At 39.4% G+C, this 288,358-nt stretch overlaps 10 protein-coding genes and 1 long non-coding RNA gene across 15 annotated transcripts; 6 read left to right on the forward strand and 5 right to left on the reverse strand.

The window, feature by feature from the left end:
* The first annotated feature begins 1,000 nt into the window (after positions 1-1,000).
* On the forward strand, positions 1,001-29,509 carry acsf3 (acyl-CoA synthetase family member 3). Of its 2 annotated transcripts, XR_010820002.1 has the most exons (11): positions 1,001-1,297; positions 2,405-3,181; positions 4,215-4,370; positions 8,911-9,065; positions 10,065-10,210; positions 13,131-13,228; positions 13,929-14,055; positions 26,241-26,375; positions 26,648-26,759; positions 28,177-28,378; positions 29,392-29,509. XR_010820002.1 is itself a non-coding variant. In XM_066713754.1 (10 exons), exons 2-10 carry the CDS (start codon positions 2,483-2,485, stop codon positions 28,292-28,294), a joined length of 1,746 nt encoding a protein of 581 aa, XP_066569851.1. In that variant the 5' UTR covers positions 1,001-1,297; positions 2,405-2,482; the 3' UTR covers positions 28,295-29,509. The 2 variants fall into 2 exon arrangements, 1 of the variants encoding a protein (XP_066569851.1); XM_066713754.1 differs by having other exon boundaries at positions 28,177-29,509.
* A 21,263-nt stretch (positions 29,510-50,772) lies between these two features.
* Positions 50,773-65,802, forward strand: cdh15 (cadherin 15, type 1, M-cadherin (myotubule)). The gene is made up of 14 exons (XM_066713744.1): positions 50,773-50,997; positions 58,488-58,655; positions 58,747-58,902; positions 59,095-59,239; positions 59,683-59,864; positions 60,141-60,269; positions 60,778-60,963; positions 61,432-61,676; positions 61,925-62,067; positions 62,267-62,500; positions 62,812-63,051; positions 63,439-63,575; positions 63,918-64,094; positions 64,528-65,802. The coding sequence occupies exons 1-14, from the start codon at positions 50,944-50,946 to the stop codon at positions 64,726-64,728; spliced, it is 2,397 nt and encodes a 798-aa protein (XP_066569841.1). The 5' UTR covers positions 50,773-50,943; the 3' UTR covers positions 64,729-65,802.
* A 2,446-nt stretch (positions 65,803-68,248) lies between these two features.
* slc22a31 (solute carrier family 22 member 31) lies at positions 68,249-78,864 on the reverse strand. Its single transcript, XM_066713753.1, has 9 exons — positions 78,379-78,864; positions 75,946-76,049; positions 75,420-75,574; positions 73,311-73,479; positions 72,659-72,804; positions 71,826-71,934; positions 70,536-70,750; positions 70,039-70,150; positions 68,249-69,941 (listed from the first exon to the last, which is right to left on the reverse strand). Exons 1-9 carry the CDS (start codon positions 78,838-78,840, stop codon positions 69,494-69,496), a joined length of 1,920 nt encoding a protein of 639 aa, XP_066569850.1. The 5' UTR covers positions 78,841-78,864; the 3' UTR covers positions 68,249-69,493.
* Positions 78,865-79,866: 1,002 nt separating this feature from the next.
* Positions 79,867-188,560, reverse strand: ankrd11 (ankyrin repeat domain 11). Of its 3 annotated transcripts, XM_066713767.1 has the most exons (15): positions 187,887-188,560; positions 167,270-167,343; positions 132,975-133,042; positions 114,438-114,582; positions 107,959-108,097; positions 106,217-106,297; positions 98,496-98,669; positions 96,131-96,331; positions 95,522-95,664; positions 95,240-95,387; positions 87,795-94,969; positions 87,464-87,562; positions 86,856-86,999; positions 86,450-86,542; positions 79,867-86,098 (listed from the first exon to the last, which is right to left on the reverse strand). In XM_066713767.1, exons 4-15 carry the CDS (start codon positions 114,522-114,524, stop codon positions 85,913-85,915), a joined length of 8,670 nt encoding a protein of 2,889 aa, XP_066569864.1. In that variant the 5' UTR covers positions 114,525-114,582; positions 132,975-133,042; positions 167,270-167,343; positions 187,887-188,560; the 3' UTR covers positions 79,867-85,912. The 3 variants fall into 3 exon arrangements, with proteins under 3 accessions (XP_066569864.1, XP_066569865.1, XP_066569866.1); XM_066713768.1 differs by lacking the exon at positions 132,975-133,042; XM_066713769.1 differs by lacking the exon at positions 106,217-106,297.
* A 1,653-nt stretch (positions 188,561-190,213) lies between these two features.
* spg7 (SPG7 matrix AAA peptidase subunit, paraplegin) lies at positions 190,214-197,657 on the forward strand. The gene is made up of 17 exons (XM_066713770.1): positions 190,214-190,589; positions 190,928-191,030; positions 191,224-191,313; positions 191,610-191,851; positions 192,334-192,473; positions 192,907-193,009; positions 193,171-193,296; positions 193,524-193,686; positions 193,823-193,996; positions 194,148-194,272; positions 194,429-194,531; positions 194,817-194,927; positions 195,408-195,523; positions 195,832-195,988; positions 196,134-196,297; positions 196,581-196,658; positions 196,745-197,657. The coding sequence occupies exons 1-17, from the start codon at positions 190,338-190,340 to the stop codon at positions 196,958-196,960; spliced, it is 2,463 nt and encodes an 820-aa protein (XP_066569867.1). The 5' UTR covers positions 190,214-190,337; the 3' UTR covers positions 196,961-197,657.
* A 680-nt stretch (positions 197,658-198,337) lies between these two features.
* ist1 (IST1 factor associated with ESCRT-III) lies at positions 198,338-205,767 on the forward strand. Of its 2 annotated transcripts, none has more exons than XM_066713772.1 (10): positions 198,338-198,436; positions 199,691-199,791; positions 200,109-200,289; positions 200,585-200,672; positions 201,042-201,125; positions 201,419-201,529; positions 201,874-202,056; positions 202,381-202,491; positions 203,273-203,318; positions 203,594-205,767. In XM_066713772.1, exons 2-10 carry the CDS (start codon positions 199,704-199,706, stop codon positions 203,752-203,754), a joined length of 1,053 nt encoding a protein of 350 aa, XP_066569869.1. In that variant the 5' UTR covers positions 198,338-198,436; positions 199,691-199,703; the 3' UTR covers positions 203,755-205,767. The 2 variants fall into 2 exon arrangements, with proteins under 2 accessions (XP_066569869.1, XP_066569868.1); XM_066713771.1 differs by having other exon boundaries at positions 198,354-198,436; positions 199,695-199,791.
* A 533-nt stretch (positions 205,768-206,300) lies between these two features.
* On the reverse strand, positions 206,301-221,984 carry pkd1l3 (polycystic kidney disease 1-like 3). Its single transcript, XM_066712484.1, is given in 28 exon segments — positions 206,301-206,534; positions 206,731-206,883; positions 207,116-207,217; positions 207,400-207,610; positions 207,727-207,887; positions 207,988-208,115; positions 208,402-208,535; positions 208,843-209,161; positions 209,510-209,695; positions 210,541-210,672; positions 210,945-211,038; positions 211,315-211,453; positions 211,675-211,873; positions 212,127-212,250; positions 212,496-212,779; positions 213,085-213,284; positions 213,613-213,756; positions 213,969-214,147; positions 215,140-215,241; positions 215,887-216,117; positions 216,275-216,468; positions 216,863-217,088; positions 217,761-217,889; positions 218,281-218,407; positions 218,818-218,942; positions 220,062-220,114; positions 221,077-221,238; positions 221,696-221,984. Coding segments are annotated over 28 exon segments (4,761 nt in total).
* A 2,783-nt stretch (positions 221,985-224,767) lies between these two features.
* LOC136758258 (uncharacterized) lies at positions 224,768-226,092 on the reverse strand. Its single transcript, XR_010819937.1, has 3 exons — positions 225,880-226,092; positions 225,552-225,636; positions 224,768-225,325 (listed from the first exon to the last, which is right to left on the reverse strand). It is a non-coding gene; the product is annotated as an uncharacterized LOC136758258 (long non-coding RNA).
* Positions 226,093-240,543: 14,451 nt separating this feature from the next.
* On the forward strand, positions 240,544-248,287 carry dhodh (dihydroorotate dehydrogenase). Its single transcript, XM_066713773.1, has 9 exons — positions 240,544-240,642; positions 242,468-242,680; positions 243,055-243,254; positions 244,320-244,402; positions 244,700-244,887; positions 245,611-245,724; positions 247,212-247,365; positions 247,671-247,830; positions 247,958-248,287. Exons 1-9 carry the CDS (start codon positions 240,622-240,624, stop codon positions 248,100-248,102), a joined length of 1,278 nt encoding a protein of 425 aa, XP_066569870.1. The 5' UTR covers positions 240,544-240,621; the 3' UTR covers positions 248,103-248,287.
* Positions 248,288-261,666: 13,379 nt separating this feature from the next.
* On the reverse strand, positions 261,667-265,569 carry LOC136758259 (trace amine-associated receptor 13c). The gene is made up of 2 exons (XM_066712515.1): positions 265,203-265,569; positions 261,667-263,415 (listed from the first exon to the last, which is right to left on the reverse strand). Exons 1-2 carry the CDS (start codon positions 265,498-265,500, stop codon positions 262,541-262,543), a joined length of 1,173 nt encoding a protein of 390 aa, XP_066568612.1. The 5' UTR covers positions 265,501-265,569; the 3' UTR covers positions 261,667-262,540.
* A 15,684-nt stretch (positions 265,570-281,253) lies between these two features.
* hp (haptoglobin) lies at positions 281,254-284,803 on the forward strand. Its single transcript, XM_066713774.1, has 4 exons — positions 281,254-281,377; positions 281,706-281,782; positions 282,425-282,684; positions 284,144-284,803. The coding sequence occupies exons 1-4, from the start codon at positions 281,373-281,375 to the stop codon at positions 284,666-284,668; spliced, it is 867 nt and encodes a 288-aa protein (XP_066569871.1). The 5' UTR covers positions 281,254-281,372; the 3' UTR covers positions 284,669-284,803.
* The last annotated feature ends 3,555 nt before the right edge of the window (positions 284,804-288,358 follow it).

A 288,358-nucleotide genomic window follows, 5' to 3' on the forward strand; every position in this document is an offset into this window, starting at 1 on the left:
GGCTGGCAGCCCAAGATCTGAACTCCATCCGTTCTCACACTGGGTCGCCCTCCATCCAACTGTGTATCACACTCCACTTCTCTACAGCAGCTCGGAATCTATTATTGAGGGGTGGAGGTTACAGATGAACTTCTGTCACGTCAGCTCAGTGCAAGAAGACAAATCTAACCTCTTTATCTCCTCATGATCTCTTTTCATTTTTCCTTTGGAGAAAAAAAACCTTTTATCAGAGGATTTATTTCTAGCACTTTCTTCAGATCATTGAAATAATTACCTCAGTGTGTGACAGATGCATAAAACATTCAATTCCACATTTAACTGACATCCTCATGGCATCACGATGAGCAGGATGGTATACGGTGCTGTTAATTAGTGTCAGGAAAATCCTTCAATAGTGAGGCTAAAATAGAGTGAGCGAAGGAGCCAGCTCTGGTAGCGTAGCCTCGCTCATGGAGTGATCATTCCTTGACGATACTACTCTGCTACTGGCAGGGATTCACTGAGGCTGAATACCTAGTTTGCAGGAACATGCCATCCTCATTCATAGCGTAGGGGTTTGGGGAAGTGAAAACTTTTTGAATGAGTGCCATGTCTGAACAATCCTTATCGGAGGCACGCGACTGCCAGCTGGTGGTTATGTGTGCCCGCTCTGTGTGGGGAAGCCAGAACTAGCTGGCAGACTCGAGCCCCAGCAACAAGACCAGGGCCTGACAAAATCCCCCCACTAGGACTGATTCTCCACAGTTTAGCGTCTGTGTTCCATGCCTGGTGCTCAGTGTCCCCACCTCAGATAAAGTATCTGAATGATTTAACTAAACCCGTTGTAAATGGTACATTTTTGTTGGTATTTTGGTGGTTGGTTGTTTAAAAATAAATAAACTGATTGGACTTTCAACATGAGAATTTGAATTATGGAGGTCTGGTTGTGTTCTCCACTTGTCCTGCCCCCTGCCCTGGGAACATGTGACATCACGATTGTTTTGCAGGAATTACACTCTTCAGACAGTGTTGCTGCAGTGTACATCACTGATGGTGTGCATGCAGCTTTACTATGGTACAAACTCTGTGATGCCTTGCTTGAAGATCTACCAAGCAATAGATGTTGACTTTTACTTTTTTGTATTATTATTATTAATATCATGATGCCGCTGATGATGTATCGCATTTTGTCTTTTAAAGAGCAATGTGTTTTAATCAGCCTCGCAAGCAGAACTTTATCCACGGCAGCAAAGTTTCCGCCCGGTTAGTGTTTATGGCGGACAGGAGGCTTGCGCTGTAGAAAGGACTTTTATTTTGGGTAAGGTGAAAAGCAATTTAAAACACAGAGGATTTTTTTATATGGACAATTGTTTATCGGTTTGTAAGCAGGGTATTTATTTTGTATGTTATTTTGGTTCTCGATTTCCAGATGGATGCATTCAACGAAATGCTAATTTTAAAACGTAACGTCTTCATTAATTCAATTCCGCACATTGGTTTTAAAGGAGCGTAATTCAGAATATGTTCAGCGGTGTATATTTATCAACACACACTTGATAAGGGTAACAGAAAAGTAAGTGCAAATTAGGATATGTACTCACCCAGGGTTTTTGTTATAAAATAATACAGTAGTGGAGAACATTTGGGGTGAAATAAAAAATATATAATAATAAAAGTAAAACAAAATATCTTAGTTTGCTTGTTTATTTATTTATTTTAAAATTCTACACATCCATTACTAAACAAACTCAACCCCAGAAACTGCAATATATGGAGAGATGGAAAGGAAAACGTGTCAGTAGGTACTGTGACCAGCATTGCCATACAAAACAATAGGGTTACAATCTAACAGACTTTAATTTCAGTTTTATATCAAAAAGAGGAACCATAAGTGCAGCGCACCTGTATCTTCACACCAAGGAGGTGTTTGCTATGGTTTTTGTGATTTTTTAGTTCTCTTGAACAGCAGTAAGCAAATACACCACTAGGACATTTGGATGAATATGACATCAGTTTAGTTTAAACTCTTATATCCCTTGCCAAACTAACTTTATAATCCCTAGCAGACTCATTTGCACACCTGGAAGTATTCTGCTGTGGGAGTATGAGGAGGTTTTAGCTAGATTTCCATGTGAACACAATGCTTTCCTCACACTTTTGTCTCTTCAGTCTGTTTTCAAGTACTGCAACAGATTTATCAATTGCGTTTCAAAGGTTCTGGAAAGCAGTTAAATTTTACAACACCAGATCCTGGTAAAGGATCTTGGCCTAAGTACATCTTGCATAAAACAACACTCAAGGTCAGGCTTTTGGGCCACTCAGATTAAAATTTTAAGATTCCTAATGTCACTCCAGTAAGGACATTTTTATTTTTATTTTTTTTATATAGGAAGAAACAACATTTTTATTTCTCCACTTTATTCAGGTTTGAAACTACAAATGGCTACCAAATCGGACACATGTGAATGAGGTCGCCAGAGAGATCACAGCAGTAGCACGTGCAATGTTTTTAGGGGCAGCTTTTCAAACTGTGCCCAGGACTTCCCTCAGACTGGCACTGGGACACAGTGACCAAGGGAAGATCTTCATGCGATTCCTGCTGGGCGATGGACTGAGGAGGTCACACCTGCACACAGTGAGGAAGGCATGGAGGAGCAAGGTGACACCTCTGTTCACTAGAGCCCTGGCTTTCAGGGAGAAGCTGGCAATCGTGGATGTGAACGGGACATACACCTACCAGGATCTGTACAGGAGCAGCTTGGGTCTGTCCAGGCAGATCGTAGAAGCACTGGAATGCAGCTCTGGGGACCTCCAGGGGAAACGCATCTCCTTCCTGTGCCCGAACGATGCCTCGTATGTGGTGGCGCAGTGGGCGTCCTGGATGTGTGGTGGCATTGCTGTGCCTCTCTATTGGAAGCACCCGACGTCCCAGCTGGAGTACATCATCACAGACTCACAGAGCTCCCTGCTGCTCGAAGCACAGCCCTACTCAGGGACATTGGGCCCCCTGGCAGAGAAACTGGGGCTCCCCTACCTGACACTCCCTGTCTCCTCCAGCCTTGGCTCTCTGCATTCTGCACAGGGCGAGCCCAGCCCGACCATCTCAGACTGGGCAGAGAGGCCGGCCTCGATTATCTACACCAGCGGTACCACTGGCCAGCCCAAAGGGGTTCTGAACACTCACCGCAACCTGCAGGCAATGGTAAGCTCATGGGGGGGTAAAGCTTTTGTTATTCACTGCTTAGAGGTTAATCAGTGTTTCAGGTTTTATATGCAAAAAAGAAAAGACAATCATATCCTTCATAGTATTAGAACTGTTTAGAGGTAATTTATATAATTATATAATAAGTGATTGATTATTATTTTGTATCTCATATTCACTACCTGCTTTGTTAAACCACTGCTGATTTGTTAACAAGACACACTCCTTATATCCAAAGACATTTAGCCTACCCCAGATGTCTTCCAGTTTTCTTTCAACCTGAGCTTTCAATAACTCCTTCTAAACGTTTGATTAAATGGACAGATATTAAGCATTCTGCTTCCAGGCCTCAAAAATACAGAGATTCTGTGCTTTGAATGAAATGTACAAACACGTGACAAATTAAAAGAAAAAATGAAAGTGTCTCAGTAAGGTGTTGGGCACCACGAGCCACCAGAACAGCTTCAATGCTCTCGGCACAGATTATATGAGTCTCTGGACTCTACTGGAGGGATGAACACCATTCTTCCAAAAGATATTCCCTCATTTGGTGTTTTGATAATGGTGGTGGGGAGCGCTGTCTAACACATCGGTCCAAAATCTCGAGAATATGGTGAAGGATCTGACCATATCACTTTTTTTTTCCACATCTCTGTAGACCAGTGCCTATGGTTTTTGCACCAATAAACGCTCCTCTTGCCATCTTGATCCAAAATCGATGTCAGCTGGGCCTGCTCAGCATTTTTATACATGCCACAGAGCATTATAGGATGTTAATTGCTTAATTGTAACATGCAGTACACCTATCTGCATTCGTTATGTTCCTCCACTTATTTTTTCAGGTTTTTCCTTTAATTTGTCAACATGGAAATTCTGAGTATTTCCAAATGGAGGAAACTGTCCTCATCAGGCATTGAGAGCCTAATTTACACCAGAAACCCTGAGAACCCTGTGGCCCTTGAGGTCTGGAGTCGAGCCCCTCTGGTCTCATTCCTCATGTCAGTGAAAGTGTGGTGCTGTCCCCCCCCTGCAGATGCAGTGCCTGGTGTCAGAGTGGGGGTGGGCGGCCGATGATGTCATCCTCCATACCTTGCCCTTGCACCATGTTCACGGCATCGTCAACAAACTGATGTGCCCGCTGTGGGTGGGCGCCACCTGCATCATGCTGCCTGAGTTCCAGCCACAGACGGTATCTCCATATTCATCTCTGGCTCTTTCCCAATTAACACCCAGCCCTTTTCCTCCCTATTGTAATACCCCTTCTCATGCAATAGTGGCGTGACAGGACTATTCAGTGTAGCGACATTCAGTAACAATATAAGATGGACAATAGAACTGGTTAGTTTCAGTGGCACAAGCTACATCACTGTAGATTCAAATGAAGCATTAAGCTTACATTTGCATAAAATAGTCAATCATTAGTCAAGTAATAGGTCATCTCAACTTCAAGTCCTTCTGTATGATTTTGAACCATATATGTTTTAGAACAACTATTCTGTCCCAACTATTAAGCAATTGCCATTCTCAGACTGAAAACTATGCCACAGACAGGGAAAACTCACTAAGGAGATAGGGAAAGTAGAAGAAAAGATTTTAAAGAAGTGAGCACAATTTTGACTAAGAATGTAAAATATAAAATGTGTAAATATTACATTTTCTTTTCTGTGCATGTGGTTTAAAACTCTATAAGTAAGGTTGTTTGTGGAGAAGGGAAGCCATTAGATTTCATAAGCTTGGCTCTCATGGCAGTGCCCTTCAGTTATCTCAATGGAACAGAGCATTGCTATGGATGGTCACTCATCCGCTATCCTATATTTAATGCACTCAGTGCGCCACAACAATTTTTTCTTTGCAACTCTTGTCAAAGCTTGCAATGGTTCTGGCAGCCAGTACTAACAGCTTCGGTGGGGGAATACTATAAAGACCTGAAACACTGAAGTTGTGTAGGGTGTTGATGTTCCACCTTATCAGTTGTCAGTCGTTTGCGCTAATTGTGGAAGTACGCCAGAAACGTGTACGTCAACCAAACTGACAGCTCGGCTCTTTCTGGAAAAACAAGACAGGCCTTATTCAGGTCAGGGACGAGACGCCAGCGCAGGTTAGATTGCTGAGACAGCCTGTGGAGTTTTCTTTCCCATTGTCACGCTAAGCGTTTGAGTCCCTTTGATGGATTGCCTTGTGTGACTCTGTATCTGACCACGCCAAGTTGCTGGAAGGGGTTTAGAATTGAATCAATCGATGGGCTGACATTGAGGAATGAGGGGGTAGGATTGGAGGGGGGGCCGGTGGGGAGTGTTGCCGAGGTCCGGGAGAATTTGCTAGTGGGGTGATTGACAGGTAAGGGCTTCGAAGGACATAAGACTGCAAAAGGGGCACTCTATAAGGAACACTTATGTTAGTCTAAGACATGTCATACGAGTAGAGACATTTGCAGTGTCTACTCTAGATGTGACTAAAAGTTTAAAGTACATGTACTAGATGTGACTGTGGATTGTGTCAAAACAATAGTAGAACACTAAAGCAAGTCTTTTTATATTTTTCTTTTTATATCTTCTTCCTTAGCAAATGTGTATGTTGCAAAGCAAAGGCCAAACTCAATGAATGGCTTGCCTAGAACTGAATATTAGTTGATTGATTGATTCAATTGAATAATGCCTTGTGATATACGTATGTGTGTGTGTGTGTGTATATATATATAACATAATCTATATATAATTGTATGAATATATACAATAATAATTTATGTGATCAGAATGCTTATGAATTTGCAGAATTTAATTTAATTGTGGATATGAATATGGAAATGCCACTGTTGCTGGTTGAAGGTTCCCTCTTGTGCATCTGAAACCCTCACACAGTGTTTCCTTGCAGAGTGAATGTATTAATGAATCTGTGCATTAGGAGGGATGAGACACTGCTGGGCTCTGTGCAGTGAAGGGAGTGCTTTTCCCGGGAGTGGAGGTGTGAGAGCTGAGCGAGTGAGTGCCGGGCTGGGGGCCGCGGGGCTGCTTGAGATTCTGGAGGCGGCGGCAGGTCTTGTTGCCGGGTCTCCCAGGTGAGACCAGCCCTTTGAAGGACGTAAATTGCCTTTTTTCCTCCCTCCTGAGTACCTCCTCTGGGAAGCGCTCGAGCGGTTTGATAGACATGGCCTAGAAAGCACTGAACACGGAGGGTAAATAACTCTCCTCTTTAAACTCCTGTATTTAATGGGGAGGGGGGTGGGGGGGGTCTGTTTCCTGTAGCAATCTTGGTCTGCAGTAACTCAGCTGTTTATAGTCTGATTTCAGAAACAAAGAAACACTGCGAACTCCATGCTGGGATATACTCAAGTGTGATAGTCATCTGGACTATAGCTACCATAAAGATATGTGTTTTTCCTCATCTACTTTGTAAATTAATATTTATTAATCCATCTTTTGTTACATGTTGCAGGCTTTATAAATGTATACCTTCATTCTTTAGTTTCCACACACACCTCTCTCAGTGGCATTAATCGATTACCAAAGAAATTCTCAATTTTGTATTTACTATGGTAGCGTGGGACTTTATAACCTCTAGTATTGTGTAGTGTATGACACAACCAGAACTAAAGAGATTAATGTGTAGGATAAAGCAAACACAGGGACTAAAATTCAGACCTGAAGGAAAGCAAATAGCAGGGCTGCGAAGAAAAATCATTCAAATGCATATATTTCTAACTCCCTCAGCATTCACATTTAACACCTCTGAATTCTGGAAGGTCATTGCACTTAAACGAGAAGTCTTGAAGACAAATTGGGGGAGCCTATTGAGATTGCATGTCTATATAATTTGCATATCACTTAGGAAATAAATATTTGGGATTTGGGCCAAAAACACAATTTTGAGCAAGGATACTGACACTGAAAATATGCCAGTAATTGTTTTTTTTAATCTAATGGTGGAGAAGTAGGCTTGGACCACCGGCATTTAGATGTGTGAAAACAAGAAATGTTTAAATATTGCCGTGCCTGTGATTTTCCTTGTAAAACCGAGAAGCTAATGGCAATCATTTATTTCACACTAAAGACTGGATAAAGAGCAACACAATAGGGAAGATAGGGCTGCAGCAAACAATGCATTAACTCTGCATGCAAGGCAGGCTTTGACTGTGACTTGAAAAATCACAATCTCTGTGGAATGTCGAGTACTGCTGAAGCGTACGGCATGCGGTGCTGCGAGTTACTCACTTTCATCTGTGCCATGTTTGCATGCTGAGCCGACTCACCCTGGGGTACGCTAAGAAGTTCTCTCCGGCGGTCCCCCAAAGAAATGAAACTTCCAGGGCATGTCTCTTTTTAGCTCATTAGAAATTGATGGCCCTGCTTGCAACTAATGTTACAATGGAATGTTTGGAAGTAGTGCTGTGGGATACACTGTCTTAAAAAATATGTATTTATGACAGAAGAAGGAACGGGGGATGAGCGAGTAAAGGAGGATGTTGGAGGGGCGGTGGGGGGGGGATCAAGAGAAAGGCACATAAAGAGCAGTGGAGAAAGAGAGGAGTCCAAAGGGAGGATGCTCATGAGAATCGGGTGCGCGATAGTGAGGTGTGGGGGGGGGGGGTTGGAGAGAGAGAGAGAGAGAGAGCAGGCTGATAAGGCAGCGAAGCAAGGAATAATGAAACAGAGAGAGAGAGAGAGAGAAAGAAAGAAGAGGGCCAAGGGAAATACGTGTCTCCCAGGGGGACAGAGAGAAGGAGAATCTGTCGTTCACCTTCAATTAATTCACGCTTTTCTCCCACCGAGCGCAGGCGGAGCACTGAGCCATGCAACGGGTGTGTGTGTGTGAGAGAGAGAGAGTGAGAGTGAATGTCTGTGTGTGTTGCAGGGGGAAGGGGGGCTGGATCCATCACAAACGCTTACAGAATACATTTGTCATGGAAAAAAAAAATGTTTTTAAAATCAGAGATATAGGGGTGGTGATGGTGGCACAGCTGACTATACTTTAGGGTCCTCTGTTTACTTGTATTTCCTCCTAAGATATTGTACTGAACAGATGTTAGAATGACCTTTACAGAACTCCATGAGTTGAGGAAAAAAATATATATTTAAACACCAAATCTATGCTAACGATGAACAATTCTAGCATTATTTGTATGCAGTTTGCCTCGTCTTTTCTGCTCTCAATATTAAAGATGTATTACAGTTGTTTTTTTTACAAATCTGTTCTCCTACTGGACTTTTCATTGCTTGTGATTAAACATTTAAAACAAACATACATGGAATGTAATTAAAAAAATAATTGAACTGAATTGAGGGAAATGCAGGGGCCAGTACTACTGAATTATTTGAACTACTGGACAAAATAATTGCTTTCCAATAGCAGAGCAAAAACGAAAAATATCTACTGTAAAGAGTAAAAATACAATAGGGAACTTAAAATCTGTTTAACATGTGCTCACACAACACAAAGCAATCTAGATTATTTCCCTAAATCCTCTTAATATGTGTGTTCAGGGAAATCTTAACACATATCGGACTAGATTTATGTTTTTTTTTTTTTATAAACCAAAAACGAATTATGTATTCGTTATTGTCAAGTAGGAAGCAACACGTGAAAGAATTTGCTTTGGACCCTATAATGAAACTACCCAGTTTGCTTTTTACAACCCCCAATTAATTTTTCCCTAAACTAGCACTTGGCAAAATGTTTTATGCAGCCAGCACTTAATTTCTGTACTTTCTGAACATCTCCCTGTCCTCTCCAAGGTGTGGGACTTCCTCTTGAGCTCCAAGGCTCCCCGTGTCAATGTGTTCATGGCTGTGCCCACCATCTACTCCAAGCTGATCGAGCACTACGACCGCCACTTCACCCAGTCCCACGTGCAGGATTTTGTGAGAGCGGTCTGTAAGGAGAGAATCAGGTACCGTTGCCAGAAGGGTTATTAGTTGTTGTCATCTCGTCTTAGCTGCAGGAAACCTATCAGTGCCATTGTGCATTCTCTGTGTTCATATCCACTATTAATGCTGAATGACAGCTTTCTGCTTCCATACCTCATTGAGTTCCAGTGCATGGCCATTTGCTTTGATTGTCTTGAGCAACCTGACTAGGACTCACACATTAAACACTCAGCCCACGTCACTGTGAGCTAAATAGGCTGTGCCCAGCCTAGCTCTTGTAACGTCATACTACTTAATTATTTTTTAATGAATATGCCTTATGGCTAGTAGAAATTAAGGTGACACTTTTCCTGCATGTATAACTGCTCTTGTTCCTGTAACCTCAGTGTAATTATATAAGAAATAAATTCAATACCCTGAATGAATAAACAGAAAGGATATGTTTATGACTAGTTACATTTTTGTCCATATTATTTCACATACGAATTAACCATGAACACCCACTTATGGGTATTTTAAACCTGAATTTACCTTTTTTTTCTCAAAAGGCTTTCTTGTAACAATAGACAACTGACATGTAGATAAACACTGAAAAAGTTGAGACTGACGTCCAATTGAAATGGCTAAATAGAAGTATTATAAAGGGGAAGTCATCTCAGGGCAAAATAGGTTGAATTCTAACATTTACTCAGGCAGCTCGTGTGTTAGCCTGCAATCCCCAACTGTGGTCCTCAGGGGCAACAGTCTAACAGGTTTTATAGGTCTCTTTAAATGATTACTTGCTGCAGTCCTGGGGAAAAGGTTAAATTGCTTCAGTTAAGGGAATAATTACAATAAAAGCAATGATTCATTTAGCAGACTCACTTACCCAAAGCGACTTACAAAGGCCAGGTGATCGGTGAACTCGGGATCACGGACTACTGCTGCAGTCGTCTGCTGCTTTACAACAGGGCCGGAGAGACCACCGTGGAGTGGGCGTCCAGTTGCCGCCCTCGGTGAATCCTCTGCCCTCTCTCTGGCAGGCTCATGGTGTCAGGGTCAGCAGCCCTGCCCCTGCCCACATTGCAGCGATGGGAGCAGATCACAGGGCACACTCTGCTGGAGAGGTACGGCATGACAGAGATTGGCATGGCGCTGTCCAACCCACTGAAGGGGCCTCGCATACCAGGTACAGTACCTGCCAAGTCAGTCTGTCTGCCAGTACCATGTATCGATTTGTATGCGCAGACCTGTTTTATTTACTTTTTCAGTGCTATGCTGCGTTTCATTGCCAGAAGCCATCGTGGGCTTGTTTGGGTGTGATATGAATGTGTTAATTGCCAACTGCACAATTTATTTCAGAGATCGACAGTAAATTGTTTCAAAGCAGTGATCTGACAGCGTTGTCTTCGAATACCTTCAAAAGAACAACTAATTGCTCTGTTGTTTTTACAGTGTGTTGGAAAAAAAAATAGACAGGGTGATTTTGAATCCTCAAAGGTGATTAGTAAAAAATAGCTCTGAGACCCTTGTATTGATGTTTCTGCTGTTGTCTGTGAACTGCCCATGGTACTGAAGGAGATACTCTGTCTTATTAAAGTAGGTTAAGCCAAATCAATATCACCACAGTGTTTTCAGAACAGAAAGAATAGTTACTGTACTATACCAAAATTCAACAAACCAAGCAGAAAACAAGACTTTTATAAGAGGACTGTTTTTTTTTGTGTGTGTGTGTGTGTGCGTGTCTGTGTGCGTGTCTGTGTATGGGGGGGTGGTATACATATTTTTTGTTCAGTCTTTTAATTAGTCATTTTGTTTTGAACACTACAAACAAAGATTCTTTTTCCAGTCCCATTCTTGCTTCCTGTTGTGTAAGACTGCCTAAACAAATCCCCTGTACACATAAAGCCTCAGTCACTATTTTGTAGCAAAGACTCCTGGTTATTTTTTTCCCGACAGTCTTAATAAACAGAAGTGGCTTTCGGTCTACACTTTTTCTTTTTTTTAGGGGGGCGTCGTGAAATGGTTTGAGGAGGGGTGGGTGCTTGTGTCCAGTGGTGTGTGTGGCCTCTGGCAGGACTCCAGGGGGTGAAGGCCACCCCTGGGCTGCTCTAGTCTGGGGTCTCGGCGGAGAGCGCGGTGTGAAGGGCCCTGAATTAATCATGAGCAGTGGGCACAGTGCTGCTACGCCTGGCTGGGCTCATTCAGAGGCAGTGCCATTGCTGCTGCTACCTTAATTGGAGGTTTAGATGGGCATGCTGATGAAGCCTTGTTAATGGTCGTCTGTGCAGTCAGGGGATTCATTGTGTCTTTGACAAGCCTGTCGCCACAGGCCCTGCTGCATTCCGCCACTCGCACAAACCCCTCCCCCAACGCCCCCCACCAGCCCTCACTCGCTCTCACTCGGGAGACCGTGCACAACCACAGGCCTGCTAACAGGAACACCACTGAAGTGTATTTATTTGCTGCAGTTATTTTCTTCCAAGTAGCATCTGAGTTTTTGGTGGAGTGTTTTTATTTCTTCAGAGGTTTGATGTTGACAGAGAATCATTTAATTTGTTATTTTGAAACTGTCACTCAATGCACAACACAGTAGCGTTTCTATCAAATGATTTAATTTCCCATATGGCTTGTGTTTTTTTTTTTTTTTTTTCCCCCCATTCTCTTCCATTAAGTTCAAGTAAGGAAGCCTATGTAGCAAAATTAATTTTACTTAAAGCAAGAATTCTGCCAAAGTCAATCACTCTGCTCTCAAGATTAAATAACGTGTGATTGCCCTGTTGCATTCTTTACATTCCCTCATCTTTATAGTTATGAGATTGTCATGAAATGGGTTTTCTCTGAAAAATGGTAATGATACTGAAACAGATTTTTTTTTTTGTCCTCACCTCTTGGAGAGTTAGAAAATCCTAGAACTAAGATGCACCTAAGAGCTTAAAAAATAAAGATAAGCCTGAATGCATCTTAGTAGTGTTTTCCACTGGCTCTTTCTGTAGATTTCAGGGATGTTTTCCTCAGAAAATTGACAGCATGTCCAGCTTTAATACAGCCCTGTCTTCTACCTCTCTGAGTGGGTTCTGGAGTCTCTTGCTGCACAGTGTTGGTTTCTCAGAAATAATTTAGCCTACAGATTGAATAATGCAGTGTGGCACTGCATGGGTTGGTGCAGATCAACATGACTAAGAAAGCTTCCCTAAAGCAGTGCACCTTCAGAGACCCATCAAAATGAAGTGTACTACAGATTTAAAAGTTCAGCTTCACAGCGTGGTATGCATGGAGGAAAGCAAGCAAAAGCATCTGCACTTGGCCTTTACAAAAGCTGTTGATAATACAGTTTTAAATTGTACAGTAGCCTGTAGCCTATAACTGAGAAGGCCAGCTATAGTGTCTTCTACTTTTTTGTTTTGTTAGTGTCATTAGAAAACAAATGGTCTCCATTTATCTCCAATTGTGATATTATGTGATTGATGAATTGGGGAAAACTTCTAAATCCTGCAGGATTGAGGCCCTCCAGGAGCAGGAGAGGTCATCATCATCACGATTGTCTTTCTTCACAATAATGTCTTTGAAACGGCGCTATTTAAGCTGTCAGGATTTGGGGGGAAAAACAACACAATTTCACCAGCTGTTTGAGAAGAAGGAAAGCACAGATTTATGTTGACTTGAATTGCTCGTTAACAACTCGGCATCTTTGACTGATAGTTGCTTTCACAGATCGCTAAATTATATTGTTCAGAAAAAATATATATGTATGTATGTATTTTTACTACAGGATTCACCCTCTTAGTTCTTTATTCTGTAGCCAATTGCCTGTGAACTATGTTTTGCTATATATACACAATGTATAGAAGCAGGTACTTCAAATGCTGCTTGGTCTTAGTTATTTGGTATTACTGCTTGAGAGCTGAGCTGGATAGATGTTGCCTATGTTAATATAAAAAGTGTTTAGTGTGCATGAAGTTTGGGTCAATGGATGGTGGCTTGACCTGTGTGTATTGGTCTGTGTGCGTGTGTGTGTGTGCACTCATGATTTAGGGCAGCAGGAGGGCTTTGCGTTATGATTAATACGTGATTTGACCTGTGCGCCTGTCTGTTTGTTAATCATTTAGGCTCTGTGGGTGTCCCTCTGCCTGGAGTTGAAGTCCGCATCATCATGGACAGCAAGTGTAATGCCACCATTGCAGAGGGCAACTGCAGGGAGACGCAGGTAATTACTGGTTCACTGGTTCACAACACAGTAGGGCGGCCCACAAAACTGACTCCCAGCCTGATAATTAATTACACACTGCTACTGATATGTGAGATGAGCTTGTTGTAGACTGTGTAGGAAGTGTCAAACTGGAATTCAGTGTACTGATACTGTACTTTTTTGAACAGGAAACTAGTTGTTGTGCTTTGTAATCGATGAGAGTCAGCAAATCACCCATAAAATGTAAATGTAGAAATTATGAATAGTGTACAAAAATGACTGTTTTAGAGAACAGGGCATTAAGCCACGAAACTCCAAACACTATAAGGAAAGGATACTGTTGGTTGAATGTTATTTTGTGATTTGGAAACATTGCACACTTTTCATAGGTCTCTCTAAATCATGAATCATTGAACAGGGTAATTCTTTACATTTTACACCCAATAATTTTGAACGATTTATATACACACAAGAGCAGAAGATGCCATGGATGTCCAGCACCTGAGATGGGCTAGTTTTGATGTAAGGTATTCAGTGAGTCTCACAAATAATATTAGTAATGATCAAAACATAAAATATATATGATTTATACAGTTAACCCAGGGTATCTTCTGTGTCACTAAATGAGACTGTGCTGAATGAGGCAGTGGCCAGTGTATTGGGAGCTGGCATTACCCAGCACAGAGACAGACTGGGTCATCTTGTTGTCTTGCTACAGGTGAAGCCCGGCCTGGAAGGGAAGGAGGGGGAGCTGGTGGTTCGGGGTCCTTCTGTCTTCAGGGAGTACTGGAACAGGCCAAAGGAAACCAATGAGTCCTTCACTGCTGATGGCTGGTTCAAAACAGGTACCCTTCAATCAGGCACCATACAAACTCCCCTGACCTCTGAGCAGACAAAGAACAACACACATTACCACATGCATCTAATTTATATATTGAAAGGCATTCACAAAATATATGGTTTTAGATCTTACAACAACAGAGACAAGCTGTGCAAATTCCCCAGAGTGCGTCCTTTAACCTCTCCTGAGATTTACTGTTTCCACGATTGTCAGAGAGGTGCTCGATTCATCTGCTGAACTCCTGGAGACATTCTCCAGTCCACATTCCCTCCTGTGCTTGTGTAAACAGATTCAGGATTAGCTGTGATATCTGATGAAGTGTCGTCTTTGGCAAGTCAATCAGGAGCTCTTTAAAGTGAGACCGCAGCTTGAGAACGCGCTCGTCTTCTTTCAGAGGTGCCATGGGGTGGGAGGGATGCACCTCGCTGTGTATCATAATGTACTAGGGTTTATGAGTCCTTAAAAAGCTAGTCTGAGTCGTGGTTTAGAACTGGTTAATGACATCTGGCTTGTGGGCGTAAAACAGAAGTTTATTTTGGGTTATAAGTTGTGCATCAAGAAGTGAGCATTTAACACTCTTAACCTCGTAGCCCACTGAAAACAAAACCCACTGCAGCTGGAAAAAAAAATTAAAGGGCTTGGCAGAGGACTTTTTTTTTTTTCCTCTTCTCTCCCCCGTTCTTCCTTCTTAAATTGTTTTCAGTCCACTCTCTCATCACTGAACTAAGCTGTCAGTAGTCTGAGGCATTTTAAGTGTTCCCAGCGAAAGTCCCCACGGAAGGCTGGTTCTGAAAGCGAGGTTTTGGGAGATATGCCGAGCAGTGGTGTGTCTGCAGCTTGACAGAGGAGAGAGGGAGGCTGGGAGAGCAGGGTGGTGAGGTTTTAATTGGCTTTAAGGGGTGGAAGGACAGTGTTCCAGCACACTGCATGCCGCTGTCACACTCCATTAACTGCACAGGCTGGATAATGAGAGAGCGCAATCAGCTCCCAGCAGACAAGTCCCGGAGCCACGGCCAGGCTGACACGGCCCTCCCCGGTCTCCCAGAACTACAGGCAGCTCGCTCTCACCTCCCTCCCCTCTCTCTCCTCCCTCTGCGCTTTTTTCATTTTCTACCCTTTTCCATCCTTCGGCAATTGCCTTCCATTACAACACGACATGCCACTTCCCGATTTGTAATTCACTTAAAGCGTGATGAAGATTTTAGATTACAGCTAAAAATCCCTTCGCCTTAACCTTTTTTTTTTTCGGTATAATAAATGCTAAATGTAGCTGCCCTTATCACTTACTCTGTGACTGAATAATTATGCTGTTGAAAATATTTTCCTGTCTGTATATACAATTATTGCGTATATGCAAGGGATGTTCCCATGTTGAAAGACTGAGGCATGTTTCACTTTTAGCATTCTGCTATTTCTGTAAGTTGTAACTTTATTCATATCTTTGAACCCCTGGTGGTAAAATGTGCAGTGTTACAATAATAAATCAAGAAGCACTATGGGATACCTTGTAGGCAGATTTCTTTACAAGAATAATATATTTTATTGCAAAGAAACTAGGTTTGCCAACACCCGCACATGTACTCTAGGTAATTGCAAACAGTAATAAAGCCTTTTCTTTATTTTGTCAATATTTGTCGAGAAAGTGATATTAAATGCTAAAGGCAGTGTGCGGACGGTGTAGTATGACTGACACGCAACCCAGGGACAGAATAAACAAGCCTCCCATGTCTCTGTCCCTGGGGGCTGGGCACTGGGGGAACGAGGAGAGTTTTGGCACTTGTCCGCAGATCAATATCGGCTTCATTTGCGATCGTCCGTGGTTTTAATTGCATAAGTGATGCTGCTTGGTGTCAGTGGCACTTCTATAGATAATCTGTCGCTGAACCTGCCTGTTCAGTCCTTGCATCTCCACACTCATTTGTTACCATTGATTTTCTTTTTTTTTTTCTTTCTCTTTTCTATTTGGCAATCCTGTTTCAGCTATCAGTGTCGTTAGATTGCCAAAGAAAGGACTTGCACTCAATCAGCACCCTGCAGTCCTGCTATGGAGCGATATACCTCTTTGAATGTCATTTGTTACTAAAAGTTAATTCATGCTAATTAAGATCCCCTAGGTTACTTGAGAACTGAGGCTGCAAAGGTCGTTTTCTTTCTTTGCAGAAAGTCTTTGATAAGATGACCTCTGGACTGGAGTGATTTCCAGTACGAATGCTTTTCCATGTGAATTTCCATAAGTAAACTGTCTTGGCACATTGCAGGAAGGGTGCCGTATTGTTTGACATTCCTTCGGTGCAATCTTCGGTGACACCCCACACATGAGCACTGTTAATGCACATGCTATTAGAAGGAAGCTAACAAACAGCGGTTACCCCACGGAGTTCATTATTTATTTAGGACAAGTATAAATGAATAATCATTTTGTAAAAGTGCATTTGGAGGATATTGTGTGTATTTCACATCAATTCTGCATGAATGTGTTATGAGATTTTAGATTGTTTAAAAAAAAAAGTATACATAAAAGTGGCGACTTAGTACTTCTCCACACTTAATTATATATATATACACACATAGATACATAGATAGATGTATAGACATGATATACACATAGATAATTACTTTTTCATAGGATGATAGACTACCTAAATCACATTTAATTTTTTTTTAAGTATCAAAAATAAATTAGCCTGTTGAGCACATATAATAATCATGATATCATGGCAAGCCTTATATGAAATATTTTCTCTAATATAATATATAATACCTATATTTTCCTAAAAGTATCTGCAGTTCATTTATAATCTATACAAAGACACATTTATAATCTGCCATTTTTGCTCTGAGACCTATATTGTACAAAATGCCTGGTAGTAAGTTCATTTGCATTGTATTGGTCCAGAAGGACACCACATTTGTTGCCGGCATTATGTATCTTAACATCAAACGGCAGGAAAGTGTTGGCAATTTTGTAAATGCTGCATGCACATACTTATAAATAATGGACATATGCTAAAAATAGCTAGTGTTCCAATAAGCTGTTTTGGGACTGAGCATTAGCCTTTCTTGCTCATAAATAATAGGAGTAGTGGATGCCATGGCTTGGTATGAGAGAGAGGGGAGTGTTAACTAGGTTAACGAAGCTGTGGCTGTAGCAGATCACACACTGGAGCCGTGGAGTCACAGCAAACGGCAGCTCTAACAGTGTATACTAATGAGCCCGCGTTACACCAGGGCGGGGATTAGACATTAGAGTGCAACTGCAACTGATCAGCATTTTACTCAGTGTGGGTCTGAATCGCAAGTGTTTTTTTTTTGTTTTGTTGTTTTTTTCTCCTACGCGTCCCCCCCCCCTCCCCTGAAATAAAACAGCAGTCTTCTGGGTATACCAGTTTGTTATGGCTCCCAGCGAAACTATCAAAACCTATTTAAGCACTATTTCAGCGCCTACAGCTGCACTCTCCTCTACTGCTGCCTGTTCCTCCAATGTCATATTTCACCTCAGGTAAAACAGTGCCAGCGCGAGACAAGGGCTCGGGAACAGAGGCTGCACACAAAAACAAACCCAGCAGGGCTCCGTGGCTCTGTGCACGACGAGGAGCGGCTGCTTCCCTCGGTGTTAACCTTGCAGAGAGAGCCCTTTCACTCCCTGGGATTCGTCCTTTTGCATGTTGGTAAATCCTGAGCGTACAGTTAGTTTTAGCTGGCTGTTTAGCACATAAGACCCTGAAAAATCTAGAATTAGATACAAATATGATGGTGTGGAGGAAAGGAGAGACAGTGGCAGCATAAAGCAATATAAACAGACATTGGCCTGGATTACAATCACTATTCTGGAAATAAATGTATCTTGTCTCTTTGGTGAAGTCCCCTGAAGTATGGGAAAGGTGTGCGGTAAACACATGGTCAATATAAAAAGTGAACTGAAAGCCAGAATAGAAACGCAATGTTGTATTTGCAGTTTCTTTTTCTTTTACTCCTCCGTGTGTTGTGCACCCATATGATTCCACCTCTCAGTCCCACGTTCGGTTTACCATGAAGGGGACGGCAGCCTGAGGGGTGGCCTGGGAATTAATTGTTAGCAAAACAGTGCATGGTTAGAGAGATGGAGAGTGAAGGGAAAACTCCAAGCCCTATTTGACTTTAATCCTTAAACCTGGCAGTTATTCAACAAGATTTTGTTTTTTATTGATTTGTTTTATACTGTTTTTTGTTTGTTTGGGGGGAAAAAACTAAAAATCAACTAACAGGTCAGATCAGTCGTATAAGTCTCCTTGATCTGCTCCGGTATCTTACTTTTAGTTTTTTCCTTATCGTAGCAAAAAAGACAAATGATGGTGTTTCAGATTACCCTGGCAGACAGATTCTTGGCGAAATAAAACACCCATAAGGATCTTGGTTCACTTTCTCCTCTTTGAAACTGACCTAGAGAAGACAGACCATGAGGAACATGGGTGCAGTTTGACTTTTCTGACGTTTCTGACTTTGAAGAAGTTTGGGGTTTGATGGAAGCCATCCTCAGTGTTTATTGATCACCGAGTCACAGCGCATCTTCCCAGTGTGGCAAAACGGAGAGATTAAAAACCCAAATGCAATGGCATGATGAATTAAATTAACATAAACTGCATTTTACCCTCTATAATTGCATTTATATTAGATGAATTAGATATTTCACCCAAGTGTGAAGTGCTTTTATGTGTAATATTAATTACAAGAAAGGAGGCATGACAAAAGTTAAGGATGATAAATATTATTAGAACTGCAATTTACTCAGGAAAGTTGGTTATTCATCCTCATTAGCTGTACCGTTTAACCGTCTCTATTTTTATGTGGGAAATTAATATACATGTATCTAAGTGTGTGTGTGTCTGTATTTTTATCATTTCAAAATACATTTAATTCTTACTAGACCTCATTAAGGAAAACCAAGAAACCAAGTAAAATTAAATCTAAAAGAAGGAGGGTTGGTTATTGTGTTCCATATTACCCACACAAAGGATTCCTCTGATTGATGTATTATGTGACCATTTTCATGTTTCTAACTTTTTAGGTTGAGAGAAGGACAGCTTCCCTAGATTCATTGTAGCTAATCAGAGATGAATGCTCATTATAACACAGGATTCAACTATGAGGCAAATGAAGGTGATTTGGTATAAGAGGAGCTGGGTCCCTAAAGCAGGTTCTGGTAGTGAGGGTAATACTGCAGCACAAACCTGACAGGCACACACACACACACACATGCACGCACGCACGCACGCACGCACGCAAACACGCACACACACTTGGAGACTTCTCTGGACAGTAGATGGGTGTACCAGGGTCCCACTGTTTTCTGCCAATTCTGAGCTGATGGCATTGCTGGACATCTTCTGATTGCAAAAGGAAGTAAGCATGATGTGTCTTTCATCTGCTGCAGTAAGTTTCCTTGGCCGACCACTGCGTCTACGGTCCTCAACGTTGCCCGTTTCTTTGTGCTTCTTCAAAAGAGCTTGGACAGCACATCTGGAAACACCTGTCTGCCTTGAAATGTCTGCCTGGGGGAGACCTTGCTGATGCAATATACCTTTCTGTTTCAGTTAATGATTGTGTTTCAACCTACATATTGAATTGATGATCATTAGCACCTGTTTGGTATAATTGTTTAATCATACACCTGACTATATGCCTACAAAATCCCTGACTTTGTGCAAGTGTACCTAGAAGAATTGATGCTGTTTTGAAGATTTTTCTTCTGTTCACTTACTTTGCATTTAGTTAATTGATAAATATAATCTCTTAACTTGTCTATTTTTGAAAGCATTCTTATTATACAGAATTTCACACCTGCCTAAAACATTTGCACAGTACTGTATGTACCAGCTTTATACACAGTGTTGTAGTGACTTTATCATTGGAGTGACCCATTCTTCTTGGCAGGTTTGCTCCAGGTTGTTCAGGTTGGTTAGACGATGCTTGTGGACCGAAATTTTCAAATAGAGCTTCAGATTTTCAATGGGATTGAGATCAGGATGTTGACTGGGCCACTGTAGGACATTCACCTTTTGTTCTTGAGCCTTGTTCTTGTCATTGTCCTGCTGAAAGGTGAATATCCTCCCAAGCTTCAGTTTTTTAGTGGACTAAAGAAGGTTCTCTTTCAGTATTTCCCTGTATATTGCTTCATCCATTCTTCCTTCAATTCGTACAAAATTCCCAGTCCCTGCTGATGAGAAGCATCCCCACAGTTTGATACTGCCACCACCATACTTCACTGTAGGGATGGTGTGTTTTGAGGCAAAGGCAGTGATAGGTTTATGCCACACATAGTGCTTTGAGTTTTGGACAACAAGCTCTATCTTTGTCTCATCTGACTATAAAACCTTTTCCCATGTCGCAGCTGGGTCACTCTCATGCTTTCTGGCAAACTCCAGATGTGCTTTCAGCTGGTACTTTTGAGTAACGGCTTCTTTCTTGCCTCCCTTCCTTACAGGCCAGTGTTATGCAGAGCTCTTGATATGGTTGACTGGTGCACCATTATTCCACTCCCAGCCACTGAACTCTGTAGCTCCTTCAATGTGCTTGTTGGCCTCTATAAGTCTTTTTCTTAATTGAGCTACAAGTTTTGAGGGATGGCCTTTTCTTGGCAGTGTCTAGTTGGTATGATGCAGTTTCTACTTCCTGATTATTGATCCAGCTGTGCTCAATGGGATATCCAAACACTTGGATATTATTTTGTACCCTTTTCCTAATCTATGTGTTTGCATTACTTTATCTTTAAGCATGCTGTAGAATGCTCTTTGGTCTTCATTTTCCTTAAGATTCACAGCCTGACCACTGATCCTTCAACAGTGAGGGTTTTATACAGAAAATGTCACAGCAACTTTGATGGTTCACAGGTGGAGGCCAATGATATGGTAACTGTGTCCTCGTTAGGGCAATTTCTATCTGTGTAAACTGGGAGCTTCCACAGCACAGGGGTTAAATACTTATGCAAGCAACATATTTCAGTTCATTATTTTTCTTACTAATATTTCCCAAAATAAAACCAATGTCATCATTGATTTGGAGTTTCAGTGTTTTAAAATAAAATGTCAAACATAATGAAATTTCAATGTACCTTTTGTAATTCATTAATATGAGAGAATTGGTCAGGGGTCTGAATACTTTTGCAAGGCACTGTATAAATAATACAAGTAATTGACTATATTTTAATTCTCAAACATCTTGGGCATATTCTACTTTAATCATGATTCAATATTTTCAACCAAAGTAACACCTTTGTCAAATTATATATTTACTTCCAAAAAAGTGTCACAAATATTCACACCTTTTTTCAATACTTTGTGCACCCTCCTCTCACAAGGACAACACTACTGAGCCGTCTTCGATAGTGCTTTATGGGATTGCTGAACATAGTGGGGGGGGGACTTTGACCATTCCTTCATACAGATTCTATCACGATCCTTGAGATACTTCGGACCCTCTTCAATTCACACGACACATTTTCGATTGGGTTCAAGTCTGGAGACTGAGATGGCTATTACAAAACTATTTTATAGTTAGTCAACCATTTCTTATTTGATTTTCAAGGTATGCTTTGGATCATTGTCTTGTTAAAAGATTGATACATTTACAGCTTCCTGGTAGAGGGAACCAGGTTTTTGTTCGACATGTCTATGTTCTTGCTGTAGGTCATGATTACATTGACCTTAATAAGAGCTCCAGGACCAGCAGATGCAAAACAACCTTATATTACCAAAGATCCACTACCACATTTCACCATGGGTATGATGTTCTTTTCAACATAAGCATCCTTCTTCTGATGCCAAATCCAGCACTGCTGTGTATGGCCAGAAAGCAAAATGTTGGTCTTATCTGACCATAGCACCCGGTTCCATTTTAAGTTCCAATGCATTTTTGTTGATGTTGATTGAGGCTTTTTCTCCTGGCAGCCCTTCCAAAAAGCCTGTTGGTGTGGAGGTGGCATCTAATGGTAGATGTGGGGACTTTGTGTCCTCAAGATGCAACCAAATTATGTAGATCTCCAATTGTGGTCCTTGGATTCTTCATCTTTCACAAACCATCTGCCTCACTGTGCTTGTGCTTTTTCCTCTATTTGTTTGTAACCACATCCTGACTTGTGAAGGTCAACAACCCTTTTGTCTCGTTTCTTCTGAGAGATCTTTGCCTTTCCCCATGGTGATGGATGACAAATGGATTTTACATGTTTGTTACCTCACACCGGTGAAACAGGAAACTATGGGAGGCCAAGGTTGAAATAAACTTTAATAAGTAGCATGTTAATGCAGATGTATTTTTGTTGGATTTTATTTAACAAAATTATTAGGTATGTGAATATTTATGACTCTTACTTTTTGAGGGAAATACATTTATAATTTGAGAGAGGTGTTATTTTGGTTGATTCCTTTGAATCATGATTAAAGTAGAATATATGCAACATGTTTGAGAATTAAAATATATCTCATTACATGTATTATTTATTTAATTGTTCATCTTTGTCAAGGGTGTGAATAATTTCAAAATGATGGGATGATGTTGACAATGAATAACTGAAATACGACTTCTCATTAATTATCAAAGTGTATGAAAACGTGTTGACCTTCTCTGAGTTTGCAGCTGCTCAAAGACAATAGTGTTGAATACATTTTCTGCTCAGAATCCTCACCACAGTTGAACAGAGCACCTCTGGCATGTTGATTTTTACATGTAGTATGTGTTATCTCAAAATGCAAATGCTACATTTTATATGAAAGTATCTTAATGTATATATAATGTTTTTCAAATTAATTATAGATACTAAGGTGAACAGTTTAAGAGTATTTTACATTGCTTCCAGTTGTGCCAGCTGCAAGGTCTAAATTATTTATTGCTACACTCATTTTAGTTGTATTCAGATTGTCATCAGTGATCGCTTATTTCTAGCTGAAAACAGATTTGAACTTGCAATTGTGAAAAAAGTCTACTTTGAGATTTAAATTGTTTGGAATCATCTAACTAAATAACAATATGCATTTCCTTCAGGTTGAAGAATTAAAATGTATTTTACCTCAACATTCTGAACTGTAGAAGTGATGAAAAATGTACCGTTTTCTGGACACTTTTTTAAATTTCTTTCAGTAATTCTTGGGTGCAGCCCAGTTATTTTGAAACACTTGCCTTTTTATTGAATTTGGTTATAATGTAAATCTAATACCTGCAACTTCCTGTCTATACTCCCAACCTTGCCCTAGAAGACCATTGAGAGCAGGAAGCTAGGATTATGTGTGTATAGCTTACTATTTTGTGACATCAGTGTCCCTCAGTTTGGACACAGGATTTTTAAATATCTGATAGCGCAGAGCTTTCTCATTGTCATGGATTCCACTATAGATGGAGACCATGTTTGATAAAAAAAAAAAAAATGAAAGTCTAGTGCATTTAGTCACATAATTTGATCTGTGCTTCAGGTTGTCTTCCAGCCTCGCTTATTCTGTCCTCCCACCGCTTCTACCTTTTAATTGCTTGTGAGCTTTCATTCCCTTTTTTCTCAAAAACATTGCACAATTAGGCTTCTTATCGTTTTAATTAAGAATCTCATTCATCCGTATCTTCTACCACTCCGACAATGAAATGGGTAGAATGCTAACATCATTCTGTCCTGCTATCAAATTTCTAAACATTCTGCAATTAAGGAGGGAATTGTTTTTTAGGGGGGTTTTGCAATGCAAAAGCGTTTTCTTCAAATATCTCGAAAGAACCTTAATTTCTTAAATGAAGGTAATACGGTTGTAAATTGAGATTAACAGATGAAAACATTTTGAGGATGTTAGATACGTGTATTGGCTCATCTTGTTTAATACTTTTTAAGTGACCGTCAAAGCACTTTATTCCTTTGTTAATACAACTATAAACTTGTAGTACTTTAATACTTTAATTCTATTATATATTATACATTTCTTATGAATGTAATATATAAAAAATCAAAAAATAAGGTTTTTAAGGTGTTTGAATACAAACACGAGATTTAAAAATTAAGAATCAAGGATGAAAAGAATATTAAAGAAAAACTCTCTTGTATTTGATATGCACTAAGCAATTCATGTTTATGGTTTAATATTTTATGTAATTTATATTAAAAAAATAAAATAAAAAGCTAAGTTTGTGCATAATTTGGAAGGAAGGCTTACTTTGCCTCGACTTTCTCCAAGCCCTCTCCATGGGTCTCGTACATTTGTATATATTATTAATAAACCTACAAAAGGTACCCTTATCTGGATTCATGTAAACCACAATTTTCAATTTCATTTTAATTTACATAAAAAGAGAGAAGAGATCCAAAGGTGCATTTCTGTGACTAAATTATTCTTTGGAGTAAAAACTGTAAATACACTATTACTGTTAACACCCGTCCACTTTCTCAGCACTCCCACCCCCCCCCACACACACACACCCCCCCACATTACCTCAGCCTATCAGCAGAAAGCAGTGGTCTGTGAAGAAATTCCCAATATCTAAATTTACACACTGTATCAATCTTGTTTAATAGACTGGAAAGCTTATTGCTCCGTTGCAGAGCTGTGAAAGAGGGCAGCGGTGATAAATTGCGCTATCCCTGCGACAGCCGCCCGTGATGTATAATGAAATATTTATGATTTATCCCGGCTAATAAACTGAAATGAAGTGCGTGATGTATGAGAGCAGATGGGCCCTCTATTGATGCTTTGCTCTTCACCAGTGCAACCAGAGAGAGAGAGAGAGAGAGAGGAGAGAGGAGAGAGAGAGAGAGAGAGAGAGAGAGAGAGGAACAGGACTATGTGTGGGGCTGTTTGTTTTTTTGTTTTTTTTTGTTTGCTCGTTTGTGTCTTCATTGGATTTTTTTTTTTTTTTTATCACATTATATTGTGCATCAAGATGTGAGGTAAATGATACATTTGACTTTCAATTTCTGCACAGCTGCCCCCCCCCCAACTTTTCATTGGTACACTGCCACCACCTCAGAGACTCGTTGTGCCGTGAAACAGGGGTTTTGACTTCTGAATGTTTTTATTGTCCTCCTTAGTGAAGTTTTTATCTCTTCCCAGCTTGCCTCTCAGTCTCCCATGTACGAGAGAAGCAGGAGCAGCAGTGCGACGGTGTAGGTCTGTGCCAGCTGTCTGGTGTCAGCCTCCACTCACATCAGTCACAATCTGCTGGGCATGGTCACAGCGCCAGCCTAACCCCGTTCACCTGGCACTCCTCTCCTCCTGCTGGCCCCACGAATCAAATAGTCATTGGCAGCGTCCAAAAGCCAAGGTGGCACAGCTCACTCCGTCACTGCATTTCTTATCCTTAAGGGGTTTGAGTTGTAACCCAGCTTGGATCACAGATTAAACATGTCTGCCCATGTCAGCTTATCCCCAAAGTAGATACCCCTCTCTCAATAGACCGGCTCATACTTCCTCCACACATCATGGGCAACTCATAATCGATACCGTCATAAACACGGAAGTACTTGACCCCACCATTGATGTATTTCAATAAAGCGACGCATGTGAATTGCTGGAGGAATTGAAGACGACGAGTTCTGTGAAGCGTTCCGGGTTCAGTGTGGCCGTAGTTGTCCCCGGTTCAGCCATAGTGGCGGGATCCCCGGCTCCAGCCCAGTGCACAGGCAGCTGAGAGAGAGTAGCACACACCTGAGCAGCACACTGCGAGGGGAAAGTAATTAAGGGAAACGCCAGCTGAGAAGCTCTGAGCAATTTGCCCAGGAGATACAGGCAGAGAAGGTTCAATAGAAGCTATTATTAGAAATGAGAGGAAAATGCATCACAATCTGGGTATTGGAGGTCTCTGTGTCAGCAGCAAACTGGATTCAGTTTTTCATTTTATTGGATGATAGATTGAGCACTTTTACTCTGATTAACTTGATTTTTTTTTTCTTCTGGCCCTCCATGAGAGCCCCAATGAATCTCTTGATTGTGTGGCAAAGTATCTAAGCAAATCGGTCACAACTGATGCAGAATGATTACGACCCACTTACTGTTTGCTAAGCACTTTTTTTGGGATGTCTCGGACAACCCTTTCAGACTTGTTACCAACGTTGGCTGTGTTTACTTAGGTGAAGATCATGTCTACGTCATATTTATTTTCTGCGAGAATGCAGAGAGCCTGTTAAGCTGTCTGCCCTTCAGTCCTTCATCTCATGCGTTACCTCTTGTGTCTTCCTCTGGCTTTTTCCAGGGGACACTGCCGTCTACAGGGAGGGTGTGTATTGGATAATGGGGCGCATGTCGGTGGACATCATCAAAAGTGGCGGCTATAAGATCAGTGCTCTTGAGGTGGAGCGACATCTACTGGCACATCCGGATATTGAAGGTAAACCGCTTGATATTTGCCAACGGTAAAATATGTGTTAAAATATGGCCTACAGCAAAACCCAGGGGACATAATCAGTTCATTTTTCTCCTCTTTGCAGCCTATCATAGGGTTGCATAGCACCACAGTGCCAAGTGATAGTATAATTAAACATGAATTTGTGACTTTCCATGGGGCCTCTAAGCCCCATTTCCACTGCATCATCCAAGATATACTTGAGCCGGCTCAGTTGTGCTCCTCATGTTAATATGTTGGCGCTGTTGTTCCCTCAGATGTGGCTGTGATTGGTGCACCTGATGCCACCTGGGGCCAGCGAGTAACAGCTGTGGTCCAGCTCCGAGAGGGGCGGAGTCTGAGCCTGCAGGAGCTGAAGATCTGGGGCAGGTAAGATCACTGTGTATAGCACGGTTACAATTAACTGCACATGTCCTGTTGGAAAATAAAATGACTAGAAGGGGATTTTGACCTAACATTGAGAAGTGCCCTGCCATTTCAACAGAATCAAGGAAATAGTAGTCTAAATATAATGCTGTAGCAGCTATATATACAGTATGTATATTTACATATGCACACACTCACACACATACACAAAAAGCCAATATACTAATATCAATTTTATTATGGCTACAGAGCTTTATGAGCATCACAGAGTTAGTGGAAAGGTAAAGCACCATTCCTCTGTAATCCACCAAGACTGATTTGCATTGTAGTTTATTAAAGAAATCCAAAACCAGATGCTTCAGACGGAATTAATATCACTGCCAGCAAAGTAATAATGCAGCAGATGGGAAGACGGTTAAGGTTTCTGTTTGTGTCTCCATCTAAATATGAAAAAAAAAAAAAACAGTATGGTGAAAAAAATAAACGTGAGGCACAGGTCTAGTTGGGTGAAGGCTGATAGAAGTGGAATATGGAGCAGTATTGCGCCTTGTTATCCCAGAGCCCGTTTCTGTCCTGTCTCGCAGGCATCTGTTTCCGCCTGCGCTGCTCTTGCTGCTGTTCTAAATGTCACTTGCGTTTGTTTTGCCCCCAACACAAGCACTGGCAGGAGACACATGTCCCCTTTCAGTGGGATGGCTGTGGGCTCTATCGCCTCTCCTCTCTGTCCTGGTTGACAGCAGGCAGCCTGCGTGCTGCCACTCCATATGGTGAGGTGGCGCAGGGCTGCGGACGGCGGCGCTGTGCCCGGCTGGTCTAGCATGGTGGATTAGCGTCCGTGCCAGCGACCTGCCTGTCACCGCCAGGCACAGCCCCAGGACGGGCAGAGCGCTGGAACAGGGGGACGAGAGAAAAGAGATGAGCAAGCTCATCGATGCTCACTCCTCAGTGCCTGTGCTGCTGCTGTCACTTTGAATCTCCGTCAGGCAGGGCTCTGCTCCCTCTCTCACTGTGTGGGGGGAGGAAAGGAAATAAAATCAAACAAACAGGGAACGCATAATATAAAATAGAGATGCATACAAGCTAAAGAGGGCCATGAACTTGGCCCTGTCTCTGCAGGACCACAGATATCATGACACGGTTTTACACCAAAGTGTGATTGTTACTTTTTTTTTAATGAAATAAGCAAAATATATCAAAACCATATTTCTTATAAATTGATTGATTGTTAGGTATTAAAACCATTAATTGAAATGTTATGCCAAGCAGTTGAGGAGTGTTGTTTTACAGTTGTTCAGTGCACTGTGCCTGGGACTGGGACTATACCCAACTTGACCCAGAACACCCCACTGTAGCAGCACTTTGCTATTAAACCTGGTATAAAATATCCTGGCAGCTTCAGCATGGTTGTCCTGTCTTTCAGAGAGCACATGGCCTCCTACATGCTCCCCACCGGGCTGATCCAGGTGGAGGAGATGCCCAGAAATCAGATGGGAAAAGTCAACAAGAAGGACCTGCTGAAACGCTTCTATCCCAGCTAAGAGCTTCCAGCAATGATCTCACTTCCTGTTACCATATCCTCACAGCATGGGGAGCAATCAGGAAACACCATCAGCAAGAAGCCAGTGAGATTGTGGGCAGGGGGTAGATTGCACTTACAATAAGGTGGCACAAAGATAATTACATTACAGGACCCATCTGTACTAAGAAGAAAATGTGTTGTAGAAAGAAGTGAAGCAGAAAGCTAGTGGAATCAAATCCCCATGAAATGTTAGAAATGTCCACTGGGTTTTTGATTTTGGTAGACCGTAAGACTGCTTCTATTGAGAGAGATGATGCAGAAGAGATTCCTCTAATGACTTTTTTCATATTTTTATTTTTAACCCAATAATGATGACATTGTGCCACCTTCATCTGAGGACTTTTTTTTTTTAATCCACTAAAGATTATGAAATTAACAAAGACGGTCGTTTGCTTGATGATAGTTTTTTTACTTCTGAAATCCCCCCCGGTTTCAGTTGATGTGTTTATTGAGAGAGTTTTGCTGTGTGTCAGAATGGGGATTGTGGGTTGAATGAGTGTCAGTGTCCAGGAGCATGCCTCACAGTGGAGACAGAGCATTTCAGGGGGGCAAAATTCATTATTAATTAGATCGTAAAGTATGCAACAGTACAGCCAGCAGTCTTTTGCTTGCCTAAATTATCTGCCTTTCACTTAACTCTGAAAAAGGCATTCTGCTGCCGTCTCCAGCTGCACAAACTCGGGCACAATTAAGCGCCGTAAGTGGGAAGAAACGTTTAAAACGAGGCCAAGTTGCGCAGATGGGTATTTTGCGTGTGTGGGGCTGGCTGTGCAGCTCCCATTTCAGCGTGGGGCTCTTATTAAGAGTTTAAAATGCTCTTTGCGGCTTGCTGGCATGTGCAGTAATGTGTCTGTCTGTCTAACCCTTGTTTGGTGAATTGTAATTAGGCTGCTGTTTAGGGACGACCTACTAGAGCACGAGGCTGGGTTTGAATATTAATGAGCTGGTAACGAGTGGTGGCACAGACCCTGGGCTGCTGGTCATGGGTGCAGGAAGTACTGTGTGTTGCAGTGTGGGGGCGAGGATCGCTAATGGAGCACTTCTATTCCTTTCCAGGGCATCTCGGCATTGACATGATGGTACAAACTAGCTTGGATGTGTGTGTGAGTCAAATATCAGTGTATCATTCTATACCCTTTATTTAAATTTTAAAAATAAATGATTCCAAACATGATATTTGCAATATTTTATGGTTTTCCTGTGTTCAGTTGGCTTGGTTACCCGAAAATGTAGCTTTTTTTGACAATCCTAAACCATTGGTTTTGTCTTTTTTGCTTAGAGATGTCTGATCATAGTCCCAGAACCATAATTTACAAATACTAAATCCTGCGGGCACAGAATTAAGCTCTGGATGCAATTCACAGAGAATCTGAGATTGATTTTAATTGTTTTGCACTCTTTAAAAGAGGTTGCTTTGGTAACAGAGAGAACTGCAATCGAATGAATTTGACAAAATAATATGAAATACAGTACGAGAAGAATGAGAAACCAGACATTAACATGAACACACTCAGCATTAATTTAAAATACAATTCATATACATGCACTTCACACCTTGCCTATAGGTCTGGCACCTGTCTCTCGGTTAAAACCAAAACAGACGCTAGTCTTTTGCATCTTGAGCGCCCTGTCTGGACTCTGTGAAGGTAAAATATCTGTGTCCAAACAGTTGGAAACTACATTGTATGTGAGAGTCTGGAAAAAGTACAAAATTACCTGAAACTAGTCCTGTCAACCCCTACACTGACTGCAATGACGAATAGCCTGTAGTGTAAACCTCAGCAGAGTTCCTGAGAAAAGCTTGGCTGTATAAAGGGCAACAATACCGAGTCTCTAAGAGGCTTCAACCTGCAGCCTTGGATTACCGGTGCTTGAGGAAGACCCTATAGGGAGGAAACAAGTAGAGCAGCCGACTGGGGACCCGGTGCAACCAGAGCCAGTGGACCTCAGCACAGGGCCTGGGGTAGCGCTCTGGTCAGTGGGGGCTGGAGGAGGAAGGCAGAGGTGCTAGATAGATCTCAAACCAGTTAAAACTGTACAAACAGCAGGATACTTGACATTCATAAGGTTTGCAACATTCACTATTGTCTTGTATTACAAAGGAATCACTCTACGTTTCTGTAGCCAACTGTGACTGACCGCCACAAAAATCAGCATAGCCAGTACTTTTTAACAGACCCAGATCACTAGTCTTGGTCTACCCAATGTTATTTTAGGTAGGGTAATTTAGGACTAGTACTAATCGCAGTCTATGAGACAAGCAGAAAGGAAAGTGGGGTGCTTTCAATTTAAATTCAGTGTTATTTAATATTGCATTCAACTACTGTAAACTGTAGTGTTTAAAGTTACAAGGGCTGTTCATCCATGGTGGCAGTCATTTAAGACCAATATTTTTTCTTGTGAACACACTGTAGCTGATTCTCATCATCGGTGTTCATCAGCCCTGCATAAGAGATTTACACCACCCTTGGTATAATTTGGCACTGAGAGGGTGAGGGCAGTATAGAGACGCTACAGAGGGGTGATGCCAGCAGATCAGACTGAGCTCTTTCGTTCTTTGTTTTGTTTCTGTGCTGCTTTTGATGGAGGCAGGCAAAGACTGAGGCTAAGGACATTGAAGGGCAAGACAGATGTTCAGACAGGGATTCTGGGGGTAAAATATATTTCCGTTCCAGGTTAAACTATAATAAACCCCCCTTTCCTCTGTTAACATTCTTCAGTTTAAACAATACCCGGTCATCGCATCCCCCCAGTGGTGGAAGCCCTTTGCGTTGGCTGCACAATCAGTATCAATGTGTTGCGTTCAATTTCCAGGGCACAACCAGGTGAACGCACATCACTCCATCACAGCGCGAGAGCAGACCGAAAGGGAAGCAACAAACAGTGTAAACAGGCGCAGCGGCGGCAGTGGAGGAACTGAGCAGGGGCACTTCCCTCCCGCTGCCTCCAGCCACCAGAGACCTGATTAAGAAACCAAGGCAATCGATCTTCAGGCTGGCAGAGGAGGATGGATGTGCTGGGAGAATTGCCGTGGCAGCAGTGGACAGGCGCAGTGTTCAAGCTGAGGCAGAGGGGGGTGGGAAGATCATCCCAGAGTCTCTCAGGATGATGGAGTGCATGCAGCCCCAGCCCCACACCTCTGGACACTGCCTCCCAGCCCTCATGGGCCCCTCGTCTGTGCCTGCCTGCCTGCCGGAGCGTGCTGCCGAATACTGCCTACAGAAGGCTGCTTATTGGACCTCTGGGGCCAGTCAGACAGCCGGCGGGGGGGCAGGAAAGGGTGGTGCATGTCCTCTCACCGCACATCCTCATGCAAGTCAAGGGCAGCGAGATGTCCCGAAAACACCGGCCAGCGCGCCACTCGCTGTCCAGTCACCAGTGCACAGCGCTGTGCTGGAACTGGGGCCCGAGTCCTATAACATCGCCCTGTCAATCCCGAGGAGCATCAGTCCATTTATCAAACCGAATAAGAGTAGTCTATGATCGGAAGTGGCCTAAGCATACATCATTTTTTTCAGTATTGATTAAAAATTACAGCAGGTCGAAGACAGGAGGAATGGGGGGGGAAGCATAGTCCTCCAAAGCCGACCAGGCATTCAATTCTAATTGATGAGCACTGGGGAACATACATGGCATCTAGCGCACAGCCACTACTTTGGTCTTCAACAAGATACCTCTGACAGAGGTTTATTATCCTTTACACTGGTATAATAATTTTCTCTTTACCAGGGCATTTAATACATGGATATTTATATATATAATTAATTCCCAGAGTCTGACTATATATGATATATATATAGCCCACCCAAGCCCTAGTCAGACTCTGGGAATTAATTATAGTTTTGTGTCTTTCTTTTCAAAAACATTTCAAATTTGTTAATTTATCAGTGAGGCAAGACACATGAGTTGCTGTATTCAATATAGGCTAATTTGTGTGAACTTGACATAGGAAAAGGCATTGCGTTTCTCCCTGGTTTGGTGAGGCAGCAGACTTAACCAGCATCATTAATCTTATACTGCCATAGGTGTGGGCCAACCACACACTAGTTACTGTGTTCGGATCTCAGCTCAGTGTTATTTCTAACCTGGATTCTTACCCCCTTAAAAGCGCAATTACTTTTCCAAGTTGAGTTTCACGGTGTCTGTTCCCTACCAAACTCTTTTTTGAGGGCTGGTGATTTCTTCACAACATTTGTCAGCTACATCTTGAACTGCAAAATAACCCTTAATTGAAAATGGACATTTAAAAATGTTTGTTTGGATACATTTCAATTTGAGTTTTAAGTAAAGGTGTACTAGAGAGTGGACTGTTTCTGTTATTTCACACGCTACATTTAAATGCTTAGAACACTAATTTAGGTCTGGTAGCAGTTTAATTGTGTGTGTATATTCTAAAATTACACCTTTTTATTTAATTAGAAGCAGCACTTTAAGAGCAGTAAAAAATCTTATGTGACATAAGTTCTGAATAATGGAATGCGATTCTTCTTTTTCAAGATATGACTACTGATTAATTACATATATATTTTCATGCTCATGACACCTTACTTAACATTCAACTTCTGACCTTTTAGGTCCATCTCAGATGGACCGTTTTGAAGAGTCAATTAGAGGAGTATGTTGTCTAACGGTTAAAATGTATTTTATTGATCCATTCCAAAAACATTGCAGATTTGTTACTTTTGTCCTTACATGTAGCCCAGAGATGTACACCCTTTGTAATGAACTAAGATTTTAAATTAAATAAGAGGACCTGGGGCTATTCCTCCCAAACACTGACTGGGGGAGCAGTATGCAATGACCTGCATTCCCCTAACCCCAATGCCTCATAATTTAATTGACAGTCTTAATTAATTAGAAATGGTGCAGAGATTTTTCAGTACCAACACAAGAGGTCACTGTTTCCCTCATGTGGACACTGCCTGAGGAAACAAACAATAAGCAGAAGCTGACCACCGGTTATGAAGATCCAGCTCAGGTACGGTGCAAGCAGAGGCATGAACCAATACAACTTCCTTGCTGGGGGGTTCTACACCAATGTAGTTGGAATAGAAAGAGAATAAGATAAATAGCACATAAGGTAATGAATGCACATGTTTTTAAAGCATTACTTGGTTAAGGTTACCTGACATTCTCCCAGAAGCAACCTATGTAAGTGATATTAGAAATAAGTTGCATTTTTAAGGTTACAAGTGGCAATCAGAAATATAAAACCATATAAACATTAAACAATTCCACATATTTGAGAAAAGCACTATTATATGTCATGCATTTAATTCTTCCAATGTACATTTTCAAAGCCCTGTCAACTTAATAATTAACTATTTGAAAAGATAAATAAACCATCAAAAACACCAGCTACTATGTGATTCTCAAGTACAAGAAGACTAGAATAGAAATTTGTGCTTGACATGCAGTGGACTTCCCGAGACAGTATTCAGTCTGGGTGAGAGTGCAACAAAAAAGTAAACTCGTCAGGCAGCATTACCTGACCATGACAAAGTAAATGCTACAACTGACCCATCTTTCACACAGACTGCTATTTCTCACTTTCCTTTCAGTGTAAGGGTGGAAAGGCAGATTGTGGGGTAGATCAGTGGTCTCTGACTATGGCCCTGGAGAGCCCCTCTATGAGATTTGTTTGTAAGTCAACCCAACAATCACCCATACCTTAGACTGGGAAAACAAGTTAATTAAAGATCAGTTGACTCCAGTCACTTGTCCAATTATGGTATCTCTCTACTTAAAGGTATTCCGGTGTCTGTTTTAAATTAACTCTAAATTACAAATATTTCACCAATCCAATAAGTGCTAGTTTGATCAAAATTAGTGGAGAGCCCCTAGGTAGATTCTATTTTCAGGGAACTGCTACATCGTGCCTGTAATTAACCTGTATCTACGAGGGATAAATGAATCAGACACCTTGTTACCTGTTGCGATTCCCAAGGGCTGGGATAACTGGCTGGGTGACACCTACAGCACCTATAGAACACAGCTGTCTGTGCCGAACCAGTAGCGTTCAATGACAGCCCTTGTGAAAGTGTTCTGCAGCTTGACACGGTGTCAAACAGTGCTTATAATGACGTCCACAGTGATCAATGTCCCCGTGTTTATCCGTTTTTCAGCCTGAGATTGTGCCGCTTCCTCTGGGACTGGCACTCCGAGTCCTGAGTGATGGGTATAAATTAGACAGACTTCATAGGTAAACTATCCCCACAGTCGAGTCACATTATTTAATTTTATGGAGGCTGGGCACATCATGTAAACACATCTCTCTCACACATGGAGTATCCCCAATTATCTGAGCACAGTGTACTGGGTGTTTGTCAATTATTCAGGCTGTGCTACATTTGTGTGTGTGTGTGGGGGGGGGGGTTATTGGGTTTGAAAGTTGCAAGTTCAGAGATAACTTTGTATTGAGTAGGTTTGATTTCAATGGAAAACACAAAAAGCTTTGTCCTTTTCAAACTTTTTTTTTCCCCAGAAAGCCTTTGAGTTACCATATGACCCTATTACTGTTGCTCATTGCATTCCAATACTTGAATTCTTACTAAAATTATGTATTTAATTTGTTATTGTTTATATATTTTCCATCACCCATACATTTCCTATTATTTTTTCTGTGGCACAAATTTTTACATCATCTGTGGGACAATTTAATAATCTAACATGAACACACTGCATGCATATACACTCACCTAAAGGATTATTAGGAACACCTGTTCAGTTTATCATTAATGCAATTATCTAACCAACCAATCACATGGCAGTTGCTTCAATGCATTTAGGGGTGTGGTCCTGGTCAAGACAATCTCCTGAACTCCAAACTGAATGTCTGAATGGGAAAGAAAGGTGATTTAAGCAATTTTGAGCGTGGCATGGTTGTTGGTGCCAGACGGGCCGGTCTGAGTATTTCACAATCTGCTCAGTTACTGGGATTTTCACGCACAACCATTTCTAGGGTTTACAAAGAATGGTGTGAAAAGGGAAAAACATCCAGTATGCGGCAGTCCTGTGGGCGAGAATGCCTTGTTGATGCTAGAGGTCAGAGGAGAATGGGCCGACTGATTCAAGCTGATAGAAGAGCAACTTTGACTGAAATAACCACTCGTTACAACCGAGGTATGCAGCAAAGCATTTGTGAAGCCACAACACGTACAACCTTGAGGCGGATGGGCTACAACAGCAGAAGACCCCACTGGGTACCACTCATCTCCACTACAAATAGGAAAAAGAGGCTACAATTTGCACAAGCTCACCAAAATTGGACAGTTGAAGACTGGAAAAATGTTGCCTGGTCTGATGAGTCTCGATTTCTGTTGAGACATTCAGATGGTAGAGTCAGAATTTGGCGTAAACAGAATGAGAACATGGATCCATCATGCCTTGTTACCACTGTGCAGGCTGGTGGTGGTGGTGTAATGGTGTGGGGGATGTTTTCTTGGCACACTTTAGGCCCCTTAGTGCCAATTGGGCATCGTTTAAATGCCACGGCCTACCTGAGCATTGTTTCTGACCATGTCCATCCCTTTATGACCACCATGTACCCATCCTCTGATGGCTACTTCCAGCAGGATAATGCACCATGTCACAAAGGTCAAATCATTTCAAATTGGTTTCTTGAACATGACAATGAGTTCACTGTACTAAACTGGCCCCCACAGTCACCAGATCTCAACCCAATAGAGCCTCTTTGGGATGTGGTGGAACGGGAGCTTCGTGCCCTGGATGTGCATCCCACAAATCTCCATCAACTGCAAGATGCTATCCTATCAATATGGGCCAACATTTCTAAAGAATGCTTTCAGCACCTTGTTGAATCAATGCCACGTAGAATTAAGGCAGTTCTGAAGGCGAAAGGGGGTCAAACACAGTATTAGTATGGTGTTCCTAATAATCCTTTAGGTGAGTGTATATATATATATATATATATATATATATATACACACACACACACACACGTTGAAGTATGTATTATAAATATTACAAATATAATATACATTGTAAATGTATGAGTCCAATGGGATTACTAGTTAGGAATCCTAAGTATATTCTACTGTATTCTATATTCTTTTCAAGCTCATGGTGCTCAAGCAACAGTATCATTTTAGCAAAGGTTTATCACTCAATTTACAGGATAATTTATTTCAATTTAGTGGCGAGCTTAAAAACTTGTCCTGTCTCAAGTGTCAAGGGGATTACGAGGCCAGATGGTAACTCGAGATGTGTTGCAATAATTGACCGTTTCAAATATTGTGCTGGAGCTGGTAGCAGAATACAACATTACAGTACTTTGTCAACTTGAACAGAAGCTCTCTGCTGAGAAAGGGGTTCCTTTAATGGGATTGTTATTCTTTTAACTTTCCGTGTGTTATTGATGTGCAGGGGATCAAGGTGTTTGTTTTGCTTGTTTGTTTGGGTCTTTAAAGAAGTCATCTTGTAACTCAAAGCATTCAGTAGACAATTCCGGTGTAGAGAGGAAAAGTTCAGTTTCAAGTGAAAAATTGGTAATTACATTAAAGTGTTCGGCAGCTCGGGCAGAAGGACAGACCGTAATCCTAGTTCTATTCTACCTGAGAAATGAGAGTGATATATATAGAAAGCGAGTGCAATTGAAGAAAGTGTCTCAGCGGAGGGCTTGACTGAATGTGTGTGAGAGTCTGGTGCATGGGGAGGGGGTGGTGGCGGCGGCAAAGGTGTGTGTGGTGGGGGGGTACTTTTTTTCTTTAATGGACTGAAGATCTGGTTTAAAACTTTTGAGAAACAGATCAATATTAAATTATCATGTCCCTGCACTCATAACTCTAAGCGCTCAACAATGGGGAGAGACAAGGTCATGGGAGAATAAATAGCAGGCAGACTGGCTAATGATCTATCATTTTCGACAAGCGCAGGCACCCCGGAGCTGTGGAGCTGACAAGATCATTAATAAAACGCGGTGGGAACGTGATCGATCCCTTTGATGGATGATTGGAGCTACAAATACTATAAAACACCTGGCTGTCAGACCTAAGCATGGAGAGCTGGGCAGGTTTTTGACTAAGAATAAATAAATAAATAAATAAATAAATAAATAAATGGTGAAAAAAATCTATAAAATATATGTGTACAACTTTTTCACTTCCTGGAATCTCACCATAGAGACAAGCTTGTGCTAAACTGACCCTCCTCCCTTATATCCTGTTCTAAGTTTTTTTGTTTGTTTCTGTATTGTTATAATTATCATAGCCTTTTTAGTAGTGAGGTTAGCTGACAAACCTCCAGTACATAATTGGTATTAAATCAAGAGCCAGCAGCTGTCCAACCACTGACTAAAACTGGAATGTGTTTGTGGACATCTGATTGTAAAAAGTCTCCTGTTAATATTCATCCTCCTGTGTCTGCTTACTCAGCAATTACAGTAACCTATTAATCTCCCGTATGGAAAAATAGAGGCTGGTTCTTTAGGCATCCCTCTGTGTATCTGTATCTATACATCGATCTCAACACGTTCCCATCCATCGTGATATTGATCTATTTCCCATTAACCTATTTTGTATAAGAAACTGTCAGGCACATCCACCTCACAACCCACATATCAGTCTGTAAAAACAAAACACTACAGGCCCAGTCCCAGACCTGCCATCCTCACATTTTACTATCATCAGAATGTAGAATTGATAATATAGCTGTAATATGTCATTGCATTGTAAAGCATTAATTTTAAGATGCATCAGATTCCCCCACCCTTCACGAGAGATGCACCAATGTCTTTAAACAATACAAACTGTATATAGGGTGTGATATGTGGATATGTGCTACTAAAGAATTACCAATACAAATTAATATAATTAAGCCTGTTATACATATGCCCCTTAGATACAAATGTTCTCTGTATATCACTCCCAAGGTAGCTGGACTTTGGGACTGGGATTTATATTTGTGATGCTGTTGTTTCTATATGAAACCTAAAATCAGATACAGCTGCTGGACCATTTTGTTGCACTATGAACAGCACTGTTCTGGTCTAAATCAGGGTTGCACAAATTGAAAGTAAATAGAAAAATACAGTTTTTACTACCTGAGAAGAAAAGGAGAGGAGTGGGAATAGTTGTGTATAGTGTTTAAAATTATAGGGAGCATAACTCGTTATAGAAACAACCCTCTGATTCTCCACACAAGTGTTAAAAACATTATTTTTGTTCACTTGAGACATGCCTTGAGCGGAATGAGAAATGAACTTTCGGGGGAGGCCTCCAGCATAATGCTTGCACTTTACACTCAAGGTAAGTGTTTGTAAGACACTGTCCTGTGTGGGTGGTAATAAATCAAGCTGCAATGCAAAGGAGCACTGCACTTATCCGGTATGCGTAATTACAAAGCTGACATTTAAACAAGACCATCCATATTTTGCACAACTACCAACATACGAAATGTGCTACAGAGTAAAAGTGAAGAATCAATGAGAGGTGAAACGCATTCTAATGCCTCGTTAATGGACTGAGGTATTAATTATTCACCACCGCCCATTTTATCTCCGCATTAAACTGGCAGCTGGGAGGAGAAATATGCAACCTTGTGCCGTGGCTATGATTCTGCTTTGAAGACCATCATTAGCGATCTTCTACACAAATTACACACACTCATCAGCACGCTTTTGCAGCTTGACATGTGTCAGTTAATGTCTCTCACATGGACTGATGTAACAAGCCTACTAACACCAATTAGTTTGGATGCCAATATACAGCCAGGATCAACCTTTCACAGAAAAGTAAGCGTCTTCATTCTGCTATGAGTAGAAATACTTAAACGTGCCTGGGATACTACTGGCTTACAGGGACATTTAATGGGTGCCAGGGTATTTTGTTAAGGAATTTTCAATCTCTCTAAATCCCAATCTTTTAATAATAATTGTGACGAATAAGACTAAATAACCATTTTGTAACCTTTGTGGATAGTATTACTTGCTTAGAGTTGAAAAATATATATTTTGTTGGGTTACTTTTACACAATTTACAGTCATCTATGTCTGAATGTCAACTGGAAGAAGTAGTGAAAGTCATTCCCTTTTATATTTGCACTGACAGTGAGGAATATATCGGAGTATGATGAATGTAAAAGTGAAAACCAAGAATGCACTTCCTGTTACTATCACCAAGATGCCCACATAACTCACTAAACAATAAAAGACCCAATACAGAGCCCAGAGGAACACCACATTGTACAGTATTTAATACAAAATTAAATGTACCTCATGCAATAGAGTGAAAGCGTTGAGGACCAACAGGAAGAGACAAGCAGTTTTGACAATATATATTGTTTTGAATGCTATATCTAGCAAAACAAGAATAAACAATGTGCCGGGGTTTGTTTAAAAATGAAGATCACTGCAGACTTGTAGCAAAGCAGTCTCAATACTGTGACCACAATGAAACCCAGACCGAATTTTCTCCAGAAAGTCTTTTTTTTTTTTTTCCCAATGATAGTCATAAAATTGGTCAGTGACAACTGTTTCAATTACTTCAGCGAGCAAGGGAAGATTGGAAGTAGGTCAATAATTTCCCAACACCACTGGAGAGAGATCGTGTTTCCTTAAGAGAGAAGACCCTTCAGCTATTTTATAAATTGAAGGGAATCACACCTGATATTAAAAATAAATTCCTGTATTGATCAAAATAAGCACTACCATATGCTCCATAAACCAGGTGGCCACGAGTCCAAGATATACAATGAACCATGCATAGATAATCTTTATGCCTGGCAGATATAGAAATAAGTTATATTAAACAGGCAGGAAAACAAAGCACTTGCGCTTGTACAATAATTACTGTAGTTACCCTGATTATAAATATAGTATCCTATACTTCCTTCTAAGGTGTCCAAATAGCCCTGTTTTTTGACAGTGTACGTATTTAATCAAGACAGCCAGGCAGACGACATACACCGATCAGCCATAACATTATGACCACTGACAGGTGAAGTGAATAACACTGATAATCTCGTTATCATGGCACCTGTCAGTGGGTGGGATATATTAGGCAGCAAGAAAACATTTTGTCCTCAAAGTTGATGTGTTAGAAGCAGGAAAAATGGGCAAGCGTAAGGATCTGAGTGACTTTGACAAGGGCCAAATTGTGATGGCTAGACGACTGGGTCAGAGCATCTCCAAAACTGCAGCTCTTGTGGGGTGTTCCCGGTCTGCAGTGGTCAGTACCTATCAAAAGTGATCCAAGGAAGGAAAAGCGGTGAACCAGCAACAGGGTCATGGGCGGCCAAGGCTCATTGATGCACGTGGGGAGCGAAGGCTGGCCCGTGTGGTCCGATCCAACAGACGAGCTACTGTAGCTCAAATTGCTGATAAAGTGAATGCTGGTTCTGATAGAAAGGTGTCAGAACACACAGTTAATCACAGTTTGTTGCATATGGGGCTGCGTAGCCGCAGACCAGTCAGGGTGCCCATGCTGACCCCTGTCCACTGCCGAAATGCCTACAATGGGCACGTGAGTCAGAACTGGACCACGGAGCAATGGAAGAAGGTGGCCTGGTCTGATGAATCATGAGTTCAAGGTGTTGACTTGGCCTCCAAATTCCCCAGATCTCCATCCAATCGAGCATCTGTGGGATGTGCTGGACAAACAAGTCCGATCCATGGAGGCCCCACCTCGCAACTTACAGGACTTAAAGGATCTGCTGCTAACGTCTTGGTGCCAGATACCACAGCACACCTTCAGAGGTCTAGTGGAGTCCATGCCTCGACGGGTCAGGGCTGCTTTGGCAGCAAAAAGGGGACCTACACAATATTAGGCAGGTGGTCATAATGTTATGGCTGATCGGTGTACATAAATGGACAGATTCTTATGGGTTTGTGCTCGGACCACTTTAGAATGCAGCTCGTGCAATGGAAATGGTTTGGTGTCTAATTAGAATGGTAGCAAATTGATTTCAGAGAGAAGGTTAGGCAAGGCTGGTCAAGGCTGTGTCTTTGAGCAACTCTCTCCTGGTCTCAGCCGGCTGAACCCCAGACGAGAGCTGCTTTTCATCCCGAGCAGGAGCAGATCAAAGTGGCTGTGTGCATTTAGAATCACACTGCTGTATTGTTCCCCCCCTGACTTATACATCTCTTATCCTTCTTTAACAGGCCAATCATACACAACAAGCACTCAATTACCCCCAGAATGGAAACAAGCTATTAAGCCATCCATGGCCTCTATTAGAGCTTGTCAGGCTTCTTTTTTTGAGTAAATGAAATGCAGTAATAAGATATACACTCTATGCACATATATATCTCAAGGAGAAGGGGACATTGTGTAGATAAAAACCTTTTAAAATATCACTTTAAAACCAATAGCCTATTTTGTATTCACTCTGGACCAGTGAATTATGTATAGGTTTAGAGGTCATAGAGAATTATTTACGGAGTTGTTTTGTTTTGGTTCTTGATTATGTTTTAGTTTTTTTTTATGAAACATTCAATCACTCAAAATGCATTAAAACATGTGTTTGTTTGTTCCTTCAATCTTCAACTGAATTTTAATAAATGTAATATCCTAACACATTAATAGATTGACTGGTTTCGTCGTTTTTTTTTTTTTTTTTTTAAGTCAATTAAAATTGAATTTTCCTTTAGCCTTCCATCCTAAATAACCAGTATGCATTTTAATGTAGAAACCTGACACAATTTGTAATGACTTTGCAATAGGTCTGGGAATACACTGATTTGACTTGATTTGTTTCTCTGTCTTTTACCAACCCCCCATTAAAAAAGAAGCTCATACACACACACACACACACACACACACACTTAAATCTCCTAGCTGCCACCATGCCACTGGCAGGGAACATCTGTCTCCCAGTTCCCCTGCCAGAGAGTGTTAGAGTCAGGGTCGGGCGCTCACTGGAGCAGGCTGTCTAGGAAAGGCCTCTGGGCAGGACAACCGCGCCTGTCTTGCTTTGGCAGGGCGTCCAAGCGGAAACCTGTCCCTCAGTCAATCTTCCATGGCAACACAGAATCCTCACTGTCACCAGGCTCAGAAAGGACGTCGGCTCATGGGGTACATGTGGGTAAAAGACATTCAAGGGCTCTCGGCCCTGGCTTGCTGATTAGACCTGGTGATTTTCTACTTAACCACTGCTTGACTAATTCAATCTTTCTGTATTTAGACTGTTTCAATTGTTTATTATCTAACCAAGGTGACATTCATTTAATCAATGCAGCCAGGCTCAAACAAGTCAAGTTACAGAGACATTAGTTGAGACAAAGCCGAGGCAAATGGCGAGTGTACTGGTTAAACTCTCAGTCAGAGTGAGACTTGTGAGTGACAGCTCTAGTTACTGGTCTGTTTTGAGATTTCTGTAGTCTCAGTTCCAGTGCCGCTTCCCATCGTGTCTTATTTGTTTTAAGCCATCAAGGGAACTTGAATTTTTAAAATATTTTTCTCATCTTTAGTCCTCAAACTTTCCAGCCACAGAACACTGTTCTACTGATAAATTGAACAGTCACTGATGTGCAGCCACCTCTAGGGTGGAATGAGACAGCTATTTAGCAGCTGAACAAGACACATCACTTTTCTTTTATTGTTTTCAAACCAAATAGAGAAAGATAAAGCCGAGTGGAAACCATCTGGAAAAAATATATATAATAATAAATATAATAGACAGGAGCTTTTTCCAGACCATGCAACAGTAAATGTCAGTACATCAGGGGCGAAGAAAAAACTGATAATATAGAATATTACCGTTTCTTATTGCTCTCTTAGTTTTTACTCTAATAGCAACATGCAATAAATACAATTTAAATTTATTGTTTCTTCTTGATCAATACCAGATCAAATGATCAAATCAAATCAGCAGGTTCAGGCTTACAACAGTTACACACGCACACACGCACAGGGGTCAGACAGAAGACATTAACTGATAACACTGGAAGGTGCCAGTCTTACCGTAGCTTAGCTGGTTGAAACCTTGATGGTCTTTGGACCCATCCAAACCCACTTCAGCTCTCCCAATTCTGCCCTAACCTTGGGGAGTCCCAGGCTCAACTGGCAAATGACATAAACCAGAGACAGGGCAACTGTGCCCACACTGTTCTCTGTAGCGCTCGAGCCACACCGGTCTTTGAGATGTTATTTTAACGAGCGGGAACATTAAATGTAGGGAGAGGTCATGCAGACAGGCTGTGTGTCCACGGCTGGAGTGCTGGGGAGAGATTGTCAGCAGTCCTGGTCTACTTGGGAAGAGCGGCAGTGTAAGCTGCTCAAGTGAGTGATTATGCATATCAATTATTTAAAAAGTCCAATAAAAGTAATTCCCACTGAGCACAGTTCCAACACTAATCTGTGTGATACTGCTGAGCTGTAAACATCTAGAAACACACTCCCTCCAGGCTGATGGGAGGCCATTAGCAGCGATGCAGTGTTGGTGGAGTGTGTGTTTATCAGAGTGTCAAGGTGATGTGTGTATGTCTGTGTACGTGTGTGTGCGCGCATGCTTTTGTGTGTTAGATCTGCAGACGTAAATGTCTTATGCTGCTGGTGTAAATAAATAAACAGACAAAATGAGACACTGGATAATTTCTATAATTGAAACCGCATCTGTAGGATCTTTATGAGGTCATATTTACAAAAAGTCTAACGTGGTTTCTTACAAACCAATGTATTGTTTGTTTTTTCTCTGTACCAAACAGAAATAAAAACAAATATTCAGGGAATTGACTGTTGAACTTCATTTTAGCAACAATCTCACAACGAATAGGATTTTTATTTTTATTTTCTTCTTTTCAAGAGTTAACGTTCTGGTTAGTGCATAATACTTCTAAAGCAGCAATGCATGAGATCTCAGAAGCACCTCAGCATACCCCCGCCGCCCCCCACCAACCCAGAAAGGGCGTCTACACCTTTCCTTGTCAGCCATACCCTTTAGGCAGGGGTGAACGACAGATTCGAGAGCCAGAGAAATGCAAATGGTGCTGTGATATGCGGCTGTGCACGGTGCTGTGATCCATGCACCAGAAATACAGAACAAGATAACAGCATGTACAGCAACATGCCAGCATGCACTTCTCTCGTGTGTGCAGATTTGATTACTCGCTCGGTATTCAAGGAGCATTGCAAAGTGCATACATCGCTTTGCATATCTGCACCGATTCAGGTTTAATGTGTGCGGCCGTGAGTCACGAGGACACGGCCCAGTGTGCTGAAGCTCCCCGAGGGGGAGATCTCTCCTCCACGAGCCACGACTGTGGGACAGCTGACGTGAAGTCATCCCCTTGATTGAAACGTTGAAGAAAGCGCTCCTAGTGCAGTGAGAGGTCTGACCCGGAGGGGCCTCAGTATATGTCACTGGCAACTGCTGTGCAATGGTAGATGAGACAGGATTTCCATCTATTTTTAGGAAAGGCCAACCCTTGCGTTCATTTTTTATATATATATATATATATATATATATATATATATATAATAAAAAAAATAAAAAAATCACTGCTAGACACATTCAAGTCTTTCCTCAGTCATTTTGGCAATGAAACTGCTACTACATTCTCACCAATGTCTCACCATCAATACTTCACAATTCCTCTTCATCCTCCCATTAAGAAAAATAGGAAACATGATTGGATACTAATTTTCCACAAATTAAGGGCTTGGGTATATCATAATTTTACCAATCACATTATAAACCCTGTCCTTGGTGACAATGGTTATCATTGGGTAGAAGGAAGAAGCCTCTGGCAACACCCCCCCCAAATTACATCAAGCAGTGGGTGTGTAATTTACAACTGGCAAGTGTTATTTTCATATCATAACTAAAATCTTTTTCTTTTTTTTGTATCCATTAAAATGAGATACAGGAACGATAACATGAACACACATTTCCATATCGGATATTTCATCAAGGTGAATAAGGCGAGGCTAGATTATAACCAAGAACCTGCAGAAATACTATCATGGTTCTAGTGAGGACTGCAGAAGGATTTCAAAATTCTGGTTGGAGGAGGCCTAACCATTGAGGACAGACTGGAACAAGCGACAGGAAAAAGACGGAAGCTGCCCAAGCCCCCAGATCTTCTTCAAAGCAGACAACCATATGTGGGCTGACAAGATGACATTGCCGGTGGAGTGAGCGAGCGAGCGCGCGGCGCTGCAGATGGGCTCTGACATCCCGCATTGTGACAGGTGATGGAAGAGATTAGACTCACTGCAGCGGGAACTGTCATCTTTAAATGCTACTCACTGCCTCTCTACCTGCCCCCAGCAAGAGGGCGGACACTCGGTGACCCCTGAGCTGCCGAGAGTCTCTCTCTCTCCGTTAACCCGGCTCCATGCCACAACAGACCAGGACTCTGGGATCATGGAAATATGGGGAAAGCCTTTTTTTTTAAACTAACATGCAGAGGAAATATGGTTACATTTCTTGTGAAGAAATATATATAAATCGGCATGTGTGTGTGTGTGTGTGTGTGTGTGTGTGCGTGTGTGGAAAGATATTTTTTGGCAAGCAGATGGTGACATTCATTGTGTAAAAAGCTAATTTGAATGGAAAGCGCAAAGAGCACCATATGACAGCACTGAACAGGATTTATTTATTTATTTTTGCTAAAAAAAAAAAATCAACAGGCATCAATGTTTATGGCAGGATAGGTAGCTCTGAGTCTGTAATATTTCTTCTGTTCTCCCCCCTACGCATTCTTCTCTCTATCTTGGTTGAAATAATGCAAAGCGAGTCTTTTTTTGCATTTAAATTTTCTTTCGAGGTAAAACCCTGCCAAACTGAACTTTGACCTCTGGCTAAATCCATTAATTTAAAACTTAAACCAACAAACAAGAAATCCTACAGATATCAAACAAGGAACATGTAGCTCCAATTAAAGACAAAACACATAGATGTTGTTTAAAAGTTTAATAAAAGCAATAATAAAACCAAAAAACTTATCTGTCTCTACAGGGTTATTTGTTTCACCGTTGTTTCAAACTAGAGAAATGCTTCCGAAGTTGTTCTATAAATTTGGTGAAGCATGCAATAATAGAATTAGGCAAGCTTTTGCTACTAACACTGCCGGAGACTACCTTGAAAAGCAGTAGGGTTGGCATATCCTCATCTGACAAGGCCTTGTGCTGGTTGCATCTCCATGAAAACTCCTTTGAAGATCTCTTTGTTTTTTGCACATTGATTCTGACGTAGTAGCCCCAAGATTTCAGTCAACAAATGACCTTCCCTGCAACTGCACTGCTTTGTTGCCTAACAGTGGGTCACTCTTAGTTCACCGGCCTCTCGCATAGTAAATTTGGGGCATCCTAAAACTCAACATCAGCCTGAAAGTGTCTCTGTGGGTTCTTTACAAATGCACCTGGGGTGCAACCACGATGCCTGGGGATAATCAAAACATCTTGACACAATATACAGGAGGGCTTGCACTTCAGTGGGATGCTTTCAACCTTAGAATACATTTTAAAAATTATAACCAACTGGGATATACTATGATGAGTTGTTGGATTAACTTTTTCCTCCTTTAAAAGTTTTCAGTATAGATTGCACACCACAAACAATCCTGTGTATTTAAGACATTTGAATGACAGTTGCAGTTTGAGAGAAGTTACCAAAAGTGATATGAACAAAAATGACATCATTATGCAAAAAAGTGAAAAAGAGTGTATGTGTGAATCAACATTTAAAGTGTGGCTACTAATACATAAAGCTTGGAAGCAAATGTTTTTATTTGTATGGGACTATAACCAAAAGACTGCTGTAAACTGCTAGCTTTACAGAATCACTGCTTTACATGAACAGTCCAGTGTACATCCATTCAGGAAATGTCAAACCCAGCCATGTCGATTTGTTGGAAAGGTGGTGGAAAAGCACTCTGAAAGCTAAAATGAATAAAATAATTGACAGAAAGCACCTATATGTGAGTGACCAGACAGTCATTTCCCCTGTACAGAGGAAAGCTGGAAGTCGGTCATTCTGAGCAGGTTTTAAACATTACGGCCTTGGCGTGATCGTATTGCCTGTCCTGCGCATCGTTACGACACACGCTATTGCATTATGTAATTAAGCAGAGAAATGTACTGGCTCTAACGGCCTTGCGCCTTCATACCTCACTGACTTTATGACTCTGGACGTCCCTGCAGGTCACACTTTGTGGAAAGGGCTCTTGAACTGCAGTGCTTAGTATGGCCTTTTTTGCATTTAATAGCTATTCATTCATAGCAGACTTACCACAGCCATAATGCAAAGGAGACTAGCAGTGATCTGCTCAATAATACAATACCAATTTAAAAAAGCAAACAGAAAATCAATACAAATGAAAGTATGGCAAAAATATATGCAGCTAATCGTGGTCTAATCTGGCCTTTGGCAATATGATACTATAAACTTCAACATCTCTGAGCATGCCTTCAATTGACTAGATCGAAGGATATAAACGTTCATGTGATAGAAGGGTAAATACTTACATAATTGTTTTTAAATCTATTAAATTATTTGTGGGTTTATTTAATTATTTTGGTATATTCCTTTTGGTCTATAGTTGGATTCTGAAACTATATATGTATATATATGTATATATATATATATATACAGCTCTGGAAAGAATTGAGACCACTCCAAGTTCAGAAATCAAAGTGGTCTCAATTTTTTTCAGAGCTGTATATCATTGTTTATTCAATACATATATACAAATATACTCACTAAAATGTCATATGCCTTTTTAAACGTAAAAAAAAAAAAAAAAAATCACTAGGGATTATTACCAAAATGGCATAAAATGAATTCCCAACAACAGCATCTATCATATTGTTTCAATTTAACATTACAATACCACTTACATGTTGCTATACTGCCCTCTGTTGTTCAATACACCCTTTACACACAGTGGAAATCAAATCAAGACTTCTCCAAAAATATTCAGAGAAATCTACATGGCTGAACTAATACAATTGGTTTGAAGTTGCACAAGATTAAAAACAATGGGAAAATGTAGTGTGTCGGAAATAATGCTCTCGTTCTCTTTGTATCTTGGTAATCCTTTTATCCAATAATATAAACAAAACAAAAATAAGACTGCAAAGGGTTCTCCTTGACTGGAGAGGCACAGATAGTGCTTTCATTAGGATCAGGAAAGTCACAGCCAGGGCGAGGCCCACAGGCCCATAGAGCAGGTTAAATAGATTGAATGAGCACTTGTCTATTTATCTGATTGAATGTCATTCTGTTCCATGAAAATATAAGATATTAATGAAGAGCAGCAATACATAGGATCATAATCTTCTCACCAGCAGACACAGCTTGCAAGCTTTTCAGATTTGAATAAACAAATGGATACACATTTTATTCACTTCCACTCGCAGCCATTGTCTGTGAGGTCAGGGTCACAATCTCCATTAATTAAATGGATTTGTATCTCTGCCTTTCAGCCCTCAGCTTTGCTAAGCAACGTATCGCACCAGCTGATCTCAACACTGCTCTCTCACCAAACCTGAAGCTGAAGAGACAATCTCCCTCCATAATGCCAGTCAGACTCCAGCCTGCTGACTCCACACCAGTGTACTGGGTACAACTCCCAGTTCACACAGTGGGCAATCCACTCAGCCCTGTCTATTGACAATTTCAGCAGGGCCAATATGCACTGGCTGCCTTGTACCCCTGTTGTTTTAATTATTAAATGAAGGCTTAGGTAATGAGAACCAGAGCAGAGACCTGCTGGTTTTCATATTGGCACGGCAGGAGGATATAACACATGCAGCAAGCAGTGCTGACAAGAGAAGCAACCACACAACCTGGCACACTGTTGCTGCTCTCCCAGTGTCACTCTTACCTGAGCCACCTAAAATATTATTTAGTATCATCATTATTTATTTTGTATAATTATTATTATTAGTGTTCTGAAGTCTCAATTGCATGTTGGCCCCTGAACCTTCAACACAAAGCCAGATGTAAGGGACCTGGTGTGCAAGTGACCCGTGACTTGAAATAGATGGCAGATGGCAGACAATTAAGCAAAACGTAAAATAAATCCTATTTTAAGAAATGCAGATGTGTGCGATTTCAAGTGAGACCTGTAGAAAGAGAATCACCAGCTGTATCTGTGACAATACCTTTATCCACGTTGTGAATGACTCTGGAGTAATCAGCATCCAGGAACAATGAAAAAGAACCTGCCAATGTACATCGTACAGGTAAACTTCACTAATAAGCACCATGTCTGGAACTCGAAAACATACAAAATAAAGAGGAAACAAAATTGATACACATAGCAGAAACTAAGTTACACAAAGAGCCCTTAAATCTAAAGTCAACCATAACCCTGAAAATAACCCAAATCACCCAGATAGGGATATGTAGTCCTGATTGTGACAATAGTTGGCAGTAGAGCACTGCTTTAGGGGAACATGCTGAAGGAGAGGCGACTCCTTCCCCGTTACCCCCAGCCTCCTATCCCCAACCCCCGCCCCCTTGAGCTCAGTGTCTGGGAAATGGGCAGTGTGGGTGGGTGGGGAGTCTGAAGGGCCCGGCCAGTTGCTGTCTCTGCGCAAATCAGCTCATCAGCAGGCCCGAAACAGGTGACAGCTATTCATTCCTCTGCCAAGGGAGAATTCACCCCCCCAAGCCCACCGCCCAGCACAAACTAAACTAAAATCAAACTTCTACCTAAGATTTACATTCTTTCACTGCACTGGGGAGTATTTTACATGTACCAGATGACATTAGTGTGATTTGCCAGTTTTAAGTTCTTTACATTACAGGGCACAAGTAGACAGTTGGCTCATATAACTCTCAGGTTCAGTTAACAGGCTTCATTAATATATTCAGTGTGTGTGCCTCATCCATAAGTGTGGACATTTAATCCATTAGCCATTCCAGTTAAACTTTGACCCAAGGAGACCCAAGAGAACACCTCTAGAAGCAGACGGAACAGGAGAAACCAAAGATTGATGAGCATGGATAACCAGTCACCTCTCACCTCATAAGTGGCTACTCTTTTCACACCATTTGACCAGCAAACTTAGAGAGCAGAAACATTGCGTTACAATTTCTTTTTTTAAACGGTAGAAGAAAAAAGTAAAAAAATAAATCGTGAGATGAGTTAGAGAGGAAGCAGAGTTGAATTCACACAAAAGAAAACTGGATTTACTTCCTCTGGGGTAAAAATAAATGTAAAAATGACACTTCATCATGCAGACCTCTGTCTAAAAAAGTGTGTCCATATTTATTGGTGTTGCGAGTGTGTTGCTCAGCACGGAAAGTGTTAAAAATCGCTAGTCCACTGTAGCCAAGTGGGCACTGCTGATATCTGACCTTCAGTGGGTTGGCTGGCTCTTTTTACTAGTACCAACTGCTCTGCCTCTCTCCCTCTCTCTCCTTCCAACAACATTAACCCCCCCCCACTCCCCTTTTCCCTACGAGTGTGTGTGTCAGGGGGCTAATATTTCAGTCCTCCCATGCATTCACTGCACATGTGCTGTCACTCAATCGGCACATTTCTTTTTTTTTTTAGGACCCAGCTAGGGAGTAAGATATGAGACATTTCATTCCATCCAGTGTTCCTCAGGAAGTCTGCGTGCCCCTTGGACAGTTCTGCTACCAAACTACTCTCTCTCTGGCTTGGAGCTGTCGGGCGGTTTAAGAAGTACACCGAAGATGTCTTTCAAGGTGTTGGCAAGACTGTGTATATTGGTGGCCGTTGTTTGGCAGGTAAGGATATTTGGGAGATTTTGTTTTTTGGTTCAGACAGGAGGGACAGACGCTGCAATGATTTTAGCAGTCGTCTACACACAAAGACATCTCGATATTGTGTTCTTCCGTTTTGTTCATACTTCAGGAAGGTAGGAGGGAAATCTTAAAAGTAGGTGACATGGAAATCACAGCTCCATGGTTTTATCAAAGTCACAATATGTTCTGACTGACAGGTTTCATTGAGCTTTTGGTCTTATTTCAGTCAGAAGAAGTCTACTGAAGGGAACGGAGTAACTAAAATCAACAAGAGTAAACAGACTCAGTAACCATTATAACAATGACGTTAGGCTTTAAAATATATAATCTAAAGGATCAGAACAATGTGTTTCAGATGGGTTTTTTTGCTTGCCGTTTTGCTGGAGTAATACTGTGGGAATACTAGTTTACAACCGTCATCACTTCCATTAAAGCACCCACATAAACTATAATGACCGAAATGGGAATATGACCTGTGTAAGAGCAGCTGTGATTAAAATTGCTTCCGTACTGGGGGCAATTCTAATTGTCCACAAACATGATGACCAGAGAAAGTTTGTGCCATTACATCCTCTAAACCTAGAATACTTTATCAAGGTGACAGCACTGCAAGAGTACACAGTGCCTTATAGCATTAGTGAGAGTTAATAAAAGCACTACATTATTTCCTCCTCATTAAATGTTTTTTTTGAGAGCACTCTTAGTTTTTTCATAATAAACAATGCAAATGTACATAACACACAGTCAATCAAAGCACCTGCAACTATTTTGGTGAGACTAGTTAATAAGTAAAGAGAGATTCTATAGAACAAGGGTAAGCACTCATTTCTTTGTCCTGCTAAATTGCATCCGTGTCACCCATTAGAAGTCTGTAGGTGTTGTGTGGTGTAAGGTCAGCGTGCAGGAACCGTACAGTTATTAAAGGTACTGACAGAATATGAAAAGACACTATTTCAAATGACTGCCACGCTGGGTAAGTGTGACTGCCAAGCAAAATATTATAAAATAATAATGTTCATGTGAAATAAATAGTTAAAAAAAAAAAAAAAAAAAAAAAAAAAAAAAAACCTAAAAGCGGCACATAGTACTAATCCCTACTGACAGAAGGGCATTTTCTCTCAGTGGGGTCAATAATGAACACACATATTGTCTGCAATGTTGAGTGAGAGTTTTCATCTCTCAGGAGGCTTTAACAGTAATGGCATCTGCTTAGAGTGCAGGGTGAGTCCTAAAGTGTGCTACATCATAGTTCCTCAAAGGTGGCGCACAGTAAGATTGGCATCATCAGTGCTGGGGGACAGTGGACAAATTGGACAGTGCTTTTTGGCTTGGTATTCAACAGTGACCCCTGTGGCATAAAGTGAATCTTCAGGGAGAGTCATCAGTGAGCTCTCTGCCACTGTGCTGTGGGGAAAGCAGTTCTTCCAGTGCCAGTATAGGCTAGGGTTTGTATTGGCAAACAGAGTTTATTTAAGCAATTCAATTAGAATTAGACTTTCATTACCATTAATTCTTTAAAATCTTCAAACCCACACAAAGGTTATATCAACCTAAAATAATAAAATACAATACAATATTTCAAACTTTAGATCCATTACTGCAGGGATCAGATTAATATTTCCACCTTCAGTCATCTGTTACCCAAATATTCAGCACATATTCTAATTATATAGAGAGGACAGGAATTGCTCTGTTTCTGTCAATATAGAAAAATATCAACAGATTCAACATCAACCACACTGCTATAAAAGTTCCAGTTTAGACATATTTAAGTTTTTTGGAAGGATGTTCAAAAAGTATGAGAAGGTGAGTGAAATCACATCAAATCCACATTTTACAAATATGAAACAAATGAGGGCTAAGCACCTCAGAAATCTTCAGGACAAATCCCCAAACAGCATGAAATGGGAATGTGTGCCCTCATTGACAGGGCCCTTTGAAAGAAGGCAGTGTGCTGCAGCAGCTGGGCCCAGATGATGTAAATGTATTTGGTGTTTGGTCGGCACATTAATCCCTCGTGGTGATTGAGTGCCGGGACACTCCCAAACTGTGAAATCAGAGTAAACCTATCTATAAAACACTTGACTGTTGCTCCTTGGAGAACAACTAAAACAAAAACACATTGCAGAGGCAGATCTTCTGTCTTGCGCTTCTTTTTTTTTTAAAGTTCTTCTCTCCAGGGTGTAATTGCTTGCATTGTTTTAATGCGTTTCATTTTATAAGGTTTTGCATTATACAGTGTATTCAATTCCCTGACATTCTCCAAACCTTGTGATAAGATTCAGAAAGGGTTCTATGCTATCTGTTTCTATGTTCAATTTCCAGCTTTACTCGCTCTGTATAATTTGTTGGTTGTTCATAACACTCATCCTTAATAGCCTGTAGCTCTTATAGGTCACATGTAATAGCCAACTGCTTTGGCTAAGAAAGAATAAGAAAATGAACAGATCAATTATGATGATAACAGCTCAGGTGGAATAAAAACCAGAAGAGCCAGCAGCCCTCTGGTTCAGGTACACCCTGGTGTAATGCCATGCTGTCTGTATAATTAGGGGTTATTTGTTCTCATTTCTGTTGAAGTTTCTTTTTGCTAGTTTAGTTAGTTGTCCTGGTAAAAAATAGCCTGAAAACACTTTTCAACAATGACTGTGAGGAAGCCTGTTGGGAAAGCAAAATAACATCCCAGTGGGAGAGAAATATCTTCCCTCTCCTTTGGTTTCAAGAAGCCTTTTCAAAAGTTACCACTAGCTAAAGTGGCATTTAAGAGCCCAGGCCACAACCACATTAGAGATTAACAAGCAAAGAATGAACCACACTGTACTTGATTTTTGTATTTCTGTCCCTAAGTTAGCTTAGGTCAAATGAACAGGTTTGTGGGCAGCCCCAAAGCCAAAAAACAAAACAAAAAATACAAATATCTCATAACTTCCTCACTCAAGAGGCATACTGGAAAAAATGTGACATTTTTCTCTAGAAGTACTGTAATAACTGACATTTGCAAAGTGCCAGACAAGCCACACAAACACAACCCCACACCAGCAGACCAAGTCACCACTGAAAATCCACTGATGATACACACCATGAGGAAGATCGTGGCATGTGCTCCCCTAGGCATTAAGGAAATTCTTCACTAGACAGGCTACAGCCATACGAGGGCAAACTCACATGTCCACAAGAAAAGTCATCTGTTGTCTTGATTGAAACTGCTTTAAATAGAAGCTCAGTCCCTTGCAAGTCAAGCACTGGGCAGACACCTCTTCCCAGTGAGGTGCACACTGGCCCTGAGGACACAAGCACAATAAGCAGGACACCTGTCCGATTCCCTCCTCAGCATATCTCTAATCTAAAGTGTTGTCCGGTGAGCTGACACAGCTATACTTGTATTTAAGTCACATCCACAGTAAAATATTGTTATTTCATCAGGTAATTCACTGTGTTTTCATCTAAATGGCACAAATAAAAAATACACAAATACACAAACATGCAATATGTGTAAAGTCTAAGTGTGTTTCATAGACTTATTTCTCACAGATTAAGCAGAAGCTCAATGTAAAAGGATTCTGTGAAATGCAGTTTCATTATGCCCTTGGTGTTACAATATTTTACATTAATCTTTCCATAACATCAATAACCATTTTAAAGAACTGAACTGAACTGATGTCACAGGAATAAGGACCTATGATAGAAGGAACAGAAAACCTGTAGATTGTAAACATAGTTCATGGCAGCAGGATTACTAAGACACTTCCATAATGTTATAGGACATAAGATGATGGGAAGTTAATGTATAAGTACAGAAAAAAAATATCTCCTGTAAAATTGATTTTGGTTTGAAAAGTGTCCTGCCAAACTGCTTTTACGGATATTTGAAAAAGGCTTTCACTTGATTATGACATTTACAAGTACTTTTGCTGGAAGTAAGAACATGCTTGAGCCTGTGTTACTAAAAGAAATCCATGGTCTTGTTAATTTGAGCATTAAGAAGTGATGTTTGACAGTCCTCAAGCATCCCCTCCCCTCGCTCGCTGCTCACCCACCTACGGCTCGACCCAACTGACCCAGCCATCTGCGCTGCTCAACTGGAATGTACTACCTTCTGAACGGGGGAGTGCACTGGCATGCGGTGGACTTTTGTGGAATGCCAATCTCCCCAACACTCCTTTCCGCCCACCCTGGGCCAGGAATTTTAAATGGCCATTAAGATTTAAATTATACCGTTTGCAGATCTCACAAAGCCATAATACGAGTTTATGAGTGGGTATGTGTGTGCGCCCATATGCGTGTACAGCATGTGTGAGTATACAAAGCTGCAGATCAGACTTGATTACATAGCAAGTTTTACAATAAGCTTAATTACCCACACCTGAGAACAATTATCTCTGTCCTTGAGGACACCTTCCTTACGAAGCTTGTGATTAAACCTTAAATAAACTGTTGAGTATTAGATATGTGGACCATTAATCTGGAATGCCTGTATGTCTGTTTGTGATGGTATGGCTAATTTCCTGGTACAGGGAGGGAGATTGTTCACAATTAATTAAATGTGTATACCTTTACAGTTTATTTTATTTAGGTGGGGTGTGGATGAGGAAGACTGGCATGCTGTGCTAAGTCCTAAGCACCACTTCTTCTGACAACCTTTTGTACTTGGGCACTTGGTTTTCCACTGAAATCAGTTACAGGGGTTTGAGAGAAGAGATTACATACAGCCATTTTATTAAGTCAAACGGGCTGCAGTAATGACAGGGAGACGCAGCTTGTGCACACAGCAGTAGCCCTGCGTTTGCTGGTCAGGAAGACTGCAGATCTCCGGCAGGCTGGCATCCTGAGTGACACAGGGCTCGCCCAGGAGCCTGGGATTCCCACCCTACCTCTCTCACAATGATGCTCCAGATTCGTTCATATTCTCACAGCAGCACCTCAGCTCAGATGTATTTTATGGAGAGCTTCAAATGATCTTCTCTAAATTTGAACATCTGGCCTACCCTCCCCAAAACAATGTGAGATCTTTTGTCCATGCCTGTAAATTCCTCAAACACAGTGCAATTAAAAATTAAATAAACAAAATGTATCCCTTTTCAACAATTAAAACCAACAGAGGATATATTAAACCTATACTATAATCAACAGTGGGTGACACACAGCGGATTGGGTTTGATTTAATGTCTCATTATTATTAACTATCTTTTGAATATCATTAACAATTCTTTCCAAATAGTAAAGAAACTGAAAGCTGAATGTATCACAAAGTGAAAGAAAATATGGGTACTAATAGTATGCAAGAAACTAACAGTGTAAGATTTTGTAGGTTTTGGTTTTTCTCACTTAACAAAATATTTGTAGAGAGCTTTTTAAAAACTATCGTGTTCATTGAATGAAATATTAAGCTACAAATTAAAATGGTTTACACAACAATAACTGAAATGTCTATTATAATAAATGTACATTATCTCACAACCTACAAACCAAGATACCTGCTTATTACCAAAACTAAACAACAACAAAAACAGTCAGCCATAAACAATGTAGAATTATTATGCTGCCTCGGTAGTTTGATAGACATTATCATTTACAGTTCAATACAGAATTTAAGACTGAGTTCAGGCCATGTGAAGAATAGCTCCTAATCACAGGATTTAATGCTCACCGCTGAAACAACAAGGCTCAGACAGCCTCCATGTGCTCTAGAGCAACTGTTCAAATACAGCATACACGCCTGAAGCAGGGGGGGAAGGGAGCAGGGGACACTTGTAAAACTATCTCAAAGTCACCAAAATCCATTAATTTCAGCAGCCAAAGAGACAGGTGTGTTGCTAATCACTCAGCTTGTTGAAGTGTGCCATTCCCATTTTAACTAATTGATAAAGGGAAACAAAGAGGTAGCAGATCTTGATCAGAGCTGTGTGGTCTGTTCCCTTGACTGTTGAAAACATCAGTGGCTCCATCTGGGAAGTCACCATGTGTCTTTTTTAGCTATTGTCAGATACAATTTCAATTGTATTGGCAATACTCATCTTCACCTCTCCACTCACCGGGACATTTTGCTGTAGAAGTCTCACACAACCTGGTAAAATCAGAAATCACAGACAGTGCCTCTCTGCTTTGGCACAGATAGCATTAAGAAACATCTGCACTTGTTAATATCCCTGAGTTACAGTATTTGTAATATTAGGACAGAAGAAGAGACAGTCCAGTCTTAAATGGAAGAATAAAAAGAAAATGAAAGTGTCAGTGATTTCCAACTTGGCTGTCGAAGAAGGGGGAACTGAGTGACCTAGAAAGAGTGTGTGTACAACTCTTTTGATTATTACAGGAAGCCAGTAACTGTGAGTGCCGTTCATACATTATGATGGTCTAAAATTAGGCATTTTCCTCAGTCTCTGCATGCCTGTGATAACTGCCATTCCTCACCAGGCGAACAGAGGAATGCCAGAGTGCAGTCAGTTATATGATCGCTCTGTGATTGAGAAGGACAGTGACTTTACTAGCTGCTCGACTTGATAATGTCCCTTCACTGAATCCCTTTTAACACAATTACCATTGCTATTGCTCACTGGGCTGTTCTGAAAAGTATTTTCTCCAGGTGCTTATTGTGCATTGCAGTAGTTTCTGAGCTTTTCCATTTGTGTTCAGCTTTCAGAATCCTAAAATGAGTGTCTGGGATTTTGCAATTCCAATGCTGGATTCCCATTTTGAGTTCTATTACTTACTTTCTGAAAATCGAACAGCCCAAAAATAAGATTTTCAAAATAGTTTTGCAGGAAACGGTGTTCAGTAGAAGGCGACAGGACGTTTTATCAGTCGGAGCTCGCTACCAATGCGAGCCAATAGCGTGCCCTTTGTCCTTTGAGTTTCAGACAGATTCCAATTAGAAGGCGAGACGCGGAGGTTCTGATATGTAGGGCAACACGAAAACAGTCCAGGGAGCGGCACCTCTGTGAACATGAATGGGAACACAGGGCACATGGATCATTTTGGTCATACATTCTTAAGCTAGCCATCATTTTCCGATCAGCTGCAAATTGGCAGATAAAAGGGTGTTTGTATGTGTATTTGTGTGTCTGAGTGGGAAGGCTTGCGTTGGTCTCCTGGTCTGACAGCTGCTCGGGGTAAATATGATCGAGTCAGAGTGTGAAACCCAACCCCGACAGCCCTCCTCTCCTCCCCTGCGCCCACGCCAAGCTGTGGCATTCCACATTAGGGACGGGGCCGGAGACTGCATTCCACTGGAGAGACACTGCCTTCTCTCTACCCAAGGGTCACTGACTTTTTTTGGGTCAATTTCTTTTGCTTCCCTAATTGCCGTTATTGACAATCGCTGAACTATAAGATTGAACTGGAAAATAGTAATTAGAAAGCATTATAAACAAACCCTAAGTGATTAGCCCCACTTGGTCCTCTTTTAATTTTCCATCTTTGTGCACACATCGTGGTTTGGCTGCTGTAATATCTGTCAACGTGCTTTGTGACAGGTCGGGAGTACACCTCCGACAGCGCAGGAAGAGCAGAGCGTGGTGGTCTTGTATCCATGGCGACAGACTGCGGGGTCTGAGGGCCTGAAGCGGGTGAAGAGAGCATGGGTGATCCCTCCAATCCACACTCCGGAGAACAACAAGCAAATCCCAAAGACACTGGTCCAGGTAGCTTATCTTTTTCACTTTCATTCTATCTGTAATGTACCCACAATGCTACCCAGAGCCCATTACCGGTCATCCTTTCTCTTACTTTCAGATTAAGTCTGACACACGGAAACCTGGGGAGGTCATATATAAGCTGGAGGGGCCAGGGGTTGACCAGGAGCCCAAAGGCTACTTTGAGATTGATGAGAAGACTGGATTTGTCACCTTGAAGACAATGCTTGACAGAGAAACACACAGCAAGTTCAAGGTAAAGTCTTATAGCAGTCAGATGCTTGTTTTTGTGCCCACACTGGTGCTACACTATGCTTGTTAATCTTGAGTGCATATTCTGGGAATGTACATATTTAACCTTGAATTATAAAATAATCACAAGTTTATCGTTGGATGAGTATTATTACAAGGCACTGTTTTGGTCTGAAGGTGTAACTTGTTTTCCCAGATTAAAGCGTATGCGCTGGGACTGAGCGGTGAGCTCGTGGAGAACGCCACGCTGCTGGACATCATCGTGGTGGACCAGAATGACAACAGGCCCGTCTTCACAGAGCCAGAATACCTGGGAAGTGTCCTAGAATTCTCTAGACCAGGTGAGCCACACAGCCAAGAAGAAAATGTTTAGCTATCGGGGAGAACTACCATACCTTCCTTTTTCAAGCCCGCTATTTTTTATGGTAATGATTTATCAAACCAGTTGCAGAGAAGTAAATTCTATCTATGCTATACATTTTCAAATTCTAACATTTCAAGATGAGTTTAGGTAAGTTTTCTCCACTTCACATTTCAACTCAATATATAAACACTTGAGTACATTTAGCTTGCAAATGTAAGCTTCACATATAACTTGTTTCCAACAACACAAAACAAGAGTGATACAAATAAAGCTCATTTATTCTGCTTAGAGCAGAAGTGCTATAGGCACCATCTTGACTACCATTTTTATCCAAGTGCTCTGCAGATAGAATCAACAAATAGAAGCGTGATAAACTGTAGTTAAATTTTAGTTTAGACACTGTTTTCATTGATTTTACAGGCACATCTGTGATGACTGTGTCAGCAATAGATGATGATGACCCAGAAACAGAAAACGCCATCCTGTCCTACTCTATCGTCCACCAGGAGAGCATCCCCCCCTATCGCATTAACAAGACCATGTTCGGGATCGACAATCAGACTGGTATCATCTTCACGCGGGAAGTAGGTCTGGATCGAGAGGTGAGCTGCCTTGATGCCTCAGGTTTGGCCACCCCCCCAAATGACGCACTCTGTCTACATGTCTCCGAGGTGCACGTATGTCCTACAAATAAGCTACACAGTACACAGATTGCACCTGCAGAAACAGCTGCTTCTCTTCCTTTCCCACAGTGCACTAAAAGAATGTAAAAATAACTTTTTTTTCCCCCATTACATTGCAAGCCTGTTTTGCAAAACAGCTGGTAAATAAGGATTTCAGAGTGCTAATGAGTCAGTGCTGTCTTCTCTGTTGTTCAGGAGGTGGAGGGCTTCAATCTGACACTGCAGGTGGCTGACATGTCTGGACTGGGACTGACTGGATACTCAATGGCAATCATATACATATCTGACATCAATGACAACTCTCCCAAATTCTACCCAGACTCTGTAAGTGCCCCCTCACTCTTACACCATCTTCCAGAATTCTGTGTGGCTGCCATCCAAGTAGGCACAAAACATCTCTCTCCATCTATAAGTATGTACACACACACGCGCATGGACGCACGCACGGACGCACGCACACACACACGTTTTAAACTAATTTCACTGGGGAGAAGCTATGATTTGGACTAGAATTATGTCACTTAACACACTCTAACAGCACAGCTTAGTTGTGATGATATATGATGATATCAGTACTGAGCAAAACAGTTTCTCACCCAAGGGCATTTTTAAAATAAAACATTATGGAAACTGTCAATTGTATATTGCTTCCTAGTTTGCATTAGAAAACAACAATTTCAGCAAAATTACAATGATCTGAACAGTCATTGTAGTAGAGAAAGGTTTTGGATGGCAGCTATAACACAAGAAAAAGATTTACATAGCTCAGACATCATGTAAGAGATTCTTCTTCTCTACCAGACTGGTTAATTCATATGAATACATTTTGCAGTACACATTTGAAGTGCCGGAGAACGTAGACAATATTGACATTGGAAGAATCAATGCAACCGACATGGACCAAGAGGGGACCCCAAACTGGATAATTAAGTACACTATCGTGGAAGGGGATCCAGACAGACATTTTGCCATCAGTACAGACGCTGACAGTAACGAGGGAATCGTGTCTGTTGTCAAGGTAAGCAATCTGCAAACCAGGGTATAGTTTATTTTAGAGAGCTGACATTATTAAACTGAAAACAAAACCATTCCAATATTGAATTTCCTTCTCACATTACATGTGACGTGTTAGGGGCTGCACATAGTTCAGCATGAATTGCAGACCCATAGGGAGGCTGGGCAGAGGCTCTTTGGTAGGTACAGCATACCTGCAGAATTAAGGCAATACTGCCCAGGTCAATCAGGGAGCTCTGGTGCCATCGTTTGGCAGGTTGCAGAGATGACGGCATGCTGACAGGGCCAATGTACCTCAAGATACCAAGTTATACTGCAAAGTATTCAATTTTTAAGAATGTGTTATGTGAAGTCTGAAGTGTCAAAGTGATATGAAACTGACCTGCATTCAACTGACATAATAAAAAGAAAATGCTTTCATAGAAGCCCCCAGGGCCCATGCTGTGACCACAAAGTCATTATTGTTCTGCAGGCCCTGGATTATGAGACGGTGGCACAGTACCAGCTGACAATAACAGCGGAGAACAACAGCCCCCTCAGCTCAAAGGCACCGAAGGACCTGCCGAGCAGTGCCACGGTTACTATCTGGGTAACCGACATGAATGAGACGCCAGGCTTCCGAGAGGATCCCATCAAACTAACGGTGCCAGAGGGCACTTCCAAGAACACGCTGCTGGCCAAAAACATCGCCTCTGACCCCGAGGGGCAAGAGCTCAGGTGAGGCAGGCACTCATGGACGTGTCCCACAGTCAGCACTACAATAATGGCAATAGTTCTAAACACAAAATAGTAAAGCCGTTCAGGCGCCACTGAATTCTAAAAGACACATGAACCCTGCAGAAGGGCTGATAGAGGACAGTATCTGGACACACAAGAGACAGCCATGCCAATACGCCAGTTGACTGACTCAAAGAAGTCAAGTTAGCTCTTATCCAAGTCAGTGAACGTGGATTCTTTCTGAACAGGTACTACATTGAACTGGACCCTGACAACTGGCTGTTCGTGAACAAAGAAAATGGAGAAATCAGGGCCAATAAGCAAATTAATAAGAATTCCCGCTTCTTGACAGACAACGTTTACAAAGCTGTAATCAGAGTGTCAGACACAGGTGAGAAGTACACTGCTTTCCCCGCCCTGCCCCACCCCCCCCCGCCCCAACCCCCGCCCCAACCCCCCCCCCACCCCAATTTGTTATAATGGTTGTCTTGGATGGTGAATTGTGTTACGAAGGAGAGAAGAGCTTTTTTTGGATGCTCCTCTTACAAACAAACAAAAACAACTCTTTCAATTCAACTTGTCTTTCCCAGGGATGGACAGGAGTACAGCCACAGCCACAGTGGAGATCACAGTGACCGAGGTCAATGATTACCCTCCGGAGCTCTTCCCTCTCAGTGGTGCGGTGTGCAGTGACCCAGAGAAGGGCACCGGCTTGCTTCTGGGTGCTTTGGATCAGGACCAGCCCCCTCACGGAGCTCCCTTCGACTTTGCTCTGCCCCTCAGCTCTGAGTTCCCAGCCAACTGGACCATAGTTTCCCTGAATGGTAAGAGTCTGGCAATGAAGAGAACTTAGTACACAGATGGAGTGGATGGGAGCTGATATGTGTGTTGGTTTCTGCTGTTGCTCTGCTAATGTGTAAGATGAGCTCATGAAGGAACATGTATTGCTCCCTTGTGGCACACTTGTGACATGTGAGCCCATGTCGGATGTACAGTGAGTTTCTCTCCTTCTTTACCATCTGCCACATAAATGCAAAAATCCTTCCCTGCATTTCTCCTCATATTTAGCCTCTCCCAACTTTGTATATGCAGGAACACAAGGTGATGCCATCTATTTTTTCTGCTCTTCCTTCAGATACACACATGGTGCTGCAGCTGGCCAGAGAGATGGAGGCGGGCCTGTATTCCGTCCCTATCATGGTGTCTGACTCAGGGCAGCCCCAACTCTTTCAGATGTACTGGGTCAATGTGTCAGTGTGCCACTGCAGCACTGCCGGGGAGTGCAAGCCTATGCTGGGTGCTCTCTTTGCAGGCAGGACAGGGCTGAGTCTGGCAGGCCTCCTCATCATCTTGGGCAGCATCTTCCTCCTGCTCCGTACGTCCATCCATCAGACCACAACATACACAGCGCAATAAGGGCACTAAACTTGGTCGAGCTGTTGGAACAGCCATTCACAAACCTGTATCACACTCCCCTTCTGCAGAGGCATCTCTCAGGCATTAGTATCTGTGTCTCTTCTCCATCATGTTTAAAAAGGTTGAAGTTGAAGTGAGATTAGATTATTTTAACCCTGAAAGTCTGAATCATCTCATTGATTAATTCAGTCTGCTTAACCACCACAACAGTTTGTTTTAACTCAACTTTGTGGCTTCTCACAGCCAACAGTGCCACAATAACAGGGTAAAAGAGACAATCGCACACTGCTGTAATGTGAGCTGTCAGACTGGCCAGGGAGCTGATATTCGTGCTCAATCTCCACAGTGCTCTTATTGCTAGTGGCCGCAGTGGGGAAGTGCCGCAGGGAGCCACTCAAGAAGGGGCTGCTGGGAGTGTCGGACGACGACATCAGAGACAACGTGCTGAACTATGATGAGCAGGGGGGTGGAGAAGAGGACGAGGTCAGTTCACACACAGTCAAGAGTGTCTCTTCACAGTAAAGGAACACTGACACACTAACCAAACAAGCAGAGTGGAATTACACCTGTGTTTTTCACATAAATATGTTGATAACTAAGAACCATCTGTAAGTGCCAATACATATATAAGTATATAAAAGTAAAGTAACAATTGAACTGAACTGGAAGGTTACAATGAGACCAGAAACGCTATATGCAGCACTAACACAGGTGACATTATATGGCATTTCCCCATTGACACTGGTAATCTCCTTGTTATACATTACTCCACCTCATTCAGAGGATTTTGTTCATAAACCTTAATGCATCCTTCTCTTTCCTCAGAATGCCTATAACATAGACCAGCTGAGGAACCCCAATGAGGTGGTCCCGCCGCCCGTCTCGGCTCTACCCCGAAGCAAGCAGCCACTCCGGAAAGACACTCCGTACAACTACCCCTCACCCTCGTATCCACGGAAACCACCAGCAGACCCCACTGACATTGAAGACTTCATCAATGATGTAAGAGCCAGAGATGAAGTCACTAAAGATTGATTTTTTCTTATCAAGAACTCAATAGAAGATAATTCTTTTGTTTGGCCAGAAAAGAGCCTTTTAGCCCTTAATTGAACTGACAAAAAAAAAAAAAAAGCTTTGTATTTGACTGATATAGATATCATTAAATTTTAGTACAAACGCTACTTGCCAAAATAAAATGTAAAGTCTTAATTTTAAAGAGTATTGGATTTAGACTGAGACAACAATACTTCGGGAAAGGTTTACATGAGTGGGCTTGTGTATGTTAAGAAAAACGTAAAAAACATTGAGGAATTTTGAGAATCGCTTAGCTTGGTCACAGGAGAATCACGTGTTGGGATTGCGTTTGAGAAATGTCCACACTGACCTCAAAGAATGGATATGGTTAACTGTGCTTCCTTGTGATTCACGTTTTCAGGGCCTGGATGCTGCCGACAACGACCCCAACGTGCCCCCATACGACACCGCGCTCATCTACGACTATGAGGGCGATGGCTCTCTGGCTGGCAGCTTGAGTTCCATCGCCTCGGGCAGCTCAGACGGGGACCAAGACTATGACTACCTCAACGACTGGGGGCCGCGCTTCAAGAAACTGGCCAACCTTTACGACCGGCACTAAGAGCGCCCCCACAGGCTTCACACTGCCATCTCTCAGGCACCCCCCCTCCACCCAAAAAGCTTCCCGCTGGGAAAGGACCTTTGTGTGCTGAAGAAGTTTGCTGGACTTTAGATCTTGTTGCCATAAAATACCGTACATGACTGGTGTAACACTGACTTCTGACTGAAATAATGATCTGTCTGTTTTTCTACCTGCAGCTTATTCAGTTCCTTTAACACACATAGAACATCATCTTTTTTTTATTCTAATATTGACAGTGATTATGATACTGGGCACAATGCAGATAACGCTCGGTATTTGAAAAAATAAAACAGAAACCCTAAGCACTAGAGTTCATTTTGTTTAAGAGACAAAACAGTGTCAAATGTATAAACCTACAAATGAACAACACAGTGACCGCTGACAGTAATGTACAGGTCTGCGGTGGCCCTGTTCTCTCTATCTGGGGAGAGCAGTGAGAGGGTGAAGTCCGTGGGATGACGGGCAGTTTACTGAGTGTTAGGACAAGATGGCTAGTAGATGTTTTGAGAAGAGAGTTTTGATGACTGGAAGATAAGTTAGATGAGCGCGAGTGTCAGCCACTAATGCTGTACACGACAGGATTACTACAGAGAGTGTGAGGAGCTAGTTTGGGTGGATTAATCTCTGTCATTTGAAATTAAATAACGTATTCAGTGACAGAGAATGTAATAGTTCATTTAAAAACCGGTTCTCACTGCTTAGTTTACAGATGTAACACAAATAGATGTTCAGGAGTTGGGTAAAGGGTAAAGGGTGTTTACTGGTGGGGCCCATTGCTAACACTAAAGATATCTTGAAGCAGTGAATGAGTATATTGCTCTGTTTAAAATGATTAGTAGAGAAATATGACTCACACTTCCTGGGAGTATTGTCCAAGAATGCAGCTGCAAGACTTCATAAACCTATAAAGGAGAGGAGGTGGAAAGGAAGGAGTGAGAGTACATTATTGCTTAATTTGTTATTTGCTTGAAAAATGAACAAGTGTATTGAGGGTGCTCGGAGAGAAAATAAATCCTAAACCCTGAGATAAAAATAAAATAAAAATAAAAACAATGTAAGGCTTTGATTTATATATACATATATTCTTTAAATGTTATGAAGTGTGAAGTTAAATTACAGAACATAATTTGTCTACAAAGTATTTTTTATATCTTACTGTACTTCACCTCTGTTCTCAGTGTTCATGTTCAGGATGTAAGCTTTACAGTACAGCTTAATATAATTTCTCTTGTCTGACTGAAATGTAATTTTCAAAAGACAGATGTAACCTATTATTTTTACCAGTTCAATATCCTGGTTTTGTTCTGACTGTCAGCCATACGTTTGCATTCAATTAGAACACCCGATATTGTAGAACACGCTTACACTTGTACTGAAAATGCTGGAAGGCTTCATTTCACATTAATTTATTTCTTATAATTACTTTTAAAGGATTCACTTAATTTTGCTGAAATGCTACTTTACCTGTAATGTTTAAACTCAGAACAAACCAAAAAATGATGGCTTCAATGGCAATTCATATGGTTTTGTTGTTCATGATGCATATATTTGTTTTGTGTGTCATGCATTGTGTGGAGAACAGATTTTGATTTCATCATATGGTGCATAACACTTATTAACACTGACAAATACATCCATCTTTTCAGGTTGTTGTAATATTTCTCTTGATGTATTTCTTTAATAATAATAATAATAATAATAATAATAAAAATATTTTTTTTGGAGTATGTGTGAGCTATGATTGTTAATATAATTAAAAACTAGTATTATCTGGACCATTTCTGAAAGAGATCATCAATTACTAGATCTATTTGTACTTTGTCTTTAAAAAGAGCTTTATTTTCAACTGGTCACTATGTTAAAAAGAAGCATACATTTCTTCACACTACTAACACAATTTTACACCTGTAAGTTACTTGCATGTCCATTCCATTAGCCAAAACATCAAACCCAACACCAAAATGTGAAGCTGTGCCTGATCTGTTTGTCAATATGTTTAGTCTAACTTCAATGGAAGTTCTAACTTTAACCCAAACCTAAGCAAACACTAACACTAAACTTTTCTCATTCAAAAATCTACCCCAATTAACAAACATTACTCTAAACAGCCCAAATGCAACCACAAGACGATTTCTAAATATAACACACCCCTATATTGAGCCCAGGCATAACTAGTCCAAATCTTGAACCTAAACCTAGCCCAGCCCTACACCTAGGTTAGAGGTTAGAGGTCACAGATAATGTTTAAGTTAGCAGTTAACATTCGTGTTATAACTATGAATACATTGAATTGCGTTTGAGTGGTTTCTGTGTACTTCAATAATAATAATAATAATAATAAATCTCCAACCAGTTATATTATTAAAGACCCCTCCCATAAACCTATTTAGCATATAAACAGCATCAGCTTTGTATTTCTATTAACAAATCATTAGAAATATTTACCTCTGTCCTATGCGTCCCACGGAAATGTGCAGTTGTACACGTTTTCAAATTAAAAGTCAGCGTTATAATGTATAGAAAGTGGTAGCAGTATTGATATTGCTTTATTTAAACTGGGTATAAGTGCTAAGAGAAGTACGCTGCCATTAAATTTACACACTGGGTACGTCCTATGTTAGTCGGGTTTTTATATATATATATACCAGTTAAACATACGTGTGCATTATAAGAACATTTTCTCTGATGGTATGTGGTCGGCTCCAGTGCCGCAGTCATGGCGCAGGTATATATACCTTGGCGTGGCTCGTTACACCAGAGGAGGTGCAGCCGGTTTGGTGAGGTTCATCCCTGCCAGCTGTATGGTAAAGACTTAATGTTATCTTGTTTAAATCTAAAGTCTTGATTAATTATAGATATGTTTCTAAATTAATCCCAAAGCCTAATTATTTTCATATTTTGTTTTTTGAAATGTTTATATATTTTTTTCTTTATTGTTCAAGAAAAGTGCACATATGTAGGCTATATGTAAAACTGAACGAAGGCCTCGCCTAACTCCCCTACTTCTGTGCTTTTCTCTCTGTCCTGGCCCTTCCTTTCCTCCCAGCGAGGCTCATGCATGGCTCAATTTGATTTGTGCTCATGAATGATATTAGGAGATGGTTCTGGAGTCAGTGTTTGAGGAGGATAACCATTAATGATGGGTCTGCCGTCAGAATAACAACTGAATCACTGCAGTTACATGTTTTTCTAGTTCAACCACGTTTATTTTATTTTTTTCCTAGAATGGTTTCTCACCATGTTCTTGCAGTGTAAAAGTTTAAATTACAGCTCACATCCAACTTAGTCCTCGAGTAGTGCAAGGCTATGGCTGAACTAGCTTTTTTGGTAGTTTTAATTGCAAAACAGAGGGGATAAAGGTGCAAGTTGATTGTTAGGATGTCTTGCCTATCTATTTGATTAGCTTTTATTTCTTATTCTATTTAAATATTCACAGCATCAAACTTCCTTAACAGTCAATTGACGAGAATAAAGAAAGCCTTTTAAAAATATATATATATATATTTAAAAAGGAATCCAACTGTAAAGCATTTAATGATTGAAAGTGGAGTGTATGCATATATAGATGGCTCAACAAAAGAAATCACATCACATTGGGTGACACCAGTGAGCAGCTGTCTCAGTGTCAGGCTTTGTGCGTTCGTCTTCACAGCCTGCTCTTATTTATGCTAAGTGGTGAACGTGGTGGCAGCATGGGGTCTAGGTAAGACAATATCACCACCTTGTGTGCAAATTAAAAACTCTCTCCACCCATGTGATATTCATAGTGTAGGAGCTGGAAATCTGTCACCTTTAGTATTCTGACAAAAACCTTTTCACCTTCCTTCCTCACAGAGGAGTTGTGTAGTTTTGTACATTTAAATCAGGAGATATCTTTTTCTGAATTTCCATTATTCAAACCAAAGACGTCTGCCACACCAATGCATTGTGAAAAGACAGAATTGCTTTGCATTTTCACTCATAACTGTTTTGCAAACATACACAATACGCTGGCCCACAGATCACCCTGTCAGATGTTGTTTCCATCTGGCGCAGCTTGAGGATGTTTAGCTTTGGAAAATGGTACCATTTTTAAAACAATACACAAACGATAGTAACAGAAGCACATTATGACACATGTAGAGTGAAATATGCGAGGTATTTAAAAATGGTAACATGTCCGATGCTTCATTTTATAGTCTTCGCTACAGTACAATGAGAAAAATCATACATTGTGCAAAAACATTTCAACAGTTGTGGAAAGAAGTGTGCAAGGAAATAATCTTCCACACCGATCACACCAGAGATCACAGCTTCTCCAGAACCCAAGCAGAACAACAGTGAAGAAAACACTTCTGGTACTCAGTAACATGAAACGTTCAAAAGCGGAAACTGAAGGCCAACACATAATAAAGGCACACAAATACATTTTCTCAGCTCCCTCCCAACTCCAGTAGAGCACAGGAGAGCTAACAGCCTGCGGGTGAAGAACTGAGGACGGCCTTTAAGTTTGTAGAGCCTGTGATACACTAAGTCTTTGGAACTATAGGAGCTCAAAGTACATTTACATGAAAACCCCATCAACATTGCTATTGTGGCGTCACAAGTTACAACCAATAGTCCCCAGTTGTTGTTTTTTTTCACTGCCGACCCCTCTTTCAAAGTTAGAAAAGGAGTGCTAGAGACTCAGTGGCTTGTATACGATTTGGCTGACTCTTAAATTGTACATGATCAAGCAGCAGAGAGAGAGAAGTTCACAACAGGCTTAGGAGTCCTCATGCAGAGCCTCATTGTCCACTCCACCTTCTGTGGCACCGTTGTGATTGAGCAGGGTAGCTTGGAGGGGGCGTGTCATTGTAAAGGGCAGGGTGTCACTGGAAAGCATCTTCTTAGTTGCGGTGACGAGGCGGGAGTAGCTGTCGGGGTTGTACTCCAGGGGCTTGGAGCGGCACTGCAGCAGGGGCAGGTTGTCATGCTCGGCCCGGGACAGGAAGAGCGGGGGTCGGCGCTGGTTTTCGCCGTCCTTCAGGGAGTCGGGCAGGGGCTTGCGCTTGGTCTCTGGCAGCAGCATGACACACAGCACGGAGAGGACGGCGAAGGAGGCGAACACCACGTGGTGCAGGAAGTAGCCGCCGTTGTTCTGCAGCTCCATCAGCCACGAGGCTGCCTTCCCAACACAGCCTGCAGCTAAGATCAGCCCCAGGGCCGCACCCCTGAAGAAGCAACACAAACACACTCATTCACTGAGATGCTGCACAGATCCATACACGCAAATACACTGCACACACACGCTCACACAGTGCTACATACCTGATCACAGTGGGAATGACTTCACTCGCGAAGAACACACTGAGCATGGCCACAGCCTGCGAAGACAGGAGCCCCACAATAGACAGGGCCAGGACCAAGCCATCCATCAGGTCTGAATAGAGAGAGAGAAAGAGAGAAAATACACTGAGAATGTGTTCACTTAAGGCATTGCTACACTACAGTACAGTACAAGGCTGTTACTAGAAATGTACACTACTAAAACACATCAGGAAAAAAAACAAAAAAAAAAACAATTACAACAACAAAAAAAGCCTGGATCTGCACAATGTCATTCTCAGTAAAGACCCATTGAGTAAGAAGGGCATCCCTTCCTCTTAATCTGCATCTCACTGTGTCCTGTTCCTGCCTATCACAGGGCAGAAAAACGGCAGAAACGCATCCACCCATTAATTCAAGACCGGCGCTCGGTGAGAACAGGATGGGAAATGTAGGATTCAAGGAGAGAAATGGAGAGTGGCTGAACGGGCCGCACTCACACTGGGTGAGCGCCAGCAGCAGCAGGGAGGCCATGCCGGTGACGATGGAGGACAGCAGCAGGACAGCGCGCCGCCCAAAATGGTTTGCCGTAACACATAGTAACACGCAGGCCAGCCCCCCGGACAGCACGCGCAGAAAGTAGCTGAAGTAAAAGTGTGGATGGTAACTCAGCAGGTTTCTCGTGAAACAGTATTGGATCCCTGTGCCGATGAACCTGGAAAGACAACAGAACAACAGTTATGGGCAGCTTGACAGTATAGACCCTGTCTGCCCGTCGTTAGGACTGCATCAGCTTTCAGCTTCTCATATCCCAGACTGTCTTGTCTTCCGTTGTCTTCCAAAAGACAGTAATAGGGAGATGGGGAATGTGGAAGCAGATATTAAACAATGAAAAACTTTATTTAAAGGGATGACACATAAATGGTGTTTTTGAGGCTAAAGAACTCAATCTTTTTCGGTCTCTTTTGCTTGAAATGCAGAATATTTAAAGTATTTTGCTGCCATTTGCATTTATAAATCTCATAATGCTTCCATTGTTTTAGTTTTATTTTACAATTTCTTGTTATAACAAGAAAATATTCTCAATTAACTTAACTGGTGGTGGATTGATCGGATGCTTTGGAGTCACTGAGAATGTTAATTCTGCTAAAAAGGGCAACATGTTGTTTCGCTCAATCTTTCACACCAATTTGAGTGACATTACTACTTAATTTTTCAAGTATTAATGAAAAATCATATAATTCTTAGTTCATTAGTTCTGTGATGGAAGGCCTTATTCAGATTAGAGTTAAAAAGCAGGGTTCCTCTGCTGTTAAATTAAGAGTTAAACACCAGAAAGGTGTTTGATAGGGGTAACATGTTCCAAGCTCCTTATACTGATACATCTTTAAAAATTGCCTCCAACTGGAGCTCAGGTCTGGCCAGTGTTTATTAATCTCTCTTTTACAGCAGAAGCCAAACATGACTCAAATTATTACTTAGATTTCTTTATTAGCATAATTAGCCAAGCATTAACGAGGAAATAGTTCTGACTGCCTAGATGGCAAATTGAGATGGGATGGGAATGACATCACCAAACAAGACAGAGTTTAGCCTCCAATGACACCGGCTGTGATTACATAAGGTAAAACATCGAGACGAAAGGAATTAATTGACGGTCTGGGATTTGTCTAAGGAAAGGGAGTATGTACATTCAATTGTCCAGCTTGTCTGTAAGACAGTGGCCAACAGTATGCAGGCAACATGGTCCTAAGGAACTTGCTCTCTCTGATGACTCTGTGGCTACTCACCCAGTAAAGCCCAGGATGAGGCAGTTTTTCCAGATGACTCGTGTTTTGACCAGTTCACACACGTTGTGGAAGCGAGGCTGAAAGTCTTCAGTGTACACCACGTCAATCTCTGCAGAAACAAAATACGGGACACTTTAATCTATTGACATTCTTGGGAAATTACAACTCTTCCAGACATAGCCCATCTTCTGACTTTCATGGGGACACATTCTAGAATCAGGCTTTTAAAGAATCATCTTTAAATGGTCTGTGCATACAGACCTGGAATAGATTCATTTGTAATTAGGAAAACAATTCCATCAAATAGTCATTCATACCTCCAGTGCAATGAAAACCAAAAGACACTATAGCTCAGACACCTTGTCTAGTGAGATACAAACTCAGACTCACACTGTACTTTTACGTGGGACATTAATGCCGAATATTCACATTTAGCTTGCTCCAGTTGGCTCTGTTTAGCTTACACTATACTCCTTAATGTAATTTTGTTAAATGCTCCATCAAGTTTTAATGGCATCAAAAAAACAGCCAACAAACTCCTGCTTATCAGAACAGCCAGAGAGCATTTGTCCATTTCATGTTCTCTTTGTTGGTTCATTAAGTGGCTGCTGGTGAAAAGCAGACCTGCACAGTCTCAGAAAGAAAGGGAAATGTGTGCCATTTAAGTAGCTGGGCTGCCGTCATTTACGAAACAAAAGGTTATTATTCACCCGTAGAAGACGAGTGCAGACACACAGTCAGGCCGCAGGGGAAAGCTGTCAGCCTGGCAGCAGGGAATGTAAGAGCTGCGCGCTGCAAACAGCTCAGAAGCGGATGAGCACAGGAGGGGGTACCTGAGAGAAGGTTCTCCGAGGGGTAGACCTCATCACTCAGGGACACGCCGTTGCGCGAGGAGAAGTCCTGTAGCGCTCTCTTGGCTTGGGGGATCTGCCGAGTGGCCAGAAGCCAGCGGATGGACTCTGGGAATACCGTGGCACACCTAAAGACACACAAACTGTCAGAGCCTGGCCACCACCCCCACACATAAAATCTTGTTGTTTACCTGTAGCTGCAGTAACTTTCAGTCCATCTGGAGTATACTTAACCACTGTCATAATACTCAAGCTGGGCTTCATTCCTCAATCATAATTTTGCTGGTACACCAGATGTTCCAAATTCCCAAAATAAAACCATTTTATCAGTGTTCATGCAGGAGACACTGAGCCAGCTAGTGTAAAAATAAAAGTTAAAAAAACTAAAACAAATCTTCAATTTCACAATGCTTTTGACCCCAAAGGACCAAACAATACTAATATTAATACCTGGCTGTTTCGACTAAACATCAGTTTTAACAAGCGGTGGAGTATTTCCTGGCATCTCAGAACACAAAGAGTGGGGTTATAAGCATCCTTTTTGCAGGGAAATTGTAATAAAAATAATTAATGAAAGATGCTCCAGCACCTTTGTGAAGTGACTGGCATTTGGAGACACCAGTCACCGACTCACCCCAAGTAAGAAAGCAGCAGCAGGAGAGGAATGGTGACCACGGCCTGCAAGACTGGCCAATCACGGCACAGCACCGCCAGCCCCGGCAACAGCAGCTCCCCACACACTCCGAAGAACCCACCAATCATAGTGATCATGAGGCGGCGGGGCGGGTCGCAAATCTCCAGTCCTGGAGTAGAGGACCAATAAAATGACATTGTGGGTACTTTTGGTTACTGTGTTATTCCACAGCATATCTGTAAGTGCAGAACAAATCTCAAAAGCAAACAGTATTAACTGAAGGTATTAAGGCATGCCAACAAATAAATAAAATAAAGAAAAAAAAAACTACCCTTAGCTGTACACCCAATTGTTAAGCTCTCTCCTTCAGCCTCCAATGAGCTCATTTCCTTTAGAGCACTGTGTACGGTTATGGTTTCCGCACCTTCAAAGTCCTAATATACGCAACATTCCCGAAGCCTGCCTCCTGTCTGGACTCAATTACCAGTGACATCAGAGGACGTGTACACGTCCCAGTCAGCAGGCCCGTCCTCTCACCGCTGTACCCAGCACCACCTGCTCACACTGTTTGCCACTGATAAAGCACCATGATGGGAGACGCTCACAGTCTTGTCATCCACACGGCTTAAGGTCTCCCTCCAGTGAACTATTTAAGCAGGCTAGGTTGTTTATGCCCTTAAGAAAAGCTTGGCTGTAAGAACTGCTGTGAAGGGCAAAGAACTCTTGAAAACTGATAAAATTCATCCTGTCAAATTCTGCAAATGCACTATGTTCTTCTCAGAGTTACCTAAATTCCTGTGAAAGGTGATTACACTCGCTCTGCATTGCGTCACCTTACCACTTCACCAGCACCCTCAAACTCTGTCCCTTGGTTGTTTTTAGTTGTGCCCATATCTGGCCCTGCACTGAACTCTTCACTAACTTATTCCAGTAGTTTTATGCTGAGCCTTTATTTGAGTTCCACATCTCTACTTATATTTTACTCTATAGCCATACTATTTACAGATGGCTGGAAACTGAAAATGATTCACAACATATAAAGAATGGTAACTTGGGTCAGCGTGGCTAAAGGTGTAAAGATGAATGAGTGAATACATAAACAACAATTTAAGTATTTAAAGGAGAGAGAACTCTTCCATCGATCACAAGTGACCTTTCTAATAGACCACAATGCTGTTTTGTAAGCTCTTTCAGCAGCTTGCAGATCTTCAGTGTCATTCTGAGAGGAAGCAGGACTAGGGAGTACAACTCAGCAGCACAAAGCAGTGCGATTTATCAGAGCAACACAGCACAGAGATATACGAGCTGGACCCTGAGGAGAGCCGAGCACAAACTCCACAGTAACAGACACTCTCACACACCCTCCTTCAAGTCCATCAGTGTTTACAGTAAAATACTGCCCCAAAACACACAAAGTGCCACTCAGGGGCTTTTACTAAATGGTCAACTAAATGTGACCAGGATTACGAAATAAAACAAAACACAGGCTATTTGCAGTAATTCCTGTAATTCTTTACAAAGAAACAGCAGTAGAGACTCTGTCATTGTACATCTCATAAACTCAGATCAAGTTAAATCATTCTAATGTTACTAACTGAGCTTTCCTTTTTCCCTTAAACTTATAATCAAACTATAATATCACCAAAGTAAATATAATTTAATGTTAAACAAATACAAACATCCCTTTCATATTTTAAAAAATATATAAACAAAGCATTTCAGTTGACTGAAATAATTTCAAGTTTTGTGAATTTTGCAGAGAGATTGGAAGTTATTATGTTACTGCTGGGGGTTTAGATCCTTGCCATTGTTTAAAATATAAGATGGGAGTGAAAATAAATAATAATGAATGAAACGAAAAATAAATAAAATAAATCCAATAAAGCCAAAAACAATCCAGTTTTCTATGCTGGCTATCTATATGATATTAGTAAATATAGTAAACTGGCGGTTATTTTTCTCAGTATCTATTCTGGATATTTGATAATGTATAATTTTGAATAATGTAAGTAAATGTACCCTCTATGGAAAATGCAGCTCTTAATCTGAGTAGGACTGGAGGTCAACACCTGCGCTTGTATGCCCATGCGGAGGGACAGTGCTACTCACTGGTTATGTACGATGACAGGAAGATCCCAGCCAGGCCGGCCCCCTGGGAGAGCCGCAGCAACAGGAACATGATGGGACTGATGGCCAGACACACCGACACCCCCATGAAGCCTGCGAGCGCCGTCGATAGCAGGAACGCTCGCCGCCGTCCCAGCCTGACAACACGCCACGGCACGGGGGCGATTAGTAACAGGTGCACCAAGTCAACACTGTTTGTGTACAGTATAAAAACTCACAACATTTCCATTAAACATGCAGATATTTAAATCCTGTTTACTGCTGGTTAATTGTTGCGACTGTGCCATTTGCTATATTTTCTTTGTGGTCTGCATGTTTGAAATGCTACGGCTGTACTGCCTTGTCTTCCAACTGTGCCTGTAGTGCTCTAGGTATGAGAAGAGAATGTTATAAATGAATTATTATTATTAATATACTTACATCAGTGCATCACTTCCGCTGCTAGACTAATTTCATCCCACATTATAACTACAAAAAGATGAAATCAAAATTAATTTATTTGACTTACCGGTCGCATACATAACCCAGAATGATATACCCTGAAATCCAGCCAATCGTGAAGCAGACGTGCTCCAGAGGGACCTTCCAGTAGCTCTCACAGACCACATCCCACTACAGACAAACAAAGACACAAGAAAGGGGTTCATAGCAACATATAATATGTAACAACCAGTTGTTTGAACATCATGTGGACATGATATCTAACATAACAGTCATATCTTCAAAAGGCTAGACACCAGACTCCAGTAACAGGAGTCCAGTAGGGATCAACTTTAATCTCACTGTCAAAGCTGGATACAGCTGGAATCACACAGAACAGCAGAGCTCTAGCTGTGACCTGAGCCCTGGGGCCCGGCCCAGCTGGGGGCCCGTGCGGTGTGAGACACACAAACAGTGCGGTGCTCTGGGCCTGCAATCTGCTCACAGCTTACTTTGCTGATGGCCACAGCATGGCTGCAGGTGACCTTATCACAGCGAGTGGGGATACATTATGCAAACATCCGTTTTTCGCTGTGCTGTTCTGTTCCCTCTCCCCCCTCCGCTCTCATTTCCAGAGGAAATATCTGTGCTTGAAAGTCAGTCCCACAGCAGGGACAGTAACAATGGGCCAGTGACATCATGAAGTGGAGAACCTGGAGATCCAAGGCTGGAAATCATTGAACAATGGAAACAATGCTTCATCGGTTCAGTTTAGCAAATAAATGCTTCCGTTATGTCTTTGAGAGTTGAGGTGGAACACAAACCAGAGAAGACAATGGAAGGCAGAAGGCAGTACATAGTTATCTCCCTGAAATCTCTCTGCTGGATAAAACATTCAGGGGTGAAAAAGATCTTTCCTGGAATTCACTCTACAGGGCAGAATGAATCACAGGGGTGTGAGGAAGGGGTCACACAGTGCTCAGGGTAAATAACATTACCCAACATGCACTATAGTACCAGACGTATCAAGACAGCAACCCAGATACAGAAAACAACCATTATGTTATGTATAATGCATTTAATAGGATGTTGTTCCACTCTGGCCTGAATGACAACATCAGTCCTGATTCACAGTTTTTCACACAATTGAGTGTACAGATTAGCAAAGACAATGAAAAGTATTCTATGCAAATAATGCTATTCCTGCCAAAAGTTAAATAAATATGTATGTATGTATACATTAACCTGTAGCCCTTTTCTTCTCCATTCACACAATTGTTACAGTTCCAGAGACTGCATGCTACACAAGTAACCTGTGGCTCAGCATTGTGAAAGCAGAGCTGTGCAATTTCATGTTCATGAGAAAGCAAATAGACGTGTCGTGATAAATAAAGGACTCAGCAGCCAGGAAAGCAAACAGCATGACATCATTACTCATGTGCTCATTTCTGAAATATACACGCTGTGAAAAGCTGAGAACAAAACTCAAGAGGGGTACAGAACGACTTTAACTAGCCAAGCCTTAACATTTAAACAAATTTCTGCTTAATGGCCCTTGGATTTTATTGTTACACTCAGGGAAAAGATGAAATGTTAATATTCTGAAAGTAATTAATAAGGGAGAAATACATTCCTACCATCTATATCCTTAATTTAATCTTAGCTTGGGCAAATGTTCAAATTTGGGGTTTGCTACTAATTTATTACATTCTTGTGATGTTTGTTCATAAACATTGAAATCATTATTATATACAGATATAGCAATTCATCCACCTAACACCTAAACACCAAAACTGGCTAAAGCCCAACCCTAGCAAACACCAAAACCACCTGCAACCCTCATTAAAACCAAGCGTGGGCAAAACATTTTCATTTCTCAATTTTCTTTAATGTGAAATTTCTCCTAAACATACATATTTTACATAGATATGGCAATTAATTATCCATAACACCTAAACACCTATTCAGAAATCTTTATTCAGACACTGGTAGACAGGACACCTTACTCTGTACGTCACTGCATTACATCATAAGATGACCCTCAATTAAACTTGCTAATTGTGGACGTGCCAGTGAATTTTGTAAAAAAGACAAAATACCAAGAAAAAGTATAACTCCTTCCACAATTACACAACTCAGGACACCAAGACCTTCGAGGAAGAGCTTCGAGACCAAGTACAGCTCTAGATGTGTATGGCTGGTGTCTTAAAAAGGCAATACTAATAACACTGACTCATGTAGTTGTGTGTAATGAAGAGCATAACGTGGCACATCAGCTGGGCAGGTATGAGGGAGAGTCCCAGCTGAGAAGAAAAGCAACGCAACTCAAACTGCAGACGTCTGGAAAGATGGCATTTCACCCAACATAACGTGTACTTCTAATATAGCTACATAACAAACCACAATATATGGAAAATTCCAGAACGAAATAAAAGAAAGTTGAAACATTGTATATCACAGTTAACAATCAATGAATCATTCAAACAAACTAAACCGTCTACTTTGAAGAAGAAAAACTGACCTCCGTGACGAAGTTGTTGCGGAGCCCCGCCGTGTGTTTGTATTCCCATCCCCGGGTACACGGCACCACCTCGGCCGGGAGCTTCTCCGGGAGCTGGGAGTAGTTGGCGGGGTAGCGGTACAGCTCACAGCGGCTGCGCCCGGACCCCGGCACCCACGGGATGGTCAGGTTCAGGATCTGCAGCGCCGACAGGTTTCGGTGCTGGAAAGCGGCGGGGAGCAAAGACGTGTCCTGTTTGCAGTGGTAGGAGACGGGAATCACAGTGAAAAACAACTCGGAAAGGAGATTTAACGCAACCCCAAAGTTTGGGATCCAAGTGAAAACAGCTAGCAGCCGGTTGTAGCGTCCAAAGCCTCCGATCAGAGGAGAAATCCTGCTTTCAAAGTCCATTGTCGGGGAGGTAGTGTGCTGGCGGCGCAGCTGTTCATTGGGGAAGCGTTTGAAGGCGCTTTGGGGAAACATCTGTGTCCAACTCCGAGAGGGGAGGTGTCCTCCCGCTCTCACCTGCTATTGCCACAGCCTGCATGCCGATCGTTTATCTTACTGGATGAGCAAGAGCTACAGACAAAGCCTCCGGTGCTGTGGTTTGTCATCCTCTCTATGAAGTGCATGAGTCCACAAACACAGCAGTGAGTCCGCGCTGAGCAAGGCAGTGCGTTACTACGGCAGATGGAATTGGTTCCACTTGGACGTTCCCTCTAGAAATGCATATGGATCCGATTTTACTGTAACTAGTAGTTGACTAGTAGTTTTTCCAATGTGTTGTTTATGACTTGGATAGTAATAGAATAAATACAATATATAAATGATATAATAGGCAATATACACACACACACACCCACAAGATAAATATTTAGGCCACCTCACCACTAAGAATTTAAGTAGGAAGGTTTGCAATATAAAGGTTTGATATTTAAGGACTATCTGATGATCAGGTCTAGGTAGTAATGCCTTTTTAACATTAATAATTGAAAACTTAAACATGTATTAATCAAAAGTCACAACATTGGTTGTCTTTTAAACTAGTGGAGCTCCACTGTGAAATGTTTCCCAGTGCGTGCCATAGTTGACTTTTCCCGGAGCAAATGTAGCACAGGGTATTGAACCAAGCCGTGACCGTTTACTTTATTTGTGGCTTCAGGTTTCGTTAGATCAGCACGTCTCTGTGAGGATTAGGGATGGGTCTGGACAGCACTGAAGTCAGGAGATTCCATCTGGAACACATCTGGCTGCTGCTGTGGTGTGATGTGAAGAGGCTCTCCATGGATCATGGTTGATCTAGCACAATACACAAGGGGATCAGTGAAGGTACAGGTGAGGAAACAGAGTAGGAAGGAGTGAGACACTAGAAGATATAGGATCATCAATTCTGTAGTTACACACTGGAACAGCAGTCCACATTAAACAGTGCATGCATTGAGGCCTTTTCTTGTGAACACAATATTACTAATGAAGAAATTAAGACAAGGAAAACAACCGAGACCCAAGAAGTATTTTAAAAATTTATTTACGAACATAATCTCTGAGGGACAACAGCATTTCTCGCGCTCTCTGTACATGCAACTGTAGAAAATAACGTTTTTCTTATTCTTAGTTTCATTTTTTTAGTTTTTTTTTTTTTCTTTGTTTTTGCAGGAAATCATACAGCTAGAGGTGACAGTACTGGAGCTGTATCAGCACTGACTTCAGCATTAACAAACCCCATAGCTGCTCCAACAATATGTACACATTTAAACTACATTGTACAAAAAAATTACATTGTTACATCACCGACAGCGCAGTGTCTCGCCGCTGTTATACCCCACATTCTACGCAAGTTTAGACTAGTACAAAGAGAAGGGTGCAAAATGTCCTGTGAGTTATTTACAACTATATACAATGTCTCATTTATGCATTACAAGAGGGAAATTTACACCGCAGAGACTTGACTCCAACATACCACAGGTGTCAGAAAGATAATAAATAGGTTATTTTTTCACCATTTAAAGAGTAGTTCTCCATGCTTTATTTTATTCACTTTTTTTTTTTTTTTTTTTTTTTTTTTTAAACACAGCTACTTTCCGGTTTAGGTTAATACCCCAACAAAAGGAAAAAAAACAAACAAAAACTAAAAAACAATAAGGGGGAAAAATTCAAGGCTTGAAATTGTGATGCAGTTTTAATCTCCAATACCAATTAGTTTTTCAATTATAATTTGGTCTTTTTAATAAAAAAAATCAACATTTAATAGAAAAGGGACAATGCTGCAGGTGGAGTAAACTAGACTTGAGCTATTTACTAAGTGCTTTTGGGAGTCGCTACCATTATAAGAGTGAACAAACTGCTACCTAAAAATGTGAATATGATCTTTTATACTTTTTAATAATGATACATTAGGTTGCTTTCCTATAATACATTAAAAAATGTTAATATTTTTTCTAGTATGCAAATTTTGGCTAAATGTCTTCCTTTTTTGATATGATTATCCATTACCTAAAAACAGAGAATACAGTTAAATGAAACCATGATTATGATTTCAGCACACAAGGTTTAGTTTCAGGGTTAACTGCTTATAAAATATTAGAATAAAACCTTTAATAGAGACTAATAAAATAAAATCAAAAAGTGGGCGACTATATGCTTTATGTTGTCTCTTACATGAACAGTATGTGGTATATGAAATTGTACTTCAAGCAATAAAAAGCATGGCTAATTTATAAAAATAAAATAAAAATACTGATTTTGCAACTGCATTTTTGGATTTCAAACACCCCAAGGTAAATTCAGTCCCAGACCATCTTCACAATTTCAAGCCTTCATAGGAAGGACAGAAATAAAAGGCAGGGCTCAAACAACTTTGGAACAAAAAATTATTACATGAAACTTACATAATGTTTTGTAAACAATAGCAGGGGAGCGGGCGTGGTGACAGTATACATTCTGTTATGAGCAATGTGATAACATGCTACAAGTATTTCGGCTTCGTACAGAATACAAGACTACATTAACATCCAATGCTAAATACCGATTTGAAAATGCACTGACATACAGAACTCTTTCCAAACCAATTCAACGGAATTTGCAGTTTCCTGTGTTGGTGTTACAGTTTGTAGTCAAATGAACACTTTCTAATGCCACCTTGGGTTCCTATTAGGCTCAGATAGGCCCTGGGTCCTTTCTCAAGACCACCTTGAAAGAAGAAAAAGTAAGCTACCCTGAATCTAATATCTTGTGTGTGTGTGTGTGTAAGTACATATTAAAGATGCAGATTTACAAAAAGCATGTAATGGTAAAATTAATGCGTCTTAGCAGAGGGTTGCATTTGTTTTGTTTTCAAGCTCAACACAAATTTGAATGTTTTAACTGATGAAGTACTACAGAATTAATATTCAGATGTTGCCGATTGCTAATTTTCAGACTTCTGCACGTACATTTGAACAGCATTATTCATTGCAATACAAGAATATAAGAGTTACTTTATTTGTAATCCATCTTTCGTGAAGGAAATACCCAGGTTAAAAGACACAAACCCTTAGATTCCCCCAGCTGATTTGCAACATGATCACAAATCGGTGCAGGATTCTGTCATCAATGTCTATGAAAAACCACAAAGCTAGTGACATTTTCATTGTCAGGAGTCTTGAATGTCTATTTATAGACAGATGTTACTATGATTTGAAATAATTTTATACAATTAAGAATTAAGTAGTACTTACGGAAACCTCTCTAGCAAAGTGCTGTTAACTTTTCAGACAAAGGTGTTACTATATCTAGTGCATTCTTATATGAAACAATTACTCAGTTTTTAGCTTTATTCTTTTTTGATCTCTCTCTCTCTCTCTCCTTGGTTTGTTTTGAGAAATTTTCAAATGTTACACATATATGCATACACACACACACGCATATAGAGGTTTATACCTTACACAAAGTCTAGAGACAGATTGTTTTTTCTCTTAGTAGGACACTTCCAATGGCCTGAGAATTGCCTTAGGTGATTGAGTGGAATCTTTTCAATTTAATCAAAACAAATCATATACATGTTTTATAACAAATATAGCATTTTAAGCTGTAGCAAAGCAGATGGTTTGAAATTTGATTGGCCTCGCCTTTGAAATTTGACAAAGGAGAGCCAGCTTTCATGTCTCTCACAGCTCAGATACACATGACAATGTGGCAGGCAGAATTAACATGGTTAAGTAAAGGGTATTAGTTATGTATTTATTTTTAAAGCAAAATTAATTTACCAAAAAATAAGGCAAATGTACTATGCCATTTTCCAGCTTAAACTTCTACCTGTAACAACCAGGGTACCATAGCCAAAACAGAACTGATGTTGGTTACCAAAACAATTCTTGCTCCACTAACTATTTTAAGCTTTCCCCCCCTCTTCTGTTTGCCAATCATTTGTGCCTATATTTATAATATTCATAGTCGTATTAGGAATTGGAGAAAATGGATTATGGTTACTGATTGAGCCCTAAAGTTAAACAATATATTTCCATAAAAATAAAATACACAAAATAGCCACTATTAACGCAATAAAAACAAAACCATAACATTCATAGAGACCTCACGATTATAAATTCTCTTTTTTAAAAAAAACTGGTACAACAGTTTACTCAGAAATGCAATAAACACTTATAGATTAGTGTAGACTGCCCTCTCTTTCACTAAACCTCAATTGTTACTACTTTATTGCTGTATTATGTTGAAAATAAACTTCAGCAATAATGATGTGAATGGTTAAGAACAGAGCAGAGGCTCAAAGTATTCATTCCATATGATAGTTTGCCACATTGTTTTTAAAACAATTGGCTAGTTCAAAAGCATTTATAAAAATCAAACTGATGAGTTTAACGTCTAAATATACTTATTTAAAAAGCCAAATATAATTTATAGTAAAAATAATGGTTAACTATATTTTATCAAATGCCTGAAAATAATAATGTAAAAAGTGTTACTGTGGTTTTATAGGATGCTTGTTTTTTTTTTTTTTCTGCTGTTCCTCTACAGTGTATCGTTAATAATATGAAGTCTATTAACACTTTAAAGGAAATAATTCTGCATCCTTGATAGCCTACTAAGAATATATAAATTGTTGACACTGCCATCTTGTGGCCAAATGCAATAAGACACTGTGTTCCCTCTGGAAGTCAGACTAAGGCCTGGAAGAACTGCAAGATGAGAAAACTAATACTTTCATATGTTTGTATGCATGCATGTATGTTTTTATTAGAAATTTAAGGAAACACTAATTAAGTGATGCACAAATGTATTTAATTAGACTTATTTAGACTTGTTTGGCAGTATGTTCAATTAACTTCAGGACTATAAGTAGTTGAATAAAATGATTATGCCTCATAACCAATATTTCTATTATTGGACTATAAGGATACAAAAATGCAAAGCGAATGCTATTAAGGGAAAGTACTAAAACCTCACTCCATTCGGTAATGATATGTTTCACTTTAAAATCAGATTTAATGTGAAGATAAAATTATGAAATTGAATGCTTAGTGAAAGAGAGACATTGACAATAATAAACATTCAGGGATCCAAAATATAACCTACTGTCCTTGGTTTGAGGAATTATAACCCATACCACTTATACTGTGTGTAAGTGTATATATATGTATATTTGTGTGTATATAATATGTACACGTATATATGTATACATATGCGTGTATGTATGTGTATATATTATATATATACACACACACACATACATATCTGTGAACCTACTATTAATACATAAGTTCAAAATCAGAATTGCTTTGATAATTATGCCACTTATATATGCATAATATGGTGTACTGAATTTTTATGTCATGTTTACTGCAATAATTACTTGTAGTTATCTGTAGACTGGTACCTTTTTTCCACAATGTTTGAGAAAATTAATAGTTGATTATAGAAAGGCATTTTCTTGGTTTATTTTTTTTTCTTAGTTCTGTAATAAAGCAAAGCTTTTTATATTTGTACTATTCTTTAAATTATTTTATAACCATTCTGCTACATCTGAAGACTAAGATTGTGGTTGTTACAGTCTGAGTATTCATAGAAGGGGGCTTTCCAACAATGATTTTTCCCTTGTTTAGTTTTTGTTTACCCACTTGTCAGATTGCTTACCTGCACTCAGATTGAATGCAGAGGGTCTGTCCCAATTCTGTGCACAGGAGACTGTCTTTAAAATACTGAAAATGTGTACACATTTTGGCCCATTGTTAGAAGGGAAAAGTGCTGCCCAAAAGTGAACTGTACATACAAAGATAATTTTATTTATTTATCTTTTTACACTTAACTGAGAGTGATGTTACAGTACATAAGTTATTTACAACTGTGCAGTAATGTGTGGCAAAATAAATTATCTAGAAGGCAGCGAGAATACATTGGTTAACGTATATAAAAACTGTACAGAATTTACGGGATACATTTTTTTCTTTTCTTTCTCCTTTAAACTAATATTGGCTCTGTAGTGTTTCAAGTCACTTTCTCAGAAAGAGAAACAATGAAATGCCCAAGTAAAGAAATATAGACCAAAAAAGATTATACTCCATTAAAACACTTTTTCTCTCAACGCAGTCTTTGCCTCTTGAATTGCAACATTCTTGTTTGTTTTCTTCTTATGCAGATATTTGCAGTTGAAAAGAAGTTGAGGCTGATAAACCTGCATGCACACTCACGATCAGCAACTCCTAAACGATGCTGCGTATCTCCTTCTTGATTTTCTCGTCAGATACAGCATCTGGGTGTCCACGAGATTTATTCTGTAAAGCTGAATGTGCACGGAGTTGCTTCTACCCAGAAATACCTCCAGAAATACCACATACCTCCTTAAACTCCCCTTCCGAGCCTGTTCTCACACATTGTTTTTCGATTGGGTTCTGTTACACAGCGATCAGATTGTCGCTGTGATTTCCAGAAAGCGCAGGGAACAGCTGCAGCAGGGAGAACAAGGGGAGACACTGAGCACACAGTACTGAATGCTTCTACAGTAAACCTGAAGGACCTTTGGACAGGCCGTCCGCTCTGTGAATTCACTGAGAGCAAGGTTCCTTCAACCCCCTTTCGTGTTTTTTTTTTTTTTTTTTTTGAAGCGTGCTTTCTTTTCCTGTTGGCTCTTCTACAGTTCTCCATTCATCGCCTTCCTCCTGTCACTGGCTCTGATCTGCACTTCTGGGAGTTTTTTTTTCCTCTCCTTTCTTTCTTCTAGGGAACCAAAAAAATAAACGTAACAAAACAAAACAAAAAGTTTCCTCCCCTTTCCAAAAATCAGATGGAGAGGGTAGCTTCAACGCATAGCCATTTTCTTTATCTGAACAAAAGCATCAAAACTCGTAGGATAAAAGTGCAATTTGTGTTTTCCCGGTAAAAAGTTGCTTCCTCCTTTTGTTGCAGGGATTCATTAGCAAGTTTTTTTTTTTCTTTTTTCTTTTTAATATATAATATAGATTTTTCTTTTTCTCAAGAAAGAATATCCTTTTCGAACTGGCTAGCCCTTACCATATGTTCGGTTTGTGGTCTTTATCATAATAGACAGTTTTGTGTATTCCTGTCACGCGGGCAACAGCACAAAGTCATCATTGACGTCCACCATTGGCACATAAAATGAAGGGACCTCATTCACACAGAGAGATTTGTGTCCTGCAGGGTCCAGCTCCTGCACTTTCAATTGCCACTCCATCCTCTGAACTGCATTGAGTGCCGCGGCTTCGTGCTGTTGTCTCATTAACAGGCAGGTCTGCAGAGCAACGAAGAAAGGGGGGGAGATGCAAAACAAATTAATATTAACAAGGCAGTGGTATTCAAAGCAAAGCACAATGAAACCAGTCACCAACCCTTTGAAGGCCACTGAACTCTGTGCATGATGCTCATATAATAAATGCATAAAACAAAAGCACTGGTTAAAACAGTTACTGCCTCTCCATAATAATATTGCATCTATTAAAACACATTTCTTCCTGTATTGCTTACTCATTATCAGGCCACATTTATGTATATGTTGTAACATTTATGTCAAGATGTAAATCAACACAAATAAAAGTTAACCATCATAAGCATTTATTGCAGGAAAAGCAATTCAATTCTGTACCTTCATTCGGTCATATTTGTCATCAACATCTTGAATCCATGATATAAACTGCCGGGCGTTAAAGCGATCTCTCACAGACTTGTTTTCGTCACCCTAATTAAACACATTAATAATAATAAAAAATAATTAAAAAAACGTTTCAGTTGGGATTTATTTGCATAGGTCTTTTTGTATGTTATGCAAATACACAAAATGGACCACTAAATGAAAGATTTGTGTGACATTTCCGCACTTTGTTGTGTGTCCCCCTCCCCCTCAGAAAAAACAGGTGTTAAATTAGCATGGCGGTAAACATTGTATGAATGTGTCTTTACCAGTTACAATATCTCTGAATATCTGAAGTACAAAGATAATCTGTAATAATAATAATAATAATAATAATAATAATAATCCTTCTGGCACTCACCTGGGACTCTGATGGCATATTATAAACCTCTGAATCCAGCAACATTGTGCAGGCGCTGAAGGGGACGGCCTGGTTTGCGATCGTCCTTGCTGCTCTACAGTGGACTCGGAGGACTTCCTGCTCACAAGACACGATCAGCTTCTCCTGAAAAACAAATGGAGACAAAGAAAATGTTAAGGTCTTGAAACAGGAGTGATAATGCAAAGAAAGCAACGCATACTCAAGACATGCTTTAAGTTTCTCATCATCTTATACAGCAGGTTAACCATGTAAATGCAAAAGCCTGATAATTAGGGTTTATTTCTTGCACGACCGAAGAAGAATTATGCCAAAGAACTATTTCAGCTGCAGTGGAATATTTCCTGTCTGAGTGGCACTGTTTTTATTGATCTAATTTTAACATTTACATTTTCAGTTTTATTTTTCACCTCTGGACTGGATAAGCATGAGAATGAGGTTTTGATCACATACATACATTACAACGGATTTGTCATTTTGTGACAAATTCAAGGAAATAAGCAGCCAGTATACCAATGCAGCAGGGTGGGTGTCTGGATAGAGCAACATATCAGTGACCACAGAGACCGACAGTGGGGCTCTGTGCTTACCCGCTCTATGCTGTGCTGAAGCCGAAGTTTCCCTCGCACAGCTTCCTGCTGTCTGAACAGCTCCTTCAGTGGCTCGGACAAAGATGGAGGAGGAGCGATCTTTAGAAATAGAGGAAAATGAACAGAATATAAATTAAACCTTCAGATCTTTAAGAATTAAAATGATTAGCATTTTCCCCAATTATATAATTTCCCAAAACATATAATCTGGAAAGCTTAAAAAAAAGCATCTTCAAAGCTTTCATATGAAAATACATTTCTGCCCGAAAAAGGTATTTGATTTTGAAGATCATACATGATAAACAATAAATGTAATATATATATCTCTTACCACTGGGATGTGGAGCTTGCTCAGAGGCTTTCCATCCAGCAGGTAGGATCCGGTATAGGTGACATACTCAGCATAACACTGAGGAGCCTGAGGCGTGATGTAGCACAGAATTTTCCGCTTCTCCTCGATCTTTTTTCTGATCTGCAGGTACTCAAAGTAGGGGTTGGAGCGGTCACTGTGGTAGGGTTCGATATCATCTAGCTTCATGGCATTGACTATCACTGCGAGTGTCTGCTGAATCATCTCCCGAGTCTGCTGCATAGTGGTGTTGACCAGTTGTGTCTGGACCTGCTGCTGATTCGACTTGGGAAACTTTCTCTTGCGTGGATGTTGAGCCTGCGCGTCCTCCTCCTCAGCCAGTCTGCCCTTGCTCTTAGTGATCACAGCAGAAGGGGTGGGCGCAGAGCTAGGAGTTGTGGTGGTAACAGGCTCCTTCTCCTTGTCCGCAACAGCCATTGTGGTGGTTATCGTGTTGTGAGTGTGGGCAGATGTGAGATTAGAAGAATTACTCTGCTTACTCTGGTTAGCCAACATCTGAGCTCTATTCCTGGTGATTCTTTGAGGAATCTCCTCCACTTTGGCTGGTTTGGGAGCCTCCACGGTAGTTGTAGTAATGCTTGCCTTGGGAGCTACATCATGGGTTTCTGAAACTTGCACAACAGTAGGGAGTGAAGCATCCACTTGCACAGACACAGAATGGATTGGACTGGACTGAGCTGCTGTGGTGACTGGAGTCTGGGTATTGTCCGTCTGCTCCAGGGTAGCCTTTGAGTCACAAGACAGAGGAGCTGCAATGACAGGCAAGGAGTCCTCAGCTACCGAATCTGGCAGCTCATGTTCATCATGATTGTTGTTAGTATCAGCTTGGTCACTGTGCACTGTGGAAAACTGCAGATTATCCTCCATTTCCTCTCTCTCATCTGAAGCCACTTTCTCTTCTGGTACATCCACACTACTGACAGCGTCATTCTCCGGGACTTTCTGTGGTTCTGGCTCCTGTTCCGATACATGGACTTCAGAAGGGGTAAGCACATGTGGTACAGGTTCAATTAGCGGCACAACAGCGGGAGAGCAAGCGGTTTCTTCTGCGATGGTAGGCAGATCAACCTCCATCAGATCAGAGTCATCTTTCTCCTCATTTCCTGGCGATGCAGCTTGAACTGGAGGATTTTTGAAGTCTGGCAGTTCTGGGACTGTGATATCAGGTTCCTGAATTTCCTTATCTTGTAAAGGCAATTCTGGGAGAGAGAAAGGTCCCAAATCCAAATCCTCAACAGAGTTAGAGAATGGGTCTGGCCATGGTACTACAGGTACTACAGGTACTACAGGTACAGGTACTATAGGTACTACAGGAGGCACCATTGTGTTCTCTGACAAAAAGCGTTTTTCTAAATTAGAGAGGGCATCTTGCTGGTTGTTTGCGGTTAAGCATGGAGGCTCTGGTATCATTTCACTGTGCTCAGGAAGTGGCTTGCAATCAGGAAAAAAGGACTCGAGTCTGGCAGTGGAGGACATGTAGTTAGATTCCGGCTCAACAGGTGCTATAACAGTCTTCAACGGACTGTGGATTTCTTCCACAGTGTCTTTGTGGTCTTCAAAGTCAGGCTCTGAAACATGCATAGGGTAATGCAATGGAGAAACGGGGTATGGAGGGGTTGCTGGAGGATGGCAGGCCAGTGATGTGGGTATGTGCTGTAGGTTGTCATCTGGAAGTGAGAAAGGGGTGTCCTTGGTAGAGGACGGAGGTTCTGCAAATATTCTTTGAGGAGATTTAAGGACCATCTCTGGGTTAAGACTCCAGCTGACAGACTGATCTGAGGGGTTTTCCACAAGACTAACTGGCTGAAGTGGTGGTGTTATAGGAAGCACGGCCTCTAGTTCCCTTCGGTCTGGCGATCCTGTCCAGTCCTCCTTAATTGACTCGCAAGCAGTAAAGCACCCATCTTCTCCCGCGTTTTCTGCCTCTTCAACATTATGGTCTTCACCTTCATCTGCTTCCTCCAGGTCTTCCTCTTCCTCCTCGTCTTGCTCTTCTGTGACTGGGGGCAGGAACTCACTGACACTCACTGGATCAGACGGAGCAATAATAGGCTCACTTTGCGGTGATGTGGGCAATGGCTGATGTGGCTCTGAGGGCTCATCGATATCTAAAGGAGGAAGAGCCGCAGGAGCAGGAGTAGGAGGAGCAGCAATGTCCACACAAGGTTCCTGAGGTTCGGGTCTATGCAACGGACTTGAAGGCTTGCATAGGAAATTACTATAGGCATTCTCAGGCAGGTCTTCAAAGTTGTCTGTGGCTGTGATGGCAGCCGAGGCCCCATCCAGTGTAGGCTGAGCTGGTTCAAGTCGTGGTGAGGGCATTCCAATATTAGGTGAAAAGCAAGGAGAAAGACAGTCAAGTCTTTCCACTGAAATGGTTTTCTCTTCTGGGAGATGTAGGACAGAGGAATCATATTCGGAGGTGGCTGGCACACGAAGGAACTTATCAGTATCGATTTTAAATTCCTCTTCTGAAGCCCTTCTGACATCCACTGATGATGACCTATAGAGATTGGGCATAGGAAGATTCTTTGTTGGCGTTAAGCAAGGAGTTTCCTGGAAACTGTTTGGTGCATTTGAATATCTGTCAAAGAACGATGGGGAGCAAGCATTCATCGACATGGTCATTGCAGAGGAGTTTTGTGAATCTATTCCATCAAACATCATATCATGATAATCCTCTGCACTGCAGGATGGAGTGCGTGGTGTCTGCATTACTTCTTCATAACTCGGGCATGATATCACGGACGTCGGAGTCGGAACACCAGTGGGACGGTTCTGATCTGGTCTTGGAGAAGCGGGGAGGTTCTCCTTAATTTGATGACCTGCTAGCCAGTCTTTTGAATTCTGGCCATCCATGGGCTGCGATTTCCTATCTGGGGACATAATTTGTCCTGGAGTTCCCACCTCTTTGGGTTTCTTTTCTTTTAGTGCCGTTTCCAAAGAATTAGATTTTTTGGAAGTCAGATCAAGGCTCCTCTTACGTAGATCATCACTGGATTTAGTTTTGTCTTTGAGTTTGGGATCCCCTGATCGGTGCCTCAATTTCTCAATCTGCTTCATTCTCTCCTTATGTTTTTTGTGGCGCTCCTCAATTTCCTGGTCCTTTTGACTGAGCATTTTTCCAAAACTAGTCAACCTGAGGTCACCATCAACTAACAGCTTTTCTCTTGGGCGACATTCTTTCCGTGATGCATCTTTGGACTGATTGGTTCTATCATTTTCATCTTTTGATTTGGTCTTAATGTAATCAGCCCTGCTGTCTTTGTCCATGGTGTCTTTACTTTTGTCCTTAAGTTTTGATTCAAATTTAGGAGTCTCTTCTTTACATTTTTCTTTTAAACTGGTGACTTGAGGGGTCTCTTTCAATCCAGCTTTCAGATCTTCCTTTGAATGTTTGACAGACCCAAAGTTATCTGTATACTTATGTTTCTCCTCTTTCACTTTCTCCTTATGCTTGTCTTTCTTCTTTTTGTCTTTGTCTTTAATTTTCTCGCTTGTAACAACACTGCTGGCTTTATCTTTTTCAGCTTTTTTAGACATCTCCTTCTCAAACTCAAGGGTCTTATCTAAATCTTCCTCTCCATCAGGCTTGGCCCCATAAGGAAAAGTGTAAGGATCAGCCTCCAAAGGCATAGGCTCTTTTTCAAAGGGCAGGCTTTCCCTTCTGCCATAAATCTCTTTGATCTCTTCTGACTTGTCTCTCTTATCTGCCTTTTCCTTTTTAACTTTGTCTTTTTCCTTATCATGGCTCTTCTTTGAAGAGGAGGAGGAAGAATGTCTATGTCTCTCCTTTTCCCTGAACTTGTCTTGAGGGTAGGATATTGAGAGTGAGTCTCTTCTCTCCTCAGAGATGTCAGGCAGACTTACACTGGAGGAATCATAAAAACTGCTGAGTGCAGGTTCGTGGCCTCGGTCTGTGAAGCTGTCTGATGAGATCTCGCTGATTTTGTCATTGGAATCATCCTTGTAATCATTCAAGGCTTCCTCTTCCAGCTTCTCCAGCAAAGATTTTTCAGTTTCACCATTTCCTTTGCAAAGCTTCCTGTCCTTGAGGTGATCCTTGTCAGGTTTGTCTTTGTACTTGGCCTTGGGCTTCTCTTCACTTAAATGCCTCTTGTCCAAGACTTTCTGTTTGTTTTTCTTGTCCTGGTTTGAATCAATAGACATCCGCTCCTTGCGTTCCTTATGCTTGCCATCTCCAGAATCCTTCTCTTTCTTATCCTTATGTTTATCTAAAGATCCTTTCTTCTCTTTACCACTATCAAACAAGACCTTGTCCCTTTTCTTGTCTTTTGAATCCTTTTCTTTCTGCTTTTCTGTTGAGTGCAGCTTGCCATCAGCGGAGTACTTTCGGTGTTTATCTGCTTGGAAAAGCTCCACTTCATCCCTGTCTGGAGTTGAGTCTTTCCGGTGGGTTTCGCACACTCCTATGGATTCGCTGAATTTAACGACTCCCCCATTATAGTCATCCTCTTCATCCTCACTCTCATCTGTAAATATGTCAGCAATTTTGTACCAGGTCTTTTCCCTAATCTTTTCCGACTTCTTCTCTTCCTTTTTTGTCTCCATGAAGTCTTTGTCCCGGTCACCATGCTTGTCTTGAGAGGTTTTCTCCTTCTTCTCTTTACTTTGTTCTGAGGACATCTTTCTCTCTTTGTCTTTCAAATGGGAATCCTTGTGTTTTTCTTTAGCTCCCTCCTTTTTATCTTTGGAACCTCGTTCTATATCTTTCTCTTTGGGAGGCTTCTCTATGGTAAATTTCTCTGCTTTCTCTTGCTCCAGGAAGTTCCTTTCTTTCTCTTTTGGCTTATCTTTGTGTTTGTCCGTTTTTGATTTTTCTTTTTTCTCCTTTTCTGCACCCTCTCCCTTCTTCTCTTTGTCTTTTCCAGAGTGGTGCCTCTCCCTAGTCTCAGATATTTTGACAGAACTCTCATTTTCAGATTTGTCTTTGAAGAAGCCTTCATTTCCATACTCCTCTCTTAAACAGTCATCTTGCTTGCTTTTGGAGTCTTTCCTTTCTTTCATGAACTCATAGGAATCTTTTCTTTCCCTGCTGCTGTCAAGGGAATCTTTCTCCTTTCTATCTTTAATGCTCTCAGCAGATTCCTTCCTCTTTTTCTCCTTTTCTGGATAGCTGGGGATCAACTTTTGTTTATCGGTCAAGTCTTTTTTCTTTTCCCCACTCTTCTCTGAATAGTCCTTTTCTTTCTTTTTAGATGTTTCTTTCTCAGTCCGTTTCTCTCCATGTTCTTTCTTGTCTTTTACTTTATTATCCTTCTTCCGATCTCGGCTATCTTCTTTTATAGTCTCCACAATAAGCTTCACAGAATTGTTAGCTTTGTACTCCTTGTAGTCCTTTACTGGAGTGTCCCAACTATCATCTCCATAAAGAGAAGACTCAGAAGAAAGGTCGGAAAGCCACCGGTCATGTGGGTCATCGGACGCGCTCAGTTTGGTATCCTCTAGTTCTAAAAAACGATTTTTGATATCAAAGTCTTCAAAATCTGGTTCTTCCTTGTGCACTTTTTCCTTTTTTGACTTTTCCTTCTCTTCCTTACTGGGTTTCTCTTTGTCAGATTTCAGATACTTTTCTTCTTTTTGCTCATTCTTTTTCTCGGTCTTGGAGGACTTGTCTTTAGATTTTTTCTTTTTATCATCTTTGTGCGTCTTTTGTTTCTCTTCCTTGGGCTTCTCCTTGTCCTTGGTGCTCCTTTCTTTGTCTGCCTTGAACATTTTTTCTTTCTCTTCCTTGTTTGCTTTCTCCTTGGTGGACTCCTTTGTTTTCTTAGAAGATTTCTCCTCCTTAGCAGCTTTAACAGTGTCTTTTCCAGAGGTCCAATCCTTGTCCTCAGACTTACCTTTGGAAAGCCTGTCTTCCTTTTTAAAATGGTCTTTGTCATGTTTGGAAATCTTGACTTTATTTTCAACAGGAGATTCTGTCTCCACAATCAATGACTTCTGTCGAGTGTCATCAAAATCAAAGGAAAAACTTTTGACAAACTTTTCGTTCATGTCCTGGTTGAGCACCAGGCTGGGAGCCTTTTCCTTCTCTTTGTTTTTGTGTTTGTGTTTTACTTTATGCTTTTTCAACACTTTGCCATCCTTGTCTGTCTTGGAGACTGCTCCTTCTGTGTTGGAGTTTTTATAGAAATCTGAAGAGCTCTTTTTGTCTGATGTGTTGGCGTGAGCATTGTTCTTTTTCTTGTCCTGTGGTCTCTTTTTAACTTGTTTTACAGACTCAAGACTTGAGTCTTCCGATGAGTAATCGGACTCACTGGATAGCCGTGTTCTGACAGAGTCCGAAAGGGAGCTGACATCGGACCACACAGGGGAAGATATGGGCTTCCACCCATCAGTCCTCCACTGCTTTGGATGCTGTTCTGCTAATGACGGTGTGAGCTTCTGGGATGTCAAGCTCCCATGAGAGGAGGAAGAGGAAGAGGCTGATAATGAGCTGAAAACAGAAGATTCTTTAAGGCTCATAGCAGAAGGGTCCTTAACACAACTTGAGCTCTGAACTGAGCCTTTGTCATCCTCACTCTCCACTTCCTCACTTTCAGAATCTGACGTGCAGAATTTGTCATTTAGTTTGCCAAACCGCACCTCCTTGTTGGTGTTGTTTTTAGTTTCTTTCTTTCTTTTCTTTTTCACTTTACTCTTTTCTTTTTGCTGTTTGGAGGTCACGGCAGCAGACTCCCGGCTCTTGGTGCTGGCTGGTGGCGGTGGCTGCCTTGTCATGGGCGTGGTGGAAAAGCACAAGGTTTGGTCATCCTCATCCGAGCTGTTCGTGTCAGAGAGGATCCGCCGCGCAGTCTTCTTTGGTGTGAGCGTGTTGCTTTTGGAATAGGTTTTGACCTCCATTTTAGGGATGGAAATGAAGCTGTTGGCTTTGCTCACGGTGTCCTTGCGGAAGTCTTTCTTGAGTAGGTGCTTGTCATCGACAGGAGGAACTCGTTCCTCCTCGTCATCCTCGTCAAACTCGTACTCATCCTTCACCGGAGTGGCAGTCGATTTCGGAGGGTCAAGGTTCTTCCCTTTAAGCTTCTGGCCCTTCTCGAACTCTGAATCTGTATTATTGCCATCAACAGAGCTGGACGGGGCAAATGATGGAGCATCTTCCTCTTCTGAAGATTCTGCAAAGACAAATAAGCATTAAATTCATAGGCATGTTCTTGTGATAAAGATTCATGTTTTTTTAACATTATTAACTAGTTTAAATATTATCCTTCATGTAAAGAGAGCTTTGGCATGACAGTACTCCTCATTAACTCCATATGGCTCATTCTAAAAGTTGTACTTCTCATTGGTAGGTGTCAAATACAAATGTCTTGCAATATTAATAAGGATACAAAAATTCCTTTAAACAACTATGAGCAAATACACTAAACAAACAAAGTCCTTACCAGAAGAACTCTCCTCACTTGAGGTATAAGTGCCTTTTCCAAGTAAAAGATTCAACATAGTTGGGGAGTTTGCTACTTTTAATGGTGTTTCGCCTTTTCTGTTACTTTGCCGAGGGTCCCCTCCATATCGCAACAGCAGCTTCACCACCTGAATGATAGAGAGGGAAAACCAAAACAGTTATAGAAGGTTAGCTGCATAGTTTGTATTGAGGTGGTTGACGATACCACAAATAGCTTTCAATCATGATATAAGAAGCAGGTCAGACATTTATAAAAACTGACCTTGAAGTGCCCATTGCTGGATGCGTCATGTAAAGGGGTGTCATCATCTAAACCCTTTGTGTTGACCTCCGCCCCGGCTGCCAGCAGCTGCTTGGCCACATCGTAGTAACCCCTGTTGCATGCCTCATGCAAGGCAGTCCAGCCTGAAAATCAGAAACTGAAGTTAAAGACATTTGGTCCCAAAAGCTCCACTGGGCATCATGGTGTATGAAAAATAGAAGGGAATGTACTTTAAATATGTACACTTATGTCTTGGTATTTGTACCTACATGAAACATGTTCAGATGTTGGTGTCTTATCCAGGGTGACTTAAAAATGTGATGTGTTTATACACATTTATACAGCTGGGCATTTACTGGAGCACCTTGGTAATGTACCTTGCTCAAGGGTACCTTGTACCTTGCCCCCCAGGTGGGGGTACAACAGCAGTGCCCCCACCTGGGGATTGAACCCACAACCCTGTGCTCCAGAGTCCAGAGCCCTCACCACTACCCCCACACTACTGCCCCAATTGAATTACTGTATCGCTATTTCAAATGAATGATAGATTTTAAAATTTCAAATCAAGATGGCATGTTTTAGTGATATAAAGTGAGAGCATTTTCTTACCTGCAAAGTCCTTTACATTCACGTCAGCTCCCTCGTTGATGAGCTCCTTTATCCGGCGCGCCTCTCCACGGATGGCGGCGCGGTGCAGCCGGGTCTCCCCCCGCTCGTTGCGTTTATTAACTTTATCTTTGGTTTTTGAGGCAGAATTTGGCGTTCCCTTCTGACCCAGATTAGACTGCGATGGGTGCTTTGGTGTTGTGTCTAAGAGAATAAATATATTTTTTTAAAGGAAAACAAAAACCATATAAATTAACTTAAAACTAAAGATTTTATATAAAAAAACAGGCTGACTTCACTTTAATGAACTCTGTTTATAATATTAACCTGGTCTTAAAGACCTTAATGCAGAACTTTGCCCTGTTATAATGTACAATTAACAGAATGGAAGTACTGACACCAAACTTTCTACAGTGTGAATAGCTTATTCTTTCTGAGTAGGAAAGAAAAGGAAACGACTGGCTAATTGAACAAGGCTGATTAAAGAATAAATCTATTGTAATGAAAGCAAGCAATAACATGAAAATGCAGCAAATGCCTTAAACAGTGATGAAAATGGCAGAATAACATGCACTGGGGAAAAAGTATGAAAAATTTGAAGCAATATAATTATGTTTAGTGTTGGATTTGTTTATGGTTTTCATTTAAAATACAGTATTAGTATTTAAACTACCAGATGTACACTTCCGGTCAAAAGTTTTAGAACACCTACACTTTTCCAGTTTTTATTGAAATGTATGCAGTTTAAATGTCTCAATGTATTCTTTCTACAATGGAAAGAAAATATTGTTCAGAAAGTTCTTCCCAACACTGTTGCAGAAGTTCCCACAAATGTGTTGCACTTGTAGGTTGCTTTTTCTTTCACCCTTCTGTCCAGTTCATCCCATGTTTTGGGTCATTATCTTGCTGGAGGATGAACTGAACAACTAGGCATATAGCAGAGGGTATTGCATGGCACTGAAAAATGCTCTGTTAGCCGTTTTGGTTCAGGGTGCCACTCACTCTGTGCAAGTCGCCGACTCTGGATCCAGCAAAAGAGCCCCAGACCATCACCTCCTCCATGTTTGACAGCTGGTGTCACACACTGACAAACCATCCTTTCACCTACTCGACAGCATACAAAAACCCTGCGTGATGATCCGAAGATTTCAAATTTGTATTAAATTGGTCCATAAGACCTTCTTCCAGTCTTCAGTAGTCCACTGGCGGTGCTTCATGGCCCAGGTAAGCCTCTTTCTTATTTTGCCATCTTAGCAATGAATTTCTTACTGCCACTCGAACTGTCAAACCTGCAGGTCAAAGTCTTCTCTTCACAGTTGAAACTGAGACTTGCGTACTTGAAGCTGTTGTCCTGTGAGCCACCCATCACGATGTTGACTCTCAGAAAGTCTTCAGATTCTGTTGTGGCTTTGAGTCTGCCAGACCTCTTCCTGTCAGAGTTTCCTCCGGTTTCCAATTGCCTTATGATGGTGTAGGAAACTGTACTTAAAAACTGTGTTTAAATGCCAATAAAAACAGGAAAAATGGGGGTGTTCTTAAACTTTTGACCGGTAGTGTACATTACAGTGAAGTTAAACTTTTTATAGAAATAGGGGATGCAAAACCATTGTTTACCAGTGTGTGGAGCACTTGTATAGTAAGTTGTCAGCACCAAATAGAGTATGTCCCTTAATTGCTTCCACTGTTATCATTTTAAACTGATTTAGCCTTTCTTGCAGTCTAGGCCTTTAAAAAAATCTGTTAATTCCCATTTAAGACATTTCTACCTGTGCTTCCTGAGTAACAGTTCAGTTCAATAAATAAAAAAAAAAACTAATGTATTGACAAATAAGTGATTGTTTGTTTGAAACCTACAGTAGTACAGATTTTGAAAACAGGACAAACTACAATATTGAAGATGCTGTTAAGTGACAGAAGATCATTATTATATACTGATTTAACCTGCCAGTAAAATCTCCTAGAGGACATAAAAAGATCAGCCAGTGACTTCCGTATTACCCGATAAATAATTTGTGGCAAGTATTAAACTCATAATGAGATTAAAAAGGGGTTTTCTATAGCTGATCATATATGTGTGTAATAAACTTCAAAAAACAAGATACTAAGTTAAGTACAAACCCACTATTTCTGAAGCTAAAGTACAACAAAGAATTATGATGGCATGTCTGCATTTATAAGTCATAATGGAAATTGATGAGGGTTATCTTGTATAATTTAATTTTAATTAGTCGGTGTCATTTCTGATACTGAAGAGCCGTGTAACGGTCTAAGACAGTGTTGGAGATACGCAATGTTGCACAGGGAAGCTGAGGTAGTGAGACCGTCGCTCAGAGCGAGCTGTAGACGAGGAGCAGGGCTGCACACCGACCTGGACTGTTTACAGATTCCTCGGCAGTCATCTGCATGAGAAGGGCCACCTGCTGCCGCTCGGAGAGAGGATAGCCAGCTCGGATTCCTGGCAGCCCCATCCCAAACGCCAAGCCGGACTTCCTGGTGTTGGTAGGTTCCTTCTTAATCCGCTTCCGTTCTGGACCTTGTTTCTCTGTAATTACAAGTGGGGAGACGACTATCATGACTCTGCACAATGCACACAACCCAGCCATTGCTCCCAGAGTCACTGCTGTCAACCGATCCCCAGAGTAGACTGCGCATGTATCCATTTTGTCCTTCTTCTGTAATACTGATGTGAAACAGAGAATGTATTATTTACTTATTGAATATCCTGTTCCTCAATATGTAGTTTTAATTAATCATAGAGCACTGTCAATAGCCTAGATAAGGTCGTTTCATAACAACCACTGAAAGGGAACTATAATTCGTATTCCTGTAAGACTGACTCTATACCATGATTTTTTTGTTTTTTAATGTTTTCCAATCGTGTCCTGATTCCTGTTCAATATTAAATTTACTTATTAAAATACAGGGGTTAAATAACAAGACTTGTGTTGTATGCTTCTAAATGAAATAAATGACCCCACAAGATATTTGTCCCTTTGTGTGTGTGCTCTGTAAAGTAATTTGGAATTACTTTACTCTATTTCCTGGTCTTAGTAAAACATTATCCAAGAACGACAAAAGAAGAGGCAAGAGGAGGGGCACAGTTGCCTGCCTACTGCTTGTTTGCTTGTTGGAAGGTGTGACTTGGCTTTCTGACAGTATTATAAAACAGTTGGTGTTCATTTTCGAATTGTCAAGCCCAGGGCCCATAAATTGGCAGGCAGAGGGACAAAAGCAACCTTTTGACAATGACACACACCCATCAAATATTTATCACCTTTTGTCCTTACTCTAAATGGAAGCTCAACAAAACGGCCAGGGTCTATATTGAGAAACCAATTCAGGATACTGCATTGAATTATTAAAAATAACAATACAAAAATCGAATGATTCTAAGTGACCTGCAAAAACATTGAAACAAACATGGCAAGGTGTTTTTAAGACAAGTAAAATCTGGAGAACGTCTACATGGAGTGGTTTGTTGTTGCACAGAATATGTTAACAGTATTTGCTCAGGGCTACGAACATAATTAATAGGAATAGGAAACATGGCAGCGTGTGCTTCCGGTTCCAAGCGCTTTCCAGGGTTATTTTCCACAGTCAAGGCTGATGAACTTTTACTAACATCTGTATATGCTTATGATAAATTTACCCACCACCTCCCCCCTTAAATGCATTTGGACAAATTCCTTTTCATACTTAAATAACAAGGACCACAGGAGCAGCCTAAACATGGTTGGAAGTTTGGGGGGGGGGGGGGGGGATTAGAAATGCAGCACTTGCTTCTCCTGCCTTCTACAATAAAATTGATTTACTGACTAGGGCACCACACATTCTCCAGAGGGGTGAAGTTGCTGTCAAACATCCTGTAATGCTGTAGTCTGCTGTGCTTTAGGTCTTTGGGAAATGTACAGCAGATTCAGGTTAACTGTGACTACTCATTAGTGGAGATGATCTAAGAGGTGTGGTGGCATTCAGAAAAAGGCAAAATGTGACTGCTATTGATAGATATGAAACAGCATACTGATCAATGGGACATTGGAAAATACGATTACAATGGACATCAAAGTAAATGATGAAGACTAGATTGGAGATTTTCTGATGCTGTAGGTAATCCATACTTGACTTGCAAAAGCACATGGTGCTGACATGTGCACCAACCTGGAGGATGCTTAAAGATTGGCTACGCTGTCAGAGTAAAAACATGGCACGGTTAGCCTCTACATGAACACATGAAGGGGTTGCAGTTGACATACTTCCCACTCTCCACCCCATCTTTCTGGAGATGGTAACCCTAGACTGCTCAGATTGGTGACCGTCTGTACTGCTGGCTGTGTGATCACATTCAAATGGGGATACTGAAACTCCCAACTTGGCATGCTGACACCCTGCCATCAAACCTTTTATACATCCCTTTCTTGCTCTGAAGTTATAAAATGCAACACTTTTACAGTCTAGAGAAGTGAGAGAACTAGTATGTTAAAATTGGTTTTAATCCCATTGCTTACCCCACCATGCATTCCATTTTTTTTTTTTTAACATTCATGTAACGATTTGCATGTGCACATGGTAGATATCAACTCCTGCAACATGCATATCAGTCACCAAGTCTTCTTTTATGACAAAGTTGGAGAACCCCAATTTCATTATAAACCTATTGTTTACTATGAAGTAAAATTTCAAAGAAACAATTTCAGTGGTGATTAAAATACCAGTAATAATGCTGCTAACAGCAGACAGAGTTCCAAATGCAAAACACAAAGATTTGGAGGAGAGAGGGGAAAAAAAAAAAAAAAAAAAAAAAAACATTTGGTCATTCCAAATACACAAAACCAGATGTAAAGTAAAAACAATAGGTGAAACTCCATGTAAAAGTCCCAACATATCACAGGTTGTCTATACTGGTCTATTTGCCAATATAACAAAACCGTATCTTCGCTTCCGTCACAAAAACGCAACCCCCACCTCCCCTCCATCCCCAAAATAGGCTACATGTTACAAGACCACTTTGTTAGTGTTTAAAACACTATGATCTTAATGTCATAAGCATAGGTGAGCACTGATATAGGCTATGCTACTAGTCAAGGCATGTGCTCACAATTTAGTATCAGTACATTACTGTACTATTAAAGGTCTAATTGTAATATTTTTATATAGTTCTAATGGTAATGAGATTTTATTCAATCAGTTTTGAAAGATTCTAGTTATAACTAAACTTGCAAGCTTCATGTTAGCTGTTCTGCAGTTATTAATACCAAAGAGGGGAATTTTGAGAAATCTGGGAAATTTGATGAGTAAGAAACCTCATGACTTCAAAACAACAAAAGCGTACGATAAGTTCAAGTTTGGTTTCAGTGAGCGGACATTACAAAGAGAGCATCCAGAGCAAATGTTATCTGTATCAAACTGTACTTAAAGGTCATGCAAATTGTCCTGCTATAAGTAAAAAATCCATTGTGATGATTGGTACACAAGTGTGACCAAGAGCCCCTTTGACTTCACTGCAAATTCACAAATCCTCTACAACTAAGCTATATCACATAAAGCATGGAATTACACTGAAAACATGGATCTGTAGACATTTCTAAAACAAAGCAATTAAGAAATGTCCACCTTGAGTTATATATATATATATATATATATATATATATATATATATATATATATATATATATATATATATATATATACACACACTCACCTAAAGGATTATTAGGAACACCTGTTCAATTTCTCATTAATGCAATTATCTAACCAACCAATCACATGGCAGTTGCTTCAATGCATTTAGGGGTGTGGTCCTGGTCAAGACAATCTCCTGAACTCCAAACTGAATGTCTGAATGGGAAAGAAAGGTGATTTAAGCAATTTTGAGCGTGGCATGGTTGTTGGTGCCAGACGGGCCGGTCTGAGTATTTCACAATCTGCTCAGTTACTGGGATTTTCACGCACAACCATTTGTAGGGTTTACAAAGAATGGTGTGAAAAGGGAAAAACATCCAGTATGCGGCAGTCCTGTGGGCGAAAATGCCTTGTTGATGCTAGAGGTCAGAGGAGAATGGGCCGACTGATTCAAGCTGATAGAAGAGCAACTTTGACCGAAATAACCACTCGTTACAAACGAGGTATGCAGCAAAGCATTTGTGAAGCCACAACACGTACAACCTTGAGGCGGATGGGCTACAACAGCAGAAGACCCCACCAGGTACCACTCATCTCCACTACAAATAGGAAAAAGAGGCTACAATTTGCACAAGCTCACCAAAATTGGACAGTTGAAGACTGGAAAAATGTTGCCTGGTCTGATGAGTCTCGATTTCTGTTGAGACATTCAGATGGTAGAGTCAGAATTTGGCGTAAACAGAATGAGAACATGGATCCATCATGCCTTGTTACCACTGTGCAGGCTGGTGGTGGTGGTGTAATGGTGTGGGGGATGTTTTCTTGGCACACTTTAGGCCCCTTAGTGCCAATTGGGCATCGTTTAAATGCCACGGCCTACCTGAGCATTGTTTCTGACCATGTCCATCCCTTTATGACCACCATGTACCCATCCTCTGATGGCTACTTCCAGCAGGATAATGCACCATGTCACAAAGGTCGAATCATTTCAAACTGGTTTCTTGAACATGACAATGAGTTCACTGTACTAAACTGGCCCCCACAGTCACCAGATCTCAACCCAATAGAGCATCTTTGGGATGTGGTGGAACGGGAGCTTCGTGCCCTGGATGTGCATCCCACAAATCTCCATCAACTGCAAGATGCTATCCTATCAATATGTGCCAACATTTCTAAAGAATGCTTTCAGCACCTTGTTGAATCAATGCCACGTAGAATTAAGGTAGTTCTGAAGGCGAAAGGGGGTCAAACACAGTATTAGTATGGTGTTCCTAATAATCCTTTAGGTGAGTGTATATATATATATATATATATATATATATAAAAACATTCAGTGCCTGCCACACAAACAAAATCAAGGTCTGGGCAACTTGTTTGGAATGCAGACTAACAGCTGCTTAGAGACAGTCCCAACAGAGAAGGCTGCAAACTGGGTTGGAAGGAAATAACTGATTAAAAGCTATTCCAGTTTAAAAGTGTCACAGCCAACATCAGACACCATTAAAGACCAATGACTGCCACAAAAGCAAGAAAATCACTGTGCAAAAGAACAAAATGCTGTACCTGTAAAATACTGCAGGATACATTAACATGCAGATATTACTTTCTCTGCCTGCAATGGTGTTCTTACACTCCGAGAAACCAGAGCAACTTGCTGTCAGGCTTGTACATGGCAAGATACTACTCCAACCAGAGTAACCAGTATATGGGACATTTCTATTCACAAGGAAATGTCAGGAAAACACACCCCAAACATCAAGTCACAAAACACCAAACAGACATACCACAAACTGTGCTCGCTTGAAATGTTCACTTCTTTATAAGGGTATCCTCTTTACTGCGTCTCATTAAGCTTTTATATATAGATCAATACATACCAATCATTGATAAATCTTCCCACAATATGACTGAGTGTTTTCTGTAAGTTAATTCATAGCATGCATGATTTGCTCAAGGGTATCTAGCATTTGCTTTAGCAGTTAAATGTTTGGATTAAAGCATTAGTAGAGGGGACGTTCCTCCCCCAGCCATTCACACTGAATCCGTGTGAGCCACTGTATCCAGTTTATTTCGAAATGTATTCTTAGCAACACTACCTTCAGCTGTGGGATTCACTCTTGAGGACTCATGCTGGCATGGACACACATTGTGAAACTTGGCAACAGGGTCCATTTATTAAGAGATCTAAAACTTTCCTAAGTCATGCTCAGGTTTAACAGAAAACAAAGAAGACTACTGATGCCATAATGCATTCCTTTCATTATACAAGAACACTATGGCCCTCAATTCCCAAGCTCTGCTGCAGCAATGCTCTAGAGCTGGGACAGAGTAAACAGGAAATTAAGGAAGAACAGGCAGGAAGTACAGAGGATGTTGTGTCACTGTCTCATGCATTACAATGGGGGAAAAAAAAAAAAAAAAGTCAAATCAGTTTTATCCTGTGCAAGCAGAGTGATTTCATGAATCTATTCTGAAAACAAACTTATTTGACACAAGACTTAAAGCATAAGGACTAGTGATTGCAATTCCCTGCTTAATAAGAAGCACCTTTTTTCTTCAACTCAAATAAGAATAATAACAAGACATTTGATAAACTGCTATTTTCATGTAGAGCACATTTTTTTAAATGTTTTTTTCAGTAAATCAATAGTTAATTGAAAACAAATCCTGCGGCACAGTATATGTATGTGGCTGCTTTGAATTTATACTATCTTTTTCTGTGTGAAGAGCTCTGTACTCATTAAACTGTGATTATTCCTGCAGAAAGTGATCAGTTGAATGTTTAACATCCAGATTCACATTACAACCCATTGCTCCCACGACTGAAGCAACAAATGAGAAAGATGGGATGTATCGGTGCGAGTGTGTGTATATCTGTGCTGAAGCTGGTGCTGTGTGCTCAGAGCTGCTGTACGTGCAGGCAGAGGCTAATGGAGAGATGCCAAGGTTAGCACAGCGTGGGTAGCAGCAGTGCAGAATTCGTCAGCATCTCCTCTGCCTCCCCACACTACTACTCCTGCCCCTGCACTGTCACCTCTACTGCATCAGCAGCACTCATCTCCTGGAGAGAGAGGAGCCAGACACCACCAGAACTTAAAAAAAAAAAAAAAAAACTTTGCTGGCTTAAAACCATTTCATTTATAAACATTAAAAGGATATGGTCTGAAAGCAGCGGAAGTCTGATAAAGTAGAGTACAAAATATTTAAAAACAAGCTTATGACTATAAAAAAAACTTGTCTTTTTCTCTTTGGGTCCTTTGAGCTAGAAAAAAAACAAAACTTTGTATCTCCAGTTTCAGCAATGATGAAACCCAGATCAGTAAGCACAACAGCTTAAATTTAGACAAAAATCTCCTACAGATGATATTGTATAACGTCAATAATGTTGAGCATCAACTAGATACTTTGAATGCAGCTAACCATGTACACTGACCATAACAAGCAGAAACCCAATAAACCTGCCGCGGTGAAAGAATAGTATATGCTGCCATAACCAGTTTTACCCACGCTGTTCCCTGTTGTGCACATCAGACAAATATCAGAGCATGTTCTGCCATTAGTAAAGGCCATTCTGCTCTACAAAAACAGACACTGTTCAAACATGCACCACTTTTGCCAGGCCTGCTTTCTTAAGAAGAATATGAAATAAAGCAAAGTGAGGTCTGACTTATGATTAAAAAATGATACAGTATTCCAATTCCAAAATTAAAAAAGTGAACATTAGCATCCTTCAGTAATAAAGGGAATTGAAGAAGGGAAGATTATTTGCAAAGACTAAGGGGAAGGGGTTTGGACGTATCTGTGGCTCCAGAGACATCCTAATGCCTGTACAAATAAAATGGGTACGACTGGTTGGATTTTTAAATAGGCACTTCATGCATTTTTCCTTCATTTATTTTCTGTTTGTATTGCTTGTTTGTTTTTCCCATCACTTTATTATCAGTAGAAATAAGTTTTCAGAATGATGACAGCTAGAAAAAATGTGAAGCCTTCCTTTGTCGCAGTCATCTCAAATTACGGAGAGATGCATTATTGCCAGTTATTATGTAATTAGGGTTTGACCAAATTACCAGGATTTTCCTAGATATCAAGAGAACATCTGTGCTAATTCATAGTTTCTCTAGAGTTGAAATGTCTATTCCTTTCAAAACTCGTTTTTAACCCAACTCACTAACTGTTGCTCATTTTAAAGAGGCCACCAGGGCTTCAGGAGAGGGATTTCAAAACATGCAAACTTAAAATATCAGCAAACTGGTGACCACTTCAGTCACCTGTATGTCAGGCACGCTGAAATGGAGGGATAGGGGTAGAACTGGAATACTGCAGTTAGTTGACCATCAAAACAGAAGCACACCGAGAGTAGAGGTGGAGAGAGTGAGAGCCAGATGGCGGTGCCCACAGAGAAACACAGAGCTTCAAGTAAGGTGTTACAATGAAGAAACCAGAGGAAAGTAAGGCAGTTGTGTTTACCTGAGTGCGGCCTGTGAGCAGAGAGCGAGGCGGCAGCACACTGGTGATCCCAAGCCTCCGAGGACAGGCCGGGGTCAGAATCTACGAGTCCGGTCAGGGCAGAGGGAGGGGTGGGGAGGGGCAGCAACAAGCGGACATGCACAAAAAGCATACATGTACAGAGACACACACGCACGCGCACACAGTATTGTGCAAGGAGAGCAAGGCCAGGAGGGGACAAACCCATGTATATATATATATATATATATATATATATATATATATATAAAAAAAAAAAAAAAAAAAAAGCGGGGGGAGGAGTGAGGAGGGGGAAGGGTGAAAAAAAAAAAAAAAAAAAAAAAGCCAGAATCCCAGTTCGGAGGTAGTGACAATGACACAGCAAAAAGCACAAACAAAAAAAAGCAGCAGCAAACAACATCCCCCCAAAAAATAAGTAAAAAAAAAAAAAAAAGAGCAAAAATTGTGTTTCATAATTAATGGATAACCAAAAAAGCAGAGGTACAAATGGGATACAGATGTGGAGAGAAGCATGAGATGCAGTATGTATAGGTTTTTAAGGAGCATAGAAGCACAGATTTTGACAGAAGAAAGAGAAAAACGTGGGACAAAAGAAAAGAGAAAAGTGTTAGATCACTGCGATATACTGTCAATCACTATGGATGAGTTTCTGTACAGTGACAGATGCAATTCGCTACTGCATACAAATAGTTTCCAAGTGTGTATGAAGATACAAGACGACACAGAATGACAATGTGGAATTTGAATGCATGAACACTAGTTTAATTGCCCGTGTTGTGAAACTGATACCGTAGCCTACATTTGCATTATAATGGTGTATTAAAACAGGATTAAAATCCACACAGCAATGTCTCACAGTAAGATTTTGCTATCCAGTACCCAGCCAGCATACCAGCAAAGTGCTTTTCAAATTGCAACAGAAAAAACTATCAAACAAAACCATTAAAATAAAGCCTTTAATGAAGCAAAACTGAGTGAAAGATTAAAGAACCAGGAAAGCCCATAATGCTATATATATATATATATATATATATATATATATATATATATATATATATATATATATATATATATATATATATATATATATATATATAAAAAAAAAAAAACACTGCAAGTATCAGTAAAGTCATATTGAAATGAACAATCTAAAAATGTGCTTCAAAGCTCTTGTATACAGTTTGGACTACTGCAACTCTAAATCACACTTGAGTCTGTTTAAAGGTGCCAAACGTCCTGATGCAAAGCTCCCGAATTACTCCCCCAGAGCAATCAGTACCGTAGTGACAAGCACATGAAATAAAGCAGTGACAAATTAGAATGCCTAATATCTTATGAGATAGGAAAGCCTTTGAATGATAAAGCAATTTATAAAAAACATCAACGGTTTGTATTTTAATTAATTAATGTTACATGGCATATTTAATAAAAACATAACATCAATTTTCTTTTTACTCTCCTGGCTTCGAGGAGAGAAAAAAATGTATATTTTTTTCTAAAATGCGTTTTTTGTTTGTTTTTGTTTTTAAGAACCGATGTAGTTTGCTCTCGTGGATAGTAAGAAGGTCAGTGTGCAATATGAAATCACGTTACTCAGACCAGCCACGCTTCTCTTCTCAGCAACAACCACGTTGGTGTGCATAGCGGGAACAAGGGTGCCGACTCCACGGCTGTGTGCAATAAAAGGCCCAGCCTGGCGCAGCAAAGCCAACTTGCTCTCTTACCCGAGTCAGAATCTTTCTGGTCTCCATTGGCTCCAACAGTAAAAGGCAGTTTCCTCTTCGGAGCTTTCTCTTTCATCTCTTTTCCTCCATCACTTCGGTCCAACTTTGGAGTCTTGTTTAAAGAGACTTTATCTTTATCCTGGCATAAAGAGAGAATAGAAAAAGAGCAGCAGTGAATATTAGTAGTAATTGTATTAGTAATCAGTGTTTTAGTGTACTTTGTTAGATGTTAGGTTTTATATGAATATGTAAACTCAGAAAACCAGCATTTAAATATACTGTGCCAGATTTAGTCTTGATGATAACAGTTTATAACAGTTATAACAAGATCTGCCTAGCTATTTTGTTCCTTGAAGTTGGACATACAGTAAGCCCAAAGTGTGTGTGTGTGTGTGTGTGTGTGTGTGTGGTTAAAAACTTAAACGGACACTGCAATTTGAAAATCCGAATGGTGAAGAAAGCTGCCGTAGAAAGCCATATTTTTCTCTGCCGAGACACAGGAGAAGCAGTGTTGTCCATGGAATTCCCCTGCAGCGCGATCTTGTCTGCCCAGAGATTTCTAGCAATTACAGGATTTGCAGAGCGTGTCTTTTCCATGGAAATTCCTTTCGTTAGTCCCACCGCAAACTGCCGAGTCCCAGATGGGAGTGAGCTCTAACCCTAGGCTTTGTCGACGGCAACTAGAAACCATCCGCACCCCCGCCACGAATTTATACCCCAGTCCTGATCTGCCAGGTTGTGTCTTATTTTTTTCTACCCATTACCTATGCGTTGCAGACCACCATAATGTATGACTGTTTAAAATAATAATGTATCCCATGATGCATTGTAGTAACCATTCAAGGGTTGGGAGAGGACTGAACTGTCCGTTAACTAAGACTGGAAAATATGGAAATTGGCGATTATAAACTATATCCAGATTGATTTTTTTTTTTTTTTTTTTTTTTTATAAAGATAAGGTACTGTCTTAGCTTTAGGTCTTGAAAAGCAATGTTATAAAGCTTAACCCAAGTTATTCAATACCTTTTCATATCTGTGGAATTTGCTTTATAATTAAATACTTAAATGTGTGCTTTAAGCAGGACCTGTGTAGATATAGGCTGATTAAGAAGCCCTTTGTACATGTGTACTTTTTCCATATTTAAACTTGTATATCAGGTGAATAGATCTGAACTGCTGAGTTGCAGGATTTAGGAAAATAATATCAAGAAAGAATGCTGTAGAATATTGCCTTGAGCTCTTTGTGCACTGCTCTTTGAATTACTGGCAGGAGAGTGGCTTATTGCCCTAGATCAGTCATAAGACTATGATGTCACCATGTGCACAAAGCTCCCTTCCTGTTTCCCTGAGCTGTGCTTGGTACTGTATACAGTATTCAGAGAGAGAGAGCGCGAGAGTGAAAGTGCGAGAGAGAGTCTTATTCCTTTTAAATAGTGCTTGGTGTACAATATGCAGAGCCACAAACACTTAAAAATGTTGGGCTTGGTGCTACACGGCACACAGAAATGCACAGAACTACTCGACAGCCCTCGGCTCCAACCTTCCTGAAAGCTGCCTTCGTGACCAGCTGTGTTTACAGGTTTCCTAGCAACACCCCAGTTCTATCCACGTCTGATGCAATCCACCTTGGAATGCTGTACATACACAAGTCATTTACCAGCGCTGCTGACCTGACACAAATCGCCAGACATCATTATTCAGACACTCGGCTCCAGGTCTCTCCACAGCAAAAGCAGTGCATGTACAGAATACATTTTATAACTTAAGCTTGGTAAAAATGAAAAAACAAAAACAACAACAAAAAAAGCACACCACAAGAGCCTTGCTCTCCATTTTATATTAGTGCCTTTTAACTCCCACTAGATTTGATATGGCATTTGTAGAGAGACACTTGATACTGTACATATTATAGAAAAGGTGTCCTGCTTCAACTGAGGTAGTGTTATTGCTTATATTAATGGAAGTTAACCCCTTTACTGCTGGAAGTCACCCCCCCCCCCCAAAAAAAAAAAATCTATATAACACAGGAATATCATCCCCGCTATAGAGGTATTTGTGGAAATCATACCACTCTAGTAATACTGTTTGTATACATTTAATCATGGACTTCACCCTCCAGAGTTGTATTCTAAAGCTATTTGGAATATAGAGATAGTATAACATATTTAAAAGGCCATATTATTTTGATAAGAAGCCAATCCGGGCATTGGTCTCAAATACAGCTGGTCAGTAATCTTCTAATTTGTGATCTGATTATGTTAAAATAACTTAAGATATTCTGTTCTTTGCAGACTTATATTTACATTAAAACATGCATTGCTCATCTGATGTATTAAAAAACAATGGAAGCTGTCAATCTCCGTCTACATTGACAAAACAGAAGAAAAGGGGGCATATGTTTGAGAAAATCTGTCCTTTTAGTATTTAACATTGCCATTGAAGCTCTACAGAAGGACATATTGAGCTTTATGAAGTCCTATAGTGGAAAGTTTCTATTCTACAATTTGTCCATAAATTAACTTCTCAGTGACCACAGTACAGCATAACTAATGCAGTCATGTTTGAAATGCGTAAATTTATATACAATTCAAAACGCCTTGGTGATAAAATATGATAAAATATGGAGACATTCTAACTCCCTTGGAGAGCCACAAACGGATGTGTGATCACTGATCTACTTGAATTAACACCTGAACTTCTCTCTCTAGTACAGTACAGCCCCATTCACACTGAAATGCCGGAAAATTGCAGGCAATGTTTGCCGGCTTTTTTCCTGTTGCACCCCATTCACACTGGCTTTGAATGCCTGACAATTGCCGGCAAGGATCCATTCACACAGAAAACAGACTGCCGGCAAGAGCGCTGTAGCCATAGGGATTAGAAGGTAAAGAAGTCTGTGGATTCGAGAAAGGCGACTGACCGATATTCTGGACGTGTGTGTACATATTTCGATCCTTTCCCCGTTCTGCAGTTTCCTTCCATTGCGTTTACTGCGAGTTATGCTGCCATTTCTTATATGCACTAATCATGTAAAATGTAAATATCCGGTGTTTTATTAATACAAAAGGAACCAAGCTCACTTGATTATTGCAATATGATCCAAGTCCTGAGAAAACACGGAAATGACCCCGAGTTACGAGCTAAGCAGTTTGTACACAAGACAAGTGAACAGCAGCGCAGACTGATACATTGTGTCACAGCAAACCAACCGAACTGATTTTGTTTGAAATGAACCCAGTGTGAGGGGGTAAATCGTTTGCCTGTATAGAGATTATATTTTGTATGATTTATTGGTATCTAACATCTGACGTGTGACAATAGTTAGACCCCGTTCACACTTATTAGGCCGGCCCTGGGCCACCTCAATTTCAGCTGGTCTCATTTTAAAATGCATTGATTTGAATTAGGGCTGGGCGATATAATCTCGATATTTTTAGAAGCTTGGGGCGATACACGATATATCTCTCGATATTTCTAGTTTTTATCCAATCAAGACATAAAAGACCAAAGACATTCAAACTACAAGTATTTTGTTAATCCTTCAATATGCAAAACTAACAAATACTACATGCAGGCTGTGGTGGGAAATACAGAATGCAACACATTACAGTGCAAGTGTTGTGTGATTACTATTACGCGTGTTATGTTGTTATGGGATATATATTATTGTACTATTTATATATACATATATATTACAAACTATTGTAACGCAGGCTATATATATATATATATATATATATATATATATATATATATATATATATATATATATATATATATATATATATATATATATATATATATATATATATATATACACACATATATACATATACACACACACGCATATATATATATATATATATATATATATATATATATATATATATATACACACACACGCATATATATATACACACACACACGCATATATATATAAATATACACATATATACATATATATATATACACACATACATATATATACATTATATATATATATATATATACATATATATATATATATATATATATATATATATATATATATATATATATATATATATATATATATATATATATATATATACATACACATATATATATATATATACACATATATACATACATACACACACACACACACACATATATATACATATACACTCACCTAAAGGATTATTAGGAACACCATACTAATACTGTGTTTGACCCCCTTTCGCCTTCAGAACTGCCTTAATTCTACGTGGCATTGATTCAACAAGGTGCTGAAAGCATTCTTTAGAAATGTTGGCCCATATTGATAGGATAGCATCTTGCAGTTGATGGAGATTTGTGGGATGCACATCCAGGGCACGAAGCTCCCGTTCCACCACATCCCAAAGATGCTCTATTGGGTTGAGATCTGGTGACGGTGGGGGCCAGTTTAGTACAGTGAACTCATTGTCATGTTCAAGAAACCAATTTGAAATGATTCGACCTTTGTGACATGGTGCATTATCCTGCTGGAAGTAGCCATCAGAGGATGGGTACATGGTGGTCATAAAGGGATGGACATGGTCAGAAACAATGCTCAGGTAGGCCGTGGCATTTAAACGATGCCCAATTAGCACTAAGGGGCCTAAAGTGTGCCAAGAAAACATCCCCCACACCATTACACCACCACCACCAGCCTGCACAGTGGTAACAAGGCATGATGGATCCATGTTCTCATTCTGTTTACGCCAAATTCTGACTCTACCATCTGAATGTCTCAACAGAAATCGAGACTCATCAGACCAGGCAACATTTTTCCAGTCTTCAACGGTCCAATTTTGGTGAGCTTGTGCAAATTGTAGCCTCTTTTTCCTATTTGTAGTGGAGATGTATGTAGATGTAGTAGTATATATATATATACACACATACACACACACATATATACATATATATATTACATACACATACATCCCGCAGCTCCCGTCTAAAAACAGTCCACATTCACCTATGTCTCAAAAAATACGGTACATTCTGCATGTGTTTGACTTGCTTTCCAATTTATTAAAATGCAAATAAAGGTTATTATTAATTTTATACAAATGATATCAGTCTATATTAGCGGGGGTGGGGGTGCTTGCAGATCGAGTTCAGCCCGGCGACGAGAGCGGGCCGGACCGTGTGCGCTTGCGCATGAAGCGTCTCTTGGTTGTGCTGGTTATCGTGTCGGGTCTCTCTCATGTCCGTCTGTTTCTGATGCTCATTTCTTCCGCATCCAGCACGTGTGGAAGAACCGTGAAGAACGCAAAGCGTCCTAATGACGAAAAATACTGCCGTAAAGAGTGGGATTTGCGACACCACGATATAAACGATATAGCATAATATGAAACGATAGACGTTTTTCTATCGTCATACGATACATATCGTCCAGCCCTAATTTGAATGGAAACCTGCTTCGGTTAAATTTATATCGTTTTAATGCAAAATTTGGATAATTAATAGTTACTTGGTCCCGTTCACAATTTCAGAAGGCAATTTTCACGTGTTAAATGCATACTGTTAAATTCCAGACCAATCATACTTAGTACAAGAAAAAAACAATAGCAAGTTTACCAGCTCCACACTTATTTTATTCGACCGAGTACTTTGAACGGTTTACATCATTATAACTCATTACTTAGACTAGACTTGTATAATATATATATATATAAAGATGTGAGCTAGAGAAATGGATCAGTACATTTAATGCTATAGTTCGATCTGACATTCAAACAATACAGAGACAACACTGTGTCGCTGCCCGCGTTTATTGTGTTTAATGAGCGGGATGAAGCGGCGTCTCTGGGGGCGGGGCTTGAGTTGCGTCACACGCTGACGCTTTCCACCCGGCCCAGGGTCCGGCGCGTTCAGATTCACATTTAGGCCGGCATTAGGCCGCCTCAAAAGATTTAGGCCGGGTCAAAAAGCGGGACTAGGCCTAAATCTATGACCCCGTTCACATATGAGTCTCAAGTGTGAACGGGGTCTTACCATTACATTCACCAACCTGTTGGTTCATCAATCACACTCAGAATTGCTGTGACTATATTATTTTCAACCTCCATCATTTCTAACAACCCAGTGCGTTTCTTGTTACGGTCACAGGTTCTTGGTCAAAGGTGGCTTAACCTTTGTGTTGTGGTCTCAAAAATGAGACTGCGTCGAGCACTGCAATCATTTTCATGCTACATTCACACAGACCCGTTGCCAGCAAATTGCGTGCAATTAGACTAGGACCGTTGCCGGAAAATTGCCAACAACAATTTGCCGGCAATAACCCATTCACAGACCTTGCCGGCAATTGTTTCAGTGTGATAGGGGTTTATCTACAGACACATTGAAAATGAATATCAAGATCGTATTTTTAAATCATGAAAGATGTTGTAATGGTACCTGTGATGGGCCTGCTTTTGAAGTCGCCCACTTTAAATGGAATTCACATTCAAATCACAGAAGAGTCTGCTTACCTTCTTCCCAGTTTGCTTCTCCACCATGTCGGTGTTGAGTGGGAAATCCTCCGGCTGGGGTGTTTTAGAACCCCCACCCTTGGGCATCGTTCAGCTTTCGCCACGCCAACCTCATTCACGCTTCCATCGCATCGTCATCGACTGTCTGCCAGGGGGGAGGGAGAGAGAGAGAGAGAGAGAGCGGTCACAAAGCGCTCTGAAACCCTATAAACAAATGTAATTCTCACTCATCATTTTGCCATTTATAACAAGTCAAGCTTTTAAAAAAAAAAAAAAAAAAAAAAAAAAAAAAAAAAGCGGAAGGTTTAACCAGCACACCATTAATGATTTAATTGAGCAAACTTGTTCAAGTATTTACCACTGCCCCTCACAGACACAGATGCACACACACACACTGAACTATATTGTCAAAGACATTATATAGGATCATACAACATTTTGAATCTGGACCACTTTCCTCTGTCTATGCAATCACAACAGTGTATTTCACAACAGATTTAATGATAAAAATGTGCTTCTTCACAATATGCAAGACTTTTGAATCTAAAAAGTAAAACTGCAACTTATGTGGAAGGAGAGAGAAGTGCATGTTCACTAATAACCTCACCTCATTTTGACAAATAATAAGCATCATGGCATAACTGAATTTATATTATACAACCTCTATTACACGAGAGATTATGGCACTTTATATTGAATACAGGCACAAATTAGAGGAAGCTGTAAACAGAAAAAGAATAGGCCAGGATTGATCAAGTTAAATGTTTCTTGATAGCCGAGAGATCTCCTCCCCCCTCCAAGTGTTACAAAATGGTAGAACCAGAACCAAACCAACACCCTTGCATAAAGCACTGAACACAGGCAGAAACAGGACTGATCCTGTAGAGTATTCATGGCTTTTCTTTTTTGATCCTTCATATTAGTTTTTTTTCTTTTCTTTTCTTCTTCCCCTTTCATGCAACAAGAAAAGCAAGCTCACGTGCAAGCCACTTAAGTGGAACATGAATAAATTATATGTAAAGAGTTCCTGAATATTTTCTCATCCATAATGCATTTTATACAGTGAGCACAGGGCTAACTAGAGACGGTCTCTTTTGAATTCCTCCCCACCCCTCCCCCCTGCTCTCCACCCTCCCCCCCCCAGTAAACACTGGCAGTCCACACAGCCATGGCGCCGCACCCCCTCCCTCTGCAGCTCTCCTATTCAAAGACAGCTATTTATATCCGAGAGCCAACAACACACCGTGAAAATTTAATACTTCTCTTCCCTGCATATGGGAAACTGACGCAGTCTTTCTGCCTCACACAATTACCAATCTCCAAGTGATAAAAAAAGGTCACATCGTAAGATGGAAAACAAAAACAGAGCACATCTAGAGACTGTCAGGTAAACACAAACTGATGGATTCAATGCAATAATTGAATAGGGTCTAATAAGTATTCAATCCGTTCTCAAAAAAGTATAAAAGTAAATTTAAGTTCTAGTACCCACAAATCTCCACATAAAACCTTGGGTTTATCTTTTAATTCTGAAAAGGTAAATGTGCCTCCACTCAGGTTGTTTTTAAACCAGCACTTTCTGTAACTGAAAAGGTATTCAACCAGAGATAATTCATCCCACATGAATGTGTACTGTATGGTAAGGTAACTGATGCACATTTCTCTAGAAGAGAAATTAACCACTGAAGGCCTCTCTCTCTCTCCTTATATATAAACATTCTTCATGAGCAGAACTATAGAAAAAACACCAGCTTCACACGATCAGTATTTTTAACCCCTCTCCAAATCACATTTACATGGATACAAAACTACAGACATTATAAAGCCACTAAATAACCCCCCCCACTCTTATACATGACATACTTGTGCACACCTCTACCCAGAAAAACACATGACTGTCTTCCCCTAGGGGTCTTTCATTTAGCTGAATACCAGCTCCAGGGTGAGGAGTAATGAAATCACAGAGAACAGGCTTCTTCTCATGCATGTTGATAAATGCATGGAGAGGGAGCTATATTATAGGGAGGATATTTCCATCAGGGCCACTATCCCACTGCCATTCATTCAGCATTCAGAACAGAATGTACAATATTATAATGTTGATAATTTAAAAAAACAAAAAAAAGAACTATTGGGTCCAGAGCAGGTGAACAGCTTTGTATGCAGGTCAGCAAGAGGCCTTCATTGCTTTACGTCTTAATGGAATCGAGTTTAACATTGATAATTGTATAAGTTTCAAAGCCATGTGGGTTTCATGATGCCTTAGGCCTACAAGTATACTGCCATTTTACTTCTTACAAATAGCGTTTAATAATAATAATTACAAAAAAGTGTAGACTATACACCTGTTACATTTGTTGAAAATGTCCAGCAGCAGTGTTTCTATTAGCACAATATGTACTTCATTGATGCTAGAGCAGTTCCTTATTTTACCAATTCACTGTACAAGCTCAAGCTATTCATTTTTGGCTGTTTTCACTGTACTGTGTGTGTGAGTGGTTGTTTGTACATACACCTATACATGCATTAAAAACACACACAAAGATGCTTAAATACATTTTAATTTAGTTCTACAGATTAACAGTGTACTATCTGTGCACAATGAGATGTTTACTAAAGCCTCTTGAAAAACTGACCACATTACCACGCTCAAGCAGCTCAGAGTTGTACAGGATGACTGCTTTTTATTCTGCAGAGGTGGCCTTTTCTCTTTGAAACCTCTTTAAAAAAAAACTAAAGATAGAAAACTATTAATTTTTTTCTATTCTGTTACGGGTTAGTGACATGTTTGTTATTGTTTACCACAGAGGCATTTTAATGCAATTAGCATTAGCACCTTGTATGGCTTCTAAAGAAACCTGGCAAAATAAATAAATAGGTGAGCACTACAAATTAAAAGCACAGAGAATAAACGGATCAACTCACGGCCGGATGATTTTAATCTAAAAATTTGTATAACGTAATATTTTGAAAGATGTTCTAATGCATAAATGGGTATGTTGAGGACAAACTGCATTTCCAAAATTTTCTTTGCCCCCCCCAAGAAGACCAGTTGTACAGAGAAATGCCTATACTGAAAATTGAAAATCAATTCATAATATAATTCGTTGCAACTAATCTCCAAGAATGGCTAAAGTTCCTACCCTGCAATAACATTCTAAATCTTGGTTTATTACAAAACCAATATAAACTGCATTAAAAATACATAAGTCTGTACACAAACACCTGGCCCACAGAAAATGTTTAAGGTTAGATGCAATTTGTCAGAGTGAAAAGCATCTTTCATTTTTTCCTTTTTGCTACTTCAGTGTTTTCAGCCTTATTCTGGCCTTACACAAGGACACACTGCAGATATAGCTCAAGATCCTATTCTGGTAAGTCTTCACAGGGTCTTAAAATTACACTCAATTGAATAGGCCTAAGGTGATTCTCATACACACTACACAGCTGCATTGCACAGACCTCTAGACTTGAACACATTTTCTGATGCCTATGGATTTGTCTGGAAGAGGAATGATTACTGAGTTACTGGGACCAACACACTAGGGCTGGGCAATATATCGAGTTTTTGCGATATACTTGATGTATTATTTTGGCGCTTAAATTCAAAATGCTTAGATCGCAAGTATCGAGTTTTTGTCATTTTTATGCAAATATATGTATAGCTGCAGACCCGGAAACCATGGAATGTGGGAGGAGTAACTTTTTATATGCAACCAATCACTTTGCAGGAAATGTTTGCTTTCCAATTTATTAAAATGCAAGCAATGTAGACAAATGCAGAATGTTTCATTTTCTTTTTATTACGATGGTGAAGTGGTACAACAGTTATTATTATTATTATAACTATGTTGTATTAACACATGCTGTACCGGTAAGCAGAAAAGACATGCGACAATCTAGCAGATGTTGAACGCCACTATAAACCCGGATGTGCTAAATCTACCTGAATCTATATAATTTTACAGGGCATGTATTGCGTGATTACTATTACTTGTGTTATTGTTATGTGACAGTAAACCATACTGTGTGTGTTTGTGTGTGTGTATATCCCATAACATAACACAAGTAATAGTTATCAGGCAACACTTGCGCTGTAATGTGTTGCATTCTGCATATATTTACCATCACAGCCTGCATGTGGTATTTGTTAGTTTTGCATATTTAATGATTAAATAAATACTAGTTGTTTGAATGTCTTTGGTTTTATTTTGTGGCATGATTGGAGAAAAACAAGAAAGAGATATGTATCGTGTATTGCCCAAACTTCTACAAATAGAGATATTATAGAGTGTTATAGCCGAGCCCTACAACACACACAGTTCAACATTACAGATGTTAGGTTAAAATCCAATTTAGCATTACAATTGAGATGTTGAATTTTCAACTTTATATAATACAAAACTTTTTATTTAACAGTGTAACCAAACATTTCACTATTGAACATGTGACTGGAGAAAAAGAAAAGAAAAAACACCACACACCTGCCACTTGAGAATGCATCTACAGCAGTGAGTTAACTTTTCCATCGCAAGTACCTTTTTATAGCATTAGGCCATCATGTGATAGGTTAATGAGCATTTCAGAAATGTACACCAGACACCGCAGTGGGAAAGCACCTCAATCACATTCTGCACAGGGAATAAAGAAACCCCCCAACCCCCATCCCTTGGATGGAGAAGCTAGCATTATTGATTGTTCCGGTAAGGCACAGCAGGGACAGCGTGCTGCTAATACAAGATTGATTACTAATACAAGATTGATTACTAATGAGACTAAAGAGTCAGCATTTCCCAGGACATAAGATCTTCATGATGCAATGTATTTTTTTTTTTTTTTTTATAAAATATACAATGGTTCAGGGATTAGCTCAAATATTCATATTCATATTCCCTATACTCATGGAATTGCACCAGGGATTCCTACCAAACAACTTAATCCATGGGAGAATGGGGAAACACTTGAACATATTCACTGATGTTAGTGTAAATTAATGCAATACCAAAAATCCCATTAAGCTTGTGCTTCTTAGTTTGGAAATGTATGCTAATATGGTAGGAGGAATTCCAAACAGGTCTGAGCCACATGGCCAGGCAGTCTCTGTGCTCAGGGAGGCATTGTACTTTACAGCACTTCTCCTGTACTAGAGCACACGTCTGTCTGTGTACATGTGCACAGTGCCTCCCATGCAGTCAAGCCGAGTCCAGGTCTGCAAGATGATGGCAGCGATGCACTGCAGGCTTTTTGTGGTCATGTCTCCGCTGGCATCCTCTCAGTGCTGAGGTTCAGTAACAACTGCTAGACATCGGCAATGATGCAGTTTCTCTTGACAGCTCCTGCTGCTGCATTACCATGAGATGAGTAGCAAACAGCCAAACTTGTTGGATTTCACCTTTAAGGGTCTTTCATAGCACAGAGCAGAATGCTGTGCTACTGTGTGGCAGAATAAAAAGGTAAAAGCCACTGATCCTAAATAATGATTTCTAATTGCTTCTCACTACCAATATGATCACTTTCATTTTAAACAATCATGGTTAGGGAGTATTTTTCTATCTATTGTTTAACAGTGCCTTTGAATTTAATATCCCACACAATGAAAACAAATTTCTGGGTAGGTAGAAAATCTTGTGTTGATGTGATGCAGTTGCACCAGATAAAGATTTTTAAAGACTTCCAGATAGTATTACTACATTACATATTGTTCATGGTAGGATTGTGTCAAGCGATTATGATACGTCTCTTTATGAGCAAGTCGATAGTACATAGAAGTAAACTAAGTAATAAAACGGCCATGCAAAGTCTACATGCCGTTTATCTCAACATTGGAATATGTTGCACACTTGTCTCAACGGCGACCATCATACTCACAGTAATGCTTTTCCCTGCCTTACTGCAATGACTATCCAGTCCACAACATACAACCTTGTTTTCAATGAGATCTACAACTTGAGTTTCAACTTTTTGATTTAGAAAATGAAAACTATCCTTTCCACAAATACACATAAATTACATAGTGGAGTAATTTCATAAAGGTGTTGACAAATTCAAAGATTTGAAATGCTGCTCCACGAATAAACTATAAATATTCACCTGTCAACACCAATTAATATCCATATTTTACATTACCATTTATGTAAATACTATCACTGTGAGCATGACGTCCCCACCAGAGTTTGACAGTGAAGTAGTGTCCAGTGTGAATGTAGCTGTATGTAAGTGAAAGCTGTGGTCAAGAAATAATTTTCTCCTGCAGTTTCAAGCACTGTATTGGCTATCCTATATCTCATGAATAGAAATTTGCACTGCAAGTTCACAAATTTCCTGCAAAGACAACTACAAAAATCACATCAAAACCAAAGGAGGTCAAAATTCACTGTTTTGATTGATTTCATATGGAATGAGCCAGACTGTTAAACACAAATTTCTTTGTTTGACCAAAGCTGATTGGTAGTGGAACAACTGTCACCATAGATTTTTATCTAACGCCAGGCCCAGCTGCCCATTTCATCCTTGCACACGATTACTAGAAGAGCTGCCTCTCTCTACTGAAACTATTTACATTTAATATAAGAAACGCCACAGCAAGTGTTTGGTGTGCAAATAGAGTGCTGCAGAAGCCAGGCTGGCCCACTCCAGTATCTAGGCAACGAGGCCCAGATTGGCTTTACAGCCCATGACCTGCGCAAATTCATTTCATTAGTCCCTTTTGTGCATAGAGGGAAAAACAAACAAGCAGCATGGAAGTACACTGCGCTTCTGATTAACATCACAGCAAGGGACATTCTGCATTAGGAAGGATACACTTTTCCTTGGCCTGTTTATCTTTTCATCAGTTTCAGCTTGTTAAACCTCACCCAGGCTACGCCACCTGAGTGCTACATGACCCATGATGCAGCACATATCAATCACCCCGGGGTTCACTGGACCTGCCCAACAACAACTGTCCACTGCTTTGCAATACCCCTGTTCACGGATGGTGGTTAGGTATACTTTTGAAAGCCACCTCAAAGAACATGTAACATGTACTGTATTTTTCTCATGAGGATGAATATTGATAAACACATGAGACATTTGTTTATGTTTAGATAATATGATTAAAATCAAATGAAAGTAATGTTTTTTCCACCATAATCAGGACCAAATGTAGACTCAAGCCTTGGGGGTTGCTTAAAAAGCCAGGAGATTATAGATAGCAGTGATGAGAAATCACACACAAAGACTTGTTTTTCTCAAAGCTCCTTAGCTATTAATTCATTGAATCACTTGATTAAAAACAGCAGAAAGTAAGTCTTACAGTCTTAAACAAAAATAGTTAATGCTACAAAATCAATTTTATAACAAATCAATGAACATAGAAATTCTTGGCCCAATAAAAATGTGCGTCACGTCCTCTGCATGGCTTCTCTGGTAAACAGATAGTTTCCCTTGATAATCCCTGTTCAGTGAATTTCCTCAAATTGCACCTCTCTTTCCTCTTTTCAGCAGAGGCTCATCAGATTCTAATGGTAGATTCTGCCATTTCTAACACAAAACAGAGAAATGAAAGAAATTAGAGGCAGTGGTGGTGACACACATCCATAACAATACACATGCGAGGTCTGTTGCTAAGAAACGCACGACAGAAGCACGTGTTAAGGAGTAGCTGGCAGCAAGAGGCTGCAAATGGGCTACAGTATAAATCGATATGCTCAGTCTCTGAATAAAATCCATAGCAAATCGGTCAATTGCTGTAGTTCTATCCCTCCTTGTCTTTTGGAATCTATACAAGCAATATGCGGTTTATTTATTTCTTTAAATACTCACAATTCCAAAGCCATTTTTTGGGCTTCAATTACCCAGATGTGAGAAAACAACATCCAACATTATATACTGTATTGTGTGCATTCAAGATTAATTGAAATTTTCATAAACCTGTAGCAATTGTAAGAAAAGCTTTAAACCTTTGCCACAATATTTATCTAGCTGAAATTAGGAAAGGACAAATTAAAAAAAGATAAAATGTAGTTTTAGAACTATTTAAAGGCAGTGCAATCAAGAAGAAACAAATCTTATAGGTCTTCCTTTGGAATTATGTCCACCTATTTGAGGATATACAGTATTTACTATGTGTCTGAGGCATTATTACAAACATGAAATGGCATGAACAGCAAGGCAGAAAAAGCCATATTTTATCTGTTCTAGCTTCACCTTGTGCTGGTGAAAAAACATCCAAGGGCTTTAGGTGAAGTGAAGAGAAGATTCATTGCCAAGAAACTCTAAATATAACTACCTTGTGAAAACATGGGGCATCTTCAATTTCCCTTATTCTACTTTTAAATTAACTAAACATTTAAACACGACACAACTCTATATGTTGCGTTGCTAAATGGCTTTTCAATCACTGTCTGTCATTTGCCGTTCCATCATTCACATTTAGGCAGAATATATGGTATTGGAGCTTTTTTAAGACAACTTGAGGCCTAAACAGCCTTTAATTTGTTAAAGTTAATTGCAGAGTTGCCCTCTAGGTTATGGTCTGTCTGATGTAATATGGAGCGTCTACAGAAATGCCCCCAGACATGTACCCATGGTCCCTGAAAGTACAAGCATTTCCATCACATTAAGGTTTAGAGCAGGGTTATTGGAAGTGATGCAAGAAACAGCTACTTTGACAGAAGAGCTCTGCACCAAACTACAATTAAGTACCTTGAAACAGTGTGATGAATTTAAAGGTCATATGTTTAAACACTGTCCAACATGCAAACAATGAAAAAGAAAAACTACAGACATGCTATAAACAAAGCTGTAGCAGTAAGAAATACATATTTATTGAAGCCCCAACACTACTTGTTCTGGTCTTCTCATCTGCCCCTTGCATGTCATTAAGAAAACTTATGATTAGAAAGGAAAAAATGCATTCCAAAAGGATACATTCAAGCTATATTATAAATGAATTACCCAATCACCTGTTTGAATGAAAGTCAATACATTTATGACAAATTGAGGCTGTGCAGGCCATCTCCTTCAACTGCAGTAGTTCTAGTTCTTGTAATTATCTCTAACTGCTGCTATATAGCCAAAGTAATTTTCTGCTGTCCTGACTTGCATGCTCATGTTTAAGGAAATTTATCCACTTGAAATTCTGCAGCCGTTTCTTAGAACACTTTACCCCCTGCAGATTGGAGAAATATTTGGAAAAATAGACCCAGTCACTGTGCTCTACATTCCCAGCACATAGTGCTCTCTCATATCTACTTCTCATTTATAACTAGGAAAACATTTAGTAAATTTGGAAAGCTGTGTGATTGTTACTGAGATGTTGACATAAAAGCTAAAATGTATTGCAGATAATGGATTGTGTTAATACATTATTATTATTTAAACACATTTTGCATATCTGAAGCTGTATGCTCGACAAGACTGATAAAATGCATGCCAGAGTTGGTTCAAGATTCTAGCATACAGAATGGGTGTCTGGGTTATACCTTAATGGAAATGTTATTCATTTCCAAGTAGTGCTTAGTGCCATTATAATAATTCAATGGGGTTTCCCTGTGTAACTTAATTTAATAATCAAATTTATAAATAAATATATAAATTCATCAATCTTGTTGGGAGTGGAAGAGCAATTCAGCTTTAAGCTAATAAAAATAATCATAACAATAACAATAAAATGTGAGGCCCCTTTTACGAGATAGCAGCTTGAATAATTAAACTGCTCTGTCTTGCACTGTGCAGAACTGCACCAGCACCAGCCCTGAATACACCATCTATACGCGATTAGCCTTCTGTGCAGCTTCTTACATGGGTTCTTAACCCCACGCTTAGGTGAACTGTGAAATTAGGAATTCTATTTAAGTTCAAACAAGTAACTCCATGCATTAGCAACGGCCGTATCTTTTCAACAACTGACATTCCATGATAGGTAATCACATTCGGAGCAATATGTGCATTTAAGTTCAGTACAGTTCTCACTCATCAAATCCACACACAACCCAACATACAGTACTGACAGAACAGACTCCACTCTTCCCAAGGTGTTTAACCTTGAATTAGTGAGAAATTCCAAAAAAACATTGAATAGGTAATTGTTGGTAAACAAAACAGTACATAGCAAGTAATTTATTTCATCATGCATTTGCCATAATTTGTATTCTAGTGTTTGCAAAATTCAAATTTTATGGTCCTTCCTATGCTACGATTATGAAATCAAGTGCTTGTACACAAACACTGCAGCACTTTAAACTGTCTGATCCATCTAGGAAACGGTCAGCTTTGCTCTGAGAATATCACAAAGAGCTCTGAACAAATTAAGTCACTGCCAAGACTAGCCCTGTTATGCTTGTAGAAGAGACCGCAACAAATTCTGCCAAGCCCAATTATATCATCCAAGTGCTCCTGGAGAAGCAGCAATAACACTCCAGCTCTCACCAGTGTCAACTAGCAACAACGGTACAAAACCCTGCTTCATTACTAGAATGGACTCAGTATTGCGAAATAATATATGCTGCAATTATGAATACTCAACATGAAAGATTAAGAGACTCCTCAGACTACATAGTTTGTTCCAACGGATGATCAAAAGGCATTCAGGTCTTACCATTTTTCTCCAAAAACTTATGAAAGTTTCCCCTTTTCATTCCTTCCAAAATTCTAAGACATGGTAATACATCTAGAAGTAAGACATGTTGCATTTAGTTAGTGTATGTTAAATACCATTCGACAATTCATAAAGCTACGCTTTTCCCACAGAATATTTTGATAGCTTATCAAATTTGCCATTAGGAAATCCATGTATCCCCCCACCCATTCCTTAATTGAATTAATTTCCTGAATTAAGTTGATCAAAAGTAAGGTACATGTTTGTTTATATATACACACACACACATTATATATATATATATATATACACATATACATATATATACACATATACACATATATATATATACATATATATATATACACACATATATATATACACTCACCTAAAGGATTATTAGGAACACCATACTAATACTGTGTTTGACCCCTTTTCGCCTTCAGAACTGCCTTAATTCTACGTGGCATTGATTCAACAAGGTGTTGAAAGCATTCTTTAGAAATGTTGGCCCATATTGATAGGATAGCATCTTGCAGTTGATGGAGATTTGTGGGATGCACATCCAGGGCACGAAGCTCCCGTTCCACCACATCCCAAAGATGCTCTATTGGGTTGAGATCTGGTGACGGTGGGGGCCAGTTTAGTACAGTGAACTCATTGTCATGTTCAAGAAACCAATTTGAAATGATTCGACCTTTGTGACATGGTGCATTATCCTGCTGGAAGTAGCCATCAGAGGATGGGTACATGGTGGTCATAAAGGGATGGACATGGTCAGAAACAATGCTCAGGTAGGCCGTGGCATTTAAACGATGCCCAATTGGCACTAAGGGGCCTAAAGTGTGCCAAGAAAACATCCCCCACACCATTACACCACCACCACCAGCCTGCACAGTGGTAACAAGGCATGATGGATCCATGTTCTCATTCTGTTTACGCCAAATTCTGACTCTACCATCTGAATGTCTCAATAGAAATCGAGACTCATCAGACCAGGCAACATTTTTCCAGTCTTCAACTGTCCAATTTTGGTGAGCTTGTGCAAATTGTAGCCTCTTTTTCCTATTTGTAGTGGAGATGAGTGGTACCCGGTGGGGTCTTCTGCTGTTGTAGCCCATCCGCCTCAAGGTTGTACGTGTTGTGGCTTCACAAATGCTTTGCTGCATACCTCGGTTGTAACGAGTGGTTATTTCAGTCAAAGTTGCTCTTCTATCAGCTTGAATCAGTCGGCCCATTCTCCTCTGACCTCTAGCATCAACGAGGCATTTTCGCCCACAGGACTGCTGCATACTCGATGTTTTTCCCTTTTCACACCATTCTTTGTAAACCCTAGAAATGGTTGTGCGTGAAAATCCCAGTAACTGAGCAGATTGTGAAATACTCAGACCGGCCCGTCTGGCACCAACAACCATGCCACGCTCAAAATTGCTTAAATCACCTTTCTTTCCCATTCAGACATTCAGTTTGGAGTTCAGGAGATTGTCTTGACCAGGACCGCACCCCTAAATGCATTGAAGCAACTGCCATGTGATTGGTTGGTTAGATAATTGCATTAATGAGAAATTGAACAGGTGTTCCTAATAATCCTTTAGGTGAGTGTATACACATATATACATACACATATATATATACATATACACATACACATATATATATATATATATATATACACATACACATACACATACATTACTTAAGAACAGTGTGAACCTAGTGTAAGGAATGGGTGGGGGGGATACATGGATTTCCTAATGGCAAATTTCAAAAGCCTGAAACATTACCACTTTGACAGTCCGCAAGTTTTAAAGCTTTTAAATAGCAAAGCTCAATGTTAAGGATATGGCTGGAGTTAAATGAGCCACCATATAGTGTTGCCAGATGTTGCAAGCTGCTTTAGTAACTGCTTTTAACTTGAAACCGTTTAAGTGTAAGAATTCCTCTGGAAAATAGCTTAGACATGCTTAATAAGGAGAACCACCTCTAAGGATGTAGTAAGAATTTACTACAGCTCACTCAGCATTAAGTTTTATTATTTCCAATTATTTGGTTTGCTTGGCACTTATTGGTGATACATGAGAGTACATAAATTGTTGTACAACAGTGTGGGAGAATGCAGCAGTTGATACAAACTAGTGAAACTAGCTGCCTCCCACAGGAAGAAGCATTTCAACTGCCATGAAAAGTCTGCATCACTGAGGTTACTGTGCTGTGATGTTACAATGTGGTCTGTTCAACTGGGAATATCATTTTGAAATCTAGTATGAAATTGCAGCCAGATTGTTACCATAGGCAATGAAATAATGTGTGGACCCACAAAGTAGCAGGGACCAGGTTCATGGGGTCTTAAATAGCTGTATATCATTGAGGAACAACACTATCCTGTGTTCAATCAAAAGCTATCGCATGAAACATCACCCATTCACATATAGTCATAATTGTTATATCCTGTCATCATCAATGCAATTTCTGGGTATATGGATCAGGGTTTACCCTGTCCTTGCAACTCTTGCTGCTTTCAAACACTTCCAAAATATAGACAGCTTGTTATTACGAAGAAAAGAAAACCTGCAGGGACTGCCTAAAAAGCAGGTGGAGACTTCTGACACCACAAGGCTTTTTTAACCGTGTTAAATCTAAAAAACACTTGACACCTACAAATTCCCACCATATAAATGATAGAATGATGGCAAAAAAAGAGAAGATGATTTCTAACTTTTGCTTTAGTTCCCAGTTGCAGTTTCCCGTGTCATCTAAGCCTGAGAGTGTCACTGTAAGCAGTGCCTGCCAGGCCCGCCAGCTCTCTAGGGGTTGTAGCTGTGCTCTACAGCTTTATTGAAGTCTGCACAAGCCCTCGAGTGGTGTGCTCCCATGGTCCTGCCTGGCGGGCATTCGCATTATTATTCTCTTCAGGCATTTCACTTTTATTGCACTGCTGCAAAAAAAAATTAAACGTGGATGCCCACTGCTAGGATTCAGCAGGAGAATGTATAGAGATGTGATACTGTAATGTAAAAAGATACTGCGATTTACAACAATAACATTAATGAATAATAATATTTTAGCCTAATTGAAAACAAAGACAATGTGTATAACCAAATATGGTATCAAGCACGTCTGCATTCATCTTTGGTGCCGAGATGAGATGACACCTGTGAATCCATTTTATAGAAGAATAAGATTGTTTTTTTATCTATTTTTCTGTGAATTTTCTAAAAGGAGAGTGTGAAGTTGTGAGTGCTAGAAGTATGCATATAGATTATGTTATAATGAGGATTTTATCTGGCCTTGTCATTAATCCAGTTGTAAATTTCCAAAATGATGCTTCCACAAGGTAAATCTTTAGTGACAGTTTTAATTGTCTCGCTCCATTTGATGTTTAGCACTTTGGAATGGGGGGGGGGGCGGTTGCTGGAAAATAAATGTCATGCAAAATGCAAAATTGATGGAATAAAACACTGAAAAAACACTGTTCCCTTGGAACAGCAATACCTAACAAGAACAAATACCAACAAGCAGAATTCCTTAAATGGTTTTCCTGAGTAAGGAAGTGACTGTAGGAATGTAATAAATCGTGTATTAAAAACAGTCCTTTATAATGCAGCAATAAGTACACCATGGATCCAAGGTCTGCATGAATGCAAGCTGAAAATGCGAGTCAGGGACCAAGCAGAATTTTAATTTTACAAGCACAGCAGTGGAAGCGGCAAACTTTCAGATCAAAAGATTAATAATATATCAATGGGGTGATGAAAGAAGCAACAACTCCTGAGCACAGCATGCTCAGAGGTGGAAACATTGAGAAGCTACTGCTCTCCTTCCTAGCCAAGGAGCCCATGTATGAGAGCTGTGCTTAAAGAGGTGCATTATCTAGAAAATACATTTCAGGGAGCAATGCCAGTGCAGACAAAACTCCTTTAGCAGCAAGTCTCACCCTGCTAATCAAGGGCATGATGCAAAAAACATTGTATGTCCTACCCAACATTTTATGAATATTTTTGTTTTCCATAGCAAATGCATATGAAAAGTATGTCCCTACCAATTGCAGCACATGAAGGCTGTTATTCAACAAATAACAGGATTAATAAGAGAATTGTAGAGCTAAATATTGCATACAACCATTTAATTTCTGCATTTTACTACTGAATAAATAACTTGTAACTGACTCCTGAATACATTTTGAGCTAGATACGAGTTACTCTTTAATGCAGGGCAGTATTATTACGCTGCACATTATTGTTGCAACCTATGGGTGCTGCAACCCAAAAACAATTCCATTACACAACCATGGAATCAATACATTCATTAATGGAAGGAGCCAAAAAAACGGCACGTTTTCTGTGATGCAAAATAAACAGCACAAGGAACTACAGGTGTTTAAATACCTGGAAAAGGCTATATGAAATGCCAAGTTAATAAAGATGTTGATTTAAATACAAATTTGAAAAACCAAGTTATTTTGCTTTCTTTAATATTCCCATCTGGATAACTTAATTTATGTTCCTCTATAACACTTGTTCCCCCCCACTTGTTACCTTCGTGAAACATTCAACAAACTATACCGTTTACTGCATTATACTGACCCATCTGATTTGTAATGGTGGCACAAATTAGATGTCAACATTTTAGAAATAAAAAGAGGAAATGTTTCAAATTCCAGAAAAATTATTAACTGTCCCTTAAACAATAAAAATAGTTTTTAATATCTGTGTATTAGTGTTGGTTCTCAGTGGGGGATAAATGTGGGTGAAAGTAGGTTCCAAGAAGAGAAGTAATGATGTCTTAAGCACTGTGTAGCTAAGGGCAGTGATGTGGCTTTGATTACACTGTAATGTTTCTTTTTTCACCCCAAGAAGGAAGGAAAAAAAAAAAAAAAAAAGCATGCTCAGCAGACAACAAACCGCTCTGCTGCAAGCAACTGAAGCTCAAACACATTCACAAGATTTCATAAAGCCAGCATCCTCTTGGCAATCCACTACACAGAACATGCAGCTCCCCAGCCTGGCCTTCCTTAGTCAGCTGGCCTGCTGCGCACATTCAACATAAACAAAAACATGCTAGGCGTCGACTCTAGAATGTAATGTTTACAGAGGGGGTGGGGTCATATCTATACTTATTTTAATGCGTTTCTAGCCTTCAGCCGTTACCCCTTCAGCGCAAAATGCCCCAGTCACAGAGGGCAAGTAATACCAGACATGCACAGTGCCTGAAATGTGAGAACAGCTCGGGGCAACACTGCTAATCAATAGCCCTTCCTCTCCCAAAGACAGCCCTCCTCCCCCAAGGCACGAAGGGAGTGTGCAGCCTGTCCAACCGCCCCAAAAACATGAACATTTCAATAATCAGGAATACAATTTTTTCCTTCACACATACTTATTTCATTGAAATAACATCTTGCAACACTGGGTAATAACATGCTTGAAAAGCTTAGGGCTCAATCTTACAAATCTATTATAGCACGAAAGTGGATGCAAGACTTCAGTGAATAATAATACCAAAAATATCCCACACGCAGTGAAAATCGGCTAACTACATCAGCACTCCCAGCCACAAACAAGATTCGCTAGTTTCTACTATAGTTTAGCCCAAAATAATACAAGAATAGTTAAAACTGCTTGAATTTGGTAATTTCTGACACATTTTCAATGTACTTCATTCTTCCAAGATGCAAGGTGAATCCTAAACTGTTGGTGTACTTCTGATTGTAAATCTTCAATATAAAACATGGAAACCTAAAATAGGCCGTGAAGTAGAGGTCAGACAGCTTTTCATCATGTAGGGAAATGAACAGATGCTTCAGAAAACATCTTTCCAAGGAGAAAGTATATGCTGCAGTGGCCTGCATCAGATTCTACGAGTCAATACAGCATAATACATCCATAACATTGTGGTGGTCTTCTGAACAATCAGGAAAGTTATATTTGTGACCAAAAACATAATAGAAATGGTAAGACCAAAATGGCAGTGGTGGTCGGGTAGTCTCTTTCGGACCAGAACGTCTTCTACAAACAATCTCTCTCAAGTCACAAGACACCACAGCAACTTGTGTGGAACTGGTTAGTTAAACACACTATGTCTTGGCGTACTCCACTGTAGTATGAAACTGAACCATCACGTGTGTGTGCGCATGTTTTTATACATCTCATTAGAACTGGTGCCTCATCACATTTCAACACCTCCGTTAAACTTGTGTGAGTGTGTCAACTGCTCAGATGCATAGACCATTTGGATCTTCTCTTGCACCTTTAATTTATTCACAGCAATGCGAAGATGCATTTTTTATAGTGATTTTTTACCTTTGTAAAATTCTATAAAGTTTTGTATTGGGATAGTAAACCATGTATGTCACCTTGGATAAAGAGGTCTGCTAAATAACAATAATCCTTCTACACTTTACTTGATCTTTTTTTATTTTCTAGAAGACTTGGGCTTCTATTTCTACTTCCTTTTGTACAGTGGGGCTTTTAGCTCCCTAGCCTACAATATGCACAACACACATCCTAAGAGCTCTAACATTTGGCCCCTATTAGGTTTCAGGCAGTTGTTGAGTATATCCATGGGCCTCCCTGTGACAAAGCCCATGCTGTCCTTGAGTAAGTCATTAGGAATTATGAAAAAGAGTTTGAGCTCAGGGGGAGAGCTAGCATGAAAAAGCCTGAGTAGAGATTCAAAGGGCATGTCTCTACTAGGTTATTATGCTAACAGTGCATATGTGTATTTGTTTATTGTCCAATAACTACAAAGACTACATCTTTTTCAGGTTTATTTTTTGCTTTTTGGCTTGGTGTTATCAAGGCAGAAAAACAACTGAAAATACACAAATAGGCCTACTTCAAATAACAAATTCCTTACTTAAAACAAACATTTTAGAAAGTATTAATTCATTATCATAAGCTTATAAGCCACATGGCAAGCAAAACCTAAAATATCCTTGTAAATATCCTTTGACTACAGTCTTAATGTCATTGCTGCTGAATAGATAGCTTAAACCCACAGCGTTCTTCACATATGCTGTGGAAAAAGCAGTAGAAAGGACCACAGGCAACAGCTCCAGCTCCCAGTACACAACGCTTGTGTGCCATTTCAGCACTAAATGGGAATGACAGTGATTGAGGGTATTTAGGGGTAAACATAAGACTAACGCGTTTTATTTTCATGTCTCTTTTAAAGGATTTTAACCACTCACACAACAGTTTAAATGAGCATAATGCCTAAACACATTTAATGCTAAGATTGCATTTGCTATAATGTAATGTCCAGCATAGCAAATATTTAGTCATTTATTGAAATAGATTCTCAATAAATAAGGTTTCTGTATGAAACAAATGGATAAATTAATAATGTATGGATTATAAATACATTCCATGACATACATGCATAAATAGATATATGCAAGGGGGGTTAAAGTCCCCCCTATCCTCCCCCCTACTGTTTCTGTAGCCCTGTAGTAGCAGGTTTTAGTGTCCATATTTGTATATATTTTTTTCCAATTTTGAGCCAGCATCCTGCCCTGCATATAGCTGTGGGAAACCCTGATATATATATTTTTTCCAAAAGCCCATCTGAGTGCAAGGACCCCAATTCCGGTCTATTACACCATCAAAAGCAGATAACCTAGCAAAACACCTTAATACTCAATTTATAAAGTCTTCCATCCATTTTGTCTAACCAAAATCTGCACAACTCTTACTACTTCCTGAAATATCCTGTTGATGGCCAACTGCTAAGAACAGATACTTACAATTTTCCATGAAAGCCACTAGAATTAGAAATAGAACTAGAACAGTGCATGTTGCCACATGGTCACCCACAGGATCATGGACTGCAGATGTGAACTCCAGTGACAGACTGCCAGGAACAGGTGACAGGCACCAGGTGCTTTTTTACAGGATCACTCCTATGAGCCTGCACAGCCGCAACCCGTTTGCCATTCGATAAAAACAACCCCCTGGTCTTACCAGTTGAACATCAGAGGTACGGGATCCGCAACTGCCGAGGCACTCGGAGCACAAGGGCCGCATTTTGACTAGGAAAAGGGAAAGATGATACACTTATGAGAATCTGTAGACCGCATACAGCTAGTCAGGTTTCTCATACAAAGCCTTCTCCCCCACCCCCCTTTTTGTTTTTCCCTCCTTCCACTGGATTTTTTTCCCCCCAATTTCTCAACGTCACTATTTGTGGATAGACATATTTAGACATTCCAGTTATCCTTGTCCTATAAAGGGAAAGCTTCTGAAGCCAGATAAAAGCATGACAGGGAGGGGGGTGGATTTGTACTACTATTGTCCTGTGCGATTCAGATTCAGCAAAGCACCTAAAATGCCTCACACCAGGAACAGCTTATATTAAAGTGAAAACAACAACCCTAAAAAATAGGTTAGAATTTGCCATTTTCAAACCAGTTTTATTCCAAAACTCACATTACAGCCGTCTGCCCCAACTCCTGCCCCTCCCCATTACACCTCCCCCAGCAGATACTCTAGTTTATTTTTATTTTTTTTAACATTCCATTAAATGCAGCCATTCCCCATGCCTTCTAAATTATTGGGAATTGCATAACAGGGTTTGGACACCATGAGGCCCCAGTGACCAGGAGGACAATGAGAGGACTGCAGCTCGGCTTTCTCCTTGCAGAAAGGATATTCATATGCAGATGCTTCTCCATGTGTGGAGAAAATGAAAAGAATTGCTTTCCCATATTGGAACCTACCAGCCATTTACAAGCAAGGGAAAGGGTGTGTGTGTGTTGGGGGGGTGGGGGGGGGGTTGGTGGACCTTTTTCCAATGAGATGACAAAGAAGGAATTGATTACGTTTCACAAAAACTTCTGAGGTATGACAAGTTAATCAGATTTAAAATCAAAACAAAAGCCCCCCAGGTAAAAAGCACAGAACTTGATACAGAAATAAGAACTGTTCTAGATCACAGCTAAAAGATTTAATATTTTTAAAGGATCAATAGCACTACTCTTTCTGAGGTGTGAGTAGGGAGGGTACAGTGAACAGGTCTGAGGATTGTGAAATGTAAATTAACACTTTTAAAAGGCATTCAATTAATACAAATTAAACCATAATGAAGAATTCCAAAAATAAGTCAGTCTCAAAGCTTATTCCAGTGATGAGCAATCACAGGTGGATCAATTTAGAATGGAAGAACAAAGAGGATAATGCACATATTTTAAACCCTGTAAAATCCATTTCTTACTACATTGATGAAGCATTTTAATTGTGACACATAAGCAAAATACAATTTCAAATGTCTTACCACAGACAAAACCATAAGAAAGAAGGAAAAAATAAAATACAACTAATTTATAAAGGCATGAAAGCTATTCCAAGGAGACTAGCACATAAAACAGAGACCTGCTTAGTGATTAATACTTTTTAACTAGAGATGCTCCAAACAGGCCTCTCTATAATACTTAAGAGTAGTGAGTATGTATAGCAAAGCCGCTGTTCATATAGTGATGCACAGAACAATAAATTAAACCTTGCAATGTTAAATACAGACTACAGAAACACTGTAAACAGTTTGCATGTAATGCTATTTTATGCATTCAAATAATGCAGATAATGTCCATTGTATTCAAATAACAGATATTTATGAACCTGAAGCATTCATCCTGACACCAAACACGACAATCAGTTTTCATATTTTAAAAAGACTTAATTTCAAATGTTGCATTCTCTTGGGGAAAAAAGCAGCCTGCTATTGCCAACACTAAATTAAGCTTGGGAATGCAGAGAACCTGACAAGACACCGGGTGTGTGTAGCAACATGCATCTCTGTTTCATGACCTGCATTTATATCAGTTTGCCTAATTACCATGTTTTTGTGTCTTTACAACATCCTCACTGTGCAGAGATAAGTGCAGGAGGTAGACAGACTGGCTTCCTTAAACCTTTATGCAACAAATGTACATCATACAGCAATATAAAGGTATGCACCTAGACTTAAAAACGACAACACCATGCACAAACACAAAACAGACCAGTTCAGAGATAGCGCCTATACGTTTTTTGTGCATTACTCACAAAAGGAAAGGCTAAGCAGAACACTGGGGAAGAATTCTTTAGACTTGTTTTGCTATAAAACCTGTCACATGAGTTGACACACAAGCTTGTTGCCATCATTATTCTCAGACAAGGCCCAGTTCACCCACCACCAATTACATACAATCCAAATTCAACAAATGTTATTTTATATGTTACCAGGATCCCCAGACACTGACCTTCAGATTTAGGTTTGTGATAAAAAGACTGAGAATGGCTTTGGATTGAGACTATGTTAAGGCAACAATAAAACAGTCACTGAAGTTGCAACTTAAATACAATTAAGACTTTAGAATTTTTGTTTGTTTTCTTTGTTTTCTTGTAAATGTCATTTCAATGCCAAATAGTCTTACTGCAGAGCAGATTTTCAACCTTATTATTTTTTTAGTTTTCTGTAGAAAAAAATGTTATGTATCTCAAGATTGCTCAGGAAAAAAAAATAGCAGCTCACTAAAAAAACATTCTGAAACAGCCTTGTTTCCTGTGCTCTCTAATTCTTCACTGTTTTAACAGCAACCTGACTTCACAGCCTGCAAAAAGCCTCAGCATCGTAATGTACAAATAAAGAGGAAAAATTTGATCTTGAATGTAGCCATTTCTGGGGTAGGAGATAGCCTACATAATTTATAATGAATACTTAAAATGACAACGGACATTGTATGTTGTTACAAGCGATTATTTTGTCCAAAATTCACAATTCTCTATGAGTCTTAGTTCGATATTTTCTAATTTCACAACTGTTACTGTATATACAGTGAGGGAAAAAAGTATTTGATCCCCTGTTGATTTTGTACGTTTGCCCACTGACAAAGAAATGATCAGTCTATAATTTTAATGGTAGGTGTATTTTAACAGTGAGAGACAGAATAACAACAAAAAAATCCAGAAAAACGCATTTCAACAAAGTTATAAATTGATTTGCATGTTAATGAGGGAAATAAGTATTTGATCCCCTATCAATCAGCAAGATTTCTGGCTCCCAGGTGTCTTTTATACAGGTAACGAGCTGAGATTAGGAGCACTCTCTTAAAGGGCGTGCTCCTAATTTCAGCTCGTTACCTGTATAAAAGACACCTGTCCACAGAAGCAATCAATCAATCAATCAGATTCCAAACTCTCCACCATGGCCAAGACCAAAGAGCTGTCCAAGGATGTCAGGGACAAGATTGTAGACCTACACAAGGCTGGAATGGGCTACAAGACCATCGCCAAGCAGCTTGGTGAGAAGGTGACAACAGTTGGTGCGATTATTCGCAAATGGAAGAAACACAAAATAACTGTCAGTCTCCCTCGGTCTGGGGCTCCATGCAAGATCTCACCTCGTGGAGTTTCAATGATCATGAGAACGGTGAGGAATCAGCCCAGAACTACACAGGAGGATCTTGTTAATGATCTCAAGGCAGCTGGGACCATAGTCACCAAGAAAACAACTGCTAAGGGGACAGGACAACTGCACCGCATCAAAGGGACGATGGACGGGGCCATGTACCGTCAAATCTTGGGTGAGAACCTCCTTCCCTCAGCCAGGGCATTGAAAATGGGTCGTGGATGGGTATTCCAGCATGACAATGACCCAAAACACACAGCCAAGGCAACAAAGGAGTGGCTCAAGAAGAAGCACATTAAGGTCCTGGAGTGGCCTAGCCAGTCTCCAGACCTTAATCCCATAGAAAATCTATGGAGGGAGCTGAAGGTTCGAGTTGCCAAACGTCAGCCTCGAAACCTTAATGACTTGGAGAGGATCTGCAAAGAGGAGTGGGACAAAATCCCTCCTGAGATGTGCGCAAACCTCTGTGATTGCCAACAAGGGTTTTGCCACCAAGTACTAAGTCAAAGGGGTCAAATACTTATTTCCCTCATTAACATGCAAATCAATTTATAACTTTTTTGAAATGCATTTTTCTGGATTTTTTTGTTGTTTTTCTGTCTCTCACTGTTAAAATACACCTACCATTAAAATTATAGACTGATCATTTCTTTGTCAGTGGGTAAACATACAAAATCAACAGGGGATCAAATACTTTTTCCCTCACTGTAGGTAATATTAGCCCCAAAGACTAAAACATATTTTGTGTTCAGTTGCTCTGAACTTGAATAGCATATGAATTGCATATTGCAAAAAATTGCTGAATTTTAAACTTTGACTTTTGCAATAAAAAATAAATCTGCAAATGCTGAATTATTGTATTATGTTGCATTCCAATCTTTTTAAATAATAAAAACAATCTGAATTAATTTGATGCAAACCTATATGTGGGTGTCTAATACGCATCCTAATAAAGAGAACTAGAACAGCAATTCTCAAGGGTACCAGGCTGATTCTGAAAAACAACAAAACTAAAACCACCCAAAGAAAGAGCACATAAACTCCCATCAGTTATTTATCCATTTCTCAAGTTTTTAATTCTTGAAATTAAATACAAAGCACACAGGAAAAAATTAACAAAATCCAAAATCATAGGTATCTGAAACATACAAAAATTAGTCATCATGACCTACATAGGCAGTGTGTGGAAGAGAGTCTTAGGTTTATGCATATTATTAACATGTACATTCTGGTGCACTTCTTCACTGTTTCTACGTTTCTATGGGGAGAGGAAGAGAGGAAATGGAACAAGGAAAGGAAATAAAGAAATGCATGTGCGATCGGAAAGTCTTTCTAGCACAGCCGGGGTTAAACACAGGCTCCTAGGTTGAAGCAAGGGGTGTCAGCCGTTATGGGTTGAGCAAGGAGGAAAGCAGCTGGGAAACTCAGTGTGCATTCTTCACAAAGAGGAAAGGGGGGGGGCACAAAGCCAACCCAGAAGGAGGAAGCCATCCTTGAGATGGTCATTAAATGTGATTTCCTGCCAGGAAAATAGGAGTGACAGCACCCCCCAAACCTTACTCCGTTAATTTCACACAACCCCCTCAGATAACTAAACTGATAGAAATAAACTCAGAGATTCACAAGTATTAATACAGAGCTTTAGTCAGGGTAAGCAAGAACAACATATAAATTTGACATTTTACAAAAATAAAGGTTTCACCTAATTTAAGTGGGGTGGTAATCCCCCATACACTCCATCACCCACTGCTTTTGCTTTTTAGGAAACTGAGCATTGAAGCCATTGCTATCAAATGCACATTGTGCCGTCAAGCGGTCACTCTTATATTAAGGTAACAGCATTCCATCTTTAATCAATTGGGTCTGCAGACGTATTCGGTTGCCTTTGATGGCAGGGCTGTATCTGGTTACCTAATGACTCCCCTCCCCTCCCTCCCTTTGGAATACAATGAAGTTGTTTTCCAGCATTGTGTGAAGTCTGAGTTCCAGGGCAGAGCAGGGTAAGACAGAGCCCTGCAAGTTTAATGAGGTCCCAATACATTCCTATATATATATATATATATATATATATATATATATATATATATATATATATATATATATATATATATATATATATATATATCCCTAACTCGTTAACAAAATAAGAATACGAAAAAACTAAATTAGGTACAAAAACCTGTTGGAATTTTCTTAGGAAGAGCGAAAAGACATAGAAGCACCTACTCCACCCCCTCCATTGCCATTTCCTGTTTTCCACTAACTCTGAACACAACCAGGTGACCAACTGTACACTCACCGCACCAGTATTACAAAAATACAACAGTTGTAAGTGATGGTAATTATGCAGAAGGTGTTCACCATTAAAATCAGATTAATGAAAATTTGATTATAAACAAGGTAACAAAACATGAGTTCTTTATGAATGCATCAATGCTTATTGCTAAACAACAACATAAATTACAGAAATAGTATCTGATAAAAAGCCAGGAAGAAAACATATTGATTAGTTAGAGAAAGCAACAAACAACCTCAGCATGAACATATACTGCAGTAAAATGTGATAGTCATCAAACAGAGCAATTTAAAGGCAAGATTAGGATGAAAATTAGATCTGCAGTCAGCTTCTGATATAATCTACATGCTGAACCAATTACTGCTGTTGCCTTGCATTTCTTTTTGTCCTCAACCATCATGTTTTATGTGGTACACTTACAGTAAAGTGGTGCAATTTACTCTGGATTTGCAAGTCTCTGTTCTCAGAACTCAGATGTTGCTCTTTTCCGATTGATACAAGATATCTTTGTTGCTGCATTACCATATTAAAACTGTTGGAAGACCAGTTTGCACACAAAAAAGGGGAAATTAAGACTAGAATATCTCGTTTCAAACATCATTCGAAGCCTAGTCTCATTATCAACATAGAAAATGTAAGTATTGTTCCTGCATCTATGACCCTTAATTGCTTGTGCCCAACACAAAACCATACAATCTCTGGGAAACAAACAAACAGAAATGGAATATAGTGGTCCTAGTTAAAAGTCACCATGAATATCATGCCCTCCCCAAGGATGCCTCATACAGAGAAGACTGACTGAAACAAAGACCAGTCTACACCTAAGATTTACTACTATGCTTCACCCTTCTGGAAGCAGATGTCTTTTGTGATGGAGCCAGCACAATTAAACCCTGCCTCCTCTATTCAGATAATTAATAAACAGTACCACCTTGCATGTCTTCATCCAGTAGACAGGTTAGGTGCACATCAGCAGCTTTAGTGACAATATATATATATATTTTTTACAAATTGCAATCTGGAAATCTCTTTCCGTTTGTCAGTGCTAGAATTCCAGCGTGCTTTCATTTTCCCCAGGCAACCCTGTTTTAAATCCACCTGTGCCCTAGATAAATCAGAGGATGTTATTATACTGGATTTGTTTCAAAGTTCAGCTCAATGCCATGTTCGTAATGAATGGGAGAGTTTTTCCAACTTTCATAATGCGTTGGCAAGGTGGATGGATCCTGATTTGTTGAGAACCGGTTTAGGTAAAACAAAAAGGTCTAGCTCTTCATACAATTCTTTATATCTAAATATAATGCATTTAGAAATAAAACTAATTGTAAAACTAAACTGTGGATGAACTTTCAAATTATCTGCTTGGAGAAATGAAATTCTCTTAATTAGAACTGTGCTAAACCCAAAATCCTGATTAAATTTACAGAACCTCAGGATAATGCCCATTCCTCTGCACCAGACAGGGTCTTTGTTAAAAAGACTAATAAAGACAGCAAAGAGAAGAAAATGGTGACAAGCTGACATGTTCAAATAAGTAGAATGAAAATATCCAAGAGAGCAAATGATTCACCAGTTGAAAGGAACAGTTTCATCCTGGTCAGCTTCTGTCGCATTAAACCTTAAGTTCAGTATTAGTCAGAAAACGCAATTGAAGTGTATTGGCAGCAATTGCTTCATTGGGAAAACCTAGACAGATTCAAGTTATGCCAAAAATGGTTTGTAACTTTCACAACCATATGGATTTGTGTCATTATCTAAAACTGTATAGGCATATTATAGTGAAGCAGATTTCTATTAATATATATTAATTGGACAAAATCATCAATATTAAAACTGAACAGTGACTTGGTGGTATTTGCAGAAACAAATATGATACAGATATTAATAGGATTATATTAATTAGAAGGCTATGCATTTAGAAAATCTCTGCCTTTCAAATTCCATTTCTGCGGACCCAAAATAGAACAGCTGGACAGGAGATGAACAATGGCAGGAATAGCTAGCATGCAGCACTGTGACCCTTCGAGGAGATGTGGAGGTCTGCCGAGACACAAAGATGCTATAAATTATTGATAACGGCAACAGCAGCAGGAAGAGACAGTGTGCTAATGCACAACACCTCTTCATAAAGCACCCAGCATACTATTACACATTACATCATCCAAATCCAAGCGCCCCTCCTTAACATCACACCAGTCTTACAGCTGCTCCCTCATCAGTAATGTAATTTTACAGCTTTTACATTATTAATCACATGGGAAGGCCAGAGCTCTGCCTTTGCTGACTGCGATCTTCCAGAGCTACAAATACATTTTACATAAAATAATGAATTTTTGCTTTGTAGTGGTGCACACCATAGCTGAAAAAAGGTCACATTTTGTGCAAAAACAGCAATATTCATAATTAATTTTAAGTTAATATTCAGAGATAAGAGTTCAATGCAATAGGGAACTTTTTTCTGCATTTCGATTTACATTCCTGAAATAGCTGCTATCACTATAACTATGCAAAAACGTGCTCCACTTTAATGACCACTCTCACTATCGCAACAAAAGGGAATTTGTAGATTTTTTTGGCAACACTTATACAATAATGGGCACCAATTCGTAAAGAGTAAATTCATCCCATAGGAATAACATATGTATTATACCTTGTGTACTTCCATGCTGTTCTGAGGTAGATAGCAAGTATAATCCCAAACCTGGACAGTAACCCTAACCTTGTTATGTGAGTAACAGCAGAATTTGGATGAAGTGCATACGGTATTCATGTGTCATTCATTCATCAATTCATTAACAATTGGTATACATTATTGTTAAGTGTGAGCAATTTTAATTTGTAGTCTACTGTGTAAACAGTGACCTCCACATCCTCTTAACAGGACTGGTTTGTTCAGTTAAAATGGGTTCTGAATGGGACAGAAACATACCTCTAGTCAGTCAAACCTTATTTTAACTATAAATATACTAACACTGCATTCAGAAGATAGAATCTAGACACAAGACCAATCTCAGGCATTAGCCTAAGTAGATTTCAAAAGAATGGACAATACGGAATGAATCTGATCCACTAGCGAAACGCATTGCTTCCAGTTCTGTGTGCCTTCACGAGGTGGAACAGCAAAGAGAGAAAGGAGTGGAGAGCCGAGACTGGTCAATCACCTACACTAATAGGAAAAGATCTGCTGGCTTATCATAGCTCCCTGAACAGCAGCAGACTAAATAAAAATCTAATGCTGCACAAGCTCACTGAGGGACTAAATGCACTGGTGCTGCAGCTACCTTTTATATGAGCATGTCTTTGCATGCATTCACAATGTAGTGTATAGACATGATCATGGAATTTGCAAGTTACTTCATTCAGAAAAATGCTATGCTGTAACACAAGCACACTGAATTACTGGCGTTTCAAAAAGAGCAGAAATACTCCAATATGTATCCTGGGTGGTGGGTGTGTTGAAGCTTGAAGTGATACTTAAGAAAATAAGGTCCCACCGCAAAGCCTAAAGCCAGCAAGGGATGGGTGCAGTACCTGAATCGTGCTGATGAAAGGACACTGATCCGCAATACTCTCATGCTGGAGGGTGAGGGGAGGGGGGGCTCTTTGAAGTATAAAGTACAACACCAATGTAACACCTCCCTACACGCTCCACTGCAGTTGTCTTTGCAAGGCAGAAGTGCTCCAGTTTTGCAGCCTTTTACCCACGTGTGGTAAAGCCGTGTGTTGAAAATCCCTAACCGAGTGCTTCTCCGGCTCTGAAACGAGCACTTTACAGTGTTGCAGCACACAATTAAAATTTCTCTCAAGAATGGTTCTCGAGATACAGCTATTGCCACCCTTTGCAGTGATGCCCCAGGGGATATAGCACAGAATACAGTGAATTGTAGTGGATTGCCAAAGCAAAGGCCACTTGAGATGTAATCAGGAGGGCTTCAGCTTATAGTTCTCTCTTTCAGACATTATAAACTGTAAATATGATGAAGATCTCTGGCAAATAAATAAATACAGCTGCTTTTAATATGTTTTTCCAACTGCAGAAAGACATTACAATGGCCCCAAAATGAGCAACTGGGGGAGGAAACAACTTTGCAATTGAAACTTAATGGAAGTTAATCAATATTAAAAGTAAATCAGGCAAGGAATTTTGGTTTGCACACTTACAAAGCATAGTAAATTAGGTCAATACATTAGCAACAAAAGGGGAGGGAAAGGGGTACATCTTCAGCACACAGTCTCTTGTCCTTGTAGGCCCTTTAAACTGACCTAAGAGAACTCGCAGGAAGAATATTTAACTACTGCCAACCATAAAAGCCATCTGCCTGTGCCAGGCAGGCTCCGTGTACGTCTCAAAGAAAATAAAATAAAATAAAAAGATGCATTTGGTATGTTTATTTTTACTTCAGCTTTAGTGCAGTGAAGTTACTCTAAGTTCATTTTCTAGGAAAACATTTATTCAGAAATTTGCAGCATCAAAACAATCACCACAGAAGCTTGGAATTTGCATTACAGTGCTTACTGATCGACCTCCCACCCTTCTTGTACACAAGAAATCCAAACCAGTCAAGCACTTGGCTCCAAAACCATATATTACAAAATATCTTGGCCCAGAAACAGTCTAATTTCACTGTATGAATAATGAATATGTAAATCTTTGCGTGAGGCTGGTTTCCTGCAGGAATCTGAGTGAAGACAGGAAATGCACAGGAGAACTCAACTGGGGAGCAGCAAACCAAGCCCCATTGCCTCCCTGTCAAGATCTGGAAGGAAGGACAGGAAGATGCCAGAGAGGTGTGGGGGGGGGGGGGGGGGGGGGAGAAATAAAGCATACAAAGTAGTCTTAAAGTAAAATTTTGAATTGAGTGTATGTAATGGTCATAAACAAGCTTCTTACCAGACAACTAAATCAAGTATTACAGTACTATATCAAAAAGCGTCTGAAAAAACAAAAACAAAAAACAAGCAGTAGGGGTGAGCAGGGGAGGAGGGGGTGAACGGGGGTGTGAGTGCACACTGCAGCAGCATAGCAGCTGCTCTGATTTGAGAAGAAAGCAAGGATCTGACGAGGCAGTTAGCCAGTTAAAACAACCTGCACGCACTGCTAGTAGCGTTGTTGCTGCTGCCTCCGGTTTTCATTGTTGCCTGTAAAGCCTGTGCCGCCAGCCCGCCCGCCCATCCCCCCAGCCTGGCTCCCTGCCGGCTCCCCTCCCCCACTCTGCGGCAGCGCAGATGGTAGCTCTGTGACCTCGCCGTTCCTGCCTCCTTGTTTTGATCCTGCAGTCCTGATTGTTCAGGCTAATCCCACACTCCGAGTCCTTGGCGGCATGCCAGGACTGTTATTAACGACACAAAGGCTTTTCATTCCAGCTACCGTCATTGCTGCCTCTCTGCCGGTGAAGCCAACATAGCTGCATTTAGCTCTGCAACTCTCCCCGGGCATGTCTGATCATAAGGCAACACGGCACATGGTGCACACTGCACACAACATGAAAGACAACCTTCTCTCCCTGATTTTATTTTTTTACGCTCTAATTTATTTTAATGTTTCTTTTCTTGTTTTTAATTGGTTGTCACAGATTGAAAGGCCTTTATTCTCCTCCCTAGACAACTCATGGAAGTTCATATCATAATGCTGAGGTCTAACTCCTCCATCCTTTAAAAGCTCAGAATGTAGCGTCACTGCCTGCGATCATCGAAGTATGTTGCATAGCAACTCGAAGCAGCAGCATAGCAAGTATCGAGAAACTGACCACAAGCTACTGTTGAAAACACAATGAGAATCTAGAAAATAATATTTTTAAATACTCTGAAAAATTATGATGTAGTACTCAATTCAGACTTTAAAGCAACTTGAATGTGGTTCAATAGCTTTAACATGTTACTGAAATTCCATCAACTGCAATGCATCTTAAATTTAAACACTTTTTGAAAACGGAATGGGCTCTGAAGATAATCATGTTGCTACCTCCCACAAATGTTATTTTTTATTGCAGGGATTTTGCTTTTGCAGTAGCATTTCAATTGGGTGCACTTCCTGTGACTGGGAGACTACAGAGGAAAAAAGCCAATGAGGGGGTAAAATGTGTGAAGCCCCAGGGAGGAGAAACTAAAAGATCAAACCTGAGGAAATGGGGAAGGAAAAATAAAAGGGAAAACATTTACTTATTTTTAACAGGGACTATAAAAAGGAAAAGGCCTATTTAATCATTGTTTGCAGAACCTTTGGAACTCCCATATTTACCAAAGCAGTCATGCTTCATAGGGGGAAATACAGTAAACCAAAAGTACAGAGAGCACTCCACTGCCAACTGCTACAAATGACTTGTAAAACATTAACTTCCAATGATCTTCTGGGAGTTTCAGGGAGACTGCAATTGCAACACATATGAACACAATAGGAACATTATCAAATCAAAGGGATAGTCATTGGTGTTAAAAATTCTAAACACTTTCCCCTGAAGTACTGATAATGGGGACAAAGAAGGCTGCAACACATAACATGTCTTTTCAGATAAGCATGCATTCATCAGTAAGTAAAGCATTATAAAATGGACAAAACGTAATAGGCCTACATTTATTCCCAAATCACCCAAGTGATCGAGAAATCTAAAAATAAATGCCCGAAATGGTGGATTAGGTGAATGTGGATTAGGAGCCAGGGCTCAATCCTAAACTATTCTTATCTGGGGACTCATGACTAAGACAGAAGTGTAGCATCCTCATGTAACCACGAACAGATCATGCATCCTCTTCTCTTTACTGCAAAGCTAGACTGTCCCATATTTTTCAGGACATTACCAATTTTCAATGACATGGACGGAGTTTATTTAAATGGTGATTTTAAACTGCCATTCAGGTAGTCATGTAATACGGACTAAAAGTGCATGAATCAGACCTATGCGGGACATTATGAGTATCACCAGAAACAGTGGTCTGAGCTACACCTTTTTAATAAACTTGTGCAAGCGTGCTTGCAGTTGCACAACCTAATGCAATACTTCATATTCCAACTTCTGCATGGGTATGAAAACGAGCGCATTGCATTTTAACCATACAGACATTTAATTTAGCATGCCCTGTTTAACCACCCTAATACCCGGTTTAAACCCATGGACACAGTCCAAGTTTAGCCCTGTAAAAGAGGTAGCCGTATAAAGAGAAGCATTGTAATGGGATTTCACTGTGCCACTGAAAAGCCAGCACAAGGTCTTAGAAAGGAAACAACAGCAGGACAACAGCATGGCTTCTGTAATGGGCTCCACAACTCTTCATCAGCCCCTTTCAGAGGAACACTTCAGGAACGCAAGCACAAAACTGGGGAAGGAGGCAGTCGACCCTTTTACACTATACGAGACTAGTGCACAACAGTACAGTACAAACCAGTCCAATAATCAGCGGCACTTCAGCTTGCATAAAAATAACTTGTGGTGAGGGGGCTGGGTGTCAGCTGCCCATGCCTGGAGCTCTGAAGCTACAGAGGAGTACAGTGTTGTCTCACGGTATCAGCTCAGCCAGAGCACTGTTTCTCAGTCACTATGACAGATTAAACGAAAAAAGAGTTAGACATGCAGCAGTAGCGCAACACAAACTGTGTGACTCATCCTGTCACTGGTGGAGCTGCAAAAGGAGAAGAGCAACGATACAGTAAATGTCCTTCTAGAAATTACTGAACCCAGACAAGCAGTGTAACAAGCCTGCAAATGCGCAGACGTTTAAAATAATATATTTTCACTCCCTCTCTCACTTGCTTTAGAAGAGAACTCTGCCACTGCGTGTCAACAATGCTTTAGAAAGAGACAGGATTTTCAAGTAGCTCGATGGCGCTCCCCGCTTTGAACATTCACGAAGGCACGAACACCAAGCAAGGAAGGCAGAGCCAACACCTGCTCTGCAACAGCTGCTCCCCAAGTCTCAAAACATTCATAAACTCCCCACACCGCTCCAACGGCACAGCCCTCTCCTCCTGATTATTGCTCAATACCCGGGCTTGGCTGCTGTTTGCTGTAGTAACCGTTTCCCACAGCCAAGCAGGCAGCAAGCCCAGGGCAAAACAGCACATGTTTTTGCAAGAAGTCAAAAGCCCTATGACCAACTAAATAATCCACAAAACTTATTTTATTTTTTGGGAAGAAAGTAGCCTAATTTTATAAACCACTTGAAAAATCATTTCACATAAATATTATGGGGGGCCTATGAGGGATCAGACTACCATTATCAGCATGACACTGCACACTTGCAGTAAATCATATACCAATATCACACCTGTGTTCTGTCCTCGACCTTGAACACAAACAGTTACAGTTGTAGATTTAATCTGAGTAAACACAGTGGTGCCATATCATATATACTCTCACACCCTTGAGTACATGAACATTGCGCAATAAAAACATGACACAGGAGTTTCATGTGGAGGCTAAAAACTTCCCTGTGATGGATTCTGTATCTTAAAGCTACTGCACTTTCAAGATGCTTTTCATATGACATCACCTATAAACTGCTTCAGACCAGAAAAGATGTCATTAAGCAAAAATGTGTAACTGATATCAATGTTAAGCTCTTCATTGTACCTTTCCAGTAGAATTAAGATACATTATTAGTGCATTATAAGCAGAAAATTTCTTGTATTCGCCAAAGCTCAAAGAAATTGGTGTCTTTTCTATTAAGCCAATAAACTGCCACCACAAATTGACTTTTTAGACTTTAAACCTTTATAGATAAATGCCATTTGAACTACAGAGAATTTTACATTCTGAATGTGTAGCATTAGCATCTAACATGGCCTACATATAGACCTGGCAGCAAACCCTGGTTTAAGGAAAGAGCAATACCCCACCTCTTCACTGGGTAATGACATCACTTCTCTAAAGCGGCACTAAATTTAGCCCATCGCTCCTTGCTGTAATTCTCAGTGTGCTCTCTCAAATTCCCAGCCCTGGATCTCTGGTAACAAAATGCACTCTCCATTTTATCCTCTTACTAAGCTCAGATTTGGAGGCAAAGGTAGAGCTGAGATTTTTTTTCCCCATTTTATTTTTAATCAAGTGATCATTGAAACCTGGGAGGAGGAAATAGAAATGGATTTAAAGAAGATTGAGAGGACTTGAGATTGAGAAAACAGATGGGAAGTTCACAGTCTGAGGAAACAAACATGCTTGCCAGAAAAAACAAAATACACATTGGCATTAACACTCAAACCTTCATTTTTGAATCCTCTGAAATTTAGCAAATGCAAATCAGCTGAAACTCAGTGCTAAAAAGGATCTTGAGCAAGATGAATGACAAAATAAAAAGCAAGGCTTTTGAGTGCAGCACTAAAATCTACAGTACTTGCCGACAATTGACAGTTTCTCTTAAATGGAATCCAAAAACGAAAGTCAAATATTCTGTTGCAGTTTGCATCAGGAACAAACGGTTTAGATTCTGTTGTCTTTAGAAGTACAAAAATAAAGTATGTGCGTTTAAACCACAAGAATCAGATAGCTTAACAGATATTAAAAATATTTCATTTAGAGCATTTAGTAATCTACTGGCAATTTAATAAAGAAAGTCATAGATGCATCAAAGGAGAGCATAGCAGAACAATGCCAGGGTCTAGCAGGTAATAGGGTGACGCTCTGCATGGCTGTATGTGGAGCAGAGCTGCAGAAAGCATGCATGCTTCTCGCACACCGAGACAGGCAAGCACTCTTCCAGCTGAACCCTCCAGAACTCAGGCTCAGCTGCCCGACAGCAACCAGCACGCCACAGAGATGAAAAACTCACACGGCTAACCAGGAAGCAGGAGGTTGCCCCCGCCTACAGCCTTCAGCATTCTCCAGAAGCACTTGGGTATGAAATGCAGGCCGAGACTGCTAGCCAAGAGAAACACGCACAGACTAAAACAGGGTCCCTCTGGAGACAGGTTGAGGAGAGAGGCAGGGGGGAGGGAAATACAAAGACCCACAGGAAGTCTTTTTTTTTTTTTTTTTTTTTTTAAATTGTTGTTTTTATCATGTATAATCTTCCACCTTCTCATTCCTGAGAAATCTATATCCCACCATTGTATCTGGTTGTGTGAGTATACTTCAGCAGCAGTGAAGTTCCACATTTCTACCTCTCCAACTCAGCCCTCATTTGTTTTACCAAAATCCAAAACTTCCAAAGACTACTAAACCAAATACCTTTTTTGGATTTACTGTCTTTAAAACAATTACTTTGTGGAATTTAACAACCATGGACTTGCTTTGCTCATTGTCCTAGACACCCTAAATGCTCTGGGTAGCAAAGGTAGGCTAGCATTTTCTTATGAGGTTTTCAGCTCTAATTTAAAAAAAAAAAAAAAAAAAAAACTCAAAACATCTCAGAATTGTGCAATAGCTTTTTATTTTTTTTAATCGATTGACTTACTTATCGTTACCACAGTAATGGTTAAAACACGTAGTAGCTAGATGGCCTAATGTGGTAAGGACCAATTTAGCAGGCAAGTTTTTATACAGCCAGAGGTGGAATTAGAAGTCTGTGGTAACAGCACTGTGGGAAGCATCCCTCCTGGATTGGGCTTGTGTAATATTTACCATTAGTCATGCTATTTTCTTCTTCTCCCTCTTAGCCAACTACTGCTGTTCTGAATGAGTTCTCACTACCCAACACAAGCAGCAGACTTTGATGCTGAATAGGAGCCCTGAGTCAGTCTCTGCACTATGATGAGGATATCAACAGTGGGGTCTGACTTTGGTCCAAAAGCTGGAAAAACCCAATTCCTCAGTTAAGACCTGGAAATCCCAGCTTGAGCAGATCAGACAACACTAACCTATTCATTTGGAGCCTCTTCACTCAGATACTCTGAACACTCAACTCTATACATTTATAGGTTCAACTTGGGAGTGTGAAAAAAAAAAAAAATCCAACTTCTGTTGCAGAAAGGAATCTGACGTACTCAAATGGCGTACCGTTCTCTTCGCAACTGATCAGCCAAAACACTGACTGAAATAGTACAACTGTCATCGCCAAAGGAATTCCTTCACAGATAGGTACTCAGTGCTTATTATGTATTTATTGGCATACATCCTTATCCAGGGCGACTTACAGTTTATTTAAAAGGCTCAAAGGATATTTAAAGGAACCTGTAGATTTATTGAAATATCAAGATATAAAGTCAACATTGTGACTAATACTTGAAATGCTGTAATAAGCAGGTAATCATAACCAGGTCATTCTGACAACCTAGCTCCAGTTGAAGACGTATCAAGACTAACGGTTAGCCACATGTGAATGCACTTCCAGCCTCTATAATATTTTTACTTTGTGAGCAGAATGATCATCACCCTCCAGCCAATCTCACAAAAACAAACAGCACAGGCTGACAAGCAGCAGAGCGTTAATATCACCACAATCCTGGCAGAGCTCAAATCCCACCTCACCTCCATATTAACACCATTCCCCCACGATGCATTAATGCCTTAAAGAATGTGCTAAGAAAAAAAGAAAAAATAATGCGTCTTCAAATGCAATCACACAAATGTTCACGCTCTTCTTTATAATCTATCTGTCATCCCCCAGCATAGACCAGTAACAGGTGGACTTGCATGAGATACAAAGCTTATTAGATTAGCTGCCTAGAGCTCAGAAAGCTTCATTCTGCTCCTGTCTCATATGGCAGGTAAACACGAGATCCGCCTCATAACATTCCACATCACGTACAGAACGGTTAGCAATTCCCGTCACAACCAGGCATGCGAAGATGCAGAGGCTGTATATATAAAAAAGTCCACTTTGCAATTGCTATGGTAACGCTAATGCATTAACCCATTGGGTAACCTGTACACTACAGAGAGGGGCGTTTCATTCGTACTTATTACTGTATCTATGACTGCACACCAAAGGAAAAATGCACATTTTGCTTGAGAAACAGAGGCGCAGAATCCCTAAAAAAAAAAAAAAAGACCGCTAAAACATTTAATAGCTGCCTTTTACTTTGCATTCATTTGAATGAGAAACATAGAACAGATTTATTTCATACATGTTTAAAAATATCCTTTAACCCATTTAACAGCTTGCCCATCAGAGGACTTCGAAAATGTACCTCGATCCTGCACTCAATACTGTGGGATTCTTTTAATCCCCATCCGCAGCAGAGCTCCGACTTGTCTGCAAAAATAAGCATGTGCCTGGCTCTTTTCCTGCAGGCTCAATTTATGATGACACATGAACAGCTCACAGGTCAAGGTACAGAGAGAGCTGAAAGCTTTTCATTCTTTGTGCCACCAATACATGCTGTTGTTGCATGACAGTGCTTATGGCTTAATTTCCCACTAAGGACATGACTTCTAAAAAGTGAAAAACAACAAAAACAAAATGTGTTAATGGTATCTCAATCATGTCTTCATTAATCAAATGGCATTACAGTGTGTATTGGGGATAGATATCCTTCCTGATCAACTTGAGAAAATGTAAAAAAAAAAAAAAAAAAAAAAAAAGTCTATTTGTAACTATCACATCAATAAAGGGTTAACCTTTATATGAAATCAACATTGGTTATTTGTTTTAATGTGATAAAAGGTTGGAAAACACACACAATGCACCAGCACACTGTATCCTTCCATCACTGTTAAACTAAAAGCAGATTTCTTTAAGGGTGGCTACCATTTCATATTCCATTTCTATTTCTCAGGTTCAGGCAGTGAGTACTATAGAGATTGTGGTTCAAAAGAAAAATGTCGTTACTCAAAATGAAAACTGGGATATCTAGTTCATCAATACTTTGGAGGCCAATCATATTTTGAAATATATCACACATTACTTTTGTTGAATTAATAAAAGATATTATAAAACTGCTTCTCCCCCCACCTTCTTTTCTGGATTTCTCTGTATTGATGACCCTCCCGTAGCCTAGACAAACATGATGCAGTTTATCTAGGAAAGTTTATCTTTGAAATGTCTTGCCCCTCCCAATTAATCTCCAGCTTTTATAGTACTGTAAAATCTGAATATAAACATCAGATTTGAATATAATTAATAGGGTGTTATATGGTGTAATACAAGGAACAATCTTGTCTTACAATTACTAAAAGTACAATAAAAACAAAAATCAGTTTGCAGTGTTTCATTAAAAACATTAAAAAGGGTTTAATACTTAACATTGTCCTACTTAATAATAACAATCAACATAAGGCTATTAGGGGATAGCACTGACAGATTGTATTCAACTTGTTTTGGGTTATTCAAGAATGTAACATAGAAAATGTAAGAAATCTATCAATGTGTGAGAATGACTGGACTTCAAAAACATTGGTTGCAATTTGCCCTTCAGACAGCCCAACAAACTTTCACTCACTTTTTATAGTTTAAACCAGGACAGTCTTAATTTTTTCCTCTAAATTCCCTAAGGATGGCAGCAAATCATGCCATTTCTGAATTGCTATGCTTAGTCTTAATTACAAGCAGCAGGACTGTCTGTCAATTGTAGGGTTTAGTCATGACTAACATATTATTGCATGCTTCATACACCACCAGAATTATTACACCATTAAAGATGAAAAGTTCAATTAAAACATCGAAAATCTAAAGTGAAATGAAGCCAGTTAGCATACACAATAAAATAGACAATTTGTAAAATAAAAACAATGGTCTTCTGTAATTTCACATTCAGTGAAATGTGTACAAGGAACACAGCAGTTGATGGGACTAAAAATAGCAGGTGTAAATATGTTTTTATGGTGTGTTTTGTTTTACATAACATTTCACTTTGGGAATAGCTGAACCCCTGAAATCATGTCCATGTACAATTATTTTAAAAAGCAGCAATGAAACTACATCTTGGATCTAGAAGCATGATGGTAGATGCAGAATAGGAGGCAAATAAATCAGAGTGATTTTACAAAATAAAAGTGAAACAACTCGGGTGAAATATTAACCATTAAGAATAGAACTTCTTGGCCTTGGTTTCAAGATTGAATAAGCAGAAAATATTTTATTAATACCCTCCATGATAACTGGTTGACTTTCAATTATTTGCCATTGTATCAGCTAATTGTTAAAATGCATCGCCTACAATTTAATATCTGGAATGCAGACTTGAACACACAAAGACTTGTTCAGAACAAGTATGTCTGTGAGGATAAGGGTTTCTACACGGCACTGTCACTGCACTTAAAAACCCTTAAAACCCCTTTGTCTGTTCACCCTACATTAAATTAGGCTTGCAATAGAAGTACAGGCAAAAGCTAAAATAAACTTAAAAAAATATTCCCTGAGGTAAAAAATAAATAAAATTAAAAATTAAAAACTAATAAAATGTCAACCCAGAAACCGATTAGAAATACTTAACATGTTTCAATTGGTCTTAAAATATATCCATGTAAAACATGAAAACCTACTGATGTTAAACACTGATGTAGTTTCCATCTTTCATGCACTGCATTCCTTCCATATAGGGAGTTTTTTAATTCAGGAGAAATATTAGAGTTTAGCAAATATTATTAAAAATATTTTTAATGTGTCCCACATATTAAGCCATAAATTAACACAAAAGAATAAACAGCTGTTTTCCACAATGCTATGGAAATGGATGGGATTATCCCAGACAACAATGCTCTTCATTGTAGTGTTGCCAGCCTGAAATCTAGCACATCCTTACTACAGCTCTATGGGAGTTAAGTAATAAATCTGGCTGATGCAATCTAACAGAACATTGTATTATGGAAGGCTCAGTAAATAATGGAATTCTAAAAGCCAAGGAAGATCATGCTACTACAAAAGAAAAATAAATTGACTAACTCAGTTCTGATTAGTATATATTTTTTTTAAGGTCAACAAGGTACAGTATAACATAAATTATAGACTCCACTATTGTTACATGCTACATTTTAAATCAGGCATCATCTCTCTATAGCTGCCTTAGGATACACCACGAGCTTTTGCTGAGGGTGATTAAACAGCAGGAAATACCCAAGTCCACAGCGCTTTCTGCAGTTACTGAGGGGAAAAAAATGTACATGACAGCAAAGATTATGTTTCTACACCACAGTACAGCACAACTCCTGACTACTGAGCAGTCTGAGTTCTGGCACGGCCATGGTTGCATCGTTTCTGAAATCCTTCAGTATTAATAGTGCTTAGCCAATCTTAACAAAAGCTGTGCATTAGTTTTTCTTACAAACGTTTAGCTTCTTTGAGTCCCACAGGAGATCAGATCATGGGAATCAATGTATAAGAAACAGTGTGGCACTAATAAACTAAAAACAATTATAATTAAAAAACAACTTAATGGCATGTAACATTTTATTCTGTTCACTATTCAAGGAAAGGCAAGTATTATAATAACTCAATTACAACAATTAGCAATGCACTGTGATGTCATTACTTCCCTATAAAACATTCAAATTTAGAATATGGATATAGTAAGGCATTTGGAGAAGGTCAACCCAACTTGAAGCATGAAATTTACTTCAATTACTTTTTATATTAAGGCAAAAGTAATGTTTTTTTTTTTTTTTACATTTTCCCAAGTCAGTGTACCGACTACTTCATTAGTACGGCGTTGATGGTAATGAGAATAAAGGCCTTGACTGTGACAAACCATGAATACACAGCAGCAAGCATAGCTAGAGAAACAGTTACCAAAATATACCCAGTATTGAAGATGGAGCCAAAAAAAAAGGGGTCAATTACACAGTGAGATCATATAAAACGTCATGTAACGTGAAAAGAATTAAGCCAGCAATTCCCACATGCTAGAGTATATAAAGATTTTGGTGCAATTAAACAAGTAACATCTGAGAGCCAAAGTGCAGTTGTGATGGCAGAGAGAGCATGATAATGATAAATTACAATTCTCTACTGGTATAAAGTATTTTTTCAGTGAAGTTATTTCTTTGCATTTCTGGGATAACAGACAAACATTTGAAATGTGAAATCTCCAAGAAAAGCTTTATGTAGTTTTTTCCACATTGTGGCATGACATCTTCATGAGAGAATGTTTTGTGGTACTTACTTTTGGTATTGTATTTGGTATTATCAGTTTACTGCTACAACATTTTCACCTGTGCTGTATTAAACACCTTTGCAACCTCCTATAAAATGCACAGGTTTTCCCTTCACAGCACAAGCCCACAGCACAAACCGTAAACCTAAAGCTTTTACAGACACTTACTGATCACTCAACAGGCTCACAGATGCTAATGCAAGCGTGTCTACCTTACACTGAAGGTGCTATGTTAATTGTGCCCTGCTGCATGTGGACTTTCAGTAATACTGGGCTATTAATTTAGCCAAGACTCAAAAGATGCACTGAAGGCCCAACCTGCACTCTGAAGGGAGGCCTTCACTGGCTGATTGCTCATAATGCCCCCTTAATGATTACCCAGGATTATTTGCAGTTGAAGCCAACCTAAATGACATCAAGATCAATAGCTAATGCTGCAACATATTTAAAAAAGGGCCAGTAAATCTGGCAGGGCTTCCCCCCCCCCCCCTATCATTTGTTCTACAAATTCTACTGAAAAGATTAAATGTAATGCAGTCTATACAATTCATACATTCCTTCTCGAAGGCAAAATAAACATGCAGTTCTGTTAAAAGCAAGCAGGTTGAACAGACAGTTTTGACCCTACAGCTTCACTTAGCTAGTCAAAAAAAAAAAAAAAAAAAACTCAGATCTGCCAATCTTCAGCATTGAATAGCAGAGGGTGAAATAGTGACACTGTCCAAATCTCATCTTTTCCTGTAATGACAAGGTCAGATCTGTGCATGCATAATTAATAAAGTCTTTTCACTGCCCTGAAACCACTGCCTTTTTTTCACATTGCACAAAGGGCAGCCACCCCAAAATGTTGAGGGGTTTTCCATCTTGACACCCATCTAATCTCCCTCTATTGGTAACCCTCTTCTTTTTGCCCTTGCAAGCAATGGAGGTGACAACTCATTGTATGAAGAGGGCAAAGGCTGAAGGAGACCAACTTTGCTATTGTTCAAAACCTGAGATGGAAAGATCTTCGATTGGCCCTTGATGGGGGGGGAAAAAAAAAACAAAGATAACATGCAAAAAATTTAACCAATAAATTAGCTCAAAACTGATAGTTTTCTAAACCTCAATCTGAAAAATTAATTCAATCCAGTACAATGATTTGCACTTGTACATAAACCTACCTTTCACCACTAACATTAACTGCATTCATGACCATCCAAAACAATGGCATTATGGTAAATAAATAAGCTTCATTAGTTTAAAAATACAATAATTCGATAAACATGATGACATAACACTATTCAGAGTAGAGGCCTTGTAAGGGCAGTGTTGTGCAGTTATTGAGAAAGACTGGCTACTATTGGAGGAATTATAGATCACAACAAAACACTTCTGGTTTCCCCAGTTGTGCTAGTCACCACTGGGGCCTGTTTTCATCAATTACTTTGAGTACATATTGATTTTCTCTATAAGCTGTCTATTTTAAGTACTATGGAGAGAGAGGGGGAGAGAGAGAGACATTCGAAAGTTGGGTCAGCAGTAATTGATTGGCAGTTAACAAAGTGATTGAGTAAAATGCTCTCTAAGGAACAACATGCTTTTGACATACAGGTTGGTTTACCAAAAATATACATCAGTTTAAAAGATAGGTAAAGCCATCCTACTTTTGATCAATTAATTTAAGTGTTTAATAATGGCATGAGTAATAATCTTAGCAAAAGGAAGTTATATAAAATCAAAATCATTGCCCTGTACAAAACCTTTCTAGGCTGAATTAATGAAGATCCCAAGACTTCTGAATGCCCTTAATCCTGTTTTTGAAAAAGGTTTAAAAATAAAATGTTCTTTAGTTTAGCTTGACAGGGCAAATTAAGAAAATCTCAGTTCCGCATCTGAAATCTAAAAGTCTGGTTTATTTTACAATCCAATCTGATGTACAGAGGCAGTAAAATTCCCCCCTAAAAGGAAGGAAGGCATGTATGTTATGACTTTGTTGAATAAGGTCTGTGTCTGTATTAGACATGGATCCTTACTGTTGTCACACAGAAACACAATGTCTGCCCGAGTTGGATTACCGCCAAAGATTATCAGTTAAGGCGGGCAGCAGTGTGTTTCAGAGTAAACAATGAAATAAAAATTGGAGGATTTTACCGTTGTATTGTCCAGCCCTCTTGAGTTTTCCTTAGTCAGCAGAAAGCACACGAGTTTTAACCCACACAGAGGCAGCTTAGATCCCTTAGATCTCAATTTACTTGTTCTGTTTGTTACAGGACACATTTTATTATGACTTTTTCCTATTTTGAATGTGTAAAACCTTCTTTCATGAGTTAACAGAATAGTGAGAAAATAAAACAGACAACCCCCTACAATGCAACATGGAAAATTATATGCACATTATGTAAGATACATAGTACATTCTACAATACACTACCCTGTAGCAGATATAGTAAAGTCCAATCTCACTGTGAAGTGTACAATAACCAAAATATAACTAAGGACATGTATATAAAAAGAGCTTTTGTTCCTTACACCCACTTTGCAGTAAATCGGTCTCATGAAGGCTGTCCAGCAGGCCCCTTCATGTTCCCAGAAGGGAAGCCTTGCTATGGGAAGGGTTAAGTCAGAAGGGACCCATCTGTTCCCTCATCTGTTCCTCCCTGGCGTCTGGCCCTGCTTGGCTATAACCTGGCCTGACCAGGCCTCTACGCCAGCTCTGTTAAAGCAGAGGCCGGCTGCTTAGGAAGAAATAAATACTGTAAACTCATCTTCTGCAGCTAAGTGACCACAAGATCTTAAAAGGGTATTTCGCTCTGCTGAAGGGCGTCCTCTTTTTCCATTTTCCTTGTAAAATCATTAAGGTTTATTTTACGGTTAAACTGGCAGTATTAAATGTGGAAAGTGCAAAATAATATTTATGAAGGATGGATGCACTTTTGCCTGGTTTTGCAATATTTAAATATTAATGCACTGGCCCCCAATGCTTTTACAACAAACAAGTTAGATCTCTCAAAACCAAGAGTAATACTGCTTGCAATATGCTATTACTTTGCACTTCAGAACTTGGGTGGTGGAGTGCAGGAGATTAGAGATGGATAGATATAAAATCAATGACTCACAAAACTAAAAACACTATTCTTCAGTGAACATTTTAGGATTTACAACAGTACACATCAGTCATTCATTGTCAAATAAACACAGTAGTCATTTTAAATTCTGCATGCTGGTCTTAATGTTGCCTTACATTAAAACATGGATCACTGCAGGGTCTGCAATTGTGTTTTTAGTTCACCTTTTTGAACATTTACAACACTTTACTGCAAGCTGAAATTTGCCAACCACGGGGGCTGCAAACTTGTCACATGTCTTAAAAACAACCTATCAACCTGCCATTGTTGTGGAAATATTTTATGCCAAGCATCCGTGGAGAGAGAGAAGAAAAAAAAAAAAGTTCAGTTCAAATTAAAAGCAGGCTACAAGACAGAAGTATGTTTTTGGTTTTTTTATGGTGGGGGGTGGGGGGGGTGTACCTGCTGAACAATACTGTTTTTTCAAAGTGTTTAACAAAGCTGTTTAAACAATGATAGACTATCTGTACTTTCAGCTGCCTGTACATATGGAAACTTCAAATGGGGAAAAAAAAAAAAATCCTCACATACAAGAGCAATTACAATTCCAAGCATGAACTCTCCCCAGTATACAAGTTGAAACTGATTCTGAGATTATTCCAGGCCAGCTGTAGCGAATCAAAGCCAGCAATCGGGGAATAGAAAGCGCCCACATGAAGCAGTGGCTGTTGCTCTGAACCCGATAATTGAGGAACACCTGGATCCGGTGGAGCTCAGTCCTATTTAACCATTTCAGGTGTTTAAGTACAGTGTGAGGGCTGGGGCTCTGATCCCACATCAATGTGTGCACTTCAAAAACAAAGTGCCGGCACAAACAAATATATGATAAATGTAAAGAAAAATGTGGAACTGCCTGTTTAAAGGTAATCCCATAAGAACATGTATGGACAATGTACACTCTTCTCAGTCACAGAACATAATAAATAGGATCTCTAACACAGGTGTCTGGCAGGCCCTGATTTGCTCTTTTAAACAATAAGGTTTGCCAGTCTGAAACTACTGAAGAAACCCTAAAAAGCACACACCCAGCAGGGAGATTAATAGCAATTGCAATACTTATAATAAGTAGTCAAAGAGTAATTGTTTTTCACACACTATTGGGAACAACCCAGCTGCTCAATAGAAAGATGTCAAACCATTCTATGACATTTAAAGCAAATATATATATATACAGCTCTGGAAAGAATTAAGAGTCCACTGCACATTTTTCTTCAATCAGCATCTATGGCAGCCATTCTATTCCAGTGTCTGTTGAATTCCAACACATTCACACCTCATTCAACTGACTGAGGTACTGATTAGGTGATCACCTGAACCAAATCTTATTTAACAAGGAAAAGTCTAATATAATCACTATCCTCTTGCAATAGGACCAGCTGGATGACAAAAACAGTGCTAGTAGTACCTCAAAAGTAATTGGAATCAAAAAAAATTACTGGCCATGCCAAAAGAGTTGAAAAGGAAAGTTTTGATAGAGGGTTTAATTCTGGCTTTACTGGCAGAGAGATACAGTGAGCGTTGGGTTGCTTCATTCCTTAACATTACAAAGACGGCGGTTCATAAGAACAAGGTCAAGCAGCAGACATTGGGGACAACAAAGCTACAGACCGGCAGAGGGCAAAAACGACTCCACTGACCGGGATGACCGCCAACTCTTTCGAAAGTCACTCAACAACCGTAGGACATCAAAAAGAATGGCAAACGGCAGCTGGGGTGAAGTGCATGGCGAGGACAATTCGAAACAGGCTCCTAGGGGCAGGGCTGAAGTCGTGCAAAGCTAGAAAAAAGCCCTTCATCAATGAGAAGCAAAGAAGAGCCAGGCTGAGGTTTGCAAAAGACCATAAGGATTGGACCGTAGAGGACTGGAGTAAGGTCATCTTCTCTGATAAGTCCAATTTTCAGCTTTGCCCAACACCTGGTCATCTAATGGTTAGACAGAGACCTGAGAGGCCTACAAGCCACAGTGTCTCACACCCACTGTGAAATTTGATGGAGGATCGGTGATGATCTGGGGGTTCTTCAGCAAGGCTGGAATTGGGCAGATTTGTCTTTGTGAAGGAAGCATGAATCAAGCCATGTACAAAGTAGTCCTGGAAGAAAGCTTGCTTCCTGCTGCTCTGACAACTCTGCTTTTCTCCAACTCTGTGGATTGTTTTTTCCAGCAGGACAATGCTCCATGCCACACACCCAGGTCAATCAAGGTGTGGATGGAGGACCATCAGATCAAGACCCTGTCATGGCCAACCCAATCTCCAGACTTGAACCCCACTGAACACCTCTGAAATGCAATCAAGAGGAAGACTGATGGTCACAAGCCATCAAACAAAGCTGAGCTTCTTGAATTTTGCACCAGGAGTGGCATAAAGTCACCCAACATCAATGTGAAAGACTGGTGGAGAGCATGCCAAGACGCATGAAAGCTGCGATTGAAAATCAGGGTTATTCCACCAAATATTGATTCCTGAACTCTTCCTAAGTTAAAACATTAGTATTGTATTTAAAAATGAATATGAACTTATTTTCTTTGCATTATTCGAGGTCTGACAACACTGCATCTTTTTTGTTATTTTGACCAGTTGAATTTGGGAGAAATGTTGTCAGTAGTTTATAGAATAAAACAAAATGTTAACCCAAACACATACTTATAAATAGTAAAAGCAGTGAAACTGATAATTTAGCAGTGGTCTCAATTTTTCCAGAGCTGTATATTTTGTAACTGACAAGGCCGAGGTGCCCTGAACACTGAATGTCAGTTATTTAGAATGCCTGCACTGTAGACCTAGATCACCCCCATTTTGAATAACTTCTAAAATTACATAAATGTAAAGTAAAACCTCTGACATTTTAATGGGAATGATTTTCAACAGAGGAAAACAACTAACTAAAGAAAGGAAAAATGTATGGTAAGATAATTTTGCTAATTTGTGCCTTTCTGCCATTACTGTCAGAGAAAGCATTAGAGGAGAAAGACAGAGGGAGGGAGAGAGGGAGGAAAAGAGGAGCTATCATTTAATTTAACCTTAAAATAAAAGATTTTCCTGACAGTTACACAGCTGCAATGAACATAGCAGACTCCAGAGACAAACATGAAAAAGAAGTCAGCTGGATTAGAAAATGAAGTCTGGGTCTGTCAAACAATTATAACTATAGCATCAGATTTCTAGGGTTGCATTTTATACACATATTAGTATTAAAAAATTATATCGAGATAGATATATCTGTATGTATGTATTTTTAGTATTTAAGAGAATTCCATAATGCCAACATTCAACTGAGCCACAATAACTTCTTTTCCACAATCTGGTTCCACTAATTCGGCCCCTGCCATGTCATTCCCAGGTTTATGCACTGCACTCTGTACTCCCACACAAAGTTAAACTTCTAATCTGCAGCCACAGTAAAATAGCACAGTCATTATTATCCAGACAGTCAGGTCTGGCAACAGCAGATTTGCAGAAAACAAGAGTATCTTTGCAGCAGGTTGGGCAATACCAAAAAACGACTATGCTATAGGGTGTGAATTCAGATACTAGTGTAGTACAGTTTACACAAAATCTAAAAGGCAAAGCAACTTTCACACTAATGGGTAGGATGGAGGCATATATTGTCGAACTGTTTTGATATCTTGGATGGAAAAACCAGTACAGCCTACAGGAAAAAACCTTCCTGCCCTTAAGCGTTGATACTATGCTAGTAAACATCCCCACATTAGCAAGGATCATATTGAGTTCCTTACTGATCAGCTGGTTTGATTGGTTATCTATTTTGATTGGTAAGATGTACAACGAAGGACACCACACCTATTTCAGAAACACTACATCCTGTCACAAGATTCACATTATGAAATGGGGAAATATGAAAGTCATCAGATCAAATTAGCAAACTACATAATTATTTTAGGATTTAAAATTAAACTGAGGCCAACGCAAGTCTTGATTATACTACAATTAAGATCTCTTACAGTTGACAGTTTATCGGTCTTCATTTGAGTCTGCTAAAGGAGAGGAAAGGAGGGAGAGCACAAATAAACACCCTTCCAGTCGTAAGTTAATTATTCACACATAACAGAATGTACTGTAATGCAAAGACTTACAGAAATTAAAACTTGGCTGCAGCTAATGGAGCTAAATATTTAAAAGCATCCTTGCTTTCCACAAAAACACAGCTGACAATTAAACACTCACATAATTCAATTCAATCTTCAGATTGCTGAAAAACAATCAGAAAGGGAAGAGAAAAACAAAAATGAGTTGATCATGACCTGAAGAGGAAAAGTGCTCATGCAAACGTCTGTTTGAATACACTGAAAATAAGTGGGGAGGAATGAACAGTCCTTCCACGTTAAAGTGTAACCTCCATTTTATTTTTCAGCGAATGCAGCCTGTGCATTTAAAAAGCAACATTCAACAGATAATCTACATCGGTCTTCCAAATACAGCGGTTAATGTTTTCACTGTATTGTTTCTTCATACATTTTTGATACACTGTGCTCTCATTCTATGAGGACTCTGCTTTCCCAATACTGTTGTACCACGATTAGTAGCCTGTATACACTCGCCCACCCCCAATACAATTATAAAGGTTTTCATAATTTTCTACATCATGGATGGGAGGATAGAACAAGCCTGAAAAGTAGTCTACAACTGCTTTTCTATGTAGCTGCACTCTTCTTTATCTTTTAATCTCACACCTACAGGTTAATTTACAAACCTTGTACTGCCGAGCCAAAACTGCCATCAAAGGCAATTGCAATCGTACTGCCACATCGAGGGCCTTGACCCCTCTGCGACTCCTCCTGATGAACAAGCTTAAGAACGAGGGGAGGGGAGAGCCTGAACAGCTGTCGCTAAGGGGTCGATAGAAATTGCCATTCAGTGCAGGTTCAAGAAAGCTTGCAGCAATACCTGCCTCCTGCTACTGATGTTTACGGTGACAGAGCGGCTAAAAAGCTCAGGAGTCTGACTTAATCCTCGGGTTCCTTTTCCTTTATAAAGCACTTTGGTGTCACATGTGAGCACCTGGCCCACTGGAGCTCTGTAAAAGGTGACAATACAAAAGTTCATATCTGTAAACCCACAGGTCTCTTTACTCATGGACAATACCATTGTTTCAGTGGAAAAATACAATTAACACAATAAGTATGCCATATTTTCTCTTATTTAGGATGTCATGCTCAGAAGACTTGGGTAATTAAGTTATAATTTTCTTTGTTTTCGCAAATACAAAATACCAACATCTGTAGAGGGTATTCTGGACCAGTTACAATAAAGAATTCCCTGTACATGACTGACACACAATTTAGAACTCCACAATATAATGGTGTTATTCAAAATTAATAGCGTTTGCAAATTCTTCTTTGGACAGCAGCATCAAGAGGAAAAATTGTCTTTATCAACAAAGTATTTTAATTTTTATCTAATACATAAAGAAAGAAGCAACAGCAAAGATTTCAGAAAGAACATCCTAAGATTTTAATATATTGTTTTGACGAGGAATAAATCCCTTCCACAATTTGGCACACAAGGTTTTGCAGAAGCTCTGTGTTGGGTATGCTATATTGTACTGCCCTTCATGACAGATTACTTCACAGCAGAGTACTTGACCTACCGCAACTCACTATAGCTGTGCTCAACTGGAAAGCGACTAGACCATGAACCAAGAACATTGGTGGTTCCACCCAAGTCTCAAAACTGCTAATAACGTTGCTCAGTGACGTGAAGTAGAATAACAATATGAACCATACTGACAAAGTGCAAAAACAACCTCTTTCTTTCTTGTTCTCTTGTGTGGAGAACAATAAACATGAAAAGTGTATAAACTTTAAATGGAACAGAGTGAGCTGCATGTTGCTTGGTAAATGGCATCACTTGCATTGTACAATACATAGGCCTACATACATCTCATTTATTTAAAACAAAATGCAAGTCATCCAATTGCAAACACTAGCTTGAATGAATTTCCCTGGAATGTATTGATCGTCTAATATGATTTACTGGCACAACTGAAATATGATACCTGTAGTATGTAGCACAGAATGGCACATTATTCGCACTAACAAAAGAAAAAACAAAAAAACAAAAGTAACAATTGGCTGCAGTAAACAGGGAGAAGTATAAAACTACAACAAAGAATCCTGGTTGTTTTGTTTTAAAGGACTATAAAAAATGGCAAGGTGTTTAAAGGCCTAGATTCAAAAAGTATTGCCTCTTCTATTATGAATATATTGCTAACATAAGAATCACAATTCAAAATCTTATCAGTTCATATCCTACGCATAATTGTTAATGGGGTTTCAGTTGGTTGCAGCACTTAAATGACATGGGACAACTGTTAAGAGGGTTTCTTTGGGGGTTAAAGTCACCCTCACGTTCCTTCTATGGGATGGCTTTGATGTTTCTATCTGCCGCATTGGTTTGTAATGGTGCAACAGAAACTGAGGTTGGCAGTGTAAAATCCCCTTAATTATGTGATCAAATTACAGCTTTAAGCCATTGAGCAAATCTAAAATGTTGTTCTGCAGAGTACTTAACTCAGCACTTAACTTCCAACGTACTTCAGCATGATTTTTGTGGGTGTGTACAAGTTACTTCTCACACATGCAAGTATACATATGGTAATACAAAGCAAAACAGAGTCATTTTAGAATCTGTTCAGATAGAGGTACAAATAACCTGCATACTGATAGCAAAATTACATAATTTCAAACAGGTTGAACAGATGCATGTAATTACACTCACACTGGGACAGAGAATACAATCTACAAGCAAGAATAATCACTTTCATTTTTACCAAATGTGAAAGCTTACAGTGAAATGATAAAGTAGGCCTATAACTTTACTTAAAAACAGTAATTTGGGAAGAAAAACAGGGCAAAAAAAACAACAACTTTCAGACAATGGAATGGATCGATTAACTAATATCTATTTCTAAAACACTATAATAAAGTGAATATGGGGAAAAGAAACTTCTAGTTTTTTTTATTTTTATGCTGCAGAATATACATTCCTGAGAAATAACTGAATTACAATTAGCAGGGGAATGCGGAGATTGTCTCACTTTAGGCAGAACAGTAATATTCTGAAGCACACAAGCTCTTTCAATAAAGCATTAGCAAGATACTAGAAAGGAGGTGCAGAGAGCATAACTGAACAAAGCCCCTACAGTTGTCTCAACTTTGCTATGCAAGTTATGCAATATGATTGGCAGAGACAGTTTCTCTGTTAAGGTTTCAGACTGCTCCCAGTGAGGGACAGAACTCACTTTAGAAAAACGGCTTCTAACGAGCACAGCTGAATTTCACTGTGGAAAAGATGACAGTAAAAGAAACCTCTCATGTACGCACTGAGTTCCCTCCTAAGCTTAGCTAAATGTTGAGCAATGAGAAGTAGTAGTATTATAAATAAAAATGATTACCGCTGTGAATTAGCAGGATAGTTAACATGTCAATTGCTCTAGTTAACCTCCACTGTTCATGTGTGCACAAATTAAGGATTCAGAAGAGTTGAAAACTATATGCATTTGTGGTGCTAGTGAGATGAGTTCCAGGCATGTAGAAAATCAAAAGCAGATTTTATTTTAAACTTTTCTGAATCATTCATGACAAAGACATACTGACAACGCGTCCATCAGCAGGAAATACACTTGGTTTCAGCAGAGCTTCAAACAGCAAAACATCAGGCAAGATCTGACTGAGATAAGAAACTGATATGCATTTTTAGATGAAAACCTGTATCGATTGAGTTAATAGAAGAGGCAAACAAGAATCTGACAAAAAATACGTCACCAGTACTGCCTCTAGCAATATATATACACACACACACACACCATGTAGAACTTCAATTAAAAACCACCAGCATTTATACCAAACAACTGCAAGAAGCTCCGGCGTCAATTGGAGACCAGCGATTGTATTAAACATTTATAAATAAAAAGACATTGCGGACTTATGCAGGCTATGAAGAGCCTGGAAACATTGAAGAAGTGGGCTAATAGGCCAGGCTTTTATTTATTTGTTAAATAATTATATATATATATATATATATATATATATATATATATATATATAAAAATACACAAAATTCTGGTCTAGATACCGAATAAGTGAGAGTGCGGCTACAAAATTAAATTCTTATATTTATATATATTATACACACACACACACATCCGAGAAAAAAATTAATAAAAAACACACGTGATGGTGTTTTTAAATTTTAATTAATATACGGTGTACACATTTCTTGAATACAAGAAATGCAAAAACTAAAAATAAAAGTTTACGTAAATACATTTGAAAGAACCTTCCACAATATATTAATGTATCTTTAGAAACTATCGATTTCCTTTATTTATCAAACATTGTCAAGTCTGTTTTGTAACAGCAGTAAAGCACGAGAGGGCAACCTAGCGTTTATTAGAGACCAGCTTTTGTTTACATGATTATGCAAATCAACCCGGCGACTATTGGAGACCAGTTGCTATTTGAGACCCGGTGAGTATTGGAATCTTTACAGTATACGTATATATATACATCAATTTAGAGATAATCAGTAAATGCATTTTCAAAAAGAGTTCAGTTTTCAAACACTGTCCAACTATGCTTACTGATCAAGGAAGAAAGGGTTGCGTGAGCTATGTTCAGGCAAGTGACAATTCATTTCTAATTAAGCACCCTGGGAGGGGAGATCAAGCTCTGACCCACTTTCCCAGAGTCTACACAATAACACAGCAGAGTGAACACCATCGTCTTCACACAAAAACAACCCTTTACAAAACGAAGAGAACACAGCCGGACACAGGCCAAAATCCAGTTGTAATATGTGCAGCCTAGACCAATGTATAGAGATTTAGACTGCCTATTTGTACTAGTACAGAAACTGTCTGCATTGCAGTTTTGGAATAAATCAATTAAAAACCCAAACTATCCAACAACCCAGGTCAAAGCAAGACCAGTGAAAGACTGTTTCCTGGTTTATTTGACCTTGTACACTGAACAGAATAATCCATAGTCCAGCATGGCTACAAGTTTCAACAAGCATCTATTTAAAAAAAAAAAAAAAAAACTGTACTCTGCAACTTCTCATACTCTAACCATAGAAGCACAAATTAAAATACAGCAATAATATAATGTTCTCAACCTCATTTGATCATGTTCTACATGGATGAACTGTTGTAGGCAGGTTATACAAGTCAAAACTAAAAGTCATGTCCATGTACTTCTCAATTGTCTAACCATCAAGTACAATCATACAAGGCCATATATTTTCCTGCTCAATCCAACATTTACTGTTCATATTATGTATGTTACAAATGTATTAACTAGGCTAAACGAGACAGAACCATGAAATTGAACTGAACTGAACTGGAAAGAATTGAAAAGTTAATTTTCCTTTGAACAAATTCTACAGGAGCCTAAAAATCCAAACATTTGCGTAGTCATGAATCATTCCAAAAACAAAGCACAGCTCCCAGTAAACAAAGTCCCAAGATAAAGAAACACCAACAGATATTTACCGATTCCATGGTTGTCTTCAGTGGGTCGAGCTTTAAATCCGACAAAGGTCTGGTAAAATCAAGTTAGGAAAATCCTGAAAAATAAAGAAAAGGCCAGGATTAGTTAACAGTACACTAGAATTTCACCTCCTTAACCTGATATGGCACTAGGAGTCTTTTTTCCATCTCAGGTTTAACGTACTGACATATCCCTTTCTGCCTATTAGCGGACAGTCGAGTAAGTGGTATCCGAATGGCATCTTCACAAATTAGTGCAAAAGAAACCTATTCAAATACAGAAAAACATGTTCACCACAGAGTGTGCTCATATTTCCTACCCTTCAAAGTACATAGATGAAAGTTCAAGTCAAATGCTTAAAACATTAAAATGTAAATATTATTGTTATTGATGATAATACTACACCCCCAATTCACTACAGGAAGTTGAGAACTTCAATAAGAGTACTGTGCTGAAGTCTGAACAGTTTTCGCCAGCCTGCCTACACAATTACATTCCTTGATGCTTTTTCCTCATTTCATGAGCATTCTTGTCATTCATCCAAAGAGTATGTGAGAGCACACATTTCTACTGCAGACCCTTTCTTTCCCTCTAAAGAATAGCAGTAAGGGGAGCGGGATAAGAAATAAAAAATAAAACTCAATTCAGTCTAGCAGACCACTTCACATACATACCAAAATCAACAAAAGAAAATTGCAAGACCTTATACCTGAAACATATACTAGCACCTGAAACAACTTACACACAAATCTTAGGCTGTAAATTAAATCACAAAGCAGAATTGCATGTATTTCAAAGAACTTCCTGGAGAGCGAAGTGGAAAAACATCCTGTAAACGGCAGACAGATTGTGTAGGCCTGATGCAGAAAGCAAAAAAATGCAATGCCACTTCCTCTCAGTGTACAGTAAATAATGTGTTGGTCTTTCTGATCTGAACAACGCAATTAATTTCTGTTGACAAACGTAGTGGAGGATTGACTTTTTTTTTTTTTTGGTTGCTGCAGAGAGCAGTGGCTGATGAATGGACAGACATTTAAGCTGCATGCCGTGTGTGCTGCTGTGTATACATTTGGCAAGATACTCAGCTAGAACTCATGAGGGTTTTTTTTTTCCCTTCCACTTAATTTCAAAGCACATATTACCACCCGTATGGTGGAGAGAATGGTCCACATTTAAAAAGTAATTGTACATTTGGGTGGAGTGGGGGAAAAAAAAATCAGTTTGTTTTTATTGAGAATTATTGGTGGAAGGTACAAACTAAAAATAGTTTATTTTTAAGAATAGAAGAAACCTAATACTATGATGTGCCAAATGAATAAGAACACTACTATCACTGTGAAATTGCAGTGCAGGAGGGATTAAGGTCATCTGAAACTCATAGCATGTCTAGGTACAGATCAGACTCCTTGGATTCACAGCAGGAATCCAGAAAATCTGACTGATCCAGAATCATGAGCACTGCAGCTTACTGGAGCAGAACCTAGGGTGTAATCTTACCAAGAAAATGCCCAAAATGTAAAATATATTCTTGCACTTATGGAGGAATAGAGACACGAACCAATCCGCGTAGTTTATTTTGTGTTATTTATTTTTTTACAAGCCAAGGAAGCTAATTAAATCATGTGCAGTCTAACGTCAAAAATAGTACAATTCAGCAACTGGGATAAAGCAGAAAACCAGTGAGTTTCCAAAATGTAACTAAAATAGTTATTTTTCTGGCACAAATTATTTTTCCTTGTTGCCTACTGAATTTATTAAAATCAAGTTATAAACCTCAGCCAAGAACTCTTAAGGGGCCAGTCATAACTGTACAACTTAAACATTTTTTTCTTGAAGGATAAAGTAACTGACCTAAAAAGGCAAACTTTGAGCTTCAGAACGCTGCATGCTGTTAGTTTCAGTGCTTTGAAAAGCTGTTAAAAAACGGTTTAATTTTTCCCCAAAACGAAAGAGGTTTAAGAATTATTCACATATAGCCCAACAATTCAATTTTCAATAGTATTTTCAATGCCATTATGCAACATTTCACATACCTTTTATTTTTTTATCAAAAGTATTTTGCACACTCACTTTGCATTAAAATCATGAATAAACGTATGCAGTAGCACAAGGGAGTGAAAACATTGCTGCATCTCTTATGCTGATCTACATTTCCATTCTGTTAGGGTGACCTATACCAGTCTGCAAAAATAATTTCACCATGTGGTACATTCCTTTTCTTTGACTATCCCTATATCTGCATGTGTGATGTATTAAATTCTTCAATACGTTTAGTAATATCAATGTAGGAAATTGTGCAATTTTCCATCTCTCTTAGTTACAAGGGTTTGTTTAATATTTCACCTAGAATCAAATATACAGAAGCAATTTTCGAATAAAACCGAAAACCATTGTATAGTCTCACAGTATGCTAGAAGCATCACAAGTATTTATTTTATATTTATTTTGAGCAATTTGTAATACACGTGAAAGGAGCAGACTTAAAATGTTTTTTTGACTGGTAATGGTTACATTTTACAAGAAAAGATACTTCTCAAATGCAATAGGTATGATGAGACTCACTGCACGACAGCATGACCAACTACTGAGCTTCACCCCACTGTCCATCTCATCTCCTCAGAATCTTTTCTTGAAGTGTAAGTTACTGCTGAGCTGAATTAAATTAATTAACAGCATTCAGCACTGGACATGCATTAAACACCAAGGTGAAAATACATGGAGTCTAGTACACAGCCTGCTAATGAGAGGCTGTCTGGGGAAAAACTGGTTAACACATTACAGACAAACATGGGGCCTGTGATTCCATCGCCTGGTGTGTGTGTTACTTTCCACATCACCACCGCTTGAGATCTTCTCAGTAGAAAATAAAAGAAATAGAGCACTGCATACGATACAAATAAGAAAAAAAAAATCAAAGTAATATCACTGCTTTTAAACTAAACATAAGGAAATAATGCAAAGATACATATTTTTACTAGCCCCGCTTTCCTTGTCCAGTTTTTGTAAATGCTTTCACTTATATTTCAAGTAAGAGTGTGAGAATCTCAATAGCTAACCAATCAATGGGATATAGGTATAACTACAACGCACTTCCAATCCATCAGCTATTTTAATTGCAAATCTGTATATGTCTGTGGGTTGACAGATTGGGGACAACACATACAGTGGATTCTATTTTTAAAAACAAGCATATTTACGACCATACTAATACAGCCTTGCCAATTCAAATATTTCCTGGGTGACAATTAACCAATTGAGACCAGTAAAACTTTTGGAATATAAAAGGTAATGCAACTTCAAACATTATAATGGGCCACTGTTTCCTGAGGAACACCAAAATCAAAAACACTACACATGAATAAATGTCAAAACATTAAAACTTAAAAAAAAGATAAATATATCTTCATATCAATGTGGCTATTTATATATACAAGATGAATGAAATTAGAATTTAAGTGAGGCAGATCCAATAAGAGATTACATTAATACCGGGCAAGAACAGTGTCCAATGGCTTAAAAATCCACTTACCATGATCAAAATATTATGCAGACATCTACAGAGACATTATTAAGGGAGTAATTTAAATACACTGCACTTTAAGATGCATCTCAGCTGAAAAATTATGCCATGAATCCTGTGGTAACTATGCAATTCAATTGTAACACAGGCAGAGCTTCAAATAATGAACATTCCCAGGTCCCATTTCATGTAGATGCCTGGGAATATAATGCCCCTTTTAGCCCGAGATAACAGTAAAAACTACAATACATGATGTTTCATATGCAGTCTCTTGTTGATGCAATCTACTTATGCCCCCAATTTAATACTAGGTCATTTTGAATTAGCACCACATTCACATCAGATTTTAATGGACTCCAACTTAAGTAAATGTTGCTCTCAGTAAAATAAAATTGTATGGTTTCCTACCACAGGAAACAAACAAACAAAAAAAGATAAGTAAAGAAACAGCATGGTGAACCATTACAAAGAGAAATATCAAATTGAAGAAACAAATGTATTGGCAATTCCATTTTAATCACACACCGGCATTGGAGAAAAAATTTTGGATAGCTATTATTATATCAATGATGATAGCCAATTAAAATGGTTCATTTCATCATCCTGTACCCCAACAAGAGTCCTTGAAGCCCAGAACTCTGTCATGTACACACACTCTATCCTCCCATAATTTTTCCATTTCACTCAGCTTACAACTGTAACACAAGAAATTTACACAGATTTCATGTTTGTGCCCTAAAGCATCCTCTGTGTATTCAGGATTTCTCCTTTAAATGAAAATCTCTGTTTCAATCCAGGACCACGATAACATTGTAGCAAAATAAAGTAATAAGAGATTCAATCTAAATGTCGAAAATGGGCACTTATTTCAATATTTACATGACCCTAATTCAGTGATGCCCATCTCTCATTGACATGAAACATTAATAATTAGGTTAATTAGTGTGCATGTGTCTTTGGTATGTTGAGTGTGGATGGTTTGAATCAAAGTAGCTTTTTCACTTGCAGTTTCAATATTCTACATGTGTTTATTTATTTTTTCTGCAGCTCCAAAGTCACTAGATAAGACTAAGATCTCTCCTTGTCTCACTCTAATTTCTACAATACAAGCACAGAGCAAACATACTTCAACCCTCATCTCAGGCTTATACAGAACCAGTTTTATTAACACACTGCACAGATTTCTTTGTTAGCAATAATTGTTTTGGGTTTCCTTTCTTCCAGTAACTTAATTGGAGTAATTCAAACCTTCAACATTAGTGCATAAATAACAAGAGTAATGAATTTAATGAACAGAAATAAATGCATATGAAAAGCATATAATTCCAGAGGTCCTTAAAGCATGCTTGAGACTTTTTGAAGGCCAGGCCAATGCATAAATTTAATTACCGTTGCCGTCAAAACTACAAACCATTTAGCTATGAAAAAGTAAAGGTTTTAAATTCAGAATTAGCTGCTGGAGAGTTTCTAGCCAGAAGCCAGAGGTAACCCGATACATTGTATTTTCAAGTAGGGCTATATAGCAAAGGATGTAGGAGGAAGGCGGCCTTCACTGTGCTTTTCCGTTATAAACATTACTGACACTCAGAAATCAGAGCTGCCTTTCGGTTTAAAAAAACAACAAAAACAAACGCTAAATCAAGTATTGAACAATTATGCAACTCATGAGACAAGATTCTCAACACAAACTCCATTTTGCAAGCAGTAAATGTTTACTTTCAGGATCATATACATCAGACATTTTTACCATTAAAACGTGCAACTTTCTCAGCCGATTTAAAATAGCAGTGCAGCTGTAAATGTTTACAGTGTTACAGTAGGTTGTAAACATCCTACAACAACCTCTGATGAAAGCTTTAAAAGCATAAGTAATACCTGGCATTTTAAAAATGCATATGGCTTTTGGAAATCTAATCAAGCTTAACAACAACAACAACAAAAACAGACATTAAATGGAAACCATTCAAATTCACATAAGACTGTTCTCATTTCCGTCAGGAATTAATGATCGAGTATGCCAAGAGTGAACCAAGACGAAGCACAATGTCCTGTAAGTACCGACCGCAGCTGCAGATTCCTCAATTGGCTTAAACATGCCGCACCCTATATGGGAAAGTGGGCATTGTAGGATTAAACTGGAGACTGACACACTAATGCTGGCCTCTGGGTAGAGCTGTCCTTTATATCCTTTAATAAAGCTCAGGTTAGAGGCACTCCCATGGTTGCCAAAGTGTGGACAGCTCCATTTATCCCAAAAATTTAGATTTGAAAAATAAACCTTACCAAGTCATCTGGTTTAACAACACACAAAAAACACACTAATTCAGGAACAAGAACACATCAGTCAAAATCAGTGCCAGGACAGCATATTAGAGAACTGTTTATTTTCCCTACAACTTACATTGCACCAATTGAGTTTATTATTTATTCTTGGGGAGATATGCATTTAAATCACTATTTTTCAAGGTTATTTAAAGTTGAATTGTTCATTTCACATGTGCTCCACTGCTCTTTGAGAGTATTTTAAACTAGATCGCAGACCTTCAAGTTGATTAAAGTTTTATGAGCCATACTGTACTGCTAGAAAACTAAAAAGGCTCCCTGCTTTATTTCAAGCATGTAATATCAACTCTGATGTGCTTATTGTCAGATCTTTCTTCAGCAAATTAAACTCCGCCAGCCTATCATTATTTCATATAAGAAGGGAACCTGACCCAGGCAGGCTTCTCAACACCAGCTATGAAAGGCTCCACTTAAAAATACCTACATAATTGATCAACTAGCATTCTACTTACTGACAAAATAGTTTATCACCACTCATATAGATGTAATTGGCCTAATATACTTTTTTAAACACTAACCCACAAACAGAAGGTATGCTTGCATCATTGGCCCGTGTCAACTTCTGTGTCATGGCCATTGCAAATCATGTTCAAACGTCAAGTGTACCAAGGGTTTCTGGTGCGAGTTCAGGCTGGGACCAGACATACCAAAATCAGGGTTTTGGAGGAGAGGGGGTATTCAAAAATTAATAAATAAGCCATTAGTATTTGCACAAGTCTTACACAAGCTTCTTGATATAAGGACACAGAAGGTTAGAACACAGTTTTCTATTGCTGACACGGAGAGCCTGGATTTCACTGCTGACACCACTTAATAACATCACAAGGGCTAATGTACACTATAAAAACAGAGAGCTGTCAGGTTGTAAATTGCCTTTTTTCAGTTTCCTAGTTTACCCAGATAAACCAAAGTGATGAGAAAATTTTCCAACACCCGTTAAGATCCTTCCAGAATCAGTCAAGGTTGAGGATTGAGGGTGCACAAGTGAGGAGCTGAGTGGACTGATGGTCAGCCAGGACAACTCAAGCATAGACTGGTACTGCTGTGTGCACAAACCTGGGCAAGGGTTATTGCTCCTTTGATTTCGATCAAGACTGTCATCAACATTTCAGCTACATCATTACAGTCATAACGGATATTAAAAAATAAATTAAACAGGACCCCAGCACCAGAGCGGCACAAAAAGAGGAACAGGAACAGGGAATTCAGTTACTGGTCCTGTTTATACAGGAGAAGTTCATTTGGCATACATGCCTTCCAAACAGATAACACACTCCTGTTGTCAAGGTAACAATTTCTCTAGACTGTGGAATCCATTGTGAAAGGAATTCAACACTAACCCTGATTTAACACATCGCAGGGAAAAAAAATGCTACAGCAATGAAAACCTTTATTTGTTTTTAAATCATATTTTTTAAATGGGTAAATTCATATTTGATGCACTTAAAACATGCTTTCCTGTACACAGACCTACATGTTACATGTAAGAGGCAGATCAATATATGCATCAACCTCCTTCCACTCCATGCATAGAAAAGACTAATGAGCATTTCACCAAAGGGGCACATTAGTGCTGCTTGTTAGGGAAATGGAGAGATTGCAGAACAGCCATGACAGAGAAGGACTGAACAGCTTGGCTTTGGGCCACACAGTAAGACCTACAGAAAATACTGAATGCCAGACATTGTACACAGTACACCTCCACTTGTAGAACCAATCTTTGGACCAGAGATCTTAAATGTGATGGCTCAACACAAAACTACCGGTGTGCCCAGTTCACGGGGATTAAAAGACTGCCAGGAGTCCAAGTAGAACCAAGAGCATGCAAGTCCTGTTGTCAAATACCCCAGTGATCTTCCTAATACACAGCACAGAGGGGTGTATTCAACATGACAAATGCAATGGTTTTAAAAATAAATCACATGGGGGAATACTCCATTGATGTATAGTAAGGCCAACTGCTGCTATTCCTTTTTTGTTTTCTCTTGCAAGCTTGCCACTACATTTACAGGGGAAAAATAAAAGCGACAAAAAAAGAAAACTATCCCAAAGTACCAATTGCATGTAAAAAGACAGGACAATCTTAAATGCCAGGCTGGCAGCAGAAACACTCACCCAGCCAGACAGTCCAGCTGAAGGCAGTTGTTTGTGACTCAGTGAGTGAAATACTCTGGAGGGAAGGAGTAGGGGGGCCATGTTGGGGGAGGGGTGGCTGTTTACCAGTGCCCCATCCCTCCCCCCTACTCCATGGCAGAGGTGGATTGTGGGTCATTTTCAAGCCCTGCTCTTCAAGCATCACATTTCAAATAGGAAGGCAAACCCGGTCTTTCATTTGACAGTGAGCTGCCTTGCATTGAACAGACAGTGTTTTAGATTGCTCTCATTATGCAATCCAATTATAAAGAAAGAAGGAGGAAGGAAAATGGTTTAATTAACCCTACATACTCTCAAAGTCTAATACACCCAAGAGCTCATTTTTCTACCAGTCCCTTCATCACTTAACATTTATATTGTAAATTTACATATAGGCTTAGGCAAGCCATCTTGACTGTCACCGAATATTAGTTTGTTCAATATCACCTGTGTAGATTACAATGTAAAAATGTTAAATGTTCGTTGTAATGTTGAAGATACACAAGCAAAGGGGTTTTGGGCAACTCAGAATGTTCAATTGTTTGCACTCAAGTGTTCATATTAGCTTAAGGAACCTGATACGAAGCACAGAGCTATTGGGCAGGAGTTTCATCATCCAACTTTCTTTGAGCAATTTTTCCAAAATATTGACTCTCAAAAGGGCCATCATTGTGCAAAATAGTTTAAGTAAGCAGAGCACAATCCTTTTAAATCAGGGAAGCTTTGTACTTCAACTCTATCTCCACTTCAGGCAAACATCAATTAGCCAACTACCTATATTGACATAAAAATGTTGCAGAGAAGTATCAGAGATGAGAAAGGAGGAGAGTCTTCAGATGGAAATAAAAGGCAAAGGGTGCTGCATCAACATGGCAACAAATAGAGAAAAGTTTAGAGAAATAAAAGGTGAAGGACAGGAGGGGCAGAAAGAGGACGTCTCCGGCAGTCGGAGCACCTCTGGGACTAAGCCCTAAAGAAAAGAGAAGTCGCAGTGGTTCTTCTCTTTACTATTTTCACAGATGTTCCCTAAAGAAACACCATTGTTCCAGGAATACAGAACCTAAAAGCTTTTCCTTCCCCTCTTCTGTAATTCATTAGACTGACTGTAGATGTTCATTCTAACAATATTTTAATTCTAAAATATGAGCATATATTAAATCCTTCACTTGGATTCAACATTTTCAATAAATGATAAATACATGTTACACGTTTCTGGAAATAATAAATTCAATTTTTACAGTGGGGAAAAAAACAAGTGTATAATGAATGAAAACTGTTAAGTAGTATGCTCTTACACTCCCATGTACTTACGTACGGAGAATACTTTTACTGTGACTTCTCCTAGGCCCCCCTCCCTTTAACACATATCTAGGACTTAACTGTATTATGTCTGCACTCATAACCTTATTGTATTAGGAATTTAGGATATATGCTTAATGTATTTTGTATTGATTGTACTTATGGACTTTTGTAATGCTTTAAATTGTAATGTTTATAGTGTAAACTAAGCTACCCTGGATAAGTGCATTTACAAACAAATAAATCATAGTATTTATAAATACTGAAGAATGAAACATTCACAGCAAATCAGAAGAAACTGCATAGTTATTTAATGCACAACATCCTGTTCTCAGGGCTAAATCTGTTTGGACTTCTAGTTGCCATATTCATTGTGAAGCAGATATTTTGTTTTTACTTCAGGATCTTGAATATCCTTGTTGTTCTAGGCTGAAAACATTGAGTTTTACCATTTCCATGGAGAAGATCCTCATAAGTCCTGGAAATATACAGCTTGCTCTTTTCAAACTCTCTCTCCAGACCACAAAGGCCATTATTGAAGAGTGATGGAAAGATCGGAGGACAGCATTTAAAATGAGGTGCAAAAAATAATCACCACATTTTAGCAGTACTTTCCGGCATTCAAATATAAAAAAAAAAAAGAACACTTTGTTTCGGTGTCTCCAAGTTCATATTTTTAAATCAGTAATCCCATCTTAAGTGTTATATAACCTCGCATTGATTTTGATTATGTACTATGAAAAAATTAAGAAAATCTATGTTCCAGCTCTACTCATACTACAATTTTGAAAACAAGATGAGAAAGACAGCATTTTCTGCACAAGGCCCTCTCTGGCAGGTCTGTGGAGAGGAGTTGTGGTGTCAGAGGTTCCCAGTCAGCTCCGATGCCTGAATGCCGTTCCTAATCACCTCACCAGAGCATTGAACAACCACAGCTGGCTCTTCTCAACCCAAGTTCCCGCATTTCTCATCTTCTCCTCATTGAAAACCTGTCTGCCCAGGAGAAGTGGATATGCATGGATTAAGGATGATAAGAAATTACTGCCAACCGAAAGGCTGCAAATTAGTGTGAAGTACTGTAGCTGCAGCTTCACACATTTCGGTTCGAGCACTGCCACCGAAAATACATTACTTATTAAGAGCTTTTTTCCCACCTCTTTCTTTCAGAGAAGCCAAGGCAATATTAAAGAAAAAAATGCAGGCAGCAGCTCATCTGCATTGTGACAAACTGAAGCTTTTGAACAGAAAAGAACCAGACAGACCATCTCAAAACAACCACATCTTATTGCCCATTTCTAATGCTGGTTCTTTAATAAAAAAAATAAAAAAATAAAAATGTGATACCAATGACAGTTGACAATTAATGAAAACACACTGAACTGCTCTGATAAAATAAAAGTTTATTGTAATGACAGTTTCATTCATTTAAATCTGTGAAATAAGTCAGATTTGATTACAATATGAATATGATCAATTATTTCCATTAATACATTTTTACTATATTCCCCTGTCAGACCGCAGAATTCACAGACAAGTTCTTTAAAATCCTGCAGTCTTTCCGGGGCTTACAGCAACAACATACCACTGCAGATTAAAATCAGCATGTCTTGACAAGACTGTCATTATGAAGTCTGAGAATTCTTAAATGTGATTCCTCTATATGCTTTCAATAAGATCTGGCTCCTATATAGCCCAATTTCTAAGACACTCATTGCCTTCCTTCTTGTCATGAGAGGCCCATAAATGTCTCTACCTGCTACAGAACAGTGTTGCCTGAACAACATTGCACACAGCTTTCAACAAGATGTTCTAAACAAAAATCTAAAGGTAAAAGAAAAAAAAAAGGACAACAATTAAAATATGTACCTACATTTGCATCAATTTCTTTACACATACATGTCAGGTGGTACGATTAAGATTTAATATTAAAGACAGTGTTAATGATTTCACGCTTAGCGGTTGCCACATAGGCCCTGCATTTTAGCAGGACACTGAGAATCCAAGCCGATGAAATCAGTGCCACGGACGACCCTAAATTCACTCACCCTTTACTGGGCTGTCATTAAGGATTAAAAAAATAAAAGGGCAAAAGAACGTTGCTCGGAACAATAACAGATTCTCACAACACTTCTGAAGGCAGGAATGCAATTTAAAAATAAGGAATTAATTGCATTGAAACAAAACTCCGGTCCACATGCCTGGTATGCCTAGGATGAAGCTGACATTTTGGTAGCTATCTTTGAAAGCATTTGTGCGAGCAAACTATGCAAACCCAAGGGGGAAGGGGCAACAATCATAAATTCTACTGAAAATTGTGTTGAATAATTTCAAATAGGCTTTATTTTGTGTGTGTGTGTGTGTAACTACATGCATGCAGTTATATGTGGTAATTTAAAAGACCGATTACCTAGGAAAAAAAATAAAAAATATTTCCCAGTATATAATGCACCACAATTTCAATTAAATGTTATGCTTTTAAATGTATACATTTTGTACGTTTTTACTACCTTCGTGACATTTTATCCCAGAAATACTGCAGTTTCAACAAAAAAAGGGTGGCGTTTTCCCCTCAACGGTTTTGCTACACCAGCTCAAGTGAAAGCACAGAGTTTACATTTACTTACTATGGGACAAACTGAACACACAGCTACACCACCCAGTATTTCCTGTTCATTGAGCTCTAAGAGTAACCACTGCACTGTAGAGGTAGATCATGCTAGATTTCTCACCTAGCACATTTATGGCTCTGAACCTCCACTAAGGACAATGGGGATTGAAAACACAGTGTATAGTGGATAGGAGACAGTTGCTCAAATGACATGAAGCTAAATATAGTATGGTCTGATAGCTAGAAGGCCTTCAAAACTATAATCTTTGAACCTTTAGGGCCTAAATGTAATTTAAAAATCAAAGTAAACTAAAAATTAATTCTCTTAAACAATAACATTTCAGAATATATTTGATTTAAACATTTTCACCAGGACTCTGCAGTTCTGTATCTAACCATCAGACAAATTAGGGAGGAAATCATAAAATTGCAAAGAACAAAGTTAAACCTAGGTAAGGTTGGGCCTATATGATGTAATATTGTATAGTGCAGCCCTGGTTTATTGCACATGCTTAGTGTAACCGTTAATTTCCCCTTATATTGTAAACACTTAGCAACACTAATGCACCTGATTAGCCCCATTACTGTAAGAAATCACCCTTGCAGAAAGGAATTGTGGCAAGAAAATTGGTAGTCATTTTAAATATTGTAGACAAACTCAGATATTAGAATATGACTTCACTTCTTCCAAAGGGCATTGTCCATCACCACATTTTAATCAGCCTGGACACAACAGCAATATCATGAATGAAATCAACAATATATCAGTATCACCATTTCAAGGACAAAATTGTTTCTGCCAGTGGAGTAATGTTCAGGTTTCTGTGAGGGTTAGGGTTTGTAGCATTTCATTGTAAATTAGCAGAACATGTAACATGCATTTTGTAAGTCAGAATATTGCAAAAGCACAATGTAAAAATAACATGTTGTAAGAATCTACCTTTTAATTTATATACAGTGCCCATACAAAATCTACACCTCCTTTCAAAACATTTTTGTTAAATTTTAATTCCATGCTATAAGGCATTACAAAAGTTATTTCCAACATTTTATCTACACATTCTACCACACATCTTCCAAGCGAAAAAATATTTTCTGAAAATTTGTAGAAAAGGAATTAAAAATAAAAACTGAACTGGCTTGGTAGGATAAGTGTCCACCCTCCATGTAAGAGGGATGCTAAATTAACTCATGTGTAAGCAATCACCTTCCAAATCACACACCAAGTTAAGTGGCCTCCACCTGTGATAAATTGTAGTGATGCAAATATCATTGGGATGAAGTCAGCAGTTCCTGTTGGTTTCCTCTGCTGCGTAGTGCATTTCAAAGCAAAAACTCAACCATAAGCACCAAGGAGCTTTCAATAGAACTCCAGGATATAGCTAGTTGTTTGAAGGAACAAATAAGCGAATGAGTATATAAGCAAAAAATGAGATATATATATACACACACACATATACATCATACACATACATATACACACACACACACACACACACATATACATCATACACATACATATATACACACACATGTAGCCATGTGGCAAAAGTTACATGGTCTGACAAAAATAAAATCAAACTTTTTGGCCTAAAAGCAAAGGTGCATCACCCAAAGAACACTATCCCTATCAGCAAGGACTGGGGCACTTGTCAGGATAGAAGGATAGAGCAAAGTATATAAAAGTCCTTGAGGAAACCCTGTTGCCCTCTGCAAGAAAGCAGAAACTGGGATGGAAGTTCACCTTTCAGCATGCCAGCAACCTGAAGCACACAGCCAAAACTAAGTGTCTAATTTAAAAAAAGGTAAATGTCACTGAGTGCCCCAGTCAGAGCCCCAACCTAAAGCCTATTTGTGGGATGAATTGAAAATTGCTGAAGTTCAACACTCCCCATGGAACTTGACAGAGCTTGAACCATTTTTAAAAGAAGAACAGACATATTTCCAAATCTTGGCATGTCAAATTCATGGAAACCTATCCCAACAGACTCACAGGTATAACTGCTGCCACCAAGTATTAACTCAGAGGGGTGGAGACTTTGGCACCATGAGCTGTTTTGTAGGCAAACCTGCACTTTAATAATATATATATATATATATATATATATATATATATATATATATATATATATATATATTATATTATATTATATTATATTATATTAAAGTGCAGGTTTGCCTACAAAACATGTTTGCAAGTTTCAACCTTGAAGATTCCACTTAATCAGCTGACATTAGCGTGAGAAAGTAGGTCAGTATGAGGCAGGCCATGTTGATACAAAAAATAAAAAGTGAAATCAGATTGAGTTTCCGTAACCAATTTAATCTGAATGGTCTTCATTATATATATAATAAAATTTAATGGATTACTATAGTGAAAACAAAATCAGTGATCTTTACAGTAATATAATACAAGCACTGGGAAGCTTAACTGCATATATTGTCCTGAATAATGAAAAATTATTTCACCTAAAAGAATGGGAGGCAGTTCTATGCTTCACTATGATGTGTGTATTCCAACAGCTGAATTTACACAATTATTCAATAACACTGGCATCACTCCTTCTCATACAAGCAAACAATCTTATTAGTAATAATTTAAAACAAAACGGGTCAACAAAATGTAAAACTTTATTACTAGCTGCAAATAAAATAAAGGAACTATATACTGTCATTTAACAGGTTATTAGTGTGGTGCACAGATTTACAAAATACATTCATCCCTCAAAGTTACTTGATTTACTACTAAATATCATAGTTAAATAAGCTCACTCATTTATTCTATAATAAGCACAAACCATTGGTAGATTTTAATTGACTTAAATGGCCAACATTTCCATCACACAGGGATTGCAAAAGGAAGTTAAAGCACAACCAGAAAGACAGCATTAATGTATTATCAAAATAATGAATAAAAACATGTATTTTGCAATTATATATCCTGCTACGTAGTCAGCTGCTCCAACCACAGACAATAAAAATGGGCTTAGTATATTTGAAAATCTGAAATCAGTTATGACATGTCAAATAAGCATCAAAAAATGAAGCAATTAGAGGTTCCAAACTAGTTTAAAACAAATTTAAAAAGCGTAATGAGTTAAATTGATCTGAAATTGATCTTGGCCCTACACCTTACTTCAGTCCAAAAAAAAAAAAAAAAAAAAAAAAAACATGCCATGTCATATCTTTACATGATATGAAAGGTGCTGGCTTCATACATAAAAAAGTGTCAGACAAGTGGTAAAGTGCCTCACAATCGTTAGGTATGCCTTTCAGTCATGCAAAGTGCTCCCCACCCCCTTCCTGCTGCTGAATTTCAATGTAAATAGAATTGAATCAATGGACCCAGCTGCCCCATCAATAGGGCACTGCTGTTAAGTTTCCAAATGAGTGTGATTCAGCTAAGGCAATGAGCCCCCACCCCCACTTCATCAAAACATGGAAAAAAACAGCATGACCCACTATTGAGGAGAAGGGAGGGGGGGGAATTCTTACATTCACTTTTGTTTACATTCGGAATAACAACATGATCTGTTGTTTTTTCAAGCAACAAATGCAACCATTTCAGTTTGAAGTGAAAAACTGTTTTCCCAGTTTCAGAGCTCCAAAGAAATCTACACACTGGAAAACCACGACATATACAAGGTTGCGGAGGACCAAAGCAGCAATTGATTACATCTGAGATGCATTCACCATAAACTCGACCCACAAGAAGAACAGATGATGCACTGCATGCATTTCAAATTGCCATACCTTTCCATGTCTGTATTATACAAAATAAACTACTGGTTTGTAGAACAAGCAAGTCTGCCAAGGGTGTAAATCTCATTTTCTTTTGACAACATCCCTGGGTTTGAGAACGCAGTGGATTTGCCTTTCAAAGGGATTATCACAGCCACTGAAATAGAGAGAAGCCTATTCGGGAGCCTGACTAGCTATGGATGGACTCAGCAAAATTTATGGATAATAAATCACAAAGTCCCTGACAGCCAATCACAACACCAACTGTTGTCTCTGGCTTTTCAGTTCTCTGTGATCTTCTTCTCTTCCTCAGATCTTCCTACATGAGCCCTATGCTAGCCTCCCCCACTACTCTCACTGGCTCCTTCAAATTCAATGCAGCCAGCTCCACTTTCCACAGCTGCATTGTCAATGTCCAACAATTCAGCCTCACAGACGTTAAAGGTAACAATGAAGACCTCTGATATGCATGCTTTTTTACTCAGTACATCAAGCAGAAAGAACTCTAAGCTTTTAAAGACTAAAAAGCCTTTGATCTAAATTAAAGTTAGTTTTGTTTTCCCTTTAATTGATATATAGATCCATCCCATTGTAGCCTATACAAGGGTCAACTCACTTGCCCCAAAAAAAGTTCTTTCAAAAGATGTGCATGAAGTTATTTGAAAATGTAACTGGAAAGAAAATACTATAAAGACAATGTGTAAATAGCAGCTTAAAACACTAGATAAAAATACATACACAAATGTCAGCAGAAATAAACCTTACCTGTGCTATGTGAAAGAACATCATCACAGTTCAAATCATTGAATTCAAAGTTTCCTTCACTATCTAATAAGGTGCAGTATGGAAAGTTTATCCTTTTCAGCAAATCTACAGGTACTGAAATGACTTACAGGTGTTCCAGTGAAGTGAAGACAAACACTGATAAATACACAGTCATTTCACCTTAATGGGAATATAGCAAGAAAAGTGGGTAAAGGCCTTGTCCTGCATTTGTGATGACCAGAGGGCGTACACATTATGCCAAGTTCTAGAGAATCACAGTCCAGGCTGAGAAAGAACCAGAATGTAAACAAATCAAATATTGATCAATGGGTTGAGGGCATGAGTCTGCCCATGTACTTATTCTTTTGATTAACATTATAATAATTGTCTATTAATCTGTGTGCCAGTATCCTAGGCTGGATTGCACATTAAAATTGTCTCTTCTTTTTGGTACACTTAAAACCATTGAACACTCAGAGAGACACCAATCTACTTGTAATCTGTTCCCTAACCTAGAAGTTTACCATGAGGTTTCAGCTGAAGCAGTTGATGAAAACCTAAAGTCTGGGACATACTACTGATTTGTATCAATCCAAAAAAAAAAATCTTTCAGTTTATCCCTTTAAATAGAGGTGGTGATATCACAAAATCAATCCTCTGCATCCTTTTAAATGATCTAGCTGTTACAGGATCAATACCCAAGAACATAGGGTACAAGTAAAACTACCATTACCATTTTGGGTGCCAAAACAAACAAACCCAAAAGCACAATTCAGGGTGTGATTTGAACATCTTATCTTGATGAATAACACCCATGCAAATTATTGAACAACTATTGAAGTGTTCTTGAAGCTTCCTAGTTATTTTACATGTAAATGTAAATATGCACAAACCAAGTGAATGCAAGTAGTTCAAGGTTTGCATTTAAATGCATCTGCATTGGACCCAAAGTCTGAATCTGACCAACAGTTATAGAAGTTAGAACAAACAAACAGCCAACAAACAGCCCCACTGTTGAAAGAAATTTCTCACATCACAAATAAGTTTTACAATAGGCATGTCCTGCACAGATTATGTAACATCATACTGGTTTTATTTTATCTCTTTAAAAAGAACAGGATATTGCAAACAGAACCTATTCCACCAGATACTGCTGTACATTTGTTATATGGCTGCTCACATATAGGTGCTGCTTACTGAACTCAATTATTGACCTTGACTATATACATCAACAAAAGTTTATGGTCAATGTGGTTGCTGCATTTCAGAAAACATCCTATTTTTCAATGTAAACTTTATTAAAATAAAAAATATAAGCAGCCAAAATGTTCTGTATACTAGACAGTGGAGACATAGGCTATTTAAACACCTTCAAAATTGTGTGTGTAATATGGGATTCTGCCATGGGCTTTTTTGTGTGTATAACAGTTGCATTAATAGGCAGCAAAGAAAGCATGAAGCTCTAAAGTAGTAATGCAGTGATGTGATTTCCATGAAGCACTCTGATTGTTCACAGTTTTGATTTCAGTTTCAGACCACTGTTTAAAGCTACCTGTAACAGAAAATGTTGAGAAGAGAGCTGAATTGTAAAGATCATATTTAAGCACAACATGCCTTTTGGTCTGTATACTGCAAAGTTGGAAGATTGTGGCCTGGGACAACACAACATGCATTTCCTCCAAAGCGATATTGTATTTTTTTTTCAACCAGCTGAACACAACACACAGGAAGACTTGAAACAGCTGTGACAGGAAACAAGTCTCCAAAAGGCCAGTTCCAATCACAAGGTTACTGACTTCCTGACCTCTGCACCAGAACATAATTTCCTGACACTCAATGCACTTTTATAACTTTCTGCTAAAGGAAGCTAAATTGCTGCTTCACAGACCTCAGCTACCAAAATAAATGTATAACCTCAAGGAAGACCCCATGCATCATGTTGGTATTGTAAACACATGATTTTACCAATTCTATTCTACACAAACAGGACTTTTCTAACATAAATTAATAATAGATTCTGCTTAGATCGTAATGCTTAATGGGGGAAGGGGGATCCACAGGAGGCCAAGTTTGCTTCCACACTTCTTGCTGTCTAAATAGAAATTGAAAAGAGTATAATTAGGTGATTAAAACATGTGAAACATTCAGTGATTGAAATGCAGAAACCAATAACAAATTATACCGAGTTTATAAAGGTGCCCTGGTAAATCAGTCAGTTATGAAATCTGTCAGTACAACTTAATGTTTTAACCATTTAATATATTACATTACATCTCTGCATTTTTTAAGGAAAATACCATCTCTGTAGCACTACTGCACTTAAAGTCTATTTAACAGACATTTAGTCATCATAAGCATTATACATAACAAAATCTAACTGTAAATACATAAAAACGATTCTGAAACAACTGTAAAAAGACTGACATTTAATTGAAATTGTTCCCTTTGGGTTACCAATGGACACAACATAAAATGTTGTCTGGCCAACCTGCATGCTCTGATATTTTCAGAACAATTTCCAAACAACCTTGCTCTTCTCATGTCTAATAATATCAGAGCCTCAAAACTGGGAAGGAAGGCATTACAAAATAACTGCCAAAAGAACAGATGTGGAATTAGTTTCCTAGTTTTCATTTAGAGATGACAAAGACCAAAAAAAAAAAAAAAAAGAGAGAGGTCTGTTTGGTACTATAGTACTGGATTTCAATTACTTTTTCAATATATAGAAATCTTACAACATGATTACTGCAGTATTTTTTCTGCATTTAGAGGCTATTGCACCAAAGGTTGAAAACCTAATTCCTGACTGCTGATTTTATGGTCAGGATTGAAAAAAAATACTACAAAGAAAGGGACAGAAAATAAGCAAAAATACAACAATGCAATTCCAGACATTTTCATCTCTGCAGGGTGCAGTGCCCTCCAAGTGCTTGGAATGCCCTGATAAACAAGCAGGTTTTAAACAGAAGTCACGGGGGAAGCCAGTTTGCTTTTCATTTATTTTGTATTTCTCCAGCTACTGGTTATTAAATATGTCCCCAGCTGAACAGGTTGGTGGAGTTCTTTGTGGGATCTTTTGATACACCAAGAAACAAAACCCTGGCTCTATTTAAAGTGACAGGTGAAGTACATTTAAAATTTCATATGAAACCATTTTCACATCAATGTAATGCAAACCAATACAATTTCAAAGAAAAAACCCATTGAAAACCACACGCACTTAAACCACACACAAAACGATTGAAACAATTGAAGAAAATCACAACTCCATATTGGCAAATATTGCAAACCAACGTGTAATAATCATAACAACACAATCTACACCCAATCACTGGTTTTCACGCATTGAAATCCAGGACAACTCTTAGAATCACGAAACAGACGAAGAGCAATTCAGGATCTATCTTGTTATTAAACCACTGACAGTGGGCCAAGTTAATCGGGATGGTGAGTTCTGTTCTGAAATTGAGACTAAATTGGTTTCATTTTTAAAAAGTTCCAGATTCTAAAGGAGTTTTATTTTTTTATCTTGAAGTGTAGGTCTAAAATGCCCCCCTGAAAACAACAACAAAAAGCATAAAAGCAAATAATACTAGTAAAACATTAAGGTCAAGGTTTACAACACAGTGCTATAGAATTGCATTTCCAAGTTTCCTCGTAAAACTGTTTCAAGTTCACGAGTTTAAATGCTCACACATTTTGGATAACACTTAAAATGGTACATCAGTATTGCCAATTACAGAAACCGAGAAAGGGCTCAAGTCCAGAATGAGCAAACTGGTTTAAATACTACACATCTATATCCAATACAATTTAAAACACAAACAACATATCCATGTTTAACAACATCAAAAGAGAAAGATATCGGAATAACTACACGACCGTAAACAAGATTTCACCAATGTATCAACTGTATCTAAACAATGCGTGGGAACAACATGGAGATAACAAGATCATCTTGATTATCGAAAAACTTTGGCTAACAATAAAGCACAACAGACAAACTGACCAACTGTTTTGATTTTTGTTTTCCTCCCACATATTCGATCACCTCCCTGTTATAAACAATCTCGCACAACTGACTACATATATGAAAATAAGCCAACATGGAAATGGCAAAAACTTGTTTAGCTTTCTATAAAACATAATATGCTATATAGGTACATGAATAAATATAGTTGGGGGTGGGGGATAAGACTATTTACCTTACCTTCACCCAAATCTATGCTGCGTCCCCCGGCTTAGTCTTGATACTCCAGTCCCAGGCTTGGTTTTCCCATTTGCGGCCTTGCTGCTGAACAGACTACCGTCCGGAAATACCCCCGAAAGCAGCACACATCATACACACCAAATACTGTCTCTTAATCCTGAATACCCCAGACCGAAAGAAAAAACCACTCTTTCGAGACTCCAGCTACCACGAATGCAAAAAGCTTAGTCGCTCCTCATTTTTGCAGACGATGCATTATGAAACAGTTGAGGTCTTCCTTGATTTTGAACGCTTGTTTGTGTGTTATTTTTCAGCTTTTCTTTAATCCCTTCTATCCGAGTCCTTACGAACCGTTCCCAGTCGGCCTTTGACTTCGACTGTGCTGCTGACGAAAAAGGAATGAGGCGGTTTGAAACACGGAAGGCGATAGGCTGCGAAATGTGGGCGGTTTCTATAGTGTATGTGTTATTGAAACGGACGCCATTGTGGCTCCGCAAGAACTTCGTGTAGCAGTCGGTTCGAGGACAAGTCGGAACCAAAATGTCGACTGAAGAAATGTCGTTTCCTCGTCTTCTTGCATTCTGTGAAAACCTAGACAGGGGACAGTAGCAGAGGAAATAGAGAGGGAGTCCTGAGATTGGGACAGGGCAGACAGGAGGCCATCGGTGCAGGGCTTCGACTCTGCAACACAAGGACACAGATGGAAAAAAAAACGTGATTGGTTCGACGAAAAAGCTGGTGATTCTGTTTTTTCATTGGCCCGTCTTTGGATGGCTACGTCACTATGACGTTGGTCTAAACAACCCATTATATGTTTTTATTTAATCTCTTACTTAATGGCTGCTAATGTTCTTTTAACAGCGGCCCGTCTTATCTTTACTTTAGTTAATTGCTTATCTTATAGTAATAATGTGGTTGGGTCCAGACCTAACATACCAAATAGGTAACAGGATGGGATTCATTGAAAGCAGAAAGGTTTTCATGTTTCTTAATTCTCTGTAAATTGTGTTGAAAAATACCTGTAATTATTTAACTAGTGTGCATGTGCACTTTTATTTAAGTATTTTTGTGGATGTGTTATAGAGGAAATCTGTGATTTTCATATCCCAAAGTCAACCCACTTTATGATTGCATTAAATACTTACATTTAATGTTAATTGAATTTAAATGGATATATACTAACAAGGAAAGGTTACTAGTCAATCCATAATTATAATATGTCAGTCCTCTTAAAATCATTAAAAATATAATTGGACTATAGGCTACAGTCTCTTTAGCCTTGTTAAGACATGAATTTGATTGTCTTTTCTACCAAAACAACGTAGTATTCTATTGACAATGTCTTTTATCTCAAACTAAATAGTTTGCAAAGCATGCATATCTTTTTTATTTTCAAAACATCTATCTTTAGGCTTAATGGCAACCTTAAAGCATAAGCCAAATAGAAGTAATTTAGAATATTCAGCAATGTTGTATAATATATATATATATATATATATATATATATATAATTATGTATACTTGTTCTGCAGTTACTTCATTATAAAGCCTCTCACTAGTAGTATTGAAGTTAGATTGGATATGTAATTAATTATGCAGGAAACAAGTGAAACACTACAGAAATATGTTGTGAATAGCGCACTCTGCTGGTTACAAAATACAGAATTAAGGATTATATTAAATTCCAACTAAATACATTTTTCAGTTGACGATTTGTAATTACGCCTAACTCGAGAACAAGAAGTATCGCATCACATTAGTGATAGTCCACTATCATAGTCAGTCATCAAAAAGCATCAATGTATCATTTGTGATTTTATAATAGATTTGTTTAAGACTTTACAGAGGGTTGTGAAACAATGTTATATATTAATATTTATTAAGGCGAATGTAGCTGAAAACTTTAACTGAAACATTTTTCTACATTGTTTTGTTGTTTTATGATAATTGTAGATATTATGTATTCAGCACATGGGGAGTTATTTTAAATGTAACTTTATATTCACTGAAATATAAAATGATATTAGTTTCAAAATCGTTAATGACGGATATATTTAATTATATATATATATATATATATATATATATATATAGACTCCTGACGCTTCCTCTTGGAGTGCGCCATCTGTACTTAATCTTTTCAGCGCCATATACACCGGAAATGACATCAGGGGGTTAAAGGTTACACGATACGCACGTCTTTATATTATTGTCTTTACGTACAACTTTTAATATGAACATTCTTTAAAAAAAACAATACAGGACAGTTATGTGAAAAATATATTTAACAAATGTTTGCTTTTTTGATTAACAAACAAAGTTCCGGTTGAAGGGTCACAGAAATGGGAGGGTTTAGTTGAATAACAAACTAAGCCGTGCATGTCAGGGTTAAGATATACTCTGATATATTGAGAATTATGAGAACGAAGCATTTTATTTAACTCTAAAACCATGGCTTCATCGCTCTTGCAAGTGAACGGAAGAAATATCCGGAGTAGCTCGATTTGGTGTTTTTCAACCAGAAATAAATCCGTACATTTTGGGAAAAGCAGTCCAATACATGCCAACTTCACTCGCAGCAATGTTAACAAAACCGTAAAAAACCAGGACACATGCGCAGACTGTAAACTTAAAACAATCACCGACTTCCTACAGACGTGTACAAAACGGCAGATCCGGCGAGTCAACACTGGAGTTTTACAGGTAATTCAATTAATGAATGCTTTATGAAGTATTAATTTAGTGCACACTCTGTAGAAAGTAATGGATATTTAAAGGCTGTTTTGTGTAACATTACAGTACGTCATTGAGAGTGGACATGTTATTGCAGACAATGTTAAAGGCTCTGTATTGCATAAGAAGATTATAATTTGTTTCAGGTCTGAAGCTGAACGTGACAGCACAGATATTTAGCATTAGGTCATCTCCTTAATTCTGTGTTGGTTTAGTTGACGAGAGAACTGTGTGTAGAGCCTTTTTTTTCATGTAAGACAATGTGTATTAATTTGAGTCACATAGGCTGTATTTTTGGTATTTCACAGCAAATGCTTTACAGACCCATAAGTCCCACTCTCCATGGACTAAACAAGAGTTTGGTAGAAAAACACCTAGTCAGCAATCCAGTTGGACTGTGGAATATTTTAGGTAAGCCATTGTTCTTCATTCTGCATCTTTCGCTGTCCTCGCTTTTTTCCTTGGCATATACTGGGTGTACTGTATAGATGTGGATATATGTAAATATGTCTAAAAGTGTGTGCGTGTGTGTTTTTGTGAGTATGATGTGGTTTGTTACAGTCTGGTGATACATAAATCATAATTCTTTGTTTCATATTTTTAGGAGCAACAGATTATTTCAGCACCTCCAGATCCAAACGAGACCGGAAGAAGGATGACGAAGCCAAAGGAAAACGTCCGGAGGAAGATGATGGTAAAGTCTTCTGCCCTTTTTTCACACGTCTTGCCCTACACAGCCCGAGTTTGGAAAAGACTAGTTTGTCACCTGCTGGGATGAGCTTTTCTCTAATCTCTGCATTTTATTTTACAGTAATAATGCAGTGATTAGAGAAATATTGATGGATCATTTTCTGGGACAAGTGTTTTTTTGTTTTGTTTTTTTAAATATATAGACAAATATATTTAGACAAATTGTAGGGAATGGGTGCTGGATTGGGACAGGGACTTATGGACAGGGCCGAGACTCATGGATCTGGCTGTGTCTTGTAGAGGAGAAGAAGCGGCGCGAGCGAGAGGACCAGATGTACCGGGATCGCCTGCGCACTCTCTTCGTCATCGCTGCCATCATGACTCTGCTCAACAGCATCAGCACCAGCGGGGGGAACATCTCCTGGAATGACTTTGTCAATGAAATGCTGGCGAAGGGTGAGGTGTCGTGGGTGCAGGTGGTGCCAGAGAGCGACATCGTGGAGATTTACCTCCACCCTGGAGCCGTGATCTTCGGCAGGCCTGTCAGTACCACACAAGTATCAGACTAGTTTTGCATAGCACAGCAAATCAGATTTTAAATCCTGGGCTATAAAACTACATGGATTACATACCCTCATTGGAGCTAGCATGCAATATATATTTGCTGTATTGTATATGGAAAGGTTTTTTATTTTTTTTGATTAAAATTTATCATAGAGGTTCAGGTCAATTCATGAGTTTTTTTTATTGGAAGCTGGAGATTAGTGTTATTCATTTCAGCTCATGAGTAAAATACTTAAGCTTGGGTTGCAAGTGGTCAAAACCTGCATATTTCAGCATGGTTGGTAACTTTTAAAGGTGATGAGAAAGCAAGAGCACGGAGAGTGAAATATTCTGATTGTGTTGGATTGAGTTTTGGACAGCCAGGAATGCTTTCCAGTGTGTTCAGTACGCTGCAAGTACTGTAAGGCAGCAGCTTTAGTTCTTAGTTCTTTTGAGTCTCATGGTATCATCTCTTGCTCAGAGGCTGGCTCTGACATACCGGATGCAGGTGGCCAATATTGACAAGTTCGAGGAGAAGATGCGAGCGGCAGAGGAGGAGCTCAACATCGACTCAAAGGACCGCATCCCTGTGTCCTACAAGCGCACTGGGTTCTTCGGGAAGTGAGTACAGAGCTGCAAGCTTAAGAGTAGACTAAGTAATGGGTTTGATGATTTCGGATAATGTAATCCAATCCACAATATTGCAATATTCCCACAGCCAAGGTACCTCACAGTAAATGCCCAGCTGTATAAATGGGTACAAATGTAAGTCACCCTGGATAAGAGCGTCTGCTAAATGACAAATAATGTAATGTAATATGTGGCTCAAATCGTTTGATTGGACTTATTTTTCCATTATAATGCAATTGGATAGCAGTATTTTTTGGTAACTTTAAACAGATTGTATAACTAACTAGTCATCTGGGTTTAAAGTTACCAAAAAGCTCTGTTTTCTTCTAAGGTTACAATAAAGTTTTCTTAATCATACTGAGATTTTGAGCATTGCCTGTAGTGCATTGTGTAGTTAAGGGTTTGTTTTTTCCTGATGTTGCAGTGCCCTGTATGCCCTTGGCATGGCAGCTGTAGGGGTGGCGATTCTGTGGTACATCTTCCGTCTTGCAGGGATGGCGGGCAGAGAAGGTGGATTCAGTGCATTTGTAAGTATGGCTCCTGTGTGGTGATGCTTCATTTAATTAGATTAGAAGGTTTATGCTCTAAATCCTGTCCCATCTGGATCTCTTTAACTATATGTATAGATAATTATATATCTATATGGACACTCATTTTATCATGATGATTTTCTATTTCTTTTTACCAGAACCAGCTGAAGATGGCCCGTTTCACCATTGTGGATGGGAAGTCTGGTAAAGGTGTGAGCTTCAAAGACGTGGCTGGAATGCATGAGGCTAAGATGGAGGTGAAGGAGTTTGTCGATTACTTGAAGGTAAGATATAATTCTGGGCTGCTGATAGGTCTATATTTTAGAAATCTGTAATAGTTCAGGGTAAATGAAGATAAATTACAGTTTGAAACCAAAGCACTTCTATTGTTTTCAAGTTAAATTGACATTGTTAATGGAAACTGGTGCCAACCAGGTGCAGGCCAGACTGTAATAGGCAGCGGACAGGTCTGTGAGGCCTCGCAGTCAGTGCTCTTACTATGTGTTGACAGAACCCAGATCGGTATCTCCAGCTTGGAGCGAAAGTGCCAAAAGGTTCCCTCCTGCTGGGGCCACCAGGCTGTGGCAAGACTCTGCTGGCCAAGGCTGTCGCCACAGAGGCCCAGGTCCCCTTCCTTGCCATGGCAGGGTCAGAGTTCGTGGAGGTTATTGGGGGTGAGTTATTCACCAGTCTTATATAATTGATCTGAGTGATATAACTGATTTCAACCTGCGCTCCCCCAGAACTTGTATTCAGTTTGTAGCTGCTCCTGAGGTGTACGCACCGTGTTGTTTCCCGGTGTCTCTGTAGGCCTGGGAGCCGCCCGGGTGCGCAGTCTGTTTAAAGAAGCCCGCGCTCGCGCTCCCTGCATTGTGTACATTGACGAGATTGATGCCGTGGGCAAGAAACGCTCCACCAACATGTCAGGATTCTCCAACACGGAAGAGGAGCAGACCCTCAATCAGCTGCTGGTGGAGATGGACGGTGAGTTTACTGGGACCACTCTGTGGCCAGAGCTTGGTTCTCTGTAAGATTAAATAGTGGGGATCAGTGAGCATTTTGTTGATAGTTTGATGTTATTTAAGTGAACATAAACATGCTGAATTTATTTTATTGATTAATTTATTTATTTCAGGAATGGGAACCACTGACCACGTCATAGTACTGGCCTCCACAAACAGAGCAGATATTTTAGACAACGCACTTATGAGACCAGGCCGACTTGACAGGCACATATTTATTGACCTGCCCACATTACAGGTATGTCTTGTGCAAAGCCCTACCACCCTTGTTCAATCTTTATCCTTTCTCAGCACTGCTGAATACATATTATGTAAAGGTTATCATATCCTCTTGAGATTTACAATGCTACAACTGCCTGGTTCTTAACAAAGGGTCCTCTGTATGCCTCTGCAGGAGAGGAGAGAGATATTTGAGCAGCACCTTAAGATCCTCAAACTCACACAGCCAGCCAGCTTCTACTCCCTGCGACTGGCTGAACTGACTCCTGGATTCAGCGGTAACAATGCCCCTCCACTCAGTCCCTGCACAGACTGCACCAGTTCTGGTGTTTAATTAATGCAGCCCATCCCAGGTTGTTTAAAAACTTGAAAAAGCTTTGAAATGCAAGGCCAATTTACTCCAGAAACTTTGTTTTGTTTGTTACTTTGAACTGATGTTGATGCTGTTGAGTCCAGAAGTACTCTGTTATTGTTATTGTTAAAAGTTATTGTTAAGTTAGCAGGAAATACAGCAGTGCTGTTGCATACTCAAGGATATTAATCGCACTCTGCTTGCCACCAAGGAGCGGACATCGCCAATATATGTAATGAAGCTGCACTACATGCTGCAAGAGAGGGGTTCAAATCCATCGACACCTTCAACTTTGAGTATGCTGTTGAGAGGGTCATTGCAGGTACTGCCCCTATCAAAGAACACATTACTAAAATCTGCTTGTACACAAAACTGCACTGCACTGTAAACACAATAAGCACATGCTTAACCTTCTGTGTTTTAGTGTGATGAATGACGTTTCCTCAAGGTTGGGTTTAATTAGTGTTTGTTTAATTAATAATCATAGAGAAAAGCAGAAATTGGCATATTGTATAGTATTGAATATCAACAAATCAGTTACATACTTCTCCATAATTAGGCTTTACAATAGTCAAAACTCCAACCCTAGCCAACACCAAAGGTTTACACTGCGCCCAATTTGGAAACTTAACTTGTGTGGGGGGGATGTAGAAAATTACTTGGGTCATTATTCAAAATTGTCCAACAGACTGGATTCTCACAGCAGCCAGTGCTCCTGCGTCATCTGGTTACACAGTGCTGAAGTAGCTGGGAGGTGAATAATGGTATCTGTCTTGTGTGTGTGTGTGTGTGTGTGTTGTAGGAAGTGTTAAGAAGAATAAGATCCTGTCCAAAGAGGAACAGAGGGTTGTTGCTTTTCATGAATCGGGGCATGCCTTGGTGGGGTGGCTGCTGGAGCATACCGAGGCTGTCATGAAGGTACACTGTCTCTTTCCCAGGCACTGCTGTCCTGCTGTCCTTTAAAAGAAATACAATCGGTTCACTTCAGTGTTTTTGTTTTCTTCTCAATGTCTGCATGTCTTGGAACATTGTACCACATTGAAATGCTGAGACTAACAACACAAACCTGCTCTCTGTATGGAGCAACGGGTGCTTCCCACATACTTAAAGTAAATGAGACAAATATATTATTTTAGTACGAGAGAGTACTTCCTGCTTACGGTGCTGGTGGTAAAAGCAGGTCACAGTGGCTCACCTTTTAACAAGGCTGTTGTGTATCGTACTAGGTGTCCATTGCACCCCGGACCAACGCTGCTTTGGGGTTTGCCCAGATCCTGCCCCGTGATCAGTACCTCTTCACCAAGGAGCAGCTCTTTGAGAGGATGTGCATGGCGATGGGGGGGCGGGTATCGGAGGCCATCACCTTCAATAAGGTCACGACAGGTAAAGACACACGACACTCAGCACACCTGCTTTTCTCACTTCCTACCTTTATAACTTATCAAATGATACAAATGACAGAAAATGTGATACGCCAGTACGTCAGTATAGAAGTGTTGGTGATGTGATGGCTGTGTTGTTTTGCCAGGAGCCCAGGATGACCTGCGAAAGGTGACACGTGTGGCATACTCCATGGTGAAGCAGTACGGCATGGTGCCCAGTGTGGGCCAGGTCTCCTTCCCTGAGACAGAGGAGGAGGGAGCCATTGGCCGCAGACCCTTCAGTCAAGGCCTGCAAGAGCAGATGGACCATGTGAGTACTGATGACGAGCCCTGGGAGATTGGTGTCAACCCAAAACCAGGAAGATAGCAACTGTTCCCAACCCTTGTCCTGGAGTACCGTGGTAGTTTTCATCCTAACAATGTTCTTAACAGAACTAAAGATTGTCTGATTTCAATCTAGTCAGTTATTTTCAGCTTTTAAACAGGTGGAGATTGTTCAGGTACCTGACTATTGGGTTGGGATAGAAAGTAGCATACACAGGTTGGGAAGCCCTGTCACAGTGTAACTCTGACATTTTCTTTTGCTCTTACAGGAAGCTAAGATGCTGATTGCCCGTGCATACAGGAAGACAGAGAAACTGCTTCTGGACAACAGAGACAAACTGATCATGGTAAGGTCTTCCTTTGACTTTTTTTTTTTAATAATACAAAACAATGTCCGCTGTTTAGTGTGTGACTCGTACGTGCATGTTCTCAGCTGGCCAATGCCCTGCTGGAGCGGGAGGTGGTGAACTACGATGACATAGAGGCTCTGCTCGGCCCCCCGCCAAACGGCCCAAAAAGGATGATCGCCCCACAGAGCTGGATCGAGGCGGAGAAGGACAAGCAGGACACGGGCGAAGAGGAGCCCCACAGGAGGAGACGCAGCCCACGAAAAGAGGAGGACGAGGATGCCAATCCCGGGCCAGTCTGACTCCAGACACCACATCCCCAGCTTCCACGGCCTCCCTACTTAGGGTTCATGGACCTTATGACAATTTCCACCAATTCATGTATTAAAAGCTTGTATATTTCTACATTGAGAGACTTGCTTGAAGTTAAAATTTGGTTCAGAACCCTTCATAAATCAGACCTAATTTCCTTGAATTATCAGCAGTCTGCTTCAGATGCACCTTGCCTACTTATGACAGGTGTAGGTGCAAATTTGATCCCTTTGTTAAAATTCCTTTACAGATGGAATCCATCTGATCTATTCATCGGAAGGTTGTTTTACTTGTATGCTGGAACCCCCTACAACTGTACGTCTTGCGCTTCGGTGCATATGGTATGTTTCAGGGTTCGTTTGTTAAAATAAATCTATGAATTCCTTCCAGCTGACAGAAAATAGAACTTCTACGCATCACAGATATTTGTTTAATATCCTTCTTCCTCCATTTATATGTATTCAGGTTTAGGAGAAACTAAATTATATATCCACTGAGATTTCACACTTTATGAATGTAATATATATATATTATTTAGACTGAGATGGACTAAGGCTAAATTATACATTAAAAAAACTGGAATGAATGGATGTAAATGTAAATTTACAGAACAAGAGGCTGGAGAGAGTTGTTTAGTGTTTGCAGTGTGAGTGATGCCTCTGAATAAAATAAGACTTTAATGTAAAAGCTTTTCTGTCTTTTTTAACATGAGTAGTTCTACTGGAGAAGCAACATTTCCTATATACAATAATAACTTTTAATTTTTGGGAACTGACAATATACATATGTATACATATAATAGAAGTGAGTACGTTTCTGCGACAGAAGAACAACCAAAGTATGGGACATTGTTGATAAGGTTAAAATGGCAGTGGGATGAACACATTGCAAGAACAGGTCTAAAGATGCACAAAAGAAGCTATAGAATGGATCCCAAGAGATGGAAGAAAACTAAAACTAAAAACCACATGCAATATGGGAAGATTAAATAAGATTTGCTGGTGTGACCTGGAAAAGAGAGGCTGTACATTAAACAAGTGGAAATATCTTGGGACCTTAATCCAGCAGTGGATAGATAAAGGATGATGATGATGAGTGATATATAATATTTTTTATAATATCCGTCAGGAAAATAACTATAATGAGCCAGTTATAGATTAGTTTGACTGCACTTTCACATTACCGCAAAATGAGTTCAGATTTGTGGATGTTAAACCAAAACCATATCGACACTTACTTTAGCAGAACATATCGATGCAATACAGGGTAAAACCAATCAAACCAGTTCAGCCAGCTGCAGCACATAATGAAGACTGGGCCCCGGGAATTCCGGCCCGGCCCACAGCGCCACGGACACGCCCGGGCATCGCGCGTCACACGTCACGCAGCGTGGTTTGCGGAAGGGAAGGAAATAAACACCATCAACACAATTGTGCTGCATTTACCGTCAGCAACGAATCCGAGAGGTAAGACGGTGACATGTTTCGAGATTGTGTCTTTCGTGCCGGGGATAGTGATAGTGATAGTGATAGATCATCTTTTTAACAGTTACCAGCGTGTATGGATCTGGAGAGTTGCAAGGTCTTTTCTTGTCCATTTCCCTAACTGGCGAAATTATTAGCTGTTGACTTCCGGGTGTGGATTGTCAGTATGTCATAACAAAGACAATGCTACAACAAGTATACAATCCTTACAGAAATTAACATTGTATTAAGTCGGTAGTTCGTGTCTATACGTGGGGATAGTGTGTGGTGATGTATTTTTGCCCTTCTTCATTGTTTAAAACGGTTACGCAGTTATGCTCCTCTCAATCTAACAAGAAGAAACAACAATGAAGTCAGGGAAACCGTCAGTTTAATTCGCTGGTTTATTATAGTGTCTCATATTAAAAATCTCTTCGTTTGGGGAAATAAAAACAAGCCAATTGTACCGATCTTTTTCATGGTTTGTGTCACTCTGTTCCAGTGTCTTTGTGTTTGGTGTTTCAAACGCCAAATTCCAGTGTATCAATACTGATCAGACCTTCAATTATATTCCTGTAATACACATACTGAAGGGTTGATTTGTAGCTTACAGTTTAGTAACTACACGGATCTAAATCGAAATAATGGTTAGTGTGTGTGTGTGTGTTGACGGGACTTCAGTGAAATATCTCAGACAAAATGAATTAACGGGGTCGGACTTTTTTCTGACATTAACAGTTCTGGATGACGTCATGGGCTCATCATGTGATGAGGGTGGCTGTTAGTGGACTACATTATTGTACCCATTCCTAGATGGGGCGTGTTGAAAACAGGGAACGGGAGAGCACGGAAATGGTCTTTTTCTAAAATAAATACATCAACCATAAGTTTAAAATTAAAAAATACAACGCCTAATATCTGCATTCCAAATATTTTAGTATAGACCTTTTTATGTGTTGGAAGAACAAATATTCTTGAACACGTTTACTCATCTCATTCTTTATACTAATATACGGTCACTTTCTTTAATACATTTTACAGTTAATCTAACTAATCGTTTGACATGTAAGCATTTCAATTCAAACCTAATACATTGTTGGATAATTACACAGTTTTAAGATTGATAAGGGTAAGAAGTCCAACAACATTCAGATTCCAGGTTCCATAAGGAGAGACCATGAGTGCTCACTTGCCTGTTGTTCTGGGGGTTGTCTGAGGGCACAGTGTGCATAAGGGATGACTCTTCTTTATCCAAAGGAAGCTGTCCATCATGCTTGGTGGTGGATTCAAAGCAGAGAGACTTCGTGTCAATCTCCGGCTGGTCATCAACCGCCTCAAACTGCTAGAGAAGAAGAAAAGTGAGTGTCATTTCTGCCCACGTTCCACACCTTGACCGTGTTAGACCACTAGGCCAGTCTTGAAGCTGTATTACTTAAGAGAATAGATAGAAGGAATGTTTAAACCATAATGAAAAGTGTTTGTTTTTTCTTCTTGACCACAGAAAAATCCTATTGAGATGTCAGATGACATTAGCTAGTCCAGAAGTGTATAAGTTTGGTTTACATTTTTTGGTTACTCTGTACTGGAGAAATCTGGTTTACATAAAGATGGACTTTCAGGTTGACCTCAGAAACATAGTAATATGTAATGTCTCTGTCTCTGCCTGTGTCCTCAGCTGAGTTAGCTCAGAAGGCCCGTAAGGAGATCGCAGACTACCTGTCGTCAGGGAAGGATGAGCGTGCGCGGATCCGTGTCGAGCACATCATTAGAGAGGACTACCTGGTGGAGGCCATGGAGATCCTGGAGCTGTACTGTGACCTGCTGCTGACTCGCTTCGGCCTTATCCAGTCTATGAAGTGAGGGAGCTTGTCGGCTCTGTCTCGCGTCATCTCTAGAATGCTAAAAAACACTCGTAACAAATGATGTGCAGCTAATACTTCACCTGTGTTCTCTGTGTGTCATCTTTTCATACTGACACTTAATTTGCATTTCAAGATGAAAGGATAGAAAGAAGTTGACTGAAAGCACAGAGATGCATCTTTTAATTTCCATACTTCCTTTTTTTGGTAACGTTTTGTTACCAAACTACCAATTACTACAGTGACTGTTGGTTGTGGGGCTCAGTTGTGCTGTTGTGTTCGTTGTCCGCAGGGAGCTGGATCCAGGTCTGCAGGAGGCAGTGTCCACCCTCATCTGGGCCGCCCCCCGCCTGCAGTCAGAAGTATCTGAGCTCAAGACTGTGAGTACCTCACTTGCTACTGCCCCCTGCAAACAAGACCCATAACTCATTGTAGGATCATCTATTTTGATGATCTTGTATTTAACAGCTGGTTTTGTTATCTGAAATTTGAACTGTAAACATCTACCATATATAAATTGAAAGGTAAATCTATTCTTTAAAATATAGTTTCTCAAAATAAGTTTTATATGCTGTACCTGTCCTTTCTAATGTGTGAAACCAACATGCTTTTAAAGGAAACTTTCCTGGTGTTTTTGTACCCATGTTAATGCATTTCCTAAAGGGAGGAGTGTTTGGTTGGCCAGTGGAGCTCACATAGTGATAGTAACCGGATATGAGACTCAGGCCCTCTCTCTGTTCACTACACAGGTGTCGGATCAGCTGTGCGCCAAATACAGCAAGGAATACGGCAAGCTGTGCAGGACAAACCAGATCGGTACCGTCAACGACAGGGTAAGCCTTTCATATTGTCCACCTTTGCCATTTTTAGTAACGTCTGTTGAATTACAAAAATGAAAGGCATTGAATATCTGTCTTGATAATTTATAGACTGATTATATCTGAAAACAATATCATTGAATAAACACAAACTATGAAGTATTTAGACAAACACTGTTAACCACTCTTTAAGTTGTACTTGCTGACGTCTTTGTTTCTCCCCACAGTATACGGCTGTATCTTGGGTATTGACTTATGGGCTGGGCATTGATGCATTCATGTATATCCCTTTGGTGTATCTCCTGCAGCTGATGCACAAATTGAGCGTGGAGGCTCCCCCCAAGATCCTGGTGGAGCGCTACCTCATCGAGATCGCCAAGAACTACAATGTGCCGTATGAGCCAGATGCCATTGTCAGGGTAAGAAAGAGCGTTTTAATTTCTTTCCCATCCTTTATAATGGGAGCCTCTTTCCCATTTCTGCCATCGCTGCTTGCCTTCATTAAGGGTTTTCTTCCCCCCTACCCCCATACTGCCTAGATGTGAGAGATGGTGCACTGTAACTCTGGTTTATTATGAATACTTAAGTATGACTTTTTTTGTTTTTGTTTTTAAAGAAGAAAAAACATTTGTGTTGCCTGTAGATCTGAGCAGACCCCAGATATGGGATAAATGCCAGTGTGTAAATCCCCCAGAGGCTCTTTGAGAGGTGTATGTGTTGGTGTACGAGTATGATGAAGTACTGTGCATTGCTCTCTCCACAGCCGGAGGTGCACCCCGGAGAGGAAGCTGACCTCCTCCACATGGACAATGACAGCAAGAAGCCTGGGGGTGGAGGCGGAGGTGGTGGAGGGTTCACTGCTCCACCTGGGATAATGACTATGCCCATGCCTATGCCCATGCCCACCCCTCATGCTCCCTTTAACTACCCTACATCCAAAGGACCAGTAAGAATGCCAGTTTTATTTCTATGAAAATACACTGACATCAGATTTTAGTCAATTTTCATTTAATCTCCAGAATTATGGAATCGCTAAAATAACCCATGATTAAACATGTTTGTTATTGAAATGGCAAAATAATGTCTGACTTCGCTAGTCAAAGCTCCAAATCTGAAAAACCCAAGACTAAATCACAAAATCTGTAGCAAAATTGTTTAAAAATAAATAAATAACAGAAGCTTTCTTAGTTTCTCACAGAACAAAAGTGAGATTTGAAAGGTTTGATAACCGCTTGTTTGCTAATAATTATCACATAATTAATCTCTCCAGGAGACCTTCAATGGCCCAGTTGGCACCTATGATGGGTTTAACAACTTTCAGCCTCCAGTGACAGGAGGGCAGCCCCCCCAGTTGCCCAGCTGCCCCCCTACATATGAATCTGTAAGTGCGCCCCCCTCCCTCTTCCTTAACCAGACCGATGGACATCAAGCCAGCAAACACAACTCTAAGGAAAGAAGGGTTTCTTATGGTTTCTTTTGGCTTACAATATGCGTCATAACAACACTAAGCCATGCTTTGCTTTTGTGTCTGACATGCATTGTGAAAAGAGCCCAGGGAAACAGGCACAGAAAGAACACATTCTGAACTTATGCTATGGAACATACTAACCCCTTGGCTTGCATAATAACCCAAATGGCTTTTAACATGGAGATTTTACCCTTCCCCCCCCCCTCCATTTTTGTTTTTGTTTTTGTTTTTCACCAATGTCTAATAATTCAGCTGCATCTGTCACATTGCCATGCTTGCTGTTGCTAAATACTGTTTGAATGATTCATACAGTTTTCCCAGTCATTAAGTCCATTGTGTTAAGTAAACCTAAGGCATGTTTTTAAAATGTTTGAATTAAACTTAAGACATGTAGATATATTTTTTTCACTTATGTATATTTATTTATTGAATTGATTGGCTAGTTTCCTGAAAACTAGATGAATCCTTCTTGTGCTGAAGAAAACCTTTGTAAACTGTACAAGGATTTGGCCTGTTACCAAAAAAACTCAAGCCTATTTTTTTAATAAACAGTAGCCAGCAGCTAACCCTGTATGCTTCTCACAGAGGTATTTGTTAGTAACTTCTTTTGAAATGTAGACTGGATCACACTGAGGTCAGGGTAGCAAGGCCTTCAACTCTCTCAACCTCTAACATATGTATCTGTCATTGTTAGATTGATGAACTTACCAGAAATTCTGATGGCCCTTCACAGGTTTCCGGTAAGTAAACCTCTCAACCTACTTTACCATGCCCCTAAACATTTTAAATAATTATGGTGTAAGAGGGTCAAGGCACTGTCAGAGTGAAGCCCACAATTATCTCTTGGGACACAAAGTTATTCATAACCTTTCATAAAACTGAGTAAAGGCATAGAAACCTCGTGTTGGCTTTGAAGAATGGGGTTTTAACTTAACACTCTATAGTAAGACCTCTTTACCTCTTTGTCATGCGTCAATATGTATCTCGTTAATCTCCGGTGTCTCTTCCTCTTCAGGCCCCTCCGCTCAGATATATGACAACTCAGGCCTCCCAGAACTCCCCTCTGTTCCCGACACTCTTCCTGCATCCTCGTTTGGAGGAAACCCCGGCCCCTCCGATGACATCGACTTTGACGACCTGTCACGCCGCTTCGAGGAGCTCAAGAAGAAAACCTAAACCGATAGCACTCCCTGCCTGCGCTCTTTCACTACAGTTAACAGGAAGGGCTAAAGCCCTGGTTAGAATTCTATACCAACTCTTGTCTTGCAGCACAAATTTGATACCTATACTGTCTATTAGTTACAGATGCCAATTTTACTTTTATCTTATTTAAATGCAAATTGAAATCCACCTGAATGGCTGGGCGGTTTACAACAATAATCCAAGATAAGACTGTTCTCTGATCGGATGACTCCACTGGTCGTGCGCACAAGACAAACAAAAGTGGACAAAAATAACATGTCTGGTAATCGCCAGTGTCAAAACCTTTCAAAAATCTGAGCTCCTCTCATGGAAAAACGTTTTTTATAATAAGACTTTTTGATAGTGTCTGCTGTAGTACTTATACCATACCAAGTTATACCATCGGTTGTATTTGTGAAGAGATCATTGCAAGTGTTGTAACCCTTAACCCTTGTTTATAAGCAGTTTTCATGTGCTGTGTGTGTCACAGGGAGATGATGGGAGGGCACACTTGGGGATAAAAAGCAGAGCTCTACTGTGTCTAGTGAGTTAGGCTTTCCAAACCTGAAACCAACCAACACTCCTCCACTGTTCAAAGATGTAAGGGAGCGAATAGTGTCAGTCTGCCTCTGCAACTAAAGATTTTGGATGTGCTTGGCTCCGCAGGCCTGTTGCTAACAGGAAATGCTGTCCCTTTTAATTGCTGTTGTTTTTGCTCAAATGCAAAATGCAGTGATGAAAGTACTAAAACTAATAATAAACTTCCAGAGAGGCCCTCATGTCATGTCAGCTGCTATGGTTCCCAGTTGCTTTTCTTGCATGAGATTGAAAACTAGAAATATCCAAATGGTGCAGACAACACATCTGTAACTTAGTTGGAGTGGGTATGTATGCAATTTTGGGTGTCGAATGATTAAGAATAGAAATAGGCATGTATAGGTATTTAGCTGAAGATTGTCGTTTTTATCTGTACTAAAAAACGAAGTCACCAACTAAAGTGGAGAAGCAATTTCCATGTAACAGTAGAGGTTTTCCTTATGTTCTTAAGCTTTCATTTTCTCTTGTAGTATACATATATATGCTCAATGGTTTTTTTTGTCATTATTTCCTCATTGCCTTTAAAATAATAAGAAATTCCCAACATAAGAAGAACACTAAAGCAGATTTATTATATTCAAAGCTGAATTTCCCATCCCTGTGGAAATGTTACACTCGTGGCTAGGTTTGCCTGAAATGCAGCAGTACATCATAATGGAGCTAATGCTATTATTGGGGGATTGTTTGCTTACGTTTAACATCTTTAAGACGTCAAACCAATGAATGCTGTATTGCATGGAGTGCAATGGATGTGAATGTTTAAAAGAAGCTATCATTTTAGTGTATGTGAAATATTTGATTTACACTGAGTTTGCCTTAGTTATCTTCTTTTGTCAGTGGCCTTTGTTCTGCAGTGTGAGTTTATTAAGCAAACTCAGAAGAGGTAGTGACTTCTGTGCTGTCTGGATGTTTTTGGTTTACTGTTGCACATTTTTATTTTTTGCCATAGCTTCAGAGTCAGAATGTTCAATGCTACAAATTCAGAAGGATTGTCTATTTATGTGAAGATTTTTTTCCTTTCCTGATTTGTAGTGTATTGAAAAGAATAGAGACACCAGGATATGAACTGGACTGTAACATCAGTAAATGTTTCAAGTCACAGATTTTATATATAACCATGGTGGTAAAGTAAATTTAGACCCCATGTCCCCTCAAGACTTGGCCCAGTTTGCATCATGTGCTTTAAATGCTGTCTTCTGCTTGTCCTACTGTTCTTAAGAATGCACTCCTATAACCATTCTTTATTCTGATTTTTATTTGAAGTGATGTAGAGTTTATAAAGTTTGTTGCTAATAATTATACCCTTTAGTGAAAAAATATTTTAATTACTTATAACTGACATCTTCAAAGGATATTTTTCTTTCCTGTCATCCAAAATGGTATAATAAAGAAAATATTTCCAAATGTTAATGTGAAGTGCACTGATTTCAAAGTGAGGTATAAAACATAATGTATAGGTTCAGAAGAGTCCACTCCCCCACCATTCACACCCTTCCTAACATAAAAGCCCCTTGATCACAAAGTCCAGTCCATAACAAAGCAATTATACCTTTAAGAATGCATTTTAATAGAAAGAAACTAGTGTGCTCTGCTAAATCCTAAAATTGTTAAAAATGCAGAATTATCACCCGCGTTACTTCTGACCAAAGACAGCTCACCCTCCACGGTTTGAGAAATATGGCCATTACTAGCTCTAGCCACATGGGGGCAGACTATACTCACACAAATAGCATTAAAGACACTATATTCCAATTCCATTAAGATGTTTTTTGTATTTAAAGCAGACTCAATATGGGGGAAATGTAGGTAATTTGAAGGCACAATAGATTACATTCTTCATGTCCTCCTTTCTGATCTGAGACAGGTTTGTTTTAGTATAGATTTGTAGCAACGTGAAAAGACTAGAACCACAAAGCATACAAATGGGAATCCTCACTGTACCACTACCCCACACCTAGCAGTACATGTACACCAGTTTCTGTGCGTCTGCGGCTGAGTGTGTTGTGTGCTTCTGCTGTGCCGGTCTCTTTCTCGGGGTTCTCACTGCCTGTCTTCTCTGTGGTCCCAGCCTTCTCCTGCAGGTTGTCCCCAATCAGAGTGCCCAGCTTCCTGAGCAGCACCTTCACAATCACAGCATGCTTGCAAGGCTTCAGAGATAGTGGCAGTGAAATGGTTAACTAGAGGGGGAGCACAGACCAGTGTCCAGCATTGCTATTACCTATTGTTTATTTCCACAGGGAACGCCTGAAGATTAATCTTCCCATTCATCATGGCCTGCCCTGGTCCATCATTTATTTTTTCAATCTTTAAGTGAATGTTTATAGTTCTCTTTAAAATAAGAAAATAATATGTTTTTTATTACGAAATGAGTACAACTTGGGGGGCTGATCTTACCGTGGGGTTGTGGATCTCTTGACTGACCGACACCAGCAGCACAGACACAAACAGGTTCATCATCACAAACAGCATGAGCAGGATGCATGAGCCAGTCAGCAGGGGCCCCAGGATTGGGCTGATGTCCTGTATCTGAGAGGGAGGAGATGGAGACAGTGTGGGCCTCAACACACAACTTCTCTTCAGCTGTGAGGGGTAGCAGGTGTGTTGGTAGTCTCCCTTTTTATGCCTCACACCGTTTTCCAGTCACCTTCCCACTCCCTATGACCCATATGTTTAATGCTCAACCTCCATCTCAGCCCACAAACTCTCTAGTTCCTTCTCCCTCCCTGACACTGTGCTCCCCCAGTGTCAGGGCCCTTACCTCACTGTAGTTGAAGCTGCCCATCAGCAGAAGGATCATCGTGATGAATGAGCGGTAGAAGCTGGTGTAGGAGTTCAGATAATGGCCATACAACAGGTGACACTGAGAGAGAGCAATAAAGAGATATGATCAAAAAACTGAAACTAAAGTGGATCTTTTCTTTGGAGCCATGCAAGAAGACCATTTATTTTCAACTTATCAATTACATCACAAGAAAAAAATGAGAATCTTGCGTGTCTCCGGTAGCTCTTAGCTTTTGTGGCCTGCATGCAGGGGGCACTCACGGTCAAGGAGTAGGCCATGAGGAGGATACAGATGAAGAGCAGCAAGACCTGAAGCTCTCCCCAGGCACGACGTACAGCCGAGGTCAGGACATGCAGGTGGGGGTTGAGCCTCAGGAGGTGCCACAGCTTGACAGTGCCCAACAACACCAGGCAGGCGATTAGGTAATTGACACCCCTGTCCACGGTGGCTGCTTGGCTGAAACTGATGTACCTGCAGTGAGAGGACAGCACTGTCAGAGCCCTTCCTGAATTCTCCTTCAGGATTTCAGCATGCAGACCTATTCCCGCTCTAGGATAGTCTGCATTCTGTGTTTTGGGTAAGGGTACCTGGTTTTGTCCTGATGATACTGGTTTATAGACTCCTGCCTCAGCAGCACCTTGGCAATGAAGAGCCCCAGCCCTGTCCAGCCCATCAGGACAATCAACAATTCAAGCAGGTTGAGCAAGCCTTGGAAATATGCTAGCTTCTGTTCTCTCAGCACCAGACACTGCAAGAAGCAAGAGGAAGAGACACTGCTGGAGCAAATACCAAGAGACCAACACATGAACAAGACATGTGAGAAAGTATCTTAGGCTTATGAGACTCACCTGCTTGACCATGTAGTAGAAGATGAAGATGATGAACAGTATTTGGGCACAGTGAACTGCCATCGAGCTGCTTCCCATACTTAGATACAGTGACATGCAGTGGAGGTCAAAAGACGAGAAGACACCTCCTGTACAACACATACACATACACATACACAGCTGCTGTGAGGAGTTCCAGTCATGATGTGTTCAACAGCTTCATTTTTCCAGGAAGGACCTGCTACTATACTTCATTTCACTTTTTGGAGTATGAGAAAAATCATCCTCTCGCGCCTACTCTCCTATTTACTCCATTTCTTCATTTCACAATTCCTCACATCAGATGACATTCTTTCTAGTCTGCACTCTCAGCTTCTTCTGTCTCACTCTCACTCACTCTCTCTTGATCTCCTTGACACTCGCTCCATCTCTCACCCTCTCCGCTGGTCTCCAGGCTCAGTGTGATGAATCCCAATAGATCGATATTGGCGTTGTAGATGTTAAATTCCACAAACAAGGCCCTGCTGTGTGCATCCAACCAACCATGCTGAGAGAGGACAGTCAGCATCCTGGAAAGACACCAACCATGGAGATGTTCAAACCACATACAAACATCATGAACTCAGAACACAACATTAAGACAGAATTTAGCCAAATTAGTCAAATACTCTTAAAACAAAATAAATCTAATAATGATTAGTAACACTGGAGCTACAGTGAATGTTAGAAATGTTTAGAAAGGACTGAAGCAGAAGAGAATGGAGAATGACATTGTTTCTGTAGACAATTTAAAACAAACTATATATTATGCCACTATATTCTTGTTGGTTATGGTAGCTGGAACATGCAGCTGATTTAGTGGAATATTCTGGTTACCTCTCAGCCTCCCAGAGCTCTGTGCCCAGCTCCACTGCATACCCCGCTCCCTGGTATAGTGCCAGCCTGCCCCACACTGTGCTCTCTTTCATGCAGTCATGGGCACAGTACAGCCAGGCCTGTTCTGCCCCAGTGTGGGCTGTAGTGGTGTTGATGCTCCAACCAGGCTCATAGTCCGCTCTGTCCTCGTTCTGGGGGGTGTAGGGAAAGAAACACTTCTGCCACCCCTCTGTTGGCACATGGCACTGGCTGGCCCGCACTCGCAGCTGTCGGATCCGGGGGCTGCCAATCAACTTTGAGTTCCCGTCAGAGATGAACCCTTATGGAACAGGATGTTGTTTTGAAATTGATGGGTTTTTTTAATGAAAATAAGTGATTGGCCACTAAGTGGTCTCAGTGTGAATACATGCTAGCATTCTCACTGTTACTTTAGTCCTTTTTGTTTATTGACATGAGGGTCGAGAGAGAGGTGGAGGGGAATCAAGATGTCTGGGTTGAACACAGTGAGAAGAGGCCTTAACGACATACTGTTAGCACAAACAAGTAGAGATTGTTGATTTTTAACTTGAAACAATCTGTCACACTGTCATATTCCTGAAAGAAGTGAAATCCAAAGATGTATGCCTAAGAAAAGTGTTCTCTGTGCAGGTGTGTGTCTGGTTCTCACCTCTGTACGGACCATAGAGGCTGGGCAGGAGGCTGGCATTAGCCCAGGGATAGAAGTCCTGGAGTCTCTGCACCTTCTGTAGCTTGTTGGTGACAGTACCTCTTATGGCACAGTGAAAATTAAACTCATGCGTGTTCTTCTCTGCATAGACAACCACCAAAAGAATGGACAGGAATGCCATGTGAACTGGGGGGAACAATCACAGAAAATGAGAAGGGTTCCTCCAAATAATGCGAACCACAATTGAATTGACAGCATTTTAGAACATCTCACCCATTACTATAGTCAGCCCTGATTCATAATTTCTGATGTCAATTAGGCCAGAAGGTGTCAGATAGAATGCAGTTGTCCCTAACCCCAGCTCGGACCAAAATGTAAGTCTAATTTTAACACTCAATTTTGCAAAATTATTCAAAATAAAGCTCTCCATACAACCTGAATGTAAACAATAAACCATTCAAACTATCATCTGTATCCCTAAGTAAAACTTAAGATTCAGAGATGTGAAGTTGGATATTCCTTTTTTATATATATAAAAATGTTCTTGCTCTGCACTTCATGGGCTAAATAATATTCAGAATCGTCACTCTGCCCATATGCTGTATTGTAGTATTGAAAGGAGAGTCCATAAATGATACATCACTGTTGATATCACCATTGTTAATTCCGTTCATTTCAGGTGTGTCACAGAGGTTTAAAAAAACACAATTCACAAAATGGAAAATATTAAATAAGTAAATCATTTCTAAAATTCTCTTGTACGTTTCTGTACATCAGGACAAGATCAGATGCCCCCTTAATAACAAACATCCAACAATGAACTGCCAGACACTGCAGTCTCCGCGCACACAGTCCCAGAGCGCTACAGTATTCCACAAAGGGAAGCCAGGATGCATTTAATCGTTTCTCAATCTTTGAAAGCTATAAACACTGTTACATCTGGCAGGGTACTGTGATGCAATTATCATCCAGGGCCAGCACTGCAGAGTTCTGCTTCTTCATCAGTGCTTTTCAGTGAGTTAGAGCCATACCTAATATGTCCCAGAGGAGAATGTACATGTTTCTCTTCTCTTCCCACAGGTCCCACGCTGTCTGCTGCAGCAGGGGGGCAGGGGGCTGGTAATGTGGACTGCTGCGATCCTTCCGAAACCCCACCGTCTCCCCTGGGGGTGAAGGTGGGAAGGGTGTCGGGTTAGTGACTTTAACAAGACTTAGGGAGGATATTGTATGCTTGTTGAGCCAAAACCGTGATCTGAAAACCCCTGATCTGTGCCACTGGACAATTTACTCTAACAGCAGGTTTTAAAGTACATTTGTTCACACCCAAGATTCATAAGAATGTGTCCTTCTATTCCTGCCCTCAGTAATGTGTGTTTGCAAGTCTTGGCCATTTCGGTGCCTTCTCAAAGCAAACCTTCACCCATGCCAGTCTCACCTGTAGGGGAAGGGATTCTTGGAGGCAGGCCATTGTCCCATTCACTGACCACTTTCCTTCGCAACATAGAAAAGAGCAGTGCCTCCATCAGAACCTGCACAGCACAAAGACAATATCTACACTATAAAACACCACCATCTATAATCAGGGTTGCTTATTACCTAGGACAACACTAACCATGGAAAACATCAATCAGTTTCACTACAATGAGACCCTTAAAGTTGTCCACTATGTGTTACTCATGTGGATTGTGGTTTTCTGTGGTAAGAGCACTGAATATGCAGATTACTGTTACCTTAAGTGGGAAGATCAAGAAGATGCTCTGAAGTGTTGTGTTGGTTACAGACACCAGCCACCGTGTTGCTTGTACCTGGCCCATTTTCAGGGAAAACAGCATGATGTACAGGGCAGAGAAGAAACTACTGACCAGCACAGCTAGCCAGCCCAGGTACACACACCACCAGGGCAAAGCACAGCGCTGGTGGGGCAGCTGGGGTGAAGCAGGTGGGCTGCCAATACAAACACAGGAGCTGTTGTCAGATAATACCCAATGCTACAAGCCACACTTCATATATGTCATAAATCTAGTTCCTTTTTCATTTAAACACACACACAACCATCAACAAGTCCAGAAAGGTTAAATAAGGTTTCATAATGAAACCCTCCACCTCTCTGCCATCAGCCAATAACAGTCATCCCTGACATTAAAGAGCTTTCCCCCTTTTGTTACCAGCAGTGATTGGGTTCCTCTGGTGACCCTAGTTTAGAGATCAGTCTGTCCAGCAACTCTGAGGCATGCAGATAGTCGTAGATGTTTGGGAAGACCTCAGCTCCCAACAGTGACATCTGTATCTTTGAACTGCTCAGCACTCTTCTGGCATATCTCCTTAAACTGGGACCTCTGGAGTACTTATCCTCATGGAAGCTCACTGTAGAGAATCCCAGAATACCAAGGAAGAGTTTATTCAAATAAGCCCTTTATAGTAATGCTTTATAACCCTATTTCTGTCATAGCCCTGATTAAACATACCGGTCCATACTGAGACTTAATATAAGATAATTGCCAATAATAATACTATTTTTAATTTTTTCAGAATGCTTTTTACTAGGTTTTGAAATAAATGTTCTTCATTTTGGGTTCAGTTCCAGGGTTATATAATCTTTAAACTGCTCAATCCTCACCTGAACACAACTGGGGCTGCTTCTGTAGCAAGTAGAGGAGGGAGAAGAGATTGTGTATGTCAGACTGTACTCTGCCACCCTGGTCACTGGCCTGCCCACACAGATGGGCCAGATACTGCAGGTCCTGAGAGAGAAGACAACCTATTCTCACTTCAATTACTTCAGCACAGTACAGATGTCTTTGGGGAGACATGTATTGCACTTTATCTCAGCATGACTATTTCCAGCTAATTTGCATAACATGAATAAGGCCACAAGTTTGATCTCCAAAACAATATGTCTGTGTTAGAAGAATGCTTTCTCTTCATACTTTCTTACCCATACTTCAGTCTCTCAAGGCATCTTGATTAACAAATGTGTGCCACTCACCCGGATGATGTTCTGCATGGAGAGGAAAGGAGGAGGGCCCATAGGCTGTGCGGGGAGGAAGGGATCTCCCTGGTCTGCCCATCTGTGGGGTTGCTGCATCAGGGGAGAGATGGGGCCAGGGTCCAATGAAGATTGGGCAGATTTGGACACTGCCCCTCTGGAGGGTGAGGGTGGGCGTGGCTTGGGCAGTCTGAAGAGCTGGACAATGAGCAGGTTGATGGGAAACATGGTGAGTGACTTCTGGATGCTCACCATCACATCCTGCCAGGAGAAGGCGTACTCACCTGCCACACAATGAGTCACACACACAGGCTTTCACAGGAAGCAGTTTCTAATTCTCAGAATGCTATACACTTCTGCCATGTAAACGTAATGAGTTAATTTATTTGTCCAAATTCCTGCTTGTACTTAACATAGTATTCTAAGACACTTAAACATAAAAAGAGAACTGAGAGAACCCTTATTATGGACTGAGCGTGATGATTAAGTGGAGTGGTATGTAAACAGTAGCACCTCTGCAAGCCCCTCAAGAGTAAGGATAGCTGTATGTGAGTGTTGTAGATGTTTGCCCAGCAGCTCTCATCCTTACCCAGGTCCTCGAGAAGACTGCTGCTATTTCTCTTTGTGTCCCAGTACCAGATGCTGCAAAGCATTGAGCAGAGCAACAGTGAGAGGCAGCAGGACAGGCGCTGGGCGGAGGAGAAGGTGCTGTGAGCCGGGCGGATGAATACTGACAGCCACAGGTGGCCGTCCACAATGCTCTGTGTAGCCCACACTGCAAAGAGCCAGCTGAGTGGGAGAGGAGCAGCAGAGCTGTGAAACCTGCTCACCTACAAACTTCTACTGAAATTGTCAAAACAGCCATTATATTATATATAATACTATAAGAATAGTGTTTAGCCATGGGATGCATTAACTGCCTATTGGTAGATATTTTAATTAAATTGGGTACTTTTATTTACATTGGGAAACTGCCTGTTGGTTTATGTGATGGCTGGTTAACATTGAACAAACTAACCCCATTGTGACTGCTGGTTCACACCCAGTACTGTGTGTTCACTGAGGTGTCAAACAGTCTTTCAAGTTGCAGTGTAGGAGTGAAGGGTTTTCCCCATACCGGAAATGGATCTGAGCTTCCGAGGCAGATGGGAAAACTCTGTCAAGCACAGCGCCGTCAACATCCCCAGCCAGCCAGCAGTCACACAGGAACTGCCATCAGCAGTCCACTTCCAGGTCATGCACTGTGACCTTTTTGACATACCTGAGAGGAAAAGAGAGTGTAGGGAAATTCTTAGCTGTTCATCGACATGCAGAATGTGTGATGGGATTGTATTTGTGTTGTATTTTGCCTGCAGATATCTTTCTCTTTCTAAGCTCACTTTTTTTAAATATGTGGCAGGTTTTATTATTTCTTAATTGCTGACTTGGAACTTGCTCCATTCCATTCTATATTGATTCACCCATCTCACTCACCAGGCAGGGTGGTCCCCCGAGTTGTCGTGCCACAGTCGGATACTCTGCAGCTCCCCCAGGGAGAAGGGCGTGGTTAGCAGGAACATGTCCACCCCTCCTCTCTCAAACACTGGCTTGTCAGGGTCACTCAGGAGATGGGGCTCACTCTGCCCCTGGGAGCCCTGCAATGTCAACACCACCTGGCAGTGGGAGTGTAGTGGTTTCAGTAAATCTCAGGATACACCGATGAAGAAGTAACAAGTTTATTATACAAAATAAGAAATACAAGTTAACTCGAAGCCTTCTTCTCACATTAAGTGAAGAAAAGAACTAGAGATGAGAGCTGGAAGAAGCCCCTTTTTATCTTTGATAGACAATAGGTTACAGCAAATCCAGTTAGATCCAGCTGTATGAGTCCAATCTACCCCATGCATACTAATTCAGTTGTTGATCAGGTATTCAAAAGACAATAGCTGTAGGCCTATATATTCAAGAAACAGTGAGCCTTGAGGCAAAGGCAGAGGCAGAGTGACTTGAAGACAATTGTTTTGTATACAATCCAAGAAATCTTGAGGCGGAGGCAGGGTAACATGACTTTGGTAGATTTCTGTAGTATTCCTGCATGTAAACTAATAATTAAAGTGGTTCATACGAAGGGCTAAATACAAACAAATGATTGTTGCATAGATAAAACTGAATCAATTAATAAGATCAAAATATAGGGTAAATACTAATTAAAGTAGCTCAAACGAAGGGGTAAATACAAACAAATGATTGTTTCATAGACAAAACTGAAACAATTAATACTATAACAACATGAAACAATTAATAATATAGAAATCATATACAGAAAAAATAATAAAAGAACATTTTCCCACTACAGGAGTTACAAATCGAGTCTGAGGAGAGTAATTATCTCTTACTTTTCATAACCAGCCAGAAATGCATTTCATGACATCCCACTGCATACACCAATAAGATACCTACCTACCTGCCCCACTTTTAGCCCAAACAATATCCAGAACCAAAATTCAAGTTCACCAAAAGTGTCCAGCCATATACTTATGTTAACGGTAAAGACAGCCACAGAATAAACAGCTAATGCCACATTGTAAGTCTGACATCTACTGTGAACCACAAATTACCCCTAAAAGATCAGTTTAGATGGTCAGAAGGGACAAGTGAGGCTTACCCTGTCAGAGGTTGAGGACCTGCAGCGATACCCAGTGTAGACATGGACCAGGTAGCGATACTGAGCGAAGGGGTCATTATTGGAGAGGCATGTTATCTTGATCTGGAGCAAGAGAGCAGAGAAGGGCAGCATTAATTGATATAACTGACCAGTCAAAGCCCACATATGAAGAGACCATTCTATACATGCATTCCAAATATTTCCTTTAACTCTCCTGCTGCTGGCCAACACACTAATTTGCTGTTGTTTTCTTTGATATTAGACAAATAAACCATACCTCATTTGGCCATTTAAGTACAATAAAATCAGGAATAATAAAGACGCTGATGATTAACCATGACATGGTAACACTTTATATTAAGGTGTCATTAATACATGATTGGTAAAAAGCTAATAAAACAGTTAGGAACCACTCATAATTCCATTAATAAAATATCAATAAACCTTCATAGGATATCATTGATCATTTATCAAAGAAGATTGAAATGAAGACAATATTTAAAAAAAAACATTTATTATAAATTATAAATTATATCTTATAAAAGTTTGATCATTTATAAATGTAATTATTAATGGTTACTGTGTTATATGCATTTTACCAATCGTTTATTAATGACACTGTGATCTAAAGTGTTACCCATGACATCTTAACTGGGTTGATAGAGTAGGGATTGTTAATATAATTTGCATCAGAAGCTTTATACATCATGTAACCCTTTGTGTTTGTAAGTGTAACAGGAGGGGTACCTTGGCACTGTCTTGCTGGTCTCTGATGCAGGCCCACACTAGGAGCAGCAGATAGACCCCGATGACCACGCTCACTAATATCACAACTGCTGGATTATTGGGGACCTCTGCAAAGAGCTTGGCGGCATCCAGGAGGCTGACTGTGTTGGGTGTGACATAGAAGGAGGTAGTAAAGAAGGTGAGGTGATTACAGAGACACTGAGTCACCTGCATGGAGGACTGTGGGCCAACCTAAGAGGGGGAGAAAGATGTTTCAAAACTAAGGTCTACTGCACCACAGTTCAATTGCAAATGTCGTCACGCTCTAAAATCACCCACTGATTTGAGGTGACTTGCTAACACCCTCAGCTGTGTTGAAAGGTGGTTGAGAGGTGGGGGGTGTACCAACCTTGCAGCCCTCTGTGATCCAGTCATTCTGACTGTGGTTCCAGAACAGGCAGACAGTGAAGAAGGTGGCCACACTGTAAGTCACAGTTCTGGGGGTGGATGCATTGGTGGAGGACTCAGTTGTCATGGTGATGAAGTACTCTCCCATGCTTCGAGAGAAGCTTGAGGAGGGCAGGACCCAGGTATAGGCTGCTGCTGCAAAATGAGGGAGATTAGCTTTAAATACGGTGCAGCAGCTGCTGTTTAGAAGGTCATATCAATATGTTCTTCATGGCCACTGTTTTGGAAACAAATAATAGAGATAATAAAATAGATATTAATCATTAAGTGAAGAATTCTATGTGAACATATAAACTATTGTCAGTCACTTCAGTCTAATGAATATGTACCAGGTATAATGTGGTATCAATTACCTACTTATCAAGAAATCTTAAATGTTGAAGAGTTTTCTTTCAGATCAGAAGGATAGCAGTGCAGGTGTATCGACAGCAGAACTCAGTAGGGTATCTGCCTCAGGCCTATTTCATTGTCCTTCAATCACTAAAGCATTTAATTTAGTGACTTGTAAATGTGACCCCTGACATCTCACCTCCAGTTAGCCCTGGCTGGGGGAATGTGGCATTTTCTAGTTTCATCCCATTTAGAGATGGTGACCCAAAAACAAGGGACATCCTCATGTTGATGGGGGTATCTGGCTCAATGCACACTACCAAGGTCTGGTTGAGGGTTGTCACATTCAGGGCCACAGTCATATTGCGCCCAATTGGTAACACCTTAATTGTGGAATTCTGGGTAGCAGCCCTGGAGAGAGAGATCTGTAAATGCAAGCACAGTGGAAGTTAGTAAGTAGGAATTTAAGGAAAGAATCCCTTGGCACTTTGTTAGAGCGCAAAGAAACATTTTGAAATTATTGCACTTTTTCAAAACTTCCCATAAGAACAACGTGCATCACAATTTCAGGTCTTAGCACATTATTTGTACAATTTATTCCTTCCGGGATGGGATGGAATTTCAGTACTTTTCCTCTTACTATGAGGGCCAACTGAACAAGAGGCATTAAAGGTTCTGGATATGGCTCTAAATAATGAATGAAGAAAAGGACAACAGGTTTGCTCTCTGTAACAGTTGAAGTCAAAATATTAGTTTTAGTTATTGGTCCTCACTTATCTAGTGTTATAGGAAATGTTAAAATAAAGGCAACAATTCTCACAGGTGCACATCTGATTAGGCAGGCCAAGCACATTGCATCTTAACTGCATTGCAAATTAAGTGCCTTGCAGATTTGTTAGATAGACATTTTTATGCATGATAGTTTGTTTTATAATGGTGCAGCTCTTTGGTCTTTTCAAATGAAATGTCAGGAATTAAAATTGCATTCATTTGTTGTTCTCCAAGGCAGAGCTACAGAAGTGATTTTAACTCCTGCTATAGATCCTGCTACAGATCTGACGATTCTCACATCTGTCAGAGTTCAGAAGTTGTGTTACCGTGATGTCCTGCTGAAGTCCGCTGACGCTGAGCTCTCTTTGCCTGGACATCAGCCTGACACGAGCCACTGGCCCAGTGATGGAGGTGTGAGCTGAGGTGGGCAGAGGGTTGGAGTGAAACAGTGCCAGCTGAAGAAGACAACAGAGAGACAAACCACCATCTGTGCCAAACATCATGACAATTCTCCCAATAACTTTTCTTCAGCATACTATGTCTCCATCTCCTTCAGAGTGCACTCTTGGACAAAGAATACTGTGATGTAGATTATTATTTATATATTTTATAGTTAATATGATTTATTTGCATGATGCCTGCCTCAAAATCAACAACACGATAACATATACAAACAGAGAACTATATAAAAAAATCACACAAACCAACACTAAATACTGACTAGCTGAAGAAAATGGAACTAGGAGGATATAAGAGACAGGGAGGTATGTGTGAGGAATAGACTATCCTCTGAAGTTCACTTAAGGTTTTCAAACCCTCCCTACCATACCCCAGCGTTGGGTTTACCTGTAGGCTCAGATCTTTAGTATCGCTGATGATATTCTCAAGAGCAGGCGCAGGCGGAAAAGTAAGGCTGAAGTCAGATGGCTTGTTGAGGCTGTGTGAGCTCAAAGGCAAGGTTGAGAAATCCTGCCTAAACAAAGGACAAACCAGAAAACCTTCTTACATCCATGTTGTAGACATAAAAAGGTTTGAAGACATATCACCAAATCTACAACTGCTAGAGATGCTCCCAGTGATCCTGAAAAGCTGACTGAAATGACCTTGTAAAGGATCTAGGTCATGTCTCAGCACCCAAGGGATATACGAATAGCTTTCAGTACTATGCTGCAGTCCTCAAAATATAAAATGGAAAAAGCTGCTTGTTGTTTAAAGCCATAATCAATTTTGCTTTGGGGTTTGTTATATCACAAGCTAGCTTTTAACTTCCACACCATGTGGAAAAGATGGATATGTAATACTTAGGTATTTACTAAATGGGAGGCCTGCATTGCTTTGCTGATTTGGACTGTACAGATGAGAGAGAAAGTGGAAGTGACAAACCTGCTGAGTGCAATGCCAAGGTTCGAGTCCTCTAGAGTGACTGGTACCCCAACTGGACTGTGCTGCACTAGACTTTCCTCCAGGTTGTCTAGAGCTGCTAGAGTGGAGCTGGACAACTTTTCCTTCTGTGAGAGGACAAAGTCATAGGACAGAGCACACATTTGGCCAGATCTGTGAGCAGAAGTTGGTTACAGACACGAGTCGGTTGGCTTCTAACCTGTGAGCTGGAACTGTGGGTGGAGTGTATGGATTGCAGGAGGTTGCTGATAGATGAAAAGAGATACCCGCTGAAATTCCTCACAATGTTTTCCAAATCCTGGGGCAGCAGAACCAGGGAAAGAAAGGAATAAGCATTAACAGATTGTATATAGCAATTTATATAGATTATAGATAGCATAAACCCAGTTGTACCAGTTGTAGCCTTATTTGAAGAATGTAAACTCATGAAGGTGAATTCCCCAATGTATATTAACTGTATATGCATTTCTATACCTGTTGGGTTAGGTTGTTGTATCTGGTAGGGATAGCAGTGAAAGGGTATAGCAGGGGGTCCTGTGTGCTGGGGGGTGGCGTAGTGGTAACCGGGCATCTCTGCATGCAAGCATACTGTAAAGACTGACATGTTAAAGGGACAGGGGAGATTGTATGAGCATTTTGTCCAACAAATTAAAATAGTGAAAGGGATCTACAAAGGACTAAAGGTAGTAATGGGAATCTGTAAACAATATTATTGAAGCAACTTCTCAAGCATCTTGCAATGATCGACAATGTATTCTGGGATTGTTTAACTACTGGTGTCATGGAACGCTTTCAGCGTTTGTTATCACTTTATAGTTTTATGCAATAATTATTATTATCCTAATTGTTTTGATCACCTTGATATTGATATTATTTTCATTACTTCTCTATCTAATGTTCTACATGTAATGTTTTTATTTTTACTTCATTATATATATATATATATATATATATATATATATATATATATATATATATATATATATATATATATATATATATAATTAATTGTATTTGTGAATCTTGGTGTACTGAAGACTGCACCCAGGATAAGGAAAGTACCGATCGAGAGACGATGTTTCAAACTTGTGTGTGTCAGTAAAGTAGGAGAGATTGGGGATTTCAGGAGATCAATATCTTCCCCTATTCATTAGGTTTCATGTCAAGATTGCACATTACACATTGACTAAGAGAGAGGGTCAGTGGAGCTCTGTGAAGGGACTTACAGGAAAGACATCCGGGAGCTCTGATCTGACGCGACACGGTTTGCCAGATGACTCTGCAGAAGGGAAAACGAACACAGAGGTTTATTGGTTGATAGAGCACAGGAAACACAGCCAGGTCTGTAGCTTTCAGAAAGGCTGCCAGTAGGCTGTGATGCAATACATGGGTTGGAAATGGTAGATATATTCCTTTGTAATAACAAATAAAGGGAAATTGAATCCTTCATTAAATTAAGTTAAATTAGTTACATAAAAAGGGGTCTTAATCCCAACACAGTCCTATGTGTACAAACCATTTTGATCAAGAGAATTAAAGAGAATACTCTCAAACTGTTTAGCATACAATCCTCAGAGCTTGGTGATCTCTGCTCCACATGAAAGTAAACAGAGAGGTAATTACAGACAACTCACCAGCAAATAGACCTCCCTGTAGGTTAGCAAACAAAGACACAGCTGGGATAGGAAGTCAGTTTATTAAGGCTCTGCTTTGTCACATAATCTCTGTTTGCACAGAAAGCTTTTTTTCCATTTATTTATTTATTTATTACAATATAAGCTAAAGTACCAAACATAAATGCCCATGTGTTATCATTAGAACTGTTATCTGTTTACATAATTAATTGCGAAATTCATATATAATGGGTAAACACCAGTGTATTCTCCACTACACTCAGAATAAATACAGAGCAGTGATGTAGTAATTAGAAGAGGAGCACAATCCAAACCAATCCCACAGGACTCACTGAAGAAATACAATTAAGAGTGAGTATTCTGTTAAGCTACTGTTTAAGAGAGACACTGTTTAGCATTATTGAAAGGAAAGGAAACATTGGCAAGACTGCTATGGGCTTCAAAACGCTTTCTAATGGAAGACCTTTAAATGCTGCTGTGACTACACACTATGGTCAAATACTGACCATAACTGGATATTCATAACATAACATAGTTTTGTATACATATCTAAGTGCAGATTGCATATCCCCCTCCCTGGCACTGTTGATGTTGTGTTAATACCCACCAAACTGGCAGATGAAGGGCCGTTCTTGGTTACAATTGGAGGTGGTGGCACAGTGGTACCCAGAATGCCACAGGACACAGCCACACTGTGGGATAGACATAAGAGGACGGAGTGTCGCAGTCCAGGTACTGAAGGACACAGCAGAGTTGTTCTGCCTGGACACTGGGGACAGGAGATAGAATATCCTAAAGGGAGTTTAGGCTGGTGGGCAGTGGGCTATGTCACATGAGAGATTTACCTCCAAACAGTTCCTCCCTCCCAATTCTGTATTTTCAACACATTTTATGTATGTAACTTTCTACAAATAATCCCATATATTTTGTTAGACATCAGTGTTGTAAGAGATTAAAAAAAGTAATTCAAAAAGGCATAAAAAACCATGTGTACATTCGGCACAGCCTACGAACATTAGCATATATTTCCTAATCATGCTGTGTAAGAGTGAAGCTCAAATCATAGTAATCTATGCTGGAAGTTCCAATAGATATACTGCATATATACAAATGTACAGATTTGGTCATTCATTTTCAGTATTTTTAACTAAGATTAAAACAAAAGTTAAGAATATCTTTTTACGTGCAGCATGCTAGTTCGTAGTTAAACATTACTCAGTGCCTACCTGTGCTGCTCCCATTGGTACCGGTGTTTGCCAGTCCGATCCACCAGCTCAAGTTGGGCTGGAGGTACTGCTGCAAAGCCACCTGTATGTCCACCACTGTCAAAAAGGCCAGGTGTCCACCAGTTTCCTCACAGTAGCTCTGAGCCTGGGAAAATGTACCCTGCTCATGGACAAACTCAAAGCAGGACTTGCCCAGGGCTACCTGGTGAGGAGGACAGGACCCTGTTCCCCCAGAGAGAGGCAGTGTAAAAAGGATGGAAAAAACTGCCAGAGCTGGTGCCACTGCCATACTCTATACAGCGAAATCCCTTGCTGTCTCCACCTTTCAATATGCACCGAAAGACCTCCCGAGGCATCCAAAGCTCAGCTAGATGGAATGAAATGGTACTGAATAAAGACCTGAGGTGATATGTTATCGCACCTTTCTTCAAACTGCTTTCCCCTGGACACCAGGAAATGCACTAATTAAACTCTGCTGTGTGCCTTTTCGTTCAATGCCAACAGATTCTGGGCTTCATTAGCTAAAGCTCCAGATCTGATATTCATTCATAGACGTATCAGGTTCAGTCATTTTCAAACAACCAGACGAGGATCTTGTTTCATGTGTCTGTAGTTAAACTGAATTAATTTCATAGCAGGTAAACAAATGTTAAGCTCCAGGTATATATGTCTCATTTTCACAATACAACTAGGCTTTATATATATATATATATATATACACTCACCTAAAGGATTATTAGGAACACCATACTAATACTGTGTTTGACCCCCTTTCGCCTTCAGAACTGCCTTAATTCTACGTGGCATTGATTCAACAAGGTGCTGAAAGCATTCTTTAGAAATGTTGGCCCATATTGATAGGATAGCATCTTGCAGTTGATGGAGATTTGTGGGATGCACATCCAGGGCACGAAGCTCCCGTTCCACCACATCCCAAAGATGCTCTATTGGGTTGAGATCTGGTGACTGTGGGGGCCAGTTTAGTACAGTGAACTCATTGTCATGTTCAAGAAACCAACTTGAAATGATTCGACCTTTGTGACATGGTGCATTATCCTGCTGGAAGTAGCCATCAGAGGATGGTTACATGGTGGTCATAAAGGGATGGACATGGTCAGAAACAATGCTCAGGTAGGCCGTGGCATTTAAACGATGCCCAATTGGCACTAAGGGGCCAAAAGTGTGCCAAGAAAACATCCCCCACACCATTACACCACCACCACCAGCCTGCACAGTGGTAACAAGGCATGATGGATCCATGTTCTCATTCTGTTTACGCCAAATTCTGACTCTACCATCTGAATGTCTCAACAGAAATCGAGACTCATCAGACCAGGCAACATTTTTCCAGTCTTCAACTGTCCAATTTTGGTGAGCTTGTGCAAATTGTAGCCTCTTTTTCCTATTTGTAGTGGAGATGAGTGGCTTCACAAATGCTTTGCTGCATACCTCGGTTGTAACGAGTGGTTATTTCAGTCAAAGTTGCTCTTCTATCAGCTTGAATCAGTCGGCCCATTCTCCTCTGACCTCTAGCATCAACAAGGCATTTTCGCCCACAGGACTGCCGCATACTGGATGATTTTCCCTTTTCACACCATTCTTTGTAAACCCTAGAAATGGTTGTGCGTGAAAATCCCAGTAACTGAGCAGATTGTGAAATACTCAGACCGGCCCGTCTGGCACCAGCAACCATGCCACGCTCAAAATTGCTTAAATCACCTTTCTTTCCCATTCAGACATTCAGTTTGGAGTTCAGGAGATTGTCTTGACCAGGACCACACCCCTAAATGCATAGAAGCAACTGCCATGTGATTGGTTGGTTAGATAATTGCATTAATGAGAAATTGAACAGGTGTTCCTAATAATCCTTTAGGTGAGTGTATATCATAATATGTGTCTTGCTCACTTATAATGTTCTACAGGCCTAATTTGCTTAGAGATGTGTGTTACATAATTAAATACAGTTATCTCAACAATATCAGTGCAGGTGCTTTTAGGACTTTTTAGTAAAAAGCTTAAAAGGTATACTTTTGCAAAGTTAATGATGATTCTCAAACTTAGATGGAAACTTTTGAGCACTCATATGAACCCTGTGTGATAAAACAGAATAATGCATGTTACCAAATATGAAGAGCAACTCTGTCCCATTATAAAAGATCCACATTTCCTTGAATGAAAGCCATTGGAAACCAGCCTTATGTAATCAATTACTTGTTGATTACAATCTCTGTTAAAATGTCAGTTTAAAAATGAAAAGAACAAACTAAATCCACCGTGATGTAATGTGGACATCCCATCATGATATTACTTTTTACTCATAGCCTTCTGGTGGAAACATTAAGGATATCTTCAGGTTGGTTTAAAATCAGCAAAATCATATACAGACACAACCACATTTAGGGACTTTATTTCAATTACAGAGGAACCTCATATAAATAACTTTATAAGTGTCAAAGATATAATGTGGCATGTAATTAATATTCAACTTCAGTCAGCTTTATTTAATTGTAAACTGTACATTCAGGCGATGTCCAAAGGTATTAATTTCAAATAATCAATTCATTTTCTAGTCAATTTAGCATTGTACAAGATTCATTATTACAAAACAAAAATATATTTATATAAAAAGACAAACATTTCAAAGAAGATTACATAACAGATATTACAGAAAACAAGTTTCAAAGTGAAATTTTATATAATAATAATAAAATTTGTAAAGAACAATTAAAGCATTGTAGCTAGAGCTTTCTCCAGAAAGCACTGTTCCAGCACAGAACAGTGATTTATCTACCAAGAAATTAAGAAAGTCTGTTCAGACAGTCAAACCATAGGCTTACCATCAAACAGCTATAACCCTCAGAAAAGTGTACACATATATTAGGAAACACTCCTTAGATTCCATGACATATCCTGTCAAACAGTCAAAGTGGGGTGAGGTTTCAACACTAAAATTCAGAAAGCCTATACCCTGAGTTTTCAGAGAAATAAAAACTGTACTATTTTTTTATATATATTTAATATAATATTTAGAATATCTATACATAATGTTTTTAATAGATTATTTTATATATATATATATAATGTTTATTCAAATTAACAGACATATACAAAATATGAACATTCATTCACATTTCACATACTTTTAAATGGGAACACCTCCTTAGACACAACCCAATATAATTAAATAAAAGTATGATGGATAAGACTAACATAATCATTCCATGAGGAATAGCATGTTTGTACAGTTTTGCTTCATAATTGAAACTCTAGGAAGAAGGTCCAATCACCTGAGGAAAAATGTGTCTCTTAGCAGCATAGGATCACAAATTGAAGTATAGCAGTTTGAATACATTGGAAAAATATATTATTTGTGTTATTCAGGTGAGGGGTTGGTCTGCAAAGCAATTACAATTTGAAAATTTGTGGAGTGGAGTTCCCCTTTATAGGCACCCATGAATGAAGAATAATAGAAAGACATTTACAAAGACAGCATTATAATTGTAGAAGGTTTAACATTCCAAAACAGGTTGCTGGTAAATTTTGATTGAATGATCATGGCCCACACATGCTCAATGGAGTCTTCTTAAGGCACCCCTTTCCCAGAGGAAAGTTTATTCTTCTCCCGTTTTTCTACAAAACAAACAACATGAGTCACGTGATACAGATTTGATTTTCCTCACTACTATTACACAAAGCACAGCTGTCTTCTGCTTACAGGGTGCTGAAGTATTTAAGAGGCCATACAACCCCAGTCAAGGTATGGCACAATGGTCACAAAAAATACTATTACAAAATGCACATGCAAAGTAAAGCAAAATAGATTATACCATGACACTGTTCAGCGCCCGTCTCTCACCTGCCAGTAGACTCTGAACCTCATCGCTCTCCACATTCTCCACTGGCTTCAGAATCAACGCAAAGAAGATCGCCAGACCCACAACCTGTCAGACACACAAGTGTTAACTCCTGATGAACACTCAGGCAAACTCAAAGTGCCAGTAAGCACTGAAGCAGAGGGGACACTCTGTCCTTATTTCCCTACATTACCCAGTCACTATTTCACAAGTGCAGAGACCAGCCAATTATTTTATTTCTTTCAAGTACACTTTTTCTTTTACGTACACTTGAAAATGACCGCTGTGTTCACCACACCTTCACATCCTGACCCCTCCATGTACTCTTACCTTAAGTGGTTGCAAAACAAAGATGCTCTGGAAGAGGGACAGCCCCAAAGACATAATCCACTTGAGGGAGGAGTCTTTGCCATAGAAGAAGCCGTAAAGGAGGGTGAAGAAGGTGGAGATGCCGCTGATGGACAATAAGAGGGCCCAGCCTACAAAGACAAACCACCAGGGCAGCCAACAGCTTTTGCTCTTCTTCTTCTTGGCAACAGGCGGGGGGCTAGAGCAGAGACAGAGGGAGGGGAGAGAAGACAATCTCACAGCTGGGAATTAAAAACCTGGTCACTGAAAAATAATTGCAATAAAGATGGTTGATATTATTTGGATAGCTCTGATCTTAATAATGTAGTAAAATGGTAACTGTACTAACATTATTATTATTATTATTATTATTATTATTATTATTATTATTATTATTATTATTATTATTATTATTATTACCACAAAATACATAGTCTAAACTTTACCACAGTCATTGTTATAGTGGACCACGTTCAGAAAGGCTCCGAGGCAGTCACTAATGGATTCTGCAGGTTGTCTGTACCTCTGAGGCTTCTGCTTGGAGCAAATAACCTCCACCTGCTTCAGCATCTGTGCAATGGTGTGCTGGACCTGCTTGTAGTCAGCACTGCTGGGGAAAGCATTCTCCCCAACACTTCCCAGGGACTCGGAAAGGTGGCTCAGACTGCAGAACACAAACTGGCTGCAGTAGATCCAGTGAGGATCAGTGTTATTCTCATCTGTCAATGACAGGAAAGGTACAGGTTAGAAAAGGCATCCACATCATCCCAGGAATCTTGGTGAAATAAAAGCCGATTTAACTGTAGGTACTCAAACACGTGTATGCCAAAACAAACTATGGCAAGTAAACACACAGCGAAATCTCATTCTGAAATACACATGAACCACAAGACAGCATGCAATTGTGGAAATACATCACAGTTGTGGTCCTTCTGTGTTTCAGGCTGTTGTGTGGCAGCTGTTTTCTACCTTGCATTTGCATAATCACTCCATTCACGAGTTCCAAGGCAGGGATGAGGTCAGATGGAAGCTCTAGCTTTTTGTCCAGAGCTGGCACCTTGTTTGTTGCATGTTTACTGAGGCAAGTAACCAGATCCTCAGTATCCTGGGCAAGGAGAAAGGAAACATGATCATCAATTAGACCTTTACCAAAATATTCAACTAAACTGAATATGGAACCAAACCAATTGTGAAATGACAATACACATTAGAGTACATTTATTGAATTTGTTTCTGTAGTTTATTATACGAGTACATTAAAGCCGCTAAGCAAGCTCTTCAAACATGTTCAAGGGAAAATGAATCAGCATTGACCTTAAGGAGGGATTTCAAGGTGGGAACTGGGGCCATTTTGGTTTCTGAGATTCCACTGTCCTGCTCCTTTTCTTTGGACTGGGCTTGGCGAGGTTTGATGCTGCGGAAGATTGTGATGATAAGGATGTTGATGGGAAACATGAGTAGGCCACTCTCAATCCCAATCATTATCTCCTGCCAGGTGACATGGAAAGAGCCTGAAGAGGGGTAGAAGAGTGAAAACTAGATTCACACTTTCTGACTCAGAAGAGTCACAGCCATTTAGGTAAGAGGTAATAAAGAGTTTTTACAAGAAAAATATGTTATGTGATTGTGGTGGACAGAACTCCATTAACAACAGCAAAAATTTGACTTATAATATTATGTATAATAAACAGCAAAACCATTCATAAAACGTGAACAACATTGAATGGAATTTCCAAACAAGAACATGAAAACTATCACAGTCTTCTCGGAGGAAACTCCTCACCAACTTTGATGATAACTGGGGACTGGCTGTCTGTGGGGAGGTTCCAGAATATAATGTTGATGGCCATGGTGCAGAGCAGAAGGCACATGCAGCAAGACACTCTCTGGACACGTGTGAAGGGACTGCGCTGGGGTGGGTCAAGGATGGAGATCCAAATGTGCTCATCTCTGAAGCCACTAGATGTTTTGCTTTGGAAGATGTTGCTGTTTGAGAACAAAGATGATGCTGGATCCCATTAGTGTTCAACTGGAGAATGACATCACAGGGCATCTTCGCTGCCTAGTCAAGTAAACAGTATCTGCAACCCCAATACTACCTACTTACTAACTATTCATGTTATATTAGCTAATATGAGACCTATTGCTATGCACTATTGACAGGACAGCAAATACAACGTTGAAACATGTTGGAGTGTACTGTATGTTATGTTTTCATGTCTGTAAGTGCAGGTAAGTAGGCCATACAGTTATTTCTGCATTTAACCAGGATTGTTCTGTAACCTCACCCATGTAGGACATGTCTCAGATGTCACAGTATCTGCTGCCATGGCCTTCTAGTTTTCTCACTGCCCTGTATTCTGATGTTCCTCATGATCTGTACAGACAGTTGTTACCTGAAGCTGGTGATCTCGTTCTTCTTTGCAGGGTGGAAGGTCCTATCTGTCATTCTATCCCCTCTCGTGGAGCACAGCCAGGTGGAACATAGGAAGTGCCAGCATCTCCGCGTCTGCAGGTCCTGAATCAACACTTTGTCGAGATACCTGCGGGGAGAAAGGGCATTTCTGCACAATCCTGCTGAGAAAGGAACTCATTCAAGTCACTTTGTTAAAATGTCCAAATGAAACAAAATAAAAACAAACATAGTGCTTAAATCTCCTTACTTAAAGAGCTTAATAACCAGAGAAAGTGTACCAATAACCTTGTATTTCCCCAGGTTAACCAGGCAGTTAATTATTAATTATATACATAAGACAAAACACAGACATAATTATTGAGTTGGATTTGCTAGAGAAACATGCAAAGGTTAATCAATGTATAGTGCAAAAGTAGAAATGTCAATCCAAAGTGTATTTTCCTGGCTCCAAAGTTCAAGTGAGAGAATTGTGAGAATGGAGATGAAAAGTCTCTGAAAATGTTAAAACAATTTTTAGCTCAAATGCTTATAGTGTTTCATAGCTTTCATTTGCAGCTTCTTTCTTTCACTCTTTTCTCTTCTTTCCAGTGGTAGCTTATGAAGCACTGATACAGTCAAATCCCCTTACCAAGCGGGATTTCCTCCTGAGTTGTCGTGCCACAGGTGGATGCTCTGCAGCTCCCCCAGGGAGAAGGGGGTGCTGAGGAGGAACATGTCTACCCCTCCTCTCCCAAACACTGGCTTTTCAGGGTCATTTAGGTGATGGGGATCACTCTCCCCATCTGAGCCTCGCACAGTCACATGGACCTGTGGAGAAAATGTACATATTGGAGGTGAACACTGATGTTTTCTTGTCAGAACAGTCATGGAAACATGCAAATATGTGGTCCAAAAGTATATTTTCTGTGTATATCCTTCTTTCCCCCTGATGTTCACCAACCATGACACAAGATAGACTTTATATTTGTTTAAGCTGATCTGCAAGCCCCTAGACAGCCATTGATGCCACCTATCTCTCAGCATTCATTAGGCTCCAAAATAGAGGTTTGCTTATTTTATATACATAAACCAAACATAATTGAATTGATTTGGATTATCAGTAGTCAGCTTCTCACCTTGGCAGAGGTGCCCGCCCCACTGCGGTGCCCAGTCTGGACATTGAACAAGTAGTAATACTGAGCACAGTGGTGATTATCATCCAGCAGAGTAAGCTTCCTCTAAAAACACAATCAAGGTAATCAAGGCGATCAAAGAACAGGACAAGTTTATAATGTGAGAAAAACGATCAGTAGGATCTCATTTACATAAAAACAAAACAAATGCAAACAAAGAAACCAAACACATAAACAATAATTCAGCAATAATTAACATCTGTCATGGAGATATTTACTACTTGTTCAGGCTTGCACTAGTTTTGGGAAGGTCGATCAAAATGTTTTGTTTCTTTGCAATGCAAGTTATTCTTGAATTATTGCTCTTTACTGCAGTTCACCTTTTTCTGTGCCTTCTTGTCTGCGTTCCAGGCCCACACCAGTGTGATCAAGTAAAGGCCAAAGAACACGGAAAGCAATGCCACCACCACTGGGTTCTTTGAGACCGTGGCAAATAACGCTGCTGTTTGACTCAGATCCACCTGGTTTGGCATCACAAAAAAGGAGCTCCCGAAAAATGTCAGGTGATTACACAGGCATTGTGTCTGCCAGGGCTGAGACTGTAGGCCAACCTGCCATGAGATAGACAGACATTAGCACCGCTGAGGAGAAGTAACACAGTGTGTAGGACAACCTAGGCTATAATCACACTTCTCATTTATTTTCATATAGCCCTGTCAGGGAGAAATTAATGCCATATAAGGAGGCACCAGACAGCATTTAAAAAGCATCAGAATGTGTTTTGTGCTGTAATCACCATAATCACAATTCAAATGTTTTTCTTCAAAGGGGTTTAAAATCAAAACCAGCAAACTTTACACGTGTAGTTCTGGGTATGAGAGAGTGTGTACTCGGCCTACCTGGCAGCCCTCGGAGCCCCATCTATTATTGGTTTTATCCCAGTAAGTACATTTGGTGCTGAAGGAGAAAATGCTGATATTCACATTGTCCTTTTTTGTAAGGTTTAATGGTGTGATATGTACATACCAGGTCCCATAACCTAAGCTCAACATTTGAGGTGACAGCAGCCAGCGATAGCCCACCTGGACAGAGCTACCCTCTGAAAAAGAAAGGAAAGCATGGGGGCCGGCAAGAAAATGTAGTTTATTTAAAAAATATATATGTTTAAGCTATTTATTTATGTACATTCAATCTTTTTAATAAATACTTATTTAATAAAAAAAGAATGTATCAAAAAGGAAACAAAGTAAAGGACTTTCTGAATAATTCGTTTCAAGGCAGAATGTTGGAAAAGGTGAGAAATAATTGATTTTTCACTGCTGTTTTCCTACCTGTGAGTTTCCATTTCAGGGTAGTATTGTAATGACTGAAGGTTTCATTGGGCAAGTATTGATATGCCAGTAACAGCTTGAGGGTAATATTCTTGTTTGGCTCCACTATTAGAATCACAGTGTTATTGGATATGGTGTTGTTGAAGGATGTAGTCACAGCATTCCCTGATGCTGTGGATATATTCTTGTAAGAGACTTTGTCACATTTCCGTGGCATAAAAATCTGGAAAGACAGGTAGTTTCAAACAAGGGATTATTAATTTGAGCATTCTCCAGAATATAACTTTTCTCAGATAATTTAACAACTCCTCTGAACAGAAGCAAATGGTTTCTATCAACATACTAAGATTCAAAGATACATGTTACTTAGAGGACTGTTTCTAAAATCCAGGTCAATTTCCTCAGTGATAAGCCAGTAAAAGAATGTTTGGTGTAACAAATAAAAATACACAATTCTCTTACAAACACTGTCGCTACAGAGGTTTGCTGCTAAAGAGGTGATTCATTTGAGCGTAGCATTGCTTGTGTGAGACTCATAGAGTACATGTTGGGATTTAAATCTGGCACAAAACTCCATCATTAGAGAACAATGAAAAAAATCAAATTCATTTAAAAAATAAATCATCACGATGACACATTTTTCACAACAGAAGTACAACAGCATTTAGCGATGTTGCCCTCCTTGTCCCTCTTGCTGTTATTATTTTCTGGGTGACCATTTCTACCGTGGAGCTGGGCATTTTCTCACAAATGTTGAGAATTTTTAAAATATTTTTATCCAAACCTAGCAGGACATAAGAGGTCCCTGTTGTGTACCTGAATGTTTTCCGAAAGATTATCCACCTGAATCTCGGTATGTTGGCTCCTCAGAGACAGACTGCTCACAGCACCTGTGATGTTCTCTTGAGACTCAGAAGAAAAGGGATTGACACTGAAGCTGCTCATCTGAGATACACAGACATCACAGAAGCAGGTACATAGGTTATTGGCTTTACATAGAGAAAGCTTTCAGATTTTCACAAAGGTACAAACTACACACATGCATAGGCTTTGTGATGGGAAGTATTGTCATGTTCTACCTAATGGAAAGGGGAAATGGGCTCAGTCTTTTATTATTTATGCTGAAGTTTAAAGGTCTAAAGTTGCATGCTTATCGAAGAGTGATAAAGTGGTACTGGGTATCCAGCAGGCCACAGACAGATTGTGCCTTTCTTTTATAGTGAAACTATAAAATACTTTAAACTTTATACTTTAAAATTACATTCAAAGACATGCTTTATTTAACATATTGAATATTTAATTAAGGCAGCAAAGAAATACAGAAAAAAACACTGGAACAGGAAGCATAGCAAATGTAACAAATTAATGCAAGTAAGTGTTTTTCAAAGTTTCATAGTCTTTAAATCTCTGTGGCAAATCTACAAAAGGAAAAGTGAATGCTTCTGTAATTTCTATTGGATGTTTCTCTGTAGGTACATCAAATGAAGTGCAGGAGAGCATACACTGTATCTGTGTTCTGTTCTATGATGAAGCGTAGCATTGAAAAGCTGCATTACAATAGTGAATCTGAAGATACTGATACTTCGAAAATGACACCTACACTTTTAGAGGCTTTAAACTTCTCTTGTACTGAGACACAATAAACATTTCCAATATCTACTTATGCAAAGTACTGTTGAACAATCATGCACACAGACTAACCTGTAGATTGATATCTTTGTACTTTTTGAGAAAATTCATAAAATCATCAGAACCAGGCAATACAAACTTTGCTCCATCTTCGTTAGCCTGAATTACCATATTCTTCATCTGCTCTGGAGTTCGTCTGTAGGAAGAAAGGAAATTCTAAAATTAAATCTTACACAATGTAGATACATACCTGTGCTTTCTGGACTATACAGCTCAGACTGTAGGTGGATAAAGGAATCAGTCAATGATTTATATATATGTTAAATCTGAACAATTAACCCCCCCCCCAAAAAAAAAAAAACAACAAAAACAAAAAAAAAAACGTATCAATCACATTTCAAAGACCAATAACACATGGCTCACAAAAAAGAACTAAGATCCAAAGTTAGTTGGCTTTGGAATGCGATTGATACGTTTTTTTGGGGGGGAAATTAATTGTTCAGATTTGATTCTTCCATGTGGAATATGGTGAGTGATCATGTTTATATGAAAATAAATTGTCATTATTGTTGGGATGTAATTGATATTAATGTTTTTTTATCATCTTTCCAATATTAGGATCAATATATCGAAAGTATGCAGTCTGTGCCTTGGAATATTGGAATTTGACTTAACTTATTGACAAGATTGGGTAGGATAGTGGTTTATAAGAATTGTATGTTTAATATACTGTGATATGGCCACTGTATATATGATAATTGAGCCTATTGTGTTTTGCACTGGTTTGTAAATAAAATAACTTGATAATTTGTTGGAATGTAATTATTGGGAGAGGGTGGGTTTGATTTCTTAATTGACTTTTTAATTGTTATTTAAAAGACACCTGTTAGTTAATTGTAAAGGCTACCTGATGAAGACACAGTAGTGTCGAAACGCGTTGTGAGTGATTCAATAAAATTGATCGGTTAATCAATGACCATTAGCTGATTAATAGGTAGATTAATCGGGCACTTATTAAAATAAGTTTAATGGTCTTTAAGTGGTTGTGCTACACAGTAATACTTTAATTAATACCAGGCATTTATATTACAGTAGGCTATAACAATGGTTAACGCAATGGTAACAAAAATGCAATCGAAATTTAAATTATTAAAAACAAACAGTAAATCAGAGTGAGATTTTATCGACAATGCGTGACAGTGGGGGGCGCACAGATCATTTATCGCCCGCCCAATGCGTGAGAGTTTAGCGACAATGAGTTTGAGATGGGGCCTCAATGCTTGACTGCTATGCTAAATAAAAATTATAATTATAATGCAAAACAAATACCATTTAGCCGCAACATGGCAGAGGATGCTCCTTCCCCAAAACGGTGTTCCCTCGCAAATGACTGTAAACTGCGCACACTGCCCTTTTAAGAAAAGCATTTCTTTCAAATGAAACAGAAAACCTTTACTTTGTCTGCAATATTTCCTTCTGAATCCAGAGCTAGTCTGTAGTTTCCTATTAACGGCTGTAACCCTGCAGTTTGTGCGCAGATACTGTACTGTAGCTCTTGTGATCTCTTGCATGATTCGCCTTTATAATGTAACTCTATAGAAGCGCAGGCTGGTCAGTTTGACGATTCATTTGGATTACTCTGTGTACCTGGATACACAGTGCAGACCCGTCCTTGACTTTTTCTAAATATGTGTATTAAATATGCCTACGGCGTTACAGATGCATAAACGCAAATCAAGTTCAAGTCGCGGTCTCTGCCTCACCTACAGTGTGCGGTCTTTCATGCGCTTCAAACACACGCACTGTATTACAAGTGTATCTTACAGCTGCAGTCACACTGAGTGGACACTGACAGTGATTACGCAGCAAATTAACACTGGTCTCACTGTTTTGACTGCAGTGACGCGTTTAAAAAAGCGATTTGATGTTATTTATACTAATAATTGTAATGTTTTATGTTAATATTTCCATTTAAATTATATATATATATATACACACACACACAAGTCTAGTGAAGCTGCAACACTGTTTTCGTTTATACTTGAGAATGAAAAACGTGGTCATTCTTAAGGGCTGGTTGTTATTTTACTGTGAATTCTCAGGAGTGAGGGCTCACTTGATCAAGTAGGTAGAGACCATTGGATGATTCAAAATGACTGGCAGGTCGTCAGGAAAGCCAATCACCATACTGATAGTTTCAATGATCCTGAGCATTATATTTGTCATGCTAGCAAACTGTTGGGAGAAAAAAACATAAAATGTGTCAAAATATACACAACACAACACAAATCTGGGAAGTACAGAGTTTTGGACTCAAAGAGAGTTTGTGCATCTGAAATATTACATCCTCACCCTGTGCTATTAACCTTATTGTCAACTTTTAGATTAATCATGTGTGATGTATCATAGACAGACACACAAATGCCTAAATATGTTTATTCTTTATGACAGATATTTTATTCTGTCATTAAAATATTTATACTCTCTGAAACTATTTAGTAGTTACAACCCCACTGAATACATGTCTTCTAATATGAGGTAGGCTCAAAAGTAAACTGTATCCCTTTTGCACTGTCATTAGTAACCCTGATTATGTGTCCCATTTCTGAGCTCACCTGTGTCTTATTGAGTTGTGGATCAGCACATTTAGACATTGAAGACTGGAGTACTCCATTGGCACAGATATATATAATTCTTGCTGGGTTGCTATTGTTTTGGCTGTAGTTTGAGGCCAAGAGTCTTTCAGATACATTCAAGAGTATCTCCAGGAACACCATCTGGAGAGAGAATATTTCGAAATATTTGTTCTCAATGAAAATTGCATTTAAACTTTTTATGATTAGTAGATTTGGAGATATTTTATTTCAAACACATTGTTACTTCTGTAACTAAGAGTAAAACGTGTACAAATAATCTTCTTGACTACAAAAATAATTAAGTTACGTGTGATTGATCTTGTTTTTAAGTGTTGAAAGTTGGGTATTTCCAACATTTCAAATGAATGATATAGATAATAGTAAAATTTACACCAATGCATATTTATACCTTCTGATCAAATGTGGGCTGCTCTATTTCTATCTCAAGGACTTCAAGAAATTCTTTTGCTGCCTGTTAAAGAAAAAGTGAGTGGATACAAATTGACACCATAAAGAAATACATCATACACAATCAGTGCCTACAACAAACAATTTGGTGAGCCAGTCACTTTGACTAGTGGCCAGAAAAATTCACTAGCCAAACAAAAATTGTCTTAAAGCCCCACATATTCTTATGTAATTTCAATTCCCAAGAATTATTAAAACAGGAGTTTATCAGAATTAGTCCAGATTCTTATGCAATATCCTATTTCTAACCTGCTACGACTGTATGCCAATATTGTAAATAAAACAAAAACAGGAGAAAAAATGTAAGTTAACACTATGGTGAGACATCTTTTGTGTTCTAACAATGATCCATACACAGACACACCTGGGTAGCATTTTCAATGCTTCTTACTGGATCCGAGATGTTGTGCAGTGTTTCGTCAAAAACTGAGGGAAGGGCAAAAAAAATTATAATTTAAAATAACAATCTATGAATGGCTAGCACCATATTATTGGTATTTCTGTGTAACACAAGGAGCAAATAAAAATACAGAGCAATCACAACTGATGAATGATTTCCCATTACACCAACTAGTTTCAGTCATCATTAATAACTATATATCTATATTTATAAACTTCTATCAATATCTATTCGTAAAGAACGTTTCAAGAGAGTCTGAACCATTAGCGTCTCCCAAGCACCACTGACCTGAATCAAACTGGGTCTTTGTCAGGCTTCTTTTCACAATATGTGCACTGCCATTTGAGGATTCCTCAGATTCCCCCTATAACATAATAAAGCGTGCTTTGGACCTCCATGACAGTTGTATGTACAATGACAAAATCAGTGGAGCTCAAATGGTCTAGTCAAGAAACACTGACTAGACCATTAGAACATCCTTCATCCTTAAATAGATCAAATGCACAACATAAGAAGCACATCCATTAAATTGGGATTGGTGTTACAGTATATATCACTTGAAAGACCTACTGCAATTGTCCATTACCTGTACTTTTTCTGATATGAGTGAAGGTGAATCCTTGACTTCATGTTCTCTCTGGATATCTGGCAGAAACAGAGTCCTAATTATAAAATCATATTCAACAGGCTATGGAAAGTCAAAGAAAAAAACGAAATTGCCAACATGTTTATACAGGTCTTTGTGCTTATTTGCATGTGGCTTTAGTTTAAACTTCATAGTATATTTATATAGTATGGTTTACAGCTGCTGCTAATCAACTAAGGTTGTATGTTCTGTCCAGTAACTATGGAACTTTACATGAACTTTCCCACGAGTCAAATTGGAATCATGCTCAGTGTAAGATGGTGCATTTACCTTGCTTGCAGATGAAGAAGAACCAGTGGTCACACTGGGTTTTGTTCACCAAGTGCAAGGTGGGGTCTAAGATGACGTAGGGGCAGAACAAGAAGGGGTAAAAGGCTCCTTCTTCGTCCTCATCTGACATCTCCTTGTATGACGAATTAATACCTGATTGAGATTCTGAGAGCAATGGAAAAGTGTTGAATTTGAAATTATTGTAATGTGTGTATGTGTGGTGACAGCATCACTTTACAATATTATACTATAGTACTGAACAATGGAGCAAGAAACATTATTTTGAATATTTGTATTTGTTTTAATCCAACAAATATCAAGGTCGATAACAATGGTGAGCTTTGCAAGAGGCAGTGGTGTAAACCTAGTCTTAAATAACCATGTCGTCATTGTATTGTATCATTGTTTTCTTAGAACCATCAAAACTACTTTAACGGGTCCAGAGAAAAGAATCACTAGGCTATTCAGATTAAGTCCTTGAAAACCACATTTCTCTTTAGATCTTCATGTTTAAGTAAATCACATTAAACAAAAAAAAAACACTTTGCATCAATGTCCATGAAGGTGAGACTCTTACCTCAGCACAGGATTGTGTTAATTTACAGGTGAAACCCAACAACACCAGCCATACCCCCTAGCACTTACCCTCACACACATATCAACATAAAACAGGGGGAAAAAGTAAAAAACTATTCAAATGAATACTTGATTTTAGTGAAGAACGGCAAATGAATATGTTCAACATGGAAATCTATGGAAATTCGCCCCAGTCACTGCTTCAGCTGTTTCACTGTTCATGCCAGAGTCGAGAGCACAGGGAAATCATATTTTTCTGAATCATTCAGCATGTAAATATATGGGTCTGTGTGTTCGGGGCTGTGGTTGTGTGTGTGGCTTTGTCTGAAAGTTACCCCCATTTCAGTGGTAGAAAATAGTAAACAAGTAACATGGCAAGTCCCAGTCTAACTGTAACTTGCTCTTGTTGGGTTTCTCTCTTTGACTCGTAATTATTGTTGAGTCAATACAATTCTGAAAGATGATCTGTACACCCTGTGGCTCCTACTGTGCAACAGATTCATACCTTTAAAAAAAGTATGGTGAATGAACTGATGAGGAACCACTTATCTATCACTCATGTTGACCATACATTGCATACTTGAGCTGAGGAAGATTTTAATGCTATTAACTGGGTCAATAAAGCATTGCTGAGCAGATGATTAGGAAACAATTTATCTCCCTGTTTGGAAGTAATAAATGAAGATATGTTTACATGTATTGCCAGCACTGTGAATTTGTTAAAATACATTTGTCCCTTAATAAAATACAATTCATTTTAAACTAATCAAGTAACTTTTTAGCACTACATACAAATTCCTTAAACTAGGTTTTGATCAAATAGGCACACACAATTTCTGACTTACTGAGAGCTTAGGGGCACCCAGGACAGAATTATTTGGGGGTGTTTCAAGAAAAATGCCACATAAGCCTCAATCCTCTCCATCGAACCATAACCACAACCAATGGAAGCAGACTTTAAAGTAGCACAGTGCTACTTTATAGTTAGGAGCAGAATAGTCAGGAGGTTTCAATGGAGAGCAACTCCTTGCCTCCTAAGTAGGGGTGTGGTTCTTACCCTGGATTATTTTCAGCAACTTAACTTTTTAGTTTTGTCATTAAAATGAACCTGTAACCCACTTGACAGGTGTACTGTACCTTGTATGGACCAACAAGACTGATGCCATAGGCGTAAAACAATGACACAACTACAGAAATCAAATGTATCTCTTCAGCTGTACTCACGTTTAAATAAGGCTCTTGGTGGTCCGGTGTGTGCTCTCCTCTGGCCCCGTCCAACCCACCAGGCCTGATATGGATCCAGGTTCTCCATTAGGAAGTCCTTTATGTTCTCATCTAGGACACGTAGCAGGTCTCCTCCACCTTTCCTGCAGGTCTCCTGGGCCAGGGTCCAGGACTTGGGCTCCCTGACAAACTCATAACACTCATCCTGAAACTTCCTCTGTCCACCGGCACAATGGTACCCCTTGTCTGCAGTGGCAAGACCCCCTGAGATCAAGACAAAGACAAAAACCAGGACCACCAAAGCCATGAATATCCAGTTAGTAATTCCCGCACCACGCTGCATCTGCAATACGAAATGCTATCCAAAGCCGCAGAGGAGCAGAACTAGTGCTGCCTCCACCCATCTTAGGGAAATCAGGAAGATCACTCACAGCAACCAGAGAGTCTGTCATGATAGAGCTCTTCTTCATTAGGAAAATCATAGGTGCTACACAGACACCATGCAAATCCCAAAGCTACTTTCCATAGCTTTTTGCGAATGAAGAGGTCAAAAGAGTTAAATGCTGCTATGTACACTTGATTGATAAATATTAATTTCAGCAATGTGCAATGCTGAGCAGATATTAATTAATATAATTAAGTGAAAGATTAGTTTATAAATTCCCTTTTTGGGGTTTTCTTTTTACAACTTTATGTTTGCTGCCCTTTTTCTTCTCTGCAGCATCTTGGTTTCTGCGTAAATTACCTTCTATGCTAACTATGTATTTTACTAACAAAAACTAAAAAAAGGCTTCTGAAAAGACTTCCCTGGTTGATCATGCAGAAGTGAAGTGGGGAAGTAATTAGATCAATTACTTTGGGGGTTTGGGGGCTTTCTTTTCCCTGCATCCATGCATGTTTCCATGCATCTTTAAAATCAGTTTTCTTTTTTGGCAGCTGCTGTGATTAACAATCTAACCAGAAAAAATATATGCAAATAATATACAATGCCTACAGAAGTTCTTTTCATATTGATGTCTGTTCTGGAAGAATTCAGTATGCTTTATAGGAAAGCAAGTAGTATCTCCAAAATATGTTATATTTGAATAGTGTGAGACCTAATTTAATTTCCTTCTATTAATGTACAGTTGAAATACTTTTAACAGCTCCATCATAAATCATGTATACTGCTCCTAGCTGCAGCCTGAATGAACATTGTGTAAAAGTTGCTGTGGAGCAAATAACACTTATAATGTGTTTTTTGGGATAATTCTATCATGTTCCTAAAAAGGCAGGAATAAACTGTGCCATTGTAGAAGTTCAATAACTTAAAAGAGGTACCCGCTAACATTTTTTTGTTTTCAGACTAGTAAAACTTCAAAACTGCTTACAAATGAATCCCTCGAATGAGTACAAACAGGCTTTAGGGGGGAAAACTGAAACCTCATGATTCTTAGAAACAAAACAAAACAAACTAAAAAAATAAATAATTTAATTAGTTAATGAGTTTCACTATGCAAATCAACCTACAGGGAAAACCCAACCTGGCCAAAGTCATTTGGGCTTCACTTGCATTTGAATTTGCCAGTATCTCAGTATTGGAGGATATATATAATTATAAATAATATATTTATAATACAGACATGCTAGTTGTTCCTGCATAATTTGTTTATCCATCAATAGTTTGGATACCAGAGTATATGGTCACAATATATGATTAAAGCAGCAGCCTATTACTTGTGCAGCACAGCTCAGAATAACTATATTTCTGCAAATATATATATATATATATATATAAAAACACAAGAACAATGTTTTGCTTAGTTACACTACATCCTACTTCATAATTACACTGCACTTGTTGATGTTGCACACATGCCCACTTCACTGCGTCTGTAACGCGTACAAACAATCATGAATCTCACAACGGGGTTTCCCATATAAAGTATCGCGAGATTTGCTTCAGGAAGTTCAACTCTGCTTTTACAGCGTGGAGCAGACCATGTTTGCAGTGTTATTGAATATGATGTAACAACTATGGCAGCACACATGTTTAAGGTAATTAGAAAATTCATATTTAAAGAGTATATAGTATTTGATACAGAAAAATAAAACTAAACACAGACTGCTGCAGCGCTGTTGTTATCCCTCATTCTCTGAACAGTGCAAAGCAGATGGCAGTGGTTCTGTGACCTTGCATTTCCAATTCATACTCCAGCTGGGACTACAGAATAAATCTGGATATTTGACATAGTTACAGTAGTTAGGACTATATTGTTACGTTATCAACACTCGCCTAACTCTAGACTAAAGCTCATGACAATCGGGTTCAGGATGGCTGACAATGAATTGTGACATTGACTCTTGGGACTATATTGACTCTGAGTCACTATATGAAATGGTTTCAGTGGTTCTCACATAGAAACACACTTCCAAACTTGTAGCATTGCTTTATCAAGTTAGTAGATAATATGAATCCAGAAATGAAATTAAACAAAGGGCTGTACTGGTGCCCAGTCTGATGATGTAACGAATGAAGGTTGCATATCAGACATAAGCAATGGCAAGGGCTGTCTTTGGCGTCTGCTTCGTAAGGTTTATTGTGTAGGATTAGTCATGCTACGTATATTACAACATGAAAACAGACTACAAATAAACAGGATACTCATGTGTGGTTAGGAAATGCAAAACGTTTAAGCTGCCCTTTGATGATAGTGATACTCTTGTTTGGTAGCTACATGTGACAACTGGTTTGTGGCAAAGATGACCATTCATTTAGCAAATCCTTTCTGTTTTCAGTTTATTTAATTTTCATTTCCACCTCATGAGTGTCTTTTGGAAGGTGTTAGGTGGCTGTCAGGCTGCCCACTCCATTTCATTGACAAGATTTGACATAACTACATTTTTCAGGGTATTTTTTATTTTTTAATCTGAATGTGCCAAAGGTCCCATCGCTTACTTTAAACAACAACTTTGTGGAATTGAATCGGTCTGAAGCTGGGAGTATTTGTGGTTGCTATCTAATCCATCTCAGCTCTTCTTGAAAAAGCTTGGATCATGTTTTTACTGTAGATGACAAGTGTTTTTTTTTCAGGGGCCATTTCACTTCAGATGTAATAAGACTTTAACATAAATTGAAGCTGGCATGGTGGCTCATCAGCCTCTGTGAGCCTGTTTCACTCAGCTGTGCAGAGGCCTGCTTCATTTGCATGACAGGTCTATTCAGGATCCTTTGCTGATTTGGATTTCAAATGTGTTGGGGGATCTCTTTCTTTTTTTCTACATTTTTTATATCAAATCTACATTAGTAATTTAACTGAGGGAGAGGGAGAGTGAGGTAGCTTTACCTAATAGGAATTGGCTGATTGCTGATATTTTAAAAGATGGCATCTTGGTCCCTGGACTCCCTGTGTGTAGTTTGTTTGGAATTAAAGTGTATCTGAATTAAACTTTAAATAAAATGTATAGTATAATGAAGGCAAAGGGAAGGGAGCAAGATCCTATTTAAAAAAAGTAGGCCTATATATATCAATATATATACATTGATTTTATATTTAGCCTGTGCTGTCGCAATTTGCAATTTAAACATACTGTTTTCCTTTGTTAATTACAGATCAGATATTAAGACTATTAATTACCTTTATCATTTTTACAGATATGGAGCATTTCAGTATTCATGAATAATAGGTTCAAATAAATAGAACAATGTGTTATTCTGGTAGGAAACCTACATCAATTGTCTGATACCATATGTATTACAAATATAGTACTATATAGCCTATACTTTATAATGATATGTATGTAACAGGGTTCAGTGTGTACATGGGCTTGTTACAGGTGACTTAACCCCTCTGTTTTAATTTAATATTATTTTATTGTACAGAGGCGCATGAAGGAGGCTGTAAAGGTGATTGGCTCAGGTGGGCTCCTGTTCGTCTCATACCTCACTGCCATAGGTGATGAACACTTCTATGCCAATCAGCTGATGCCAGCGCTGCAGAGGGTTGTGGGAGCGGAGACGGCCCACGTCTTGGCCGTTAAGATCATTGGGCTGGGGCTCGTACCGCGATCCAGGCACCAGGACTCCCCTGCTCTGGTGAGTCTGACAGGGGAAAGACACACAGATGGTGGATTTGATGTTTCTTCTTCCTTTCTTTTATGCTAGACAACGATGCTTCCTGCAGAGTTCTGCAGGGGTCCGTGTCAACTTCAGAGCACAGGCCTGCACAAATTTCACTACTGTTGTGATCTGAAAGTGCTTCAGATATGAACCCAGGCTAGGAGGGCTATGGGATTGGTCTTATACTATTCACTGTCAATTAAACTATTGCAGTGAAGTTTGTCATACTCAAACAAACAAAAAAAGCCTGGTTATGAACTGTAGCACTGGCCTGTGTTGGTTAGGATGTCAGAATGGTGCCAAGGAGCTCTGCTATGTCGTGTCCTGTGACCACGTGTTTCTGCCCACAGGAGGTGCAGGTTCTGGGCCGGCATTTCCGAAACCCCGTGGGGATGGCAGCTGGCTTTGACAAGCACGGGGAGGCCGTGGATGGGCTGTACCGACTGGGCTTTGGCTTCGTGGAGGTGGGTAGCGTCACCCCTCAGCCGCAGGAGGGGAACCCCAGGCCACGCGTGTTCCGACTGGCCGCTGACCAGGCTGTCATCAACAGGTACAACAGCTCTTCTGTTTTGGTTGACGTGGTTCAGAATATTCCATGCTTGTCGTGTCTGTGACATGTAGAGATGTTTGTTGCTTTAAGCTGAGGTCCCCAACCCTGGCCCCAGAGGACTCCCATGGCTGCTGGTTTTAATTTTAGCCAAATAACTTACCTGAACAATCTCCAATTATTTAAGAGCTGAAAACAACTAACAATGTTGAAATTAGGCCATTTTGGTTCAGTTAGAGGATTAATTAAAAGCTCATTTGGAATTAAAATCAGCAGAGACAGGCTTTCTACAGGACCAGGGTTTTGAACCACTGCTTTGAAACGGTTTGATTTATTTTAAGCTCTGTGGATTATAAGTACAGTGACTAGAATTCTAAATCAATTTAATGGAATTCAAATATGTGTTTACATTATAGAGTATAATACATTTTTTGCAGTTTATTTATCAATACTTGTTTTACCAAAGAAAAAAAAAAAAACACCTTTTGTGAGAGTATTTCTGAACTTTGTAGGTTTGGTCAGGTAAACCACTTTGGGAAGGTGTAACCCAGCTCAGTATTCCTTCCATGCAAATTTTGTGTTTGGGTTTTCTGTGTTTGTTTAAGTTGTACTTTTGAATGGCAAATGCGGTTAAATAGTCAGAATCTGACGTGTAGTTCCATAGACCTGATTTTTCACGGGCTTTAACCTTTTGAGCACTGGACTTTTTCAGAAATCTCAAGGCTTTTCCAGTGTAGTGATTGCAAACACTCACCCTGCGGAATAAAAATAGGAGCAGATAACCATAATTGCCTCACAACTGAGCTATATTAGTGAAAACAATACACTATAAACAACCTAAATGTAACCTTGAGAGCAAGAGTTAATCCAAATTAAACCTGAATCGTGCTAAGCTCTGCACCAACACATACACATTAAAACCAAACAAAATGAAACCAAATCAAGGCAGAAGAGAGAATTCTGGAAAAAGAAACAGAGCTTTGACAAGTGCTGTGCTCCCATAAAATTCTCCTCTCGCGTACTTCTTCACTGTCACTCACTCGAAGCTTCCCTGTATTTCATTCAAAGGTATGGTTTTAACAGCTGTGGCCATGCGGCTGTCCAGGAGAGGCTGCAGGCAAGGAAAGTGCTACAATCTGAGCTGACAAAAGGTATTGCCTTCCCTTTGGGTCTTTACTTCCATAGCATTAAATTAACTCAAACTGGAGAGAATGGAGAAAAGAACAAAGGTCAGAATGCAGCAACACTTTTTAGAAATTTCCTGGAGAAATATAAATATGTAAATTTTCCCCTGGCACCACAGTCTGCTACCATTGACTCCTCTGTACTGTCAGGCTGGTTTACATTAAACGCACATTGAAAATATTCCATCCCAGAATTCCTAGGGGAGTCGCCTTGAGTTAAATTATTGACAGCTTTGACACAGGTCTGTCACGCTGGTTTCCTAGGTGGGCAGCCTTTGGGGATCAACCTAGGCAAGAATAAGCTGTCCCCGGACGCAGCATCTGATTATTCAGCTGGGGTGGGAGCACTGGGCCCTGTGGCCGATTACCTGGTGGTAAATGTGAGCAGCCCAAACACGCCCGGCCTGAGGGACCTGCAGAGCAAAAGGGAGCTGAAACAGCTGTTGGAGAGGGTAAGAGGTGCATTAGGCCTCAGCAGAGCGGTAGTTACTTTTCAGATTTAAAGCCAAATAATGGTATTTGCTTTAACTCTTAGATAAGCACGTGGGAGATTTATGTGACATGTCCCTACTTCTTCATTTTTTTTTCCTCATTAGTAAAAAAAAAAAGTGTTAACCAAATGTTTTATAAATATCTAATCTGACAGTACCACAAGATAAGGATAAATGAATTAATCTTAGAACTAATAACAAACCTCTCAGCCTTTCTGTGTTCAAACATGAGAAGACATGAGAAGGCACAGTTTTGTTTTTTTAATGATTGTTTTCTGGAGGTATTGTAAACAAGTGTTAGAGGTAGTAACGCATAACCCATTCTGCCAGGTTTTCATTTCCAAATGGAAAGATCTAGGCGGTTTGCTGGTTTTTGGACTGCAGTCTTAATAATGTTTACAAATGGACATATTTGTTTCCCCCTGGTGATGAGCTTTTCCATTTCAAATACTGGTAAAAGGCCAAAGGCATCTCCTGAGATGACAAAGCGTATAATGTAACATTGTATTTTCTGCATTTTCTCAAACCTGTGCCTGTCTGATTTATAGGCAATATTATGATTACTCTTTTCTCATACAGGATTAAGCTTCTCAGTGTAAGCTCTGCCATTGAGAGCAGAGTTCAGTGCAGTGTGGAGTAGCCTCTCTGACGTGTGTGTGTGTGTCTTTGTGTGTGTGCTTCCAGGTGCTGAGGCAAAGAGATTCTCTACAGTGTGATCCACGGCCACCCGTCCTGGTGAAGATTGCCCCTGACCTCAGCCTGCAGGACAAGCTGGACATTGCTGATGTCATCACGGAGGTCAGAGCAGGACTTTGTCAGCCCCTGGTACTGGGCTATGGTGTCCACACTCATCCTGCAGAATGTTTGTGCAAGCAACGATCTAAGTTTTTGTAACTGTTAAATCTAGCCTTCTCTGATACTAAATATTGTAGTTTAATTTATATTTACTTCTATTCATTTTTAATTCAGATTAATATACCAGAAAGGCCTGATGTATAACCAAAAGGAAACGTATTACAAGATCATGTTTATCTTTATATGTTTGCTACCCTCCTTGGTTAGTTTTAAGCAGCACAACTACTAGGGCAGAAAAGGGTTAAGCATTCAAGTAATGTCTACTCAAGAATGAGGATTCAGCTTTAAATAAGAAAAGGAAATCATTGCGGTTTGTCAAAAGCATTACTCCTTACCATATCAACTATTTTTTTCTTTTAATCATCTGTAATGAAATGTACATGTTTAAGTACGCATGACAGCAATTTGAATGGTACAGCTATACTACCGGTCAAAAGTTTTAGAACACCCCCATTTTTCCAGTTTTTATTGAAATTTAAGCAGTTGAAGTCCAGTGAATAGCCTGAAATGGTACAAAGGTAAGCGGTAAACTGCCAGAGGTTAATAAAACGTTTTGGTTACCAAAAACGGGGGGGATTTTTTCACATTAGAGAATGCTTCACATCGAAACACAACAACAGTACACATGGGATTAAAGAGAAGCACACAGATTTGGTGCCAGAGGGGTTCGTCAGTTTAAGGGGTTACATTTTTAAATCTTTTTTAATCTCCAATTGTTTATTTGTTCTATGCTTTAATTTCAGAGTACATTGAGACATTAAACTGTGTAAATTCCAATACAAACTGGAAAAATGAAGGTGTTCTAAAACCTTTGACTAGTAGTGTTTGTGCAAAGAAAGATTTCTAATTTAATTTCACTTGTTTATGCTACATTTTATAGGAACATGTTTAAACATTATTTGATCTGCATTTTACTTCACCTATACTATGATACTTCCACCATTTTTTGGCATTTTTGTTTGATATAGTTTCTGCACATTAATCTATTGTATTTAAATACGTGTTTGCAAAATAAGATGAAATCAAAGTTGAGTCAGGCTTACCTGCTGTGCCATGTGAAAGGATTCTCTCATTTGCTGTGGAACTATGAATGATCTGTTACTATATTAACCCTACTACTGTACAAGTAAAACATGACCAGACATAAAAGTTATTTCAGATGAAGTCTGTGCTCAAAAGTTTAAAATCATTAACCTCTTGTTATTTGGATTCACAGAAGTTTTACACACACAAATGCCATATTACTTTCTGGATTTTATATGTATATACCTGAAACATTTGATCATAGCTTTTTTATGTATCCTTTACATTTTATAAATACAGATATGATGCATTAACTGATAAAATTAAGAAAGAACTCAAGCACAGGTCATTACTTGTTTGTATTGCTAATGCTTCAGAGTGCAGATCTAACTGTGTGTTTGTTCCAGCTGGGGGTGGATGGGCTGATAGTCTCCAACACCACCATCTCCCGGCCTGCGACTCTACAGGACCCCCAGCAAGGCGAGGTGGGGGGGCTGAGCGGGGCACCCCTCCGGGACATGTCCACCGAGACTGTGAGGGAAATGTACAGTTTGACTAAAGGTACTCAGCACCTGTGTAACAACAGCATGGCCTGAACCCAATTCCAAAGAGCACGAGTAAAACCAGCACAAATATTCTCTGCTGTGTGATATCCTGAGATCGAGAATAACAGAATGCTCTGCTAATCAAGTCTTCCAAACTGAATGGTGTTTTTTTGATTATCCATTATACAGAAGTTGTTAATAGGATTCATATTGAAATATATCTACGAGTTTCAGTGGTGGCCAGTGTGAGCACACCTTTGAGGAGGGGAAGTCCTGTGCGGTTGTGCAGTGCATCATGGGAGTGACATTTCCTGTCTTTAGGGAAGGTGCCCATCGTGGGGGTGGGAGGTGTGAGCAGTGGACAGGACGCTTTGGACAAAATCCGTGCGGGAGCATCGCTGGTCCAGCTCTACACAGCGTTCACCTATCAAGGACCACCCATCGTGGGGAAGATCAAACGGGAGCTGGAGCAGCTGCTGAAGTAAGTGCTCAGGATGTAAAAGGCTGTGGCTGTGGATGAGAGGCAGTACTTTGGAAGCAGAAAGTTGTAGCCTGTGCATTTAAATAGTTTCCCCAGCTATAGCAGACTATTGTTAAATCTGTTTCAGGGAGCAAGGCTTCACAAATGTCTCTGAAGCTGTGGGAGCCGACCACAGGACCACAGATGGAAAAGTAAAGCTTCGGGGTCCAGCGAAGGACAGCTTTCACACAGCCTCAGAACCAGCAGCGAAAGCATTGCCTACCACATTATAGTGGATATGGAGGTTTAATTAAAGTTTTGCATTTGAAGCAGAGAGAGAGGATTACTGTGCACAGCATGTCAAACCTGTCTGAAAAGCAGGACTGTGGGCTTCTGGGAATCCCGATCAGATCATGGTCGAGCTGATTGCCCTCATGGAGTTCTTTGTAAGATAAAATTAAACAGAACATCTGCTGAACGCATAGGAAGCAATATTTTTTTTACCAATAAAGTGATGTATATATTTAAAAAAAATGAGCATTTTATAATTGTCAATACAATATTTCAGTAATGCATAAACTTTAGCAGTAATTGCACATAGTTAATTCTAACCTGTGAATCAATTATTATTATTATTTTTGTCATTTAGCTGACGCTCTTATCCTGGGCGACTTACATTTGTACCCATTTATACAGCTGGGCATTTTACTGGAGCAATCAAAGTGAGGTACCTTGCTCAGGGGTACAACAGCACTACTCCACAGTGCTGCCTATGAATCAATGTGTAGTAAGTATTAGTAACACCTACCATATAAACTAGCAACAACCTTTGATGATCACATGTTTCTAGCAGCTGAAATAAGACTGATTTTGATCATTTCTGTTCTTCTCATACATAATATCTATTTATATTAATATGTTTTTTATTATTCAGAATAAAACCAATGTTTTTAACAATGTGACACATTCTATAAAGGGGAGAACCAACAAGAGCCTTCCTCTTCAGTGGCCCCTTCAGGCACCACGAAGAAGCACTTCACTCCTGCTTGGATAGTGAGAAGAGCAGTTCAATTGACTGAGCCAGTGAAGTACACTAGTTTTGCCTGTTCTTATCTATGGAGGCTTTGTTCTTAACATATGTTTCAGTCTGAAGGGACAGCATTCCACCACAAATATAAGACATGTTTGAAAATTAAGCACTCTTACTACGATCAGAGTGGTCATTAATTGCAGTGGTAAATATCAGCAGTGGGATCACAATTGGAATTAATTGTTTATCAGCAGGGGTGTAGGGAGTTAATGCTACCATCGAGCTCTATAGCTGACGATAGTTTTATGATTGAAAAGATGATCCTGCCTAGATCTGGCTCTGCTGACACAGATCGAGGGTATCTGTCTGTCAGTGTGTGACAGATCAGCCCAGACAGCAACTTTCGCCTACCTGACGTGAGAGTGATTTCCCTCCCAACACTGGTCTGTTTGAGATACCAGCTGAGTTCTGAATGGGCTGAGTATTTTTAGAAAACACCCATATAGACACAAATACTACAGCAGAAGGGCAGTGTGGGTAATTTAAACGAGGCACACACGCACACAGGCCACAAATATGGTACCTTCTCAAGCTTTATCTGGAAGTACCAATGATCAACGTTGGATCTACCATTCTTTCATATCGCTTGCACCATTTATTTGCCAATGATTCACGACAGGGCACTGGGATCAGATGTAATGTTAGTTTAACAGAATGTTTCTGGTTAACATGAGTTATCCAATTTTCTCATCAGTGCTCTGCTCTCAATACATTACAAACAATAACACGCAGCAGATGTTTTTTCTGCTACGCATCATTCAGTCATATTTTAAATGCTACATGTTCCTGTTGTCAAGAGAATTCTTTCGAGACTATTGCTCCACAGGGAGGGCACTGGTTAGTTACAGATTGTGTGAAATTAATATTATAAGGTGCCAGTGACAAATAAACATTTAACACATTGTATGGAGTTAGTACAGAATAATATATTTTTTTTAAAAGGCCACTTTACATTTTTTAAAGAAAACCTCAAATATTTGCATGCATGCATATTGTTCTGAAAGGTATTTCTATATTTTTTTATATTGTATGTGTGCCTCGGGCATGAGTCTAGCTGACTTTTTGTTAAAGTGTTTGAATGATCTGCACCAGTCAGACCTTTTTATTATTCCATTTGTTTTTGTGTTTAACGCTTGCATCCCTTTCAGTTTTGACTGACAGTCCACTTTGGATGACAGCTGCACACACTAACTCAGTTTTTAGTATCTGTCGCCTTACAGCTAAACTTGAACTCAGCATCCCTTATGGCCACCACTCCTCTTCATAGCCAACAATCAGGTATTGGTCCTTTTTAAAAAAAGATACGAAATTTCACAAGAATAAATTAAGCAGAAAATTACTTGTTGTAGCTACGCTGTAGGATGGTTGGAAAAAAAAAAAAAAAATATATATATATATATATATATATGTAATTATTATTCTGCTGACACTTTGACTTTCCCCCTGAACTAATCAAGAGCTGCGTCACCACAGTCTCTGGGGCAGCGTGAGCCGCTCCTGGCAGCATCCTCTGTAGTATTAATATTAAACTGTGTTGTCTTATTGAGCACAGGCTTCACTTTTCTCATGTCAGTCCCTTCCTAGTCTCAGAGCCACTGGTGAATTAAAACAGGGATATTAAACATGACATTTATAGGTCCCCTTTGATTCTGTTTGCCAAGAGCTTGCTTCTTTTTTTTATTTTTATTTTTTATAAAGTGACTTCTAATTAAAAGTGATACTTATTAGACTAGGGTATTCATTTTGTGCACAACAAACCTGTTTTAAACAGGGGTCTGAGAGGCCCAGTGGAGCTGGTGTGGTGTTGTGGTAACGAAGGTAGATGGATGCATTTTGCTTTTGCCGCAATAAAAATATTAATTTGGGTGTTACAGCCCTCTAAATCAGGAGCTAACACTGTCTCTCCAAATCCTGGAAAATGAACTGTTATAAATGACTGTAACATACCACTTCACTTCATTTAAACTTAATGAAGTTTAAGGGAGGCTGGACTCTTAATCACTTTCTAATTAGCATTCATTTTTTGTTTTCCAGTTGTGATAAACTGCTGCTGGGACTAGTTCAAATGCAACTTCTCTGGTCATGTGCAGTACTGGACGCAGGAAGCAAAGTGTGGAGAAATCCAGCCTTTCGGTGCTTGTGAACTTCACTTCATTGCATGTGTGTAGAAAACATCTCTATTTCTTCCACCCTGGTCACATTCACAAATACACACACACACTCACACAAACATTCACACAAATGCACAAGGACCAAGGGACAGAGAAGACTTATGTAATATATGTTCTCCAGCCTTGCCTCATTAACCGGTTAATTAATCTTTCTGCGTTTAACACTCCCTGACTGCTGGCGTCATATCACGGCCCCTTGTGTGTGTTTTATCCTCAAGCAAGAAACGTGTGCATTACCATGGAGAGATTTCAAAATGTATCTATATTTTTCTCTTGCACTCACTCTCCATCACTGTGTATATATATACATATATACACACACACACACATTTATATCAGTGTGTGTATATTCAAAATACAAAAAACGGAACTATACAATATTCTTTTTGTGAAAGGGGGAAAGAACAAAGTGAAAGATAAAAGAAGAGTGTTGTGTTGTGAAGTGCTCCCATGTCAGTGCAGATGGCTGTTATGAAAGCACTCTGAAATGCGTCTGCCAGTGGAGAAGCTGTCTCAGGTGTAAATTGAGAAGCAGTGTCTCTGTACTCACAATTCTGCCAACATTATCTCCTGTTTTACACACATCTCAGCTGAAACCACAATTCCTTGGTCTGCTCTACATGTAGCATCCTACCAATATGTATAATGAAGCAAATGCTCTTGAGTTTGTGTGTGTCAATATAAAGGTCTGCCTTAAGGGGTATGGAGTCTATACAGAATAGTGCACTTTTTTCATTTTCCTTTGCAGCCCTTGCCCTTAGCAAACTTTAGCTGTAATCTTAAACCTGTAAGGATTTTGAATAATATAGAAAAGGCAGATTGGAACCTGCTGAGTGAACATATGTAATACACTCTTCATCTCTGCATGCTTTAAAACATCTATATTAGTGCTTGTCAAAATGTTTTGATCATAGACCTTCTTGGGAAAGTAACTGTATGACCATTCCTGCCTTCACTATAATCCCTCTGAGCTAATCAGGTCTCCATTCTTTTGTATTTTCTTACAAGGTAAAAAAAAAAAAAATCCAGTACATTTCCAGTATTATTTTTTTCTGTGCTCTGCAAAAATGCCAGAAGATCATTCCTAATAACAGTACCTAAACCTCTCCGAATTCCTTTATAATTATGCCTTCAGTAATCATTTGAGGTTGCATAATATGAGGAGAATTTCCCATTGTGCATCATTCAAAACTGCCACATTATATGTTTTCCCACTGGCAACCCTGCACTTCAAAGCTCAGATTTCCCCTATTGCCTAAGGGGGGCGCTAGACATTACAATTCCCATGTTCCTTCTAGAGAATGATGATTGGAGTGTGTGCACCACTCCGACACCTGTAAGAAGCCCCCTGCAAGGCCAGGCAGAAATTGAATAGAGTAAACCCCCTTCTAATGGAATCAATGGTTCTGCAACATCCAGCGATTAGGGAAATCGCATGCATATAGAATAAATTCAAAACATTTTATTGCCACAACAATCTATAGAATAAATCGTATTGAATGACTAGCAATCAATTCAAAGTCAGCACGATTGTCAATAGCTATTAACACATGCAGGAAAGCCAGTCTTAAACTAAACCCTGATGAAATGGTTTGGTGGTGATATTAATATTAGATTATATGTATCTTATATTAACCTGGCTACAATCACTGAGCATGGTATTAATTATTTCTAAGCCAAACAGGAAATAGATAAGGCTGCCCTTTTCATCAATGTGCTGTAGATTGTCCAATGGAAATTCAAACAGCTTCCGGCTTTGCAAATATTATTGCCATTTTCAACACCCTTCCCTTTGTGGAATTCATTCTGAGAAGACGGCTTTGTTCAAGGCAGGCTTAAACAAAGTCTCTAGCAGCAAGCAAATTTGCAGTGGGTGCTGAAGTTTACCTTACTCAAACATAGAAATGTGTCCTTGACTGCAGTATTCTTAAACAAATAGTACAGAATTTACAGTTTTGCAAAGAAAGCAATCAAAATTTAAGCATAGTACTTTAGGATTTCAACAATATGATTAAATTATGTTAAAAGTTCAAAACAGCATTCATAGTGTAAACAATAATAATGCCCTTTCATTTTGAGAAATAATATTTTACTAATTATAAATGCAAGCAGTCGACCATACAATGATACAAATATGTTTTATTGCAGTAGGTAAAGTATTCTTTAAATTAAAACATTTCCTTTTGGGATAAAATAAATATATAGACTTCATTCAAGTGAAGAATGATGCTTATCTAAATCACCCTCAAGCCACAGCAATGTTTACATTTTAAAGTTAAGCTGTACGGATTCCTACTGCAGATCTTTGCAAAGAGGTTTAACCATTTCTGCTTTCTGATATGCTCCCATTGTGATGCAATATGCTGCTTCTGCATAATAATGAAACATTATATAACGAGGTTTCCTGTGCACACTAGAGATACTGTCAAATAGCAAATCCATAAGGGATTTAAACTCCCAACAGCACCAGTGAGAACTGATCTAGGATAAGTACATAAGCCTTACCTAATAACTTTCCATTTCTGACTGTACCTTGTCCTGAATAGTTTCATTGAGCTGTTTTATTATTGAACAAAATAAGCCCCAAAAAACTCTTCAGGCAATGAAAGAACAGGCTTTTTACATACACAGTGTACAACAGAGCAGCATCTATCAAATAAATGCATTCCATCCATTCCTCCCCCCAACCTCCTCTCCTTACAGAATGTCTCCCTATTATTACACATTTTACATTACAAAGGCTTTGCAATCAAAAGGGAGCTGGGGCTACAGGTAGACCTTGGAGTAATCTGTGTGTAGATGGACATGTTTCCATGCACACACGCAGTCCACTGATTACTTTGTGTTTCTCATGATTGTGGTGCCGTTTCTATTGTTCAGTTGTGACACATGATTGTTCAACAGAAAATGATAAAAAAAAAATGGGGAAGGCACAAAGGGCAAGCGGCAGAGCGCTTATCCTCTTACCACGGCTATTTAGTTCCAGCTTGGAGGAAGAGTGACAGTGCTGCTGCGGAACAAGAAACTCGTGATGATTGTTAACCAGGCCATGTAGAAATATTGATCCTTTTGAATTGAGTATTACATAATGAAACCAATACAAATGTTGTTGTATTTTTGTGTATTTATTTATTTATTTATTTTCTCAATGGTTTAATAGAACTTTGAGGGGATGCTTTAAACCTCTACATCCAAAGAAAATCCCTATATAAAGCATTATGAATCCTGGATGGTGTTTAGCAGAGTCTCAACCATTGTACTGCAGGGTCACACATATGTTGAATGCTGAACTATCTCCCCTTAGCAGGTCTGCAGTATTTTTAAAAGAAAAATAACTTGATCACTAAGATTTATAAATTTATAAATAAATAAATAATCTTCTGAAACATTGCAAAATCAATGCAAACACTGCAAAAGTTAAATGTGCATACACTTTGTGGGTTTGCAGAGTCTTTACCGTAACACATTTTTTAGTGCAATCAATCGTTAGCAGTTACTTTGAATCAGTTGCGAATACTCTTTTCATGTCCACCAGCGTGCACTGAGGAAGAAAGATGTTTTTGAAGTAAAGCACACACTGTTCTGAGTTGCCTCATTGAGCTCGGATTATCCTCTACCTGGCAGCCGCATCATTGGATAATTTACACCACCAATACAGAACTGTGGCTATAATCTGAGGAGCTTATAAAGAATCAATCCCTTGTTTCTGATATAAACAGATTCATATTCTTTTATGAGAAGGCCTGCCCTTTCTGCCCTTTCTAAATTCATAAATAAATATATCTGGCACAGCTGTTAAACGTTAGCCCATGTGTTGTGTTCTTTTCTCCCTTATATATCTATATATCTATTTATATATACTATACTATACACACAATCATATCTAAGCTAAGGATAAGATGAAAGCTATAGTCACATACAGAACCCCCATTTCTGACAGCAACAGCACAGTAATCACTATGACGGAAACAAACAAACACAAACAAACAAAAGCACCATGGGAAAAAATTGCGGTCATTCCTGGTTCTGATAAATATGATAATATTTTCTGGTAATGAAAACAGAGTACTTTCTAAGTCTTTCTAAGTAAGAAAAAACTGTGCTCCATCATTTGATGATGATATAACAACAACAAAAATAATAATAATAATAATAATAATAATAATAATAATAATAATAATAATAATAATAATAACAATACATATTCTTTAAAGGATTTTTAAAAGAAAACTACTCGGTTTGGTAAGAATTCCTGAGATTTACTTTTGGGTGAATAAATGAACATTTGAACAAAAACAAAACTACCAAACAAAGAAAACAGGCTGAAAATGATCACTGTGGAGTAGAAATAAAGGCATCTATTCCAGAGCAAGGACACAAAGCTTTCATAAACAATCGCTCGTTTGGGTCATCTATTGTAAAAACACTTGAATGGTACAAGTGATTACTGTCCAGGTTTAATCTGAAGCTCACCTCTGAAACCCTTGACAGTACAATTAAAGAAGAAGCGATGACTGACCATGTGAATACTGCACCTGCCTGACTGAACACGCTCTGCCCACTTATGTGTGTGTGCGTGTGTGTTAGTGTGTGTGACTGACAGGCAGGGGTCACAGGAGGTTCTCTGATCATGATTCACGCACACTTCTATCCACACAAAAAAGTAAGAAATAACATGAAAAATTCATCACTGGAGAAAAAGAAACCCAACATGCCAGCCGCTTCTGCATAGCCTGACGATGTATCTTTGCACTGGGGCCGTCACCCGAGAGCTAATTTACATTTCTATTATCATGGAAGGAAAGGCTTTCAAGTCCACTAGCTGCCACACAATCAGCACACTGCACTCTGTTTAATACCAGACTAGGGCAGTGAAGCAATTCATTGGACATACTTCCAGCAATGTTACAGGAATTGCAAGTGTCCCCAAAGGGCAGTGCATGCAATATTCAGCTTGGAACATCTTAGGACAACTACAAAACTCAAGCAATTTGCATTCACTTTATGTGCAAAGACATTGAGATGTTGCAGGGTTTTTTGTAGCCTCGGACTGCAGGACAATATGTGCAAGATATTTTAGTCAAAATCCTAGAAACCTCTATCGAGAAGCTCAGGATGGACTTTCCAGCACATTAAGCATCTATCCGTGTTTACTACCAAATAATTAACGGAGCACAAAATCAACTTCCAGTCCTCCAACAGACAAATATAAATATAAATACATGCAAATAGAGAGAGGGTTACATGTAGATATATAGAAACAAATCAGAGAAAAGCTTTCCATTAGCTTTACCTATAGTTATTCAGTTCAGCAGTCATAGCCTGAAGCCAAAGTCTTGCAATACACAACTGAAGGTATTATTCAAAACATATCTCTAGTTTTTTTTTCCTCATCTAGGGTTTTGAAGACGTGGATGACTTGTATAAATAAGTGCCTGCAGGTGTCTAATCCAGACAGACTGAAAAACCCAAGCCCCCTCCACCTGTTCAATTGCCTCCTCTACAGAAGTCTATACTGACAGCCCTGCCTGGCACCTGCTGGCACTAGTTCACTTCACAGCTGATCTTACCCCTGTTCCTTGGTGCACCAAGATGCCCGCAGCTCTGAAACAGCATCTGGTCCAACGCAGCAGGATATGTGAGAAGTCTGAATGACATGCAGAGGTGAACAGGGTTTCATATGCATCCACAAATCCCTGCATGGATGAGACATTTTTGGGGACCAATGTTCTTATAATAACCTATTCCTTCTGGTGTGTGCTCTAATTATTGGCTCCTTACTTTGTTTCCTGAAGGCAGTGTGAAATCTTGAGTTTACTGTCTGAGGTATGTTGCTTGAAGTCAGTTGCATCTTCCTTTACCTTGGACACAAGTTGTATAAACACCTATTTTGTAGTATACATCCCAGAAAAAGGATTGATACACGTTGTCATTACTTCACAGAAAGGCAATACTATGTACAAACAAGCAAGATCAGTTTAATACATATACATACCAAATACACACATAGATATATAGAGCTCAGCAAACTATTACTACCTTTGCAAAAACAATAAAATACACTCTGAAAAGGAAGGAAATTGTAATGTATGCATAATATAGCCCCAAAACACTCAGTTTAATCAGTTCTGGAAGAACAACAACTAAAATAAATCTTCAACAGAACCTCCTGACCAATAAACTTACGATGAACAAATACCTCCTGCTGAAATATGTAATTATCCTGTGGATCTCTCTGAATAAACTGGTAGAGGCAATGTCCTTCACTTTTCCATTTGTGATTCATTTGAATGAGATGCTGACCCTGCAGTCTCTCAGCACCTGGATATCAAGGTAATGAGGAAGTGGGCATATTGGTATATTTATTTTGCATGATATTAATGTTGTCTTATTTGTAGAACAGGCACTGTGCAGGCACTAAGATCTAAGGCTCGGTTTGACAGGAAGTGTGGAGAGTGTGCTTGCTAAACATGTGGCTAAACAGCCACTTTCATTACTGTATGACCAGATTAATCTTTCAGCGATCAAAAAATGAAATTACATCTTACTTTTAAACTGTGTCCTTACTCATTTGCTAAGATTAATCTACCCATTTAAACTACCTGCTATACCTTTATTGTTCAAAGCCTTTGATAAACCTTTGCATCTGGAGAAAAAAAGACATGGTCACTTCAATAACAATCCTGTTTTCCTTTCACAAAACTGCAACTTGTGCATAAAAACAAGTAATTCCACACTTCTCTGAACCTTTTTAGAATAGAATGCTTGTTTGTCTGACCACTATTTGATAGGAATACAAATACTTACCCTTAAACAACACTGTTCCTCACAGCTGAGGATCAAAGTGTTGCCTCGGGCGAAATAGCTTTCAGAAGGTCAGACTAGAGAGAGGGAATAGGGGAATACAGTAGTACAGCCTGCCACATAGTCATATCCATCCAGCATTTACAATTCTAAATTTAGACCTTTTTTTGGGAAAACATTAAGTTGAAATGTTCCACGTGAATCTGATGAATATTCTACCACTAACGTGATCTTTGTTTTTTTACAATTATCATAAGCAAATGTGAATGTCTTACACACCAATCACAGAGCAAAGATTTTACATCACCAAGTGTTGTTTCTACTGATTCGGTAAGGGGTATTTAATTCTTCTTTCTACTGATTCCACCCATTTTTTTTTATATGGAATTACCTTGAAGATGTCAGCTTGGAGGGGTACAGTCCGCATGCCCCTGTGCGTCTGATGTCAGTCATGGCTGCACAATGCATGCTGTAATTCTGGCAGGTGAGGGGGGCACACCCCATTCTCCCACAGCTCAAACCACACAACACTACTGCTGTCCATTAGGTCCAGCCCAACTGGCAAGGCAGTAATGAGGCCTATGTGCTCCATGGATCCATTAGAAATCCACTCCGGCTACGTACTAAACAGTTTAAAGAAAACAAGGTATGAATAGGTTTCTCTTGAGTAAAAGTAAAAATATGTCATAATTGTATGGTGTTTGGTTTCTGACAAATACATTGCTGGTGATTGTCTTAGGATATAATTGGAAAGCAGCTGTGTTGCAATCTAAATTACAAGAGCAGAGCGTGCTGTCTGCCCAGCACATAATTAGATAAAAGAAAGAGACGCTGATGAGTGCTAGAGAGCCCTAAAAAATTAATAGGGCTGTCAGTCTCTCGCCTACAGAGTCTGAGTCTTGGCAAAGGGCACAGACACACACAAACCATCAATTGCCCGCCTTCACAAACACACACACTCGTCAACACATACCAATGTCCTGGTCAGCATTGCTAACTAGAGTCGATAGAAATTATTAATATAATTTATTTAGTCTCCATGGCTAAGAGCCAGTTAAGTTATAAAGAAAATATGTAAAGAAATGCATATAAATTATTTTAATAACAGATTTATTTATTTATTCTGGCTGCAAGAGTTCAAGTACTTATAATTATTCCACCTGTGTGGAGGCTGATAGCAGGCAGTAATAGGATATTGATTCCTCTTTGTTGTTGCCCTGGGAGGGCCTGCAGGCATTGCTCCACCAGACTCAGTGCCGGACTGATTACCGAATTTTCAAATGGTCTCTGTAAAGCTTCCTACAATTACATTTGGCAGGAAATTTGTTGAAAGTCTTCGGTCAAATATAAATTTTCCAAAGAAGAAGAAAAAACTCTTAAAGTTTAAATGTGATCATCTTCTTCAAAAACATTACTCACTGATATTCTGCTGCAAATGCAAAAAATATACACTGATCAGCCATAACATTATGACCACTGACAGGTGAAGTGAATATCATGGCACCTGTCAGTGGGTGGGATATATTAGACAGCAAGTGAACATTTTGTCCTCAAAGTTGATGTGTTAGAAGCAGGAAAAATGGGCAAGCGTAAGGATCTGAGCGACTTTGACAAGGGCCACATTGTGATGGCTAGACGACTGGGTCAGAGCATCTCCAAAACTGCAGCTCTTGCGGGGTCTTCCCGGTCTGCAGTGGTCAGTACCTATCAAAAGTGGTCCAAGGAAGGAAAAGCGGTGAACCGGCGACAGGGTCATGGGTGGCCAAGACTCATTGATGCACGTGGGGAGCGAAGGCTGGCCCGTGTGGTCCGACCCAACAGACGAGCTACTGTAGCTCAAATTGCTGAAAAAGTTAATGCTGGTTCTGATAGAAAGGTGTCAGAACACACAGTGCATCACAGTTTGTTGCGTATGGGGCTGCGTAGCCGCAGACCAGTCAGGGTGCCCATGCTGACCCCTGTTCACTGCCGAAAGCGCCTACAATGGGCACGTCAGCATCAGAACTGGACCACGGAGCAATGGAAGAAGGTGGCCTGGTCTGATGAATCACAAGTTCAAGGTGTTGACTTGGCCTCCAAATTCCCCAGATCTCAATCCAATCGAGTATCTGTGGGATGTGCTGGACAAACAAGTCCAATCCATGGAGGCCCCACCTCGCAACTTACAGGACTTAAAGGATCTGCTGCTAACGTCTTGGTGCCAGATACCACAGCACACCTTCAGAGGTCTAGTGGAGTCCATGCCTCAACGGGTCAGGGCTGTTTTGGCGGCAAAAGGGGGACCTACACAATATTAGGCAGGTGATCATAATGTTATGGCTGATCGGTGTATATTATATTGGTAAATTAACATAAAACTCCAAATTACATGGTATTGATTATTGCAGAAAATAAACACTTGCACCACAAACATAACTCTATCAGCATAAAACCGTACTATAACATTTCAAATAAATTTGAAATACCTCTTCCTTTTGTTTTGGTTTCGGATGTTACTCCAAAGATGATTTTCTAAAGCAGCCCACTGTAGTTTCCTGCTACACATGGAGGCATTTTAAACCAAAAAGATGAATATTGTAAACCAATTAAGCATTTAGTGACTGAATGACAAATTATGTTTGTTCTTTGAAATTTGAAAAACAATGACGTCAAACAGAATCAACTTGTGGGTTGTCCTAGGAAACTCGATTATTGTAACTGTGTCTTTTCTTGCATGGGGTTATGGGTCATGCTGTCATGTGCGATAAGCTTCTCTTCAATGGGTTGGGATATATAACTGGAGAAACCAAAGCAAAACAAATCAAGCCATTTTAAATTGAAAACATCTCTTTATTAGAAAAACTGAAGAGTCACTGTCTCTGTAAATAATGCAATGCTGGCAATTTAAAGTGTCTGAAAGGTCAGTCACAGCAATATTCACTGAGAAAAGCACATACCCAATTCAATCAACTTTGGAAGAGCAGCATTTAGAGAAAATATTTGTGGAATAAAGTTTTTCCAAATCAACCTGTCAGTTACGTTAAAATGTATATTGTTTTTCATTATAATCAGAGATTAGTCAATAATTTCTCAATTATCTCTCTCTCTCTCCCTCTCTCTCTCTCTCTCTCTCTCTCTCTCTATATATATATATATATATATATATATATATATATATACACCATACTGGTCAGGCAGAATTCTTACATTTAATGTTAAAGCTTGGAAAATATCAAAGAAAAAGTTTCAGGGAAGGTAAACTGCTCCAGTTACAACACACAAAAAAAAAAGAAATTGTATGTTTGATATTTATTAGAATTTCAGATGCCATTTGAATCTGTGGAATTTTTTGATTTATAACATTTCAAATGTATAAACCAGACTCTTTCCTGACAGGAGAAATGAATCACTACACAAACATTGCAGTACTTATTGTACTTTAGGAGGTTTAAACAGGTAAGTCTTTGGAGTTCAACACTGTTACAGTGGTTGATCCTGAGCAAAATGCAGCAAATGACCAAAACATTTCTACATACTTTATACAAAAAAAAAGAAAATTACAATCCTGATTCATGATAATGATATGAATGATGAGATGCTAATAAAATAATTTATAATAATTATGATAAACCAAAACATTTTGAGAATGAATTTCACTTTAAACATTTGGTTTGTTTTTCAGAGAGAAGTGGACCTGGAACACATTATTCAAGTATTACAGTCAAATGATTAGTTTTAAAATAAGTATTATTTATAAGTATTTATATATTTCATTTAATTAAAAAATCAATTTGCTAAAATCTGTAATTTGGAAGCATTAAAAAAAAAAAGAATACACTGAAATTCAAGTGGATGTCAATGACCAGTAGTACATACAAAGGAAACTTCTGACTGATATCAAGTTTAAGGGTATAGCAAATAAAAGCTAATTTTCTTCTTTCCCTGGATTGGAACTGACATTTTAAATTGGCCAGCTGTAGGAGCAGACAGGCAGTTGAAGAGTGTCAGACAGGTTCCTATTTCTCTGCGTAAGATAAGAAAACTGAATCTGAAGAATGAAAAGCTAGATTCTGTTCGTCACAATGGACTGCAAGAAATTGAATGAATACCAGTAATACAAATGCTACACCAGTGCTGACGTTTGCTCTCTTTCTTCCAGAGCTGGAATACAGAATCCCTTAGACTGAGACATAAACATGTTCCTGCAGCTTTATTCTATTTGCAGAAGCAATTAAGGCCTAAATTATTTGCACAATAACAATGTCAGTGTTCTTCTGAGCTAAAGCAGCATCTGAAGATCGTATCATGCCAGAATTGATTGAGCAGGATTCAGAGACATCACCAAGTCGCAGCTGACTTGTACTATGTTTCATAAAATAAATTAATTGTTAAAAAAATAAATACAATTAGCTTCATACCAAAAATAAAATTCAAAGTATGCAGTTTACGCGGAAATTACAACAGGTACTTTTTTCAGAAATATTCCCACAGTTGCATGACAGTTTCTGTCTTTGCTTTCCTCATAGTGCTTCAGTAAACTAGCAAACAATCAAATTCCACTGGTCTACCTTAAATAAAATCCCAGATAGAGAACAGTGTTGCCAGAGAGGAGACACAGCTATTTAACAGCAGTCCCTGGGAGTGCTTCATTAGTCCCTGAAGTGAAGTGGGCATACCTGGCCGAGTCTCAGCTTTTCTCCCCATGTGGCCCCACAGGGTCCCTTCTGAATAGCAAGGCCACCCCCTTCCGGAAGCGCTGGTCCCGTACACTATAGATGATGACATTGCAGCAGCTGTTGGTCGTTAGGATCCAAAAAGCAAAGAAAGAGAAGTTGCACCACTGGTATCCCACCACGTTGCCAAGGACAAAGACAGCAATGGGGGAGAAGGAGGCCGTGAAGGCGAATGTGAGGATGCCTATAGTTTTGGCTGCCTTGATGTCGGAAAAGGACGGTCTATGTGAGCACCCGCCTTGGCTGCTGTCCCCACCAAGGCCCCCTTCTGCCAGCAGCTTGCGCTTTCGAGAGTAGCGCCGGATGCTGGTGAAGGAGAGGATATTGACCACAAGGGTGCCGCCCAGCAGCGAGAAGTCAAAGGCCGGGAAGAGCAGCAGGATGTTCCCATTGGGCGGGGGGAGTGTCCCATCCCACAGGGGGGTGTAGTTGCACATGCGGCTGCACTCGTTGTACTCCAGCGTGAAGGCGTTGCTCAAGACCAAAGGCGCCAGGGCCAGGAGGAAGCTGCCGGCCCAGGACAGGACAATGAGGAGCAGAGTCCGTCGGCGTGTCACTACAGAGTCCTTGTGCAGCGGCTTCAGGATGGCCACGCTGCGCTCCACAGTCATTAAGAAGATGGTGCTGATGGAAACAAAGGTGCAGCCGGCAAACACCGGGCCAATCAGCTTACAGGGCTGCCAGGGACCCCACAGCCCCCCCGCCATGGCCATGGAGCCCCCCTGGTACCACACAGGGGGAGTGCTGGTCACCATCAGTGTGATCTCAGTGTAGACTGAGAAGGGCACAACCAGCACACCCACCATCATATCGGCCAACGCCAGGGACACTGCCGGGGCAACACAAAAAACACATTTACATACAGCATCTTTTACAGCACCGAGATGTGAACCATGGCATGACTGTCGTAGGTCTATAAAAGTTAAAGATCTAACAGACATTCTGCTTGACTCTCTGCCAGGTTTTCATTGGTTAAACTTGTATTCGCCTTGCCTGTAAAAATCTGCCTCTTTGGGTTATACTGACAATTACATATTTCAAAACCAAACAACCCCCTGATCTTTAGAAGGTTTATTTATATATATTGATGTAATAATATATAGTTTTTTTGTATGGTAGCTGAATCAGAAAGTGGTACGATGTACTATTCCTGTTATAGGCTAGTTTAGCAGGTTCACAGGTTATTCCAGAACAGAGAATCTAGTCACACACACACGATTAAACACATCAATGTACAATAAAGAGAAAAGAGAAAATAGGAGACAAAGGGGTGGGGGCCCAGCATTTAATCTTCAGGGGTCAAGATATGCTCTGTTCTCAGACTGAGCGACTGTGCATCATAATTTAGCATGTCACTCTTTCCATTTTCTCTAATGTTAGAAACAACCTAATTGGTGGAACAATTTAACTTCTCTCTCTCTCTCTCTCTCTCTCTCTCTCTCTCTCTCTATACTCACAGTTTATATATTATATGTGTATGTATATTTTATATATTTGTACTCCTTAAAAACATTTATGTAAAGAAATAGTGATGAAATGTCTTGCAAGGACATATACCTAATACTGAGTTTTTAATTTCAAAAGATGACAGCAGCTTTCAAAATTTGCTTTCATAAATGTAGCTTTCATAATTTAATCAGCTACAAAATCAATTCACAAAACCAGATTATCTGTGGTTTAAAAATGTAATTAACATTAATGTGAACAACGTATTTAGATTCACAAAACTTTAGAGCTTCTCAGACAAATACTGTCATATAAAACCTCTCTGCGTATGGAAAGTAAGGGCTGCTATTCTGCAGAAAACCAAAAATAAAAAAGGAAATCACCATAACTGCATCCTGCATGTAGACCTTGACATTTCAAGTACTGTCTATGTATTGACTCTGTAGAGGCAGATATTTTTAAAAACTATTACTTCTCTTTTATGACATCTTGTCCTACTATCTCCAATACAGAAAAAACCTTTCCCCTGTAGAATTGAATCTGCCCATTGTATACTGGATCTTTCTACACCTACCACCTTTCTATATCATCTGAATGCGATTTCCCACATTCTGTCTACACAATTCATGACAAATTCCCTTTTAGTTACAGCAATTAGAGTACTGTATTCCCATCCCTCCTATACAGCCCGGCACTGTCTGAGCTCACTGACCACTGTCCAGAGTATATCCCCCACACACAAATAAATACACAAACACACATATTACCTGTGCTCACTTACGGATGTGAAACCTGATAATCAAATGCAAACATGACATATAGAAACTGGACAATACGTAGAAGAATGGAAAAGAAATGACAAGAAGAGATAGAAAAATAAATTAATGGATCCAGAAACAAAAACAAAAACGTGACACCACTGAAAGAGTGAAAATGTTAAAATGGCAGCAAGATGAAAAAAGACCAAGAATACGAGCACCTAAAAAATGCGAAGATTAAATAATAAACAGGTGCAACATGGAGAAGGGAAGCTGTAAATTGAATCTTGGGGAGTTTGTCTTTCTCATGTTCCTGATACACAGATGAGACCTGTCTGCTTTCAAAGAGAACCATACAGACAGGCAGTGATGTGACTGATTGCACGTGTGTGTATGTGGATTGCCGTGTTACCTTTGAGGTAGCCCTGCGGTGTGCGGAACTGGCGCGTCTGCAGGAAGACACTGAGGGTCACCACGTTGCCGATGACGATAGCAAAGGTCAGGCTGACCATGAACACCACAGCCAGAGTGCGGTTCAGGAGGCCACAGCAGCAGAAGGTACAGAGGGGAGCCAGCGAGTCTCCGGCCTCTGGCACCGTCCTGGCTGGCATTGTGAGGTTGGTTCTGTCTGTGGATCCCCCCAGCCCTTCAGATCCCCAAAGCGCTGTTAGATTCCCGAGGAGGGCTGACATGGCAGATACCGAGGCCATTCCTGGTCCCCAGAGTGTAGCGCAGCAGCCCTAGGATACACTCGTCCCAGGGCCTGTGTGCCAGGCTGTGGCATGTGACTGTCAGGAGAGGGAGGAGAGAAAATACAGATGTAGGTTATACCGAAAGAGACGATCACATAGGCCCCCTGTAGTGTGATTATTTCATAAGAATTTACTCCAAATAAGAGCAGTCTCATTTTAATGTTGTTTGCATCTCCCAATACGAATACCATCACACGTGCCATGTTTGTTGTTGTGTAACTGACGCACAGAACACAACAGGTCATCCCATCTAACTGAAAACACAAACTTTGTCAGGGGATTCAGAGCATACTCTGCAAATACTGAATGGTGTGTGGTTATGGCTAGACACAAACAAGTACATACTAACATAAAAGTACAACTGCAGAAACTGGTGTAAGACTTTTTGTTTTGGAGCAACTGCAAATGTGACTAAAAGATTATCTCATGTTAGTACAGTTAAAATACTTTATATTTAGCTTAAAGTATATCACAGCTGTTGTTATCCAAAATATTTCACTCATTGCCAAATGCAGCACAGTGATTCTTCATTTCATCAGTAGGCAACAGTACTGTTGGTTTATATACCAAACAATCCTATAAAAGTTCATATAGCTGGAAGGGGAGCTAAAAGGATACAAATGTTGGACCAATCTGGTGAGAATGTGGATCTGTGATCTAGCCAGGGGGAAACCATCACATGCAAGCAAGTTTTACAAGTGAAAACTGACACATGATTTCTCATTAAAACATTGCCTCTCCTGCATGACAGCTATTCATTACACATCAACCACTTAATCATGAAGAAAACCATAATCAAAGAGGACTTACTGAACAGTGCTGGTTTATTTTCTCTAATGTTTAATACTAGGAAACACACAGTGTAAATTACCAGCATTTCTGAATTAAAAGGCAGTTTTCTTCGAAGAAATCCTGTCATTAATTGTGGTGTCCAAACCAAGTTAATGAATTTACTATACAGCTCCATAATAAGATGAGTCTTGTATGCACTGGGGAGCAAAGTGATGATCCCACTCTGAGTCACAAGATTTCAAGAACACCCCCTTTTCATTGGGGAAATCAGGACATTTTGCCTTTCAATCTTTTAACTAATCTCCTTGGTTGAAATGCATATAGAAATCAAGATTGAGTCATGAAGTAAGAGACAAAGATAACAGCAGACAGAGAACGCTGCTGAAAGAGACAACCCTGGGTGCACAGCTTATTTTAATTGTACTCATGAAAACGGGTCTCAAAAGACAAATTGTGAATCATTCTGAAATACAGCACCCAAGGCCAAAGACATGATATTTACCAGCAATATTACACACAAGAAGCTTCTTATGTTTTGGACTGTGCAATACCAGTGTCTATCACATCATATTATACTGGGAACAATCACTCAGCTATTCAGGAAGACCCCCCCAAAAAAGAAAAAAACACGCTGGCAGTTTCTCAATATGGTGTTTAAATTGAATGCTTGGAAAGGGGGAGGAGAGGATGTTGATGGTGGGTATTGAGGACAGGAGATGAATAGAAGAATCACCATAGAAACCAATGGAGTCTCAGTCAGAAGTTTGCAAAACAGTGTGCAACAAACTAACTAAATTAATCAAATAACAGTTTCAAATGAAGGATGTGAACTTTTACTGTACAAAATAATTTATCCAAGCTTGTTCTACATGATTGTTAAACAAATTCAACTTTCAAAATATACCATAAACCCCAAGAAAAAATTATAACACGGGTCTCCCTGGTTTCAGTACTTACAAAGCATACTTTACCTTCATGAGAAAATGACTCATGAATTATAATATTCTATGATTTAGGCCATTTAAAATGGTTATACTTTTAACTGTCAAGCATTTTTAAGCACTTAATCCTTAATTGCAAAAGATACACGCTTTTCCCTAATGAACCAAACAGGCATTTTTCAAAATAATGGTTTCATAATTAATTAGGCACTGCCTTTGCAGACTAATTTTGAAGTTACAAGGTTGCTAAAGAGGATTGTCTCCGCAGGTCAGAATGTAGTAAATACAGAACATAGCTGCATTTATATAATAATGTTGATAATTAAATATAGAATCAGATACTTCAGAAAGATACTTCAGATCAGAAAGGCAATGGGATAGGAACTTTACAAAATACAATTATCAGTTTGCCACCTGGATTTTTTCTTATCACCTTTCTGTCATACCTTGTCAGTTCAGATAATGCACTCTAGGTAAATCTAAAAAACATTGTAGAGATGGGTTTAGACATTGCAAGAGAATGGTTTGAGAATAGTGGTTTTGATTTCAAGTACAAACAGCAGTTAATACAATTCATTTTGCTAAATAAACTTAACAAAAAGTCAATTTATGCATTTCGTTTTTGTAAAATAATAAAAACTAGAAGCTACTATTCTAGACTATTCTAAAACCTAGGGTAAGCAAAGCCTTTGGGGCTAAAGTAAGGAACATTTCTAATAATACATGTAATTTCTGTGATTGTATTCAATTTCTGCATATTTGTGACAGTATGGAGCTGTAGCTTGTAACACTGTGCATATCCACCCATTATTACAATAGGTATGCACACATACATTAATAGGACTCTGACAACACAGTGCAAGTGTTTCTGCTGTATAGGAGGCTAACTGTCTGCTCATATTGACACAGTGCTGCCTCCAATCTCTGGTCATGCAGACCCCGAGCAGTAAGAGAGAACAATGGTGATGTAAACTGGTGAGGATACTGATGCTGATTTGGATATAATATCTGTGGGCCACACTAGTAATAATGTTCAATAGTTATTTTTTTGGTACAGTAGGAAGACCGTGGAGAAGATGCCACTGGCTGGGTCAGGGTGCTGTCAATGCACTGCCTAGCTAGTTAGCTGTGAGTAACAGCGAACAGTCATCTGGAATAATGAACTCGGCAGTTCTGCATCCCAGGGCACTGGAAGCTCAGTGCCAGTTTGCATTTTTACTCTCACAATCGGCATGTGATGAATCCCTCGGTTTGTAAACCCTCTCAAGGCCAGAGTAATCCACCCCGATACCTTACTGCGCCAGAAGAACACTACGAGTAGCACTTAATAAATAAATAAATGAATAAAGACTTAAGCAAAGATGTGGCTAAGTCTTATTTTGATGTTTTATTATTTATCATGATCCGAGGTCAACAGCAAGATGAGAGGGACTTAAAATGAAGGAACTGAGAGACAAAATCCAGAAATAAAATAGATTATCTACATACTGGTCCCAATCAACAGCCCAGTCCTTCGCAGAGCCCTGCTGTTCTATGTCAATGTTCATTGTATTGTCTATACTCTGTGTGTATTGAACTGCATTTATTTTGCCTCAGTATCATCTGTATGGAATATCTTCTTTCAGTGCACAGCTTACTCACCATACTTGTAGCTCACCTCACGTTTTCAGCAGTGGTGAACTGTTTAGCCACTTTACTGCTCCACTGATCCATTCATCACAGACAATGAATGTGTTAATATTTGTTTTAAATGCTAGACAGCTGATTTAAACTCAGGACTTGGGACTTTGTTTGTAGGGGTTTTCCAATACAGTAACCCTCGATTTAAGATTACAAAGCCTAGTTTAAGAGTTTCACACTACGAACACTCATTGCAAACAATCAGTGCTGATAACTGGAGGGGAATTTAAGCATATTCTAACAAATTAAATAAACATGAGCATCAAACTTACAAATTAACTTCACTCTTGAATTCAAATATCACTAAACTAATCGCTTACTGAGCAAACTCCTTAAATACCCTCAACATTATCTGCTAAAAAGTTTCTAAGAACTACACCACTTGCTCAGCTGTATGCCTTATAATACCTAATGTTCATACAAACAGCTCAAAAACAATTACATACCATTTATTGTATTAGCACAATATTTCTGTTAATTCATACCGTATTTCGTGTTGCCTAAAGCAGGATGCTTTACCAAAGCATTATTTATAGTTTGCTACCGAATGTATTAAGCTAAAAAGAAATAGCTCATATTTGATCAAAATAAATAAAGTAGTACTGTGGCAGAGTTTAACTATAAGAAATACTGTAATTCCACCCAGTTCAGTAAAACTGACACATCATTGCTAAGTACTGTAAAGTACATTTTGCAAAAGATTTGATGAAGGACTACTAAAAAACCTCATCAATCAATATAAATGCATTTCTGCAAACACTTAGATATAAAGGCTAAAGAACCAAACCCCTGCGTTGTATTCAACAGCACTCCACATACAATAAGCATTTCAAAAAAGTATTTGGTTTCAGATGCTCTCACACAGGGTGGGAAAGAAAGTCCAATGGGATCTGAACATGGTGAAGTATTATGTCTGGTTGATGAGTGATGACTGCAGTTTCAGTGTGAGGCAGCCTGTTGCTCTTCCCCACAATCAGGTTTTCAGCTAAACTTCAGCAACAGAGTGTACACCATAACTTCCAGACAGCCAGATGCTAGACTGAAATGTATTGTATTGCAAATCAAAAATAAGATGAAAATGTCAATAATATATGTGTAGAAGCCGCTACCCATACAATCCATTTGAGTCACAAACAAACAGATAGATTAGGCTATAGGACTGTCTTTTATTGTACCCCAATCTCTGAAGAATTAAATGTGCAGCAATCTGTTGCCATATGGGATATTTATAAAGCTTTACTCTAAACTCCTTTTGATAACTACGGAATTCAGGAATGGGAAATAAAATATTAGCATGTGGGATTTCAGGGATTTAATTTTTTACATCCACCCACAAGTACAAAAATGGATATAAGTTATAAAATGCTTATTAAGTGTTTTGTTTTTTTGTTTTTTCCTGAAGTCATTCTATAACAATTCAACTATGTACTGGTACTGATCTACAAATCCTAGGATACAGAAAAATGCCTTGCATCTATACTGCAAGGAATACTAAATATATATATATATATATATATATATATATATATATATATATATATATATATATATATATATATATATATAAAAGAAAAAAAGAAACAATCCCCACATATGCTTCCTCCCTTCACAGAACTTCAATGAAGTATGACAATATAGCACATAAACTGTTTCTCACCTGCATGCTAGTGAATCAGTGAATGGTCCACGCTCAATACCTGGTCTATAATCTCAGTGGTCAATGTCCCTTTTAAAAGAGCAGTCCCACTGCAGTAGATCCCATTCTGTGAAACATACGCTAAATCCAAGCCCTTGTCAAAAAATCAACTGCTTAACCCTCAAGTCCTGATTTCACTGTGTTCAACTCCACCACCTCCCTCCTCAAGTGAACGCTTTCTTGGTGTGTCTCTCTCTCCCTCCCTCTCTCTCTCTGTGTTTCTCTCTTGCGTTCTCACAACCACAGCTGCCAGCTCGTGTCTCCTGAAGCTACAGCCCCCTCCCTTTCTCCCTTTCCCTCTGTGTTTGTCTCCCTCCCTGCTCTCTCCCTTTCCCGATTCTCACACCTCCAAGTCATTCCTGCTGCCAACCCCTGACTTCTTCCAGTACCCCTATCTTGCATTCACGTGTTCACCATTGTTTTCTTGTTGCAGTAAGGATTTTCTACCCCTCACCCAAGCTCCTCCTGTGAATATTCATGTCAATCCCTGCTTTCCAATATTCCACTATATTTCTCTTAATCCTCATCCAGTCTCTCACTTACTCATGCTGCTCTACTTAACATCTTTGTACTATCTCTCTCTCTCTCTCTCTCTCTCTCTCTCTCTCTCTCTCTCTCTCTCTCCAGCTCCTTGCCTCAAGGTACTGCCTTAACCCTTTCTTCAACTTACCCAGTCTCTCAGTGTTGTTCTCTAGCAATGATTCCCTGGGTTATAATCAACTCAGTGATGCTCATGTTGCTTGGATGCAAATTCACGTTGGAAGCCCCTGTAACACGGAATGCTTGCAAGCTGGATTCAAAAGCCCATGGTTACATGATTTTATTGCACTCTACAAAGATAGATGTTTGGCTATTTGTTTTTAGGAATCACAATAAATGTCTAGTAATATGCTGGCCTATTTGTATTCCCCTTCTCTAGGGAAAATATTACTCCTTTTTGGAACAGCTACTAAGAACTGCCTCTCTCCCTACTTCTCTCCTCACTTTGACCACATGTACAGAAGCATAAAGCATAAACACAGACACACATGCACATATTTACACTCAAAGAATTAACAAAAGAAGAAATCTCAATTAATGTAGTCAGCGCTGAATCTTGTCCTGCCACATACAATAGACTGCAGCCTTGTCAAGACAGCTCTGACCTCATAAGCCTTTTCATCTAACCTAGCCAGGTCCTTATGAGTTTACGTTCACTTTCAAATACACATGCTGCGGTTTGTTTTAAATTCAAAAAAGGTAGTGATCAAAGAACATATGCCATCCATATCCTTATGTATGGGGAAACAACAGAGAGGGGGGAATTAATATGTATGCTGCTGATAAAGAAGAAACCATAACAGGACCATGAACACATTCAGGTTCTGATGCAGGTCAAAGGATCTCTCTTTTCTAAACACTTGAAGAGTGACTTCTATGGAATATCAATGATTTCATCTGCAGTTTTGCATTCTTGTAGTACTTATTTAGCCATAATCTCATTCTTTGTTGATTTGAAAAGAGTCAAAACTCAGATATGTAATTATCTCCTATACTAGAAGTGAGACTGAAGACTGTTGGTACTGCCTCCCAAACTAGCCAAATGAGAAAGTCATGAGATAAGTCCAGTAAGCAGTTCTCTCTCCATCTGCTGGTGGCCCTTCCCCAGTCAATGATTTTGCCATCTGATAGGATTATGATATTCCCGGAAAGGAACATTCAAGTAGGACATCAAACATGCATGCACAAGTAAGTATGATAATATTAATGTTACTACAAGAAGAATATGATGATTGTGCCTTGATGATTACTAAGCTCCTCAAACATGTTTTACATTTTAAATACAAAGGTAAATCTTTGTAGTTTACTTCTAGACTAGGATCATTACAAAGTAGAAAATATATATTTTCTAGTATGCCTTGAGACTTAGAGATGCTAAGAAGAAAATCAAAGTTATGGGTTGACATATGGAATAAAAAAAATAAAAACTCATGCTCCCATCACAATGACCACATACAGCTATCAAAGAGTTGTCAAAAGCAGCAGCATCACACTTTGTCTTGTCAGTCACTTCCTGATTTGAGATTTGAATTCCACACAAGTGCAGAGTCAATTCAAGTTGATTACGCCTCTGAAGCTTACTTGAGCTCTGCTGGCTTTACTTTTCATCTTTGACGTTTCTCGTGCTTTGTGAGGGAAATCTACAGCACCGTTCTCAGCAGATGTTGGTTTCTCTGTTCTTGCTCGCTGACCCCACTGTGAGCTCAGAGTCCCCACAGGCCTACAGGGTCCCCGAATGCTTTTAATATCAAAACATATGGTGCTTAGCTCCCCTCTGTCCCTTCTTAAAGGCACAGCCTGTAATTGTTCACTAGTATGAAGAGCTTGTATTTAATTGTAAAAAGTAAAATAATAATAATAATAATAATAATAATAATAATAATAATAATAATAATAATAATAATAATAATAATAATAAATAAAAAACAGCTGCAATCAAGGGGCATAAAGAGCTAGTTTGTTCCACATTTCCAAAACATCTTAAAGATACCAAAATAACAAAATTAAGGATCCTAGAGTATAGGCCAATGGTATGTAAAACTTGGTATTAGCAGGGTTAATTTAAGATGGAAATAAACATATACTTATTTTATAATCATTATCTTTCTTAAACCTAATTCCCCCAAATACAAAAAACTGCTGACACTGAAAAATACATATGTACCCTTGAGACAAAGCCGCTGCTTGCTTTAGATAAATGGCCCAGCAATTAAAGACAGATTCCCTTGACACCTATGAACATCTTCTTGAATGCCATTCTACGGTTTCCTTTAAAACCAAAGTACATATATGTTTCCCATTTCAGTATATCCTTTACAGTTCATGTATATGTTGAGATAAATTGTTATATTGTGGAAACTTGGCACAGCATCAGTCATTAAGTTCATTTAAAAAAAGCAAACCTACTTTCTTCTCAGTTCATGCAATGGTGAATTTAAACTAGTAATCCTTCCACATCTTAGATGCATAGGATAATGAAGGTTAATATATATAGTTGTCATAATAATGACCAACCCTTGGGTACCACACTGCAGATTTGCAAAATAATTTATAACATAATAGCTAATTTGCAGCGTATAAACATCATATCTCATGCTTCCAGATCTCTGGAAAATCTTCATTAATGAGAATGGAAGATTTCCCTTGGCAAATAGTAAAGCTTATAGCAATTCCTGAATTTCTTATAAACTTTAAAAATGTATCAAGTTAAACTTAAATTACAACAAACTTAAAAAGGAATGTCTTAGTAAGTATTTGTGAGTTAAACCTCAGAGCTATTCCACCCACTGAAGAAGGCTACTGTAGAAAAATGGGTTTCTCTCAAACAATGTGATTTGCTTGGTAATCTCTTCTGGCACTTCCTGCGATGTGCCGCATGGTCACAAGGATCTGAGGAGATGAACAGATAAATCAGATTCTGTGATTCATCTACCATATTTGAGCCATTGCGTTATTTTGAGTTTCTCCACTCATTTTCTGTAAATAACCATGGTTTATTATTAATACTCATGCACAGTCTTAAAAACAACTAACAAACAGTAATGCATTTGTATATAATATGGTATGTAATTGTGTAGCCATGGCAGAAATAAAACGTATATTTTGTGCTGTTTGCACAAGTTCACATTAAATACAAATCAGTTTTAAAAGAAATCACTTTTTACTTTCATTCTGCTTCCAAAGTAAAACTGCATTAATTCTGTTCTTTCGAAACATGCACACAATCATTTGAATGGAAATGGCTTTTTGTTTCCTTATTGATTGCTTTTATGCAAATATGTCTACAACCAAAACTGGGTTTTCAAGACTGATCACTGCATATGCTTAAACACTTCCCTTATGAACAACCCTTATGGTGTAACTCGAAAAAGCATAGCTATCCTGATCTAACTACCTTACAGACAGTTTATTTAAGGTGACAGATAAGCAAGGTTTTTTTGGTTTGGTTTGTTTTTTAATGGTTACCTTTGCTTCTGGATCAGGAAAAAGTGGAGTGCTTAAAACTTTTTTCCCCTCCTTTTGGCACGGTATGGTTAATGCACTAACTTGTCCCTCTCATTCAAGATCTTGTCCTTTATTATGTTGTTTGTATTATGTTTATAGAAAAGTCCGATATTAGCTTAAGATACTATGGATGCACATACAATATGACAGGTTAAATGGTTACCTGCAAGGGCAGGCAGGGAGTAAACATACCATTGTAACCCACATCTGTTGCTAAAATCCTGGTTTGGCACAGAATAATATTTATAAAATGACCTAATTTCCCATTTCACGTACATGGAACAGAATCTGTAAACAGACGTTTTACAGATACACTACAAGCACTGTTGATAAATGCAACATTAAATCTTCTCTAGCAATGTTTTTAGTGACACCAATGGGAATCTGAGATGATATTGGTTAGAAGAAAATAATTCTATAAGTTTCACCCTCTTTCTGTGGTGTAGACAGCTTTTAGGGGGCAAAATACTGAATTGAAGGGGGGCAATATTGAAGGATGAGAAATAAAGGCAACTACTACCATTTTCAGTTCTCTCTGTTTGTCCCAGAGTTATTCATGAAATTCTGCATAGGTAAAAAGGTTAAAAACAAAACACAGGAAAATTAAATAGTTGGTGGATCAATTAAATGTTTTTTTTTTATAGATATTCAAAACTATTACATTTGATTGACTGATGTCCTAATTGTGTTTTTTTTTTTCTGGATCAAACATAATCTTATATCCCTAGGTCAATTGATACCTGAAATCCAGGATATTGGAAAAATAGACACAAATTACTATCACTATCCACTTTCATGTGACACAGACACAGTGTGCATACTATAGACCTACACAATGGCTCTCTCACCTTAGTTAAGCAGTGACTACCAGGTGAGCATTACAGGCAGCTGAGTGGCACTTACAAAGGAGCGGTTACCATGGCTACTCAATTCATTGATTATAGTGTTATCCCTGGATTCATCTGGACCATAAGCATGAATAAACAACTAGAAAAACGCCCAATACAAATAAAGCACACTATCCTGTGACAGATTATACCAAAGCATGTTTATCTTCTAAAACAATATAGCTGTGCTACATTGATTACAACTTTTCTTTAAATTCTCTGTGATTCATCCAGGGATTCACATTGATTTAACCCAAAGTGGATTAGGCAAGAACACTGTCTGCTTCACATTCAGTTTCTGAATTTGTATAGGTTTTCATAGTCCAAATTCCAAGCCTAACAATACTAGCAGATACCTTCAAACAAAAGTAAAAAAGAATCTAAATTGAAAAGTAATGATTCTTCCTCGTGCATAAACAGGAAAGCATTAAAGGGAATGTAGTGTCCTGGGTGGTAAAGTGGTGGAAATGTCTTTTTCAGATTTAATCAACTAGCAATTGCATCACTTCCTGAATTACAAAGATTCAAAACAATACTGAAAGCGATCACTCACCTCATAAGATCATATTCATGTTTTTTATAGGAGTCATCTAAGTTTTTTTCTGGAAGCATAGCCCTTGTGCATGTATATGGTAAGAATGAAGGAAATTCCATAACAATTAAGACTGAAGGGAAAATTGATTAAAAAATATTGACAATAATCCAAAATGGTGCATTTCAATATCTGGTCTAATGTTTAAGAATCCATTAATTTTTAAGGTCCAGCTGTCTCACTGAGGAATGCTTTGTGCACATTTCCCCAAGACACTGAAAGGGAGAGAAAAATAGAGGAGAAAAATTACATGTTTCCTAAGGCACTGACATTAAGAGCAGATCATTGTGATGAAAACTAATTCTGTGGAGAAAAATAACTGCCTATCAATCATAACTACTTCTCATTCCACTGAAGACCAATCTTTGCATTCCTATCAATCAGCCTTGCCTTGTCAGGTAAGCTGACGGACATGGCTTAATAAAAAAATGCATAAAAAAACAGCTGTATTTATATTAAACTAATCTCATTCCCTCCATAAGAGAAGGTCAAAGTAGATTACTTCTATGGTTCCTGGAAATGCAAAACAAAATACCCTGTTGGAAATATAATATTTAACCATTATTATTTAAACACAAACTATATGGAAGAAAAATAAAAAACTCTCTCATTACAACATTAGTACCACAGAGTATACATTGTGGAAAACAATACAATATGCACAGATGTCAGAAATGTTTAAATACAAGACACCATGATGCCTTGGTGTCTTGAATATATTTATAAACCTCTGGCACTATATTTAAATGGATTTGCCCATGCACTATTGCAGGATTTAAGAATCCAGTCATGAATAATTTTTCATGAAATAATCTCATTTGTAGCAGTAAATTCCTTGGCATTGTCTTTGTCCAATTGCAGGCACAGGGCATTAATCACTGATCAGCACTTGCTGTGATTAATTATATTTCCAGGACAAGAAGGGCCACAGGTGGACATTTGAGGGCCTCTGAGGGCCCCAGGTGGCAACATTATGATTTCCTAGCAGCATTAACAAGTGTCATATCTGATTAAAAAGGGTATTAATAACTTCCACATTAAAACAGTTTTTTACATGTTCTATATATGCAATAATTGTTGGGTGGGGGAGCTTAAGTAAACAGTAAGGCTTCTGGGATCATGACTTTCTGGGTACAACCACTGTGGCAAGGACGGTAGGACCTCAATTCTATTTGAGCATACACCCAGCGTAGAGTCATAGGTTTAACTAGCATATGAAAAAAAGCTCCTCAATTAAAAGAGCAAAGAAAGCCTGATTTCAGTTCAGTCTTAAAACACATTTCTCGAGTGAGGGCTGTTGGCTGTAGTGATTTAATCATTTTTGTGAATGACTAAGGTGGTTAAAAATGGCTAGGGGTTCAAGTTATTTTACATCTCACATTTATGGTGGCAATATCAGAAAGGTGAATTCTCAGCTGTATAGGTAGACTGTCCAGCTTTTCAAAAACTTCAATGGAAATTCCATAAAATCTAAACATATGAACCACTTAGGACTGGAGATTTTAGGAAATAGAACATTATTAAAGGCCATCAAAGAAAGAACACTAACAGTGTTATATGATAAATGTGTAGACGTAGAATTATATTTATTATTTCCAAAGGGTACTCAGTATTTACTATGAAAAAAGGGTGTTTTATGTACAAATAGCATTTAAATCTCACTGGTAGAAACAAAGCCAATGAAACACAGCAATACATTTTGTTTTGTATGAAACATATACAATCAAGAGATAGGTCTTTAAAAATCAAATGAACTTCACAAGCACAAAACCTATTTCCCCTGCACTTTGAATTGATAGTTCATGGCCTGTGTTATCACTGAAAGGTTTAATATATTATATGCTGATCTGTGTAGCTGGATACAGCTGCATTTCTAGAAAAATCAGCATCTAACTTTTCCAAAGAATTACCTTTTTCTTTTCCCCTGTATGATTAGTAACTGCCCCACTGTCCCACTTCACAGAATGCAGAAACTGTATGAACTGCAATTTAGCTTCCTGTTTAATAATTACAACCAAACGGCTGCAATGTGGGGCTTACATCAAGCAGGCATTAACATTCATATGGCTCTATGCAAGAAAATACTAGGAAAACCTGCTGTGAACCAGCACACAGCTAAAGTCATCATGCGTTTACATGAACATGAATACATGCCATTCAGGAAGCAATATTATACTAACGCTTTTCATGCTCTTCACTTACTGTACTTGTGTAAATTGTAAATTGGAATTTGTAAAATGTATTATTTTGTATTGCTATGTTTTAGTTCAATTGAATTTGTATTGATTTGATGCCTTGTACTTAACTGTATTTTGCACTTTGCACTTTGTTTGCACTTATGTTGTAAGTCGCCCTGGATAAGGGCATCTGCCAAGAAATAAAAATAAATAAATAAATAAATAAATAATAATAATGATAATAATAATAATAATAATAATAATAATAATAGAATTTGAATTAAAAGGATTGTTTTGTTTTAAGGTAATCAAGATCAATGGCACTCCCCCGCACAGTATTGTGCCTGGAATCCACACAGAACAGGGTGTATCAGACAGTAAGGAAGATGTTCCTGATTCTGACATCGTCTAAGGTGTCTTCAGAGTGCTCTTTGATAAGGTGATTTTAAATAAGGCACGAGTAAGACAAGATCTCCCTCTCTCAGACCTTCAGGCTAGAAATGATCTTGAGCAGTCTTTTATTCGCACTGCAAGGGGAATCATTAGCAAACAATTGGAGCTATGAAACAGCTCCAGTTTCATACCTAGAGGTATATCAATAACTTAGATTGCATTTCAAAATACAAGCCTTTGTGTTCATATATACAAGATATGATTTGGTTTCATACTGAATAGAGGCAGCACACTAAAACAGACAATAAAAGCTATAAATTACCAAAAAATGTGCCGCAAACAACTTGCACGTGACAGTCTGCAGCGGGCAGGTGTGTTTACTGCTGCACTCCGCAGGGCCTGAATTTTCTATAAACATGATAGTGGCCTTTCCAGACAGAACTGAATCCACTGCAAAATGTCTATTTATGGATCTGCAATCACTGAATTTAGCTAACAACAAATGGCACCTCGCTAGACCAGCTATATAATATGCATTCCTTTTGTAGAGTTAGGCACAGGGTAGGGATTATTAAAATTCACTCTGTATCTGAAAATCAGTGCTAAATAAAACATGTTTTCACAACTATAAATCGTAGAAATTCCGGGAACCGCTTCCATCACTTGCTTTTATTGCTGATGAAAGGAGTGTGAAGTAATTACTGCCACTTTAGGCAGATCGCCCAAGACCGTTTGCCTTGCCAGCAGGCATTTGGCCTTACAATTCAGAGCTAACTTGAATTTGTAACCATTATTTTTCTCTGAATGAGATAGTACTCCCCAGATTCTGAGAAGATTGATTCATCTGCAGTATTTTAATGCAAATTTAAAGCCAAAAATGGACTGAATACATTACATAATTCACAAATACCCCCAATGGACAATCAGTAAAACTTTAGTACGTTTTGGTATGCATACTAACGAACTGTAGCTGTTAGACATGGATTTTGTTTCTGGGGAGGGATACTGACCTATCAAAATAAATGTTCACTAACAGGTGAACGTTTCAAGGTTAAACAAAGTATACCCATTGCTTTTCCACTTGACAAAAATAATTTTCCCTCAGGAAAAATAAAATAATAACATTTTAGTACTGAATTTTACATTCCTTTAGGCTTTTGAATTGCTATTATTTAAATCTCTAAATATTTCTACATAACAATTTTCTCTGATATGATATTACATGCAATTAAAATCTAAAATTAATTCATCAGAAATTCCATAAAGGTCCCTCTATACAAGTTGTCCATAAACACCACAAATGTAAATGTAACATTGAACTGTCTCCAGAAAAAAACAATACAAAAATGTTGTCCTGAATTTCACATATCCTTGACATTTTTCACTTCAAACTCTATAGCATTTCTGTTAATAAAGGTAAGAAAATTATGTAAAAGGCAGAATAAGATATTTTTTTCTGCTTCTGTTCTGCTCACTTAAAATGCCCACATACTGACATGCACTCTCTTTATGAATGGCACATAATGAGTATATTAATAGTGCTCATCTATACCCATTGCCTTTTCCCCTCCCATTGTATGAGTTTTCAATTTTATTCATGTCTGGAACTTGCTGGATCCAATCATGCAATAATTTCCACATCTGTACTTTTGATGCAGATAAAAGATTTCAGCCCTCAATACCTCAGTTTCATCAGGATATTTCTCAACAGGAAAGTCCATGAACTCTAGTACCTTTGCACATTTTGACTGGAAAGCAGACAAGATTGCAACCAGTCACCAAGCTGTAATTGTTTGATTTTTTGTTTTTGAATACTGAAGCAAAGGATTTCAAATTATATGTATACATGTTTTTACTACAGATTTACTGGATTGATTTACTACATTTACTGGAATGGAAACAGAATTTCCAGAACAGTAAAGTTTTGAACAAAGTCAATAGCCAGTCTGTTCTATCACTATTGCAGAACAAAAATAGTAAAACCACCACCTCCTTCTATAGGTGTCTTGTACCATAATCTTGTGTACCTATTTTATATATATATATATATATATATATATATATATGGTAACACTTTACAATAATGGGTTTTAATTCCTCATGAATTCCGATAGTGTGTGAAGACATGATATATACTGTATATATATATATATATATGTATATATATATATATATGTATATATATATATGTATATATGTACGTATATATACGTATATGTATATATATATATATGTATATATATATATATATATATATATATATATATATATATACGTATATATATATAAAATGCATTTTAATTCCCTAACACACTGACCCATTTACAATTATGTAAAAACACACTTTCCAAATGACTTTGGAATACTATACTGCTGTAATGTACATGAGTATTATAATGTACATATCATAAGAATCTCCTGAAAATGTCTGGTCTCTGATTATATTATTTCCCAATCGTGGAATGTTCTGGCTGCCTGGAAGCACCTGCGTTCCCGGAGAACATTCTATTCTGGTAAACAAGCTGGCAGCGATAGAAAGTATTTTGCAATCCAGAGGAAATATAAATGGGATTCTTGTCTTAATGAGGGAAAGCTGTTACAAGAGGACAGGTTCGAATATACATCAATATGTGGTATGTACTGTAGTATGCTGTACTATAATATATAATAGCACAGAAGCAAATCCAAAATTCTAACAATTTTATAAATGTACCTATTATTCTTTTTAAACCTATAAAAACTTTTGCAAAAAATTAAAGCTATCATTTGATAAATGGAAATTCAGTAATTAAGTGTATTTTCTATAAATGTGAAGCAAGGTTTTTTTTTCACACAGATTTATAAAAAAAAATGAAGATGCATCTTAGTTTTGTTTTTTCTTCCTCAAGTTTCACAAACTCTACTCATAAAGCCTATATCTGGATGGAGGCTCAAATAAAACTATATGTTGGACTTCCCCAGGTCTCCAGTAGCAGTGGTTCTTGTGGTGTCAGGACTCTGTCTTGCAGATGAGACCTTTACTATGGACAAGGAGAAAGGTGAGTCCTTCACAGCAAACTGGCAATCCATTCATCGGAACAGGTTCTGAAAAATCTGCTCCAAACGCAGCAACTTTATCCATCACTTATTACTGTAGTTTAACAGGATACATTAGAAGTAGTGAAGAAGGGGGAGAGAAGAAAACATTTGCATGTATGTTAATTTAATAATATTAGTGTACATGCTGCATACACCTTTAAACATTATCTCCACTTTCAGTCTAATTATTACTCTGCAGTGTAAGAATATAATATTATGGTAACAAGCTACATTTTTGCTTTTGTATAGCTCAGGCATGAAATACAATTATTATCCTGATTATTTTAAGAGCAGTTTAATGGAAGCTTGTAGTAAATGACACATGGATTTATTTATGTATTTATTTATTTGTAAAGTTGTTACTGAAAGCTTATGAGTATAATACCTGAACTGATGTAGTTCCTATAAGCAACATACTAAAAATCGTGTCATCAGTATAAGAAATGTTCCCAGAATGTTTCGGATTACTAAGGCATTCCTGACAGCACTGAGAATTATATATTGTATGCACAGTCTGCATGTACTTTATATCTTTTGAAATGCCTGTGAAATAAGACTTTTTACCATGCATTGAATTGTACTGAATGTGTTCTATTACACAGCCTATAGAAGCCGACGTATGGTGGGAGGGCTTCTTACTGGCAAAATCCCTTGGCAGGTGTTAGTATCCCTGGGGGGCAGTCAGATTGGAGGTGGGGCACTGATTGGCGACCGCTGGGTGCTGACTGCTGGCAGGAATCTCTTCCACAATAAGAGTCACGAGGCAAGAACCGGGGACCCTCCCAGCATTCCTAAGGTGTACCTGGGCATCACGCACCTCCGTGAAATGGAAGAAAGCTTCAATGAGGCAGAAGTGGCTGAGGTGAGGAAACACAATAGGCCCCATTAAATCTCCCAGTTAAACAGTTAAGTCCAGTGACTGGCAAGGCTGCTTTATTTTCCCTCCAAGGCTTGGTTGTCAATTCACAGGGCTAAGATATTATTCAACAGGGGAAGAAGGGGAACAATTCTTAAGTATTATCTTTATTATACCAGTGTTTGACAATTTGCCACTTTGATTTTTTACTTAATTTAAAAAGCATTAAAAGCAAGAGTGAGGTATAGACTGAAATCCATCCAGGAATCAATAATATACCAACAAAACAATGTAACTACGTGAATATGAATGTGAATATGTTCAGGGAAAGCATCCATTCACAGTGAAACCCAGAAGGATGTTCTCAAATGGTTGAAAACACAACAAAATCTTTGTATTGCTCTTGTATTTTGTAAGTCACCCTGGAAATCGGGGAGGTGATGTTAGGTCTAGACCAGAGTTCAGTTCAACTTTAACTACGAAATCAACAAAAAGGACATGGTACAAAGGGACAAATTAAAGTCCCACTACAAGACAGGGTAGATATTTGTTATATAAATGAGGAAATAGTAAGCACATATTTAAATACATACACAATACTTTAAATAAATCAGCTGTTAAAAAAAAACCTCATAACATTTTATAATAATTGTGAGAAGATTTTTCTTATTTTGTTTCTCAATTAAGATGCTGGGTTGTTGAAAAATGTATCCCAGGGTTATCAGGAACTTCAAAAGCGATCTGTTCTTCAGATGAAACAGATCAAAGCAAATTCAATTAAGTCAATTATTTTATAATTTTCTTCATTAAAAATCACTTTACACATGTGAATGAAATGATTTTTTAATATTTATATATAGAGAGAGCTGAAGGCTGTGTAGGAGTTCTACATTTCTGAATCTGTTCTTCCGATTTTCGATTCATAATTTAATATTAAGGGGTAAAAGTATTTCTATTGCAATATACTTTAAACATCTAACAGTTTGATAAGCAATAGTTAAGCATTAAGTGAGTACATTCTGAACCAGACTTATGAAGGGAAATCCATTTTGCTTTGGTGCAGTTTCATATCCTCAGACCTGGATTGGTTTGAAAACATGTTTTTAGCCAACCTGTTGCCCAATATGTACCATAATGATATGAAGCAAACATCATACTCTATGATCAAATCGTTTTTGATTGACAATAAGAATATCCAGACCTCCATCTAATAGATAGTTAATGGTATGAACTGAAAACAGCAGTCCAGTGCAAGCTGCAGAACTTGTAGGTGACATAAGGTTTATGCATGGAGGAGTGTTTGAATATTCCTTCAGAGAATTTGATTAACCTACTGAAAGGTTACACAAAGCACCTCCTCCATGCTAACAAAGCCAAGGTGGATTCCCAAAATAAATCTGAACATTGTGTATTTTGAGATATGTGTATTTACACAAGAGGACTTGTGTACCATTTCACAATACAGGTGATCCTGCATCCCAGCTTCCAGAACACCTCCGACTGGGACAACGACCTGGCTCTGATCAAGCTGAAGCACAAATTAGCTTTTGAAGGAAACAAGTTGCCCCTTTATCTGCCCGAGAAGGAATACGCTGTGGAGGACACTTACGGAATAGTGGCAGGCTGGGGTTGGGGGGCTTTGCTTAAGAACTCTGAGTTGCTGAAGACCCTGACACTCAGGGTGGCAAACTTCACCATGTGTCAGCAGGAGTTCATCAATCAAAATTGGAATTCCTCTGACAAACAAAAGCTGAAGAGCATACCTGACGTGGACGAGAACATGTTCTGTACTGAGGCCACCAAATACGAAGAGAACGTGTGCTTTGGAGATGCAGGGGCAGGCTTTGTAGTACAGGATCCCGAAAATGGCAAAAAATACCTGGCTGGAATCCTCTCTTTCGACAAGAGCTGCAGGGTGGATAAGTACGCTGTCTACATGAAACTAACAGCATACCTACCCTGGATAATGAGCACCATTGGGCCTCAGTGAGACACCCCACAAAAGCTGAGCACAAGCCATCACCAGCGCCAACGCTTTGCCTCATGTCTCCAAGTGCCTTCGTAATCCCTGCTCAAGAAACACTTCACTGTGAAGTCTGTGCCATTAAAATTCATCTCAGCCTTGCTTCTCTCTGATCTTTCCACATTAATATTCACCATTTGCATGTCTTGTTTCTTAACTTCTAATTTGCATTAGTTTTTAAATATTGAGGATAGCCAGGGTTTAATAAGGGTCACTAAATGCTGTAATCTATCTGAATTAAGTACTGGTTGTAACTAAAAGAACAAAAACAATATAAAATGTTGCTTCCCATGGTTTTTATTATAAGTCCTTACTGATTAAAAGGTGGTCTGGACAGTGTTCTATGTGGAATGCAAAAGCTTAGATAGGATAAGGCTCTCAGAATTTACAGTATACGCTTAAATTACCTAAACACATTAAAGCTTTTAAATCTGATATATATCAGATTTACATTTTTTTTTTACTGACACCACAGTATTCCATTTAGTTCTTCTCACTTCATTGAGATGTGACAATATCCAAACTGCCATACATCTTCTTTTTAATACATTTGGTCTTTCAGCCATTCCCAGAATATTTTATGTTTTAATTTACAGCAACTCAAATTAGTATGTTTGTTTGTGTGTGTGTGTGTGTGTGTGTGTGTGTGTGTGTGTGTGTGTGTGACCTTATTTGATCTCACTGTGTGTATTTACATAGGTAGATACACTAGGTCTACATGCCCTTGTTGGGAATAGTTAAGTCTCTCTGGTTTAATAGGAACAACAATAATATGGCTCCAGAATGTATTTTCATTCTGTGCACCTGTGCCTTAATAATAAAATCATCAGCCATTCTTTCCAATTTGCTCATCTTTAATTCAATCTAATGCAATTAACACATTTCAAGGCTGACTTGTATTTTTCCATTTTCAGTCAGAAATAATGAGAGTTTTAATACACATCCAGAGTAAATAAAAGATTAAAAATCAGCAGTAATTAACTCTCGGAATGAAGGGGAAAAAACAACAACAAAAAACTAAGTGTTGACCATAAAACATGAGGTAACACTTTCAGGAAGAAAACAGAAGAAAGCTGGACCGAGGATTTGGACACAGGGAAAGCAGTCTTGAGATATTCAAAATACTAGACAACTTTCGAAAAAAGGGTGTTGAGGTCCGAGTAATCTGTCTTTCAAGGTTTAGCCTACATGTTCATTTAAAATATGTGGCAACTAACATCAACAACATTACACAGATGAAACTGAAGGGAAATGCAGCTCACTGTGCTGTCACTCTAGAGACCATTAGAATCAGGTCTGTCAGAAGTTCAATGTACGCAAAACAAACTTCAAAGCATGTAGCTACAGAGTCATACATCTGCCTTTAAATAGAGTCCATTCTCTTTTCAATGTGGCTGATTAATGACCATATTCCCCATGACCATATCAAAATGTCTCCCCTTCTGCTTGTTTCTGACAGCGAGGGGGTTGCTTCTTCCCTCCCGAGACCAATCTTGGATTTCCTCAGATCTTTCTGGGTTGAGACAGCATAGCACTCCGCTCACCCATTTCTCGCTCGGATATAATTTCCCAATCCAATGAAGCAGAAAAACACCATCCCACACTCCGCTCTCTGAAGTATCAGCTAAAGACTTTTAATTGGTTTCTACATGCAGCTATGTCTGTTATTGTGTTGTGTATCACTGAACTTGAAGACCAAGTATAAAAGGTTTTCTTGTTGGACAAAGTGAATAGAAGTACTAATTTCCACTTTACAAAGGCAGGGAGCCTTGTGTTTAATTCAGTGTCGCATGGTCAGTATGCTTTATTGTTACACTGCTTTCACTTATTTCAGATTTGCTGAATGCCAAATAATTACCCAAAGTTGCATTGATATTTCCTGACATTTATTAGCAAACTGAATTGAGAATAGTACTCCACAGGAAGTCTTAAACCAAAGTAATATTAGACTTCCCGTGCTATGCTATGTAACAGGATTGACTAGGAAATCCTAGTGATGTTGTTAGGTTCTTCATAAAGTCAACCCAGTGTGTTGCACTCCGCATTAAAAAAAAAAAAAAAAAAATACAACATACTGACATACAGACTGATAATAGTGTGAAGAAATGTAGTGTTGTTAAAACATTTAGTCTGTTCTCCTATTCCCTTTACGTCAGTACCATGAAAGAAGCTCTATAATCATTCAGGCCCGAGGAGTCCCGGAGTAGAAAATCAATCAGTACCTACTCCTAAAATAATCGATTTTTAGTTTCAAGCCAGAAATGTACACGGTGGATAAAAATAAGCCCATAGAGTACTGTTACTACACCACACTAATGATCAAGGTTACTTGGTCATTACAAACATGTTTCCCAAGGATAAATCTGCATCAATTCACATGTGAATTCTTTAAAGAAATAAGATTGTATAAAAACTTGAGCTTTAATGCAACACAAAATAGAGTACTGTACCCTCCTTAAAATAATGAGCCACACGATTCAAGAGAAGACAAACTAGACATTCAATTTGCAGTACTTATCGGCTCCAAATGCAACAGGGATGTTTCAAAAGCCATATCAATCTTTGAAGGGAAATCAAGGGAGACAAACCCAGAGCTGCTATCAACTGAAGATGAACTCTGGGCAGCTGAGCTTACAATGAGTGGCAAATCAAGCTAAGCCAAATGAACTGAGGCAGAAACACTAAAATCTCCCTAGTTTCTGTAAGAGACAAGAATAGGTAATCTGTAGCACAATCCAGCTTCAATGTCTGTTTTAAGTTGACAAACAAGAAGCTTGCAAGCCTATTTAAAGCCTATTTAAATCTCCAGTGAAAAATGATTGGGCTTCCATTAATTGTTGCATTGCATGAGTTAGAATTAACAATGCACTTCCAATCAACTTTGCAATTCCACTCTCTGGAAGTGTCTTTGGCATGTAAACAAAATACACAATTTAAACAAATGTCTCTAGATATATATAAACCGGTGTATTGTGTGAAATAAATGTCAGTTCTACATTTTAGTGTCAGTGCACTTCAACAAATTGTTCAAACAGCAGCAGCAGCAGCAGCAGCAGCAGCAGCAACATTTAAACTGACGATTTTTCAGTGCACCGCAATGTTTTCTATGCATGCGCAGAAAGGATACACTCTTTACCGTTCTGAGTGTAAAGTGTGTGCAACACTACGCATTTGATTCAGAAAAAAGTCGCAAACAAAATATAAGGTATATAACAGCTACGAACCCATAAATCATTTAGAAACCAATCGCACTATTTTATGGCAACATATTAATATAGGAATGTGGTTATTGCACTTGCATTGCCATGAAAGTCATCTCGTCCTTCCTTCATGGAAATGCAAAAACGTCACTACTGTTTTATGTTTCTTTATTTTTCTGTGGAAACTTTACCGCTCAAAAAAACGCAAGGCATCAAGGGAAAAGATGGAAGGGCTAACAGGTGCATGTCTTCGAAGTACTAAGTAGTAGCCCGCAATCCTTTTTATTTAAAGGTTTTACTTAACATCAATTGCCATTTCTATTTTCACATCGAATGATTTTTTTTGTTATTTCAATTACAGTGTTATGTAATCTATAAAACAACCAATGTTTTCCCTGATTTGTAAATTATTTAATAAGTGTAATTGTATAACTAAGCTGTTATAGATGGTTGATTT

The sequence above is a fragment of the Amia ocellicauda genome, chromosome 9 (assembly GCF_036373705.1).
Source record: "Amia ocellicauda isolate fAmiCal2 chromosome 9, fAmiCal2.hap1, whole genome shotgun sequence".
NCBI classification, from domain to species: domain Eukaryota; kingdom Metazoa; phylum Chordata; class Actinopteri; order Amiiformes; family Amiidae; genus Amia; species Amia ocellicauda.

What these genes read in the sequence shown, in the direction of transcription:
- spg7 (XM_066713770.1), top strand. Translation starts at nt 190,338, where the DNA reads ATGGCTTCATCGCTCTTGCAAGTGAACGGAAGAAATATCCGGAGTAGC. An exon ending in AGTTTGTCGATTACTTGAAG is followed by an intron (nt 193,297 to 193,523) that starts GTAAGATATAAT and finishes ATGTGTTGACAG; the next exon opens with AACCCAGATCGGTATCTCCA. An exon ending in TGCAAGAGCAGATGGACCAT is followed by an intron (nt 196,298 to 196,580) that starts GTGAGTACTGAT and finishes TTGCTCTTACAG; the next exon opens with GAAGCTAAGATGCTGATTGC.
- hp (XM_066713774.1), top strand. An exon ending in TACTATGGACAAGGAGAAAG is followed by an intron (nt 281,783 to 282,424) that starts GTGAGTCCTTCA and finishes TCTATTACACAG; the next exon opens with CCTATAGAAGCCGACGTATG. An exon ending in ATGAGGCAGAAGTGGCTGAG is followed by an intron (nt 282,685 to 284,143) that starts GTGAGGAAACAC and finishes TTCACAATACAG; the next exon opens with GTGATCCTGCATCCCAGCTT.
- LOC136758259 (XM_066712515.1), bottom strand. Translation starts at nt 265,500, where the DNA reads ATGGCCTCGGTATCTGCCATGTCAGCCCTCCTCGGGAATCTAACAGCG. An exon ending in ACCGCAGGGCTACCTCAAAG is followed by an intron (nt 263,416 to 265,202) that starts GTAACACGGCAA and finishes TTGCCCCGGCAG; the next exon opens with TGTCCCTGGCGTTGGCCGAT.
- cdh15 (XM_066713744.1), top strand. Translation starts at nt 50,944, where the DNA reads ATGTCTTTCAAGGTGTTGGCAAGACTGTGTATATTGGTGGCCGTTGTT. An exon ending in AAGTAGGTCTGGATCGAGAG is followed by an intron (nt 59,865 to 60,140) that starts GTGAGCTGCCTT and finishes TCTGTTGTTCAG; the next exon opens with GAGGTGGAGGGCTTCAATCT. An exon ending in AATCAGAGTGTCAGACACAG is followed by an intron (nt 62,068 to 62,266) that starts GTGAGAAGTACA and finishes TGTCTTTCCCAG; the next exon opens with GGATGGACAGGAGTACAGCC.
- ankrd11 (XM_066713768.1), bottom strand. Translation starts at nt 114,524, where the DNA reads ATGCCCAAGGGTGGGGGTTCTAAAACACCCCAGCCGGAGGATTTCCCA. An exon ending in CCAGAAAGATTCTGACTCGG is followed by an intron (nt 106,298 to 107,958) that starts GTAAGAGAGCAA and finishes CCGGACTCGTAG; the next exon opens with ATTCTGACCCCGGCCTGTCC. An exon ending in GAATGTAAAGGACTTTGCAG is followed by an intron (nt 95,665 to 96,130) that starts GTAAGAAAATGC and finishes TCTGATTTTCAG; the next exon opens with GCTGGACTGCCTTGCATGAG.
- dhodh (XM_066713773.1), top strand. Translation starts at nt 240,622, where the DNA reads ATGGCAGCACACATGTTTAAG. An exon ending in ACAATCTGAGCTGACAAAAG is followed by an intron (nt 244,403 to 244,699) that starts GTATTGCCTTCC and finishes CTGGTTTCCTAG; the next exon opens with GTGGGCAGCCTTTGGGGATC. An exon ending in TTGCTGATGTCATCACGGAG is followed by an intron (nt 245,725 to 247,211) that starts GTCAGAGCAGGA and finishes TGTTTGTTCCAG; the next exon opens with CTGGGGGTGGATGGGCTGAT.
- acsf3 (XM_066713754.1), top strand. Translation starts at nt 2,483, where the DNA reads ATGTTTTTAGGGGCAGCTTTTCAAACTGTGCCCAGGACTTCCCTCAGA. An exon ending in GCAACTGCAGGGAGACGCAG is followed by an intron (nt 13,229 to 13,928) that starts GTAATTACTGGT and finishes GTCTTGCTACAG; the next exon opens with GTGAAGCCCGGCCTGGAAGG. An exon ending in TGATGGCTGGTTCAAAACAG is followed by an intron (nt 14,056 to 26,240) that starts GTACCCTTCAAT and finishes GGCTTTTTCCAG; the next exon opens with GGGACACTGCCGTCTACAGG.
- slc22a31 (XM_066713753.1), bottom strand. Translation starts at nt 78,840, where the DNA reads ATGTTTCCCCAAAGCGCCTTCAAACGCTTCCCCAATGAACAGCTGCGC. An exon ending in GCAACAACTTCGTCACGGAG is followed by an intron (nt 76,050 to 78,378) that starts GTCAGTTTTTCT and finishes GTTTGTCTGTAG; the next exon opens with TGGGATGTGGTCTGTGAGAG. An exon ending in CTCATCCTGGGCTTTACTGG is followed by an intron (nt 70,751 to 71,825) that starts GTGAGTAGCCAC and finishes TTGTCTTTCCAG; the next exon opens with GTTCATCGGCACAGGGATCC.
- ist1 (XM_066713772.1), top strand. Translation starts at nt 199,704, where the DNA reads ATGCTTGGTGGTGGATTCAAAGCAGAGAGACTTCGTGTCAATCTCCGG. An exon ending in AGCCAGATGCCATTGTCAGG is followed by an intron (nt 201,530 to 201,873) that starts GTAAGAAAGAGC and finishes CTCTCTCCACAG; the next exon opens with CCGGAGGTGCACCCCGGAGA. An exon ending in ACCCTACATCCAAAGGACCA is followed by an intron (nt 202,057 to 202,380) that starts GTAAGAATGCCA and finishes TAATCTCTCCAG; the next exon opens with GAGACCTTCAATGGCCCAGT.